This window comes from Lethenteron reissneri, chromosome 16 (assembly GCF_015708825.2).
Source record: "Lethenteron reissneri isolate LAM-NWPU_2019-01 chromosome 16, ASM1570882v1, whole genome shotgun sequence".
NCBI classification, from domain to species: domain Eukaryota; kingdom Metazoa; phylum Chordata; class Hyperoartia; order Petromyzontiformes; family Petromyzontidae; genus Lethenteron; species Lethenteron reissneri.
In genome coordinates this window covers 13,431,420-13,719,777 of record NC_083794.1, presented here as the reverse complement: position 1 = coordinate 13,719,777, position 288,358 = coordinate 13,431,420, and the positions used below count along the sequence as shown (strand labels likewise).

The 288,358-nt window shown below is 47.8% G+C and overlaps 8 protein-coding genes across 11 annotated transcripts in view; 2 read left to right on the top strand and 6 right to left on the bottom strand.

Moving 5' to 3' along the window:
- Window positions 1-5,666, bottom strand: part of LOC133343024 (RNA-binding protein 47-like) — a 50,702-nt gene extending 45,036 nt beyond the window's left edge. The window contains exons 1-2 of the mRNA XM_061552457.1: window positions 5,557-5,666; window positions 5,303-5,375 (exon numbers count right to left, since the gene is read on the bottom strand). The gene's annotated coding sequence lies outside the window, so the exon portion shown is untranslated. The remainder of the gene's footprint in view (window positions 1-5,302; window positions 5,376-5,556) is intronic.
- Window positions 5,667-16,609: 10,943 nt separating this feature from the next.
- Window positions 16,610-34,139, top strand: LOC133343023 (putative methyltransferase NSUN7). Of its 2 annotated transcripts, XM_061552454.1 has the most exons (11): window positions 16,615-17,323; window positions 22,356-22,414; window positions 22,903-23,111; window positions 23,668-23,820; window positions 24,299-24,482; window positions 24,601-24,907; window positions 25,486-25,629; window positions 26,135-26,236; window positions 30,355-30,484; window positions 30,999-31,122; window positions 31,888-34,139. In XM_061552454.1, the coding sequence occupies exons 1-11, from the start codon at window positions 17,035-17,037 to the stop codon at window positions 32,590-32,592; spliced, it is 2,406 nt and encodes an 801-aa protein (XP_061408438.1). In that variant the 5' UTR covers window positions 16,615-17,034; the 3' UTR covers window positions 32,593-34,139. The 2 variants fall into 2 exon arrangements, with proteins under 2 accessions (XP_061408437.1, XP_061408438.1); XM_061552453.1 differs by having other exon boundaries at window positions 16,610-17,323; window positions 24,299-24,907.
- A 140-nt stretch (window positions 34,140-34,279) lies between these two features.
- LOC133343022 (amyloid beta precursor protein binding family B member 2-like) lies at window positions 34,280-92,307 on the bottom strand. Its single transcript, XM_061552452.1, is given in 16 exon segments — window positions 34,280-38,869; window positions 39,126-39,305; window positions 39,809-39,924; window positions 41,201-41,281; window positions 43,314-43,407; window positions 45,389-45,503; window positions 50,532-50,659; window positions 53,317-53,463; window positions 54,060-54,123; window positions 55,744-55,829; window positions 56,235-56,294; window positions 58,129-58,385; window positions 64,587-65,448; window positions 65,450-65,667; window positions 67,104-67,243; window positions 92,249-92,307. Coding segments are annotated over 15 exon segments (2,637 nt in total). The 5' UTR covers window positions 67,153-67,243; window positions 92,249-92,307; the 3' UTR covers window positions 34,280-38,689.
- A 2,684-nt stretch (window positions 92,308-94,991) lies between these two features.
- Window positions 94,992-107,777, bottom strand: GATB (glutamyl-tRNA amidotransferase subunit B). Its single transcript, XM_061552451.1, has 13 exons — window positions 107,586-107,777; window positions 106,546-106,693; window positions 104,499-104,612; window positions 103,567-103,765; window positions 103,172-103,294; window positions 101,640-101,753; window positions 101,246-101,330; window positions 101,109-101,153; window positions 100,365-100,566; window positions 98,051-98,181; window positions 97,671-97,749; window positions 95,761-95,895; window positions 94,992-95,293 (listed from the first exon to the last, which is right to left on the bottom strand). Exons 1-13 carry the CDS (start codon window positions 107,759-107,761, stop codon window positions 95,168-95,170), a joined length of 1,677 nt encoding a protein of 558 aa, XP_061408435.1. The 5' UTR covers window positions 107,762-107,777; the 3' UTR covers window positions 94,992-95,167.
- Window positions 107,778-113,055: 5,278 nt separating this feature from the next.
- On the top strand, window positions 113,056-155,891 carry LOC133342820 (major facilitator superfamily domain-containing protein 1-like). The gene is made up of 13 exons (XM_061552120.1): window positions 113,056-113,202; window positions 116,276-116,376; window positions 117,877-118,010; window positions 119,545-119,600; window positions 120,362-120,508; window positions 127,557-127,715; window positions 129,834-129,949; window positions 130,992-131,092; window positions 141,085-141,196; window positions 142,580-142,717; window positions 144,364-144,503; window positions 151,370-151,475; window positions 153,886-155,891. Exons 1-13 carry the CDS (start codon window positions 113,178-113,180, stop codon window positions 153,964-153,966), a joined length of 1,416 nt encoding a protein of 471 aa, XP_061408104.1. The 5' UTR covers window positions 113,056-113,177; the 3' UTR covers window positions 153,967-155,891.
- Window positions 155,892-155,927: 36 nt separating this feature from the next.
- On the bottom strand, window positions 155,928-240,761 carry FBXW7 (F-box and WD repeat domain containing 7). Its single transcript, XM_061552448.1, is given in 13 exon segments — window positions 155,928-159,944; window positions 160,904-161,114; window positions 162,942-163,167; window positions 165,355-165,536; window positions 167,067-167,180; window positions 167,813-167,949; window positions 170,544-170,667; window positions 178,092-178,226; window positions 181,025-181,178; window positions 184,076-184,158; window positions 230,281-230,673; window positions 230,675-231,106; window positions 240,401-240,761. Coding segments are annotated over 13 exon segments (2,598 nt in total). The 5' UTR covers window positions 240,539-240,761; the 3' UTR covers window positions 155,928-159,675.
- Window positions 240,762-254,068: 13,307 nt separating this feature from the next.
- OGT (O-linked N-acetylglucosamine (GlcNAc) transferase) lies at window positions 254,069-271,079 on the bottom strand. Of its 3 annotated transcripts, none has more exons than XM_061552444.1 (22): window positions 270,857-271,079; window positions 268,463-268,643; window positions 266,761-267,004; window positions 266,454-266,522; window positions 263,549-263,665; window positions 263,261-263,340; window positions 262,824-263,019; window positions 262,322-262,462; window positions 261,976-262,076; window positions 261,711-261,864; window positions 261,310-261,411; window positions 261,013-261,192; window positions 260,527-260,685; window positions 259,699-259,788; window positions 259,462-259,587; window positions 258,865-259,035; window positions 258,521-258,640; window positions 257,675-257,839; window positions 256,883-257,035; window positions 256,342-256,594; window positions 255,584-255,707; window positions 254,069-255,444 (listed from the first exon to the last, which is right to left on the bottom strand). In XM_061552444.1, exons 1-22 carry the CDS (start codon window positions 270,900-270,902, stop codon window positions 255,285-255,287), a joined length of 3,132 nt encoding a protein of 1,043 aa, XP_061408428.1. In that variant the 5' UTR covers window positions 270,903-271,079; the 3' UTR covers window positions 254,069-255,284. The 3 variants fall into 3 exon arrangements, with proteins under 3 accessions (XP_061408428.1, XP_061408429.1, XP_061408430.1); XM_061552445.1 differs by having other exon boundaries at window positions 268,463-268,613; XM_061552446.1 differs by lacking the exons at window positions 266,454-266,522; window positions 266,761-267,004; window positions 268,463-268,643; window positions 270,857-271,079 and adding an exon at window positions 264,854-266,350.
- A 6,429-nt stretch (window positions 271,080-277,508) lies between these two features.
- On the bottom strand, window positions 277,509-287,594 carry LOC133342819 (uncharacterized). Its single transcript, XM_061552119.1, has 7 exons — window positions 287,486-287,594; window positions 286,214-286,594; window positions 285,132-285,178; window positions 283,561-283,720; window positions 281,110-281,202; window positions 280,822-280,880; window positions 277,509-277,629 (listed from the first exon to the last, which is right to left on the bottom strand). The coding sequence occupies exons 1-7, from the start codon at window positions 287,550-287,552 to the stop codon at window positions 277,567-277,569; spliced, it is 870 nt and encodes a 289-aa protein (XP_061408103.1). The 5' UTR covers window positions 287,553-287,594; the 3' UTR covers window positions 277,509-277,566.
- Between the last annotated feature and the right edge of the window lie 764 nt (window positions 287,595-288,358).

Sequence of the window (288,358 nt, the reverse complement as noted above, 5' to 3'; positions counted from 1 at the left end):
GCCCTGAGAGAGGGCCACTACTTGGAGAGGCCTACGTCCAGCAGTGGACCGATCATGGTTGATGATGATTGCGACGATCTAGTCAGGAAGTGATACCAAAATGCAATCACCTGCTCGAAAGTTAAAGACCGCAATGCACGACTTCGCTTACAGACGAGGAAATAGGTCCTGTTGGCATCACAGCCTGCATGCCAGGCTTATACAGTACATGTGTTGAACGCTAAACTGTGCCTGCTCAACTGTAAACAAAAGAGTAAAGCTATTTTTTCGCGTGTTTGCATCCTCTCTCTCTCGTTCGTATTGCATCTGCCCTGCCTGCATCGTCACAACATGGAGACATTTCCATTCCGCAGGCCTGGCAGGACACGTGCAGACTTCGGTGAGATGACTTTACAGAAATACTCCTCGAGATGTCTTCAATTGCCTCTTAGCCACACTGTGGTTGTACAACCCCTCGCATCGCCTGCTAGGAGCAATCAACCTTTTTATTTATAATTATTATAATCTCCCCCCCCCCCCCCCTCAGAGATGGAGTTTGCAGTGATTGGTGATTGTGCTGAAACAGTGAACTTGTTACGGGTTTTGACTTAAAGCTTTCGTGACTGCAGGAATTCATATTCTTTAGGGTATAATTATGTTTGAACCTATCTACGTCACTTTACCGAAAGACCCAAATAAAATTGTTACGGGTTGGATACCCGGTTGGACCACGGGCTGACCACGGGTGGATGGAACCTAGGTTCGACTCTAGGATCTCCGCGGTGCCTGCTCAGCACTCGACGCAGAACCTGTATTACTGCTTGAGACAGCTGACCAGCTGAATTCAGAGACCAATCTTTTTGTATTGCCCCATATTCATGAACCAGTAACGACAGATCATGTCGCCAGCACACATTACATTAATAGTCCATGACCGTTCATTGGTCAATCCGCGGTTTAATGAAGATCTCCCATCACCTTCCCTTATGATCCCACGATGCAACAATTCGATTTAGAGGCTGTCCATAAATGACGTCACGCGATTTTGGACGATTTTTTACCCCCCCCCCCCCTTCGTCACACGGCATCACAAAAAGTCAGACCCCCCCTCAAATATGACGTCACAAAGCTCGCCCCCCCCCAAAAAATATAAAACATGCTTCAAATCGCTTTAAACTATTGTCATTGTAGTGCGTATTTAATGTGGCGCTGCACTCTGATGTTGTAGGGGAAAACGTTTCTCAAAAAGTCTATTTAATTAAGTAGAACGTGTTGTCTATTTTTATTTAAAGTTGCGCATTTTTATGTGATGTCACATTTCTCACCCCCCCCCCCCTCGTCACACATCGTCACAAATGTTTGACCCCCCCCCCCCCAGGTGCGTGGCGTCATTTATGGACGGCCTCTTGCTATTTAACTATTTTTATTCTACCAGGTAAGGCTCACTGAGCTACATCGCTCTTTTTTAGAAGCGACTTGACCACAATGAAGTGAGCTTATTATCGTGTGGAAATGTTTCGCAGCCAAATATTCTAAAAGTGTGTTTCTCAATGTGCGAGGGACCAACTGGAGGACCCGGAGGAAATTCCTTGCGACCACGGGGAGAACACGCAAACTCCAAATATACAGCGGCCAGAGTCGGGATCTAAATCACGACCTCCTGTATGCCAGGCCAGGTAGTTAACATCTCTACACCGTGGCGTCGATTTGTTTGTTGAATTCCCTCCACGTTCCCTCCTCGTTACAAGTACTCAAAGAAGCCAAAGGAGCATCGGGCAGCTCCCATCGCTGCTTGCAGACCGCAACCAATGAAGGAAAATATAAATTCCTATCGGTGATGACGTGTGGGTAAGGATGTGGGTAGGGGTGTTTGTGTGTATATAGTACAGCCAGATATGGATGTCCCGTAAAGTGAAACTCCCATTGATCGGGGAGGGATATGGGGCTGAGTCAATTATGAAGCACGTTTGCTAACCACCGTGCCAGCCGGCTGACTTGGGTATGAAAGGTCAGGGGTTGCCACCGCTGAGGCTGCAACATCCAGGACGTCGCGCGGAAAGACGAATATCTCACCGATGCTCACAGAGGGGTGAGGCAAATAATAATGCGTTGTCTTGAGTGATGTGTGTATGATTCAAGGCCGTAGCCATGCAGTCAACATTGGGGGGGACAAAATCTTCCAGGGGGTCTGGGGGTCCCCCCCCCCAGAAAAAAAAAATCTACATTTGAAAACGAATTTACTGTCGATTCCTGCCTAAAAGATTTAAAAAATTCACGAACATATAGGATGGACTTTTTTTTTTTACAATAATGTCTAATAGTGTATTGTATTCCATTGCTCTGTTTTTTCTTTTTTACCTTTTCTTATTTCATTGTATGTAATGGCAGAGATTAGGGATTAATACAGTACAACCATAACCACAATCATATAAACAGAAATCTATTTTATAGCAATATATTGGGGGGGACATTTTGAGCATATTTGAATATTGGGGGGGATGTGTTTCCCCCAATATATATTATAATTACGGCCTTGGTGTGATTACTCTGTAATATTCCAGGAAGACTTAAATGTTTTCTCGGACAGCGACCTCAAGAAGAGGACCATCCTGGGGAGAAATAAAAAAAAAAGTCTCAGACCAGGTGGCGACTCGGGTGACGGTCCGTGCCATATCTCGATGGCCCTGTGACTGTCCCATTGTAGTAACAACAACAACAAAAAGCTGCCATCGGCTACAGACACAGCCACCGATGGGGGCCCCAGGACAAACGCCCCGGACAACGACAGCGGTGACGGCGGCGGCGTTTCCGTTGCCAGGCCGTACCCGCGCCACTCTCCCATTGAGGGCATCTCCACGGCGGGGCGAGCACACGAACACAAGCGGAGGATCACCTTCCAAAGACGCCCCCCCCCCGCGCTCTAACGCCCCACCCAACGTCCCCTCCCCTCTAGCGCCCCCCCCCCCTCCTCTAACGCCCCACCTCGCAACCCCCCCCCCCTCTACCCCCCTAATGCCCCCCCCCCTCTAACGCCCTTCCTCTAACGCCCAACTCCCGTCTACTGTCCCCCCTCGCAATCCCCCCCCTCTAGCCCCCCCCTCTAACGCCCCCCCTCTAACGCCCCCCCCCAATGCCCCCCCCCTCTAACGCCCCCCTCCTAACGACCCCCCCTCTAACGCACCCCCCCCCCTCTAACCCCCCCCAATCACCACCGTGTGTACATACAACCCACCCCCCCGTCAACACGAGCGCCACCACCCTCACCACCACCACCACCAACCACCACCACCACCAACCACCACCAACCACCAGTAGCTGGGCAATCTCTTCAGTTCACGCGCACGTCTGAAAGGGAATGCAAATCGGGAGCACTCCGCAAGCAATCCCGTTTGGTTGGTTTAACTTATCGCTTTGTACTTTATTGTTAATATACATATAACAAACACGCGGCCTTTGGCTCCCGCACTGTGGCAGGGACAGGTTCTGCCGGATTGTGCAAGGAAAAGTCGCCGTGCGTGCGGCAGTTTTGTCGTCTCGTGCGTGGCTCAATAAGTGGTCTCACTCGGTGGCCCGCGTACGGTAGGTAGCGCGCTCTATAGAATAGCGACCCCAAACAACCAGGAATAAAAACACAAGGACAATTCGTATTTACATTAATAACCGATTCATGCTTTTTAAAAATGCGTAGATTTTTCGGCCAATTGTATTGTACTATCGATGTGACGTTACGATACAAAGTATCCATTCGGATCTCTGACAGAGCAGTGGAACAACCTTTGTACTACAGTATTAGAAAATGGTCCACGGAAATGTGTACCACAGAGCTACCTTTGAGATCCCTGCACGTGGCCTCTTGCTAAATCAACGTAGGGGGTGGGTGGAGGAGTGATTGCCCACCCGCCCTTCGCTAGAGAGTGATGATTGCTGCCAGGAGAGTCAAATTTATATTTTGAAGTCTCAGAGCTGGGAAATTAGCTCTAGTTGGTGCAGTACCACGTTTATGTGAATGGCCTGTTTTCTGAGCACCCTTTGGTGACCAGGCCGAGACCGCCAACTCGCGAGACGAGATAACCAGGCTCTGGATTCAAACCCAGGCTCTCAGCCGTATCGGCTCAGCGCTCTGACCTATGAGCTCGCCGGCCATATAAAAAATACACATTTAACACCGACCGCTGCTGATGGCGAGTTTAAACCGAGTGCATTGTTCGGATATTTGTACCCAACCATTTTAATGTGTTCAATAAAATACCGCAAAAAAAAGCCAAGTCCAACACATTCCATAACGCGTCTGACGATCTGGCCTTGGACGGCACGGGGAGGGTTGGGAGGAGGGCCCAGCCACACGGCCAAAATCCACTCCCCCCAGCAGCCCACGCTCCTGGCTGCACCCATGCACCACAAGCCGCCCTCCCCCCTCCCCCCTCCTCTGCAGAGGTCACCTGCCGCCCCCTAGTGTCATCGCGGAGCTCACATGACTCCCGTCAGCACAGGCGGCCCATTGGCTCGCCTGGACGAGAGGGGCCTTGTGACTTCGCCTGACCAAAACAAATTGAATAATCGGCGTGTGACGAAATACTACAAACGACAAAACCCACGCAGGACCGTCTGACTACACGTTCTTCATTTCGGTATATTTTTTCCCCCAAGCGGTTACTCGTTACTTAAACTGCATTCGCTGTCTAATTAGGACGCAGATTAAGTAAAAGGTGATAATTTAAAAAGTAATGTTTGCTATAAAAGAAACCAAGACCTACGTAAATCATGTGCGCACTCTCAAGCTTAAGTAAGCCGTACAAAAGGTTGAACTCTAAAAAGATTTGCTTTCAGTGGGGTTTAAGCTTCCACGCCGAGCCCCATAATACGTTAATCACTTTGCATTAAAAATGCCGGGACTGCGTTCCCAACCCGAACTTCGACGCACGATGCACACAGCCTGTTTCGCAAACACCACGGCACTCAGAGACAGACCTACGCCAAGCTAATGACACGCTAACTCGCCTTGCAACCCGCAAACACCATCAACCCCGAAGGGCCCTTCTGCGGAAATGTCAAATCATTCTGGTTCAATCAGCGAAGATTATATGAGTAATAGTTTCATTATTATCCATACCCACTGTATAATCCCCTCCGAACAAAAAAACAACAGCGCATTATTACACACTGTGTTTGCACACATATGGTGAGGGCACGAATAGATTTAGAATATCATCGCGTCATCCAATATGCATGCGCGGCTGGCAGAATTTTGGAATAATTCGGGATACTAATGATTTTAAATGATGCAGACTCACGCCCGCGGGAGACGCAAGCCTCCGTGTCTCACCTGCACTCGAGTTTGATGCCACTTGGGTCTGCCTCCGAGCCAACTTCGATCTGCTTTCCGTCGGCCACACCACCTGAATCAAAATCACAACATATGCAAATCAAGCAGGCTTCTCTCCCTTACAACTCAGCCCGACGATGTTCGATTGATTTTGCATTCCTGCGCCGTTAAATTTTTCTGCGTCGCTTCTCCCGTGATCCGCGCGCGATCAAATGCTCGGATTCTCTGGACGGGAGGGGGGGCTGCTCTCACACCTGGGCTGTGGGTACAACCGTGGGCGCTCGCGAGCCAGACGACGCGGCGAGCCGAGGGAACTTGTGCCGACGACGATGGCCGGAGTCCCCAGCTACTGGCGCTGTCGGAGTTGCGAAAAATCCTCCCCGCCCTTCCCCTCCCCTCCGCGCCCTCCATCCTGCCCACCACCACCGCTACCACCTCCTCCTTCCTCCTCCTCCTCCCCTCTCTCTCTCTCTCGCTCCCAAGCCCCAACGCCAAATCGCACCCCAGCAGAAATCACACCAATGGCAAGTCAAGAGTAAGGATTCGACCCCACGGTGACCTCCGGGACTTAATTAAAAAGCAAACAAAAGCACTACAAAAACCGTAAAGATCAGCAGGCTGGGACCAGCCCACAACGAAACGTAGAGGCGGTGGCGGCAATGGCACGAGCGGACCCCCCCCCCTCCACCGCCCCCCAGTCTCCGCCCCCCCCCACACACCACCACCGCCCAACAAAGCCGCTCTCCATCATCCCTCTTTCCCTGGCACAACTCGGCTCCTAAAAAAATGCCCCCCCCCCACCACCACCTATGCCCCCCCTAAATAAAGGCTATCACGCACATCACGCGCGGTCTGGAGGAACACATTCCTTAGCCGACGACAGACAGATGCTGAGCCAGGGACTTGATGGGGTCCTGTAAAAAATAAACGCACGAGAGATGCAATTAATGTGTGCGGTGAGGACAGGGTCACAGCGCAAATGGTTCTGCTTTATTAAAACATGTTCCAGTGATATTATATTTTTCTTCGTCTTAAACTCGTGGATTTTGTTTAGTTTTTTTGACATTTTATATATATAAAAAAAGATTTGATGAAAAAAATCGGGACGCTTTAAACAATGAATGTTTTGTAATCATTGGAACGCTGCTGCGCGCTACTTTTGTCCAAGAGTTATCGTGAAACAGAACGTATTGCACAATTACTCTGGCACTGTTGTGGCGAGATAGACTTTGCATTCCAGATTATTGCTATTCCAGCGATTCGTTCATTCTTTCTGCGTATAATGTTATCTCGTGTTTTTTACGTCTTTGTGTATGTTGTACCCACGAGCCAACCAAGCAAGGGAGGAAGCCTAAGAGGGCATTCGTGGAGATTGAAACTGATTATAAACTTGATTCACCTAAAGGCGCCTACAATGAGTAAATACGTTTTTTTTCTCGTGATACTAATGAACGCCGACGATGATGATGATTGCAACTGTGACGTCGACAACGTATGAACTCAGCAAGTAAAGAGGAAACTCACGCGGGAGCGGAGCCTGTGAATTCTATCGCCTAATGGCAATCACATCCCCGCAACTCGGCATCTGTCAACGCGCACAGCAACTTCACTGACCGAACCATTATTTTGTATCCATCTCGAGAACATTGCTTCCTGGTTCCTGTCTGTTTCATGTCACCCCCGCAGCTCTGCATTGTTCCCCCCAATCAGCTCCCTGATGTCTATCGCCCCCCACCATCCCCTTCCAGGCCCCCCACCCCCTTCCACTCCTCGTCTCTCCTGCCTCTCCATCAACAAAAAAAAATCCTGCTGAATGTGACATGGGGACAATGGTGTTTGTGAGAAAGAAAAAAAAATCTAGCCTCACGCGCTCAGCTTTGTGCGAGTTTGTCCAGCGTTTGTTTTTTTGCCCTCTTGGCAGAGGCGAGATAAGGAGCTTGTAAACATGGAAACCAGCAGCGCCTTCTCACAACGCCAGCTCTCATTTGGTGGTCAGGGCGGGAGGGGAGTGCTCACGCTGTGTCCTCGGGTCTTATCATCTCAGGTGACACCGCGTGCAAGGTGGCTGCAGCCGAGTGCTTTGTGTGACAAGTCAGGGGTGCAGCTGATGCGTCAGTCAGTCGACCAAGGCCGTAGCCATGGAGTCAACATTGAGGAGGACCAAATTTTCTAGGGGGTCTAGCCCCCCCATCCCCCCCATAAAAAAATCTAAATTTTAAAACAAATTTCCTGCCATTTCCTGCCTAAAATATTTTTAAAAATTCACTAACACATGGGATGGAATTGTTATTAATTTTTACAATAATGTCAAATAGTGTATTGTATTACATTGCTCAGTTTTTTCTTTTTTTAATTTTCTTGCTTCATTGTATGTAATGACAGAGATTAGGGATTTATAAAGTACAACCATAACCACAATCATATGAACAGAAATCTATGCATTGTTATATGAAGACCAGTCCAGATATTGTGGCCAAGGTTTATAAAAAAAAAATACATAACATAGAAATTAGTTTTATATTGTTTACAGCAATATATTGGGGGGGACATTTTTAACATATTTGAATATTGGGGGGGATGTGCCCCCCCCAATATATATTATAATTACGGCCTTGCAGTCAACCCATGCCACCTGCTGAGGTCACGGTCTGTCCCGTGACCTCCTGCCGGCGGGAGTTCGACACTTCACGTCGCCTTGACGTGCACCTTGCCTGGCGCAAGCGCCGTGGTGACGTCAACGCCACTTCCTGGCAAATGACGGCTGCTGTATGACGTGATGACATCACATCATTATCATCACTTAATACGTTTCCCATGCAGTGATGACAATGACGTCAGTATGTGATGAGCGCAGTGTTTTCCTCGCTCTCGAAGAGAGAGAACAACTCAGAGGCACGATGGACCAGCCAAGCGACACGGCAGCTACGCGATGAGCCCGTGCCAACAATTTCCCGAGCTCTGCGGTCCCCTGCATATGAAGGTTCTGTCGACCATTTGACGAGGGGTTTACGTGTGTGGAGGAAACCTGGAGCACCAGGAGCAAATCCTACTCGTGCGAGGGGTGAACGCTCGATCCCGTACAGACGGAGCGGGTGGAATCCACATGTTGGCTGCACTGCATGGTCCTGGTAAGCCAGGGCACGGTTCCTCGCCCTCGCCCACGGGAAGGGAGTTTTAAAAAGAAATGTGTGAGCGTTCAACCAACCCCGCTGTACCGACAGTGCTGCACTAGAGTGCCGGGTGGCACCTGTCCCTGTGCCACGGGAGGCAGTGCACCACAATGTGGTGCCGGGCTGCGCAGGGAGATAAGTGGGTCTCCTTATCCGCCTCCCCCCCCCCCCCCTCTTTTACATCCCAGCGCCTAAGCCACTCAGGCCCCGTGGGCCTCGGTGTAGTCGCACCACCCGCACGCTCGATCCACTGCTGGGCTGGCATCACCACTGTTGCTTTGGTGGCGGAAGCTCCAATTAACCCAATTATCCCGGACGCTATGAGACGCTGCGGCGGTGTATGGCGCTCACATAAAAAAAAATTCAATCATCATCAGAATCCTTATTTGCCTGCACGTCACGAGAAAGTGTAGAACCCGAGGCGGAGTTTTTCACAGCCCCCTCTTTCTCCTTCTCTGCCCTCACTGGACCCGAACCGCGAGCCACCGCTACTTAGCCAGGAGCCGCACGGACGAGCCGAGCCGGTCTCCACACTCACTCACTCTCTCACCCGCGCGCTGGAATCGCAGCTTCAGACTCTTTCGCGAGATGCTTAAACACTGTCCCGCCGCGAGTTGCCGCTTTTTGTTTTCTCGGAAAACGTGAATCTTCCCGGGAGCCTGCCTGTGACATCGCGCTGCTGGTCAGCGTCCTCCCGACATCTCTCACTCCCGCCGTGCGCCATCCGTACCCACCAACACCTCTCCGGGGCTTCGTCAGCCCTGGTAAATACATTGCCAGATGATCTGTGGGCGCGAGGCTCTTCGCGTTGTGTTTCTCGTAAAAGAAAAAAAGTTTTCGTTAGCGGACCGCAGGGGCCCTCCTGGGACAAACTTTGGCCCCGAAAACGCACACAAAGCCTCTGTGTGCCGCTATTGACACATCTGGGGCAGGCGATGGACACCACAGCGCAGGCAAACACAATATTATGGCAGAGAGAAGACAAAAATGCGTTGTAGTTGAATGCACGTCGACCCATGTATATATATTTTTTGTAATCGCACAAGGCTGATTTTTTTGTTATGGTATTAAAAACACGCCATTATGAAACGCTTGTTACGGAAAAACATCGGCCAAAAAAAAGGTACGTCGCCAATTTTGCAAATAGACATTCGCTCGGTGCGAGAGGCTGTACCCCTACCCCTCTCGAGGTGCCCTCTTCTTCACCATGACTGAGACGTCCAGGCGATGCGACGTGGTCGGGCCCGGCTTTGACAAATCGCTACCTGCAGCCAAAGGGGCCCGCTCTGCCCCCCCCCCCGCCGGCTCGCGCTCACTGGCGCACAAAGCTTTTAAAAGGTGCCAGATTTGTTTTAGCAAAAACAATCAAAACAGTCGGGACAACTGGCAGCGGCATCAGCAGCGGCAGCAGCGGCGGCGGCGAAGGCAAGGAGAGAAAAAAACCGATCAGCTTTTTCAAAAACACATTATCCCTGAGAGGTTCCGACGCTCCAGAAGAAACAACAAAACGTCTGAGAGCGGTGAGGTCAGCAGAAACAGGGGCGCGTGGTGGTCACGGCGCGCGCGGAGGAGTGCAGCCTCCTCGCGCAGGGCACGAGGACCCCCACCCTGCTCCCCTTCCACGACCCCCCCCCCCTTCCAACCCCCCCCCCCCTTCCACGACCCCCTTCCACGACCCCCCCCCGCTCCCCTTCCACGAACCCCCCCCTTCCAACCCCCCCCTTCCCATCCACGACCCCCCCCCCCCGCTCCCCTTCCACGACCCCCCCTCCCCTTCCACGACCCCCCCCCCCTTCCAGGACCCCCCCCCCTTCCACGACCCCCCCCCCCCTTCCAACCCCCCCCCCGCTCCCCTTCCACGACCCCCCTCCCCTTCCACGAACCCCCCTCTCCTTCCACGACCCCCCCTCCTCTTCCACGACCCCTTCCACGACCCCCCCCCCCCTTCCACGACCCCCCCCTCCCCTTCCACCGTCTTTGCGGCCCAACATTGCGGGGGCAGACAGTCAGGACTAACTGGCAGAACACCATATCACCATAACACCATAACGCCATAACACCATACCCTCTCGTGCCAGCCACCGCCGCGGATGTATTGCCCAGCGCAGGCTGACACGCGAGGAGGTGTGTTTCTTGTTGCTGCAGCCAGCGAAGGGCAACAAGGCGGATCTGGGCCGCCTGGCGCTGTGTTTAGAGCACACTGGGCGGGAGAGGGGGGTCCACTCGGCTCATCATCGTCATCATCATCCGTCGGGGGATGACAGATTGTGCACTGCTTTGTAGGAAGTCCGACGTTTCGCCAGTAGTTACAATGGGCAACCCGATGAAGCTAATTGTAATTACTGGCGAAACGTCGTACTCACATTGTAAATGTTGTGGCTTGACTCTCCAACACACTGGTGTGCTGAACTAGTAACGAATGGGCACGTCCTGGTCACGTGACAAACCTCACTAATTGGCTGTGTCGGGTGGTGGTGGGTTTAACGACACATTCTATATATTAACGCGATCTAACCCCCCCCCCCCCCCCACCTATATTATGGATGCTATTGGTCACTAAAGTCTTGTACGTGTCAGAGGTTGCGCTGTGGATGCACGTGCCCTGCCCGCAGGACAGAGGGACCTCCGAAACGTCGGACTTGTGGGTGCCAGCAGAGTGGAGCGCCGTGCTGCGCCTCGTCTGTGACCTCTGATGAGGGTGCTGATGACAAAATTTCCTGCAAATGCAACGTGTTGCAAATATTCCTTGAGGTTTAGCAATGTCGCCGAGGTGTTTCTGCTTTTGGGCCAAAGAGCCCCCTCGCTTGTTGTGCTTCACGAAACACATCGCGGCGAAGGTGGAGTCGGGCATTCACAGCCTGGGTCGCACTGGGTTAGGGCTGATTTGATGCACAGGGCTGAAGAAAATCATCCTCACTGTGTCATCACATTGGTTTTTATTTTGGGCTGAAAAATAGAATTTAAACACGGGGTTCATTCGCTTTATGCGGCAGTAGATGCGTGCCAAAACGGCGCACAAAGCGAGTCTGAACGTGGAGACAGCTGTCTGTCATGTAGCGCGCACAGTACACACAGAACACACACACAGTACACACAGTACACACACAGTACACACACAGAGTACACACACAGTACACACACAGAGTGCACACACACAGTACACAGTACACACAGTGCACACACAGTACACACACACAGTACAACACAGTACACACATGGTACACACACAGTACACACACAGAGTACACACAGTACACACACAGTACACACACAGTACACACAGTATACACACAGTACACACACTACACACACCCACAGTACACACACGGTATACACACAGTACACACACGGTATACACACTACACAGAGTACACAAAGTACACACAGACAATGTTGTCCCACGTCTGACCGCATATCCGCATCTGAGTGAAATCAAACCGCATAGTCTAATGAATTGTGGACAGAACTATAGGTTAGCCGCATATACGCAAAATCGCACAAACCAACCCCGTATAAAGCGAGGGCAACCTGTTATGATGTATCGTTTGCATGCCTATTGTACAGAATCACAGCGAATGTGCATATGCCCGTCTCCTAACCCGTATCCTCACAATGCATATGCGCAAACGATATACATGGGTAACAATTAGGACTTGTTTCGTTTTACATGCAATTGGTCCACAGTGCGTTCAAGAGTTTTCGTTTGAAAAGATATCCACTCCTTTTCAGTTCTTTTCATTTATTTGGTATATCCCTGCGAGCCATTCGGCTCTTGAATCGGGTGCAACCGCAAAAAAACTAAAAAACAAGAACAAGAAAACATCTTAAAGTGACTATGCGCAAACAGAAAACGCCAAATGGAACGGCTTGTGTGCGTGAGACTGCCAATTCTCGATGTCGTCGCTCCCCGCGGACCCACAGCAGCTTGGACCACAGTGCCACCTGGCGTCGCGGGGAGTCGCGGAGCCCTCCAGCATCTTGAGACACTCACAGAATAGCTCAGCTCCCTCGGCCCACCGAGGCTGCTGTTAGCTGGAGGCTCCACTGGTGTTAGTTGAACGTTCCTGTAACGTTCGATAAGGCAACGGAGACAAAGCAACATCTAACATTGAGCGTTAACGCAGACTCAAGAGTGCAATAATAATAATACAGAAATCGTATGTTTATTTTATTGAACTTTGTTCATCATTTGAAGAGAGAGAGAGTGATGGTCCTGCTACAGAGCTACACCTGGCCAATTCCAGCATGGGAGACTGTTTGTGGCATGTGGGAAGATAAACGGAGTACCCGAGAGAGGTAATGATCAAAGTTCTGCTCTGGTAGATTGAAGAATAGAGTTCCCTCGGTGTATGCGGTGGTAGTAGTCGTAGTAGTAGATGCGTTCCACAAAAATAGCGCACAAAGCGAAACTGCACGAGGGGACAGCTGCCTGCCGAGCCGTGCACACAGAACATGCAACGCTGTCCTACCGTGTAGCCGCATATGATTGAATCCAAACCGCACATTGCGAATTTTGTGTAGTAATAGTTGAGCCGCATATATACAGCGCGACATTGCACAAACCGAACCCGCGCAAAGCGAGGGAAACCTGCACTGCACTGCCATTACTTGGCTACTTGCTAAATAAAGAGCGTTGTTAAAAAAAGGTGTCAGTTTTGTTACCAGATTAAAGGGTAAAAAATCAATTATCATATTTTGCTACTTCCTGCAAAGGAGGTTCCAATGGTGAAAGAGCGTAGTTATTATCGCCAAGCAGCACGCTGTGTTAAAACGCGGACATATCAAGCCCTAGCCTCTCATCGCACGGCCCGTGTTTCACACACACACACGTCATTCTTTATACATGGAAATCCCGACTCACCGTTGCACATGCAAATACATTTCACGCAAATCGCCGCTGGAAACGTCAGGATACCAATGAGCATTTTATCTCGCGCTCGCTTCAATGACTCGGCGTCTCAGGGCCGCCCCTCGTGCCCTGCGGTCGTTCAGCCGAGGCGACCCCGATCGGAAATGTGTTCCTCGGCCGCCCAAGTCATGACGCAGCACCGGCTTGTGAATGCCTTTGTAGGTGATCGTGGTGTGGACCGTTCCATTTTGACCTGACCACCCTCCCCCCACCTAATCCTGAATTGAGCGTCCCAACTACCCAGCAGAGTTGTGACAACAGCGAAACTGGTTTTATTAACTTGCCTTAATTTTCACATTTTCTGTACATACACGCACAGCGGTGTCAGGTTAACATCGAGCTTGCTTCCTTATGATCCCGTGACAATGCGTGGCACAATCCGTGAACACGAACGCGCGCGTTTATATTGAGAGGCATTAATCGGCGAGTGTGAATCAGCAGTACACACCCTGGGGGGTTCGCTCTGTGGGTGAAACGACGACATCCTGAATTTTCCTGTGGACTGCGAAGATTACGAAAACCAGCATATCATTGCATAATTCAAACTTGTGGAGAAAAGCCAGTCGGCTGCTCGGGCCCTACGCGTCACGGCGTCTATTCGGGACGACGGCCAATGGTCAAGAATCAATTGCGGAGTGGCAGCCCAGGAGTGGAAGGCGTCTCATAGGGCCGCGCGCCGAGGAGACGGCGCGATGGGATGCTCTCTCGTGTGCAGCAGATGCCTCGGTTCATCACTCCATGGCGGGGTCGCGAGAGACGAGGAAGGCCTTTCATCTAGCAGTGGATCGACCACGGCTGATGGAAATTCCACGTTGACCTCCGGCTATCGAGGCCGGCTCTCGTGACAATAGGCGCCAACAAGTCGACCCCCTTGATGCCCCCCCCATTTGAGCCACAAGCGGCGTGGCGGGGCCACGCTGTGCGTAAAATGCGCATTAAAGATTCGCAATCACCCGCCAAGAGCTCACAAGAGGAATTCGCGGGGCTGAGTTGGGGGAAGATGCCACCCATGGGGCTTGGGAGCGACTTATTTGCCGATGCAGCCCCTGTGACCAACCCTCCTGACAGTTCCCGAGACGTCATCGCTCGCGCGTGGGAAGAGGAGGCCGGAGGTTGGGCAGAGGGTACCGGGGGGCGCACACAACCGGGGGCCACGTCGCTATGGTGGATCACGCAAGCGCCGTGAGACCTCTTGTTCCGTGGGTGTCGGTGAGGCGCCATACCCCGAGTCGCCAGGAGAAGGCGGTACAGCAAGTGGGATCGTCTTGCTCGTTCGCGCGGTGTGTTTTCTTCTAGTGCACTACTCTCACCTCCCGCATCTAAAATGCTCAGAAATTGACTGAACACATCTGAATATTTCTAGATTTGAAGCTTTCGTGACTGCAAGGATTCATACTCTTGGGTTTTTTCGGTAAAGGCACGTAGGTAAAAAATAAATAATAAATAATAAAAAGAATCGATAAAATAATATTAATAAAATAATAAATCACGACGTTTCGGAGGCAACACAAGTCTCCGTCATCAGGTGGGACCGTCACAGCTGAATTTACTGTATTTAAGTGAAGCTGAATTTACTGTATTAAGTGAAACAGTAAATTCAGCTGTGACGGTCCCACCTGATGACGGAGACTTGTGTTGCCTCCGAAACGTCGTGATTTATTATATTATTTTTCTATTATTTTTATTATTTATTTTTACCTACGTGACTTTACCGAGGAGCGCAGAACGGGGGAAATTGATGTGGCGCCGGCTCGCCGCGTGGCTGCTGCTTGCTGCTGCCGCTTCCTTCCCGGTCGTCTGCGGTGGTTCCTCCTCGCGCCTCCGAATCGTTCTCGTCCTCTCTCTCCACAAGTTACTCCTTGTGACGATATCACTCGGAGTGCGCCCGATCTCGTCAGATCTCCGAAGCTAAGCCGGCTCGAGCCTGGATAACCCTTGGATGAGCCCCCGCTTACACAGACCGCGGTGATAAGCAACAGAGCTCGGTGCAGTACAACCCAATTGTTGTACTGTTCCTCCATGCCCCCCCCCCCCCCGTGTCTTTACTGCCCGCATTCACCCTCCCGCATCGACCAGGGTGGCGAAGTATGGTGAAATATCCCCCACGACCCGCAACTGCGTGGGGAAGCACTCATCCAGCAGTGGATTGACAAGGGATTATGCGTGTACGGTACACATACTAAATCAGAATATGTATTTATACTGGAGGAATCCGATAAGCTAGAAAGCTCTTTTGCACACATGGCTAGTAGGGCCACGGGATCAGAAGGTGTCGTGTGCTGTGATTTACACCTCGGTGTTTAAAGCAGCAGCAGCACGGAGCACGGTGATTGTAACTGATTTGGAATCCGTCAGGTGTAGCCTCGTCTCACAAAACGCATCCGCTGCGTTCTAAAGGGACTTATTAAAAGCGTATCAACGGCAGCTACGAGGTTATCCTGTTCGCTTTTTTTTGTATCCGTCATTGATTTTCCAAGTAGCTTTTATTGGAATAAACGGCGCTTATTCGGATAGATACAAACACACGAATTGGGAGCCTGGTAAGTGGAGATAAGACGAACTCATGCCAGGGAATATTTGGCTGAAGCGATGTAAGAATAAGCTCTGAAACATCTTTATTAAAGTGAACAGCAAGCGCGCGCACACACTCACAGTGAACAGGTAGGAATTACAACTACGGTAGTTATGAACTTGCCACCAGCACTTACTGAACTAAACCTAGTCAGCACACGCATATTATATATAGTACATCTTTATATCATTATAGATATCTACCTGGCTTTACCGAAAGACCCAAATAATATAAATTCCTGCAGTCGCGAAAGCTTGAAGTCAAGATTTGGTACATCTTTATTCAATAATGTCTTTTCAGAAAACAAATATTAAATATTGTTTGCAATGCATCTGCTGGATGGTCTCCCCAAGGGATGTTGGTTCGGGTTGTTCGGCCACATTTCACCGTGCTGGTCAGCGCGGGTTGACGAAAGTAATCACTCGCCAAGCTCTCTCCACTGCTAACGTTGCTCCACGGTGCGCTCGAAACACGTGGGCACGTTGGCTGCTGCTCTGACTACCACGGCTCTCTCCCCGGCTCCCTCCCCCCACACCTCTTCTCGCGCGCCACTCACAATGAAGCAATAAGAGGCGGTGGGTCGATGTCTTTCGTTGTTGTTGGAGGAGGTTCGCGGAGGGCTACGATTGGGTCTCCAGGCGCGGTTACGCAAGCGGCGGCAGCCGCAAGAGGCGAGCCTTCTGAAGACACAGAGAGCCACCCACCCCACCACGCTCACTCAGCACCCACCATCCACCCAGCCACCGACCCATCAGGAAGCCCCTCTCGAGTACACGGCGCACTCTTTTGCGCACGCACGCAAAGATCACCTCCCCAACCGCTAGCAACCACCACATAGCGTAGCCTAACACAAGGCTGTGGGGTAAAGTACCGCGAGCGAGCTCTTATTGTTAAGGAGGGCACGAGAGCACGAGGGGGGTGGGGGCTGCGTGGCCGGGACGCACGCGCACCCACGCCGCGGTTTCTAACCTCCCTGCGTCTCCTCCACGGGGAGAGGAGTAAGAAGCAGAGGCCACCACCACCACCTAAGGGCACCGTCCCTTAATTACGCCTGGAGCCAGCAGCCCCCCCCCCCCGCCACATGGCGATGGCACGGCCAGGTAGAGCAGTAGCGACGTGCGAAGCTTCGGGGCAGAAGAAGGAGGAGGAGGCAACGACGGAGGCGCTGGGACATCGCGCGGGAGGGCCGGAGCGCGAATTCGCGGCCGCCGCTGCGCTGTTTGGCCACCTGAGAGCGGACAGCCCCGCGGACCGGGCCGTGCTGCGGTACGGCGAGAGGCGGCGACTCGGGGAGCCGGGGCTGGCTCTGCTCCACGGGGATTCGGGAGCGCGGCGCCGGAGCTACGCGCTCGCCTTCTCGGCCCTCAAATGTGAGTGGAGCGCCGCGGCGAACAGCGAGCGGTGGGCGGCATCGGGAGAAAGCGATCATTCGGTGCCCGCGCGTGTGCTGGCAGCAGCGATGCGTTCAGGAGGTGAGCGCCAATGCGAAGGTCTGCTGGTCACGAGAGGGCTTCGGCCGATGGAGAGTTCGTGTCGTTTTGCGATTCATCCTCCTCCGTTGAAGGAGCGTGGGCTACAGTGGCTTTACGCATCGGGCAGGTGACCTCATGACGATGATTATTGTGGCGATGGGGACGGTCGGCACAGGAAGGAGCGCAGGTGATGCATCTGTCATTTTGGTCAGTCAACCTATGACACCTGGGTCTGTCCCGTGACCCTCCGGTCAGCGAGCCTTCGACACTTCAACGTGGCCTCGCGTGAAGTGTCGAACGTATTTGGTGTGGTGTCAAACCACGTGTTATCGGTGGTTGCAGTCGGGAGATAACGAATCTCGTGCTCTGCACGAGACTGATGTGTGTATGCGTATCTTGGGAGCGGTGGCATAGTGGCTAGCGCACTGCACCGCGAACTTAGCCAGCCTGAGTTCGGGCGCGAGTGGTATCTTGACAAATCTCTCCAGCGCCTCCCCTACGTCGACTGCGCCTTAAACAAGCAGCGGGTTTGCGGCGTGTAAAACATCGGCGTCGGGGAGACCGTGGCTGCGTGGCGCGTTGTTTACTACGCAGCTCCACGGGGCTTCGTTCCGGTATTAATAGGAGCTCGCCAGCAGCATGTGAACCCCCCCCCCACGTGGATGGGGACTCGATCTCGCCCCCTTCTCCCGGCCACTTCCTCATCTCATCACGAGTCCCCCCGGGACGCCCAAGCAGCTGATCGTTTCTCGGGGAACCTGCTCCTGCTCCCACTCACCTGCTCCCACTCACCCGCTCCCACTCACCCGCTCCCACTCACCCGCTCCCACTCACCCGCTCCCACTCACCCGCTCCCACTCAGCCGCTCCCACCCACCCGCTCCCACCCACCCGCTCCCACTCACCCGCTCCCACCCACCTACTCCCACACACCTGCTCCCACCCACCTGCTCCCACTCACCTGCTCCCACACACCTGCTCCAACCTACCTGCTCCCACTCACCTGCTCCCACTCACCTGCTCCCACCCACCTGCTCCCACTCACCTGCTCCCACTCACCTGCTCCCACCCACCTGCTCCCACCCACCTGCTCCCACTCACCTGCTCCCACTCACCTGCTCCTACCCACCTACTCCCACCCACCTGCTCCCACTCACCTGCTCCCACCCACCTGCTCCCACTCACCTGCTCCCACACACCTACTCCCACACACCTGCTCCCACTCCCCCTGCTCCCACTCGCCTACTTAGCTTCCACAACTCGAACGAGGATCGGGCGCTTTCCCGACGGACGTTTCGCCTGACTGTGGACATTAGCACATTTCACGGCGGCGTCTGTTGAACAAACGGAAAAGAGCCCACGGAACTGGCAGGGACGAGGAAAAAGCTAAAAAAAGCCCCCCACCCAATCCCCCCACCCCCTCTCCCACCCCTTCCCCGTAAATTCAACGGCGAAATAAAAGCGGAGCGGCGGCGCGAGTGAGAGGCGAGTCGGCAATAAAAAGTGTGCAGGTCTCTAAGGGAACGCGCGGCCTCGCACGCCGACGAGACGGGGGGGCCACAATGACCGGGGCTGTTTGTCCACCTCGCCGAGCAAACAGGCGAGTAAAGACGACTCACCCCGGGGGCGTCAAGTCACGATAAAGAGCACCACCCCACACCACCCCACTCCCCCACACACCCCCACACCTCCACCCAACACCTCCACCCCACCACCTACATCACCCCACACCACCACCCCCCACACCCCACACCCCCACACCCCACACCCCTCACACCACCCCATTCCACCACCCTCCACACCCACCCATACCCCCACTCCCCCACACCTACACCACCCCCACACCACCCCACACCCCCGACACAACCCCACCCCCCCCCCACACCCCCACCGCCTTTGTCGGCTGTTGTATTCGCACGCTCCCTCTCTGTATAGCGGACATGGGTTCACTCCTTCACCCCAGGACACCACTGGCAATGTGAGTCCGGCCTCTCCTCCCTCCCCGTGCCCTCCCACGCCAACGGCTGCAGCAGGATTTAGTGATTCCAACAACAACAACGAAGACCACAAGAACCGCTCCCTCCGCCGCCCTCACCACGAAGAGGCATTCCCATCGAGGCGCTGCGCGCGTTGCTAGGGACGAGGTCTCCCAAAGCTTCGGCTGAGATCTCCTGGGACAGGCCAATAACTGGCAGTCCTCGTCTCCATTGGGGCCGTCCATAAATGACGTCACGCACCTAGGAGGGGGGGGGGGGTCAGATATTTGTGACGGTGTGTGACGAGGGGGGGGCGGTTTGAGAAATGTCACATCAATATGCGCAACTTTAAATAAATATAGACAAATCGTTCAACTTAATTAAATATACGTTTTAATGAATGTTTTCTCCTACAACATCAGAGTGCAGCGCCACATTAAACACGCACTACAATGACAATAGTTAAAGCGATTTGAAGCATGTTTTATTTTGGGGGGGGGAAGGGCAGAGCTTTGTGACGTCATATTTGAGGGGGGGGGTCTGACTTTTTGTGACACCGTGTGACGATGGGGGGGGGGGGGTTCAAAATCGTCCAAAATCGCGTGACGTCATTTATGGACGGCCCCAGCTGGTCAGAGCGGGCTGTGGAAGAAGGCGCCTGGCTTATTATATCAGTCGCTGCTGCTGTTGAAGCCTTCGCTGGGAATCAAACTCAAGCTGCTGTGCCCTGAGCGCAGTGAGTCACGGCTAACCCCAGTAACAACGCAGTACTATAATGTTAATACTGAACGTCTTTGTTTATCCGGCCTCGCTCGGGAGGGCCCCGCATTGGGATGTTTGGCCACTTCCATTCATGAGCGTTTAGCTTCACGTGGGAAGGAAACCCACGCGTGTGTAACGCTCAAAACTCCGCACAGATGGATTTACAAAAACATCTAAGCACGTCCTGCCATGTCCTGGCCACGCCACGGTCTGTCCCGTCTCCACGTTTCCATGACGCGACCGAGTGTTTACGTTCGACAACAAAGCACCGCTGACCGCGCCAATAACAGTCAGCGAATGGGGGCGGTCTCGCAATGCAGGTGACCAACTTTACCACTCACGGAGTCTGTTGAACTTCTTTGGCGCCGTACACTAGCCAACCGTGCTAACGGAGGGGCGGGCGAAGGACAAACAAACCAAACACGAGATTCAGTTCTAAAGCAAATGAGTTTTCACTCGAGGTTTAAAAGTGCCGAGCTCCAGTGGCGTCCTCACATCGGAAGGAAGAGCGTTCCAGACGGCCGCAGAAGCGCGCCTGAAAGCGATGCGGTGGCCGCCGTCTTTGGCAGCGGTGATCACACGCAGATTTTAAACTCGGAACGTTGTTACCCCACGGAAACTCTCAAGGGTGTGCTCGGTCAGGAGACCCTCGTGCGTTTTGCGTTTCGTCATCCAACGGCGGATCAATGAGCAGGGCCTCTTGTGGACTGCGGCGTGGTGTCGGGATGAGTCACGTGCTCCACACACGGGGGGGGGGGGGGTGGTGACTCTTCGCGTGTTTCCAAGTAAACGGACTGTGGCCTTCGCGTGTGTGGATCGACTGTGCAAAGCTGCAAGCTGGACAATGGAAAGAGGGCAGCTGCACAGACATCGTCATCGTCGTCAGATGTAGCTTCCCATCGCTTGAAAGGCGCGAGTTAATCGTTCGCGAAATCGCGACTTGGCTTGCGTCTTTTTAAAACTTTGGCAGAGTGTGTGCACTCTCAAGGGCTGTCACTGGGACGTGCTCCTTTTTTTTTAGAAGCGACCTAGCCATCACAAAGGATAGCTCAACGAAGTAGCGTATCATCATCACTTGGAAATGTGTTAGTCAAATGCTCTAAACGCGTGATGTTGATTCTAAATGTGGAGGGGAAAACCAGAGGACCCGGAGAAAAATTCACGCAACCACGGGGAGAGAGACACGCAAACTCCAAATATACAGCAGGCGTCAGGGTCGCGATTGAACCCACGACCTCCTTGTATACCAGGCGAGGTAGTTAACATCTCGCCACTCTATCTTTGTTTAAATTCTTTCGCACCGTACATAGCCAACCCCACTAATCGGAGGCGCGGGAAAGGACAACAAACTAAGACACAAAAAGTTGTTCTCAAAGAATTGAGTTTAAATCTCTCGGGCTGGGATGATGATGGCCGCTGCGTTCGTGTTCATCGTGTTTGTCTCAAACCACTGACGTAGCCATGAATTCATTCATTAGGTACAGTACAGCGCATTGATTTGGAATATTTTCTTAAGATTTAGATAATTACCGTTAAAAATAGCATCCCCACGAGTATGTATCTGTGAACTTTGAGACATTTTTGCTACTGTGAGGTTGTCCAGTTTGTGAATCTGCCCACTAATAATACAAATGTAACTTTCCGTTTATTTCACGAGTGCTCTACAGCTGAGCTGACACTTGGTTAGGGGATGGCGTGCATTGGGTTGTTTGTAAAATTCCTCTTTTAACGAAAAGTTGTGTTGCATGTGGCAGGATATTGTAAATATCTAGAGAAATGTCAAGCATAGGAAGGCATAACACTCAAAGGTCCGCACGGCTGAGTTGGGAATCAACTTGCTGTGCTGCCATCCGTTAACCCACATCGCTGCAGCCCAAGGGCGTTTGGGAGTTTTGCGAATCCGTGCGAGTTTTATACTTTATAGTGACCAACCCTAACCCGCCTAAGCGTCGGGTCAAGAGGCGCAGTGTGGTCGGAACGCGACTTAAATTTGGGGGGGGGGGGAGCCCCCTGTCCAAATCCTCCCACCCCCTTCTTCGTCATCTGACGCCTTGGGGCTCCCCGGCCCGTGGGCCCCCGCGGCAGTTGCACCGCCTGCACACTCGCCAGGCGATGCGGCCACCGCGACCCGACTCTGGCCGCCGCCTCCTGCCCGCGACGTTCAGAGTCGCGCGCGTTGTGTCTCTTTTGCAGATCAGACGCTCATCGAAGGCGTCCTGGTGGAGAGCGGCTTCTACTCGGCGCAGCTCATCGTGAGTAGAGCCCCCGAGCGCCGCACCCAGCGCACGTAACAGCTGCCAGAGCTCCTGGTCTTTCGCCGGCACAGTCGGGGTTTTCGGGCATATGGCCGCTCCCAGCATCCCGAGGCATTTTCGAACGTCGAGATTTCGTCCCGCTTCGATATTTGCATGGCCTCGCTATATGCGGGAGAAGGAGGTTGCTACTCGAGCGGGAGGGCAGGCAGGGGAGTGGACGGTGAGCAGCAGGCGAGGCCATAGTCAGAACGAGCGAGTGTGCCAGTCTCGCGCGGGGTGGGCACGGTTATTGAGCGGAGGGCGCCGAGTGATGCCGAGAGAGAGAGAGACGCCAGCTCACCCACGGTCAGAGCCTCGCAGGAGCGCCACGGCTGTAACGTGGCGCGCGGCGCGACGGATCTCACCGGGCCCGGCGGCCGGGCAGATCGGGCCGGCGCAGTGACCGAGGGCCGCCTCTGGAACGTGTTCGTGTGTCGCCTCGCCAGCCGGACGATCTGCTTCCCCTCGCCGTGGTCCTATTCTGGGACCTGCAGCGGCGCGGGTTCGAGCCCCGGGACAAGGAGGAGGGACGCGAAGCGACGAGTGGAGGGGGCCGCGGGGCGAGCGGGGAGGCCCGGAGTCGCCAAGAAGGCGACGGCTGCGGTGGCGACGGAGTTCACGATGATGTGCGCGAAGTTGATGGCGCGCTCTTCTCGTGAGTAAACTGCAAACCGACAACGCCTTGAACGCGAATAAAATGTATGGACTGCATTGGCAACAGTGCACAAAGGCAAATTCAAATAACTCTCAGAATCGGAATCCTTGTTTTATTTTTCCTGGAGAAATCCGATCAGCCGTGAAGCTCTTTCTCACAAATGTCCAGCAGGGGCTTGTTCACTAACATAGGCTCGTAACAGGAAAGTATTTATTGGAGTCAAACCTTGAACGGCCATGCAATACCAGCCGTTGTCCAACACATTAGCCGATTGTGAGTGTTTATGTTTTGTGCAGACGTAGAGCCCTTTGTCAGTCCACCGTCGACGAACTGGCACGTTCCTGTGTAGGCTACTTTAAGGCGTACTTCGCCACGCGCTTCAGTTCAGGTGGGTGAAGGCGGAGAGCAAAGTAGTCGCACCACCGCAGGAGGGCACAACAACGGATGTTGTTGGCCTGCCCTCTGCTGACAACGCAGCAGCAGCAGCAGCCTATAGCACCCGTTGCACATGCACGGCGGTCGCCCTGTCCCACGGTCGCCCTGTCACTCGCCGCAGGTTCAGGACGCGGCTGCGTGCGTCGCTGGCCCGGGGCCGCATCCGCCGTGGAGCCCTCTCGCTCGACTCGGTGCTGCCGGAGCCGCTGCTGCGCCGGGAGAGGCGCGCCGGCGCCGCTCCCCTCTACGCCTGGGTCGACGGCACGCGCTCGAGGTGAGGCTCCCGCCGCGCTGGCTCGGTCGTCACCTCCTGAGGCAGGGCTTGTCGCGGGGAAGAGAATATCCTCGCGACGCGGGGAGAGTTGAGAATTGCTCGTAAAAATTGATCGACGTTGCTTGTGATGCCGCTACGCACTTCGCACGGACACGTCGCTCTAACATTCGGTCAGGGGATGTGTCAGGCCTGGGGTTTGGTGTGCCAAGGCCGTGACGTTCGAGTGGACGTTGAGGTTAGGACTTTACATTCGGGTTATCGCGACAATTCAGAGGAGTTGCCCGCGACACTCAGCCACAGCCGTGATGACTGGCGCGATTCCTTCCTTGATCGAGGCTCGTTGCGCATCCAAATATCGTGCGTCGCCTCCTGCGGCACGGCTGCATTCAGACGCTCCGTGCATTCAGCCCGAGAGAGAACGCTCTGGGACCGGTGCTCCCGTGTCCCAACCGTGCACCTGCGCCACCGTGCCGTGCAGTGAAGAGGAAGTGCAGAGGGCCCTGTGCGACCTGGGCTTCTCCCAAGTGGAGAGCCTCGGGGATCGGCAGGACCGAGTGTTCTCTCGGGACCGGCAGCTCGCCGACCTCCTCGTCTTCCCGGGCCAGCGGCGGAGCGAGCTGCTCGACTCCGACATCGCAGAGCGATCCGCGCTCGTGTTCCAGGTGGGTGTGCGCGACGTCACCCTTCGGGGAATAATCACCCAGTGGTGGAGTCCGCATTTAGCGCGGAAGAAGCGACCGCGCCCACCGCTTTTAAAAACGTCTCCATCTCGCGCCGCAGGACAAGTCGCGCTGCGTGGGGCCTCACGCCGCCGTGCGGCTTCTCGGGGAGGAGGGCGACGTCGCGGTCGTGGGGGTCGGGTCAGGGGTCGCGGGCCTGCACGTCGCCTCGCTCCTCGCCGCGCGGCGTCAGTCTCCGGGCGACGGCGGTGGCACCGTCCCCACCACGATCACCACCGCCAACGCCAACGCCACCAACAGCGTCAGCGGCGGTGGGGCCGCCGCCGGCTGCCGCGTGCTGGTGTGCGCGGCTCTGGGAGGGGGCGCCGGTCGGCAGCCGCCACCGCCGCGGGGAACGACGGCCGACAGTGAGTCCTCGCCACACTTCCAATTGGCACGGTCGGCTACGTTCGGTTCAACGTGCGTGTGTGCATGCGTGCGTGTAGGCGGATGGCTGTTGCCATAGCGTTCAGAGTAAATGCGAACGATTGTGGTGTGTGTGTGTGTGTGTTATTGGGGGGGGAGGGTGGGGGGGGGGGGGAAATGTGCATCGAAATTACGATCAGTAGAAATTCTTAAGCTCCCCAATAGGTCCTTCGACCGTCGCACGTGGGGGACTTGGTGCGTCTGGCACCGCGTCAGGGGCACGAGTCGACCCCTCCGGCCACGAGAGGCCACTACGTTAACTGCGATGTAAAACAAAAAATTATCTTAAAACGCGACATTGAATCGTGGCATTTCACCGAATCACAAGCGATGGTTGCCAACCGCCACACCTCGGGTGCATTTACCCCACTCGTGTATGTACGGACACTCGTTGAACTTCTTCAGCACCGTACTTAGAACGACCGTCCTACGTGCGGTGCGTCGTCACCACTGCGCGCGACCTTAAAGCCCCACACTGACGCCGCTGTCACGCGTGCCCACGCTCACGATGCTGCGGCAGACATCAAGTTTCTACCGGAGGCCTTCCTGGACCTGCAGCCCGGCGACTCCCGGCTTCAGAGGGTGCGGGTCATCCTGCTGACCGCTCCGTGCTCCGCCTCGGGGTTCAACGACCCCGTGGAACTGGTCCTCGGCGAGGGAGCGGGTGAGTGAGCGTCGCTCGCCTCCCCGCGTGCGTGCGCGGAACCCCTTGCGGACCAACTCCAAGACTGCTGCCATGAGTAAAACAATGGACGCCGTCACGTTAACGTCATGTTAACGTGACGTTAACGTCATGTTAACGTGACGTTAACGTGACGTTAACGTCAGGCTATCAGGTGCGCTTCTAGGGCCGTCTGGAACGCTCTTCCTTCCGATATTAGGAAGCCACCGGGAGTTATGCACTTTTAAATCATCTCAATTGAAAACTATTTTTTTTGCGTTTAGTTTGTTGTCCTTCCCTGGCACCTCCGATTAGCACGGTTGGCTACGTACGGTGCGAAGAACAAAAACATTATTATGGAATGCAAATGTGACCTGGAATTGTGAAAATTGATCTAATCGATGGCGCGGGGGGCGTTGGAGAGTTGGGGGTGAAATGTTACAAGTTTCCCTGCCCTTGCCTCTGAACTTTGCTGCTGACCCCTGCCTGTGACCTGTTGCGTCGCCAGACCTGAGCCTCCTGCGCGACGCCGCGAGCGCGGAGGAAGAGGAGGAGCAGCTCGCGGAGCTGTCGGCGCGGCAGACGGAGCTTCTGTCTCATGCGATGCGATGTGCGTAGCCCGGCCACACGGCCACGGGCGGTGGGGGGTGGGGGCACGGCGCACATCTCGTGAAGACCGGCTCCGCTTGCGCTGTTAAGTCGCGGATGACTGGGGTGCGGACGCTCCAGTGAGCGTGCAACGTTGGGTCAGTGTTGTCACATTGTTGGAACCGGTGGCTCACCGGTGGCCCAGCGTTGCATGTTTACTGGACACTGCCAAACGACCAAGTCACCCTGAAAGCAATTACAGTAGAACTGCTTTTTGTGTTTGATTTGTTGTCCTTCCCCCGCACCTCCGATAAGCACGGTTGGCTACGTACGGTGCGAAAGAATTTCAACATACATACAAACATACAGTACATACATCTCGGAAGCTAAGCAGGCGTGAGCTTGGTTAGTACCCAGGATGGGTGACCGCCCAGGGCTTGCCAGGCGTTGTGTTGGGGCCGCGAGGTGCGGCCAGGAGCTGGCAGCGTGGAGCATCACCCCCCCCCCCCCTCCTACGAGTGTCTCAGAGCACTCCGGCTTCCTCCCACGTGAAACCAATTCATTCGGTCGTGGAATTTTCAAATTGTCAAATGGCAGCAGGGGCCCTCGTGAGAACACGTCTTGGGTCAATATTGAGAACGGCGGACTGGGCATCAGTCCACGGTCTGGTGCTCTGTAAAGTCTGGAGGTGGCTGCGACAGAACGGAGCCCCCCCCCCTCCCCCCCCAATGTCTAAGAAGGAATGCCACGCAGAGAATGAGCTCGAGGCTCCGTGAATTCTCAAGGCACTTTCGCCTTCGTGTCTGCGCCGACGTGCCCACGAAGAGGCGACCGCGGAGGGGAAAAACAAACAACGGCATTTGCGCGCTTTCATACTTCTCCCCGTAAACGTTTAACCTTCTCCGAACGGTCATGTGCAAAAAAAGCAATATAAAGTCGAGGGGGGGGGGGGGGAGAGAGACCATCGGAGCCACGGCACAGTTTGCCCAGGCCGCCTGACTCAACACTCGCTTCAAAGGGACGTGCGATAAAGGGCGGCCGTGGAGGGCGCTCCAGCGTGCTGTTCGTGTCGAGACTTCCTTGCCCAGTGAACAGCGGCGCGGGGGCCCGGCGTGGGTGGGGGTGCAGCCGCCTCGGGGGGGGGGGGGAGAGAGGTTAAAGGGTTCGTGCCAAAAAATTATAATTGTACATTTGAAATCTATGCCATTCTTACACTGGTGCAATGCTATCCCGGATATAAACGTAAAACGAAGCCAGTAACTACGGTGCAATGTTGCAGTGTGGTTTTACCCAAGCAGGTGATTTGCGTGACAAATCACCTCCAGTCTCGACGCACGAATCCACGTCCCATCTGCAAAGGCGCAGGGTTTCTCATTTGGAGCGTAACGCTCCATTGGTTAATATCGATTAAGCTCACGATAAGCGGATCGAATTGGGTGTTTTCGTAACTGACGATTTGCGACCTGTGCGATCGTACACGGGGTGGAGCGATTGATGGTGCAGTGGTTGAGTGCGCTGCGCCTCGACCCGGCGACCCGAGTTTGATTCCTGGCCACGGCTAACAACGGTGACGAACCGGATTTGGTCGGCCCCCTCCCTCCACCAACCCGCACTGACCGACGAGAAAGTCAAACAACCGGCACGGCGCTGGGGAAACCTTCATCCAGCAGTGGGCCACACATCAATCGAAACCATAAATCGTGACAACTCATCGTTGGGGCTGAATCGTCACACGTCGTTGTTAGCAAGGTGCTCGCGCGTCGTCTTTGGCATTGGGCAAATGAGCGGCTGTCCTCTTGCGCACAAACGGTGCCCGATGTCGCGCTGCTCTTTCTCGAAGCCAGGTCCACCCCCCGCACAAGAAGAGCCGAGCAACTATTATTATTGTTTAACAACCAGGTAAGGCCCACTGAGAAACGACCTGGCCATAAATGATAACTCGGCGAAGTGGCTTAGCATTTGGAAGTGTACAGCGGCCAACTACTCTAGACGCGTGACCACGGGGAGAACGTGCAAACTCCAAACACACAGCAGGCGTCGTCAGGGTCGGGATCGAAGCCACGACCTCAAGCAGAGGTAGTTAACAGCTCCCCAACGGGGCGCCCCATCACAGCTACCCTGGCAGGGCTTCCTCCTGCCACCGTGCTCAGGAATTGCTTTGCTTGTGAACAAACGCACGCCCCTGAACCGATGCGGGAGGGATGGGGGGGAGGTGACACGCTTTATTTTTTTAGGGCTGAATATTTTTGTTTCCGCGGTCCACTCTAAAGCGAGTGAGCTGCTCTCATCAGAGAGGTCCGCGTGAGAGCAGCAGCAGCAGCAGGAAGGAGAGCAGGTTTGTCTTTTAGTTGGCCTCGTACTCTTTGGTTTTTTCGGTAAAGTCACGTAGGTATAAAATAAATCACGACGTTTCGGGCGCAACACAAGCGTACTCCGGTGGGAAAGCGTGGCCTGCCTCAGCAGCAGACTGTTTTAAAAGGTTTGAAATGGGTGTAGCTCAAGGGTCATAAAGAAGTGGCCGGGGCTAGTGATGTTAATGTGAGAAATTAGCATGTAGCTGTAAGATAGGAGAGCGACCTCCTCGACGAGGGCACGGGAGTGGCTATGTTAATGTGAGAGATTAGCATGTTAATGTGTTAACATCATGCTAATCCCTAATCACTAGCCCCGGACACTTTTTTTATGACCCTTGAGCTACACCCATTTCAAACCTATTAAAAGTCTGCCTCAGCAGCAGACCACGCTTTCCCACCTGAGGATGCTTGTGTTGCGCCCGAAACGTCGTGATTTATTTTATTTTATTTCTACCTACGTGACTTTACCGAAAGAACCAAAGAGTATGGATTTCTGCAGTCACGACAGCTTCAAATCAAGTTGGCCTCGTGTTTTCGGAACAGGACTGAGGGCACTGGAATGAGTTCGCGTCGAGTCCCCGGTGATGAGCACACGGATGGACTGCCTGCGTGATAAAAACAAGAAGAGGTTTTACTCCTTTCTGGCAATAAAGCAGGTGTTAAGATGTTTAAACACCAAATAGAAACATCTTGCAAAGAACCATGTCTGCATTCACGACGTGTACTTGTGGTGAGCATTCAAACAAAAAACATGCTCTGATAATGACCATGGTTTTTTTTATCTGAGAAAAATCTATTTGCATTGTATATGCATATATTATCTACAAAGCATATATTATCCGAGCATGTTCTTTGTTTGCATGTTCACCACAAGCACGTGTGGTTAATGCAGACTTGATTCCTTGCAAAAATGTTTCTGTTTGGTGCTTGAACGTCCTAACACCTCCTGTTTTATTGCCAGAAAGGTTAAAACCTATTCCTATTTTTCATAATTTGATACTTGCAAAAAAGGTACAAAATTGATTGCCTGTGTTCCACAACAGTTGTATCACTAATAACCGTGGCAGGGAAATTGTATTTTTTAATAAATTCTTATTTTTTCTTTGAGCACCCCAAACCACAATTCAACTATTTAAACTTTAGTTTTTATATACACCGAGATTCATTGTTGGCATCATCCACGATTACTCCACTGCTGTATTACGGGCTCCATAGTTACAGACGTTTTTGTTAGTAATCATCGAAGTCAAACCCATGTTTCTCCACTCCAACGATCACAGCATCTTCATTTATGACTGTTGCACAGCAGTAAACATTTTTCTATATTAGAATGACGGGGGCTAGTCCCTCCAGAGAACCAAAATAAATTTCCTTCAAGGTGGTACCTGTTTTACCGCCCCAGCGGGGATGATGGGTCAAATCAACCACCCAGTTCGGATTTCAGCTCACAGCCCTCCGATGGCAGGCCGAGTACTCTGCCCATAATCGATGTAAAAAAAAATGTGGATTCGATCGCATTTAAAAAACCCCATCACGTGTTAAACGCTTCCGCTCGCCACCGCGCCACAATGGCCCGTCGCCGTCAGCATCAACAGCAGCCGTGATCGATCCACTGCTGGACGAAGGGCATCGCCCCCACGGACAATTCCCGTTCTCCCAGCGGCGCGTGCGGCAGTTGCTCGGTCGTTTGCCGCGACCGTTCGCTCGGGCGGCTCGTCCGTCGTCTTGGCGCGGGCGCTCAAGGCGCGTGCGTGCTCGTGTGTGCGCGTGCTCCCGGTGCGCGCAGTCCCCCGAGTGCAGGCCGTGGTGTACAGCACGTGCTCGCTGCACGCACGCGAGAACGAGGCCGTCGTGAGCGCCGCGCTGTCGCGACAGCACAACGGTGGCGTCGCCGTCGCCAAAGTCGCTCCGTTCAGGTGCAGCGCGTTTTCTGCACGATCGCTCGTGCCACCCCGCCACTCTCTAATCGTTGCCACCACCAACACCACTACCAGCACCACCAGCACTACCAGCACCAGCACCACCACCAGCACCAGCACCACCACCAGCACTACCACCACCAACACCACCAGCAGCACCACCAGCAGCACCACCACCACCAGCACCACCAGCACCACCAGCACCACCAGCACCACCAGCACCACCATCTCCATTACCGTCTCAGCACCGCCATCACCAGCCACGTTACCACCACCACCAATGCCCTCACTGCCACCGCCACCAGCACCAACCATGACCAGGCGTGTGTGTGTTACGTTGAACTTCTTTGACGCCGCATGTCGCCAACCGCGCTAATCGCAGGTGCGGAGGGAGGACAACAAACTAAACACACAAAGCCGTTTTAGCGTCGTCGTAAAAGTCCCGTACGCGGTCACGCAGTCGCACGACCGCTCACGGCCTCCGCGCGTGACCCCCTCGCCCACCACGCAGGGTCGCGCCCTCGCCCGTGCGGCTCCCGGAGGAGCGGGAGGGTCCTGCGGGAGACGCCGCGTTCCTGAGCTTCGCGCCGTCCGACTCGCTCAGCGGTGGCTTCTTGGCCGTGCTGAGGAGAGAGGTGAGGCGGTCACTCGGCTCAAAAGCAACAGTGGCCCCTATGCCATCCCTAACGGGGGCTAGGAGATGTTAACTACCTCGCCTGGTACGCAGGAGGGCTTGAGTTCGATCCCGACCCTGACGCCTGCTGCTGTATATGTGGAGTTTGCGTGTTTTCCCCCGTGGTCACGTGTATTTTTCGAATCGACATCACGCGTTTAGAGTATTTGGCTGCTGAGAGATTTCCAAATGTTAAGCGACTTCGTTGAGCTGTCATTTGTGGCCAGATCGTTTCTGAAAGAGCTTTATAGCTCAGAGGGCCTTACCTGGTAAAATAAAGAGTTTAGTTTCGTAAGTCCTGCTCCCATTTGGAACTAATCATGGGCTGGTACTCATATCCATTGGGAGTCCAAATTGTGGTTTTGAACCATATCTTACCGTTATCATTATCAGTCGGCAATGAAATAAACCCATATTCGACGAATGTCTGCCCAAGCCGTCGCCGTCTCTGATGTTTCATCAGAGACGCAACGACCCACATCGAGCTTCTGCACACGAGCCGATGTCATTGATCCTAGCACCGGGGAGGATGAGCCGTACATCGTACCGCTTGTAAAATGTACCTCGTTGAATTTTAATTCCATTTCAAACCTCGTAAAATGTGCGTTGGCCGTGCAGCCCCCTCGTCAACTGTCAACCTTAACAGGTGCTCGTTAACAGCACCAGCCTCAACACTAAATAAGTCCATGAGGAGGATCTTTATGTGTGTGTGTGTGTGTCTATACAGGATCCCTCGGAATCTCTCACTGCAAAGGAGATCCTCGCTCGGGCATCCAGCAAAGGCTTACTGGGGGAACGGATCAAAAAGACCAAGACCAGACGACCCAGGGGACCGAAAACTCCCACCAAGCGCAGCGACACGGTGGCGAAGAGAGCCGCCAAGGTTTCCAACGGCGCCGCCAAAGCCAGAAGTTTCGGCAGCTCGCTGCTGACCACGAGCCGCGGGGTCCTCACCGCGCAAGCGGCCAATGGGGTGACAGCCAACGGGACTGCGGGCCAGAGTTCGGCTCAATATCCGGCAGCGGCAACGGTGGCGGCCAAGCCACCGACGAGGCCGCCCGTGCGGACGGGTCCCCTGCCAGGGATGCTGAGGGCAATGTGGCCCAGGCGAGAGAGAGGAGGGGCGCAAGATGCAGAGGAGGAGGCGGCGGGGAGAAACAGAGGGGAGTTGGCGAGGGAGGCCGTGAGGCCCAAGCAGCTGCTGCTGCCCAGCGTATGCATCTCTTTCCCCGGAACCGGGGGATTCCCTGCCCAGTCTGGGCGCGGCCTCCCACCCATCGCCACCAACAGCAACACCGCCGCCGCCAGTTTCGCCCTTGGATTCTCTCCGGCGTTTGAACCTTCGCGAACCCCAGTTTTCGCCACTCGGTTCGCTCGTGGGAAAACTGCCCAAGGCAGAGGAACAAGCCAGCAGAATTGGCCCCAGCTCTGAAATGCTTGTGGTGGTTGGTGGGGTGGGGGGGACATTGGTGGTCACAGACAGTTTGGTGGCAGAGAGGTTTGACCGACTGACAGACGATTGCCACCTCGGACGAGAAGATGAAATTTGGATGAGGGAATCATAGGTGGCACGGTGGGATCCTGTCTCTCACGTGTAGAGCTATTCTCCCAACTATCCATGCATCGGCGTTCAAGAGTAACCAACTTGAGTGATGACACCGAGGATGGAGCCGATGGAGCCGACGGTCAATAGAGCAGAAGCTGGCACCAAGGGGCAGGTTTGAGGCAAGGGGCATGGACGGTTGCGAGCTGCGCCTGGGTGGGAATGGTGACACATGAATGGTGACACAGGAGTCAAATCCAGGGCGAATGCTCTTAAAGTAGTGGTTCTTAACCTTTACTGCACTCGTATTTTTTCATGTTGATACATAGGTTTGATGAACCAGAGTAGTTGTACTTGCGTGCACGTGTTTAATTTGTTTCGTTTATTTACCTTCTAATAAAACCTGGCCATGTCTCGTACCCCCTGGGGGTGGGTGCGTGCACCCCAGGTTAAGAAGAACCACTGCTCGTAATGTTTAACATCTCACATTTCTACGACGAGCAAGACGGTAACGCTCACGTCTACGTGCGTAACGTCAAAATCCCAAAAGTCTGTGACAATACACAATGGGGTTTAACATTAAAATCGCTATCCGAGAGGTTTGTTAACTTGAAGCAGTTATAATAATGCACGCTTAATGCTTTGCAGTGCACATCTACGTACGAGGGCTGACTGAATTGCACTTGCCGATTATTTCAAAATGAAATGGGAACAATCTTTCAACCAGTGGCTATTATTGACACGTTCTTCGGCGGCATAAGGCAATATTAAAAAAGAACGTGTATTGTGTAATGCCACCAATTCTGAAACGATCGTATTTTAATTACTGGGGCCATTGTTTGATTCTCATGGCGCCACCACCTCGGGTGATGATCGCCAACTCGGTTACAAAATTGTAATTCAGACGCAGCGCGCGGTCCTGTTGGTTTCTGTCTACTTTTAGAGCGTGCACGAGACCGCACACTGTTGAAGCACCATGAGGAATCCTCCATTCGCTTCGCTAATAACGTCCTGTCACGCATGCGGAGTCTGCAGGGGGGGGGGGGGGGGGGCTGTCACGCATGCGACGACGGGGCGGGGATGGGTGGAGGATGGGACCAAAAAAAGTGGCGACATCTCAAAAGTTGTGGCCCAGGTTGTGCGAGACGAACCTTTTCCCGTCTCTAAAAAGAAGAGGGCGCAGTTTGGCGTGCACCAAGTAGGGCACCCCGACACACACAAAAAGCGTGCCCGAATAGGACACGCGGCTAGCACGCAAGGACGCTATCGCGCTGGGATGTGGCGGTTCACCAAGGCACCTGGGGGACAGCTTAATCAACGCCGCTTGGCAGTTCGTCGTGGTGGACACGTGTTTCTCATCAGCCGGCCGCCACGCCCGTTAAGTTGAGCCGGCTTTCTTTATAATTCATGCGCTGCCCTACAGAAAGCAGGACATGGCCCATCGATTAATAAAAAAAAACAAAGATCGGCAGCAAATACATCAATGCTGATACGCACACCCGACCCGTTGCGCGGTAAACGATGAAAAGCAATGGTGGGGTGGGGGGGGGGGGGGGGGGGCGAAACCTCAGCCGTGTTGATTAAAAGTATTTTATTTCATGTATACGATAGATTACACGTACATCTTTAACACTGTCACGTACAGATAACGAGGCGTGTGCACACAGAGGCCATGCCCAGCCTGAGCAGGAAGGGGAAGCTAAACGCGGCAACGCTTCTCTCTCTCGCTCTCGGTCGCAGTCCCATTCTCCGTCGCTCTCTTTAAATATGCATCGGCTCCGATGACTACACAAAGAGGGCCCCCCCCCCCCCCCGCTCGTGACAGAAAGCAACACGCACGTCGCGACCGTGAGATTGACCACGCTCGAACGTGCATTGTTTTTCCACGGGGCCCCGCGTCTCCAATTCAAAAATAAACACTTTCACAGAACACCCGCGCACGGCTGTCGATCCTCAAAGATGTCGTTTTCAAAGTCCTCTCCACACACAGAAAAGCCATTCCCATGGCAAGATCTGAACAGAGGGCAAGGTTGGGGGGGGGGGGGGGAAGTGTCCCGGAATAATAGGAGCACAGCAAGCAAATGGCCACAACTCTGCAAGCAGCGGCAGAAGCGTTCTGGAGCGAGGCTGCTGGGGAGGTCAACAGAGCCCCGACCCCCTCGTCGACGGACACTGCTGGGTCACAGGTGGCACCGGCCATGCTGATGGCATCGCGTGGCCAGCGTCCTCATGCCACGAGCCGTGGCTTTAAAACTCTCCTCCGTGTGACACGAGCCTTGCCCGTTGGGATGACGAAGGCTAAAGAACAGGTGATCAGATGCAATGTCCGGTTCACCTGCCTTGCCCCCCAAGGACCCCCCCCCCCCCCACTCATGTGTTGGAAATCAGCACTGGAGCAAATTTAATGACCGCTCTTGCATGGCACTCGCCGGCCAAAGGACACATCTCCACAAACAGCCTTTCCCTCTGCCCCAGGGGAATGCCTCGCGATGCATGCGGGCTATTTATACCTGTGAACTGTAATATGTTTACATATATATTTATCTTTATATATTCGGAATTACAGCGGCTTTCAAACTATACGGCACAGCGAGCTGTTGATTTATCACACGCAAAGCGCTAAATGCATAGGAAGCTTACACAAGCAAGTCCTACCACGTGGTTTATAATTCAACATAAGCTTTTCTAAATTGAACATTTTTTTGGCTCTTTTTCCAGAGTTTCAATATAAAATATAGTAAAATAATAAATAATTATGTAAAAAATAAAATATCACATTCATAATGAACAAGCGGATTCACCTTTCCACAACCAACCAGTTTGAATGAACTGCCGAGCTCAGCAGTGCGACAACCCCAAGATCTTTCACGACGGCAGAACGGCAAATCAACAAATAAATAACGAAAAGTTCCTCAAGTGAAAAACACAAACAGGAGCTCATAAAGCGCAGCGTTCTGACGAGAAATCCGCACATTAAGGAACTCCCATTCGTCCTTTCCAATCCTTCAAAGTTTGGCACGACACATGAATCAAATCACAAATAAAAACGCATTTACACAGTTGCCCTGCCCAGGGATTGGCAATGCACATGCAGCATGCTGGCCCCGTGCCACGGCTTTCCAGGCCTCGTTGCAGAGAGGCCACGTTCATAGATCCTGGCTGGTCATGGGAACGGGAGTCTAAACGGTTCTAAACCCGCACGGTAATCCTACACTGTGGAACTCGACAGCGTGCGACCGACGACAGACCGGAATGATTGTACTTGTAGCGAATGTGAGCATCTCATTACGTAGGGGTCTCGACTGCCGTAACCGTGCGATGTGTCGAAAGCACATTAACACCACTCACGTAATTAACGTCAGGCTTTTACACAGATGGCTGCTTTGCTGATGCGTGTGTGCGCGTGCTCGCATTTGTGTACACCTGCGCGCGTATGAATGAATCGCTAAGTATTCACAAACTCACCGACTAAATATTAAGCCTGTCGCTTTGACAATATATTAACTACAGATTTATTTTTTAATGTCATGTGAGCATTCTGAGTAATCTTTACAATTAGTATAACGGCAAGAGCCCACTATCATATGGACCAAGACAATGTAACAGCACCAAACTGGTCTACTTTTTTACGTACACATTATTTACAGGGGGGGAAACACAACAAAAAAATCATCCATTCGTGTTCAGCTCAAGAAAAACTAACCGCAGTCAAATGGCAAATGGGACAACAGCAACAAGATGAGTGAATTGAACAACCACCTTTTTCCCTTCTAACCGCCACAAATACTGCCGCATTTCGGCAGGCGCCACAGTACTTCGCGGTTTTGAGCAAGCAGCAACAAAAAAAACATTTTCTTTGCGACTTCCCTCCGCCTGACAAACACTAACTTCTAACCGCAGTAAAAATTGCTTCATCCTTGAGGTTTAGGCCAATTGGGACGAGCTGTGAAGCTGCAAGTCCCCACTTGCTTTGCACAAACAGCGGTTGTTTGCGGGAAGTAGATAATGCGCTAGCGACCCACGCACACACACACACAGTCACCAGAAGCCACCGCCAACTCACAAAGGCATGGATATGAGCAGCCATGCGTGTGCTCAACACACTTGCCTAAAACAAAGGCGGCTATACCATGCAGCACATTAGCACTGTCAACGCACCCAACGAGGCCGCCTACGAGTGCGCATGCGGCGTGTGGTGTCGTCGCGCCCGAGATATAGTGTGCTTCGACAAATCAAATACTGCAGGAAAATCGTGACAAAACGGAATTGTCCTAAGTTTGATATAACAGGCTTCAAATAATATAATTCGGCATCAATATACTGCTGGGTAAAACGAGACAAGAAAAATAAAAGTGGTTACTAATTGTAATTAAAGTAAATTATTTAACTGTATACCAGTGGTCCTTTGATCCGCACGATAACCTCTCGCTGCGAGCGAGGTTACCGAGCGCACGACGCACGAACCAGCCGTTGTTATTCTGCGGTAAAAGCACCGGGGGGGGGAAGGGGGGGTTACTGCAGAGGCCAGCGGGCCCACCCTCCGAACATTACTGCAGCAGCCCGAGGTACACGTCCGAGTGAACAAAGACAGCGAGGTTGTGATGCAACCCAACTGCAACTACACGTTCTGTCAACGGAATGACGTCCTGACAGGGCACCGGCATCAACTGTAAAATTTTAAACACTGAAAAATTACTTAAAATGTTAATCCGAGTCGAAGAAAATGGTCACATGTTTGTGCTGGTCAGCCTTCATCCAGACAGTTGTTTTTTTTCTGACCAGTTTGTTGGAAGATGTACAAATGTCTGATCTCCACATACTCAGAGACCCCTTGCATTTTTGTTTTACTTGCGCGTCAGTTTTACCAACGTAAAAGTACAGAACCAGACAACCTCTCCCAGCCCTCGCTAAAATCCTTTCACTTTTTCATATAAAAGCATAATTGAAATGATACTCATTAAACGTTAACAAAACCCACGAGCGACTGTGCAGAGCATTGGAGTCAAGTGCTCTGCAGTGTCCTACATCCTAACATCACACACACTGTGCATTACTCGACACACAGAAAAGTGCAGTTGCGACACGTAGTGTTGACGACGTTACAAATGCGACGCGATTCGACGTGCGGGACGGCCCCTCCTCTCGTACGTACGTTCAACTTCTTTCGCACCGTACGTAGACAACCGTGCTAAATGGGAGGTACGGGGGGGGGGAGGACAACGAACTAAACACAAAAAGCGGTTCCACGCTGCCCCGGCACGGGCTGCGCGCGCCGAAGCTCGCCCCGCTCTCGCACGCCGCTCAACGGCACGCCAACCCCCTCTCGGCACTGGCGCACGGGCAACCCACAGCATCTGCACAAACCGTCGACGCATTACGGCGCTTCCGTGGAGAGAACTTTACAGTCATATCAGCAGCAAATTCTGAATAAAATTAGGCAGCAAGATGAGCTTTGTGTAGGAAATTGAAGGACAAAAAAAAAAACGGCAAACGTTAACAGCCATTCTGCCAGAATGTAGTGTTTTTAGTTTGTTTGTTTTGTGAAAAGTGATTGAAACTTCCTCTGAACCAACCTGTGCAGTCAAGGCTCCATCGCAGTGTGGCTACGATTCAAAACCAGTTTGTACCGTCCATGAGGTCAGTGTTTGTTCGTCAGGGCTGTGCCATCTGTGATCCACCTTCTTTGAACAGAAAATCCAGCCCAGCAGCAGTCTCGTGGAAATGACATCGCGCAGTCCGCAAAAGTGGCATCTTGCCGGGGACACAACTTGGATGGGGAGTACACGTCACTCACCGACACGGGGTGCCGTCACGACGTCACGCCGTGCCCGACAGCCCAAACTTTTTAGGGTGCATGGGATAGGACTGGAAGCGGCAGGAAAGGGCAGGGATCGGGAGAACGGGCCATCAAGGAAAGGGAGCGAACGACGCGGGTGGCGGTTGTTGGGGCGGAACGAGCACGGCAGGGCAGGGGGCGGCAGGAGAGTCAGGGTGTCTGGGCCGCGTGTGGCGGCGCTCGCTTGTATTTGAAGCTGCCCAGGATCGACTGCACCCCCCTCTTGACACTGCAGCCGACACGCCGGGCCACCGACTCCGACGGAGGAGGGGGTGGAATGCGGGCCTTGGCCCCCGTGGGCCGAGCGTCCAGACACTTCTGGTAACGCAGCTGCACGGGCAGGGAAACGGGAAAAAGGGAAGATCGAATTAATGTACGTCGCAGCGAGTGTTTAAATTAAAACACACGCAAGAATACAACTCGAGCAAAGCGAGCTCTAGTTGCCGAGAGACAGCCGCTGCCTGAAAAACGCGTGCAGAGACACACACACCACGCACGGGGGGACGCACAGACGCCACACTCTGTAAAATACGGCATGAGCAAAAGTGTAAGTGTTACCGGGCCCTGGTTGGGCGGCGGCGCTCACCATGCACGCGGCCTGCACGGCCTCGGAGAAGGTGGCGGCGTTGGCCTCACACCAGAACACGTGGCACTCGAAGCGCTGCGGCCCGGCCGCCATGATGAAGGCGAAGGTGTGCACGTTGCTGCCCACGCCCATGAAGGACAGGTAGCGAATCCTGCACTCGATCACCACGTCCTCTTCCGCCTGCGCCGCACACGCACACACGGACGGACGGACGTGCGAGCTTAAAACGGCGATCAACCCCTGCTTGGCCGATGACCTCTTGACGAGATCAGCCACATTTAAGGGCGGAAGGGTCACAGACACATTTTAAATAAATACCCAAATATATATATGTCTCGAAGTGCAATAGCCTTTCCCAAAGACGCCGTCAATCATGGCTATCTTCTACGTCACTGTCCACAAAAATACTGCAGAACTTTGCATGAGATACTCCCAGATGCATCCAATTGTTAAAATTGCTTATGTACTTCATTCGCTGAATCACCCATATACTACACGACTCTTTAAAATTTGGCATTTCTTCTCCATGCTCAAACGATGGCCAACCAAGCGCCTTTGAGTGGAATATTTGTACCTCAAAGGCGCCACACACGTGTGTAAGCAAAAGTAAAATTGCCTCGACTAATGCACAAGATCCGAGTATAAACATCGCGGCTGTGACCAACCGGTCTCTCGGTCCTCACCGTCTCCCGGCACACAGTGAGCGTGGCTGACGTGACGTTCACCACGGCGGGCGTCCAGTCCTCCTTGTTAGTGGTGGACATGAGGCTCTCGATGGCACCCTGCAGGATATCTATGCCTGCTTGGAACCAAGGACATAGCGTGCGCCAATTAACTGCACCCGTTAACTTTAAGTGTACGTACATTTACCGCCCTTCCGCCAAACCGCTGCTGGATGAAGGCCTCTTTCCACGCTGTGCGGGTCGAGCCGGCCGTTTGATAACATTTCATCACTTTGGCCATTGTGGGTTGGTGAAGATGATGGGAAGTAAAGAATTACAGTACAACGGATTATGCTGTACTGCCTTCTGATGTGCATTTTGTAATCCCTGCGGGCAATAAAACCTGTAATGCATTGGGGTTGCTTGTTCAAGAGGACTAACCACAGGCTCAACTTTGCTTAGCTTCTGAGATCTGATATGATTGGGTGCATTACAGATAATTACAAATAAAAATGTCGTTATTTATAATAAATAACGACATTATTAAATAGGCAACCAGCCTCAAAAGTGTGGCTTCAAAGACACGATCATTAATATTATCTGAGTGTTCTTGAACCCGAAATGTTGGCCTCCCATGGTGCTTGGAACAATAACGGTTGCGTGTACACATGTAATGGTGGGTGTAGCTGGAAACAGAGTAAACGTTTAACCATCTTAATGGCTGCACTGGCGCAGGTGACTTAGCGTTTAATGCCACCGCTGCCAGCCTAGAGGTTGTCTCGACGCCTCTCTGAATTAAATGGGTTCAAAAACCCCTAACTTATTTAAGCAGAAGCACTTCTAAATCACTGCGACCCAGCCCTGAAACTAAACACACTGATGGCTGAGGGGCGATGTGGTATGAGGAGGGGGGCTTCTCCCCCCCCCCCCCCCCCACGCCGGCGACCGCCGTGTGACGAGAGTAATGACTGCGGATACATCTAGCGGCGGGGTCGAGCTGCGGCTCGGTGATTTGTGCATTCTACCGAGAATCCGGCAAACCCAAGTTTAAATTCCCAGGCACGGCTAACAGCAGTGGCGAGTGACATTTGCATATGTCCAGGAGCCTCAACCCCCCTCACCAATCCACACTGGCTAGCGAGGTGAAGTTTGGTCCAACGCAGCAATGTTTTACACTGCATAGGGGGACCCTCATCCAGACGTGGACTGACCAAGGGCTGTAAATTATTCTCATGCTTTTATATTTAATAACACAATTATTTATTTAAATTTCAGATGGTTGCTAACTATAATCATCCGGATACTATACACATGAGAAACGGGACACTGGTGTTCTGTACATAAATACATGGTGGCTCACAACGAGCGCTTTTTTGTTCAACAATAACTTGATATTGTCAAGTGACAACGTACCATTCGGTCTTGCCACGGGCAGGCTGCCCACGTATTGCACTTGGAACTTCTGCACCAGGTCAGTCTTTGGGGTTGGGAAATCTAATGAGCAGAAACGACGCATACAGGGAAAACATAGAGGCAGTCAGCTTCACCCTCTCAAGAGTGGACCAATCCAAATACTGGCCTGCGGACACACCTCATTGATGATGCTTTTGCAAACCCAATCAATTATGCTCATGACCATTGCTTCCGGAGCAGAAGACTGGGGATTTAAAATGGAATACGCAATCCAAAAACCGTTAGCATTTCATAGATAATTCACAAGGGGGATACAATTGGGGGAAATGTTTTTTTTTAAATCCTTTATATTAAGTTCGTTTGCTTGCTTGCTTGCGTGCTTGCTTGCTTGCTCATGACCGTGCAAATCTTTCGGTCGTTTTTTAACCCACTTCCCGTGATCCAATCGAGCTGACATTTTGCACACAGACTCGTTGTGCGAGACAATTAATGTTCGTGAAATTTTTTTTCCAAAATTTTACACTGTTTAGGGAAAACAGATTAAATATTTAATTACCAATTGCTTAATACTGGCAGACAATCATCTGACCCATAGGTGGCAACCATCTCAAGCCAGAGGGCGGAGAAGACTCTAGCCGCCAAGCATATAAAGGATTTAGAGTGAAAAACTTTGTTTTTACGGGTTATACTTATTTAAATGCCCAAACCAAACAGGCCCCTGCAGGGGTCCACCGATCACCTGTGGACAGTGGCTGCAGCACAAACATTGAGGAAGGTCCGCCCGAGGTGAAGGCTGCCCTGCTGAGATGTCTCCACCTGCCTTCAGCAGCATTCCCCCATATCGTTGGCAATATTGAATGCTCAGCTGCCCGCGTTGTGCTGAACAAATGCAATGCCAGGATAATTCCACAGCTCGGGTGGCTGTGGTGGACGCACACTACTGTGGCACTGAAAGTAACAATCCATTATAGAGGGTTGTTTGGGTTAGATCGCGTAAATATAAATGTGTCATTAGACCCGCCACCACCCGACATAGACAATTAGTAAGGTTTGTCACATAAACAGAACATGCCAATTCGTCACTAGTACAGCACACCGGTGTGTTGGAGAGCCAAGCCACAACATTTACAATCTGAGTACGACGTTTTGTCAGTAATTACAACTAGCTTCATCAGGCGACAGCCAGATTTGACACATTTATATATTTACGCGAGCTAACCAAAAAAATTCTCTTATGGATAATATTGATCGCGAAAGCCTATGTGTTAAACTGAAAATAATGATTTATTTAATCTCTTTTCAGGCAATTGGGGATATTTTTGGAAGGGTTCATCTGAAGTGAGGCGCGAGTGTACACACGCATGCGTGTGCTTAAGCGCTAAACACAGGAAATGAATGTGCTTTGAATGCAGTTGAACGACGGTAACACAAGGGAGGGCTTGTCCTCGTTCCGAACATTATTTTATTATAACTATAAATAGTGGGCAAGTAATGGATCATTGATTAATTATAATTGAATTAACTCGGCATACATGCGATGAATTGTGCACGTCACAGTCAAACATTTTCAACTTATGCAAATTATATGACAATGTTTCCCCGAGGGGTATTTGAACAAACCAAAGGCGTGGGCCATAATTAGCACACTCAATAAGTGGCTTTCCTACTTGGGTGTAGTATGTCAACCAATTAGGACTGTAAATGATCCACCTTGCTTGTAATAAAGGCAAATAAAACACCTGTGTCGAACTTCATATTTTATCTAAGCTGAGATGGCGATGAGGCACTCGGAATAAGTAATTGGTTTCACGCGTCCACGAAACTATAAATATTCCACGCACAGCATAGGGCAGGAAATATGCATGTTTTATAAGCACAGCTCTGAAATTTCCAACAAATGCTGACATGAAGACTCGTGGGGGTGGCGGCTAAGAGTAAGTTCTGATAAAAGCACACTACTTCGTATAAAAGCACAGCAGGCCTACTCTAAAGGGCTGTTTATATCCAATTTACACTGTATTTCAATCACCTTCAACTTGACTCCGCGTATTTATTCTACGGATTCTCTGCGAGGTTGCCTAATTTGCGGAGCTGCCCAGCGACGGAGTCTCACCTTGAAGCGGCACATCGGGCGTGCTGTCGTGTTTCTCCAGGGAGGAAGTGGACACGCTGCCCAGAGCCTTGGAGTTCTTCCTCTCGGCCATGATCTGTAGGACAAGCGCAGTACACGAGGGGTCCGTCAGTGGTGGTGGAGACAAAAAGAAAAACGCCTTCCCCCAACCACGGGCGCGCAATTATCTCCAAGGCTGACGGCGCTTAGATGAGATGCCCCCAATTAACACGGAATCCGCGCCGAGCCAAAGAAGGAAGGGCGATGGAGGCTCAACTGTCGAGCAGCAGCTATTAAGATGGCGAGGGTCAACAAAAGGGGAGGTTGTCGACTGTTGCTAAAATAGAGAACCCTTCAGTCAGTTACATTGATTTATTATTAGTCGATTAGAAGAGCATGATTTAAGGCTCAAGGCTACGTATCTGGGCAAAAAGGTCATCTCCCAGGGAACGGGGTCGCAGGACGAGCAAGGGGTGGGGGGGGGGAATTCATCTGTCTAGCAAGGCCAATCCAATTCTGCTGCTGCCTCCACTAGCGCAGTGAAACTGACGACCTAAGAGCCGTAGAAGTGAGCATTCCCCCCCCTTTCAGTTACCCAGGAGGGGAAGGGACAGTGACGGTTAAAAGTAGACCGACGTGCTGTCTGAGCCCTTTGTGTGTAAGGGACAATCTCGGCCGTTCAGGGTCACCTTCCTGTTGACCGTGGCACAGTGGCTCAGAGAGAGTGCGTAATTAAACCATCCGAGAGCAACCTCGCACTGAATATAAATAATGACTAAATAAATATTTAAGTGCAGCAATGCTTCGCAAGATAGAGGTCTTTCAACATTTCAGTAATTGTACAAGTTTCATTCTTCTTTACCGTGAGAGGTATATTGTGCCAAGTGAATTGGTATTATCATATTTTACTCCAATTAAAGGAAAGTGGAATATGTTAAAGTGAGAAAAACGAGGTATTTTTGGTTCTTCGTGAATGCCGTTGACACACAGTATGTATGTTAAACTTCTTTCGCACCGTATGAAGCAAACCGTGCTAATTGGAGGTGCGGGAAATAATATCCTGTGTGTTGCACATGCCACGAGTACAACGCCAACTACCCGTAAGGTCACATAACCAAAAATGTGCCAAATCTCGCGCGACCTCGGAAGGACTGACCGACACGTGCGAGTGTATGGACGAGTGAGAACCAAGGCTTGCTGCTGATAGGTGGATTTTTTTTCTTTCTACGAGTAATCCAGTTTCGTCTCGTATGCCAATTTCTCATAAATTTAATTGGCCAAATATCGCAATGCAGGAACCTCCTGGACAGCGAGTTTGAGATAGTGAGGCTTTGTTGGGTACATAAACAGCATTATTATTACTGGGGGTGGAGCGGTGGGAGGAGGGCGCACTGGTTCAGCACAGTGCTGTGAATTCGAGGACATGAGTTTGATTGCCGACCACGGCTAACACCAGCGGTCAGTATCTGAACAGGCACTGGGCCCTCCCGTCACCAACTTGCACATACCATTGTGGCAAATCGTGGCCATACAACCCTCATGTAGTTATGGAATGACAAGACTTTAAGTTATTCGTATTTATAATTAGGCTTTACAATGCACTGCTCTTTCTTGCTAGTCAATGCATGAGCTGCCGAGTATGTTTTTTTGTATGCGCCTTTATGATCGGAATATAATGAGCGGCAGCTGGGAACACAATTAATTCATCGAGGGGCAACATTAAGCGTGCATATGCATCCATCCACTATATTGCCTCACATTATTTTATACATGGCAATGTCTCTCCTATAACAGCAACAATTCAACACAGCCCCTTAAAAAGCACAGCCTCTGTGTGTGCATTCATGCTTTTAATGCTGCTAATGTCAAAGCAAAACAATTACCACAAATTTTTACATTCGGGTTGAGCCCAAGCAATTAAAGTTTGTTGTTTCACGAATTTATTCATTCCCAAAAGCATTGATCGCGCTATTGCAAAGGCGAGGGGAGAGGCGCAATCGTTGTGAGAAGGAGAGGGAGAGAGAGGGCGGTGTGCGATTTGGGAGTGAGGCGACACTCGAGTGTCTGGGCTCGCTCACCTTGGAGCAAATCTCGTGCAGGCTGGTGGCGATAGCCTTGGCGGGAGTGTCGCAGCGGAACACGTGACACTTGAGCACCCTCGTGAGCTTGTCTCGGGCCACATATGCAAAGTCCCTTTGGGGAAAAATACGCACGGCGTCCATGCTTTATGCGTCGCGTGTACACGCACGCACACACACACACGAAGGCTCATGCGTACCACCTTGCGTCAATTTATGAAGAAACTTCCGATGTAAATAAGGGAGCGACTGAATGAGATGATGAATTTGTACGGCAACTTACCAAGCATCACGTGCACGTTGCCACAAACACTGGCTTTACTGAATGACTGTGATCGCTTACAAAATGTTTTTTTCTTTTTTACAAAACTAAAATCAAACAAAAAATATAATACAGATAGAAGTAATAAAAACAAAGCATTTTTAGACCAGGCCAACTTTCGCAGAGTTCTCTGGCCAACTTCATCCTTGGCACAAAGTCGTGAAGGTGAAATCACGGGTTTGGCAGTTGGCATAAAATGGGTCTGAAAATGCAGCGCACGTGCAGCGCACATGGAGGAGGGATGAGGAACGGCGACGGTAAATGGCGCGTGTGATGGTGGCAGAGAGCCGAGCGCTGGCTCGCCGTGAGTTCGGAAGACAGCAAGCGATGTGACAGCATGGCATGGGCCATGGCAATGGACTTGGATGGGGTTTTGCCTTGTGTTGCAACGCAGCTGTGTTAGAACCATTCCATGTGGTGTAAACATTCTTTTCGTACACCACTTTAACTTCACGGTCCTCTTTTATTTTATAGATATTTTGTTACCTCTCACTGCATCCACAAGGGTCACGGCATGAGGAATTTTATGAGAAGAGAGTAATGAAATACACAAAAAGATTCACAAGGTCAGCTTCTACTCTAGTTTTTGTTATAGTTTTTAAGTCAGCTTGACTGTAACATCACCACTTTGCAAGTGTGTTTTACACAATGTTCTTTATCCATTAATGCCACACGAGGTATATTCGTAATACGCCAAGGAAGGCATACATCACATTCAAACCCATATCTGATATTTTACATGCTAAGTGTGCAGTGCATAGACGTGATCACGAGCAGTGAAACTTTTTTCCTGCTCACAATTGAATGACATGCCACGGATTCAGCATCGCAATCACTCAAGGATTAATTTTGTTAAATACATATAGCATGGGTGGTGTGTAGCAGCCTCTAGTGGCTACAGAGGTTACAAAGCAATTACATACAATGTTTGTGAATAAAAAAAATAATACATTCTTACACGAACAATTAAGAATTGATTGATAGAATCATCATTACGTTCCACATCACGCTCACACAAAATGTTAAACTTGCACATCATTACATTAAAGAAGAGAGAACACAACCCTTCACCCTAACTGCAACAATTAAAACGGTGTTCCACGAACAGCAGGGCAATTAGGCATCGCCGAAGAAGTACGACAAGCTGCAAGGACTCAATGTGCCGTAAACAATCTAAACAAATGTCCCCGACACGGCTGCTCGGTGTACAGGGTGGGGGTGGGAAGCCTTGGCCACGACGATTTTCTCAGGGGCTGCGCAGCCTCTAATTCATCACTCCATCTGACAGGAGGGAGCCACCAAACTCATAACTGGGCCAAGTGCCTCATTCACATGCAACGAGACGATCCGCCCAGCCATCGAGCGTCAACAGAAGCATCCGGGCGGGATTCACGCGAAGCGACCGAGGCGCTTGTCACCGACGTGGAGAAGGTGGACCCTAGTCCCTTTTGGAATATTTTAATGGCAGGCAAGCTGCACGGCCGCGATAACGACGTACACAGGGTGGGTGACAGTTGTCTTCAAAGGGAGGCGGAAAAAAATATATCAAATCGCACAACCAGATTCAACAAGCTGCCATCGCCCCCACACGGTAAACCAAAAACAACCCTCTACATATAACCATTACTTTAGCGCAATCAAATTTGTTTGTACAATGGAAAGTGCTTACCAACATAGTGTGGAAAATTACAGCCTGGCGTGTGGCAGCCTGCAGGTTCCAACAGAGGGTGGTGTGATAAAGACGGCGTGCAGCGGAAAATTGCCATGCGGCGTGGGCGGCATCACCTCGTGGGCGTGTACACCACCGGGTTGTCCGTGCCGTGCTCGGCACCCTCCGCTGCCTCCCCGCACCCCTGCCAATGTTTCCTTTGCTGCCGAAATTATTTTTTTAGCCTTTAGCCAATAACAAGTGCACACCCACAAACGGGCTGGGCACGGTACTCGTGGTCGAGTGCGGAGGTCTGAATACTCACAAATGCGAGAGAATGATCCAGGCGTAGTAGAAGGCAGCGTGTGCACGCGCCACCCCCACCCCGTCTCTCTCTCTCTCTCTACACCCCCCTGCCCCCCATCGTGCCTTCCTCCTCCCACTGAAATTTCAAGGGAGCAGCAGCCGTCCGCATGTGTGCACGCAGAGGGCACGGAACGCACTACGCTAGAGATGCGCTGCTCGCTGGCTGGAACACGGAGGGTGTACGGGAATGCCCGAAGGTTTTCTATCTGATCAGGGAGGGGGGGGGCTTGCTGCTGCTGGTGGTCGGCAAGATTGTAAATCCAAAATGCTGATATAGGCATGTTTTGAGGCGGGCGTGATTAAATGATGAAAAAAAACCCGCTGCGCTACAGATCTCTGAAAACCACAAGACCTTGGTCTGAAGAGAGATTCATGAGTCAGTCAAACGCTCTTAAAAATAATGTAACCCTTCAGACAGTTGGTGACAAATGTAATCTGTATAAATAAATGTTAAGTGCAGACTCTTTGCTTTGTCCAGTTGGGTAAATTGTGGTGCAATCCATGCAAAACGACAACAGTGCACGTAGTGATGTTTTTGTGTTTAGTTCAGGTGCCCTTCTCCCGCACCTCCGATAAGCACAGTTGGCGACGTACGGTGCGAAAGAAGTTCAACATACATAAGTAGATACGTACGCCCCTCGCAGGGACCTAAATCATGATTGGCCACTGAGCAGCATCAGGGCTCTCTCTCACGACCACTATAAATCACACGGAGGAATTAGACGAAATAAATTGGGCTCATCCACAGACATGTCGCGGTGACCTTGGCAAATTACATCGTGCAAGGGTACGGTGACGGAAATAGAGGCCACGACATTTCCACTTCTCCAGACAGAGATGGGGGGGGGGGGGTAGAAAGAGTTAGTGGAGAGGGTGGGGGAGAGGGTGAGTGAGATGTTACATGGAATTTAATGTACAAACCCTGCAGCTTTCACTTGAGGTGCATGCATGGGTCTGGTCTCTTTCAGACGTGATCTCACATTTGTTTTGTGTCTCATTCACGTGTTTTACTACGTTCTTTTGGAGGAAATAAATATTATCCGTAACACAAAAAAAATGTTGACAATAATAGTAAGAAAAACTATTGAAAATAGCGGTAAAGAGCAACCAACGGTGCATTTAAATGATATGCATCCAGTCTTATCTGAATCAACCATGCGTGATTCACTCGGCCTCTGCAACAGTCTGAGCTGCCATGTTCATGAGCCATGCCCCACTCAAGCAAGAGACATCAGCACAGGCCTCGTAATTAATTTAAAACTGCGAACAAAATGTGGGCGTTCAGGACAGTACAGTCACACCGAGGGATTTTAGCAAAAAAAGAAAAAAAACTCTTTGGTTGAAATGAACAACGATATATATTAAGGACCTGAGGGGGGTAATAAAAAAAAATCAAGGAAAAAAAATATTTCAGCCGGATAATTAAACAGCACATCAACATGTTCCCGTCTTACCCGCATCAGTGCACAATACCTGCGGTCAACGGGAAACCAACGTACCCACTAAACGTCACGGCAATAACTGTCAGTGTGTCGCTGAAGGTTAAAGAATGAGGAATTTATTACACCGCAAGAGCGTGGCTGCCTTCACAAAAATTAATTAGTCGACTGAAAAAAAGGAGAGACAGTTTCCCTCAATAACCTGCGAGCTTCGCTCAACTCTACCAGAAGGTCTCAGCCGGAGGTGAACATTTTGCATTCCTGCAGCAGTGCCGCACGTCCACCAGGAACACCACAGCGGTGACTACCCAAACAGCTCCTCTCACCAGGGGGAGCTCACTTCACCGAGCCCAAAGGGATGCGCCGAGCTACAGGGCGCAAACGTTGATGAAGGAGTGAATGTAGAGAATTCATACCCACAGCAACCCAAAGGCTCAAAAGCCAAACAGTGTTCGTCATGCTTTCCGAAATCAATTTGTGCCAGGTAAATTAATGTTTTGACATGTTTCTATCTCGGCTACTCAACTTGTATTCTTCTCTTCTTGTTTCTTTCGGTAAAGTCACGTAGAAGGGAAGTAATAAAATAATAAAAATAAAACATAATAAAACAATTCTCACGACGTTTCGGCTACAACGCAAGCAGCCGTCTTCAGGTGAAGAATGAGACACTACCAAACTAGGAGCTTATATATAAGCTGCATTGGGGGTTTAGTTAATCCCTGCACCCCCCTTGGTTGCTGCTGATCCTGCATAATGCATGGGCATAATATGACTTTGACACCCCCCCGCCCAACGCCTACGCATTTTCCATGAATATGCTAAATCCCTCTTCACATGCACATTCTTTTTGGTTAAGGCGCTCTTCAACCCCCAATGCAGCTTATATATAAGCTCCTAGTTTGGTAGTGTCTCATTCTTCACCTGAAGACGGCTGCTTGCGTTGTAGCCGAAACGTCGTGAGAATTGTTTTATTATGTTTTATTTTTATTATTTTATTACTTCCCTTCTACGTGACTTTACCGAAAGAAACAAGAAGATGAATCCCTGCAGTCACGAAAGCTTTAAATCGAAATTGTATTCTTTTCATCGCTGAAAATATCCGTTTTAGATAATAAACGATACTTTTAATAAAGTAGTAAATTACACACATTAACTCGTGTTATCCGCAGCTCTGTTTTTCAAAACACACACTTGACAAATACATCAACCGTCACGAAGAAGATCCCATCAACACTCACACATTCAAAATATAGTAGTAAACTGTATATACTCGCACGCATAACAAAAATTTACCGGACTTACGAGTTGTCTGCGTGTAGGGGGGGGTGATGAAAGGGGGGGGAATGAGAGGGGGGGGGGGGGGCTCACCGGCCATTGTCGCGCCCGACGCCCCATACACGGATGCTGACGATGGGCTGAGAGTGCAGCACCGAGCGGTCCATGGGATCCACTAGGTCGAGCATGTCGTTCTCCAGCACTAAGAACATGTCCTTGCCCTGTTGGTGGGGTAAATATCGCAATCGGGGGGGAGGGGGGGTCAGGGAAAGAGAGGCAATGTGAGGAAGTCCTGGATACAAGGCTGCATGTGGAAGTGGTCAGGATGACATTTCTGAGACGGAGGTGAATAATTATTCTTCCTGACATTATTGCCACTAGCGTCGAGTCCTGCCTCTCCATTCATTCCTGTCCTGGGTTATTTTCACGTCCACTCCACAGTCATTCACATGCTGCTGATTCACTGCTTGGGATTAACTCTTTCTTGGGCTTGCTTCTCGGTATCCGCCCTGGTGCTTTTCATTTGTTCACCACCTCCATTGCTCTCTCCTCACGACACGTCCTAGCCTTGTGATTCTACATTCCTTCAGCTTGTCCGAGCTCACCACCACTCTTGCTTTCTTTCTCGTTTGTGACCCAATCCAGTCTCGTGATCCCTGAGATCCATTTCATCATTCCTCCTCTGGTGAACAACATCTGCTCCTCCCTCGTCCAACAATCACACTCGTATGTCTTAACACTGTTTCTGCAACTCCCCCTTTCAACCATGTTAGAATGATTAAAGTAGGCAAAATAATGATATATTTATGTACAGAAGCTCCCAAGCGAGGAATGCACCCTGCCGCCTGCCAGTGCGCATTCCTCTTGCTTCGCTGCACTTTTTATGGGGGGGGGAAGAACTTTAGGAATGTCTTATCTATAGTTTGACCAAAAAACTTCACGATGCTTCTCGTTTGCCTGGTTGAACGTAGGGGAGGGCATAGATATGGGAGCGTAAAAGAAAAGCAACAAACAACGACCTTTGCTGCACTGCCCACGGTGTAAATGCAGGCCATGCATTTTGTGTTTTGTTTGTGTTCAGGTGCATTAGTCTGGCTCCTCCAATGCATCGTGAGATATTAGGTCAAACCAAGGATAGGTCCTGAAATTCTGTTCACATAGAAGACACACTTTTGCATGGAAAGGAGAGCTATTTTGAGCCCACGTTTAATAATGGAGTGTACCATTTGTAAAATATTGAAAGATTTTTTGTTGTTGTATTCGGTCGAGAAAATACAGATTGATAAAATACGTTCCTTCGGAGTGGGCAGGTAGGAACTTGGTTGGACAGCGCATTCGTGCACGACAGACAAATATGCACGACAAACAGACAAATAATCCCTGGTGGGCAGTGTGGAACCTGTTGTTCCTACCTGTATAACTCGTCGCTTCCCACAAACAATTTGCAGTATTTGAAAAAGCTAAACAAGTAGTCTGGCGTACAGTCGTCTGTTACATTGACATCAGGTGTTGCTGCAGCGGTAAGGGGGTTCATCATCAAATAGGCTATGCTTCACATGGCACCAATTTGAAGTGGAGCCTCAAATTCTCAAGAAAAAATATTTTGCAAACAACATCATGCAAACACAAATTCTCACCGGAAACGACAATGATGATGTTAATGTACTACTGCTTCCCACATTGCAACCCCATATTTGTAAACACGAAGCAAGTACATTTTATACCATCAGTACGACGTGAACCGTTTTGCAGCCCATTTATAATCAGCCTAATGAGCATTATTATTTTCTGCAACCTAGTAAACACATTGATGACCGGATACAAACTTAAAATTCTAATGGGTTAAGAACACATTTTTTATTGCCAAAGTAGTGTCTTGTCCATGCCCATTCCCTGCAGTGTGTTAATTAAGTGTAAATTTGGCCAGCTGGCATCTAATTTTCACACTTGCCCAACACCAATGGCACCCATCTCTTTAGTAGCCTCTCCTTCCTCTGCAATCGTCAGAATGTCAATCGTTAATGACTCGCAGGCAGAACGCAGTCCCGAAAGGCTAGGCAAGGCTGCTCACCACACAAATCCTTTTCAACAGCACACTTGAGTTACGTGAAAATCCTTATACACACTTAAAATTTATACTTCCAGATTGCAAAATTGTGCAGGCATTCGGCATCAAGAGACAGACTAATGGCTGCAGTGGATTACACCACAAAACTGGAATTGCTTAATTCAGTCAATAGGCAAGGAGTTTAATGCATCCCTTGGCTCCTAGAAAGGAATGCCAACCCCTTGGCCCAGATGCCCCGAGTGAGGCACAGTTGGTCAAGGCGGAGTGCGACGACGTCACGTTCGCCGCACAACGTTGTGCCGAGTGGCTTGCGCGTGCATTGCACGGACATCCATTCGTTACATTTACGATCATCATATGCCCATTTATTTTTTACGAGACCTAAAGATTTCTTTCCTCTGCAAATGTGCGAAATTTTGTCGTGCAATAAATCAACGCGTACCCCCGGTTGCTTTAGTGCATTTTTAAATAGCGCATGCTGCAGGTGAAATGGAGGTCTGTCACATGCATGTGTATATATTTTATCGGCTATTTCGTGTGGTTATTTCAATTTAAATTCGAGCTATTCCACTGTGGCTGCCATTGTGTGCACCAGAATCAGAATGCATTTTTTTTTCTACAAATGAAATCGAACACGAGTACCGCACACAAACATAAACGTGTCAACAAAATAACGCATCGCTCAGCCATGCAATTACAAGCACAAACACTGCACATTTATTTAACCGCAACAACGACTCCACTATTACATGAACAAGAAGCATGGCTTAATTATCAACGGGCGCGCACACAAGGTACGCCAGTGCTGACCTCGCCCCAGATGCCAGCCGTGTCGCGGATGTCATTCTTGCGATACGAGAGCTGGCGGATGCAGTTGTTGACAGCCACGCTGCTCTTGCCTGGCACCAGGTCCTCCTCGGACATCTCCACCCAGCCCAGCGAGCGGACCGCGAAGCACTGCGCCAGCATCACCGGGGGAACACGCTTCAAGTCAGCAGCAGCAGCACCGGCACAACACGAAGTCCAAAAATCGCGGGCAGGCGACAACCATGGCAAGTGCGTGCAGAGAGGAGGGGGGGGGGGGGTGTTCTACGTTTGTTCTATTATTAATTCAATGCTAGGTGGGTCAAGAAGTCAGCGCTTTCAAGTACAGAAGCTTTTGTTCCCAGGCAGCAAGGTGGAACAACTGACATCACGAGCAAAAAGAGACACAGCACTGCCCTCCTGTGGTCACGGTGCATGACGTACTCCCAAAAGCGCAACCATGCGAATGAACACTATCGATCGGTCCGTCTGCTTAGCACCCGGGTCCATCAGTGCAGACGGCTGGCAGCAGTAGAAACGGCACATTTGCTCAAAGTATTTTAGCACAAATGTAGATTCACATATAAAAAAATCGAGAGTGAGCATGCCAACGTAACCTTATTCCACTCAAGATTTTGAAAAATGTGTTCATTTGTTTACATATTTATTTTAACCAATGCACGGTCAAATCGTAACATTTGACATACGTATCACAAAAGGTCAACTTAATTAACGTGAGAGGTAAGCACCTTCGATTCTGGATCACTAACGATGTTCTCCTTTCCATCCTCAAGCTCCTGCTGCTTCGCGTGTCTGCAAGTAAAACAGAGCCACTCATGTGAACACCCACGCCCTTTAGGATGATGGCATGAGCACCGAGATATTCAGCTCCGCAGGGCATGCCCACGCAACCTCTGCATTCAAGTTTTCTCCTTCACAACCACGATCTTCTCTTGGATACATCAATCGTTTAGTTTCCTGTGGAGGGTTAGAAGATAACCAGGGACAGCAACAACGTAAAGTACATCTATCGCTAAGCTCATCTGTCCACACAACCAGATAACCGTTGGATAGGCCAAAGATAGCTTTGCATGCGAATGCATAGCACAAAGTCCACCACGCTGCTCGTGTACATCAGTAGTATAAGTCAGCTGTATTTGCATTGAGGATTCCCAGGAATAAAGCTCCTGGAACCCTGCGCCACTCCTCGAGTGTCAGTGCAACTCAGTTCCAGGACAAAATAACAAAAATAATTATAATAAAAACAATAACATTTATTTGTCCAGCCCCATAGTTTAAGAGACAACGTCACGAGGCTTAGGCCAGTGGCGATGCTTGAGTGTAGAGGAGCCGGTGACTTTTGGTCCGAGTCCCCAAGGCTACGCGAAACAATTATATATTTTTTTTATGTTTTTGGAACATTTTGTGAGATGGGACACAGCAAAGGTCATCTAGCAGAGCATTCCAGACCGATGGAGAGGCTACTCGAGTTGGTCTGGAAGCCGTTATGGTTCTGGTTGGCGGAAACACAAGCAAGGATTTGCTGGCCGATTGCAGACGTCCCATCGGCTCGTAACAGACGAATGGTCGACCATTCTGTCAAGAGCCATATTGCAGGTTACCCTTGCAGATCTAAATTAACGTGTTTTTTTTTCCTTCGCCATTACTTATGTATGTAGAACTTCTTTCGCACCATACGTAGCAAACTACGCTAATCGGAGGTGCGGGGAAGGAAGAGACGTAGATATTTTTTTGTTCAACTAATGGTGTTAAATTATTTCATTGGTTGTCTATGGCTGTGATGGCTGGTGGTAAAAATAATTCCATCTGCAACCCAATGTGCACATCGCAATACTGCAGTGTTTCACAAGTGTCACGACAGATTTAAACAGCTTGCCTTGGTAAACAACGCAAGCACACAGTATTGTGATTCAGCATGAAGCCTCCGCAATCTATTTTTGAAGGAAATTATTTGGTGACGCTGCGTTGGTGTACGAGCACAAATAGAAAACAAAATGTAAATATTTGTCAATAACAGTGGTTTAAAAGTTTAAAAAAATATATAATAGGTGACGTTTCAGACAATGGACCTTCTTCATGTTCTATAAAAATGGGTCATTACTCAAAACGTTGCTTGTTATATATTCCCTTTTTAAGGCAGCATTATTAACTCATGTGTTCGGTGTTTTGTTATTTTTTGAGGAGCACTACAAACACTGCAAGCTGTCACTGCACTCCACTGTCAGAGACTCGAGGGAGCGTGAATGCACGGAATGGCTCATTTCTAATTGGATGGCACTTGGCCAAATGCCTCCTTTCCCCCATGTGCTCATTGCACCAACTCAAACAGAGTCCCCTGGAACTGATGTCTAAGGCACAAAGTGGCTCCGGAGCTCAGCAGTGTCCCAGCTAGTGTGAGCGAGCGATACCCACCCAAGCTTGAGGGAAGCGTAGCGCAGAGTGGCTCCTTCAAACTCTTTGAGGCTTGGGTCAGGGGTCACAGTAGCAGCCTGGATCTCCTAAAGAAATGCGGGGATGAGCGAGAAAGTCAATTGACAGAGTTTCCGGCTCAAATACACCCACAGCTAATCCCCTCTCTTTTTGTCTTTTTACAGAGTGTAACGGCATTTCAAATGCAATGAATTTATGTCACATCAAATGTACCGACGCCAATCAATTATTGGTACAAATATCGTGCTTATGAAGGTTACTTTGGTTAATGGTTGTTACTTTAAAACAAAATTCGGTACACTGATAAAAAAGCATGCTTTTAACAAACACAAACAATGCGAAACATCAATGAGAAAACCATTCTCTCTCGCACACACACACACGACACGCACAGCACAAAGTCCGATTGAAAATGTGACATTTGTGGAAGAGCCAGGGCTCGATTTGGTTGTGGGTACAGGGAGAACACTTGCCTTCCATTCATTAAAGTCTATTTTTCTACAAAGGCCAGAGACAGAGATGGCAGACACAGGCTGCAAAGGACAAGGAGGGGAGACACAAAAGTAAGACGCAGGGAAAGCACACGGTTATGGTTGCACGCCACACCGCACCGCACCAAACAATTGCCCGTTCTTTTATGAATAACGTTTATGACTTTAAGACTGACGCACTAAACCCTTCGGAATTAGTTGTGGGGATTCTAGTACAGCTATGGCTCTTTTTTTAATGAGGCTTCTATATGCAAATCGATTAGCACAATACCGCCCTGGCACATCGCTCCCACATGGAAAAGCGGCACAAACAATATTTCCATCCAAGCGCACTTTTGACTAAAGAATGGGCACTCAATCCAGAGGCAGGGAATTCCACCGCTGCAGAGCTGTCAAGGTATTTCGCATCGAGTTTATTAACCTCAAAAGATTTACCACTTATGCTGGAAAAGGAGCAGTTCTTCAGGTATTTGTGGGAGGAACTATTCAGCGGCCGCACTGGGTCATGCAGTGCCAAATAGTCGTAAACTCCGTTAAAACCTGTCCAAACACCTCCAGGCTTTGTTATTTGTGTTGTGGTTTTTAATTGTGAGCATTTAATCTCATGTCATATTTGTGGTGCAATTCTAAATCAAGGCCGTTATTTACTTGGTGTAATGAAACATTACACACACACGGGCACACGGCTTACAAATTATGTGACCATAACAGCTGAGGTGCTGCATCTACTGAACCAACTGTATTTTTTTAATACGCACTGTAAATTATACTTGTATGTTCACCACCATCATCATCATCATCTATCCACTGCTGGATGAAGGCCTTTACCAGGGCGTCTCCATCTTTAACAGTTTCAGGATGTAACAATCCAGTTTACTCCTCCACACGAGCCGATTTAATCGTTCCATTGCTTCAGGTGGGCCTCCTTTGGCTGCCATCCCATCATCAGCCTCGACCACTGGCCATCATCCCTTCGAGTGATGCATCCTGTCGGAACCCACTTGTTTTTTTCTACAGTCAAAATTACGTCTTTAAACCTGCACATGCAGACAATGGTTAAGGCCGCGGGATGAACAACACCTACAAACGATCCGAGATAGACGTACGTAGAAAGGGGATAACATGAATCGGAGGGAATATATGCAGGTTAGGGACGTAATTTTGTCTATTAATAAAACCAAGTGGGTTTAGGCAGGACATGTCACCGTGAGAAGGGATGATGGCCGGTGGGTGAGAGTAACAACAGTGGCAGCCCAAGGAAAAAAAGAGTCTGCCGATGGAAGTCCACTGGAGAGATGGAGCAATGAAACCAACTCATATGCAGGTGCCGGATGGATCGCTACATCGCAGAGCCGTGAGGGACGATGGCAGCCTTCAACCAATATTGGACTAAACATGGCTGATGATGGTGATGACTGTACCCTACGAGTGCACAGACACTGATGGAGAACAGCTAATCTCTGCACGCGGTGATATTTTGCTCGAATGAAGGATTAAACAAAATTATTTATTTTACCAGGTAAGGCCCACTGAGCACCACAGCTATTTTTCAGAAGCGAGTTGGCCACAAACGAAAGCTCAACGATGTGGCTTATCCCATCGAAATTTATAGCAGTGATGTTGATTCTACATGTGGAGGGAAAAAACCAGAGGACCCAGAGGAAAATCCACGCGACCATGGGGAGAGAAAGAGACGCAAACTCCAAATATACAGGTTTCAGTGTCGGGATCAAAACCCACGACCTCCTATATACCAGGCGAGGTAAATAATATTTTTCCACCATGGCACCCATTACATGGACGTCGACAATAAAGGGGGAAAAAAATTCCGTCGTGCCTCTGCTGATGTCCATCCATCCCCGTGGCGGGCCCTCACCTCCTTCTCCTGAGCCGGCGAGTCGGCCGGAGTGCTGACGGCGGACGACTCCACGGAGCAGATGTCCTTCTCGGTGCAAGTGCCCGGCGAGGCGATCTCGCCGTCGCCCTCGGAGCGAGCCGTGCCCCCCGGCGCCTCCCACTGCGTGGTGCCCGTCGGGATGTGCCAGTAGTAGGTCCCCGACGAGTCGCAAACCTTCTTCCAGCCCGGAGGGAGGTCCGGGTCCGAGCCGAATGACGGATCCGTCCACAGCCCATCTGCTTTCAAACCACGCGGAGCAAAGCGGCGCGGTTACGACTCCACTTTGATCTCTATCGCAAGGTGAAGAAGGGTAAAAGGTTGCAGGCCTGCAATTGCTCGCAGAAGGACCTCCGCCAGACGGACGGAGCTCTAGAGACCCGCTCCAGAAGGCATTTTGTTGCCTCCTGTTCCATGCCGGCCAGACAACTTGGAATAGGTGGGGGTACCCACATTTCACCCCGCCGATTGACTGTGGTGTACTCGTACTGCCAAAAGGATCTGTTCGCCACGTGCAACAAGATCGAACTGGCGACCTCTGGACTGCCAGAGCACAACCCCCCATGATACCAGATGAACACAAATAATAACTTGTGTAGTTGCACCAAAGCAACTAGTGTGCACACATGCAGCCCTTCAGCCCAACCATCGCTGGATAAACTTGTGTAAACAGACATTGAATATCAATACCAACTCCTCGACAAGTGTGGCGGAGGTCCGAGCTACATTTTTGATGGCCAGTGTACATGTATCCTCGACTGCCATCCTCTTCAATGCAATGTTGCTGCTGCTACGTATACCCACTGTGTGCGCACAGTCAGAAATAAACATTCGTGCTGTGGGGGGGGGGGGGGGGGGTTGTATTCAGGTATCATGGGGGTGTTGAAGGAGAAAAGGCGCAGAGGAACAACAAAAAAGGCAATCACGGCAGCGGCACTCGTAAATTAACCCCACACACTGGCGGGCACACTGGTCGAACGCCAAAACAGTGAGAGAGAATCTGTTCACCGCGTGATAACGAACTCATTACAGCACTTAGGCCATAAATATGTGCTTGGCCCATAAATATGTAATGGCACATGTCCTTTCCCGGGGAACAACACACGGGCAGGGCCATTTCAAGAGCAGGCAGGTCCCCGCGCAGATGAATTCCTCCCTGTAGGAGGGGACTTAACGACCGCCCGTCATTGAGGAGCTCTGCACCAGCGCCTTGCTCGGCTGCTTTCCTAGGGGGCACTCTTTAACCAATCCACAATCCAGCGTTTCCGCCTGTTTGCGATGAATTTTGGTTCACTGTACATTTAATCAACATCGTTGAATTACAGCACAGATTTTAACATTTAATTTCTTCCGATGTTATCGTCAAACCACTGGTATTGACTTTCCCCTGTTATACGCCGATTTTTATTGTTAATTAAATCAGTTAACAATGTGGAATGACTGATTAATCTGTACACTAAAGGAGACAAAATTATTACATCCATGATGCTTACTATCAAGTCTTTGTGGCTGATGGGACTGGATAGGGGAGTAGCGGCAGAATGCGTCGATACGATCCAGTAGCCGGAAAGAAAGACAGATTTGCAAAAAGACTCCCAGATTACGCCGCATCAAAGTTACATCGTTGCTATGCAGGATGCCTCCACATCGTTATCCCGAATGCCATCACAGCCACCATTTCCGCACAACCCACACTAGTATCAATCCGACTCGTATCTGTCTTCGGTTGTTTACAGCCCTTTGTGGGGGATGTTTGACCATAGTTCGCCACGCTGGCGAGTGCGGGTTGGTGAAGGGGAGCGAGACCCGGACTGGTTCAGCTCTCACTCGCCACTGCTATTAGCTGTGGCCTGAAATCAAACTCAAGTCGACGAGATTCAATGCACAATTCGTTTGGACAAAACAAATTCGCTTGTTCCTGCTGGATTGCTGGAATTCCCCTAGAATTAGACTGTGGTTTTGAGTCTGGGTGGAATGGCGAGCATGCGAAACGTGTTAATTCCCCGCGAGTTGGCGTCTGTCCTGGGGGGTAAGGCTTATTGGCCAAAACGTTGACTCGAGAGGAGGAGGTTTGCATCCACGGCTGTGCAAAAAAAATGAACAAGCCGGCACTCCCACGCCAGCACCTTTATTTAGTCACGTCCCAGCAGGCGGGCATGACAGGAAGGAAATGCCGCCAACTCCCCATCTATTTTTACAGCGCTGGTCTCCGCATCAGTGGGGTGCATTATAAATACTGTAGTGCATTCTCTACAGACGGAAAAAATGCCACACAAACACGCTTGAGTCATCATTTCTGTCATGACTACGAACCAATCAATTTATTTATATTGAAGATTAACCCATAACTCTACAAGGTATTAAATAAATGGATAAATCAATGTCCTTTATTTAACTAGCCCAGAACCTTCAGATGTATTATCAACGTTCGAAGGAAGACAGCGTGCAACCGTAATTACGCAGGGCCAAAATTTAATTATTAAAATGTAGCCGGGTTGAATTTATATTTAAATGTAGGATTTGAGATACGTCGGCGGGAAAAAGAGGCACACTTCCGCGATTGATGACGCAAGATCGTTAAATGTCCACGTTACAACTGATGGTGTAATTGCCTGTAGTGATTGCCTGTTGTGATTAGAGAACAGTTGGAGGACCCAAACTTGCTCAATGGCAAGTACACTCGCCACAAATCGAAACAGCACCCATATACTTTCATTTTGTGAATGTAAATTACATACGTAAATATATATTTTAACAAAAAACACAAAATTACATGCAATATTAGTGTAAAATAAAAGGTCACTTCAGAGTGAGTAATCTCAGTTTCATAAGTTTTTTACATTTATTTCCCACAAACATACCTACTGGACACATCACTGCAGCTCTATGAAGATATGCTCAGTAAGTTTTAAAGATAAATCTATCAGATTTGCAATAAGAAAAAAAACCTGCATTACATGTTTTTTTCATCCCTGGGTGCAAATGCCCACTTGCCATGTACTGGATTACTCACTTCATAACACATTTCATTGCCAAATCTTATTTAAAAAACTATGAAATGCCAGACAGTTGTTTCTATGGAAACGTAAAAGAAAAAAATCCGAGAGCAAATGTAAAGAAACATGAAGGGTGAAACAAGGCACCGAATTCTATGGCAACGACACTCGTACCTTCTTTGTCTAAAATGATGACGGCCAGGATGAAGTCCTTGCCGTACATGATTGCCAGCGCAAGATGCTGCCACGCACCAGGCCACGATCCGATGCCACACAGACTCGCCCCCCAAGAGCTCGCCCGCTCTCCGCAGCAGTTTGCCTTTACAGCTGGGTGGTGGTGGCGGTGGCGGCGACGGGCGGCGCCATTTTACCTTCCCGCTGGAGATTCACGGCTCCCACCCGGACACCGTGAGGGCGGGGAGGAGGCTGCGCACGAGCATCAGGCACTGCCAGGTCGATGCGTCGTGCTGCGTGTCTGACGGCCGTGACTGCGGCACACTACGGCATTTAGCTCATCGAATAACCCCGCACCCCCGATTAAGCCAATTCCACCTGACAGCGAAGGCTGTTCATCAAACTGTGCGGCAAAAGCGCTAATCGCAGTGCCTTCCCACCGCTGCGGCTCGCCAAAACAAAATTGCATCCCTCGGCCGTTAAAAAGGGTGACGCAGAGATATTTTTCGTAGGAACGGTGACTCGCTTGGTTATTGGACGGAATATTAAACGTTAACATCTGCGGAAACACTGCTCTTCGACCGTCCCATATCCCACTGGCTTTGACGCTAGGGCAATCTTTACGCGAGTGATTTGCAGTTTTGTACTTTGGGACACCGTTCAAGAGCTGCGGCCTGCTGCAAATGTAATGTAAAGCTGTCGGGAGCCCGTGCATTTCCATCACAGATGAAAATCTCTCAGGTATGACGCTGCGTCCCTAAGTTCAGATGTAAACCACCACGAGCCATTTGAGCTCTGCTTAATATCCATTAGGCACGCTACCACCACCACTCAGCTTGATGCGCTCGTTAGTGAGGCACTGCTGGCGCGTGCAACATAGATCCACACGTGTCGCGCATCCCCCATTGTGTCAACGAAATCCAGTGGCTCCAACCCACTTTGATAAATTAGGTCCTATTCCGACGTGAATGCCAATAATCTAGGCTCAATTTAACCAAACAAAAATTCTGGCCACACTTGAGAGCACTGGCTAAAGGCAAAGAGTAGCGCACTGCTTCGCAGTTGAAAAATGCTCCGATGATGCATTTCTCCAGTGTGAAAATTGACAGCTTTAATGGGGCGTGAATGCAGGACAGTGCGGCACGCGTGGCATTTGTCCGTTACCCTCCAGGTCAGGAATAACAACCTCCCCCCTAATTCTGCGCCAAGCTTTTGTCGTCTAAGCGTGGCATCTCTCCTGCAGGTATAGTCACCCGCTTGCACGGGGCGAACGGATGCCACTTTCAGCGGTTTCTGCTGAAAGGGCCTAAAACAGGTACGTGTGGGAAATTACTCGGCAGCAATGTCTTTGAGCAAAAGCGCGCGGGGAATTTACTGTGACCGCTTCGTTGATTCAATCCGAAAGCTAAACCTTCCACCCCCGACCCGTCGTTACGATCGCCAAAAAACATTTCAGTTCACTCTATCTGTCTTACCCACAATCACGGAATATGACATTCGATGACAGCTGGTATTAACACAGGAGAGTGTGCTGCAAAGCCCCACAAACCACGCCGTGAGTATGGTCGAAGGGAAACAAGACTGCACAGGCAGCGCACCGGGTGGGGAATGTAAAAATCACCCAGTACAAAACGGTCCTACTCTCCGGCAAATAAACACACCGATGAGCAATTAATTATTACACGAGCAAAATGTCAAGATTCTTAACTTGGGATTACTGATTTTTTTCCTAAATTCGTTTTTTAACGCAGGTGGATCCACAGACAGGCCCACCCACGACAGTTCATGGCTCTCTATGTGCATGTGTGTGTGTGCGTAGTGTAGCGGTTAGCGCACTGCGCTACGAACCTGACGACCCGAGTTCAATTTCAGTTCACGGCCATGTGACAATTATCTGAACCGGTCCTGGACCTGCCCTAGGTCGACTCAGCCTCAAATGAGTACCTGGTACAGGGCGTAAAAACATCGCCACTAGGGAGACAAAGGCGGCTGGGCGTAGGTGCTGGTCACCCACCCCCTCGTGTGCCATTCTGGCCTTCATAGGTGCTTTCTAACAGCAATTGCCCCACCAGTCTGTTAAGGCTATACAGGGCATCTTTGTCTTTGTGCGTGCACGTAATTGTGTGGGTGGAGTGGTGGGGTGGTGGTTAGCGCACTGTGCTAAGAATCCAACAACATAAGAATGATACTTGGCTGTGGCCAACATCAGTGGCGCCTGATCTTAACCTGTCAACTCAGCCCTAATTTATCAGGTAGGTTTGGTGTGTAAAGATGGGAAGACAAAGGTGGCCAGGCGTGGTGCTAGACACGCCACCGCATCGTGTCACGCCACCCATTCGTGCGCCATGGTGCTCGCTAACAGCACTTGCCCAAAAAGCCTGTATAGACAACACGGGGGATCTTTATCTTTGTATCTGTGTGCGCACATACATGTGTTTGTATGCCCATACCGCCTGCTCCCTGAAAAGTCGGTCTACCAATCAGGTCATTGCAAATCTGCAGCGGCAATCTGCACGGCGCCACGTGCTTCCAAACAACCCCGGTGATAGCATCTCATCGTACAGGTGGGCCGTGCGGTGGGAGGCGGCAGGCCCGGCATTACATGTCGGTCACAAATGCCCGACTACAATCATGCTCCTGGAGAAAGTTAAAAGCCGAAGATAAAAGGAGTGGGTAAGTCAAACAAACAAAAAAGACAACTTTATAGCTGTAGCCATCAAAGGTGAAATTTTAAGTAAAAAAGCAAATAAAATGACACCGGTATGTTAGAGTCACCACCATAAAAGTAAACATGTTGTAAAAAATCATATGAATTCTCAGAGCCACCTGCTTTACTTTGAATTCTATATGCTTTTAGAATGTATTTCACCAACCATCAATGTGCAATGGGGGGAAGGGGGTGGCCCAGGTAAAACAAATAGAAGGATAATATAAATCTACTTGTTTTGTATGAGGGCAATAACATAGAATATGGCTTTTATCTTAAAGGAATCAGTTTACTTGCTAACATGTTTATGTTCCCACAGACACCGCGTTTGTGATCACCGACTAGTGAGGGGCAGCTCAACATAGAACCAGCGCGACTGTTAAAATATTTAATCAACATGCTCGCAAGCTCTAATAATTCCCACCGTGGCTAATTGAGAGTTAACTTCGTGTCTATTTCATGTGCGAGGGTAACTTCATTTGGCTCTCTAAACCTCGTCTATTGCCACTGAATGAATCCCGAGAACCCTGCGACGCCCACCGCCCCCCCCCCCACACACTGACCGGAGTCCTCGGGCGAGGTGTACGAGGCGCTCTCCTGCGACAGCGTGGTCCAGCTCGAGTCCTCGTCGCTCATCGCCGTGTTCCTCATCCCAAAGAACATGCGCCCGCGCAATGCCCTGCCCCCGTCCTCGTCCCCCTGCTCCGCCTCGTCCGCCGGCGCCTGCAGCTCCGACAGCGCGTCCGCCGCTGCCTTGGGCCGCTCCGTCGCGGAGCTCGGCGACTCGGACGCCGAGGGGGAAGGGTCCGCGCGGGCCGTGGTGCCGTCGCGCGGGCCTTCGGTCTTGCCGCTCAAGTCTCCGTTTAGCAGCAGGGTTCCCTTGCCGGTGAAGGCCGACTCGAGGTCTGCGTAGTAGCCGAGGAAGCTTTTATTCTTTTTCATCTGCGATGCGGAGACAGTGGCGGGCGCCTCGTCCTCCTGTCCGTCGCTGGTCTCCTTGCCCTCCGCTTTCTCCAGCCCGACGTTACCGTTGTTGTTGCCCGGACAGTTGTCGTTGCGGTTGGGGTCTCGTGTGGCGGGAGCCTGGCCGCCAAGCTGCTCGTAGCCGCGGTTAAGTTCGGCATTCGCGTCGGCGTTGCGGGGTGGGCCGTCGCGGCCCGCGTCGTGAGCCGGCGGCTGCGTGCCCTGGCCCAGCTCGGCCGCCTTGCGCAGTCGGTTCTCTCCGTTCTTCAGCAGTTTCGCGTTGGCGTTGTGCACGTCCGCGCCGCTGGCTCCGAGGGCGGCGCTCTCGCTGTGCCGGCGCGCGAGCCCGCCGCCAACCGGCACGGCGAGCACGGAGCCCCGGCCCTCGGCGTCGTCGCCCTCCGCCCCGCCCCCGAGGCCCGTGGCGGACTGCAGGCCCATGGCGGACTGCAGGCCCATGGCAGGACTGCAGGCTGGTGGCGGCGTACGCCTTGCGGCTCTTGGGTGGGGTGGTGCCGCTGCCGTCGGAGCGCCGCATGTCGGCGTTGAGTAGCTCGTTGTGCGACGTGCGCAGCCGCAGGGAGGACGGCGGCTGGGCTGGGCCGGCCTGGCCGCTCGCCGCTTCCAGTGGCCCAATGGCCTGCCCGACCGTGGCCGGCATCGCTCCGAATGTGGAATCGACTGCAATTGAAACACAAGCAGCGATGGGATCGTTCTCCCTGCAGTGTCATGTATATTCCAGGCACATTCTGCATGTGTGCGCACATATATATGAATGAATGAGTCAGGTAAAGGGCTGTGAAAGGGCTACAATATTGCACCACACATGGATGAATTTATCTGAACAGTCATCTTTGTGTTGTGTCCTAAATTTATAAAGGTCATTATTTAATTACAGCCAGGTAGGCGAGCCGGCACCATCAATTGCCCAAGCTCTGTGGTCCTCCGTATACTAAGATGTTTTCAGTCAATTAATGGGTGTTTCTACACGTGGGAGGAAACCGGAGCAACCATAAAAGCCCACGTGTGCGAGGGAGCAACACTACATCCCATACAGAAGGGACAGATGGAGACTTGTCCGCACTTCACTGTACTGCCTTCTCCTGGCAAATCAGGGTATGACACCTTCATGCCCATGGGATGGAAGTTTCACAGAATGTGTGTGATGGTGCTGGATTGATTACAGGCACGCACAAGGTGGTGGTGGTATATGGTACTTCAAAACAAGCATGTACTCATCTGTTGAACGGACGTAATGATTCACGTTGTTTTTAATGAAAATAAAATCTCATTAAGAACAATATACTCATTACTTCAACATGCGATTGACAATGGGATCTCAAATGTTAGAGAAAACCACTAAATCTTCATGCGTACTTCGCATTAGCCATGGGCGAACTCAAAAAGTTAAACAGAAATACGAAAACAAATTGTAAAAATCGTTAAAAACATGAACATAAATGGCTTACATGCAAACCTGAGGTAGGGGGGATGGGGAAGCTGTGAGGAGCTGTGCAGATAATCTCTGGGTAAGGCTTAGGGACAATCTGTAAGAAGACGAAATCAACCCAAAGGATGAAACCACAAATTAAAACTCAACAAAAAATACGGACCACGGGCACAGCACGGAAATGGATGGGGGGGGGGGGGGGCAGGCCATTAAAGATAGCAAAAACAAAATGTGGCAAGCAATTGAAATGGAAGCATGCAAGTTAATGCCCTGCGGTAAAAACACTCGCCCAAAAACAACGGGAAAATATATGTAAACATAATAAATGTATGAAAACAGCTAATATTCACATACCATTTGCTTCCCAGAGAAGCGATATAAATTCAAGTAAGGGAATGGATTGATAATAAATGTAGTCGAACAATGCATTTAAAATTATTACTATACCTAACGTACAGCTGTTTACTAGAACACAGCTGGCTCCATATTTTTATATATTCATAATGAAGCAATTTTGTTCATGCCGAGGTGGCGCTAAACAAGACAGATGTGCCAAACATGGCCCTCGCCCGAGACAAGTCATCCCCGCGTTCACTCACTCGTCCGTTTAATGCACGTTACGCCCGACCCGTCGAGGTGTGTGTGCTTGGCGATGCGTTTTGCTTACGGGAAGCACCGGGCTGTGCAACTGCGTTTGCGGGATATCGCCTGCCCATCCCTGGCCAGTTTAATTCATTCCCCCGTATGGACGCGCTGTGTGGCTGGCGGCAGGTACAGGATCAGCCCGACCTCTCAGGAGTTGCTTCCCTGTGGAGACAAAGCACATGCACGCACACGCACGCATATCACATCACATACCTGTCCCGCTTTGTGAAAGCATTTTGTCTCCATGCGCTCTCGCCTGGTAATAAATAAAATGTTGCGTTCGTAGGCTGCCATGATAGTACCATTCGCTGTTATGGCGGGTATACACAGCCTGTTTGGTACAAAAACAATTATACATGAGAGGACACTGATGGGTTTAAATAGGACATGTCAGTTGACAAGCAGGATAGCCTTGTAAACGAGATGCTCCATATTGAGGGGTATTACAAGTTCAACATTTTAAAGAATAAACATTTTAAAAAGTAAGGGGTTACTACGGTCAATGGTATTGCCACACATTTTCAATGCTTTTACTACATTATGCTCTGCAAAAGTTATACAATTGATATTCGTATAGGGTCAGTCCATGTCAATTCAATCACTGCAGGAAAATGTTTTGATCTGACCTCTTCCACGTTTTATGACGGATTTTAGTGCTAGATATGTAAATGTTTTACTAAGTATCACGTCTCTAGGTCAAACGGCTTTAATGTAAGAGGTCACCAAGCATTTGTCCAGAAAAGGCTATCAGGTAGGACCAATGACTAAAGTGTGAAATACTTTTTTTCATTTTAATGCTACAGTAAAAAGTAAACTATTGCTGACAGCTATCATCGTGCTCAAATATCCTATCTCCCCCACCCCCCAACATTTAATATCAAACCATTTTGAGCTTTGACTTTGAAATGTTCACCTTAGACCTCACACCGACTGCCAGTCCCAACATAGATGACCAATATCAAGGTTGTATACTGAAGTTCAAACGGCCTCTAAGTGTGCACGGAAAATCATCCTGCAATCCTGATGACATTAACTCAATACATTGTCTCTAGAAGGTTTCATGGGTAATAAATACATTATTCATTTCATTTGAGTAGGCAGGCAGCGGCATTGGGACAAATATGGAATTTGGAGGTGAGGGATTTCAAGAAGCCAAAGAATTGAGAATCATGGTAGTCTAAATGGGATATGAATTAATGAATGGATGAGCATCTCAGCAGCAGCTGGAGTGAGGAAGTGGTGGATGTGGGATTTGTTGCACAGATGGAGGTACGAGGCCCTGCGGAGTTGACATATAGCAGAGGATATTATGTTTCATGATCTAAATGCATCCACATTTTAGGTGCGCGTTTCGGTGACAATGGAAATTACAAAAATATAATTATTACATAGTTGCTCCCAAGCTCACCCTCATCGTAAGTCCCACCCATTAGCTCCTTTGACACAAATTGTCACACTGGCCCCTCTGTGGCTCATAGTCAGCTCCCAGACAATCTGCCTATCTGGTGAGTGCTACCGTATTGGATTCACTCCACTTACAATTCCTGTACCATAATACATAGGACACAAACAGATGCTGTACAATGTGTACAGCTGTTTCGTTGCAACTAACTGATGGCCAATATAAGGCTGTCAGAATAAGGTCGTATTTGCATGTGCACATTTAGAGAGCACAGTCAGAATTTAAACAGAGTTCACAAGATTAAAATAAATGCTTAAAAATGTTCAACACGGGTTTCTCTGTGGATAACAACACTGCCACACTAACAGTGTGCACAAAAGACCCATAACATTACACTCCTGACATTTGCAAGGGAACAAAAATCGTGGAACAGAAAGCCTGGAGTACAATGAAATTACAGAAGAAGGAAAAAAAACCCGTGACAAAAATGGAATGCGTCTCCTATAACAGGCCGACAGATCAAACATTTACTCAGCCCGGCGCTTGGGTAACTGCACAAGGCATGCTAGACGATCTGTTCGGGGGCTTTTAAAACGTCACATCAGTGAGCTGAACGAACCATTCAAGCACACAATACGAGCAAAGTCACGGCACCAGACCTCAAGAGCAGATCCGAGAAGCGGCCCGTGACGACTCGTTAACCGGCACCGCGAAGGCAGTCGGTGAGATATTCAGTGATGCTGTTTAAGGGCAGCGCGGCGCGAGAGGGTTAACGGTTTACGGTTTAGCCCAAAGCCGTGGGGCACAACACATTCCTAACATGTTTCCCAAAACCATGGTGCCGTGCAAATGGCAGGGCAGTGCACGTCACTTGACAGAGATGCCTTTTTTTGTTTATATTGTATGACGCTCTCTAGGCTGTGTCTCCCCACCCACAACTCACGACCCCCACTGGCAACGCAACTTTGCCTTGTTGACGTCCCTTTCTTGCTTCTCATTCTTCCACACAAAAGCGATGACGACGTCAGGCCGAGAGTTTGCCCTTCTACTCACGTCATGCATGCGCACGCAGCGCTAATGGCGCGGCACGGTTCGAGCGAGCTGTCCTGGACCTCGGTTCTTCTGGTGGGGGCCACTGGACGAGGCGGGCTGGCGCAATCCCAACGCTTCTCCGTGCGGCAAGAAAACCGGAGTGAGATGGCAAGGAGGTCTCACATCTCCCTGCCGTCGGCCAGCGGTGTCGCGCAATCAATCGCTATTCCGGGGTTTGTGAGATGCCCATTGTCCACCTCCTCCGCTTCTAACTTCCACCCCCCACCCTCTTCAATGTCCATCTGTCCTCCCATCTGCTGTCTATTACCATGGACAGGAAGAAACTCTCACACCCTGCCGGCACCCCCCACTGGCCAGCAGCATTATGCCGCGCCGCGACAGGTCAGACAAATCCATCGCAATGCAACTCCCTCCCCCGCCCCACTGCCTCAGCCAGATTTCTAGACATGAAAGTCACTTTCATTTCCAGTGCAGGAATCTAAGCTCTCACTGAAGCTGGTGTGAACGTCAGCCTGCATTTTATAATTAGGGTGCGCTGTTCTCACAGGATCAATTTAATTTAGAAATCTTGCACAGTTTAACAATTTTTCTCTTTTCTGCATCTAACCCGAAATGGTGAAAGTTATTTAATCCGTTCCCCTGAGCCTCTATTCTGCAGCTGCCATGCACGCACCCCGGTGAGAGGTGGGCGCCAGGCTCCCTCATCTCCCCGCTTCGTTAATCCTCACCACCACCACCGTTTTTGTGTGCTTCGGTCAGTTATCATGTTCGCAGGATGCCACCACCTTCGACAGTGAGAAATTAAGGAGCGTGCAACAACACTGAGTCAGGCATAGACGTGCATTCCATCGGACGCATGCGTCATGGTCCCCGAGCTGCACATAAGCATGCCAAGGCTGTCTGAAAGATAAGGTTTCTTCCCTTTGGAAGAAGTCAAAAGATTACGTGAAATTTAAAAAAAAACGCTCATTTGAAAGGAAGGTGCGCGCAAAAAAAACAAGTCACTATGACTCACAAAGGAGGCAGAGCAATTTTCTCATGCAACATTAAACACCGACCACACTATATCGTGCAGAAGACTTTTCTACGAGCCTCTTATTTCATTATTTGTGCTATTAAGATTTTTTTTTGCCCCCCTCCCCGCCAGCCTCCCCAAGCGCACGTACCAGTTTTATACCCGACAAAACGTGGTGTTGAAAAGGCCGCTCGAAAAATCGTACGACGCCGCACGGACCGGGGGCTCGCGCAACCCCGGCTAAACGAGCGGCGACATTTTAACGCAATGCGAGACCTCCAACCACTGCTGCGCCACGCGGACGAGCACACACAGCGGACCAAGAGACGCCTCCGGACGCGAGACGAAGGCGCAGGCGATGGCGTGGCGCTATGCGCGCCGTCTCCTCGGGATGTTTCTCCCCGCAACGATATCGAGTCAATCATTATCCTGCAGTAGGCCAACGGCTCCTGCGAGGTGGGAATTGGGAGGCAGCGGCAGGCTCGTTTTGTCGGGAGCTTGTAGTTGCCGGGCTCTTTCTCCGCAGGGATATTTTACGACACGGCCCGCCTCGCACGATTTCGCGTCCGAAGCAACGATATAACGTTGGCGACCAGGGAAACGACTCGCTGTGAGCGAGTACCATTATAGGGTGGGTGTAGGTACGCTTAAAACGTCCGTTCCAACGGACTGCCAGGAAATATTATTCTATGCTGGAGACTTCTCGGGCAAACCAATGCTCGCTCCCAAATTACAATATCAACATGATGCTCCAGCGAGTCTCTCAAACACTCTCTCGCTGATCAAGACAAATGTTCAAAGTGGCCGTTAACACCTTCAACCAAAAACGTGTAAGCATTGAGCAACACCTGCCGCCTCCCACCCCAAATAAAGGCAGTAAAATAAATTCCCTCCTCTACCCTTTACAATTTCTCTTCAACGCCAAAGATATGATTCTGTAACGGCAGGTTAAATGTCCAGCTGAATAAGGTGGTTTTGCTGAAAACCAGCTTAACCCTTTGGAATGGTCTCATGTCAGAAACCATGCAGACTGCCCCATTAAGCTGCTGTGCAAACACTCACTGGAGGAGGACGATTGAATCTGTACAAAAATGCAGCACTCCTGTTAATATTCTCTTAAAGTCACCCATACAGAAACCACGATGGCAACAACTGACCCGTGTCCCCAGGATTCTGTGCAAAACTGAAATAATTTTATTTTCCTTACACATGATCTCCATAACGGGAACCCAAATGGAGATCTGGGTAACCTTAATTAATTTTATAGTAATCTATGCAGTGTAATTCTCAGCATCTATCATGGAGTACCTTTCAACTGCTCACATTGTCTCACCAAATGATCAATTTTCTTCCTCTTCCCTTTTTCCCCTTTTTAATTACGAATGCGGCAATTGACGCACAAGAAATGCCACTTGTTAGCAAACGCGCATTTCCCGAGCCGCACCCATAACTCCGTGTATCCTGTGCAGTGGGGACTATGGTCAAGTTCTAACGGAACAGCCTCAATAATATTAATAACAGCAAGGATATATTTTTTTTTATTACAATATGGAACGCCTTTAACCGAATGAGAGGTGTTTACGTGAAAGCGCTCGGCATCGCGGCGCTCAGGAAGCGCAGCTGCCGCGCACTGTACCTGCATGCCCACTCGTGCTCTAGGGGGGTGAAAGGTTATGGCAACATCGCCCGGAGCCAAAGCATGCTAGCAGCGCTGCACGCAAGCATTCCTCTCTCGTGGGAGACGTGCCTTCCTGCGCGTGCGCCTGCCCGTCCGCCGTCTGCTCGCCCGCCCGCCCCTTGCCGCGCATACGGTATCCATGGAGAGGACCTGGCCCTCCCGGGGGGCGCGACGGGTGAACGGGCGACACAACTGCGCCACTGCCACCACGATCCCCCCAACCCCCTCGGGCGCTCGAGACCCTGGGGCTCGAGTGTGAAGTACATGGGGGCTAGGACGACACCGGCTGCACGATTCTTAAACTGTCGTTCCGTGTGACAGGTTTCGTGGCATGTACAGCCAAACAAGTGAAAGGGATGTTCCACAGACCGTCGGAGCAGCAGAGGAGAAAGTGTGATCTCCGTGAATATGGGAGTCAGGAGGTGGTTGACAGCAATGGTGGGATATTTTCAGAGTAAAGAAATTAATTGGGAAGGTTATCAATTTTTTTTACAATATTTACAAAGACGATGAAATGCCAACATTTTTGCATATGACGTTCAATGTTATTGCAATGTAAAATGCACATTTACATAATAATTTGTAGTACCTACGTAGAACTTGAAGCAATTTTTTTTAAGCCATCCAGAAATAAAACTAACAACAAAAAAATCTATACATGTTTTGAAAGCAACATTTTACCAAAGGTATTCATATCGTCAGACGTGCCAAAAATGAGACACTTCATCAAAGTAATATGACAGGCTGTCAGCCAACGGGCGATGTGCCGGTAGAGACTAAGACCGTGTGTGCGCTACACTTGGAAGTCCATTGCTATTATGGCAGAAAACCCTCATTACCATCCCCCCTTGCTGGTGCAAAAAAACAACCATCCAAATCTTCTCTCGATAAACCCCATTGGCTTCTGACCTGCCCTTCTTGCCGCTATCTACGCTACCCGACCAACGCAATTATTTCAACCTTCACACCCTTATACATGTATTTTTTTTTTTTACCCGGCTATCTTTGTGACCACAATAAGCACCCCAAGTCAAATGCTCTATCTGGTGAGAAAGAAAGCCTGTCTGCACATGCACGGTTGCCAAACGGATAGTCGATGCTGCATAAACTCCCCACGCGTTCAGACAATTAGGTTGCTGCAAGTCTTATGAAATAGGGCTTTTACAGCATTATTTTTGCTGTCATTTTCAGCACCGTGTATATTTTTAGTTCCACTACCTTCGCAAGTCAAAGATCATTTTTCAAATGTAGCAATAGAGAGCCTCGAAATGTAAAAATATGAAAAGAACATTATTTTTGGGTACGAGTTCAGATTTTTTAAAAGATATTTCAATAGGAAAACAACATTTCTTTTCCCACCAGAGCTTTGGTTGAAAAGATCCTTTCAGCAACACGGGAATTCGACCCCGGTTCTCATTAGGAGCCAGGCAATATTGCGCTGGATGGGCAAGGCAGACCTTTGACCCCCAAATTCTGCGCTGCGTCGAGTAAACGAAGCGCTCTGTGCAACAGCCAGCAGAGGCTCGTTTACAGATTTATAACCAAACAAATGTGAGCCTATCCCTGCGGCCTCGCCCAGGAAACCGACTGGTGCACGGTCACGCGGGAGGGGAGGGGGAAAAAAAGGCCAATCTGCTTGCATCAAACGGCCGGCTCGAAAAATAAATGGACACTGCGAGCATTCACTGGGCGCCACACAAACATGCGCGCGCACGCCCACAGGCAGGGCGGCAATGCCGCTCGCTTAATTCAATATTCGATTTCAAGTCGACTGGAGGGGGCCTATTAGTTATTAAAGGTTACCACACGGTAACGAAAGTCACGGCTGCGCGCAAGCAGATCCGTGCGCCACTGTGTAGCGAGCGTGAGAGAAGCAAATGGATTTCTAAAAGTTGTACATTTTCAAAACAATGTAAATAGTTTTTCCTACTTTGCTGGCTATGTGGTATTCATCACTAAAACATAACTTCCAGCCCATTGGACAAAGGCCTCCCCACGCCATGTTTGTGTGACCATACTTCACCACGCTGGTCAGTGCGGATAAGTGAAGGTAAACGTTCAGCATGTACAAAAATCTAATTCCACTCAACTTAATCAGTGCATCGAAATGTTTCCCCCACACCACTAAACCAGACCTGCCCAGCCAAGACGAGCTCGCGCCCCGCGTTACTCAACCTGTGGTTTAGGAAATGTTTGCTTGTCCAGAGGAGTTCTGCAGCCCATCTGCCAACAGCTGTTTGCCGCCAGCACATATGCGAGAACATCCTGTCAGAGCAGTGCGCTCCCCAACTACTGCATAATCCTTTCATAGACTTGGATCCGTTTGTCCAGAAAGACGCATTCAGCCCTTATTTTGTCAATCCAATCCTGGATGATGCCCTCCCTATGTCGTGCAAGTCGTGGGGCTTATTTGACCATACTTCCACACACTGGTCAGTGCAGGTTAGTGAATGTGACGAACATGGATACATTTGCATAGAAGTACAGTAAAATCATGTATTTATTGCACTGCCCTCTGCTGCCAACCATGTAGCCAAGCAGCAGTCTATAACAACTCGTTTTTGCATGGTGGTTACCCTTCCTAGCACTATCCAGTCTCAACCTACCTTAGCATCTGGAGTTCGATGAGATCGGGCGCATTCCTTGAGGCCAGTGCTAACGGGGTCCCCACAGTGTCAATGTCAGTTATCTCCATATACGGAGCTCCCAGAGAGAGCGAAGACTGACGATTTTACAATACTGCACTGATGAATCCTAATGAGGACAAAACTTATCGTGTATTTTTCTCACAGCTGCCTGATGGGATGGCCATAATTTCTCAAATCTTTGAGTCGATGGTCTAATCGACATGTCCACACATTCAGATATTCAGAGATGGTGGTCTGGATAAGACTGATGGCTGTCCATGCAACGCACAACATTGCATCTGTTGTTAAATATCTCTATACTACAGGAGGCACAACCACCGTGAGGTCAGCAAATGATAGACCTGCAATGATTCACCACACCCATGACTATTCCATGGATTGTCGTGATTTAGGGTTGCGACTGAAATCAAGAACAGATTTATTTTTTACATTGAGGTGAGTGTAGCAGCCTCTAGTGTGGTTGCAGGAGTCATGTCAACCCATTGCATATCGCGTATACGAAACAAAACACATTGATTTTTTACACGTACCATTTGATGCACGTATCATGAATCGATGCTCCGTTGCACCCACCCTGGATAGGATATCTCATACAGGTACAACCAAAGTGCCTCCATAAATACTCAATCACTGTCAACTTATCATCGAATGCGTGCCACTGGTGGGACGATGCAAGCCCTGCTTAATGCCTGTCTGTTGTTTTTAATTGGGGATTTTCTCAAGGTCAGCCTAAGCCTGCCTTGTTTTCTCAAATTATACGCAAGTAAGCGCTTTCCATCTGCCCTGCTCGGGGTCTCGTTCCGACCGGACCCTCGGGACGCTAGCGGTGTTAACATCGCTCCAACATTGAACTTGTGAATTGCGTTTCTGCCACTTTAAAGAAGAACAAAGCCAAAAACACAAAAAGCTGTTATATCAACGATACCTGCATGGGCTGCGTGTCACGAGCTGTCCGTCACATATCTGAAGTCTCATTAAGTGAGAAAAACAAGGAATTCAAATTACAGTCGAGCACATCATTGTAGCACTTGAGTAACGTCACAGTGGTGCAGCAGTAACGTGACTTAGATCATACTGGTACGTAATTTAATTTTTTTTACATGAACAAAGATTTGAATTCATGTCGGATAGCCTGGGACACAGCCTAGGTTGTGGGTCTACAAGAGCCGTTTCATTTTTGGGTTGCGTGCTCTGTGAACACTACAGGACCCAGTCACATGAAGCCACATGCATGCACAGTTGTTTTCATCACCGAGGTTGTGAATGCCCAGTGTGTACAGCTTCACGTGGTGCTTCCCATCGCACGCTTGATTCACTATGCATTTCTTGGTCTAATTTATCCATGGTTTTTTACTAGAAAAAAACAAATTTACTTCAATATTTTGGCTATTGTTGGCGCCAGTGGATTTCACAAGAGCAGCTTGCAAGCGGCCTTGTGGGGGTGACTGAGTGAGACACAAGATTTGCACAGCAAAACCACACGGCTGAGAGAGATTGCAAGGCTGTCGATTGGCTGGTGTGCTGCCTGGCATTACATGGCCTTAGGAGCACAATGATTATACTTGTCAAAGAACAAAATTAAAACCTTTCATTTTCTATCCCTTGCCTCGACTATTTCACAGGAAGGGTAATTTGTATGTCTGTCAGCTGCACAGATCTTTGGTCAGTGTCAGACACTAATAAAGTGTGAGTGATTAAAGCCCATACATTAAACATCAAGCCACTCTGAGCGCATCTTTGGCGGTATCAGCATTCCAGGCCGACCGATATTACATTTCACCTGCAACCATCGCCCATAATCAATAGGGCCTCCTGTCGGGCGGCAGAGTTGAATGTGACCAGGCACATTTGCATTGATTGCAATGTTATACAATCCTAAGCCAGCCAGGATAAATTGCGCATGCATTTATTGCGGACACAGAATCCTCACGGAGGGGTCATTTCAGGAGCTCTATTTCGTGAACGTAACCGCAAATGATCATGCAAATTTTTCCCCATCTCTGTTTAATGTCGTGTCGAGAACGTATTACTTTAAGTAACAAGTCATATCGTTCGTAGGATCTGTTTGACGACGGTACTTATCATTCGCAAGGTTAAAATAATCTAAAACCCTTCAAAGGCTTATATTAGGCGCTCAAGGAGCCCACCTTTTACTACTGCAAGTGCTATTAAAAGCTACCATAGCAGACAGGAAGGCCAGCAGAATACCAATTGAAGCACATTATGCACAGAACACAGACAACAAGCCCAATTAGCGATGGCAATAAAAACCCAGGCTGGAGCGGCTGCCAGGAAATGCTGCGGCTGATCACGATGCAAAAACACGAGCAGACAAGCTGCCATATAAACCGATATTCCACAGCTGCAAAATGGGACAATGCAGCACAGCAACCTTATAGAATACCGTTGTTATGAATGCTGCAAGTGAGACAGCGTTTAACTGTTGTATAGCGCACATCTGCTAAATCACTATAATCCGACTACATTGTTGCATCTGTGCCAACATGCTCGCTACGAAGGGACAGGATTAGGCATCGCCATTCACAAACATTCACCCGCAAAACTGTCCGAGGATTCCCAGCGAGCATGCGTGCATCTGGGAGGTGGGTGAAGGTGGGGGGTGGCCTGCGGTTTGTACGTGTACAAGCACAAACATTTGTCAATCCACTGCTGGATAACGGCCTTGCCATATTGTGCCGGTCATGGGAGTCATTTGACCAAACTCTATCACAAGGCTAGTCAGTGCGGGTTGGTGAAGGTTGGGAGCATAGACACTGAATCATGGTCCCATACAACAATGAATTTTGCTGCACTGTTCTTTGCTGACAACAAAGCACCACAGCAGCCTATAACACCTGTTTTTTTAGATGGTGGTTGCCCATCCAAGCACTATCCAGTATCAACACTGCTTATCTTTCGAGATTTTTATGAGATCGGGTGCGTCCCGTCCGGTTTGATCAGATGCCGTGCGGATCGTACTCCATAAAACCAATGTACCCACAACAAAAAACAAATCTATTTTAATGGCAGTTCATTCCAGCAATGCTTGCATTATAAATAATATCTAAGTGAAAAAAAATCGATAAAAGCTCACAAGGTGAAAAAAACCTCATCACAAATCTCCAAATATAAAACGGTATTTGCTAAATTACATTATCGCACTACAGACTTCTCAGCATGCAGATGTCTTTTTGGCATCCGTCTTTTCCAGCAACTGCGGCAATTCGGCAATCAATTCTGCGAGCAGCCACACAGGGATACAAGTAAAGGCGTTGTGCTTTTGTATGCCAGAAACAGCAGCAAACGGGTGACCTAGACCTGAGCGGATCACTCATTAAGCACGCCACGCAGTGAGTTATATAGTCATCATCAACCACCAGGATAAATCCACTGCGAGAGCTTGGATGGCTGCACCAAATTCCACCGAGTTGAATGCCTTTTCATCGTCTACAAAGTCTAGGCATAGTAGTAATTGATATTCGTTAGTCTTTCCCAGAATCTGACCGAGAGTATTATGTGGTCAATGGTAGAAAGAAACTTTTCCAAAAGCCATCCTTGTTTTCGTGGACGTTTGGTTGGCCTTAAACATTTCCATTATTCTGTTTCACATAACCTGCATGAACCATGAATACAATTGTGATTAGGATGTTTAATGTAAGTGCATAACATACAGTTGAAGTTGGCAGGAAGCGAGGAGAAGGACCGATTTTCACCGGGCAGACGAACAGACAAACTCGGTCTAATCCCCCCCCCCCCCCGCATCTCTCTTCACCTGCAGGACCCAAAAAATACCACAGCCCAGCTCGGGAATGTGAGCAAGGTGAAGGAATGGGGGGTTGTGGGTAACAGGCTGGTGGTGGGGGGGGCTTCCATGTGCACCATAAACAGGCACATGGGTGCCACACTGTGTCCCTGCCTGGGTCAATAGCAAGCATGCACTCAAACCCAACGTGAGAAGGTCTTGGACGCATCTGGGCCCGGCATTTGCTGCATTCCAATCTATCTCGCTGGTTCCATCATCATTCATTAACTGTGCGTCGGCGATTTTTTTTTACTTTCATGCAATACCCCGCTGTTTGTTAGCATTGCCCTAGATTATTAAGATTAATGCTAAGTGGACACTTTTTGAGTAACATTGCCACAACCCAGATGAGGAGTTTTCCCCGCTTTCAATCAGCGATGCAGTCCCCCTGCTTGAGTGAATTGACAGAGTTGACACTGCGTGAATTGTAATCCGCTGTGGCTGTGTCCATTCTGCATTAATGCCGATGGGCCGTAATCAGGGCATACCGTGAACTGGGATTGTGCCAAAAGAAATGGGCTTAAACCAACCCAAATTTAATTATTCCACTATGATACAATGGTAATTTGGTCAATTTAGACCTTAACTTGAAAGAAAATTAACAAATGTTAAGTCTTGCGTGTGTATTTTTTCTTGTCGAAATGTTACAGATCACCACATGTAGCTCAAAAACCTTTGAGCCGACTGCGAATCACTATTGCTGTGCACGGGCACGCATTCACGACGCACCCCCCGACACACAACACACCAACGCTACCCCTTATTTCTAGGCGCAATAATCGCTCCTTCTAAACACAATGCAGCAAGTCCTCTCAAAGTAAGTGCTGCTACTGCATCACCACTTGCTTATCCTCATCTCAAACCCGTGATTCCTCAGTGTGCGTTTCCAGATCTCCACGATTCAGCCGAGCGGGGCAACACACAGACATCTCTTCTCGCTGTGACCCATGTGTCAGATAAACAGCGGTAAGCCTCTGTGAAATACCCTCGAAAGTGGGTTTTCTGCATGCCATCTACATACCTATTGGTGCTGTCAAAGCCTCCCATTCACTGCCCATGCAAACACGTGTCCCATACAACTCAGTGGGGCTCGGCTCACAACAAATCAGCTCCCCAACTTGCCGTTACGCAAAGCACCTCGGGACACTCGTCGGGGAAAAAAATAAGTGTGGAAAAATTGGCAGAAAAAAATACGTTTGCTTATAACTGGAATGGGAGCTGAGATCCTTCAGTTCTGCACAATGGTTCGCCTAAAAATGTAAATAAAGAAATGTTTTTCAGCCGTGTTTATGCATACTTGGCACTGCTGGGAAAACAGTCCCCATGAGGTGCTAAGTGCTCTCAGACTGCTTACTTTAAAGTGCACCATCACCCGACTCACACAGGCGAATCAAGGCGTATAACACGGGTGGCTAATCTGCAAGCAAATTTCCTGGAGATATGTTTACATTCATTCAACATTTCTTAAAGTGAAAAACTCCTTAACACCATTTTATTTATTCATTCCAAACTTATTAAAGTGAAAAACTTTTTAACACCATCTTCTAACATTCCATGTGGACAAACCCATTTGAGGTCACATCCAACTTGCTTGCGATGTGGTTTTTTTTCGGTGTGCAATTACTGCAGGAATCCAGGGGAGGAAACACTGCGATATCAATTGCATTCCCTGGATGCTTTTACAAAGATTGCATTTTTTTTACCAAAAATGTATTATCATGAGAGTGAAACTGCTCTATCCAATGCTCCTATTATTCACATTCTCAACAACTCTACAGAATTCTCTATTATCTGTAGATTAATTCTTCCCATCGTCGGCATTTTTTCACGGTTTAGTCGCTCAGAAGTTGTCTCGCAGAAGGGTGAAATTCATCCTCATACCTACATCTTCTTGCAGATAAGGGAGCTATCAGAAAGTGGTGGAAAATCCATCCAATTAGCGGTGTTCATCTGCCTGGACATCAAGAGTAATTCCCATGGACAAACACGGATGATAATAAAATACAATTCTGTACAAGCTATTTGTCAATCCACTGCAAAATGAAGGCTTCCCCATGCCGTGAGGCCTGTGGGGGGTTGTCTGACCACACAAGACCATACGATCTGTTAATAGCACCACCCATCCCCACCACACAGTAAGCAAGGAGTGGTTTCACTGTAATCAAGGAAAACATGAAATTGTCTCTCCATGCGCCACTTATCATTGGTGGCCCTAAGCCACGAGTGAAATTTTCACATTTTTAAAACAGGGGTCAAGACAGCCTTCCTAGGAAGCAGCACTTGTAATGATCGCAGGAGGAATGATATACCGAGTCTACTCCCGACCTCTATGTGAACTCAGAACCTCCCAACTGTGAGTTAAGCCAGTATCCCACAGTGGCACCTGGCTGATTGTAGATGTACACACACACACAATCACTCCACATAAATAACTTCCACAGAGCTAACTGTGCACCCATTATTTTCAAAGGCACGGTGATGCCTTCTGACGGGCACTGCCACATCCTACGAGCGGCTGTCAGGGGCCAGTGTTCTGTGGGAAGTCTCACCCGTGAAAAGGGCAAGTGAGTTGAGATGGCCGGGTAAAAGGCCCGAGTCCCTGTTTGACTTTTAAGAGATCCAGACAGGCACAGACAGGAACGCAGACGCACACAATCGGACGGTATAGCGGTGCTTGTTATTGCTACCACGACCGCAATTGTTGCTCAAAAAATGTATATAAATAAGTGGAATAAAAGCGGCATTTTTATCCAATTGAGTGGCAGGCGCACTCCCTGCTGCAAGCTCACGGGGAGCACTAATGAGATTCTTCATAGTCTGTTCTACATGAAAGTGCAGCTTTAGCCTGGGACCATGGCCCACACAATATCGCACTTTTAAGAGCGCATTTGAACATCAGCATAAGATGCTTTTGCGAAAGCAATTCAGATTGATTTCTTTATGGCTTAACCACAAAAAAAATTACAAGAAAACGTAAAATAATTAAATAACCCTAAAGCAACCTGCCCCATTTTAGTCAGCAATTAGCAGCAACGCTAGGACACAGCATTGAAAATATTTTGTAATGCCAAGTCCACTCTGCTATTGCGCACACACGCGTAAATGTGTCTCAACAAAACGGGAAAGGGGACAAGCGAGGTAGGCAGTGGAAGGGGCATTTGAGGCTGTGCTTGCCTTCCAGTGCTCCAATTGGCAGTGTTCAAAATTTGCTGCAGTGGAAATAAATACCACATGATGCATCAAGTACACACACGCTGTAAAAATATATCGATTGATGGTCATCAATCATCCAAGAAGACCGAATGCTATCGCATTGGGCGGAGCTGTGGTGGAGCGGTTCATGCAATGAACTACGAACCCGGTGACCCAAGTTCGATACCAAGCCACGGCTGACTTCAGTGGCAATTGAACCAGGTTACGCTCCCCCCCTCTCCAACGCACACGGACCAGCACGGTAGTTTAACAACCTCCATGACTGAGACGGTGTGAGGTCTTCATCCAGCAATGGATTGACAGCAGCTGTATACATATACACATGTGTGAATATATCATATTGATCCCCATTCATACAATAACGCAATGCAATCAAATGCCTCTCAAGATCACAAAGCGGTAGACTTCATGTTACACTTGTTTTGCTATGCGAGTGGATTTTTTTGTTCAAGGGCAGAGTGTAAACAAGGTGCATAAGCAACATAGCCATTGCAGCGGCCTTTCCAGGGTGGCTTCGATACCACTTCAACAGCGATCGGACATCTGAATCGTGACATCCTCTCGACATTACAGGCTGAAGAGCACGGTTCAATTCGGGGCTGGCAAGTCAAGTGTCGCGCCAGTGGCCATTCGACATTTAAAAGAATTTCAACTATTCTGCAACTCAGACTCAGGGTTACGGGAGACATTGACAGACACAAGCGCTACGCCCTAACCTTTGTAATTATTAGTAAACAGCACGTTCTGAAAACGTAACAAACACAAATATCCTATTTAGAAACGCAGCAACTGCACTGTTGAAAAGCACAGCTGGAACACTGACGCGCACTTGACGCATCAGGCACTGACCTGATTCACTGCTACGACATTGGGAGTTAGACATTTGACAAATATCATTGTGTCTGACCACCGCACCGCACAGCTACCCATCAGCGGCACAAACACACACCCACCCCCACACTCCAGCCAAATGGCCTTGCCGGCCAAAACATACTTTGTGCCTAATCTCTAACTCAACTATTGGCAGTGTCAGCCACCGTGTATTGGGTCAAGTTAATATAATAAATAATAATGCCTGTGCAGCCTCTTTGTGAATCCACTGCTGGATGAAGGCCTCTCCACGCCGTGTCGGTCACAGGGGTTTGTTTGTTGTTTGGCCAAACCGATACCCACCAAGCTTCTGTTCCAGAAATTTCGTCAATGCGCTTGGGAGCGTTTGTGAAATTTCCGCAGGCTTGTTGTTATTGCCGCATGAAACACGCAACTCCTGTCCCCAGAGCTTGCACTCTCCACCTACGGGCTCCTTACCTCGGTGAAATACGGATGCTGCAGGCCACCCTGGTACATGTGGTTAGTGAATCTGTAGAGCAAGGGTACCATGGTTTGGCTCTAGTTTAAGGCATTTCCCCCAGAACAATGCGTGCCTTTATGTATTCACGCACATGTAAATTGTGGCCCTCACTGGTGTCCCAGACATACATTTTTTAGTGATACCAAAGGCCAGGTTTAATATAAAGGAGACAATAAAGAAATGAGTCAAACTGAAACTCAAAATAGCAATGTAGCAACGGAGGCCACAAAAGCACTAACAACGTGGCACAAACAGAACCATTTCTCGTAAACTATAAATATCTACCGTCTAAATAAGAAGCAGTCTGATTTTCGCCATCAAAACAAAAAATCTCTACCCTTATTGTGCCAAATTCTGCTTCCTCTAGTGTTTTCAGAACTCCTCATATCGTCACAAATACCACAGTGCTAAAAAAAAGAAACCGGTCAATTTGGCTCCTGTGTTCAAAGTAAATTTTGTATGGCATATGTTCTCACAGCTCGGCTAGAAATTATCCTGAAAGCAATTATGTCTACATTAAACAGCAAGAAAAGGCAAACAGTAAATCGTCTGTTTGGCCAGTCCCGCAAACCTTGCCATAGCTTGGCTCTGTCGTCGTCATGGATTCTGGGAGATTGAAAACAGTGCTTCCAATATCCACATGGCAAATTACATTTCCACCCTAACCCTGACCCCTGCCAACTATAACAATTGTTTTGCAGGAAATAAGAACATTCCAACCCGTGTTGCAATCAAAGTATAGTATGCCATAAACTGCAGGAAACAAAGACTCCTACATATATGATATTTTAAAATAAGTAGCAATTTACACGATCACCCACAATCAATGAGAAAAGTCTTGAAGACTCTGTGAAGAATTCCTGGATAAAGATTTTAAAGAACATCACTGTCATTATATTTAATGATTGTGCCTTATTGACAAACGCAGACTCATCTTTATTGTAGCAGGTCTCAATTCTGCCAAAGCTAACTTGAGCAATACCCAACAAGACCACTGTGACTGGTCGGGAGGTCGTAAAACGCCTCGGAAGACCGCTCTTTGCCCCAAAGCTCTCTTAAAAAGAGGGGACACATCGTGGTTGACCTGTGACCGGCAATATACTCACTCACTCACCGGCAGTTCAATTTACAGTAGGCAAAAACGAGACGCCACTACAGCGGCTTTACTACAGAGTTTGCGTACTAAAGTAGTCCACATAAACTATGAATGAGCACAAGAAAAATAAGTCTTTCCATGTCACACGCATTATTTCAACAGCCTACAGTAATGTGCGTTCAGTCGTTGTAGCTCTGCAGATGAGTTGATAACAAATTAATGGCAGGTTTGGCACCAGTACTTTTCCATCAAAACACAACAATGGCTTTTTACATGCATATTTTTGTGTAAATAATTGCAGAAATTACCCTGGAACATCTTTGCAAACAAATGTCAGACACCTACGCACAAGGCTTAAAGACTGAAACCCTTTCACAGACAAACCCAGGCGACGTGACCTTCAAGCTTGGTAAACATGCCAAACCCAGTGGAACTCCCCAAATATTATAACCATTTTCACAGCGATAAAAAACGAAACTTGATCTCACACTGCAGTGCATTGGGACACTAATGGACGTCTGGGTTTGGGTTTTTTTCTGCATCAGCTGTGGCTGCGAGAACCCAAACAGACGAAACTCCCTGCCACCTACCCCCACAACCCCCATCCACCCGCTTCTCCAAATCCAAATCAGCTGTCATCAGGCCGCTTGGGTACGAGGCAGACAGATTCCAGGCCTGACATTACCACCTGTCCACTCTGTCCTGCAGCGTTCCAGTAGACTAAGGTCACGCAAGCACACGGGAAACCAACGCACACTGGGGCAGCGGGGAGACATTCCGAAGCCAATCCTAGCACCTTTGCGAGCGGCTGTTCGGTAAAAGGTGATTTGCGAGGATATTGCCAAAGCTAAAAATCCATGCGTAGCATCCGAGACTCTGCATACGCCATTTCAACACACGCTAAATGATATAACTGTTCTGTATTGATAGCGGTGCAGTTCAATTCGATGTCAGTGTCAATTCCATTATTAATGACGTATTTTCAGCACATTCTTAAAACCCCTTAATTACAAACTGCAAAATCTGTAAACATTGCTACCAGAGCTGACGATTTATCATTCACAGCTGGAGAGGTGCTGTTAAAACGAGATAATATATGACTTCTTCCCTCTGCACTGAAGTGCTGCCCTCATTTGAAAATCCGAGTGCAAGCGCGTTCCATTTATAATGCGAGCTGAAGGCCCGCTGACGCTGCCCGTGAATCAGTCAGAATTAAAAGGCATCATTAGCCTTGAATCATTGGCTGGGACATGCGTGATGTGCACACGGTTTGACAGCTATAGCTGTGACTGATTACCAAAACTGTCACTCTCCCTTAGCTAACAATTAGGCGGTATCTGCAGCTGGCGCATTCAAGTTGCAAACACAATTTCCCACCTACGCTGCAATAAAAATTCAAATTGCTGGCAGACAACTGTGCATGGGATTGAAAACTGCTCGACAGTCAGGTAAAGATAACATTCTACTTTACATTTGTACACTCGCATTCTCAAATAACAGTATTCTTGCTCACTGCACTTGCCCAAGCTAAAAGGGAGTCCAATACGAACATCTGGCAAGCACTTATATTCACCAAAGTATACTCTACTTTTGTGCTGAATTTAATGGCACATTGAAAGAACATCTTGGCTGCAATTTCGTTAAAAAAACTTCCAGTATACAACTGCAATACACATAATAGGAATGTGGTTTAAGATTTAGGGCTCCTCGTGTTAACCACAAAGCTGCAGGAAAACCAAAAGGAAAAATGTTAAAATCCCAAGGCATGTGGTCTCCGGAGGACGTAAGCTTTCCGTTCAGAGATTTCAGACCCACATGTAAGGCCGAACCATCTGGTACGTATGAAAAAGGCGGTCTATTCCCCTGCTGCTTCCTCGTGGAAAGAGGGCAAATCTGGCTAATGAGCTTGCACACGCATCAGAGGGATATTCTTGTTTGTAACGAGTATTTGACTTTGTCCAATTCCTTACACAGTATTTTCATCATTGCTGACAAAGAAAACTAATGGAAATTAAATGCATATTGTCGAAAATAAATGTGGATTGTTCCATAAAAGTCACTCTGCCATCTACTCCACACTCGAAAAATATGTCATTGATGATGGTCACCCTCAAGGAAATACTTGTACGGCATATGTAGGCCACACTGCAATTCATTCAGCTGTATTTTATTTTACCGTCTTACTTCACACTGATATTCAAAGTCGGTATCACAGCTGCTTGAATTAATAAAGTCAATATTTTTCTTTAATGCCACTTGAAGCCTTGACATTTCAAATGACAGCGATTACTTCATATGCCAGTCACGTTAATAAGAGGCACTCAGAGGAACTCCAGTCTACATCAGTGAAGCTTATAACTTAAGCTGGGCCTGTGGAATCAGTCTGCGGATACAAAAAAATGGCATTGAGCTCACTGGAAAATTACACACCAAACTAACGCTTTATTGCGCAAGCGACGCTTTAAGTAAATATCAATACGATCTCATTCACTGTGAAGACAAAACGAATATGAACCACAACGGAGACATAAATAACAATAATAACAGTAATGAGGGTGATAACATCAGAGCGAATAGAGCAATCCGTAATGGAGGCCTGTAGTCACATGGTTTTCACTGTATGCTTTAACAAACAGGACATGAAAAAAAATCAATAAGCTATGTGATGGCCAAGTGAAGCTACATAGTGCTGCAATGTATTTCTGTTAGTAATATTTGTACAATTGAAATTCAGTATATTCATGTCTTGCTTAAAAGAACCCCTCCAAACAAATCACCGTGTGGAGGCCCTCATCACTGCTGGATGAGTCAAAAGACCACTCACGATGGCTGACTCAAAATTTCGATTTAAAGCTTTCGTGACTGCAGGGATTCATATTCTTGGTTCTTTCTACGTGACTTTACCGAACAAACCAAGAATATGATTGCCGACTCATTTTCTTGAACCCCCCTTCTCAATCCTGCGGGATCGTCATCATTCCACACCTATCGGTGTGGAATATTCCAATACTAACAAGCCAAAGCAGGCCACCATGTAACTATGTCAGAGGCAGATTGGCATGATATTAGTGCAATTAGCTACATAACCAGGGTAAGTCAATCTCCATGTATCAAAGGGTGATGATATAATTACTTATGATATTCCTGGCAGTGGCAAATGACAATGTTTGGAATTAATACGTGGATTATATTTCAGTAAACCCTGTAAATATCCCTGATCAGATTGACATTTCTACAAGCTTGATTTTTTACATAATCTCGAGGGGGATAATGTGTGCTTTTGTCATTTAAGGTTATGCAAAAGTAGAATTGTACGATGACAACGCATCTAACTCAGCACACCTGCTCAGATGCAACGTTTAAAACTGTTGTAATCAGACACACAAGCTGATTGATAGACAGCACAAGGTGCTATTGCGACCATAAGATTGGTTCTCCCAGCATCCCTTGAGCGTCACATGACAGCACCATTCCACGTGCATACGCACACAGCCTTGTTTTCGACCACCAAGATTCGTATTACAGCAGACGTGTTACATACTGTACTGTATATATTTTTTACGATGGATACAATCCATTGCTACGTTTCAATGCGAGCGCCATGGCGTGAGCTCTTTTTAAAAGGATAGAGAGACAATGAAAACATTCTGCTCCCGCAGAATTGAGCGGATGTTCATTGTGACATCGACTTCCCCCCCTTGTGGGTTACAGCTCTCCGCGAGCTGACCCAGCGGCCACCTTGACCTGCATTAAGCGGCCGCTTCGAAAAATTGCGTCGAGCAAATGGAAGGGGGGGGGGTGTGCATTAAATTGCGCAATCTGAGAGCGCGTTTTTGGTTGTGAGCACACACTTAACGACACCGGGGGCATAGTCCACTGCTAGCTCATCCGATTCTCACTGCCACGAACACGTGATTAAAATGAGGCTAACGCAATATCGCTACGAACTGGAAACCACGACTAACAAGGCCATTGGGTTGCCGAGATAAGTACCCGTGGACGTGTCGGTGAAAACAACAAAAAGCCCCGTAGCAATCGAAGTAATTTCCGTGCGACAATCTAGTCCAACACAGGTTGACAACTGTGCATAAATTGTGAATTTTTCCTCCCTCATTGCCAAACGTTTCACTGATAAACGACCTATCTCACTTATAACATGATATGCAAGTGCAGCACACACTGCACGTAATGCCCTGGTTCATGAGTGTCCCTTGAAAAATGATACAGGTCTGGAATGAGTTTGAATCTGGATATAAAGTAATTGCTTGAGTTACCGAATACTGACTGAGTGTACTGCATAGGGGTGGAGTGATGGCACAGTGGTTAGCGCATTGCGGTGTGAACCCGGCGACCTGTGTTTGATTTATGGGCATTGTTAACATCAGTGGCGAGTGATATCTGAACCGGTCCACTTCCATCAACCGGCACTTACCAACGTGTAGGTCAAATATTCCCCATGACCGATAAGGCATGGGGAAGCCTTAATTCGGCAGTGTACATTATTGACAAAAGGCTGGACATTATTATTTATCTACAAGTGTACTGTATGGATTGTATCCGATAGTGTGAATACGACATACACGGCACTGTACACATTTAACCCAAAAACATTTATGAATATCGGTGGCGAAAGCCTACGTCTTAAACTGTACACATAAAATAGCTGTAATACCATTTCACGTGGTCCTTACATGGGGTCCAAAACACAAAGGCACCTGTAGACACGGTTTTCTGGCATTGACATTAAGTGACAGAAGGAAGTGAGAAACGGATATCAACATTCAGGGCACAAATATAAGAATTCAGCGAGAGGTTTCAAATCGTGTGTTTAATGTCGTGACTGTGTGTGTGTACACATACCGTGCACGTTATACCTATAACATTTGCAGTTTGAGTACCGTGTCATGTGCTGTAATATGTACACTGTGAATTGTCGTTTGTGTTGCACATATTAATCGTGATACAATGTGCGTGTGTCATACGTAATACGTGCCATTTGTCAGATTGCTTACGAGTCGTACATTATTACGATTCGCATGTTACAGCCCTTTTTGTCATTGGGTTTAATCTGACTCTACCTCACCACGCGGGTCAGCGTGCAGCAGGGGGTTGGGTCAGGACTGGCTCATCTCACTCGCCACTGACGTTAGCCGTGCATTTTAATCAATTCGCCGTGGTTTTACATAGCAGTGCGATAACCAGTGCCACTGCTCTCACATTGCTCAACATGGGCATATGATGAACCTTAAGGCGGGACCCCGGGGTCCCATAAGCCCCCGGCTCTCGCATAAACATTATATTATAATGTAAACATTATATTAGAATGTCAAAATAAACTTTGCTCGTTTTCACCAATGGGTTTGAAGGATGGTGGCAAGTGTTGTCTTGTTAAACTTTGCCTTTAAAACTGAAAACTACTTACCTGCAGTACATCTATTTTAATACACTACCGAAATAATTACACCCCTCTGTCAATCATCGTGTTTCTCAGTGTGGATTTGTGAACACACTTTGTAAACAGTACATAAAATAGTACGCGTTTTCAATGCGCTGTTCATATCGTAACAAGCGTTTATACCAATGTTACTCTACAGAGTAGTGGGTCGCCGCTCCTCTTATCCACATTGATACGAGCGGTATGTGGGGACTATGGCTTAACCACAAAAAAAACCTATCTGCACAGATGTATACGGACAAGAGAATTATTATCAAACAGGAGGAAATAACGGTGCAACGCTTCTCATCTGCAGGTAATAGGATTGTCATCGATTGATCCTGGCTGCAGACATTGATAGGTCACAAATAATAATGACGATAAGAGAGCATACTCTTTGGTTCTTTCCACAGCAAGAAAAAAACATGTTGCTGTGGTTTTCCCACCTGATGACGATTGCTTGTGTTGCAATCGAAACGTATTGATTTATTTTATTTTCTACCTACGTGACTTTACCGAAAGAACCAAAGAGTACGGATCCCTGCAGTCACGAAAGCTTCACATCTGGATTGATAAGAGAGCAGTTTCACTGTATTATGCTTACCGTGATGACAAAAAATAAATGACTTAAGAGTCGTGTAGGCAGTTTGAGCAGCTTTGTTTTAGACATGTGATCCTGCCCATACCAGAGCATGGAGAGCATTCACTTGTTCAGCTCTTGTGCCTATTGCTGCTGCACTTGGACACGACATGACAACAGAATGATCCCTGCCGGGTGGGACGAAGTCGCCCAAAATAAATTCATTAATTGCGATTTTGACTTCCGTTTATTCGTGACCCCGGGGTCTCGCCTTCAGGTTCATCAACGGAGGTTCAAATGTAATATACCACTAGGAACTGCGTGTGTCAAGGTTGTCATTCATATCTAATGACACAACTATTCAATGTGGTATGCATGTAATAAGTGGTCAGGTGTGTGACGTGTAAGCATGATGACATATCGTGTGTATCTTGTATGATACATGTAACAAGCACATGTACAGTATTGTACAGTATATAATTGACAGCCCACGTTGAAAATGTCGTGTACAGTATAGCGCGTATGTATCTTGCATGTCATGCGATAATAATTAGTAATATCTAACGCGGTGTTTGTATTATATGTCATATGCTGCGATCAGTACGCCGTCCATAAGGCCCCTCTCGCAGTCTCTTTAAAGGTGTCAAAACATAACGCACTTGTTCTAGAATCATCTTTAAAAAATCAGCATCACCAAAACGATAAGAAGAATAAGATTCCCACGGCCCCACCACACACACACGCGAGTTGACAATGAACGTGAACAAACAAAATCAACAACACGCCGTCAATTCGCTGCGTTCTCATCCGGCTACTTAAGAGGCCAGGGGTTGACGGACCACGCGCTGACTTGGTCTCCGCGGTGACCAGGCGGTGTTGCAAGTGGAGCCAAGCGGGTTCGTGAACCCGTCTGTGCAGACCGATTGGTATGGGAGGTTATAGGTTTCTCCAACCGCACACGGGTATCAACATGTCAATTAAACGGGCGGTCAAATACCTCCAATGTCGGACGTTGATACGTAAACTCATATCCCTCAGAATGCCTCGCAGATTCGGGGCAAGTGTTTGTTCGTGAGCACCTATTTAGGTCGGCATGGGACGTAACAGAGGGGGGTGTAACTAATACCACGCCCGGCCGCCTTTGTCTCCCCGGTGTTTATGCTTAAGGCGGAGTCGATGTAGGGGAGGGCCTCGGGCAGATTCACACTGCGTTCCGTGACGCACACAGAGTACGGGATTACACACGTACACGTGTACAGACACATGCTGTGTGTGTGGTGGACAGGCACAGCATGTACACACACACATACAACACGCAGACACTTCACCATCACCACCGTCAACCATCATCGATCCACTGCTGGACTAAGGCCTCCCCCAAGCCGCCACGATGTAACAATCCAGCCAGCACTTACACACACAGCTCTCATTTAGTCGCTCCGTCTCCTCGTGTGGACGGGCACCACGTGCACACAAATGTAGGCACACGTGCACGGCGGACACGCGTACACAGCGATACACAAATGCACACAAATAACCACAAGTACACCGACAACGACCCCACCTGTTAGGGGCAAGTGCTGTTAGCGAGCACCTATTAAGGCCGGCCACGGCACACACAGACAAATACCCACACACACAACACAACACGCGCGTGTGTTATGTGCACACCCCAACACACAACACTCCCCCCTTCACGCAGCCAACCACCACCATTAACGCAGAGAGACACGGACGCGTACCGGAGCGACCTTGCGCTCCTCGCTGCACTGCCCACCGCTGTCGCAGCGACGCCTGACTACGCGAGAACAACGCGAACAATAATAACGAAGACGAAGATAATTTAAGGATAAAAAAAAACACAAATCTGAGGGGAGTAGCGGCAGCGGCCTCACCGTGGTCGGCTCGACACGGGTCTTCTCTCCACTGCCTTCGGCAGGGCGCAGGGGGCGGGGCGTATGCGTGACGTCACGACGAAGGGGCGGGGCCAGCCGCCTATTTCTTTGCACACGCTGTCAGCCAGGGGGGTGGGGCCTAGGCGGGAATAGCTGTTATGGACGTGGCTTAGTTGTTATGGGCGTGGCTTGTGCAGTGTGTGGGCGTGGCTTAGTTGTTATGGGCGTGGCTAAGTGTTTGAGGGCGTGGTCTGGCCAGCTGTGGGCGGAGTCTGGATTACGAGGGCGTTGATCCGCTGTTTTTATTTAGGGCCAAGCAGTGATAACGGGCTCCCTGGTTCGCGCTGGCACGTGCACACGCACGAATTATTACAAACAAAAAAACTCTACACGTTATTCGATAGCGATGCCCCTCAAAAGGAAACACGTCGAATGTTTGTGCCGAGAGAAAAAAAAAAACATTGCCCGAAACGCAGCCCAGTTTTGTGCTGTGAATAAGGGTCATTGCCCGAAACGTTGCCCGATTATATATCTTCGCGTGTGGTCTGATTAATTATTGTTAGGCGTGGCTTGGTATGAGTATGCGCGTGGTGCCGAGGAATCGGATAACGATTCACGCCACGCGATTCTGTACGGACGATCCGATTCTGTGTTGATCCCAATGTTGGTTGCGTGCAGCTTGTGAGCAAAACACGACCGCTGATGAGACACGGGATGTCAAAACCGTGGCAGTGTGCTTGTGTTGAATAAACGCTGATGAAATTATGCACTCCCATAGGGCCATGAGGCCGATGCGTTGTGTAAAAAATACTTAGATTTTTTAAAATATATATTGAGACATACAATACTATATTTGACGGGAAATGCATTTTCATTTTGTGGTTGCAAGATTCTTTTAAATCTGCAAGGGTGTCTCGCGTACTCGTCCGTGTTCAAGATATGTTGTACACAATTACAGCAAACATTTGACAAACGCCCAAAGCGTCAAACGGCGAGGAACAAACAGCACCATCAAAGCCGTGACCGCTGGAAGAGTCAATAAACACGTCCCTTGAACTGGACAAGTTTGTGGGACCGAATTCCACGTGCCACGCAGCGCCAGGGAACAAGCATAAGGGACCGTCCATAGATGACGTCACGCGATTTGGGACGATTTTTGACCCCCCCCCCCCTCCTCGTCACACGGCGTCACAAAGTCAGACCCCCCCTCAAACATGACGTCACAAAACTCTGCCCCCCCCCCTCCCCAATTTTTTTTTTCATTTTGAAAATAAAACCGCACATAAATAGAAACGCGATATTCTACAACACAAGATTTGGTGCATTGAGTGGTGAATTCCAAGCCGTGCCCACCACATGGGCACACAGCGCACGTGTTGCGTGTCATAAGATGCCCCCTGGTGATTCATTAGCTTCCGCGTGCACCTTCACCAATTAAAGGCTTACCATAACGATTGGCATTTTGACACGTTGATCTGGCAGACAGCGGACACATTGCTCTGTCCTTCCCCATCAACACCACACTGTCTGGCTGAATGGTAACTTTTCTCAGTAGCACCCAACATCGGCTGAGACCACTGTCCATGCAACTATGGGGTAAGTAGTGGTCCGAGGCAATGCTACATGTCCTGAACCCCAACACCTAAACCCTAAACCAAGGCTTGATTTATCACGAAATGTTTTCCAGGTGCCTGGTAGGCGGTAGTTGGTATGCATCGAATAGGCACATCCATTAGTAAGACGTTTCCGAGATGTGTTGTGCCGGGTGCATATTTTGTGGGTCATCGACCTGTAGGGAACCGGCTCAAATGAATCTCTGCTCTCCCTAAACTGAATCATGAATCGCCAATCCTTAACTCGTAAATCATAACCCTTCGCAAAAAAAACAATGAAAGCATTGTCCCAATCACATTTAATAAATTGAAAGCAAAAACAATGGAATTTGAAAGGCCCACTTATGAGTCGGCACAACCAAAGGAAGGTTTGTGGATGAAAATTTGGTCTCTTATTGGATTTTTTTTAATCTGCAGGGAAAGCATTGCTTTATTTCCTCACATGTGCAGTGGACAGTCGTCTCTACCCTCATCACCCTCAGCAATATCGTAAAACACGATTCCATCTCCACAGCTGAAGAAAGTGTTAAAGACCTCACCGATTTCACACGATTGCTTCTAAACCAGTGCAACCAACCAATTTACATCTCAACATCGAGCGTTGTCCTAACATTGTCACTCATCCTCACCCTGTCGTCACCCATGGGTGCCATTTCCATGACTGGTCACGACCATCAATGCCAGCCAATCCTTTAAATTAGTCTAATTTTCTTGCCAGAATCACTTTTCGTTTCTTAATCGTGAAACTGCTGCCGTGTGTTACGTCTCTACTGGTTTGATAATTCTTCACGGAGGGCTGGGTGATTTGGCTAATACCAGCATACTGTTGCAAACAGCCCCTGTAGGACCCTTAATGTTTATGGGCAGATGGACTAGCAGGCCCTAATGTCCTCACTTAAGAACAGTGTCTTCTGTTGAGCTCTTTCATTCAAACAACACAGAAGGAGGAAATTGGTTCTGAGCCAAATAACCCATGGACTCTTGACAAGGCATATCAACGGTGAATCACAGTCGACAACACACTGCCAAAACAACTGCAAAAAAATTATAAGCGCACGTAGGTCAATCTAAACATGTACCCGGACATACTTTCGTGAAAACATAAGGCAACTAGTACAGCAACAAAAAAATACATTGACATTTTTATTGGTATTACTTTGAAAATTGTGACTATTTACAACAAATACAACCTCTATTATGGAAAATACATTACTGTGAAAAGATAAAGTAAGATAAGATACATCCCTTCCATTTTTTACACTCGGGTGTCTTATGGATGCTATTGACGCGATGAATTATCACATCCTCAGCGCAGAATCTTCTCCAGGATCTGCCTGATCACCTTCGGGTCACCTTGACCCTTCAGCTCTCTCTGCACGAGTCCGATCAGCCTGTTCAGAACCTTCACGTTGCCATCTTTCACCAGCCCCACCTGCACGGAGATGGGAGCACCGGTTAAGATTGCTGCTGTCCTCCTGCCACTGCATGTTGCATCACATGGCAATTGGTGACTGTGCAGGGGGGGTGGGGGGGTGGGCAAGGTGGCAGGGATACCGAAAACATTTCCGGAGGCCTGGGACAAAATGCCAGTTAAGAACTCCTTGGCTCTCTCTAAACCGCCCCCCCCCCCAAAGATCTGAGGCATGGGCAAAACATGGCCAAACTGTCAGCCCCCCCCCACCCACACTTTTAGTCACACTGCATGGAAGTCACAAGCAGGATTCTCATACAAATTACTGTTAAGGCTCAGTGAGGCTTTGTTCTGTAAAGGACATTGGTAATTGTGCTGCTCTAATTCTAGATAAATAAAATACCCCACAACAGAAAAATACCCTGCATCTCAGCTCGGCTCCAAATGAACAGAGCCAATGAGCAGCTGAGAACTCTGCCCATTGTCACCTCTTTGGGGTGCGCGTCCATGACGGCCTGGCAGCAGGCCTCCAGCGGGGCTTGCTCCGACAACTGCCACAGGCCCCGCGTCTGTACCACCTCCGTGGGACTCTGGCCACGTGTGGTGCAGAGGTCGGCCAAGACCTTTGGGGGACACCAGGGAGGAAATGAAGGTCAGAGGAGAGGTATGGAGGGGAGTAGGGTTGGAAGTGGGTGCCAGAAAGTGGAAGACAGAGGCACTTTGTGTGTTTAGAGCTGCAAACAGCAAATACCAAAGCACCTGGAATGGGTCGTCAAATATCAGAAGCTAAGCGGGGATGACCATGGATAGTGCTTGTATAGATGATCACCCTTCACAGATTGTGCCTATGGCTGCATGGCTACGTGGTGGGCGTCAGAGAGCAGTGCAGGAAAATTCATAGCGGTAGTCTACTTCTATGATCCCCACTTACATGCTCCTGGTCTTCAGCAACCCGCACTGATCAGCGTGAGCTTCGGTCGAATAACCCCTATGACCCACATGGCATGAGGAGGCACCTCATCGAGCGGCGGATTGGCAAAAGGGCTTATCGTGCATGATCCAGGATCAACCCTGCTAAGCTTCCAATCGGTGACGAGATCGGGCAGACGCCGTGTGATGTGGTCATTGGCTCTTTGATTACACTGCATTTTGATCACGCCAATGCCTCTCGATATTGGCCCCATCATAGTCAGTTTTGTGAATATAAACAAACACGTATTCTAACAATAAACAGACAAGCATCTGTTTCACCACATAAACGTAATAACTTCTTCTATCTGCCGATTAGTCTCTGTTTAAACTAATACTGCTGGAAGACATTGGTCCAACGAGGCCCATAGGTTTAACACTCTCAATGTTATTTTATTTCACGTGTTTAAACAGAACCTTGACCGTTTATTTTGTATTCTATTACCCACAATCTGGAGCGGGGCAGTGATGCACTGTGTTTTGAACCTAGCGACCCAAGTTCAGTTCCCGGTCAAGGCGAACATCAGTGACGGGCGATGTCTGAATGGATCCCGGGGGGCTCCCCCCACCACCCCTTTACCAACCCGCACGAACAAGCATGGTGAAGTACGGTCATGAAGGACATGGCATGGAGGGGGGGGGGCCTTGGTCCGCCATCGTATGACGAGAAAATGTACTCAAAATCCACCACAACGGCATCTAAGAAACTTGTGTACATGTTTCAACAGGCAGCCGCAAAGTGTCAAATTACGTGGAAACATCGCAACAACCAAAGCAGGAACGTCCCAGCTCTGCATCTGCAAATGCTCACGCTGTGTACGGATCATAAGTGCACGACACGGCTAGCCCGACACACGAGCGCAGTGTACACAAGCACAGCCCTTTAGTCAATCCACTGCTGGATGAAGGCCTCCCCATGCCGTGTGGGTCTCGGGGATAATTTGACCATACTTCACCATGTTGGTCAGCGTGGGTTCAGTGAAGGGCGTATAATAGCTGGGTCATAGAAGTACAGTACAACAATGGACTTCGCTGCACTGCCCTCTGCTGCCAATGACGTAGGACAGCCCCACGGCCGCCTATGAAAACCTGGTGCATGTAGTAATCAATTACTCAAGGATTGTCCAGGCTCAAACCCGCTAAGCTTCTGAGATGTAAAAAGAATGGGCGCATTCCGGGTGACTGGTCGCAGTCGCGCACGATACACCGTATTGAATGCATCGTCAGTCTAAAAACATTCAACAGATTCCTATTTCGGCTTCCCGTTAAGGGGTTTTTTTGGCAGGTAATCTCTACGGAGCAAGAACATAGCCAAATCGAGCCGTTACTTGGCCTCTGTCCAATGTGACCATCTTTCTATTTAAAGGCAACGAACGATTCCACAGCAGCTGCCGCCCCGCTGAGAGCAAAGAACCGGGCTAGAACTCACCAGCTTGCCTGTAGCCGGCGAAACGGACCCCTTCTCCACGAGGTCAAACAGTTCCCCCAAGGCCGCTGGCTCGACAGGGCTGTCACACAGAACGCACCACATAGGGGGACATTAACCACACGCCGGTAGCCCAAGCGAGCTGTGTGGACAATCAGCTGTGTGGACAAGTGAGCTGTGTGGACGAGCAGCTGTGTGGACAAGGGAGTTGTGGACAAGCGAGCCCAAGAGGAGTTGGGTTTTAACTTTTCTTCCGTGTTTGATCCACAACTCGCCCCCCCCCCCCCCCCCCAAGACGCCCCGGCGCTAAAATGTTCTTCGACTGTAAAAATGAGTTAGCTTAGAAATGAAAACGGCACAATAAACCGGCCTCCAGCACGCACCTCTGGCCCACGGAGATGCCTCTCTCATTAAGGTTGCCGAGGAGCTCGTTAATCACCCAGCCTATAACCTTCTTGGGCTTGCGGCGGTTCCCATCCACCACGGCCTCGAAGTACTCCACCAGCCCATCGTTCTGCGTACGCGACACAAAATACAACCCTCACCAAAATGAGAATCCAGCCACGCTGTAACTCAACCGCGCAGATGGTTTTCTAGCCACAGCGTAAAGACATGAAACACGAGTCCTTTCAACAAACTATAACACGCTTGAACACGATACGGCCGGCCGTACCGAGGTAGAACCTAACTCCAGATAAATTCTCTGACTCTCTCTGCCCTCCAGCAACTGAAGATAAATGATTTACCAATGGCCCAGGTAGCACAATGCAACGTGGGACCGTGTGACTGAACTACTCTTTGGTTCTTTCGGTAAAGTCACGTAGAAAGATAAAATAATAAATTAAGTAATAGCATACGACGTTTCGATTGCAACACAAGCAATCATCATCAGGTACAAATGAAAGATAAAACAAAACCTAGTAAACTTAGAAATATAATGTAATACAACACAGATAGTCGGCTAACATAACAGTCAACACCCGACCTGCTTGATTAGTTCTTCCAAAGATTGCTAAATTTAAGAGAGAGATTAAACACAGAACAGGAGACACATAGACAGACACGTAAGCAGAGAGAGATAACACAGACACACAGAAAGAGACAAACACATAGGCACACAGACTGAAATCGACGCGATTGGTTCCTGCAGTGACTAGAGAGTACAATTGAAGATTTTCCTTGGGCTGAACTGAACCACACCTCGTGAAGGTGGGTAAAAAACATAAATCGGACCTTACAAATTGGATTTCTATGAAGGCCGAATACGATCCCGTCTCAAGATGCCGTAAAGGAACCGTGAGCATATTACATTTCGCGAGGGGGGTGGTCCGTTACAGGCAGAGGGAAAAAAAGGTCATGCGCGGTGAGCCTGGAAGTGGGGGGGGGAGTCAACAGTGCAGTTGACGGGGGAAGGGAAATGTAAACCAAGTGAGACCCGAGGCGACTCAAGGACTCAGCAGGTGATGCGTTTGTCGGGGCCCGAGTTTGTCGACACGCTGCACGTGCTGCTTCCGTAGAAAAACGGAAGTCAACTCCGTCAACTCCGGATACAACAGTCGCCACTGGACTAGTTTGCAAATGGCCACTGTATAAAGCATTGGTATTTAGCAAATGAGCACTGAGACACGTGTGATTTTATTATCAAGAGCAGTCAAATGTGCGCCCCAATACCATATTTTAAATTTACCTGCAGCAAAATTAATGCAAATACTTACAAACAGCGGTTGTGCCGGAGCCTCGGGTCAACTTCACTGTCTAAGCCAGGGGTCGGCAACCAAAACAACAAGAGATATTCTTCTCGAATTCGATCAAATCAAATTCTACATTTCAAGAGCCGCAATGCACGTGGTAAATACGAGACGGCGGCCCTTGCCAAGTGACGTCGCGAAGCAGCGGCCCTTGAAGAGCCACCGCCGACCCACTGGTCTAAGCAGTCGCGTACTCAGAGGTAGCCGGGTGGCTCAGCGGTCACAGCACTGCGCTGCCACCACTGACATCCTGGGGTTCAAATCCAGGTCGCCACCTGTGATTCAACGGGCTACTCAAGTGTAGCGACGTGATGGTCTCAGCCCGGCCGATGACTGTACACAACGAGATCGTAGCGTTCAATTTGGTTCTCCACTTCATTTGGCAAACTTATAGCTCTGACTTAAAAAAAAAAACTGTTTGATTAACATTTATTCTCAGTGGCCAGAGCAGGTGGGCAAGTGTTGCCTCATATTGCCTCCTAATACCTTAGTGGGCTCTGCCTGGTAGGATGGGGATGGTTTAGTTTTATTTGTATATTTTTTGGGTGATTTGTTTACCTTTCCTGTACTGTGGACTCCTATCGTGTTTTAAAATGTGTTTGTTGTTGTAACGTTCTTACCCACCGCTCACTGACATAGCTCATCGGATTTCTCCAGTATAAATAAATGTTCCGATTCTGATTCTGGATGGACCAAAGGTCACTTGAAGGTATCTCAGAGGTAGATCTGAATGAATTCCCCATCGCACGATGACACCCATAACACAACCGGGATGAACACTGGCAACAAAGATTGTCTTTCAATAATAAAACAAAGTTGTCATCATCCAGGGTTCTCACATGGCCTTGCAGGCAACCAAAACCGAATTGAGGAGCATGGGGGGCGAGAGGGGGGGTGGCAAAATCCATGAAGCTGCCCGGGCGGACGTGGGGTGACTACCGCGACGCACCACGAGCGTCGCGGCGTGCTCCGCCAGGATCCCGTAGCGCCGCACGAGGCGCTGGCGCCGGGCAGCCGGAAGCTCCGGGAGGGCCCTGCGCACGGCGTCCACATTCACCGAGTGACCGTGGACCGAGTGATCGCCGGGCGCCCCCGCCATGGACGCGTCGTCCAGCAGGACGAGGGGCGGCAGGTTCGGCTCCGGCATGAAGCTGGGAAGGTGAAGAAAAGTTCGAGGGAACTGCGGTGACGCGACGACGACCCATTCGGCTGGAAAGATTCAACAGTTTGGATATGCAGTGGTCATCTGACAAAAGGCGGTTTATTCGACACGCGCACTCAGATTAGCAGGGTTGGTTACGTACGGTGCAAAATAAGTCCAACGTGCATACACGCACATGCATACTCCCTGCACAATGTGGGTCGTGCGGGCTGATTGGACATACTTTACCACGCTGGTTAGTGCGGGATGGTCAAGGTGGAGAGAATGATGTTGGAGCACATAGTACAATGCAATTTATTCTGCTGCACTGCCTTCTGCTGGCTACAACGTAGAGGCCAACAGCAGCCTACAACACCTGTCTCTGGCCCTGTGGTCGCCCATCTATGTACTTACCAAGGTCAACCCTACTTCGCTTCTAAGATGCGATGACCAGTGAGATATGAATGAGGTTCATGATTAATTGAAAAAAATGCAAGTATGTTACAGGTCCACAGTTGAGTGTTTAAGTTTGCCGATTTGTGAAATTCTTACCGATAGTCTTGCTTGGCTTCCTTGTCCCTCATTTGAACAGTTTTTCTAAAACAAATACAAAGAGTACTTAGTATTTACACTGCATACCAAGTTACACTGTGAATTTGACACTGATAACTGGGTACTCCTCACCTTACCCTGTTCTGCTGTCAAATGATCTCGTTTCGTTAAAAATTTCACCACCGTCATCCAACATTTGGATCTGTCTCTCAATTTCGTAATCTGTGGAAAAAAATGAAAACAGGATTGATTTTTAACAACAACCACTTATGTGAGTACACAGGGCTTAATCTCTCACCGAATATTTTCCGAATCGCTGGTAGGTTGCAGTAGCTGAGGTGCCATGTGACTAACAGTCACAGCCATTGCGAGAGGCGTAAGTGGATGTCGTGTGTGCCAGGTGCAGAAACGTGTTGCGGGCAACTGACCCAGACAGACCTGGCTGAAACGAATCCCCAATTCTACGTGAACGACGGTGCACAATCAAGCGGCTCAATTTAAATAGCGAGGAGGTGCGAGTGGAGACCACACCTATGGCTCTGGCAAGGAACTTGAGGCTGTTGATGTTCTTCACTTCTGTCCGGACACCGAGAGGGTCCCCGGGGAGGTGAACGGACACGTTGGCATCCACGCGCAGCTGTCCCTCTGCAAGGTGACCGCAGCGCGAGTTGAATGGCGCCGCGCCTTAGACATCACGCTTCACAGACACCGCGCGCCGCACAGGTACTGCGTGCTCGCCATCACCCAATGCGCATTTGGTGTTTTGCCACCAAATTTGTGGAACAGCTTACCTAGAAATGTGAGTGATGATGCACCCAGAAATCATCAAATTAAGATGAAATTAAAGACATTTTCAGAGTGTGTAAATGTCAAGTTTAGGTGGACACGGATGCAAATTTTAGCATTTCAAAATGTACATTTTGTGTATATTTGCCATATTGTATTCCTTCTGAATTTTGTCTACAATCACTTCCTCACCGAGCCATTACCTGAAAGCCCCTTTGCTCTGGCTCTTAAAGATGCACTGCACGTACGGAGCAGTGTAAATAGTAAATGATGACGATAACAATGATTAAACACACGGGAGCATGGGGTCAAGAGGTCAGTCATCTGCATTATGCACTCAACGCAGCATGGTTACAAATTTCAGCCAGTATCGCCGTCCATTCTTTTAGTTAATAAATAGGAACGGTTTATCAACAGCCATATACGTAATTAGAGGTGTGATCATTCACCCTCTTTCCCTACCAAGTGAATGAGGAATGGTTATATCAAGATTCATATTATTTATGCGGTTATAAAATGTATTTCTCTTCAGGCTAAATCACAATAGGGGTAGTCATCAAGGTAGTTTGTCTCACCCTACATCAGTCCATACCTTAAACCGAGTTCAGCTACTTAATAGATAAAAAATGTATGGAACAAAAGACCTCTTCCACTGAACAAAATGCATTTCATAGGATAAAGAGGGCAGGCATAGTAGTATTTGAAAGTGTTTAGTCTTTTCCAGAATTTCATTGATATCATGTTTGCTTGTAACGGAAGGGAAACCTTTCCTAAACCGAGCCTGTTCATTCGCTTAGGTGTTCTCAAAAGTTTCCATCATCCTATTTGCATTTATTTTTTATTCTTGAGTACGGACATCGGTTCAGGAGCTAATAGGCAATGTTGAGGTCTGCCAATGTTGAGGTTTATAGTTTGGGTTGCATGGCCACAATCACACTACTGTGGCTTGTCTTCAAAATGCCATTCATGAGGGTGATGTGCACATCAGGCTGTTGATGTTTAGATGGCAAAGTGTTATGTTTCCATGTTTCCTTCAACACAACTCATACCGTCATCTAGGCGAAATGGACATCATTAAATTAAATCTATTTCTCATCATTTTCGTAAACAATTGACGTACATCCGGCAGAAGGCTAACGAGTCTGCCAGCACCATGATGATGATAATCATTTCATTTATTCGTGAACTTTACTTCTAACCACATTAGTACCCACTGCGACAAGTCTCTATTGCAAAGAGGAAACTCCTGTCTAGATCTCGCTGTCTGTCCCACGCACCGGCCATGATGGCCTGGCAGGTGCCCAGTGCCTGCAGGATGAGCTGAAGCTCGCGGACGGCGGTAGCCGCCTCCAGGCCACAGCTCATGTCGGGCTCCATCACGATCTCCATGAGGCCCACCCCTGTCGCAACGCCACAAAGACAATGAAGGTCACTTAAGGCATTTTATCCGCACTTCCGATTACTAACAGTTGGCTGCGTACGGTGATAAAGAAGTTCAACATACACAGATACAACAGCCACATTGTGAGAGTGCAATATACAAAATATAAACTCCTACATTTTCACACATTGTCGAGAGGACTTTAGAGCGCTGCTTTCAAGCGAACAACCGAAACCGCCGCCTCGAGTGGAGGCCCGCAGTAGTGACGGCAAGCGAGGGGCCCCTTGTTACCGGCACGGTTGAGGTCTATGAGCGAGCGGTGCCTGGCATCGTCGTGCAGCGACTTCCCGCTGTCCTGCTCCAGCTGAATCTGCTTGATGCGCACCTCACGCTCCTCTGCCTCGCTCCGCCGGTTACCGTGGAACAGCTGGTAGCGCAGCGCCCCTCCCTCGGCTATCGGCAGCCGCTGCTGCGTGATCTGATAGCCGGCCTGTCGGTCAGAGACACCCGTGCGTTGAGGTTTGGCGCGGGGGTTTTTGCAGCCGCCTCGTAATCCACGTTCGGTCCTCTGGATTAGGCCCCGTGTCGGGCGTTTCCTCTCGCAAGCTTTCGCGACGGACAACTGCGGGCATCTTTGGAAGGCGAGGTGAGGAATTTCACCTGCTCTCCAATGAGAGACAACAGAAAAGGGTGCGAAACTCGGCGAGATTCCTCCATTTAACTCCTGAGGATGCCCCGCAGTGTAGCGCGTGGCGAAAGCCTGAGAAGAAACGCTCAACTCGTGGCCAAACTCAGAAGAACATGCTTGGATCGTGCTATCTGTTCGGACCCCGTTAGAGAGATGCATCTCTCTCTCCAGGGAGAACCGGGATTAGATAAAATATTAAATAAAATGAGTTAATTTACAAATCTTCGTCAATCCACCGCTGGATCAGGGCCATATCAGGCCGTTAATAGGCAGCTACAGCAGCTCACAGCACCTGCTTTATACACCAGTCTCACCCGTGACCCGATTGTGCACATTCGGGGTGATTTGGTCACAAACATAAAAACCGACTGCGACCCCGCAGAGCAGACGCACAGCAAAACTGCCCATCGCCATGCGAACGTGTGACGTACTATGTGTCGATGCTGTAACGGCAGACAATAAAGAGACATGTAGCTTTAAAAAATATATTGAAGTTTTATTGCGGAAGGGGCCAGCAAGGCCAAGCCTTACGTACTGGGAGGTCAGAGTAGAAGTAATGCTTTCTGTCAAACTCCGAGTGCATGTTGATGCGGCAGCCAAGCGCGAGCGCGGTGAGGACTGCAGCCTCCACGCAGCGCTTGTTCAGGACCTTGTGAAAGGGGGTGCACACACGCAGACACCAAAATGCACAAAATGCTCATAAATAGGACACCCCAGTGCATAAACAGAGGCGCGCAACAAATTGTTGGACCTATAACAACTTTAACACCTTTTTTTACAAAGGTTATTTCACGAGATAGCCTATGTAACTTACAAGCTTTTTTATGAGGTAAAAGCCCGATATAACGTGGGCGTCAGGGAACATGAATAACACTCTTTGTATCTCCGTATCTACGTGTGCGTCTGTGACCTGCGTTATATCCAAATACGTGGTGTAATGAGCTGTGTTATTTTTCGATTTAAAGCTTTCGTGACTGCAGGGATTCATCTTCTTGGTTCTTTTGGTAAGGTCACGTAGAAGGGAAATAATAAAATAATAAAAATTAACATAATAAAATACAATTCTCTAAACACTAAACTGTTCTTTCATTCAGACGCTGTCTTTCCGGCAGCCCTGTTCTTCACCTGAGGACGGCTGCTTGCGTTGTGGCCGAAACAGTCGTGAGAATTGTATTTTATTATTTTTTACTTTTATTATTTTATTATTTCCCTTCTACGTGACTTTACCGAAAGAACCAAGAAGAGCTGTGTTATATTGAGCTTTTACTGTAATACTGGAAATCAATTGTATCCCTGTGACCATGATCTCATCTGAAGGAAGCTAAGTAGGGCTGAGCCAGACAAGCACTTGCAAAACAACTGGTTATTAGAGGCTGTGTGGAAAATTAACTTGGACTAGGTTTTAAACTATAATTTTAAATGTAAACCTCATTTAGTTGACTTAATAACAGTATAAATTAAACACTAAACTGTTCTTTCAGCCTATCTTTCCCTTGGTCTTCTCTAAGGAATTGCTTCACAAGACATCTCATTTGCATTTAGTTACAGAGATTTGAATGACCTAAAGGCCAGGTACTGTAATTTTCGAGGAACATTCTAATACTAGTGACATTTATTTATCCAGGAAAATCTCATGGTCAATTACATTGTTTGGCATTTGGTAGGAAACCACAGTAAGGTACCTTGAAAATGTCCTCACAAATTAAGAGAAATACTCAATACTGCCATCTTCTGACAAACCAACAACATTGACAAACGCTGCTGTGTGACCCATCCAGGTACTGACCAGGCTAAACACTGCTTAGCGTCCAACATCTGATAAGATTGTGTGCATACCAACCATGGCTATAAATGGCTACAATTCATGCCTGCTGCTTGTGTTTCTTGTGAAAAGCAATATTTTAAAAAATAGCATTTCCCTCCTAATTTTACTCTGAACGTGATTGGTGTCACATCCTGAGGCAAAGCAACCACTCGGAACGCTCGCAGAGCAGTGCAACCCTTTCATGTTAGAGAACAATCAATGGAAGCGGACATCACAAAACTTCATCCGAGATCCCTTCAAGTGAACTGTCTGGTGCACACAGCAGGAAGCAGGACTGTCCCCCCTTGCCCTCTCGCTAAAGTGAGCAACATTCGTCCCATGACAGTCAAAACTATATATTTTTTTAATTCCTAGCTTCAGTAATCCGTGGGGTTTATGCACATTGACAAATTTTGACAAATTAAGCACAGTCCCAAATTGAGTGTTACGGCAGTTCTTTGCAATCACTGATGACCAGGCTGAGATCAGTCCCACCTGAAGACGGAGATCGGTCCCACCTGAAGATGGAGACGTGTGTTGCCTCCGAAACATCGTGATTTTTTTACTTACGTGACTTTACCGAAAAAACCTAAGAGTATGAATCCTTGCAGTCACGAAAGCTTCAAATCTAGAACCATAAACCTTCTCTACTCGAGACCCACAGAAGGTTGCCCAGATCCAAACACGGCATTTCAACGATGCCAGCTCAGGCCAGCCTCTTGACCCTTGCGCTGCCCAGCCCACCTCGGCGACGCGCAGTATTTAACGCAAGACTCACAGGCAAGGTGCCAGGCAAGCTGGCATCAAAGTGCGAGACGAGAGAGTTGGGCGCGGCGTGGAACTTGACGCCGGCACCTGAGAAGAGCTTGGAGTGCGAGTGAATTTGAGCGTGCACCTCCAGTCCCACCACGCTGCGCCATTCCGCCCTGCAACACCAACAAGATGCGATCAGTTCAACCCCCGAATGAAGCTTGGAAAGCTGATGGGAGTTCAAGAGAACTCACAAACACCTTGTGAAAGACCCAACGCGGAAGATCGCTGGTTTTGACCTTCCACGCAGCTCGTGGTCCACGCTAAACCGCATCCGAACAAACCATAGCAGCAGATACGGACACAAGCGAGTGTCTGTATTGTTGAACTTCTTTAGCACCGTACGTAGGCCATCACCGCATTGTCAAGGCTTAAAACGTATCTGTTTATATGCACAGGCATGTGAACGGAATAAAAAAAAAATCACACTTCTGTGAACGGGAAAGGTCGCGTAACAACGGCAGCATGTAAACCAACGAACACTTTCCGTAAATGCCCATACACGGAGGCGATGAATGAGGCTCTCGTTGCCGGCTCGGCGAACTCCGTTTGAGGTGCAGTCGAAGTGCAGACGACCCAAACAAATTACCGAGCAGACTAAAGCGTCGCCCTGCTCAATCACCGTGGTGTGGGTGCTCCTTTCACAACCGCGATACCAGTGATGCAAACGCCCCGTTCCGATGGCAGGAACCAACCGGCGTGGCTACAGTCCCTGCAATCGCGATTTGGGTTTAGGGTGCTGGGTTGAGGCTTCGGATTCATGGGTTGTGGATCAGGGTTACGGGCGAAGGTCCGGGGGGTGAGGGTTTAAGGGTTAGGAGGGATTTGGACAGTCGTGCTTAAGAACAACATCCCTGCCCGCGTGCATGCAGTCTCGGCCTCTAACAGGCACCGCGTGCTTTGAATGCGAAGCGATGCCAAGGGGCAGGGGACGGTGAGGCAATGTCGGGGGGAGGAGGGGGTCATGGTAAATCTCACGGCAATTATAAGCGCCGGACATCCCGCTACCTTCCAGTCTGGGCGACGGCAGGCTGCCGTTTCGCAACAGCGGGGTCGTGTTTGCGCCGGGCATTCGCGACAGCCGAGGGGGAGGCAGCGCCGCGTCCCAGCGAGCGGAGCGGCCGCAGAGACCCCGCGGCGAACCCCGAGGCGAGCCCGAAGCGTGCGGCGATGGGCGCAGCCATGTTGGCACGGCGCGCACCACGTGACCGCGCTTGGTCCCACGCGGCTTCCGTATGACCATACATAGGCGCAAGGGATATGTTCATTCCGCGCTTTGTATTTATTGAGGATTACTTTTTTTTATTTAGCTGTAGAGTACTTTATTTCCTAATTGTTATTTATTTTATTATTTTATTATGCTATTTGATTAATCTAGAACAGAACGGGTGTGTCTGTTAATCAGTGGCTACGAATAGGTAAACGATTTTTTCTAATATGGCTATTTAAAATCGATTCGTAAGACAAACATTTAACACGTAGGAGGCTTTCGCGACCAATATCATCCATAATAGAGGTTTTTTTTAGGTTAGATCGCGTAAATATATAAATGTGCCGTTAAACCCTCCACCACCCGACACAGCCAATTAGTAAGGTTTCTCACGTAAACAGAACGTGCCCATTCGCTCCTAGTGTCGTGACGTGTATGAGGTGCCAGGGGTAGGGGGCAAAAGGGGTGAGAGGGACACGTGGTGTTGGCGCCAGAGTCTTCTGGAAGGATCTGGAAGGGGGTGTGGCCAAGGGCAGAGCCGAGCCCATAAAGGACGAGTCCCGAGCCCCAATCGGGGCTGTCCCTAGGGAATGAAATTCGATCTTCGGGCTTCGCGCAAGACATCAGGGGCCAGGCAGTGTGTGAGCTGAACTAGCTGGCTATATAGTATTCCGTGGGAGGTAGTTACCACATTGGGTCTGGAATAAACGTGTTGCCTCCAAGTTCAAGTGTGCCCATCAGTGGAACCCACTACACTAGTACAGCACTAACCGGTGTGTTGGAGAGCCAAGCCACAACATTTACAATCTGAGTACGACGTTTCGCCAGTAATTGCAACTAGCTTAGTCAGGCGACAGCCAAACTTGGCTGTTTCCTCGTGGAAGACAACCATTGTTAATAATTCTAATTTCCATCGGGCCCCATGGTGTCAAAGTGCAGTGTCCTGGCTGCTATATAAGTGCTATGAAGAAGGGTCATTGGCCGAAAGATCGGCCCGGTGATGGTTTTGTTTATGTTTTGTTGAGGCTGGGCGCATGCAGCAAGGATATCCCTTCTGATACGGCATAGCCGGGTAACTGGCTAAACGGGATGATCCGTGTGACAACGAAAATACACTTATAGAATGTTTTCCTCTGTTTCTACTCAATGTTGGCGTTTCGCAAATATATTCACGAGCTAATGTATATCTGTGTCTGCTATGCACGAGAAAACTTAACGAGATACACAGTTTCGATTTAAAGCTTTCGTGACTGCAGGGATTCATCTTCTTGGTTCTTTCGGTAAAGTCACGTAGAAGGGAAGTAATACAATTATAAAAATAAAACATAATAAAACAATTCTCACGACGTTTCGGCCACAACGCAAGCAGCCGTCCTCAGGCGAAGAATGAAACACCACCAAGCTTGGAGCGTATATTTAAGCTGGGTTAGAGGGGGGGGAGGTGGGAAGAAGAGTGCCTAAACAAAATAATTTGCATATCCAGAGGAATTCAGCATATGGAAAATGCGTAGGAGGTGGGCGGGGGGGGGTTCCAAATCAATACTATGCCCGTGCATTATGCAGGATTAGCAGCATCAAAGGGGGGGGGGGGGAGGGGGTAGCATTAACAAAGGAAAGGAATGTTAATAGTATGTAGCTGCAGTTACTAAACAACCACGTAAAAAAAAAAAACTAAAGTATAAACTGCATAACAAACTAAAGTATAAACTACATAGCATCATCAGTATACTTACTATACTCTACAATAAGCTGAGTTACTAACAGTAAGTAATACATAAAAAATTCTACGTTGTAAAAAATTATATAATATGCTTCCATCTAAACTTTATTCTCTTACATCACACGCGTCTATACCGTACTATATACTGCCATAGGCAAACCCAACATTAAATTACATACTGTATTGCTATAAACCACCCTATACCTTATACATTTTAATATAACACTATGTATTATTCTACCCACCCTAATGTGTATCAAAATGGTTTATTACGTCCTTCCAGTGATTGCTAAGCCAGAATCCATCTTCTCGGTTAAAATTGTCTCTGTGTTTGTATATGTGGATCGCCTCATGAACGAATCTCTCATGATAGCCAGATGGCTTGCAGAGAACCTCTGTCTTGGAGAAGTCAATGTCATGTGTAATTTAATGTTGGGTTTGCCTATGGCAGTATATAGTACGGTATAGACGCGTGTGATGTAAGAGAATAAAGTTTAGATGGAAGCATATTATATAATTTTTACAACGTAGAATTTTTTTATGTATTACTTACTGTTAGTAACTCAGCTTATTGTAGAGTATAGTAAGTATACTGATGATGCTATGTAGTTTATACTTTAGTTTGTTATGCAGTTTATACTTTAGTTTTTTTTTTACGTGGTTGTTTAGTAACTGCAGCTACATACTATTAACATTCCTTTCCTTTGTTAATGCTACCCCCCCCCCCCCTTTGATGCTGCTAATCCTGCATAATGCACGGGCATAGTATTGATTTGGAACCCCCCCCCCGCCCACCTCCTACGCATTTTCCATATGCTGAATTCCTCTTGATATGCAAATTATTTTGTTTAGGCACTCTTCTTCCCACCTCCCCCACCCTCTAACCCAGCTTAAATATACGCTCCAAGCTTGGTGGTGTTTCATTCTTCGCCTGAGGACGGCTGCTTGCGTTGTGGCCGAAACGTCGTGAGAATTGTTTTATTATGTTTTATTTTTATTATTTTATTACTTCCCTTCTACGTGACTTTACCGAAAGAACCAAGAAGATGAGATACACAGTGCTGTGAATATTCATCTCTGTTTTAAATAAACCATAATAAATATAGTTTTATTCCATTAAATTGAGTTCATGAGACATCTACCACCCTGTGCTTGTTTTTTGGTGAAAGGGTGAATCTGGGAGTTTTTTGCCGGTATCAAAGTATGAAAAAATTGGGTTTACCCTTTCTGGCAATCGAACAGATGTTAAGATGTTCAAACAACAAATATATATATATATTTAAGTAATCACGTGAATTACGTGCATGTACGTGTGGTTAATGCTGACTCGATTCCTAGAAAAAAGTATTTATTTGGTCTCCTTGGTTCTTTCGGTAAAGTCACGTAGAATAGAAATAAAAAAAGAATAAAAATAAAACATAATAAAATAATTTATTATTCTTATTTTATTATTTCCATTCTACGTGACTTTACCGAAAGAACCAAGAAGATGAATCCCTGCAGTCACGAAAGCTTTAAATCGAAATTTATATATTTGGTGTTTGAACATCTTAACACCTGTTTCATTGCCAGAAAGGGTAAAACCTATTTTACATAGGGTGAACCTGTTTTCAAGTGAATAGATATTGAGAAAATCACAGTCCATTAATTCAAATGCGCCCCCTACTGATCACACGCGAAGGAAAGACTGTTTTTAGAGCTGCTGTCGTGGGTAAAATCAGTCGGACCTCTCCGGGGTCTGAGCTCCGGAAAATATATCCAACCGATTTGTGATGAGATTAGTTTTAATACTGGTTTCATGATTCGTCATCTCCTGTTGTGCTGTGAATGTCTATTGTATGTTCATGGTCTCCACGGCTTTGTGTTGAGATGAGTTGTAATACTGGTTTCATGATTCCACTCCTGTTGTGCTGTGAATGTCTATTGTATGTTCATGGTCTCCACGGCTGTGTGTTGAGATTAGTTGTAATACTGGTTTCATGATTCGTAATCTCCTGTTGTGTTGTGAATGTCTATTGTATGTTCATGGTCTCCACGGCTTTGTGTTGAGATGAGTTGTAATACTGGTTTCATGATCCGTAATCGCCTGTTGTGCTGTGAATGTCTATTGTATGTTCATGGTCTCCACGGCTGTGGTTCGAGATTAGTTGTAATACTGGTTTGTGAGACGGATCAATAAAATAATTTTGTGATATGGCGGTTGTTTTACGTATAGACTGGTCCCCATCAAAGGAATGTGGAATTTACACCACCACATCGCTCGTTTTAACAGAGAAACCCACTGTATCTCACACGTATATTGACTGGATCCCTAACTAAGTGTGTAGGCTCTGGCACAAAGAAACTACGAAACAGACGCTACCCAAGACTCAAGAGGGTTACTAATGTCCAACTGCCTCCTGAAAGGTCTCACCAGACGTCTGCCCAACAGCCCAAACGCGTATGAAAAATAAGAATAGGTTTTACCCTTTCTGGCAATAAAACAGGCGTTAAGATGTTTAAACGCCAAACATAAAACCTTCTGCAAGGGATCGTGTCTGCAGTAATCACAGGTACTTGTGGTGAACATGCAAACAAAATCATGCTCTCATAATATATGATGATTGGCCTCGTTTCATCAGTGTCAGACCAGAGTACGCCCAAAGGCGAACAGTTTTGTTTTCATGTTTACCACAAGTACGTGCGGTTAATGCAGATTTGATTCATTGCAACAGGAATCTATTTGGTGTTTGAACATCTTAACATCTTACTCTTTGTTTTTTTCAGTAAAGTCAACGTAGTTAAAAAATAAAATTGAAATAAATTAAAAAAACAACTGAATTAAATCACGACGTTTCGGAGGCTGTGACGGTTCCACCTGAAGAGTGATACAGTAATTTTCCACCTGAAGACGGAAGCTTGTGTTGCCTCCGAAACGTCGTAATTTAATTCAGTTGTTTTTTCATTTATTTTTATTACAAATTTTAACTACGTGACTTTACCGAAAAAACCAAAAGAGTATGAATCCTTGCAGTCACGAAAACTTCTAATCTAGCTTAACATCTGTTTTATTGCCAGAAAGGGCAAACCCTATTTTTATATTTCATACTTTGATAATGGCAAAAAGGTCCCAACCGCCTATGCGACTCATGAGAGAAGAGGCAAAAATCCGTCCCAATTTCCAGGAAATGGTGAAGACAACAGCACGACCCATAATGGACCGGCTCATGAGCCAGCACTTAATGACCCTGCAAACCCGATGGCATTCAACTTTTAAAAAACGCAAACGATATACACATTTCAGAAGAAGGGGAGAAGGGGAGACGGGGGCAGTGATACAACTGTGGGAGTTGGTGGGTGAGCTGCTGGCTGCTTAGTGAGGCATTCAGACGGGGGAGGTTGGCTGCGTTTTTTGGGCGGGGGAGATGGAGGGGGGGGGACAGTAAATAAGCAACAAACAAGGAGACGAGATTTACGGGATCCCGCAAACACGCAGAAAGGTCACCGAGTTTGTATACGCGTGGCACGCACGACTGGAGGGGCAGCGACCACCCTCCAAGGCTCACTCGGCCGTGCATTGGGCGGTGTGCGGAGAACACGTGGAGAACAAACGATTGCGGGTGCCGTCGTGGGAGTCAGTATCGGCCAACGGAGGGGGCTTTCTCGGAGTTTGCTCGCTGGAAGAAGACGTATGATGTGCATCGACGCCCGAGATGGTAAGTGGACCGCCGCTGTCTCCCATTGTTAATGTAAGACGCTAACGATGGCAGTAAAGGCCCTGTCGCTGATCCTAAGACCCTCCGGCTGATGCCCGGTATATTGCAGAAGGTGAGCCTTTTATTATTGCCAGGATAGAAGCAATAATGTAAGCAATGTTTTAAGCAGCAAGGGATTTATTTAAATTTTGACTTAACTTTCGTGACTGCATATATTCATATTCTATGGTTCTTTCGCTAAAGAACCATCGAATATGGATTTATTTAAGTCAAGCTGCTCGTTCCCTCGTCATCATTATCTTCATCAGCCATGATCTACTCACGGCTGGATGCAGTCTTCCCCACGAAGTTGCCTTCCATCACGATCTCACGAAGCAACCATCCACGTCGCTCTTGCCGGCGGGGTGTGCTCGCCACTCCATCTCCCCACTGCTCGGTCTCTTGGGCGTTGTCCCCTCCGTTTGGCTGCTGTTCGGTCATCGGTCTCGACCAAGGCCGTAGCCATGGAGTCAACATTGGGGGGGACCAAATCTTCCAGGGTGTCTGGGGGTCCCAACCCAGAAACATATCTAAATTTGAAAACGAATTTCCTGCCTAAATATTTTTTTTAAATCACTAACAATGTCTAATAGTGTATTGTATTACATTGCTCTGTTTTTACTTATTTTACCATTTCTTGTTTCATTGTATGTAATGGCAGAGATTATGGATTAATAAAGTACAACCATAGCCACAATCATATAACCAGAAATCTATCTATTTATTTCTATGAAGACAAGTCCAGATATTGTGGCCAAGGATTAGCAAATTGTTATTTTTATTTACATAGCATAGCAATCATTGTCAACGCGTGCCTGGAATCTTCTCCAGGTGGTCTCCAGAGCCCGGAGGAGGCTAATTTCTTATGGTATCGTTGCAAATTCTCAGAAGTGTAAAAAAAAAACATTTTTGAAGCACCCTGCATTTTACTGATTTTCTCCGGTTTGAACCGCAGTACGGCTAATTATCAAGCCCACGGCAACATGAGTGTAAACAGCCCACATCGGGTGCACATATATTAGACCGCGAGTCAGGCAAGATGACAACGCTGTCGCCAAAGTATCCCCCCCCCCCCTCCCAGCGACACCGGGAGTTGTTTTCCAAACGTTATTTGGTGGTTGCTGCTTCTGCTGCATTGGCAGTGGTGCACACGCCGATTATATATTTGTTTTATTTTACACGCGGTGTTGTTGACGAGTGTGAGTTACTTATTTTCGAAACCTTGGACTGGAGAAACAAAGGCCATGGAATGTAAACGGAGAGAAGATTATACGAACAATCCCGGATTTGCTGAACACATAATCGTTATCTGCCCAATGGGAACTAACTGCAGGATATGTAAAATAACTCGCTAAAGAAGGCTGAATAGTAGTTGGGCTGCAGATGAATATAAGCAAAAGAAAAACAAACATGGATCAAGTTATTTGTTTCAATTTGTAATTGTGAAATGCTTTGATGTTGTCTGCCGGCCCAGTCGCCGTTGGGAAAAAAGCTTCTCAGGTCTATGGGCTTCATTCAGTGGGAAAAGCAATTCTGATTCTTTAAACGATTGCAGGTATATATGTGAGGGACACCGCTGGACGATCCAGCAGAATATACATGTAGAGGGTGCTTCAAATAAATGTGAACACTTCGGAGAATTTGCAACAATACTACGAGAAATGTGCCTCTGGGCTCTGGAGACCACCTGGAGAAGATTCCAGGCACGCGTTAATAATGATGACGATCAAGTGGAGACTCATACTCTTTCGTTTTTTCGGTAAAGTCACGTAGGTGAAAATTGAATAATATAAAATGAAAACAACTAAATTAAATCACTAGGTGAAAATAAGATTATATAAAATGAAAACAACTAAATTAGTGATTTTATTTAGTTGTTTTCATTTTATATTATTGTATTTTCATCTACGTGACTTTACAAAAAAAAAACAAAGAGTATGGATCCTTGCAGTCACTTCAAATCTAGAAGTGGAGACTCTTTGACTTTTTGAAGCTATGTATTATCCGTTCTTTTCTCCCATTAAAAACGATAGTCTCATATAAGTGTTAAAGAAAATTTGAAGCGCCCTGTATATGCCTGGGGTAGCCTGAGATCAAAACGACGAAATGAAAAGGTGGGTGACGGGCGCTTGGAGTGTGTTTTAAAAAGTGAAACTTGATCATGAAAAGCAACTCGCCGAGGTGCCTCGGGGTGGGCCGTGTATCATCAGTGTGCACCGCAGCTTGCTGTGACGCATGAATCAAAAATATCGGAGGGCGACAAGGCAAATGGAACAAACGCCCAACGGTGCGTGAAGAAATGTAGTTGAGAGACGGAGGGAGGAAATCGTGCACGAGAGAACACATACTGGGGGGCAACACGAGGGTTTCGTGGTTCAGGAAGAGCGAGCGATCTTGAGCAGTCCATACGTTACTCGGGGAGGAGATGGCCAATGAGTGAGTGCATCCGAGAGGATGACTACCGTGGAGATGGAGCGGTGAGATTGGCTCGTGTGCAACTGTTTGATGGATAGTTGAATAGCTGGCCCTGTTGGGGGTGGGGGGAGACCGCTTGGGGATTCCTTATTCCAGAAGTGGATTCATCATGAACGATAATGATACAAATCAGTTTAACACGTAGGCTTTCGCGACCAATATCACCCTCTATCATGAATGATACAAATCGTACTAACTAATAATGCACACACATTACTCCCAGTGTGGGAGCAGATGCACGGGGAGTTCTGCCTCCTGTGTGGAATTGATTTCAATTGAAGGGATCTCAAAGCTAGTTCTGTGATGTCTGCTTCTGCGGGCCAGCCTTTCACACAAAGGGATGAGAGATTTTTTTTTATTGGCTGCTTCTTCTCCATGACGTGCCACTGATAGCACAAACGGGTTAACATTAGAGATAGACTTATTCTATGACTAAACAAAAACACATACTTGGTGCTGATTGATTGTGAAGATGCTGCCTCGGCCTGGAATGGTGTTGGTGGTGGCATTTGTTGTTGATGTGTTCTACCCTGGGTGCTGCCCTGCGTGCTGCTTGCAGGACGGTACCGCTTCCTGGTGCTGCTCTGTAACTGCCTCGTCACCTTTGGCTCGTACTACTGCTTCGACATGCCGGGGGTGCTGCAGGCTCAGTTCCAGGGGGTGAGTGGCCCCTCCGCCCCGAGAAAAGCGAGCTAATTAAAACAACAACATGTGCACCTATTGTTCTCTCTTAGCCCCGCCCACCCCCCCCCACAACACGTTCCATTCATTGGCTGCCACATTCAGATAACCCCCTCCTCCCCCTTAACTTGTATTAAAGGGCTTGTCTCTTGGAATTTTGCCTCACTTGATACAGTAAATCTAGCTGTGACGCTCCCACCTGGTGACGGAGACTTGTGTTGCCTCCGAAACGTCGTGATTTATAATTTTGTTTCTATTATTATTTCTATTATTTTATTTGTATTATTTATTTTTCCCTACGTGACTTTACCGAAAAAAACTAAGAGTATGAATCCTTGCAGTCACGAAAGCTTCAAATCTAGAATTAATTACCCTCCATCCACTTGGTCTGGTTTGATCTCCTGAAGCTAAGCAGGGTTTTAAGGGTGTTTGACACTTGGATGAGCAAACTGTCTGGGAATACGAGGTCCCATTATCTCCATGACAAGATAGCCTATGGAGTGTCACCCTCGTCGAGTGGTGCTGCAGTTTCACTGGGTTCTCCAACTGGCTCCCACGTGGCCAAACACGCATTAATTTAAACTGGCGAAAATCATTCCCGTGCGGTAACCTGCTAAAAACGAACATATCGTTGAGACGTAGCGAGGCTTTCCTGGGTAAAAGGGCATTTATGATTATTATTCATTATAAAACTGGGTCATCCGAAGGCTGCCGCTGGGTGGAATGCGAACGTTATTTGGGAGGCAATGGCAACGTGAATCTGGGGATGCCTGGCTCTGTGCCCGAACATGCTCATGGATGGCGCTCCAGGGCAGCGTGGAGAATGTGCGGAGGGAGGGGCAGGGGGGAGCATAAAGTGGCAGGTGGACTCACAAGGCTCGCCATGAATGCATAACCAACGCCACCGAACAAACGGCATAACCAGGAGATGGACACTACCCTGATTATTTCATGGCCTCGTGCCAAGCGGTATACATTCACTGTGCACTTCATGGCGGTGGGTTGCGATGAGCACCTGGCCCCGCAGTGGCTTTTGAAGCAACGTTTTTGTACTGCAAGGCAGAACTGCAAAGTGAAAAAAATGGTAAAATTATTATTGATTAAACGAACGATTCGTTAATTCCAATTAATTCTTAATTTTCACAGTACATTAATTGAAACATATGGTGTAATAATGGATTATTTACAATTTATACAAATTATATGTAAATTAAATGGTAAATTACATTTAGGCTAATGGGGATAACAAACCCGTGCAACCGAGACAGTAAAAACACGACAATGAAGAAACAATTCTGGATTGATTCATTACTCCAAACTATAATCATTCATTGGAGCCGTTAAGGGGGGCGAATTGATATGTGGGCGCTCATTAAACACTAATGCTCACATTGCGTTTGCGCCGCATGGCAAAAGGCAACCAAATTCATACGCGGCGCTCGACTGGAAATTTAATTTGCTCTCTGACCGTGTTGCCAGAATTTGAACTGCTCCGACGAGCAGAATGCGAAGAACGCGTCTGTCCTGGATGGTGGTGGAGGCTGCGAGACCCCGTCGGGATTGGGACTCACACCGAGCAAGTACAACTTGCTGTACGCTGTCTACGCGTGGGGGTGCGTCTCTTTCTCTCGCGTCTATTGCAGGACAACACTTTTGTTAATAGAATAATGTCCACGTCGATGGGAGACTTGAGCAGGCACCAACAGCCGTGGCGAGAGGCACACTGGACATGGTGTGCGTCAACGAGCTGGACAGACCCTCCACTGAAATTAAGTCGATGTCCAGATTAATTAGCTGGGAAATTGGTTCAATCGACATGCGGTGGGGTGAGTCAATGGCTCCATTGAATATTTGGGAGTTCACATCGGTTCACTGCTGCTGTGTGGTCGATGTTCTGGTCCGCGTTTCTGCAATCGCACGCCGGGCTTTCTTTGAAATTACTGCTCGTGAAGGTCGTGGTGGGCAGATCTGCCGTGAGACGTGCCGATTTGATTTTCACGTGGACGAACATTGTTCAAATCATGGAGGTTCTGTCATTCAATTGGCGATCGGGTGCCTGTTGGGGATATTATTGATCATCCATTTCTCAGGGCCATTAAGGTCTGCATCTACAACGGTTCTGGTTGTGATTTTTCATGATTTCGAAAGGGGTCTGGTAGTTGTCGTAGATCTCCAACGAATGGCAGATGCGGATTGCCTTGGATGCGGCTCTGTTCGTGAAAAGCGTCGTGACTGTCTGCGGATCTCAGGAGGAAGGATGTTTGACAGCAGTGAGCAGGAGTGGAACCTGCGACAGAGGCAGTGGCGACGTGTGGCTTTGATTTAAGCAGGGGACAAACTCTGCCTTGGGTTTCGCACTCGGCTGGCATGCGACAGCGGTTTGATTGATTTTTGGGTGTAAGGTGACGGCAGTGCCATCACCACCACATCCTCCTCCAGACAGACAGAGCTTGAATTTAAATCCACGCGGTTTCCTCGGGAGACTCGTTCCAGCGAGTGCTCGGCACCGGTCGTTATCCTCGTACAACGTGCGCACATTTAAATTCTCCGTCAGCCACCTGCGTGTGTTTTAATGAGGCTGGGAAAGCTGGCCACGGAGTTTGCAGTCTTCTCAAGCCAGAGGCACAAGTCACGGTGGCGAGATGTCAACTACCTCGCCTATAATACAGGAGGTCGTGGGTTTGACCCTGACGCCTGCTGTATATTTGGAGTTGACGTCTTCTCCACTTGGTTGCATAGATTTTTCTCCGGGTCCTCCGGTTTTTCCCTCCTCATATAGAAACGTTAGTTTAGAGTATTTGGTTTCTGTACATTTCCACGTGATAAGTCGCATCATTGGGCTATTATTTGTGGCCAGGTCGCTTCTGAAAGAGAGCTACATAACTCAGTGGGGCCTTACCTGGTAAAATAAAAATCACGAAACGTCGTGATTTGTTTTATTTTATTTTATCTCAAACTACGTGACTTTACCGAAAGAACCAAAGAGTAGAATAAAAAATAGTTTAGTACATAAATAAAAATAACCGATCGATCACAGAGTTACAAGTGTTTACGTTCCACACTTTGGCGTACGCGAATGACGAACATCGGTAAAACGTCATCCCTCATTAAATTCAAGACAAACCATTTCTCTGCTTGTGCCCTCAGAAATGTCGTTCTCGTGATCCCCTTTGGGTACTTGATGGACAAGATCGGAAACCGAGGTAAGCACTGCGCAGCGGTAGCCGTCGAGCGTGCAGATGCTGCCACTGCACCGGGGCCGGAGGGCCGGAGGGACCTAAACGCACTGGGGATACGAAGTGAGGGGGGGTGGGGGCAAATTTGATCGGTGGGGGGAATTCATTTAATTACACAACTTGCACCGGTGGCCTATGCCAACCATGCTCCACGCCACTGTGGCGGTGTTAAAAAAGTGTTTTAGTTCTTGTTATATTCCCCTCCCCTCCACCCAAAAATGAAACACGACCACAACCTTGCACGTGAAGGATTCCATTGCGAAAGCAAGGTCACACAGCCGGCAGAGCGGAGTGCGGTGGCTGACGGTGGCTGACGGTGGCACGTTTCCTTGGCGACAGCCCGGCTGGAGGCAAACGGTGCTGAGGCAACCTGCGACCCCATGCCTGCATTGCGCTCCGCGGGGCACCCTCTCGGCTCCACAGGGAGGCCACTGGGGCGGGCGAACACGTGGGCCAACGTGCCCAAGTCGCACGCAATGCACGCGCCCCAATTTGTCGGAACACAGAAGCTAAGCCACCTTGAGCCTGGATAGTGCTGGGACGGGCGACCGCCATGCACAGAAGAGGTGTCACGGTGCGCCATGCGGGTGACCACTTCTTTTTCATGCATCCAGAGCCCCTTGAGCCTCTTAGGGTACTTGGCATTGGCTTTGTTTTCCTTCTGACCCCGCTGACCCCGCTGACCCCGCTGACCCCTGTGCGCTGTGCCCCCCGCCCCCGCCCCGTAGTCTCCGTGATGCTCTTCTCGTCGTTCTGCGTGCTCGGCTCGCTGCTCTTCGCGCTCTCCGTCCGACTCCGCGACTCCACACACTCCATGCTCGCCCTCATGCTCGCCGGGCGGGTGCTCTTCGGCTGCGGGAACGTCTCGCTCATCAGTAAGAGGCGCGGGGGGGGGGGGGGGGGCATGGTGCGAGGCGGGGGGGGCACGGTGCAAGGCGGGGGGGCCCCGGTGAGACGCGGGGGGGGGGGTGGTAGCCGCGGAAAGGGGGGCACCAACGGCTGACGCTGTTACAACGTCGATCGCCAGCCGGACACAATGCTGACGCCCAGATCCATCCGGAGTGTTGGAGCTTAGCTCTGTCCATAAGGGGCAGTGGCGACACGAAATTTAATCCTCGTATTCAACACATGTAGGGCACCTTCGCCGTACCGGCGATGGTGCACGCAAACTCTGCTGCGTCGCCTGCTCCCTGCTGCTCTCCAGCGTAGGCCACCAGTAGACGTCAAGGGGACGACGGGCTACGTGACGGCCATCGTGGAGATGGAGCAATGAATTCGGCTCGTGCGCAGGTGCTATGTTTATCGTCACGTCGCAGGGTCGTGAAAAATGGCGACGGGGTGGCGACACCTTCAGCCAGCAGCGGATTGATCATGGCTGATGATGCAGGTTCTATAGATACTCCCCCAACACCGTGCTACAGAGACTTCGTATCGTCATCATCGGCTGTAATCAATCCACTGCTGGATGAAGGCCTCCCCATGCCATCGCCATCCGTCATGGCCCTGCGATGCCACAATCCATCCGGCTCCAGTGCGTGAACCGATCTTATCGCTCCATGAATGAGATCTATGGCAGCGAAATAAGAAATAACTCTTGTGTTGTTGACTTTCACAGGGCTGTTATTAATTATCAAAAAGACTGAACAGGGGATAAGAATCGTGAATCAGAGAAAAGGATGAATTATTGTGCGTAGTTTTTCGGGGTTATTTTGGCATCATCAATTCTTGGCATATTTATTATATCAGAGAAGAGGTGAGTAAGCAGAGAAGTGAATTATTACCTCCGTCGTGAGCCTCCCCAGAGATAATCGTCTCCGTGTGGACCCTGGCAACAGAGAACGCGCAGACCACGGCACCCGACCAATGGCAAAAATGTTGCGCCATCCAAATTCATCCCCACGATACATTTAACCGCTTTAAGTCGAGCTATGAATGCGTTGGTATTGGCAACGTCCTTGTACTATTTGCCTTTTTGGCAGCCTTTCTCTCGATAGCATTTGGTACCACAAAGCCATGAAAGAATATGTCTCTGGTGTAGGCCAATCAGTTTCAAGGACAGTGCATAAATTATCAAAAGTTTTTTCCCCACCACAATTATGTGTGGTTAATGCCTTGATGACAGGTTCCTGTGTGGTGTTTGAACATGTTAACACTTCCTGTATTTATGCCATCATGGGAAAAGCCTTTTTTTGAGTTTTCAACATCGCGATACTGGCAAAAGGGGTCCCATTACAGGTACCCACGAAGGGTGTTCGCATTCTGACAGCAACACGACGTGAATGTGAAGCGTTCGTGACTCGCCGGGGATTCATTCCAGTGGGGTCCGTCTGGGTTCGAGACCGGGAAATTATTTCCGCTCCCGGCACGCCACATCGTGTACACCTCTGGCTTTGGCTGCGGGTACCGGTCACGTGTGCCAACCCCGCTCCACCGGCAACGCGGAACATTTTTGGTGGAACATATTCAGTGGAACATATTCAGTGGAACATTTTTAGTGGAACATATTCAGTGGAACATTTTTAGTGGAACATATTCAGTGGAACATATTCAGTGGAACATTTTCAGTGAAACATATTCAGTGGAACATATTCAGTGGAACATTTTTGGTGGAACATTTTTGGTGGAACATAATCAGTGGAACATAATCAGTGGAACATAATCAGTGGAACATATTTAGGTGATTATAATCAGTGGAACATATTCAGTGGAACATATTCAGCGCATATTCTTGGGTCTTTCGGTAAAGTCACGTAGATAGGTTCAAAGAAAATAACAAAAAATTGCATATTTCCTTTGAATCTATCTACGTGACTTTACCGAAAGACCAAGAATATGAATTCCTGATGAAGACCGCTTGTGTTGCGATCGAAACGTCATGGTTTTTTGCTTTTATTTTTCATTTTAATTTATTTATCATTAATATTACATTTTCTATCTACGTGACTTTACCGAAAGAACCAAGCATATATATTCAGTGAGGAAATAAATGACTGCAATTTACATGAAAAAAAATATTTAAAAGCAGTTTTCAATTTATCATATTGCTAAGCCGGGAAACGGAACGAAAGCATAATGCGCATCTCGGCGGGCTTTCTCTTGGCGGTATTAGGTCACGTGTCATTAGGGATGTGTATTTTAAGAGGATGCATTTTATAATCAAAAGAACACGGTAACATATGCCGGGGCTAATAGTGCATTACAGAGAGAGAGGTGAAAGTCATTTGGGCATTGTCTTCACGCGCTACTGGTTTATTTGCTTGGCCTCAATGCATGCAAATCCTTGAAACCGTAAGTGGCGGCAACGCAACGTGCATCCCATCGCATGGGCAGCGGGATGCCTTTTTCGGGCGACGCTCCGTCGGGCACAAAGCGCTCACACGGTGCCTTGGGGATGGGTGGCTGAACACGCGGTGCAGAGTGTGAGCCAATGCCAAGCCACGGCGTTTGCCGGTCAAAGCCCCTCGTCTTGGCCCTCGTGCCCGAGTGGTGACGGATGTGTCAGTCCGATGCGTCGACAGTGTGGCAGGCCTCCTCCCTCCGCCTGTGCTGGGCACTCACGCCCGTGGCCGGCCCTTGACCGCTTTCAAACCTGAGCCGGCCCGGCTTCGCGAAACCCGGCAGCGTGGGTGATGGGCCCTCGGCTGGGATTCCCATGTGAGCCAGATTTACGTTGAGACAAATGTCGAATGAAATCACGTAAAAGTAATATGTTTTGGTTTGGGTAGTGTAAGCTAATCCAAGCATACAATAACATGATATAAATATATTACATTCCCCCGCGCTGCAGAGATGAGGGATGGGGAGCGAGCGAGCGGGGTGGAGCGTTGGCAGAATAAACGAGCCTAGCAGGGCCATGTTGGCACGGCTTGGGTCTGGTTCCTAATGTCTATGGAAATGCAATACGGTGCAAGGCCTTTTAGAAAGCACGAGTGTAGCAAAAGAGACATTCCCTGATGCGAACCGTGGCTCTGTAGTGTTTGAAGAGCGATGGTAATGCTGTTTACAGTATACGGGGGTTTCTCTGTGCACTTGTCAGATTTTTGTTCAAATTACTTTCCATATTCTTTGGGTCTTTTGGTAAAGTCACATAGGTTCAAAGAACTTAACAAAATAACGAAAAAATACAACGTTTCGATCGCAACATAAGCGATCGTCATCATTCCTAATGTTCTTTGAACCTATCTCCGTGACTTTACCGAAAGACCCAAAGAATATGATTTCTTGCAGTCACGAAAGCTTTAAGTCAAGATTTACTATCTCCATCTCGATGTTTTTGAGCAAGGAAGAGTAACCACGTGGATTAGGGAACGGACGCAAGTGAGAGACACCGACATTATTGACCGTTACGGAAAGTAAATGGACATGGTCAGAACACTTCCCTAGAGGGGACGATGCCCAACGATCCGGGATAACGTGAAGGAGTTGCAGCCCAACGGGAGGGGGAACACCTCCAACACGACGGCCCCCGCTGAGATCGAGCAACGGATCGGGCTTGCGTGCAAGTGCTGCCGGACAGCCGGCTTACATCCCGGGACTGCGCGAGAGATGGACGAACTATCTGGGGAGATATTCATATTATTAGGTTTTTCGGTAAAGTCACGTAGGTAAAAAATTTAAATTAATAAAAGTAAAATAAAAATAAAATAAAAATCACGACGTTTCGGAGGCAACACAAGCTTCCGTCTTCAGGTGGAACCGTCACAGCACGATAGCTTGTATCAAGCTTGTGTTGCCTCCGAAACATCGTGATTTTTATTTAATTTTTTATTTAACTTTTATTAATTATTTTTTTTTACCTACGTGACTTTACCGAAAAACCTAAGAATATGAATCCTGCAGTCACGAAAGCTTCAAATCTAGAATTAATACCTGGGGAGAGTCATCATCCAGCAGCGAAACAGACCCGCGTGCTAATGACGACGATGCCGTTGCAACTTGCTGTTGCCGATGAGCAGACTTTTTGGCGGCGGCTGAGTGTGAAATGTATCTGTTGGTTGGCGGCACGAGAGGGACGGGGGGGGGTAGGAGGAGGCCGATGGCTCTCTCCAGCGACCCCGAGTCCCTCCTCGCTTGCTCGCCACTCGCCAGCACGGCGGCATGCTGTGGGGATTCTTTGGCTGCCCCCACCACCCCACCCCGGGGGAGGTCACCGGCCTCGCAACGTCTCCGCTTGCGTGCGTGGGATCCTCTAGCACGCGTAACGGTTGGGGGTTGCCTTTTATTCCCCTTTTAAACATTTTGGCGACTCTTCTGGTGCACGGCGAGAAACGCAGGTTTGGGAGGAAATGAAAAAAATCGAGGATATTTCCTTTCACTTTTGCGCCGCACGGCGAAGTTTGAACCGCGTGCGTATGTGGGGTGTGTGGGTGTGTGTGTGGGTGTGAGGGGGTGTGTGTGGGTGTGTGTGGATGTGTGTGTGAGTGTGTATGGATGTGTGTGGGTGTGTGTGTGAGTGGGTGTGTGTGGGTGTGTGTGGGTGTGTGTGTGTGTGGGGTGTGTGTGGGTGTAGGTGTGTGGATGTGTGTGGGTTTGTGTGGGGTGTGTGTGGGTGTGTGTGGGTGTGTTTCAACTGTGGAGAGCGGTGGTGTAGCGGTTAGCGCTACGCTGCGCTATGAACCCGGCGACCCGGGTTCGATTCACGCTCACGGCCAACACCAGTGGCGATTATCTGAACAGGTCGTGAGCCTCCCCTAGGTCGACTCAGCCTCAAATGTGAACCTGGTACGGTGTGTAAACATCGCCGCTGCGGAGACAAAGGCGGCCGGGCGTGGTGCTGGCCACCCACCCCATTCGTGTGCCGTGCCGGCCTTCATCGGTGCTCGCTAACAGCACTTGCCCCTACAGTCTGTCAAGGCTACACGGGGGATCTTTGTCTTTGTTTCAATTGCTCCGCAATGACAATTCAATGCGTTCAAGCAAAAACATGTTTCCATCTCTACATGTCGTGTGTTCCACGCAGCATCCTCCTGAGGGCACTGCCACTGCCTCTCGCTCGCTCGCTCGCCGTGCGAATGTCGCGGAAGTGACGTTCCGAGCACAGATCCTGCACGGGAGGCAGCAGGAGGCAGCCAGGCAGCCAGGCAGGAGGCAGCAGGCAGGAGACGTGTTGGTGGGGGGGGGGAGGAGGCGGGCGGGATTCATTAGAAAAGCTGAGAGAGGGAGGCGGAAAGTCGAACCACCAGCTTCCACCCCGCGATGATGGTTCAAAGTGGGGAATTAGTTATTATTTGTTGCATGTTGTTGAAACGTCGCTAAGAGGGAGCTTGTCCACCCCTCCCCCCCGGGGAATGTAACTTTTTGTTCTTTTATATGAACGTTGTTTTTATAAAGTGTTTTCTCTTTTACTGTATCGGCAGACCATTAATCGTAATTACCTCATTCAATTCTGGTTAGGTGACTCGTTAATGTTTCATCACACACTAAAACTTCTCTTTATAAATGTAATAATCAGGTAATTACCAAGTTCATCAGGGCCGTATAACCAATTTTCATTTTTGGCACTCTCACTTCAAGCATCGTCACCCCCCGTATTGAATTCACAGCAGATTAATGGTGCACAGAGTTGTGCGTGTGTGCGTGTGTGTGTGCGCGTGTACGTGCGTGTGTGTGCGCGTGTGCGTGCGTGTGTGTGCACGTGCGCGTGTGCGTGTGTGTGCGCGCGTGTGCGTGCGCGTGTGCGCACGTGTGTGTGTGCGCGCGTGTGTGTGTGTGCGTGCGCCTGTGTGCGCGTGTCCGTGTGTGTGTGTGCGTGCGTGTGTGCGTGTGCGTGGTGGGGAGCGGTAGTGTAGCGGTGAGCGCGCACCGCGCTACGAACCCGGGTCACCCGAGTTCGATTGCCGCCCACGGCCAACGCCAGCGATTATTATTTGAATCGGTCCTGTGCCTCCTCGCCTAGGTTGTAGTAGTAAACATCGCTAGCACTGGGGAGATGAAGGGTCACGGGCGTGGTGCCGGCCTTGATAGGTGCTCGCTAACAGCACTTGCCCCAACAGTCTGCTGAAGGCTACACGGGGGATCTTCGTCTTTGTGCGTGCCATCACACTAGGCGCACGCGTGGCGATCTGATGACCGATTTACTTTGAAGCATTTCCTAATTCGTTCGTCTTGCCTGCTGTGACTTCACGACATCCCTTCAGCATTCTAAACTAAAACAATTTTTATTTTACTAGGTAAGCCCCCACTGAACTATGTCGCTTTTCTTTTCAGAAGCGACCTGGCCACAAATGATAACTTAACGAAGTGGCTTATCACGTGGAAATGTACAGCGGCCAAATACTGTGAACGCGTGTGATGTTGATTCTGAACGTGGAGGGGGGAATCCGGAGGACCCATTCTTAGCCCGCACCAGCCGCGCGCTGTGGACAGAGCCTGTGGATAACGTTGAATTCCGTGAGCTGCTGCTGCTATCATCATTATTATTCTTGTCACTTGTCTCCCCGTTTCCTCACCAGGGCCACCGTCGATGCATTGCTGTTACGATCTGCGCTAAAATGCCCTCATTCCGAATTCTAAATTAGCATGCCGGTTAATAATGAGAACAAATAAAAAAAATAGTTGGCGATGCTGCGGTGGCAGTGGTCGCAAACGCTCATAATAAAGCTTCGTGCTGTGAAGAAGGGCCATTAGCTGAAACGTCCCGCATTACATGTATATATTTTTCTTTTTTTAAGGCCACAACCGTGTTATTGACGAGTCTGTCGATCCCAGATTGGCCTCGTCAGCAATCTTCGGACCCACAGATGAGGCAGTGATGGGAGGACATCCTCCTCGACTGTGAGGGATTGCCAAAGAAGCACGATATGTTATTGACGAATGTTGACTTTGTGGACAATTTTTTTTTTTACAATGAGGTGCTCGATGGCCAGACCTCCCTTCCAGAAGTGATCAACCACCTGGGATGTCCCCCTCCCTCCCTCTCTCAAGTCGTGCAGTTCCGCATCGTGGCCTTCTGGTTCCGTGAGAAAGAGCTGGCCATGGCGTTCGGGGTGACCATCGCCTTCTCGAGACTCGGCAGCGTTCTCAACTTCCTCTGCACCGAGAGCTTCGAGCACCGCTTCGGCCTGGAGGCGACGCTGTGGGCCGGTGTTTGTTTAAACGCACACGCACGCACGCACACGCACGGGCACACACGCACACCCACGCACGGGTACACACGCACGGGCACACACGCACACACACACACGCACGGCCACACACGCACACACGCACGGGCACACACGGGCACACACACACGCACGGGCACGCACGCACACGCACGCACGGGCACACACGCACACGCACGCACGGCACACACGCACGCACGGCACACACGCACACGCACGCACGGGCACACACGCACACGCACGCACGGGCACACACGCACACACACGCACGGGCACACATGCACACGCACGGGCACAGACGCACACACACGGGCGCACACGCACACGCATGCACGGGCACACGCATGCACGGGCACACACGCACACACACGCACGGGCACACATGCACAATAAACACAAAGACAAAGATCCCTCCCCATGTAACCTATAATAGACTGTTGGGGCAAGTGCTGTTAACGAACACCTATGAAGGCCTGCAGGGCACAGTAATGGGTGGGGTGGTCAACACCACGTCCAGTGCTGATCTTTATACACCGCGCCAGGTACTCATTTGAGGTTGAATCAACCTAGGAGAGGCTAGGTACCGGTTCGGATAATCTTCACCGGTGTTGGCCGTGAGCGGGAATCGAACTTGGGTGTCCGGGTTCGTAGCCACTGTACTACGGCTCCCCACATAAACAAACACTCAAACACACAAACAAACGCGCACACACTCAAACACACAGACACACACACTCAAACACACAGACAAACACACAGACAAACACGCACACACTCAAACACACAGAGAAACACGCACACACTCAAACACACAGACAAACACAGACAAACACACAGACAAACACACAGACAAACACGCACACACTCAAACACACAGACACACACTCAAACACACAGACACACACTCAAACACACAGACAAACACGCACACACTCAAACACACAGAGAAACACGCACACACTCAAACACACAGACAAACACAGACAAACACACAGACAAACACACAGACAAACACGCACACACTCAAACACACAGACACACACTCAAACACACAGACACACACTCAAACACACAGACAAACACACAGACAAACACGCACACACTTAAACACACAGAGAAACACGCACACACTCAAACACACAGACAAACACACTCAAACACACAGACAAACACACTCAAACACACAGACACACACTCAAACACACAGACAAACACACAGACAAACACGCACACACTCAAACACATAGACAAACACACAGACAAACACTCACACACTCAAACACACAGAGAAACACGCACACACTCAAACACACAGACAAACACACAGACAAACACGCACACACTCAAACACACAGACACACACACTCAACCACACAGACAAACACACAGACAAACACACAGACAAACACGCTCACGCAGTCACTCGGAGCTGAGCGCAAACTGATAAACGATCATAAATCCCATTTGATTTTGTCACCGATATATCTCGCCGTGCCCTTTTCGGAGCAACCCATATTTTTTCCAGTTGCATGCATTTCATATCAAGTGGAGAATTATCAGTGGCAGGTGCAGAGAATGGGACGGAAAAAAAAAACCCCCATAAATGTATTCTGGCTTGGGAAGCCTGGCAGGGAAGTGGGCGGTGGCGGGCAGGGCACGGGATGCGAGACCTTGCCGGATCCGCATGGCGGAACGCGCCGCTCGCTGCCGAGGGGGAATCGGTTTTTGCTCCTCCGGTACGGAGATGCGCCGAGCGACAGTGAGACGATCGGAGCCCCCCCCCCCCACCCGGACGCGGCGGCCCCCCATGCGCCGGCTGCTTTGTGAAGTGAGAAAAACCGCACCTGTGAGAGCCGTGCATTTATTCGACGGTAATTTGCATTGTGCCAGGTTTCTCCAACCCCCCCACCACTCACCCCAACGCCCCCCCCCCCCCTCCCCAGGGGAACCAGATGGAGCGATCGCTCATTCCGCAGTCCCCACGCCTAAATCTGCCACCGGACTTTCGAGCGTGGGCTTTCTGTGGCTGTCCACCTCCCGTCAGGATGTTATTAACCCCCTTATCCCGGTGGCGGCGGCGGCGGTGGCGGCGGCGCAGGGGCAGTGCTGTGCGCCGTGAGCCTCGTAGCTGCCTGCACGGTGGGCTACCTGGACCAGAGGGGCCTGCAGCAGCTTGGCCTCTACGCCGGACTGCGTCGCGAAGCCAAGAGCGTGGTAACCCCCCCGCCCACCTAAACCCCCCCGCCCCCCCCCCCCCCCCCCCAGATCACGTGCCCGGTGCACGAGTATGGCCCCACCGCCTGGAAGTTTCGCATCATCGATCCATTGATCGATTGTTGTTGTCAGCCTGTATTTTCACCCCAGTTGCTCCTCTTCAGTAGAGCCGTTACCAATCGATGATCTGCAAAACTGCGGCCATCGGTCACCTGACGGTCTGCGGACCACGGACGCAATCGGTGCTGCCCTACCGAGTTCCTCTTTGTTTCTTGAGCGGGACATTTTTGAAACGAGGTCTACGGCGCGCAGCTGAAACATTTGGGCGATATTTCCCAAAACGGTCAGCAGCAGATGGTATGAAAATTTTTTTGCATATTGTCCTTTAGCCTTGGACCAAACGGTGAGGCTGGGCAGTCAGAAAGATGGATGAGCGGTGAGGGCGGGAGGATAAATGAACGGCCGATTAAAATTATTCCACAGCTGGCGCTGACGTGAACCAAGTGAACTGTAACCGGATGGGCCCTCGTGCCCAAAGCCGATTTCTCCTCGTGGATCCGTCCGTTCATCTCCCATTGTCCCCGCGAGGATTAACCCTTCGCCCCCTTCCGAGACGTCTGCAAGTTGCAATGTGGGTGTCCCCCTTTACTGCCGGATCTCAGAACTCGCGAGCGGTTGCCGTTAATTTTATTTGGAGAGGCGCAGCGCCGTTGTTGTTTTTTTTTAAAGACGTCGTAATCGCCGCAGAGAACCGCGGCGACACGACCGCACTGTACGATGGCTGGCACCAAACTGTGCCACCCGCCCTGCCGCATGGCATTGTGGGAGCCCTCGGTAAGTCTTCCGATCTGAAGACGCACCGATTAAGTTAGTTGAGTTTTTGTGTTCCGACTACGTACACGTACGTCGTACGCCACCGGAGCGGAATCGGAAGACAGATATGGTGACGTACTCGTACGTTGATCGGAATGAGAAAGAGGCCAATAATCCTGGGGCAATCGGTGAGGTGCGTGGGGGTGGCACTCTCTTTTTTTCGGTGCAGAACATCACGGACGTTCGCCGCTTCAAGCGCACCTACTGGATGCTCGTCCTCACCACCGTCTGCTTCTACAGCACCATCTTCCCGTTCATCGCCAACGGCAGGTCCGTGCCTCTCGGCGATCGCACGGCAGCGCAAAGTACTGGGTCAGAAAATTAGACGCGTCGTGTCATATATAAATAAGTTCCCACAGCCGATGCAGTGGGGAAACTAAAGAATTGATCAAACGAACCTTTGGTGTGCTTGCCAGCCACATCAACAAACTCGCCGTCAAAAGCAGCCACAGTCTGGCGTGCTATCCCTACGGCCTTCCTCTCTTACGACCAACTCGCGCCGAATGTGCCGCCCAACCTCGTCAAGCTGCTGGAAGTGAAGCGCCCAGTGAGCCTCGTGAGTTCGCCCTCGCTGCGCGGAGACCGCCTGGCGAAGATCAAATCTTGCCGGCTTCATCCGCGAGGTGGCCAGGAGACGGCAGGACATCAATGCCTTCACGAATCGACCCCTCGTGCGCTCGCGCGAGATAATCGCACAACGCAATCGCGGCCGTTTGCATCGTGCATTGATCACCGCATATTTACTGACGCGGGGCGGAGAGGCGGCGGCGACAGTGGTGAGTGCAGTGCGCCATGGGCACGGCGAAAGCCGAGTTCGATTCCCAGCTACGGCTAACATCAGGTGGCGGAGTGATCCCTCAACCGGCTCTGGACCCTTACCAGCCCCCCGCCCCCCCCCCGACCGCTCCCCAACTTCACCAGCAAACACTGACCAGCGTGGTGAAGTATGGTTAAATAACGCCCGTGACGGACACGTGTCTAGTGTATAGACCGAGGCTATACATTAGAATTATTATCATTGCAAGTATTTTACTTGTATTCTTGCACAGGGAAATTCAGTTTTCAGGTCCATACGGCGCTGAGCCGTTTCAATGCGGGGAAACAAAATTTGTATCCTATTTGTGTTTCTCCCTGTGATGGGACTTTGTAGGATGATATTTATAAGGGGCACGGGGGTGACCAATAAGCTCTGAATTGGTCTGTGATAGTGTGAGCACTGATGAGGGGTTGACAGGTATGAGCTCCTTGTACGCACAACACGTCGCTCACGACCGCCGCTCACGACCGCCGCTCGCCTCGAGCGAGCACGGGGGGAGGAGGTGGAGGCGGTGGAGGCGGTGCTGCAGCAGCAGCAGCGCCACCACCCCCCAGCAGGTGGAAGCATCGAGCCTGCAGCGAGCGGGCAGGGACACATTCGGCACCTGGCTCAGACCACCCACCAGCACCACCATAGCAGCAGCAGCAAGCGTATTTCTATATTTGGCAAAACGTTTAAAGTGCTACGTGCAGCGGCAAGGCGCACGAAACAAAAGTCCAAAATCGAATCTAACAACTTCTCGTCTCGGGCTCCCGCGGTGTGGGTCTGCGGGGCTGCGTGGGGTTAGAACGACTTCTATCGGGGAAAGAATTGAAATGGATGGAGGCTGCTGGGTCATGGGCACGTTAGGAGAGCGTCATCTGACGGCGATTGATGATTGACAACAGCGACGGCGGCTGGAGGCAACGGAGGCTGGAGGTCACCCCCACGGCGCGAGAGGCTGGAGCCGAGGCGTCATTCCGAAGGCGCTGGACAAGAAAACGCAGCGCAGTGGATCTCAATAGCTAAATTGGAAGGAGAAAAAGAGGCCACGAAGCCGCACCTTGCGTTTTATTCGAATGGTACGAATGTCAAACGTACGACGATCATGATTAAGAGGGCTGGATATGGATGCAATACCAACGGCTCATCTATGATAATAAAAATAATAATATATACGGAGGATGGCTGTTTGTGGCCCCAGCTGTCCTCCGTAAAGAATGGAAGGGGCCGTGGGAGATGGGCTGGGTCAGGATGGTGCCAACGTCCGTCGTTGGAACGGCGTCTCATCTCGGCAAACGTCTCCCTCGAGGGGCCGAGAGAGACAAAAAAAATCACATTTTCTGAGGATGATTTCTGAGTGTGGTGGATCACACTGTGTAACAAAAACATTGTTTTGTCCCTGGGTAGTAAAAGTGTTATTTCCTAATTGCTTATCCTCAAAAGTGCAGAAAATGGCTATTGTTCCCCACAAACTTTGCTTTTGTGACCAGGAGAGTGATATTTAGAAATGTACCTATTTTCAATGAGAAAACGTGGTGTGCGTTTGTGTAATTTCTTCACATAAAGTCCTGGTCACAAAAGCAAAGTTTGTGAGAATAGCCATTTTCTATACTTTGTAGACATAAGCAATTAAAAAAATAACACCACCCAGGGACAAAACTCGTGTTACATCGTGTTATCAATCAATCCCCTCCGGAGCGATAGGGCCCCACGTTGATGGCCGTGGCGCTCGTTGATGGACCTGGGTCGAATTGGTTCCCCAACCCCCCCCACTTCCACCCACCCCCGGCCTAAACACGCTCGCCGCTCACCCGCTCGACGGCGAGCGCTGGGGGAGCCGTCAAATCGGGACGAGGAGAGCGGCAGGGGCAGAGAGGGCGGGCGGGCGGGAGGTGGAGAGAGAGAGAGGCAGCGGCGCTCGCAAAACTAAAAAAAATCGGGGATACAAATGTGGCCGGGGCACTCGACATCGCAAGGGTGCGGTCATTTCTATTGCCGGCTTTGCCAGGGAGGGCCGTCGCCATCCCGTGCCGCGTTTCTCAACCCCGTTGCTCGCAATCAGCCCCACGTTCCGGCTTTGTGTGGTTGCCAACCATGGGGGGGCTGGATTGATCCGCGTGTGGATCGAAGAGAGATTGGGCGATCACGAAGTTGGCGGGGATGGCAGGGAAACATGCGCTTGAGCGGGCAGCTGAGAGCCCGGTGAGACGGTAGGAGTTTGGTTTTATAGCTCCAGCGTTAGATTGTGGTCTGGGCATAATGCGTCTCTTTACTCATTCGAGCAGGGCACAGAACGGGGAGCGATTTATCAGAGAGGAAACCTTTACCAATGATATAGAGTAATGTGCAGCATTGCGGTCGGTATTAATGGTTTTGTCGGGGCAAATGTGACACCGGGTAGCGTGCTGCACCATTAAAATCCCACCACCTGGGTTCGACTTCCAGTCACGGCTAACATCAGTGTTGAGTGATATCATCTTGTCCCATCCCGTCCCCCCTTTAGCAATCAGCAATGACAGACGCAGTGCAATGTGGTCAAACGACCCCCAGGGAGTGGGGGAGGGAGGAGGTTTTCTTCCAGGAGTGGCTTGACAAAGGGATGTGAACGATGCCTGCGTATAAATGAATCGTCAATAATTGTAGAGGCGTTGAACGTAACAACTCTGGATTCCGTTGCCACCACTCGCGGACGTGCGACGATCCGTCTCGCGCCTCCGCGTGCGCCGGCCTCGTCTCTCGAGTGGTCCGGCGCTCGCCGCTTTGGGTGCTTTCTCACCTTGGGCTGCCAGGGTGCCCGCTGTGGGGAGGTGTTAACTACCTCGCCTGGTATACAGGAGGTCGTGGATTCAATGCTGACCCTAACACCTGTATATATGGAGTTTGCATGCTTCTCTTTCTCTCTCTCCCCGTGGTCGTGTAGATTTTTCTTCGGGTCCTCCGGTTTTCCTCTCCACATTGAGAATCAAACTGACGCGTTTAGAGTATTGTGGCTGCTAGACATTTACGCACAACAAGCCACTTTCGTTGAGCTTCGATTTGTGGCCTGGTCGCTCCTGAAAAAGAGCTACGTAGCTCAGTGGGCCTTACCTGGTAAAAAAAATTTTTATTTTAGTTTTATAAAAATTATATATAGTTTTATAAAAATAAAAATAGTTTTCAGTCTCATACATTGGCTGTTGTCCCTTCCAGCCATAATGGGTTCTGTCCCGAGCCACTCGCCTCCCTCTGCAATCGATTCGATGTCTCTGACTTTGCATTGCGTTCCCTGATCCACGCTGTCCTCTTTCTATCTCTCGCTATGATGCCCCACGCAAGGTTCCTCCGCGCGTGTCATCACTTGTTCCGTGTTTCTGATCATTAACACACGCAGAGATCCCAAATACGCGCCGATCGGAGTTATTGATGAATGTGTTGGGTATCCAGGAAACGTCGTGAAAATATTTCGGCAGGCGGGCCAGGGGGGTGGGGAAAGCGTTGACAAACGCGCGTGCAGACTGCGAGCCGAATGAAATGTAGACGCAAAAATAAAACATTGCCTTCGTGCGTGAAGATTACCAAATGTAATGCCGTCCCCTGGTATGCCCGACGCATTTCTTCTGGGGCAATAACATGTTTATAATGTGAAGTATGCTCAGGCACCCAACGGACACGAACATCTGCTCGCATCCTCGTCGGCGTTTAGCGCTCGTTGCTTACACTTTGCGATGGGTTTCGTACCGCCACTGGCCCGGAATCGCGGAACTTTCTCCTCCACTGTTATTCGTCGTTTTCGTCTCCGACCAAGTTAAGAATAACGTTTCCTCCGACGCGAGCACTTCGAATTGGTGGCGAAAAACCGCAAGCCACTCCAGCCTGTACCCTTGTAATTGACCGGTAACCAGACTATTTAAATGAGGCTTAAATTAATGCCGCATTAATATTTTAACTGCTTCCATGGCCAGGAGTACTGTAGAATAAGTAAATAGCAACCGCGCACGAATAATAATAATGTTATTGGAGTATTCAATAATGACTTAGCTGTAATGGGTGCCTTGGGTAAGTTGTGGCACGAAGCGAAAGCAGAAAACGACATGAGGTTGTACATGTGACCACGTATGGAGGGGGGGGGGGCCTTTTGGATGAGAGCCTCTCCACGCCGTGCAGATAGTGGGGGGCTCTTTGACTATGCTTCACCACGCGGGTCACTGCGGGATGAAGGCAGAAAGCACGGGCGTGGGATCGTAGAAGTACTGTACAGCATTGGAATTGGCTGCAACTGCCCTCTGCTGCTCAGCGCGTAGCCCAGCAGTACCCTAAAAGCAATCTCCTGTGCATTGTGGTCACCTCCTATCCCAGCTTTATCCAGGCTCAAATCCAGCTTGGCTGCTGACATCTGATAAGGTTGGGTGCATTCTTGGACTCGTCGCATGTCTTTGCGAGCGTCTCAAAAATAATAAAACCCAATCCTACGACTCGTATATTAGAGGCGCTTACTCAGACTGAAACCTAGAGAATACCTTGGTTTGTCCTGTGGTTAATCCATCGGTGCAAAATGATTGCAATGATGGAGGGGATATTGCCAGGTCAGACGTATTAGCTTTAGCTGATAGCGGATTAAGTCAAATATTTGGAGATCCCCCCCCCCCCCTTGCTGAGACAGAAGGTGGACCTCGCGTGAAGCCAGAGCCTGCGTGGGCTCACGCTGGCTCGCTGGCTCGCTGGCTCGCTTCGCAACATCTCCAGCGCCGGAGGGCTACAGCTCGGCAGCGAGTCTCATTTCTTCCCGCGCGAGTCCCCGCCGAGCCGATATTCCCCGCGCGCGGTAAACGCCACGAGCAAGCCGATGAGCGTCGTCGCGGACCCGCGCCGGCGACGACACGTCGCGTCGCCTCTGATGCACGGCCAACCCCCCGGGGGCTATTGAAACGGTGCGGTAACAGCGACGGTGCAGGCCGAATGCACCGTCGTCACGACGCAGATGGCACGGCGAAACGGGCACTCTCCTCTCTCGCGAGAGAAAGTTGGCAAACCCTCCCCCCCCCCCCCCCCCTAGTCTGGACACAGATGTTGCGTGATTATTATTGCTCGGGCGTTTGTTGGTCGTGTATCTATTCTGCAGCAAGGGCTGTGCGCACGGTGGTGGTTATTAGCTTTGGTTTTCAATTCGTACACGAAAAATTACAAAGATCCTCCATAGAGGCTTGCAGACTATTGGGGTGAGTGCCGTTAGCCAGGACCTTTCTGAAGGGACGGCACCACACCCCGTCCACCCGTGTCTCTCCCATTGCAGATGTTTACACACGGCGCTAGGTACCAATTTAAGGCCGTGTCAAGGATGCCCAGGGCAAGTTCAGATATTCGTCACTGACGTTGACTGATCAGGAATCTAACTCTGTTTGTCGCCCGGTTCGTAGCTGCAGCGGTCTATCCGAATCACAATATTTATTTAGACTGGAGGAATCCGATGAGCCATGAAGCTCTTTTTCACCGATGCTCGAACCTCTACACTGCCACTCTCCAGTTGGCTCGTACACACGAGAGTACGGACTTCGTTTCAGCTGGAACCGTCCAGGAATTCGTTATTAGGCAATCTAACATTCATCTCACTCTATTTTGTCCTAAACCTGTTCATAGGTTGATCGGGATACAGCGTACAATAATATGCGATTATTAAAGATATACATACTGTGTACTCTAGTGGTAGTGCCTTATGCCGATGATCCCTACTCTGAGACAGCCGAGCCAGTCGCGCTCCGGAAAATATCGAGGTGATAAATTAAGCCCCGCACTTGCATACACACACGCACGTACGTATGCACGCACGCACGCACGTACGCACGTACGTATGCGCACACACACAAAGATCCCCCGTATAGCCTTAACAGACTGTAGGGTCAAGTGCTGTTAGTGAGCACATGTGCACACACACATTGCACATTCACAAAGACGTTCGTTCCCGGGCCCACGGTGAGGGGCGGCGTTCCTCGTTATGGAAATAATTCGTGGAAAGCGCAGCATCGGTCGACGTGACACGCAACGGCTGCTGTGCATCGTGCGGCACTGCACGCCGTCCAAACGCGGCCACAAAATAACCTTGGGCTCGATGCTAACAATGGCAGGGGAGCAGGGGATGGTATTGATATGGAAAAACTGGATGATTCAGTGATGTTGGGGGGGCAAAAAATATATAATAATAAAACATTTTTTTATAAATATATAATAATGAAAACATTTAAACGGGCAAGGGTGCGGGAATATTAAATCACGTGGTCAAAACGTGCGGTCGAGATGACGAGCCGAGAGGCCCCCAGTTAAGTGTTTAAATCATGAAAGTATTCCGAGGAAATCCGTAGGGTTACGACGGGCGTAAATGGGCCACCGTGAGAGAGCGCCAACTCACTCGAATCCCCAGTGCTTACACACCCTAAGCAGGCGAGAGCCCTTTTGGAATAAAATTCACCTTTTCGCAAAGGGACCTAATTTACAAGAGCAGTAAAATGTAACGGTCCGGTTAATCCCCTCCAAAGGGCAACGGATCACCCACGGCGTGGGCAGCCCGAGCGTGTGGAGCCATCGTATTCCGAAGGGACGGACGTTTTTTTGTTCTTCTTAGGAAATATAGGAGCTGCTGTAAAAGCAAAAAGCCCCCAAAAAAAATCAAGAGAGGGTTCTGACATTTTAAAATCCCCTCCATAAAAGCGGGGCCAGTCAGTTACGCCGTTTAGGGCTAGGGCGAGGTAGGTCCAAATCTGTGGCTTAAATATAAGAGCGGTGCTCCCTGCGTGTTACTAAAGCGACCGTGGTTAAAGTTTAATAGGAATAGTCTTCGCGCTTGCACGGCATCGCTGCCTCAACCAAAAAAAATAATTAACGCGCTCGTGTGCCTCCTCGTAATCTCTCGCAGACACGTGAGATGTCAATGAAACAAAAAAAAAACGTAAGGAATGTAAATCATCTCTGGCGAGCACACGCTGCTGCTGCTGCTGCAATTTTTAAACAAACAGATGTGTGTGTTCTGTTGCAGCACAGTCTGCCTTTCTCTCTCTCTCTCTCTGACCATGGAGCATGACAAGAGAATAAGTTGTTTCAGCGAGGCTATCAAATCTAAAGACGGGCTGTAAGCCCCATGGTCGGTGTAAGAATAACAAATGGAATGGCCTTCATTTCGGGTCCAAGAAAGGGGAGCTGAGCGCCGTAATGGAAGGTTGATTGAAATATTGGGACTCGTAAAGTGGCCACAATTGGGAATCGGGGGGGGGGGGGGGGGGGGAATGATTTCCAGCGGCAGGGATTGTAGACGCCAAAAACATGCCGAGGTTTTCCCCTCCCAGCGAAACAAAAAAATGAACTTTACGAGAAAAGAAAATTGCGTTAAATTCCAGAAACTGGTATTGACATGGGGATCGATTCTGAGAAATATATTTGATTTTTAGACTCGGATGTCAAAGTATCAAAGGCAATCCGTTGTAGATGGAAGAACAGATGCGTCCGAACAGATCCAAACTTAAAAAAAAATCTTCAACGAATCTTCCCGAGCAATGTTTTATCCGTCTGATATTTCCACCTTCGAAAAATTACTTCTTAAACCAAAACACATGCGGTGGCACAGGTGTGTCGGCGCTGGAGTGGAATGGCCAGTGATGCGGGCTTCGCAAACACGTGGCGTGATGTGCATTCTGGATTGCAGCGCTCTTCATATCTGAGCACGCCGAGCAACGGGTTCTGTCAACATCATTTATAAAACCACGGCTGCTGATATTCATGAGCATGGCGCGAGGGATACGATGCTGCGGCGTGCCTCCGTTGGACAAGCGTTGAAGATAAAAAATTACTCGCCACGGGAGACCGTGAGCAGCTCCAGCAGCAGCAGAAGCCACGGCCAAATCAGACGGACAGGTCCTGCATTTAATGAGGATGTAATCGGGACTTAATTTTAGCTGGAATTGTCCTGGGCTGAGCTCCAGAAAATATATTCTCCGCTCTCTGTCGGGAGCAGGGTGAAAGAAGGGCGGGGTCTGGGGAGTTGGAGATTGTTGAGGTTGGCGAGGGGGGGGGAGTGACTTTTTTCCGTGAGAGATTCAGCCCTGGGTACAACGAGGCACGGTTCAATGGAACTTTGCTTCATCCTGAGCAAGCGAAGAGCCCGGCTGTGCGCTTTAAACCCGACTGGCTGGACCGTAAACAGAGGCGCATCGTAGTTCCATTGTGCCAAGGGGCAGGGGCCTCGCGGTCGAAATAACAATTTCCGAAATTTAGTGCCGACTCTGTGGACGTAAATAACAAGACCCGCGGAAACACCGATTTCCACGCTCGCCGTGCTCGCCTAAGGTCCAGCGGAACGGCCGAGGTGAAACGCGCACGGGTCATTATTAATTAAAACATTAGCATAGGTACGGCAAGGTATTTAGACGGGGGGGCTGAACAAAAGTTGGACGATTTTTCTTACGGGAGATGCGTAAATTTGAATGCCAGGGCCATGCATCAAACGAAGAGGTCAATAAACGCATCTCCGCGGACACCGCCGTGCGCAATAACTCGGGAAGCGAGACCCGTCTGGGTCCGTCCATGACACCATGCTTCAGGAGAAGGAGGCTCCCGGAGGCCACGTTATTAGACGAGGCGAAAGTGCACCGGAGGGTGAAACCATCTTTTGACGCCCGGCGCTCGTTAGGATGGATCGGAAAATCGGCTTCGTCTCGGGGGTGACCTTGATGAATGACCTTTTGTCAAGAACCCGCGGCATCGCCTCCGACAGCCGGGCCGCTGTGCGTGCCGCCGTAATAAGCCGAATCCTACATTGGAAAGATTTGCGAATGAAATCTGAAAACTGTACGAATACCCATTCTTTTTATTCTTCTTATTTTTTTCCTTTTTTTCATCAAGCGGCCGCCGAGTTTTTCCGCATAACGATCGGCTGCCGTTGGCTTTTCGTGTTGCGGGCGACAATCGAGATGATCAAGCGATCGAGAGATCCTGAAGATGCCATCGTCGCCAAGGCTGTCGACGCCTCCCCGCGCCACCGCTACCTGATCCCGCTAAAGCTGCTGCAGCTGCTACAGCCGCTACTGCTGCACAGGAGACACTCGACCTCAAAGCCCAGCAGTGACACTACCCCGCAATCATCTGGCCTTTGATTCGCAAGCAAAAAAACGCTACATTGCCACTTATACTACTCAGACTTTCGCTTCTAGTGGATGAACCAACGCGGTTACAGTCCTCCGCGGCAGCGTGCTCGCTTTGCATGATATTCGCTGCGTAATAATCCCATACATTTTAAACGGGTGACAACGGTGGCAGTTCCGCACGAACGGCTCGAAATTGCAAAAACCTTCCCCACGCCTCCTTCCAATTCCGCCAAAAGACTCGCGCGCTGCCGCAAGCCCAGCGGAGACTCCCCCCGAGTTGGATTGCCCGTTGATCGCCCCGCTAATGGCTCGGATTCTGTTTTATTCCGCCCCCCCCCCCAACCCACCCACTCCCGCAGCAAGTTCATCCAGGACATGTACGAGGGCTTCTCCCAGGAGCAGGCGTCCCTGGTGGTCGGCGCGACGTACATGGTCTCGATGGTGCTGTGCGCCGCGTCTGGCGTGCTCGTGGTACGGTTGGTGCTGCCGACGCTCCCACACGCACGTACACAAACAAAGACAAAGATCCCCCGTGTAGCCTTAACAGACTGCTGGGGCAAGTGCTGTGAGCGAGCACCTAATGAAGGCTGGAACTGCACTCGAGGGGATGGGCGGCCAACGCCACGCCCGTGTTTCGAAGGAGACGTGAAATTAAAAAAAATCACGGAATAATTTGTCTGTTCTGCGAAAAAAAAATCCATCAGCATTTACTGGCAAGAGGAGCACAGTGCACTTGTTCAGGAACAGCTGACGGTGTTCGCATAATGAACAGATTACTCGGCGCTTTTGACTCTTGTATCTTGTTTGCAACCGAATGACTGCACGAATTGTCTGGAACCTTCGAAGCTGGAGCAGGCATTTTAGCCTGGTTACCGTGCACAGTACTTGCACGAGAGAGAGAGAGAGAGAGCCTGGATGAACGTCCCGAGGTGCTGTGTAGCCCCGGGGCTCAAAGTGGCCCAGAAGATGGCATCTGTGTGGCGCTCTGAGCGTGATCTCCACGCGCGCCTCGTGTGCTTGCTCAAAGTTCTCCGGTTTCCTGCCGCACGCCAAACACTCAACGATGGAGTTGGCCAAACATTGCTCATCCAGCAGGGCCCGCCTGACAAAGGAGTACGGGGACTCGGTGAGGGCTTCCTGGGTAAAATAAATGGCATTATTATTCAATGTTATCACTGTAATCGGTCGTCACGTTTTTCTGCAAGAAAAAAACCCCCCAGTTTCTTCGTACGCAGGCTGACGCACTGGCACGGCTTGACTTTAAAAGTAAAAAACAAGTTTAACAAAAAAAAATCTATGTTGTGATGCAGTTCATGAACCTGAGGAATGTACCAACTGTTACGTTCAAAGCGCTGCACTGCGGTGGCAGACGGGGGCACTAAAACCTGGGTCAGTCGCCACAAGGGACGGCGCAACACAAAAAAAACCACAGCGATCCATTGGTAAATCGATGTTTGCCATAAACATATCTCGGGTGTTCTAAAAATCGATAATTTTTATTTCAAGGTCCCATCCTCCCTAATCGCCACCAACCCACGCGTCAGCCCACGAACTCGACCGAGGCCGCGGGGCCGCGGGGTCGTGGATTTTTTTGTTTAATCAGCGGACGATGAAAAACGCCAGATTAAATAAGTTCCACGCATTTACGGGAATACTTTTGAGAGTTTTTCTTTATTTGTTTTACTTAAGCGGGTAATGACCCGTTCAGTCCGGACGGAACCCAAAGGGGTTGTTGGGGCCTGCAATTATTTAACGTTCCTGTACTTTAGCGTTTACGTAGAGAGTGAGCAATTTGGCCGTCCTAAATGCCTGTTCTCGCCCACCCACCCACGCGTGCGTCTCTGCCCACTGGAGGACCGCGTGGGACAGCGTGGGTTCATGATCAGCGCGGCAGCGGCCTCCACGCTTCCCGTGTTCCCCGTGTTGGCGTATGGCGGCCTGCCCCCGCTCGCCTCCACGCTCTGGCTCGGAGTGGCCTACTCCGTGAGCACGGTGAGTGACCAGGCAGCTCTCGGAGGGGGGCAGCGCTCCGAGCAGAGGTCACCGCGGGTCACAGTAGGAGTCGCCACCTCGTCCTGGTTTTCCCAGGATTCCCGTACCCTTGTTGTTGAGGCAGCTGTTCTGGGGGAATCTGTGAGTCTTCCCGGCACGTTCATAAATGTCGCGGTGTTTTTTTTTTTTGTCGGTTGCGTCATTATGCGTTTACGTTAGCCGCGTTCTCGGGGTCGTAAGACGCCATGGAGGGAACGACGAACCCCAAACACGTGCCTGGTGTCGAAGTCCTACAAATCCGGTCACAAAGACACGTGGTGCACCTCCCGGATTATGGGGCGACGGTAATCTCAATCGTTTGCTTTTAAATACTGTTGAGGGATAGAAGCGCCTCTTTTGTAATGCGGAGAATACGGAAGTTCTGACCTCTCCCTCCAAGGCGGGATGATAACGATAGGTCATGGTGAAATGTGAGTGGGGAGCGGGGGGGGGTCAAAGGTTAGGGTTAGGAGGTTAGAGCTGTGGAAGTCTCTCTCCTGTAGGGACGTTAAAAAAGAAAGGGCGGTGGGTCAGCGGTCGATGTTTACGGCTCGGGGCAGTTTAAACGTGTCAGCTGGGGGCCGTGCATAAATCCCGGCACTGAAGTTTATTCGTGTCGCATGACTGAAGCGCTTGGGCACCGTTCAGAAAAAAACACAAAGACACAACACGCCCATCCCAGAGAACCGAGGCAATGGTTAAACAGAAGATATGCAATTACGTAATGCGCTTCGCAGTTAACCAAAGTGAAGGTAAACATCAATCAGCTGCCGCTGCGGCGGCGGAGGCGTTGCAGGAAAGGTAATCTCCAGTTGGAGTTTAGCGAGATTACAGCCGCACAAGTAGAAAGCTTGAACAGCACATAACAAAAATTAATCGCCTACAATAATGCGACACGTGTTCTTACCCAAACCGCCTCCTCGCCCGCCTCGCCAACCCCCCCCCCCGTGTGTCCCGATCATGCTGTGGGCGTCACTTCACGCGGTTAAGGACCCATCTGGATCTCTCGCACAGCGGTGCTAATTTGGAATGTTAGAGGACGGCCCACAGAACCGGATATCGCTGAGCTTCCGCTGAGATCTCTCCACAGTGACCTCCGCTCCGAACGGGAGCAGGCAGGACTCTCCCGCGCATGCTGCGTGCGGCGTGCGAGAGTCAAATTCGTCGCGGAACTGTCGTTCTCATATTTTAACCCTCCGAGCTGGGATTTGGCCAAATTAAGCACAAGAACCAAATTTGCCGCGATGGATTGTTGTTTTTATTTTTTATCGCTTTGCTGTCAGCGGTGACCGAGCTGAGACCATCGGCTCGCAGGACTCGAGGGAACCGCGTCGTAATCGGAGGGCGGCCGCCTGCCTCTGATCGCACGATCTCAGCGCTGCCCGCTCGGAGCTTTGCCCTCCGAGGCAACCGGCCCACCTCACCTATCGAATGTCCTTAGCAGTGTAAAAACAAAAAATCTACACGAGGCACTCCTCAACAAATGTATTTTTAGTTTTTTGTTAAAGCAAAGCGAAGTCTCCGTGCGGCGCGTGATGCTCTAACCTCTCATCCGCCCGCCCGTCCCTTCGGCTGCTGTGGCGTGGGCCCGCGGGGACGCCCGGCAGGCCTGCATGTGGCCGGCCATATCCATGGTGGTGCCGTACTCCACCCTCGGCACGGCCAACGGAGTCGCCACATCGCTGCAGATGCTCGGGGTCGGGGTCTCCAACCTCGCGGTCGGGGTGCTGCTCGGCGAGGAGACCGGGTACGGCGGCGTAACGATCGAGTGCGCAGGCGGTGCAACTGCGCCGCAAATCGTGGGTGGGATTGCTGTGGGCGGCTCCGCGCTCGCCTGCGAAGGATTCCGCGTGCCTGCGGGTGATCGCTTCCCAATCGATGCGCATTGACCCTCCTTACAGCGGCTCTGTAAAGAGGATGCATGGCTCGGGATGGGGGGGGGTCTCCAGAGACGTGCGATTTCAAGATGGACGAACAAACGTGACCCCCCCTCCCCCACCCCCCACGTCCCGCGCTCAATGCACATTTTCCCTCTATCGGAGTTATTTTTGGAGGCTCCACCCCCCCCCCCATCAGAAAACCAAACATCTGGTTGGCCTTGCCTGCCTCTGTCCTTGAGGGCCGGAGGGGTGGGGAGGGCAATCTCGCCGTGGGACCCCGGGAGAAACGCTCGATGGGAGAGAAATGGGACGAGGGAGACGTGGCCGACTGAGCGCCCTGGTCTCGCTGAGCCGGGTCTCGTGCCCGGATCACGCCTCCTCGCACGAGTGACGCGCGCGACGCAGGACGCGCGCCCTTGCGGTAGACGGAGGGCGTTTGTCTATTTGGCCACGCGGCGAGGTGGGCAAGGCAGCGGAGTCTGCGCCCAAAGCCTTCTCCGCACACGGTCGTGGGCCGTGAGAAAATCGCCAAAACGTCGGGGTGTTAAGGAGGGTCCTGTGGATGGATGTACGTACGTTGAACTTCTTTCGCACCGTACGTAGCCAACCGTGCTAATCGGAGGCGCGGGAGAAGGATAACAAACAAAACACAAAAAGCAGTTCTAAAGAAATGAGGGTTCAATCGAGATTTGAAAGTGCATGGCTCCGGTGTCTCTAATATTGGACGGCAGAGCGTTCCAGACGGCCGCAGAAGCGCACCTGGCGGCATGGACTAAGAAGAAACGACCATTGTTGTGCAGTAGCACCCAGATTGATGAAGTATGGTGAGGTATGGTCAAGTACGTGGGATATCGTGCCGAACGACACTCGCTACATCCCGGAAACCGCGCCGCAGAGGGGCGGAATCCGCTTTGTTAGTATGCGAGTGGTAGCCAGACCGCGGGGGGGGGGGGGGGGGGGGCACATGCCCGTGAAACTCGCAGCACGGTGTATAATTCAGCACGTGTGTGTGGATAATTTACTGTGTGCGGGATAATTTTCTCTTCATGTTTAATTTACTGGCTGCGAGGCAGTTTTTTTTTACTTCTTCTTAAATGTTTGCTATCATTAAACACAACTCCTCTTGCTCGGGCGAGAGGTTTGTTTATTTATTGACAAGTCCACACGCGTTTACTTATTTAAGTGTTTATTTCAGCCGCGGGGGAGGGTGGGTGCCAATTCGTGCGCAGCCCTGGCCACGATCGCCGACGAGGCTTGGCCCGGGGTTAGAGGGCACTCGAGGCTCAACGGCACCTGACATTGCCTTCTCGTGTCTAAAAAAAACCATTTTATTTTTTTATTTTTCTACGTAGGTCCATCATAATCATCATCTACCATGATCTATCCACGACCGGATGAAGGCCCCCCCCCCACCCCCTCCCCCCCCGAAACCGTCGCTATCGCTCAGGGTCTCGCGATGCACAATTCCATCTCGCTCCCGCAGAGCTGATTCTCATCCGCTCCATCGCAGCAGCGGACGTGGTGGTTCTGCGGCGCCGGAAAACGAGTTGGGAGAAAGATCGCAGTGGATGCGTGCGCTCTCTCGCGCTCGCCAGCATGCGGGTTTGGCCTCGAAAATATTTCATGGGGCAACAACAACAACGACGACGACGGCGACGAGGAGGAGGAGGATAATAACAATGATAATGTTACAGTGTCAAGCTGCACAATGAGAGGGGGACGCGTTGGTGTCGTGAGATGACTTCGCTCGTGATGACCGCATCGGGAGGAGGCAGAGAGATGGTGTGCGCTTCTTTTTGCCTCTGGTTTTGTGATTTATTCATTAGCACACGTTGTGGGGGTTTGTTTTTTTGTCTCCCGAGTTTCAGGCAACCCGACATCTATTTGGCCGATTCTCCAAAACGTTGTACTGCAGCGTCGTTCATATTGAGTCATCGTTACAAGAGTTAGTGGGGGGGCTGTTACGGACAGACAGATGGATCGCAGAGCGAATGCATTCATGCTTTCAGCCTCGATTTTGTTGTGTTTAGGCTATCAGCCTATTGGCCTTCCAGACTTATGCGTTATCTGCTATCTATCCAGCATGCTTTCTATCCTGTTCTCTCCTAGGCCAAGTTTCAAATGAATTTTGTTTAACAACGTGAGAATTCTAGGGGCCAAAGAAGAGTCTCATTTGCAAGAGTGATCCGGGGCAGTAGTCTGCTGGCAGCAGGGTCACTTTGTATAATACAAATAGAGTCACTTGCGGGTACTTTTTCGAAATTGGCAATTACGGACCCTCATGCCACCACATCAATGGTCTACTCTTGCGAATTACGCCCTGGGGTCTTTAACGTCCACTGTTAAGCAGGCGGTGCGTGTTGTTATCACGGTTATTATACACGACGCAGTATTGATCGGGGCGGCCGCTGGATTCGAACCGCGAATCTCTGCAACAAGCGGCGAACGCGCTGCCGGAACTGATTCCACGACCAAGAGCAGAAAGCGAAATCGTGTGCGGTGTTGCCTCAACAATCGCTCTTCTTCAAAGGCTGAGACACAGCACTGTATTGAATGACGCTGCAGTAAATCATTGATAAGCTATTGTGCTATTAGTGGACTGAAAATGTGTTGGGAGGGGGGGAAATGTGGCGTAAGGCTATGGCGATATGCTGTTGGTCTGTCAACATGGAAGCATCAGCTAATGCGCTTTTAGTGCATACTTCGATTTTAAGGTTTAACGTAAAAGATATTTACGGCCGCAAAATATTTAATCGGCGGTATTTCATGTGAGAGGTGTCGCGTGAGTCTCGAGGAACATCTCATTAAAACATTAATAAGGCAACACACACATTAATCTGTTAATCCGCGCGCATAAACGGTGGCTTATTTTCAAGTAAAAATGTATTGTGTCCTCAGTCATCCATAGCGCCCTAATATTTTCAAACGGCAAACGGAATCTGGCATGACAAAAAAAAACCGAGAGGCTTTCAGTTCTTAACGCCTGGAGCTGCTGCATTTTGATGTAACTCATTGAAGCCCATGCATTTTTAATGACCAGCGATCATTGTGATACTTTTGCAGAGCCGGCACAATTCACACTCAACCACGGCGAAGTGGATCACTTGCGGATTCTGGAGGAAAAAACATTGTCATTCACAAAACATAATTCACAGTTTTTTTTATCTTTCGCAAACCAAATAACAAAAAATACAATATGGATTTACGCATGCTAATGTCCCAATCGCATCGTGCGCTGCGGTTTCCACCAACAAGTACAAACAAACCATGAATATTTAGCGAGGCTTGCTCGCAGATTCAAATGTTCGCGAAAATCATTTCCCCTTTCGCCCTTCATTGCTATTTGGTTTTCGTAAAAACCTTTGAGCTTGTTGGCGTTTCTCCACAGCGCTCTCGAGTGCCTTGAACACACCCCCGGACATCAGGATACCAGGCATTTTAATTAAGCAATGTCAGCTTTTAAATGCTTTTTTTAATTACTACTTTTACAACCAATATTTTTTTCGCATATCTCACTCGGTATGCGAGCACACAACAGACGAACGGGACGCGGCACGTGACCCAATGGCGTAGCCAGGATTTTCAGGGAGAGGGGGGGCAACCCCTCTAGCAATGAAAAATTATAGGAGTTGTTAGTAATTAAGGAGTTGTTAGTAAGTAAGGACTTGTCCCTTGGTTTTTATTCGACGCGTGTGCGGCGATGGCGCAGCCATTGATCGAAGGTCGAATTCGAACCGCGTTGTGTGATCGGCATCGCGCTCGCTGAAGGTGCTAATGCCTTCAGGGAAGTCGTGTACTGTGTACGCAACTGAGCACAATTCTGAGTCGCTTATAACCGCTTTGCCGTTACTTATTGACAATTACACTGGTCAAAAAAAAAAATTCTGGCCTGGACTTTTGCAGCTGTTTTAGACTAATTTCAGGGTGCTGATTCCAAATATGATCTCAGATTTGCTCTATAATATCTCATTTTTAAATCCTTATATTAAGTTCACTTGCTTGCTTGCGTGCTTGCTTGCTTATGACCGTGCAAACCTTTCGGTCGTTTTTTAACCCACTTCCCGTGATCCAATCGAGCTGACATTTTGCACACAGACTCGTTGTGCGAGACAATTAATGTTCGTGAAAATTTTTTTCCAAAATTTTACACTGTTTAGGGAAAACAAATTAAATATTTAATTACCATTTGTTTAATACTGCAGACAATCATCTGACCCATAGGTGGCAGCCATCTCAAGCCAGAGGACGAGAGGACTCTAGCCGCCACGCATATAAAGGATTTAGAGTGAAAAACTTTGTTTTTACGGGTTATACTTATTATGCTATCAGCATACCCCATTTTCATTGATTTTATCCGAAATTAACTCTGTCACTTATGATTGCAAGTTGTTGCGAGTCAGTAACTGCTTGAGTGTTAAAATATGGTGCTGTATTTTTAAGAGAGTGTGTTTATAATATAATTTTACGTAGATATCCACCATTCATTTCATATTTTTATTCTGCAGTTTTTTATTGAAAATGCAATATTTGATATCTCAAAAACCTGATGTGATAGACAAAAACTGATGCCAGATTTGGAATCAGCACCGCAAAATTGCCTTAAAACCGTTGGAATACCTTATGGCAGAAAAAGTGTGTTGACCAGTGTTATGGACTCAGACTATTGTCCTATCATCTCATAGAGTCCCTGGCACGTAATAATATGCTACAAAGTGGCAATGGGGGTCGCAAAATGCCGATTTATTACCAATAAACCCCAATGATCCGATCGAAATTAGGGATTTTGATCGGATCATTGGTGGGCCACGTGCCACCCCCCCCCCCCAACTGGCTCTGCCAGTGCAGCACGGCACTCTCCCGATTCTTATTCTGCGCGTGCAGAGGCCCCGCTGCTGCAGCTGCTGCCGCAGTCGCGGCCCCGCGCTCAACCCGCGCTCAACCCGCGCGGCGCCAACGTTGCCGCCACTTTCATATCCAGGGATGACCCAAATGTTGGCGACGTTGAGAACAATTGGGAGGTGGAGGTCCCCCCCCACCACCACCACCACCGGTTGTGAAATGTCATTGAGCACACTCGTTTGTTTGTTCATTTATTTTGTGTGTCGGCTCCACTAAAATAATGAGGTTTTTGGTGGTGGGGAGGGGTGGGGCTGGTTTTGTGCGGAGAAAGTTTGGGCCCCCGACCGTTTAGCCAACGCAATTCTGGCAGCCTCCCCCCCCCCCCGATTCGTTTTCGCGTCACAGAATGGAACTGGGTTTGCGCTCAGGTTAGGGGTTAGGCGTCGGAACAGGGGACTCCGCAGCGTGGCTGAACCTGAATTAGTGAGGGTTGGGACAGATTTAACCCAGGAAGCCTCACCGAGCCTCATCGCTCTTTGTCAAGAGGGTTTTCCAAGTTTTCTCATCAGCGGGTAACGATTGCCGTGCGTATTCCAATTCGGTGTTTTGCAGGTTATATTTCAAATTCGTCCACATTGAACCATGACGGAGGCACACGGTTGGCCTACTCTTGCGAACGATGCCACGGGATCTGTAACGTCCACTGTGAAGCAGACTGACTGGGTGCAACGTCACCGTTAACACCTCCCGCAGTATTAATCAGGGCGGCCTCTGGACTCGAACCATGCAGCTCTGCAGCAAGCGACGAACGCGCATCTGCCTGGCCACGTCACCGTCCACGCTCGATTTTGCAAAATAATCATCTACAGACTTCGTAAATCCACTGTGGGGATTGTTTGACCATACTTCACCACGAGGGTCGGTGTGATGAAGGGAGGGCGACCGGTACCGCTATTGATGCTGGCCATGATCGGGACTCGAATCCTGGCTGGGAGGTTTTGTCGCGTGGCACGCAAGCACTGCACCGCCACTCCCCCGAACTCGGGTGACGACGCAAATCCGATAGCGCATTTGCATAACGATACACTCGGCGGCGTTGTAATCAATAGATTGCCTCTTAGTAATTAATCTCCCGAGAATCTCCTTAAGCCGCAGGACCTTGTGGAGCCGCATGTTTTGCTGATGAGGGGAAATGCTCCATCGGCCATTCGGTCGGCATCCCTTCACCAGATGAGGCCTCTTGGGCCACTGCGCCGTGCGTGGTGGTGATCGTGGTTGGGGTGGATTTACGCGACGTGCCAGAGGATTTTGGAGGTGGCGTTTGTGAAAGCGGAGGTGGATGTGTGGCGGTGTTCATGGTAGTTGTGGTGGTTGTTGGACGTAGTGGTGGGGTTTTGTGTGTGTTGGTTGTGGTGGTTGGATGCGGTGGTAGTTGTGGTGGTTGTTGGATGTTGTGGTGGTATGTGTGTTAGTTGTGGTGGTATTAATGACAGTAAGAGTGGTGGTGATGGCAGTGGTGATGGTGGTGATTTGTGGGGGATCCAGGGAATGGCGATCGCCTATCCCACCCACCCCACCCCAAAATCACAAAAAAAAGGTGTGCACTATTGTATTAATATTCACCAAGATACTTTGCAAATTATTTTCAAAATAACTAATGTAAGGCTGTATTTAAAAAGCTTGGTAAATCTGTGACCGCCCCCTCACTTTAGAAAGTTTCTAGATCCCGCCTCCGACGTTCCGATGCCCGACGCGACGGGCGGTGTGCGCGGTTCGCTGGTGCCGAACGCCATGGCGTTCATGTGGTCGTAACGGTGAGATCGCGATGTGCCGGTGGTTTAATGTCGCGTCTCGCCCTCCTCCTCCTCCTGCTGCTGCTGCTGCCCCCACGCAGGGAGATCGCTCCGTGGCGGTGGCAGAACGTGATGTTCTACTTCCTCGCGCTCACTCTCGGCTGCCTCGCCTCCTCCCTGGTGCTCAACGTCGTGGACCAGGACGCGGTACGACCCCGGCACGACCCCGGCACGACCTCACGGGGAAACCTCACGGGGAACCGCCGTGGAGATGGGAGCGCTGAGGGTCGGCTCGGGAGATGTCAGATGGCACGCCCCGGCGTTGGGCGGTGTTCAAGCGCGTGGGGGGCATTGCCGCCTGCCGCTGACCGCCGTGTGAGAACCGGCTTGTCAAACTCCGCACTGCTGCTGCGGAGTTTGACAACCTGAAGAGCTGCACAAACTGCACATCGTCGTTGGCACTTGCGTGCCGGGGACTGCTCAGACACGGTTTAATGATCGGCGATGAAGCGTGCGATGAGACGTGAACGGCGGTTTGGTGCCGTCAAAGTTTCCCCCCCGAGCGCGACGATAACGCAACGAATAATCTGCAGAGGGACACGGCCAACGAGGGTGATGAGAGAGATCCGTTGAGCCGATAGCTCGCGAGGCTGCTGTGCAACGGCGTCGTGCCGCGTAATGCGGGCCCCTATCACCGCTGTCGCGCCGTAATGAACACGCGATTCGTACCGATAGAGGGGCGCGTGCACACACGCGGGGCAGTCGAACTCAAGTGATGCGAGGTGGTGTGCGTGTGCTGGTGCCACTGTGGACTCACGCGGGGAGCGGTGGCGCAGCGGTTAGCGCGCTGCGCTACAAACCCGGCGATCCGGGTTCAATTTCCGCTCGCCGCCAATAGCGGTGACGATTATTTGAACTGGTCCCGGGTTTCCCTGTGGTCGTCTCGGCGTTAAACGAGTGCCTGGAGTTGTGTGTAAACATCGCCACTGTGGAGACAAAGGCGGCCAGGCGTGGTGTTGGCCACAAACCCCGTGCCGGCCTTCATAGGTGCTCCTCGCTTACTGCACTTGCCCCGGCAGTCTGTGAAGGCTACACGGGGAATCTTTATGGTTTCACAGGGTCGGTGCCGGATTATCCGAGTGGCATATGCTACGGGCCCCGCACTTTCAAGGGCCCCACACTAAATGCTTTCAAGCTATCAATTCCGGTTCAGTGATTACTGCACTTGCTCTATTACTATAGTACTATACTGCCTTCAACTTTTATGAACGACTGGGTGTTTAAGGTTAGCGATTTGTCGTATTATCTGGCTGTTTAATATTTACGTGTTTTTTTATTTTACTAAGGGCCCCGTTATAACATCATACGCTACAGGCCCCGCAATAGCTTAATCCGGCACTGCACAGTGCACAGGGAGCATGCAGGTGTGCGTGCGTGTGCGCGACCTGTACGTGCACGGGATATGTATCAACATTCACTCATTAGTTGGGGGCGGTCCACGGTTCAATCCTGGAAAAAAACGCTCATGAATGGAACCAAATTTGGGTGACCTCCTGATGAAACCTCGAGACTCATTAAGGCTTTGCTGACTACAAGGGCGAAGGGAATAATTCGGTACCCCACGGGCTCCATAAATGAGAGCCACCTGGCGTCCCTGTAATGTGACCTTGTTTAAATGGGTGGGGGGCGGCTCATTACAACTACTGAGGGGGCACACAGCACAGTCTAAACAAACTTTACACCTAATGTTTAAACACGGTGCAGAATGAGTGACGCTACAATCTGCTTTTGTGCGTCACACTCTATCCTCAAGCTCTCGCTCACCGCGATGTATAAACGGCTTCAGTGGTGGTTCCTTCACCTGGGGTGCATCTCGCATTCCCTGGGAGACACGGCCAGATTTTATTTTGTAGAAGGTAAATCATCGAAAACACATTAAGCACGGGCACATAGGTACAACTTGCTTTGTTTCATCAAACGCTATGTATTAATTAACATTATAAAACAAGGCTGGAGTGGAGGTTAAGGACCCCAGCCGCTTAAATTTAATTTGCGCTCCCAATGGCTAACGCCTTTTTTGACTGCACTCTTAAGAAGGTCGAGGGAAGGCCGAACGAAATCGTTGTGAGAAGGTCGCCCCCCCCCCCTCGTTACACGCAAAGCGCTTGCCACAAGTGAACTGCACAATACCGTGATGATCTCAAGGAGCAGGAACCCCGAATGGCTCGCAGCAGCAGCAGCAGCAGCGACTTTTGACTCACCGTCGGACAAAGACGGCCACGGCGTGGCGCGCTTCTGTGGCCGTCTGGAACGCTCTTCTGATATTCGGAAGCCACTGGAGCTACGCACTTTTAAATTGAAAACTATTTTTTTTGTTTAACTACTTTTTGTGTTGAGTTTGTTGTCCCTCCCCCGCACCTCCGATGAGCACGGGTTGGCTACGTCGGGTGCGAAACGACATCAACACGCGTACATTTTGACGAAAATGCAGTCAACCGCTGCAGCAACGTTGAATTTCCTTAACCGTCTCCGAGCCGAGCACCGCCTCCTTGCTCGAAAGCACAGACTCGCCCACGACGAGTTCCTGACGCCCGCATCGCCGTGCCTCCTCTCGCAGGGCCAGATCATCAACAGATCACGCGTGCGCCAAGCGGCGGACAGAGTCTCGGAGGAAGCCCCTTTGCTGACGGACGGATGAGAAGACGAGCGGGGTGGACATGCGTGCGGGAAGCATCATTCTATCCACACACACAAAGCACCCCTCCACCCACCTCTAGAAAATGTAGATAGAGAAACCCCTGCCCCTCGTGAATTAGAGATGCACGAGATGATCGTATAAATCAAACTCGCTGCATGGCGTGATGCAATATCGCTCTCGCAGATAGATATATCCGGACGTTGGGGAAATCACGTCTCGGGTTGACGGGCGGGGGGAGGAGGATTGCTTCTGCCTGCAAGCGTGGTAGCGCAGCAGCTCCGTCATATAAAATAAAATAAAAAAACCCGCTCAGTTGTATCCGCGTGCCTCCCCGGGCCAACAAACGAGTACTGATGGGACTTGACTTGCATTTTCTCAACTCCATTTTTTATCATTAACAAACTGCCACGGCTTGTAGATACTAACGAGACTGAAAAGCTTGACTGTTGGTACAATACGCACGAGGCAATGCGCAAGGACGTGGAGACAATCCTTTAACTTGGGAGTGGGACGCGGAGCAGGGGAAGGGATGTGTTCACGCTGTAACTGGCAGAGGTGTGGACTCGAGTCATGTGACTTGGACTCGAGTCAGACTCGAGTCATGAATTTGATGACTTCAGACTCGACTTGGACTTGCATCACAATGACTTTGTCCCACCTCTGAGGTGTGGACTCGAGTCATGTGACTTGGACTCGAGTCAGACTCGAGTCATGAATTTGATGACTTCAGACTCGACTTGGACTTGCATCACAATGACTTTGTCCCACCTCTGAGGTGTGGACTCGAGTCATGTGACTTGGACTCGAGTCAGACTCGAGTCATGAATTTGATGACTTCAGACTCGACTTGGACTTGCATAACAATGACTTTGTCCCACCTCTGAGGTGTGGACTCGAGTCATGTGACTTGGACTCGAGTCAGACTCGAGTCATGAATTTGATGACTTCAGACTCGACTTGGACTTGCATAACAATGACTTTGTCCCACCTCTGAGGTGCGGACTCGAGTCATGTGACTTGGACTCGAGTCAGACTCGAGTCATGAATTTGATGACTTCAGACTCGACTTGGACTTGCATAACAATGACTTTGTCCCACCTCTGGTAACTGGGGCCATGCTCTGTCCCCCCACAGTAGCAGATGACGTGGAATGCAGCCGATGTGGAGACCGTTCTATACCTATTTCACGGATGTCTGAATTTGTGCATTCCTCGCGGGCATTTTACTACGCCACGCAATGGATTGCAGGATTCTTTTTTTTGCTCCCTTCCATTTTACGTTCTATGTGAAAGCTTAAGACCGGCCTGTTAAGTCCTTGAGAAACCGTTTTTTTCCCTCTCGATACATCTACATTATTACAATCGTAAATGTGCCTGATGCACCGTACACAAAATGTAAACGTTTCTTTAAGTGGCAATTGAAATTAAATGTAACCTCATTGCTACTCAAGCCAAAGTAACACGGTCAGTGGTTTTCTCATGTAACAATTCAGTGACATTAATAGGCGTATACCTGGGTTGTATTAAAGCTTCTTTCCTTTAAAAAATCTGTCCGCAAAGTTTACATTTTCTAAATGTGTAACATAGGCGCTAACATAGAGGTGCTTAACATTGATCAGTCTCATGGGGCACCTTTATCAAGGGAGCCGCAAGATCCCATTTGCCTTGGATGTGTGGGCGCAATTTGGGAAAAACTTGAGGCTCTTTGGAGAACAGCTACGATTGCTACGGATGTGTAGCTTTGACAATTGCACAAACGCCGGATAGTGCGATGTGATAATGAACGCTGTTTAGGTTAAATGCGCGCTGCAGGAGGTGGCATTCAAACATCAGCCGACGTCGTCGTCTCCGTGTTCACCGAATGGGAATGCTGTCGACAGCGACACAAACGACGAGAATCAGGCGCGCGCGTGTAAACACGCACACACACGCGTGTAAATACACACACACACACGCAGGGAAGTCCTTCCATTGAGGTACACTTTATTGCACTTTCATATGAAAATAAAAATTTCTAAGTAAAACAAACCAGTAACTCAATCCCTTTTTCATATGTTACATATTTGTAATTAATTTTTATTTGTTTTTCCTTTTTTGTGTTTTTTTATACTTTTTTTTCTGCTTCCACTTAATGTGATCCGTCTTGCCTACGTCACACATTTTGTTCAGATGGCACATACCCAGCGAAGTGACGGCAAACGCCTCCTGACCCCACCCCGACCTCGCGTGCACACTGCCCTGGCTTGGACGAGAGGCCAGCCACCCCTCACACTCTCACGACCCTCGGCAGACACCAGCAAGGGACCAGCGTCTCCGTCTGCTGGCTCAACAAAGACTGCCACCAGGACGGGCGGGTGCACGACAAGCGACGGCTCGTGTCGAGAATAGAGGGGGGGGGGACCCGGTGGAAAATCCTTCCCGACACACAGACTGGTCGTCTCATCTCTGCCGTTCCCTCAAGTCTCATTTAAGATGCACATTGACCAATGAAATTAAGTTTTTTTTCATTTTTCTCTTTCTTTACAACGTGACATTCATAAGCAGCAGCAACAAACACGCACGTGAAGGAACATGGTGATACAAAAAAAAAAGACTGAATTCAATACTGACGGTTAGTGAAAAAAAACACACAAAAAAAAACTCCCTGATCTTTTGAACTACATCATTTTTTTTTTGCCACTAAGTGCGGATCAAAACCGCTCTATGTACATCGCCATGAACAGGCTATACAGAGCAGATGGCATCACTGTACAGCTGCCCCCCCTGCTTAGAGGCCAATTCAAGTTCACAGTTTCTATGTGGAATTATTTACACGCGGACGGGCCACGAATGACAAAAGCCAATCCCCCAAAAACCCTCACAGAATCCCACAATCAAAAATGGAAGGAAAATCCTGCTTCGGCAAAAAACAAAAAACAGTAACCGGACCAACGCACGCACACACAACACTAAACATAGTTTTAAAACAGCACATTCAGAAGGCCTCAGTTCACCTAAAGCTTGTCACGGAGAGCACTTACAGCTGCTCGGTTGAAGCTCTGATCCCGTAATGCGTCTCATCGGAGCTCATTAATCACCAGCGGCAATTAGAGTTCACTCTAAATGCACCCTGGTCCGCCCACTGACCTGCTGGAGAAACGCACAGCCTGCACTCGATTGTGTACAGCGGCCATCGGTTTGGGGGAGTGACCTGACAATTTCACGAAGAACGTGGCGCCCGTTCATATTCAAACATCGATGCATTTTGTCACGTCGCCTTAAAATTGATAATCTTTCAGTTTAAATTGGCTCAATTGCTCTGGCGCTATCAGCCCCGCAGTACACACTTCGGCTTCATTAAAACAATATATCCCGTGCTGTGCCTTTCCTTACAGCATTCCAGTATGTATTTAATTTCAGTGTGTTTGCAGAAAAATAGTTTTTCTACACTAAGGGCTTGGGGTTATGAATGTGTGTGTGTGTTTGTGCAGGAGTGTGTGTGCAACAACAAAAACAAGACAAAGAGCAGAGAGGTGCGGTGCGGTTTTCAGTGCAGCATCTATTTTTACGTCCCAGGGGGGGGCCCCACTTACATGCGTGCGGCCATAAAACGACGAGTCATACGTGTAGGCAGGCTCAGCACGGGTACTGGGGGCCGGGGTGCGTAACGGCCGAGCGGGCCACGCGAGTCTCTTCACCCACAACAGTGACGACGATGGCAGCACGAACGGTGAAGCGAGTGACCAGAGAAGACGGGCCGTTTCTATAAGAGTGCACGAACTGTGTATACGCAACGTGTAGCACGCAAGGCTACTGAACCCTGTACTAACTGCCCATGTACAAACGTGAGACGAACATGAGATCGAAACAGCACCCTTTTAACTGAGAAAACGAAACAACAAAAGCTTTAAAACGCTAACACAGGAAAACAAAAATAATTGAAGTGGTTAGCACAGCTTTCACATTAGTCCCAACGTGGGTTGATGTTACAGTCATAATGACGAGGCGCAGCGTAGGCTGTGTGGAGAGTAAACAGGCTGGGATATCGCATGCCGCATTCACAACGCACCTTCGCTTACAAACCTGGCCTTTTACGACAATTGAAAGTGTATCCCAAACAGAATGGATATGTTCGTAGGGTCATCAGGTTGCAAATATTTTTTTTTAAACCTAACGATGACGGAAAAATGTAAGAGAACGCTTCATTTTTGGCGACACCACAGCAGCGGGTTTGGCGTGCAGAGGCCCCGAGCTCAAGTTTGCAATGTTGGCAAAAGCAAGCTTATTTCCGTAGTTTTTTAGACGATTAATCTGCTGCGTTTCAGCACGGCGTCCGGTAATCATTTTCGCTCGGCGCCTTCTCCCCTGCAAAAGGTGAGCTCTGCGCCTTTCTGTACCCTCTGCAAAAGGGTGTCCCCCCGCCTCGTCGTGCGACATCAGCAGACGGGCCCTTTCGTGGGCACGACTCCCAGAGGCTCTGTGTCACTCTGTGAGCACTGGAAGCTGCCCACCAAGTGATAAGCGCTTTTATTTTCGTTGGTTTCGAGCTGAAATTGTTCAATCGTACTCGATCTCGCCGCCGTGATATGGCAACCGAGGTTTTCTTCTGGAACCCAAGGAACACGGGGGGGGGGGGGGGGGGGGAGCACGCGCACACCTCACGATGTCATCCCACATAGCTGATGGCCAACGCAGAAAACTTTCATCAAAGACTTCACTTTATCCCTTCTATGCATCCCAGCTCGAATGGTTACCAACAGAGCAGTTTTAGTCGTATCACAAAAACAAACGAGTAAATTGATAACGATCAAGAAAAAAAAATACCTTTCACAGGCTGTAGTGTAATCCATTAGAACAAAGTGTTAGGGAGGCTTATTCTGCTGCTTACATTCACATTCCTAATTTTAATGATCCACCACAAAGACTTCTGCCAAAGTGGGTTCCCATGTCCCTCCCTTCGCGCTTCACTGCACCGAGCGAGCGAGGTCCCTGCTCTCATTAGGTTCAGTCGCTTTAAGGCCAGCAAAGAAAAACTATCTTCTTCGGCTACCAAAACTCCCACAACCGCTGCCGCAAAGGAAGGTCCTTGGCTGCTGTTATGGAAGAGTGAACGCCACAGACCACTGCTGTGCCGTCTTCCATTTGGTGTCAACCTTGAGCAGTCCGATGCAAGAAGTGCTTTGGGTCTTACCCCACCTCCAGTCACATGCGCTGGGTAGACAGGGTGGCACGGCAAGGGCCTGACAAAGAGCCTTAAAAAGTGTGAGATTTTAAATCGCTTGAAATTTGTTTAATTTTTTTAAATAGAGTTCTCCAAGTCAGTGTACTTTCAAGTCAGTAATATACCACAGGCAACTTGAGGATGGTTGGTGGGTGGGGTGGAAGGTCAGCTGAAGATTTCAGTCGTCAAATCTTCCTGCTTGTTGTTGGCACTCAGGTGTTCCATTTGTGTCCCGTATTTTATACATTTAGGCTTTTTTTGTGTGTGCGTGATCCCTTCCAAAGTTGGCACGTGAGCAACAAGCCCATTTCAAAGAGACCCACGGGGTCTACTACTTTCGTGCCCTTCAGCCTCACTGCCCATCACCACCACCCCCCCCTCCTCCCAGTGCCACCCACAACCACAGGCGCACAGCGAACGCGCGCCGCCACACCCTCGGCGTGGCCGAGCACTCGTCGCGATCGCCACCGCATATCCGCGGAGCCCACCGGCCGCGGTGGGGAGGGTCATTCACTTGCTGTCCACGTCAAAGTCCAGGACAAGCAGCTTGGTCTCCTCGGTGCCATTGCGGCTGCCCACGGCGCACACCAGCTTGGTGTTGGAGCAGCGCACGCGCCACACCACCCCGCCGCTGCCGCCGCTGTCCAACGAGACGAGGTTGCGAAGGAAGTCGCCCGTGCGCAAGTCCCACAGCTTCACGGTGCCGTCGTCCGAGCTCGTGACCACCAGCTTGCGACTGAACTGAAGGCAGGTCACCGCACTCTGATGCTTGTTCGGCCCTGCGGCAACGCGGCGACGGCGAGTTGAAGACGGAGGAGGTGAAGGGAAGAGAATCCAAACAAAGAAATTGCATTAATAGAGACTCCCATATGGATAAATTAACACTCGACACTGAATGATGCTAAAAAACCATCCCAGAAGAGCACCACGAACATGAATCGAACCGCAACATGATGGGCCAATTGCATTTTTTACAGGTACTGTTTAATGACGACAAGGCACATGTATAGCACTAAGATTGTTTTTTGTTAAAGTGGCTTTACCTGGCTTTTTCTCCGCTCCCCTCGAATATGCTATTATTATTTCGTTCAAACTCATATTGCGTACTACTCGGTAATGTGCATTCTCTCGAAACATATTTGGAATGTAATACTGTTGCAAATGGAATTGCTTAACCCTATGTTTAACCTTAACTCTTCTTTAATCTTTTCCCCCCAAATGTTATATTGATTGTGCTATATGGGGGTCATATCATGAGATAAAGAATCCATCCTGACTTTTCTCAGAGCAGTGCATCACCACCACGCCCTGTGAGCGAACAGTCTGTGTCAGGAGATTTCACAGAACTTCTTCCAACAGATTTCGCTACAGGCAAAAGAACTCTCACCTGGCCTGGTACACAGTAAAAACTATTGCATAACTATCAAACTGATATTTTTAAATTCTCAGAGCTGCAAATTAGCCAAAGGTTCAAAAAACTAAATTTAATGATGGTTTCTTTCATGCAGATAATGGTAATTGGGTTGAGATAATCAACTCACTTGAGAACATAATTTAATCACAGGTGTCTGAAACCCAGATTTGAATTCAGGATCTCAGCAGCGCCAGGCCCGTGTCCTCCAAGCCAGTCGGCTCCACCAGAAACATCCGAGGCATCTTTACCATCTCAAAAATCTACTTAAAATGTAACTTAACGTGACGCAACAAAGAAATCGTAAAATTGTATCCATAATCCCACCTTGCAAAGTCTGTAGGCACTGGCCGGTTTTGATGTCCCAAATCTTGACGGTGGAGTCTGCGTTTCCCGACACGAGGATGTTGTCCCGGAGCTCCATGCCGCTGGTGAGCGACTGGTGGCCCACGAGCGTGTGTAAGCAGGTGCCCGTCTCGGCGTCCCACACGCGTATCGAGGTGTCCAGCGACCCGCTCACGATGTGCACACCGTCAAACTGCGCGTGACGCGGGGACGGGTGGGTGGGTGTCGTGGGGGGGGGGCGGCGACGGAAAACCAAACGGTCATGAATTAAGAATCATCGCAACATATTTATTCAAACAATCACGATTAAAAAAGCGATCTAGTGTTGGGCCACCATTGGACAACGGTCAGGGCATAACTTTGCATCTGTCAAGTATCTCTATTTGCACTCCTCTTGTCTAAAATTACCCACAAGCCGGCCAAGACCCTAGGTGGCCATCCATCTTAATGTTCCGGTTACAGCCCGGCAAATAAGATACTAATGAGCCTGACGCTTCGCAGGCTTGCACACGGAGCTGGAACGTGCTGGGAACGGCTATGGCACAATTCTATCACACCCGTAGCGGTCCTTTATTTATTTTTTGACAAAGACAATAAAAGCTGAAGGGCAAGCACGATGCTTCAATTCCACACGCATATATATAATGTGCAGACGAGAAATCGTTTGCATTACTCGCGATAACACTCGGTGCAAGCCTCTCCTCGAAAGATGTCTCCCATTCCACGGGCTCTCACTCTCAGCTAATAGACGCTCTCTATATTGGAGTCTATATTTGCCAAATCACCCTAAACTGACACTGCCAGGCTGTGCCATTACGCCACTAAGCCAATAAGGGTACAACGGTGTGTAATCGCGCGATTTCGTCACGTTGAATGACCAAGTAATAAAACAGGTGAATATTGAAATAAAGTGGCTTTAATTTAACAAGCAAGGTGGCCCAGGAAAGTCAGGATTGTTGTGAATTCTGCGAAAGCGTGCGAGTCTAAATTAACCAACCTGCGGCGCCGCACTGCAAGAGACAGACCGACGAGACCGCGGCGGACACATCCGTGCCATAGTGGTGCGTACGACCAATCTCTCTCCGGCACGTGTGCAGCAGGAGTGATAGTGGGCCAGCGCTCGTAATTACTAGGTGGCTTGTGTGTTCCCGGGTGATTTGGAGCAATTTTGGGCCGTTGTGCACCAGCTGCACAGTCCAAAAGGTATAGACTTGTCACCGAAACCCCATTAATGTCAAATGGGTTCAGTTCCACCCACTTAGCTAAACAGTTGAGACAATACCGCTGAATCCTAAGTGGTCCACACGTATAAATCAATAGTACGGCGAGAGCACAGCAATGCAATGACTGACACAATGCGGTGATGACACAGCGTTCAATAACTTGCTGTCGTTATGGCAAATCACAAACACTCCAATAGTTACACCCACCTGAATGTAGCCAAATCAGAGACAACTCTGATTGCCATTATTATAGGTCGAAATGATTCATCAATTAGTTGCTTCCATTGAACTAAAACAGTGAGTCAACTTAAATGTTGTGCAGTTAAAAACACGGATGAAAAGAAACCGGTGCACATTCGAAGCACTGATCATCATGACCTAAATGGCAGCTCACATTTGGCTCATTAGGAATATTTATTTGAATCCATGTTGCCAAATTCCAATGACGAACAACAAAACACATCCTTAAAAAGAAAGGTTTAAATTTCACAAAAATAATAGCGCACCTGCCATCTGGAGTGACTAATTGATTTCCCACTCCTCAATTACAACGGAGCTGTAACCTATTACACAATTAGGGTTCAATTCACATGTTAGCAGATAGGTCAATTCCTTTCAGAAAAGAGCTCCATCTTGACAGACCTAATGGGACAGAAATGCACAGCAGTGCTCCGTTCGGTGCAAAAAGGCCCATCTTACAACAACGTGAATCAGCCCCTTAATTACCGGGTTGCCAGCGCACCATTTATCGTAAAAAAAAATCGGTGGGGTAGCGGAAAAATTGAACGCCGGCTCACCTGCAGCGAGTAGACTCTGTTCGTGTGACCCTGCAGCGTGTGCAGGCACGTCTCGCTCTCGGGGTCCCACACCTTCACCGTGTAGTCGTACGCGCCGCTGACGACTCGCCGCCCGTCGTACTGCACACAGCGCACGGCCGCCACGTGGCCCGCGAGCACGTGCAGGCACTGGCCCGTCTCGATGTCCCACACGCGTAGGGTGGCATCGCGGGAGCCGCTCACGACCCTGGCAAAATGGGGCAACGGGGGAAATCCGTCCACTTGTGACCGCGACGTCGTGTTTCGGTGGCGCGGGCGGTGACCGGTCGTGGGCAAGGCCTCAAACCTAACTCCCCGTTTGGTCGATGAACTGCGTGGGTGGCGACGCGTCAAATCGAGAGGTCGTCAGGCCGTTTGATGCGTTCTACAGCTACCAGATGAACGAGATGCCTTGGACGTAGTCCGATAACGGCGTCCAAAGATTGGGAGAGGAAGAGCTATGGTCCAGTGTTCTCTACACCACCCATCAACCACCACAGCATGTAAATATTGTATAAATGTAACAGCTTGAGGAATTGCATTGCAAGTATCGTAGAAGCACACAGACCAAAAAACACATCATCCCCTTTCATCATTAGCAGTGCTTTGCTTGATTCAAAATAACGGTTGGCAAATGCCTCATCCAATGACCCTTCTTGAGAATGTTCGTTGGCATTTTTTGTTTGTTTGTTGCTTTTGTACTCGACCAGGATGAATGACTGGGGCAGTGAGCGAGAGGCCTAGAAATCGACGGTTTACACTGTTCTTTGGATAAATAACATCCTCGATGAATAGGAACAGAAGCGTTGACTCGCGTGGAAAAGCCTCACCCTGTTGTCCAGATTGGAATATTAGGCAGCGCTTTCGTGTTTTGTACAAATGTGTGTAAAAATATATATACACACAACAGGCTAGAAATGAACAAATGTTTTAGATGGCTGCATAGCACAAGGCAGTTTACTTTTGTAAATTACCTTGTAAGGTTGACTTATAGACACACCATGAAGAACACAAATAAATCTGGACACGTTATCATTACTTTCGTGCAAGTTTTGTACGCAAAGCTGAAACATATGAAGCACATTAACATACGAACATTCCCACACTTTACTATGCCCTTGATTTTGTAGTTTGAGATTTAAAAAGATATGAAGGTGATATGAAGCAAGCAGAACAACATCACGCACACATGGAAACAAAAAATATTTCCCCAAGGACTCGTACAGTACACTACTCACACACACATATATATATATATCTCTTGCCATCTTTGCTGTCCAAAACTAAAACTGACTTCTAAAATCAGACGAAGCTACATACCGTAAATTTACATTGTTTTGGCATACAGCACTGCTAACCACATTAATCAATTATCTGCGTTCATGTGAGCCGTATAATATAGAGGTAATTACTGCGGTGGGCAACTGTTTGCATGACATTTTCAATTTCCTATTAAGGAAGCGGTAATCAATTTACGGATGACGAATGTCATGCGAGTGCATCCGCAGCCCGGTAATTTTTTCCTCCTCGTGAAATTCCTCCCACGCCCCCTTCGCCATCAATGCGAGAATGCAGCATCGCATGCATATTAGGAATGCTTACACTACGCCATAAATGTTGAGGAATTGAAAGGTTGCCATGTAAATCAGAGCTCCGAGCGGAGGGCATTTCTGCAATAGTGCTTACGTAAATAACGTTACAAAAATAAACGCTACAATCCGGAACACGACGTCAAATTTTGGCAAGCCACTTTGATTCATGTCGTGACCTTACGCATCACATTAATTATTTTGCCTGGGTAAATGGCTCTATTAAAATGACATTTTCCTTGCACGTGCCTCCTACTTCCTTCCCACGCAAAATTTTGACGAGCTGTAGCCACTGGAATAAGCTCTCCAGTGGCTGCTGATAGGTGTGTGGGTTTTGGTGGGGTTCATTTCACAGTCAGAGATTAAATCAGTGACATGTGACATCTGAACCCTGTGCTAGGCTTCACTTATCCTTAAATGGGTATTTGGTAAGGTGTGGAACCATCAGCATTTCGCTCGAAATATACGCTTACTAATACAGAAGATGAGGGGGGAGCAGAGGCGCAGGAGTCAGCCTACTAACTCTGAACTTGTTGACCTGTATTCATTTCCTCGCCATGGCTAACATCAGTGGTGAACGATATCTGAATCACCCCTACCCTGAACCAACCCGCACTGACCAGAGTGGTGAAGTATGGTCAAACAAACCCCAACGACCGACATGGCGTGGAGAAGGCCCTCGTGCAGAAAAATGGATTGCAAAGTGGCTGCACATCAATGCCGACAAAAGATTGGCCTCGACAGCGTGCAAGGTTACGTGCGGGGATGTGTGCTCGTGTGTCGTGCGCGTGTGTGCGATGACGCACCTGTTTCCATGCAGATGCATGCAGCGCACAGTTGACGTGTGTCCGTACAGCGTGTGCACGCACTGCCCCGTGTCTGCATTCCAGACTTTGAGCGTCCGGTCTGTGGAGCCACTGACGATGATGTTGCCACGCATCTGCGATGACCACACGCCGCCCGTGTGCCCCACCAGCGTTCGCAGGCACTGCCGAGGCACAAGCAAACAAACATCAACAAAGAGGGGAAACAGCAATATCCACGGAGGATCGGCTCTTTTCTTTATCGTTGGCGCTGCGTGGAACAAGACGTGTCTGTTACAGTGTGTGGAGGCATGCGTATTTGTGGCATATGCCAGATAAGAATGAAATCTTTGTTCATCTGATATACTACAAAGGAAGAGACTTGGCTTTAATGATAAAAATGTGCACTCTTGTTTATAAATGCTAGCTTTGTTTTTTCATAAACATTAACGGTTTTTTGTGCCCATGAAAGATAAACAAATCTTAAGGGTGGCCCACGAAGATAATCACAGTATGTGCCAAACCGTAGTATGTTTTAATATTTACCACCATGGAAAAAATCAACGTAGAAAAGGATTCCATGAGTGCCGTTTCTCAAGGGGTTTAACACGATTCTGCGGATGTAATTTTAATTATTCTACCATGCTCCATACTTGCTTTATTATGTCATAAGACCAACTACTTTTCTGGGAACAAGGGACAGATGGCATTTGTACTCGGGGATTAATGGAAATCTCGCAACAGTGGACAATATAAACACAATCTGCAATCTCACGGCACGCTGGAGAACACTGAAAATTATTTTGAAAAACGCACCCATGCAGAATAAATATATAATCAAATGAAACAAATAAGAGAGTGGTGGATGTAATAAAATCAAGCCCTTGATTCTAGAATCCTGATGAGCATCACCATGGCAACAAGGCAAAGTGCAGGGCTGTCTTGAAATAAGAGGCCACTTAATATTGCAGGCGAACCGGATTAACAAAAGGGACAGTAGAGAAAAATAAAATAGCCATTGACAAGCTGCATAACAGACGCGGTATGCTGCACTATCATTACAGCGATGATGCTTCCGTGGTGTGATGGCTAGCGCACTGGACGTGCACAATGCAGAGGTCGTCGCCGCTTCAACCGCACCACCCACCACAGCATTCAAAACAATGGGCACACGTCTTAAAATTCAACCCCCCCCCACTGTCTAGATAGGCACTGGGATAATCAGCAGTACGTACGCCACAGGCGATCGTGGAGGCCGTGTGTGGTGGGGTAAAGTGTGGGCACCCCCCTACCTCTTTCAATATGTCTGACAAGCGTGAGAGAGCATGCCAAATATCCTCTACAGGGGTTCTCCAGAGGTCCCCTCTAGTAGAGGCCCTTCGGCAAGCAGTGGCATGAACAGGCAATTTCAGTCTTGATTTGAAGCTTTCGTGACTGCAGGAATCCATACTCTCTGGTTCTTTCGGTAAAGTCACGTGGGTATAAAAAAAAATCACGACGTTTCGGGCGCAACACAAGCGTCCGTCATCAGGCAATTTCAGGGCTATGCCTTTAACCTTCATTGCAAAACTATGACTACAAAGAGGACGCCCCATGCCGCAGACCTCACATGTGCTGAGGAATATGAATGCGGAGGGCAGGAAGAGCTGCCGCAGCCTCGGGCGGTCGTCCGTGCGAGTGTCTCGCGCCACAGGCAGCTGCCCACGTTCTCTCACCTTGCCCGTGACGGCCGACCACACTTTGAGCGTGTTATCGTCCGACCCGCTGACGATCCGGTTTCCGCAGAACTGCAGGCAGGTAATCACGTGGTCATCGTGCCCCTTCAATACCTGTGACAAGACGGAGGCGCGTGAGCTACCATCGCTCACCACATTTAACCAAGTTAAAGCGAAACATTTCTGGAGATTAATTCTCATCGATGGATTGCGGTTAATCCGTGTCTTTTTCTTTTTACTCTCCAATAAACCAAGAGCTTCAATTACCTGAGTAAACGCAGTGACTGTCTATACAATAGATCGTCTCCAGGAATAAAAGCGATAGATGTGCCACTGGAATAAAGCACATCGAGTTTGCACTTGTGCAGAAACAATAAAAACAATGATCGGCTGTTTAACTCCAGAATTAATGCCACGACTAAATCAGGGAGCATGACAGTACATTTGCAAACATCCAACGCGTTGCATTAGCACATTACAATGCATTTGCAGCTCTGCACTGGGTGCGTGCAGCGTTCATCGTTGTATATTCATGCCAAGCCCCGGTTTGATCAAATGAGCCACAAACACCATAAATCTGGCATCTCCGGTTCGACTCCCCGGTGCAGAAAATAAAATGAAGGAACCAAAAAAACACACACACACGAGGAACAGGCGGACGAGGCCAAGGGCATAAATCTAGCGCTTATCAGGCAAAGCGTGGAGGCCAGAGGAAATCTGCAGCCTTGCCGTGCACTGGGGCTGACCTTGGGAGCTCTGATCTCTCCGCAGCGCCAGTTCATGTCTATCCTGTGCTGCCGCATGTAGGCGCTCTTCCAGGGGCTGTACGTGAAGTTGGGCGTGGCCGATTTCTTGCGCTTCACGTAGAGGGGTTCGTCGAGACCTGGCAAGTCGTTGGGGGGGGGGGGGGGGGGGAGGAAACGCAGCAGGTCAAGCGCCACCCTCGCACTACGAGCCGGTACCTCCAGACACAGAATTAAACCATTTTTTATTTTACCAGGTATGGCCTGTTGAGCTAAATAGCTCTTTTTCAGAAGCAACCCGGCCACAAATGCTAGCTCATCGAAGTGGCTTATCACGTGGAAATGTATGACGGCCAAACATTTTAAATGCATGTTTCTAAATGTGGAAGGAAAAACCGGAGGACCCGAAGAAAAATCCACGCGACCACGGGGAGAGAGACATGTAATCTACAAAAATAGAGGTATCAGGGTCGGGATCGAACCCACGACATCCTGTATACCAGGCGAGGTAGTTAACATCTTGCTACCGAGATGTCACACGCGGTTTACCTGTAGCGTCTTAAGCATCTATTTATATTTAGTGACTTGCTTACCATTTTATCTATTTTGCGCCCAATCGTTTTTTTTGTATTGTTTGCTGTTGTAATTTGCCGACCTTCCACGGCTGGACATCTGTGACCAAAGAGCTTCATAGCCCATCGGATTCATCCAGTCTAAATAAAGATTCTGAGATACATTTACACGTCTGGTCAACGTCGAAAGGGAGACTAAACACCCTCCAGAGGTTCACTCTAACGGAGGCCCTTCTGCCAGCAGTTCCACGTGCAAGAAATTGCACGGCTGCACCTTTAGCTCTGAAACGTTTACGTGCATCTAGATCCACCTTGATTGTGGAGTCCGAGATACAATCTTTAATCCAGTGATAACATTGCTCGAGTATAATATGAACCTTACAATTATTACAGCGCAGGCTCGTTAGAGGTTAACATTTATACAACTCAGGAATAGTACGGCACAAAGATTACTTTGACAATAGAGTTTTCCACTGAAAATAGGGTGTATTTAGGGAGATGAGAATATGGACAGGTAAAAACTATGGGTATAATTTGTGCATTTCTTTGGGTATGGTATTATCAATACAAAGAAAAGGCCACTCCGAAAAGCGGGAACAAATTCAGAAAATAAATACGAATTTTTTTTCCCTCATCTTCTGCAAATGGAAAATTCCTGCGCTTGAACAGCGCTGAATTATTCACAGCCTCAGGGCCATGCAAACCGGTGGCACACTGTCGCAAATATCCCTATTCCCTCTTGCATAGCCTCTCCTCATTCGGATAACTGTTTTCTTTTTGCATTATTACAATGCCGAGTGACAGAAAATAGAAGAGACGGAACACACGGATAAAAGCAAATTGATAAAAGAAGCTATCTCCGACTGCAACATAAAGTTCAGACTGTAACCTTGAAAGAAAGCTGTGCTCAAGACTTGAAACCGAGAGTATTGTTGGTAAATGCCATCAAAATGAAGGTGGCAAATAAAAGTGGATTAAAAATTGCAGCCTTGCCATGATAACAAAGTGTACAAATATTCAAGACCTTTCTTCAACCCAATGAATAAGTTAATTGTATTCCGCTGATACATATTCTATGCAAAAGGAAAGACGGGGCGGGGACCGTCCGTAAAAAAATAATATCATCAAAAGCAAAGATGTCAGTAACAGCTCAGGAAGAGACGTGGCAGCCACGCCAGCGAGGATGATGTCCAATCAGGCTCGCTGACACACACTAAAGTGCTGCTATATTTGCAGCAGTAATTTCCCCCCGCACATTCACGTATACCATTGTTATTTTCCCTTCAAAAATAAATAAATATATTCACATTTTACATAATTCTAAAAAGGAATCCAGATGGCCTTAAACGTTAAAATTAAATTAAAATATTAAATGGTTAATTCGGCTGGGAATCATCTCACCCAAGTGTTGTGCGGTACGAATTGGTGTCTTAAAATTAAATTAACGATGACATTTGGCAAAGTTGTGTGACCTGGGATAATACAGCAGCACCGTTTACTGTCTCGGGTGAAAAAGTTAAACTGCCGCAGCAGCAATGGACCCTGACCTGAACTCTAATGATTGAATTTTTCACGTGAATTTACGAAAGTGGGTAGTGCCATTAAGGGGCAGTTGTCTCCTTACATGTGCGAGTTTTTAAGTTCATACTTATCTCCGTACGAGTGTGTGTTCTTGTGTAGTTGTTTAAACGTGCTTTCGTGTGCATGCATGTGTCGGTGGAATTCCGCAACCGCCTTCCAAGCAAGCCTTAAAACACTTCACATGGCCTCAAGGTGCACCTAGCTTGGCACAAACAGCGTTGTGACTTCACAATCACTTTGTGGCAAAAAGGCGTTGTTATTGACCGCTGTGGTGGTGAACACGCTGTACTTCGAACCCGGGTTCAATACCCGGCCATGGGCATCATCAGTGGCGAGTGATATCAGTCACGCTTCTGGTCCTCCATTTGGTGGACTCAAGCCTGAAATGAGTACCTTGGTACAGTGTGCAAAAACATCAGCACTCGGGAGACAAATGTGGCTGAGAGTGCCAGCTGCCCAAAGTAGTCCCTTCCCCCACGCAGCCGTGCCGTCCGCAACAAAGTGGTGCTCGATGAAAGCCTTTTCCCCTGACAGTCTCCGTAGGCTACACAGGGGATGTTTAGAGTTTTTATCATCCGTACCTTCCTCCCGGCACTTCTCCCGCCACAGCAGGTTGTCCTCGGCCAGGATGCGCCAGTAACGACAGGTCTGTGCCGCTCGAAGAAGATCCCGTGGCTCCAGGAACGACAGCACGTAGAGCGCGAGCTGCCCACAAAGCGGGAACGGGTAACAATGCAGAGACACGGTTAAACAGGAAGAAATTGCCATCCATGGTGGCCACATTAATACGGCGGTCTTCATGAGCAGCTTTCACACACAATCACTTTACTCAATGTTACACCAAAGGTAATCACAAAGGCTAGGTGCTAATACATTTTTTTTCTCAAGTAATTGCCCATTTGTACACACGTGGCCCTTTGTTCGATATGGATGATGGCCTTCCCATGACATGCAGTTCTTGAGAGTTATCTGACTATACTTCACCACATTCGTGTGTGCGAGTTGATGACAGGGGAGCATTGAAGTGGGGGGGGCATACAAGTACAATACAACAACGGATTTTAATGCACTGTCTGCTACTCTCCAGCACCTATCTGTAATTGCAACCTGTTTTGTATCATGCGAACACATCCAAGGGCTATCCAAGCTAAAACCTGCGGAGTTTCCGAGGCTTGATGCCATCTGGGGGGGGATTTGGTCACAGGTACTTTATACGAATAACGGCGAGTGAATTACATGCAAATGTGCGATCGCGCGCAGACCTTTAATATCCCATTTTAAACACCTCTCGACCAACCCTCGTGCGGGAAAAATTCTCACCACGTACGCGCACATTCGACCCGTGGAATCTGAAACGCAGCACGTGGAAGCAGCGTGGCCGATATCTTAGGCAGCGCCCCCATCAGTAATCATTACCCCGTGCCATTGTCAGAAACGATAATGGGAGAAAAGTGTCACCTTTCACGAGAATTGTAAAGTACCGGAGAATTTATCGTATTGCAAATGAACTGACGGCAGGTGGTGGGCGGGGGGGGGGGGGGGAAACATACGGCTCTTTAAGTTGCTTGACATACAGCAAATGTGTTCACATTAGTTGTGACAGAAAATTATTACAGTGCGGTTTAGGTCACGTAGACAATGACTCTCTTTAAAACGTGTGAACCTCATTGATTAGATGTAAAATGAGTTGCCCTCCGTGTTGGATTCGCACATCTTATGGGAGCCTTGCAGTGCTGCAAAACTGCAGCTAAAATGACTGGCCCCAGAATAAAAAAGCGAAGTGGCAAGCGACCCCTTTACACAAATCAAACACGCGGTCTCATCATTTGGACATGTCACTTCAGGTACCGTAAAACTGCCGTATACCTTCTGAAATGCAAGCAAAGCAAGCAGGGGCAAGCAGCGGAAGCAATTGCCCACGCCTTGTGAAAGCAGCGCAGTGTCATATCGTGTTAGGCTGGGACAGCGTAGAAACACCGTGAAACGTTGGACGTGGACAAAATGTGTATTACGACCTGTGCTCGCGATGCCTTCGTCGTCAACGTTTGTAGGAGGAAGACGTGAGGATTTCGTTTTGATTTTAAAAACAAAATGCCAACGTTTGTCGTAAAATTTGTCGGCATTGAAAGAGTACGTGGAGTTAAAGCTCGATTCAAGACTAATTCATTCTGCTCGCTTTGCATGTGTGGCACACGCGCCCCTTCCCATGGGTCAGCTGTTTACACAAATCCAGTAACTCTCCATCTCATTACGCATCCATGCAGCGGGCATGGTCTCACACAGGGTTCACACCTTCAAAGGCTCGCAGTGATGAACTGCAAATAGGAAAGAATAGCAATGAGATGCAAACAGAAAAAATAATATTGTAAACTGGGACTGAAAAGACTGCCTTGATACCGTTTCATCTGTGAAAAGAAAAACAATGTCTTGTTTCACAGCACGGTGGCCAAAGGTGAATTTGGCTTTGCGCCGATTGCGAAAAATGCTTCGTCCACCCGTGTGCCAATGTGGATTCTACGCGACCCCCATCGCAACCCGTCGCAACCCTGGCAGTGGGATGGGGGTCACAAGTAACCAAGCAGCGGCGGCGGCCATTCACACGGCTGACGAGTTCCCTAAACTAACAGCCAGCACTTCTAATTCCGTCGCACAATTTGCGGGTCGCGGTGCTTGTCACGATATTCCACCTTTGGTGAAATTGTTCCCCTTCATCTGGGCAGCCTCACTCGACACGCTGCCACCGTGAGCTAATGGATTACCATTTGCGCAACACACACCGACCCCCCTCACTACCCATACCGCCCCATCCGCAGCATGAGATTCAAATTTGCTCGACGCCCTGAATAATGCGCAGCAGAGCCCCGCGCGCGCCCGCCTCTTGGCACCGGAGGACCAGGATGGGCTAGGGCGGCTTCTCGACCTTGCTCGGCTTAGTTCGTCGTCGGCAAGGTGACAATCTGCGTAATTGACGACGGTACACACTTCTGAAGGTGTAGTGAGCTCTCTTGCATCGACCTTGCTTAGACTGCATGGGGGACAATCACCTGCATTGGCTTGAACTGATTGTAGGGTGTAACTGTCCGAGAAAAATGAGACCTTCCTATTCACCCTGCGTATGCTAAACTCATATCATCACGTCTATGGAAATAATAATACTTTTACCATAAAAATACATTTACGTTTGAATAAACTATTTCTAGCCCATTCTCAAAACACTGCTAAGTGAAGCCTAACCCACACCCTTTCGGTCATGGAGGCCGCTTGACCATACTTCACCCATGCTGGCAAGCGTCACGGATGTTAGCGGCGGCCAGGAGTCGAACTCGGCTCGCCAGATTGACAGTCACTGCGTTCTTCTCGATTAAATTAACACGAGAAATATGAATTGATGAGACCTTCTCGCCAGTATAAAAAATTATGAAAAATAATAAGACGCTTTACCCTTTCTGGCAATAAAACAGGCGTTAATATACTTTGTGGTTCTATGGTTAAAGTCACGTAGGTATAAAATAAAATATACCTTCAGTAACGAAAGCTTCAAATCAAGATTAGGCTTTGATATGTTCAAACGCCAAATATATACTTATTACAAGGCATCAAGTCTGCATTAACCACACATACTTGTGGGAAAACATGCATACAAACATGCTCCGGTAATATATGCACCGTCTTTTGAAATGGATTGGCCTACACCAGAGACAGCCTTCTTTATGGACTTGTCTCACTGCCCGTGTTAGACCAGAAAACACCAAACGGCGAACAGTACAAAGGCAATGCAAATATCAACGTATTAATATCTCGGGATGAGCAGTAATATCTATGGGACCTTATTGCCAATATGAAAAATTATGAAAAAATAAGAATATGCTTAACCTTTCTGGCAATAAATCAGATGTTAAAATCGGATATGTGATCTTATTCTCCTTGTTACATCTACATCCAGGGTAACTGGAGCTCCTTTAATAAAAGTTTAATGAACACTAATTTTGGAAAGGTTTCTTCGCAAAAAACCACAGTAACCCCTTACAAGTGATTTCAGAAACCCTTGTTCCATTTATTTTGGACCCCCCGCCCGTCATCAGATTGACCCCGAGTACAGAGCCACCAGCAAATAACAGTGGTGAAGCGATGAGGCCGACAAATTAATTTTCGACACCGGTTGCAACAACACGTGTGACCTCCAGCACTGCGCAGATCCAGAAGGGAGCTCACGATTAAGTGAGCGGGGGGTGGAAAGACTGTGAGGGGGGCAGTGGCTGCCCCCCCATGCTCCCCTGTGTGGTCACAGTTGGGAGGGGAGGGGGAAGTGATTTCTGGTCTCACAGATGGGACCAAAGAGGCCATCAAGAGGCCACTGGGGTCAAACGGTAGCTGGTCCCCAATGAGCCCTCATGGCTTGTGGGGGCCGCTTACACCCTGGCCGCAAGTCCAATTAAGCAACTGTTGACACAGATGGCGTGACTTTTACAGGGGGTTACGCAAAAAAAAACAGTCCCACCCCCACCAAGAAACAGCTACAAGACACAGAGCAGCATGACGTAAGCTTGAACTGAAGGCGTAAATATAACAGTGTTTTGGAGATTACAAATGCTCTAAGTTTGAATGCTGATGTGTATTTCTGAGTATATACTTTTTGTACATATCAGCAATTCATTAGTATGAAACCACTACGCCTTTGGGACCTTAGCTAACCTACATTTCATTTTTTTTATAATAACAATTATAAGGGCGCTTCAATGTTGCTGGCAAAAAATGTGCGAGAGCACAAAAATTATGACACGTCACAAACTGATGTACAATCTGCATGCCTTATTACCGTGTTTATAACCAATACCTTTCTTTGATCGTTCCCAAGGGCCAAGCGATTTATCACTGGAGCTTTTTTCAGCTGCACACCTAGAAAATATCACACCTACTTCGAATCGCAAGGCGAGCGTGGCGACTGTGATCCAAACAAACGCGCTACCGAACGCAGAGCTTTAAGGAATGTGGGAGAAATGTTGTTGGATCTCATTATAAATGCTCATGTTTATAATCACGCATTGTGCGCGTCGCCCTTTTTCACTTGCTCACCTTAATCTGCCGCGTGGAAAATATAAAAGTTACCCACGTAGAATACAGAGCTTAGTGAGGATTGATTCTTTTTTTGGTACCATTTTTCATTTGTAGTACAAAACATTTTGCATCGTGGTAAAAAAAAAAATCACAACAACAATAATATCTACGAATGCAATTTCCTCCATTGCCTTTAAGCTCACACTTGGCAATAACGTTTAGAGATTACGAAATGTAAATGGCTCTCTGTGAAGCGGCTAAATTCCATTAGAGCTCACTCCTTAAGCCAACAGCGGAGCACAGATGCGACGTGCGCATCCGGGGGGCGCATCGGGTGCGTCACGCACAAGAGGCAGGGAATTTAAGTTAATTGCAGCCTACAATCTGCCAGGGTGGCACACAGACCCCCATCTGGCAGTTAAATGCCCTCAAGCAGCAACCCGGATTTGTCAGGTGAGGACGGCCCCATCGCGATTTCACGCACCAAGCAGAACGGCGCGGTGGCGGCTTACACACGTGACTTGTCTCGATCAAAATGACAATTAAACACGTGATAAAAATGTTACAATTAACGGTTCAATTGAACGAATTTTGCTTTCCTGCTCCATCAAGACATTGCTGTTCTCCTATAAATACAAAGCAGTGGAGAGCGTACAATATGTAGCTCGTCTCAAATGTATGGCACGTTGTGTGTGTATATGGTGCTCTCTCATGCAATGCACCTTCACTATGAAGCCCATTACACCAATATCAACATGTCAACGACAACATCTGCGATAATGAGAGGCAGCAAACCAATCTGTGCGCGCTTTTGCAAAACACGAACACATGGAGGAAAAAAATTACGGACAATTCAAACGGATGCATAAATGGGAATTCACACAAAGCAAAATTCTGCAACCCCTTGATAACCCAAGCGTGTCCGTATCCAAGAAACACCTGCCAATGACTGAGGGCTGCAAGTAAAAATAGCTTGGATTAGAACGGCACCTGTGAAATAAGGAATGTTACAGTGCAGCCACATGCACAGATGCATCTGGCTAATAATCGGTGTCAGTAAAATGCATCCTTCAGTGTGCTCCGCATCCCACAATTACACGTGGAATGCATTGCGGGGAAAAATAAAATGCATTTCCAGCCCTGAATTGTTTGGCGGCACCGAATTTCCGTCGGCAAATGGAGAGCGTCCAGTCCGAAGGCAGAGAGATTATCCGTCATATTTATACAATGTATGTTAATTTTTAAACAAATAATAAATGAACGCGCTAACAGAGCATTGAATTAATGAGTGAATTTCCAGAGTGATGTCGTGACGAGTGACAGCGCTGCCTCGCGAGGGCTAGCCTTCGCTCCCGGCCACTCAATTCATGACGGAGCGCTGCCCCTACACGGCGCACTACAGCCAATCAGTTTGAGTTGCCATAGCTGCCGGCCATCATCACCATAGCGACTTTACCCTAATGAATTATTCCCACCGCTGAAAAACAGTGGGCCAAAGCATCCTGCCCCTTTGTTTCAGTGCCCAGTTCTTCTGATTAGCTTTCGCTTAGTTTACAACTCCGCAACGGGAAGCTATCCTGGAACCCTCAGCACGCCAGCCCTCGGCAGTGTTCGCGCGATCCAGGCGCCTTTATTTATTTGTTTCTCAAACCCCCGTCCACTCTCATTTTTGCCGAGTGCAACCTCCTGGCCGTGTCGACTTGTGGTGGAGGGACCCTCTTAACGTTACATGGCATTAGAGAGATGGAAAGAACGGACTCCAAGATTGGCAAGTCAGATGTCAGAGGTCATGCTGTAAGCCGGCACAATAAATTACAGCAACAGAACGCAGGAATAAGAGGGGGGTGGGGGAATAAAAAAAATCGTGGAAAAATTGCAAACGCAATGCAAAATAGCAACAGAGGAAAGAAAAACCTAAAGTGGATATTTTAGATGAAATCTCAACTGTAGTGGTTATTGAGTCAGATCGGCAAGTATAATACGTTACATGCAGTTCATGGGTAGAACACTCTCTCTGTGTGAGTGTGAAAATGTATTGAGGAGATGCTGGGACTGGACAAGTGCTTCAACATTAGAGCCATCGGCAAACACTGCTGGGACCACAGGTTATTAAAGGTGTTGCTTTCTTACAAGCTCAGTACATTACGTCGCCGTCATCGTCGGAGGGACTTGCAGGCAAATAAAACGAACATTAGCAATCACACGGGTTTTCCGAACAAATAAAGAGGGCTATAATGTTCATCAAATAAACAACTCGTGCGAAAAGTTTTAGATTACAGCGAATGGATTAATTTATGAAGGACGCATCGTCAACACACGCACAAACACACAGGGGTAATTTGTTAATATTCTTCCACTTTGTCTCGTGTTCCTGAGCAATCCTGTCTCTGTTTAACGGTTTCTGATTTGTTCTCATCTCTCTCGATACCATAACAATCACGAGAAGGTCACAGTCACTGGCCTAACATAACGCGACCGTGCCAAGGCTCGGCAAAGATTTAAATTACAACTACGGAATGAATACATAATGGCAGCAGTGACATGTGACATGTGCACGTCGATCCACTGCTCTCGGAGGGCCTCGCCATGCCTGCGCAGGTGCAGTCATGGGGGTTATTGGACCATATTTCACCACGCTGGTCAATGCGGCTGTGCGCAGCGCAGACACGGAAGCTGAGAAGGACGAAATAACAAAATAATTTTTCTGCACTGCGTCCTACTGCTCACAATGCAGCTCTGTAGCCATTTAACAGGGGTTAGCAACAAAAATATCAAAAGGCATTTTTTTCGAATTCGATAAAAAAAGACCCCTCAATTCATCAAAGAGCCGCAATGCACTGTGTGGTGAAGAACGTCACGGAGTGGGCCTTGGAGAGCCGCACGCGGCTCCGGAGCTGCAGATGCAAACCCCCTGCTCGATGACAACCTGTTTAGTGCGTGGTGGTCACACATCTAAGCACCATCCAGAGTCAACCCTGCTTAGCTTTAAAGTGACAACAAGAGCAGGCCACATTCTGGGCGACGTAGTCGCACAGGCAAACAAGGTAGCACACGCCATTACAAGGGGGACGTACCTCCTTGGGCAGGAGGGAGATGAAGTCTCTCTGGAATTGTGGCTCGATGACTTGCATGACGTGCTTGATCTGCGGCGGCTCACATCGATCTATGAGCTCATCCAGCGCCAGCAGCCGCTCTGGACCACTCCAGCTCTAGAATACAAACAACAGGCAGAGTGCGGGGGGTTGCAAACATCATCGTTATGATTGGCAACGCCCGCTTGCGAGTGTCACAGACGGAATGGGTCCACGCAGCCATGGTCAATGAACGTCTTTTAACAGAGGCAAATTCCAAACACCCTGAAGATCCATTTCTCAGCAAATGTTGAGAAAGCCTCCACACTTCTCGAACAAAGAACCCACCTTCTGCGCTCAAACCAGCCCGTTTTGTTTGTACATGCGAGTGTGTCATCATCATCATCCACGATCTATCCACACTGTCGCCAATCCTCACGGTCGTGCGATGGCACAATCGTTAATTCAGTAAAAAAAAACTAGAGGAAGTAGGGTCACGTTTTAAGTTGATTTCATTTGGCTAAGGTAAGCAATCAAGAGACCGGGATGAAGTCTCATTTGCAAGATAGACCTGGGGCTTTATTCTGTCAACTGGGCCAACACTGGCGCACACTGGCCCTACTCTTGAGAATGATGTCAGGGGATCTTGAGCGTCCGCCGTGAAGCAGATGGCGTGTAGAGTTACGAGATTCATCATAATTTATAGCCGCAGTATTAATTGGAGTGGCCGCTGGGTTGGAACCGCGAACCTCTGCAACAAGCGGCGAACGTGCTACCGCTACGCCATGTCACGTCACGGCCAGGACCGACGGTCAGAGGTATTCGTTTTTTTTTTACACAAAAAAACACCTTCTGCCTTTACTTTTATGCTCAAGTCATCGTGGCAATAGGTTGAGCTATAGACCCAAATATCTACTTTTGAGAACTCCATGAAAATGTATAATTGTGGGGCAAGGGCCCAATTCCATGATAAATGAGTTTCCTTAGCAAGTGAATAATTTAACATTTTTTGTTAAATCCGATCACAACTGAACTGAGCTTTTGAGAACAATAGTTTAATTCTTGCTTATAAAAGTGCAGCTTAGTCTCAAGGTAAATCCCTTTGGATGTATAATTAATTATTATAATGGTTAAGAGGAGTCAAATGGCAGACAACCCCAGCGGATAATAGGTTTCGCGACAGCAGATAAGAATATTTCTCCTGTATACATTACATACATTATTCTACAATGTTTGTTGTGTGCCAATTATTTGATTACATTTAGATTTCTTCCATTTAATCCACAAGACACATTTTATTATCAGCCAACCTGGTCTGGCTTACCATGGCTTCCCTGTAGTTAATACACTAATACAATTCTCTGTACGAAGCAGCACTCATGTAGGCGGCATAATATTCATTCTGACTGCACTGCGATTGCATTAAAACAAAACAAATACATCCCCAGTGTGGTTTGTGCCTGCACTTCTCTACGTGGACAATGAATCACTACAATGAACTGCTGACCAAAGCGGCACTGTATAAATAAGACACTGCACTCCATTTCGAGTACAGATGAGCGCGCGCACACACACACAGGCTGACAAACACGCACACAAATCAATCAAACAAGACGAACAGAAAGACAAACGAAAGCAGGCGTAGGTTTGTTGTGAAAAATAATCTGGGAATACAGGAGATAAATTGTCGCATCCAAGCCAAGGCCTGGGCTGGTAATGCAATGGGTAGTACGCAACTCGGGAATGGAAAAGGCAAGCGCACCGCATTGATCGATGTAGCTTCGATAAAAAAAAAATTAGATGAGATGGCCGGGTCTGTTTTAGCTCCATGACGGACAGTGATGCAGAGAGAGTGGAGAGAGAGAGGAGAGAGAGAGAGAGCGAACAGAGAGGTAGGATGATGGAGACGATTACACCAATCGATTGAACAGTGGAGGCCATCTCTTCTGGCTGGCTCAGTAACAGGCAAGGGGAGTCGAGTGTCAGTCTGACAGACTCTGGACCGCGCAAACACGGAGACGCAATCACATCCGCGAGGGCTCCCGGCTCTTGCTTGTCCAAACCCCAGACAGGCCATCAAGCCACCCAACAAGCGGCATCATACTATGCATCTGCCTGAGAAGCACAGCGAAAATGGGAAATGCTTGCCGAGTGGCAACATATAATAAATAAATCTCACACATCGAAGTTAAAGCACTTGTGCATTTTGCATGTCAAACACGAGTATTGCACTAGCGTTTAGCAGGGAACAGGACAAGGTGGCTGTGTGCTCTTCTCTATTGAATTGTATTTGATTAAATTCTATACTTCAGTAGTTTGTAGCTGCTGCTCTAGATTTTTCACCTTGGAAGATTGACAGTGCAGGAGGAAAAAAAACCCACAGAAGGAATCATGTGGACTACATTATCTAATTATTTTTTTTAATAACTCCTTTAATTCCATTTGGTTTGACCCACACCAGTGTGCTAAGGTTCACAAGGCCCTGTTTACTAATAACCTAGCAAAGGGATTATGCGCTGATATTTCCCACTGTGCCTCACTGTGTTTTTATGCAGAGGCGTTTTTTTTCTCTCCGCAAATTATCCCCACAAAGTTTCATCGCGGTGGATATTGGCATTGTTTAAAGGGAAGCTGTGGCGTTTAACATCGATATGCAACACAGCCATAGCAGTGCGGGCCTTTTAGTTAATTGTTCAGCTTTTAATTTTTCATAAATGAAATCCTTTTCATTAAAAAAGGCCGCAAGGAGTTTAATTAAAGCGATGACTCTGACGGTAGATGCACGTCTCCCCGAGAGCCAAATCATGTTTTAAAATAAAAAATAAACGTACTGACGTTGCCGTAATTTCATTTTAAATCGTTTAGGAAAAACGAGACGACGAACGAGCGAGAGAGGACGTCGAGATTTCGCGCGGCCGGGGTTCGCGGCCTCTTACCTGGAAGGTCCTGAGCCAGTCCTGCAGCTCCGCGGGAGGAGTGACGCCCGCGAGACGACGACGGGAGGAGCCCTGGCCCTGTCCGCTCGCCGCACGCAGCTCCCCGAACGTCGTCGGCACGCTCGTGCACGGCAGCAGCGAGCCCAGCGCGTGACTTGAGGCAGCAACGGTAAAATAGCGGACGCGTTAAAAGCTAGCAAATACGCACACGGTCATCGCCATCGTCTGCCGAAGGGTATGGCTAGGGCACTACACGAGCACCAGACATGTTTTAAAAGCCAGCGACTGTGCATCGTCACCATAAAAATATCATCATCATTGCCTCCGGTGCACCCCAACGTGAGAATGGAATGCGCCAACTGTCACTGGCAAACCTAACACTGTCACCCGTACACTTAATGTGCCGTGGAATTATGCAGTACACGTTAATGTGTTTACACTTATGCTGCGAGCAATGAAAATAAACAATTCAATAACGTGTACCAATAAAAAAGGAATAAAATGATGAATATTTCATTACAGTTGCCGTGCAATATTGTGTGCTTTGGAATCCTCGGGACAGACGCTGGTCTAAAGCTCATTTTAATGAACAGGAAGAAGCTCGTTCCTCTTTCATGCACAAAAACACAAAATCCAAAAAACGGGAAAGGATGCAGTGCCGTCTACCAACGTGGCCTGCAAGGGCAATGGGAGGAAATGATGTTTGACTATCGGAATAAAACAGGTTCACCGAGCAAAAAATGCTCAATAATTTTACCCCTGTTTCTTCACTTCAGTTGCTGTCTCTCTCTCGACTTTACAGGTACTGTCGGTTAAGCGACATCAGCAAAGCAATACTGCAATTGCCTAAAACCACTCGTGTTACATTTACGAGTACAATGTTATGATGACAATACACCAAATGCTAGCCAGGTTGTACGAGATATTGTTAGCACAAAAATGGGATGCTGTAAGTACATTACGCTTAAAAAAAATAGGAATTCTCGTATTTTTAAAAATGTTTTTTGCATTTGATCCTTTTCAGACTACAAAAATGCACAGAAATTATCGATGTACTTTGATGTGCAGTGTGTTTATGGTTCTCATTCCTTCCCGCTGATGATTATCAGGTTGTAATCATTACCGTGGACCCAGAGGCCAAAGCAGAGATATCGCCAGCCTTCAAAGAGAGGACCTAAAAATTAAATAGTAATAAAAAAAAGTCCAGTGTACGAATCTGGCAAGATTATCTCACACGACTGCCATCTGATGAGGCCACTGCCGAAAGAACTGACAGCTATTCCAGGCACACGGTTCCAGAAGGAGAGATCTGCACGGCCCGGAGCCGCACGCTACCCACACACACCGCTGCCCCCCCCTCTCCCCACAGTTCCAGGGGAGGCCAGGATGCCCTTTGACCTGCACGATTCTCACAAGAGTTACGCCGCTGCAGGAATGCAAGAGTGCATTTACAAGACGACGGGGAGGGGGGGCAGGACCCCGCGGCTCGCGTACAAACCCGAGAGCGGTGTGGTCTTGTGAAAAAATTAGCGGAGACACGCGAGAAGCCGAAGGGGGTACAAGGAAGGCTCCACTTTGCAGTCACACCAGAATTACCCCCCTTACGCATCCCCGGCCATAAAGAGATCAACTCCGTCAGGCAGCTTTGCTGCGATGGCCACGCTTTTCTTTCGAACCTTCACGTCATTTGAGCCGAGACAACCGACTTAAGTTTCTTTTTCCACTGTGAGCTCGGACCCTTCAAAACTAAGAATTTCAAATTCTTTTCTTGACCCTTCTGACATTTTTAAAGCATTTAAGCTCATGTCCCCTTCAGCGATCCTGATACTAAGGTTGCTTTGTTTGTGTTTGAGTGTGTTGATATTACATATTTTCTGGTTGCTAAGTTATTTATCTTTTCAACAAATCGCATTATATTTGATTGATCATGCATGATGTTTAATATATAACGACTTTAAACAAGTCTTAAAATGTCACCATGAAGTCCCCCAAGCAGATCTTGCACTAATTAGATTTTCTGGCTAAAAATATTAAGCACTTTAATTGAAAGATTACCCGTATTCTTTCTCTTCGTAGCTCTCCTATTCTAATCCAAGGTCAGGTAATTATAATTTAGCACTCACTTCAGAATAACTAACGACCCGTCTGTCGGTCAGACAAGAAATATGCAAAGTCAGGCTACACGGTCATGGAAAGATAGCCATGGATATCTGGACAATTAAAGACAAAACGCAATTATGTCGTTGCAGACATCAGTAGCATTGTCCTCTGCTGCCTGGCATCCAGCCATTTACACGATTCTTTCCCGAGCCTCGGAAAGAAACAGCGCACGAATGTTTGAAATTCCAAAAATGGAAAGAGCACGAAAGAAAAGCTCTGTGGGGAATGCATAATTTTTGTTCTTGTTAATTAAATTACACAGAAGAAGTATGGGCATTTATATTAGGCAACCTGCTGGTTGCGTGCTGGGGAGAGACTTGAGAGTGCGCTTAAATTCACAGCCGCGCAAACTAGCACGAGGTGACAGCATCGCGCACGGCTTTGCGCCCCATATAACATTTTCACGAAGGGATTTTCAGCCCCCCAAAACGGCAGCGCAGAATTGTGGCAGCAGCAGGAAAAGGGCTTTAGAGGCTGGGCGCATGGGAGGATGGGGCTGTGCGGCGCCGTCTCAGGCAAAATAACCACCAGCAAATGCGCCGGGATTTCCTTCACTCTTTATAGCCACAGTGTTGAAAGGCACGGACAATAATGTGTTTTTTTGTTTAATCCTAAAACCATCTTGGATGTGGTATAACAAAAAAACAAAACAAAATCCATGCGGCAGCCGTGCACCCGATTCACCATCTTGAATAATATGTTGGCTTAGGGAGGCAAACAAATATAAAGGTACGTGAAAAACTGATCAAGATTCCTTGCATGGGCCACTGAAAGTTGATGTTTAAAGTAAACCGGATCTGACCTGGGCCCACACACAACCCAGAGCCAATGGTCCTCCCCCACCCACACAGCAGTTATCTGCCTCTCGCATTCTTCCGTGTGGGAACATACCTGGGATGTTCCGACCCTTTGCAGGGCTTCTTGCCTGGGGAGAGGGCTCGCATGTCAGGGCCGTGCTCTGACTTGCGCTTCATCTGTGTGGGAAAGGGTCAGGGGTTCACGGGTTGTAGGGAGGGGGGGTGGTGGCGTGGTTCATTGAGAGCAGGATAGACACAAGGAGGTAGAATGGAGAGGAAGCGGGTTATGAGTGCACGAGGGTTCATAGATGTCAGAAGTCAATGAAAAATGAAGTCGGAAAGCGGAGAAGAGATGCATGTGAAAGTCAAATGTGGTTTTATTGTATTGATGTGTTGAAAAGAATAGGTTAGGGTACAAACATTTTTAAATATGAAGGGCAAGGAATGGCAAGGACAAAACAATGATGCCATATTTGTGAAGGAGCAAGAAAATGTTATGGGTGATGGGGGGTGAGGGGGGGGCATGGGGGAAATAAGAGAGAAACCAAAACATAATTTATTATATTTACAGCTGAGCACAAAGCCAAAAAAACTAGAAGGGCAACTGCCCAGACAGTCGTGATGGCGGGCAGAACCAAAAACAGGAAAATGTCACACAATGAGCAACGGCGACAGCCTGTGGGGTCGGGGAGGGGAGGGGAGGGGCGAGCGTCGGGGAACTGAGAAGAGGGGGGGGGGGCGCGAGCAGGCCGCGGGCCACGGCGTGGTCTGGCACGGGGAAGAGGAGAGAAAAAAACCAACAAAAAAACAGAAGCGGTGGGGCGGTCTGGCGGCGGCGGTCGCGGGCAAGCAAATATCACGCAGCAGCACTGTACGCACAGACCTCCCAGATGTCTCATTAACACGGGACGTTCGTGTGCCAGCCGAACCTTCTTGACCGCGGGACGTTGTTTGAAATTTACGGAGAGGTTTCTTTTTCAACCAAGCATTACCCGCCTCTGTGCTGCCACGGGTCTTCCGAGCCCACCGAAGCTATTCCCCCTTTCGAGTCGACTTAATATTTTCTGCAATTGTTTCGCTTGATTCTATCAAACAATCCCAGCTTACGAATCAAGCCGTCTTGGCTCCATGCGTTCGTGGATACGATGCACCTGTGGCAGCGCCGATCCCTCCTCCTACTCCTTTCCATCTGGCCCTTGAATATACAGTCCCGACGGGTGTTCCCAAAGATAGCAAGCATGCTAATTTAGATAGCGAGGATTCCCACTCAGAAAACCCAAGGCTCAAGCCCTCCTTGACGTGCGGTGGGCACAAGATGGCGAAACGCTCCGTGCCTCAGTGTGAACTTGACAACTGCCACGTCTTTTGATGCAACAGCCTTCACAAAAAGTAGGTCACTGGGTGTTAGAAGCGCTTCTAAATGAGATGTCGGCTGCAAGTAATGTCAAAACATTTGTATTCTGCGGCGAAAACGAGACGCATCGCAGCCTTCTACAGCCGGAGAGAGTGCAAAGGAGGTTCCGACGGCAACCAAACGCGACGATGACAATATCCACGGTAATCATTTCCAAGATAATCGTGGTATTTCTGGTTAATAACAGCAGTAGAAGCAGCACTCCAGAGTCTTTGGGGTGATTCTCTGAACCCCCGGGGCCAGTTGGTGACGGATGACAGGCGCACATGCAGGAGAAGCCCTCGAGTTTTTGCACTTCATTAAGCTTGCAATGCGGCTGGCTCCCTCTAGCCTTAAAGCATCGAGAGTCGGAGTCGTGCACTGGATATGCTAAATAATACAACATACAGTTGCATGGAAATCGAAACACACACTTTATGAATGTGTAAGTAATAACAACAATGTAAGGTCGCTCATTATTTTTTATGAGGTCTTATTTTATATGAGCTCACGACTAATTTGTTACCATGCTAGAAGATGCAGTACTGTGAAATTGCGGCGTGAAATGCGGCAATGCAATTACACGCAATTAAACAAATGATTTTGGTGGAAACGTTTTCTCAATTGCAATATTTTATGACGGCACGGGGAGAGGATACATAGCGGCGTTGAATTATTCACGTTTCAAATCACTGCAAAATTCCGTGCGGCTCGTTCATATGATGAGCATGTGATCGCAAATACCCAGCAATTGCACGCGAAAGCCCTAAAAGACAAGCCCCCCCCCCCCCCCCCAGCAGTTATGAAAACGGCGTTATCAGGCACAACTTGACATTTATCCGAGTTATCGCTACTCTACCGGAGACCGAATATTTACGAGCTACGGAATAAACCCCAAAAAGCACGCGCTGCAGGAAATTGAGGCGACGTGCAGTAACACGGTTGGGCTTTTGTGCCAGCTTTCAGACAAACTGCCCCCCCCCCCCCCCACACACAGCCCCCTGCCCCAGCCCTGGCTGAGATCCGGGGACCCATACGGAGCGATGATTAGCCCGGACCCTCCAGCCGCTTGAGGACACGCTGGCTGGCGCGTGCTCGCGGCCGGAGCGCACGCGCAATCTGTACTCCACGCAATTAAGCAAAAGGAGTGCGTGGTGCTCAAGTGCTGGCGGCGGCTTAGCAGAGGACACGGGAGAGCACCCCCCCCCCCCCCATCTGCCAAGGCGGACGTACATCACTGCCGTTGCAGCAACGAAAGAAGATTGCATTCTTTTTTTTGGAGGGGGGGGGGGGGATAACCCACCCTAGGCTTGATTCGCTATGACTCCAATAGATTTTGGTGGGCAGTGCTGTCCCTCCCAATGCGCGCGTCCGCATTGGGAGGGACACAGCACTGCGCACGGGCCGTGAGTGAGACCCGGCGAGTTTGCGCGCGCGAGCGTGGGCGAGTGGTCCTGCTCGATGCGGTGTGTGCGCAATTTGCCCAGAGTGTGCGCGCATCACCATGTGTATTCATGAGCGGGGTGGGGTGGGAGGGTAGATGTGATGGATCCCGAGCGACAGCTCGTGATGTTACAGGCAGAAAGGCTGCAGACTCATTGTCTGGCCATGGACAGGATTGCTGGGTCTTTTGAACACTTGAAAATGTTCCAGAGTGCTATAAACAGTGGCCCCTCATTAATAGCTTGGCCTATACCCCCCACAGCGCCCCCCCCCCCCCCCCCGTTAAAAAGTTACGGCAAACGCGTGATCACTCAACAATGCATTGGCGTAATTATTTACATTGCATCGAATGGTTAAATATTAAGTCGTACAGTACTGTATAGTCTGCGCCATCATAGTGCCATTAGATATCATTAACATTTATCAAACAACTTCAGCAATATCCCCACACTCGCATCAGTCATGCATTGATTTTCATTAAATTCTAAAAAGCATACACCTTCTAAATAAGATACGTGGTCGCAGGTGAATCTTGTATAAAAAAGCAAGCACATCTATCTGGCACTAAGAGCTCTGCAATTTGTATTCTCTGTGCAAGAGGCGTGAAGAATAAAGTGTTTTCATAGCAAAGCAAATGTACGCCAGTATCATCACTCATTCCACAATGAAAGTAATGCATGTTTACAAACACGGATGAGAAATAAATCACGGCTTACAAAACGCTGCCAGGTCGAACACAAACACCGGAATGTTTTCCCTAATGCGACATGCTGGGCTTGGCATCTGACTGCTGCTCAACTGAAACAAGGGGGATGATGACATTAAGCAAATCTTTTTTTAGTAAACTTACTTTATGAAAGATCATCTTGAGTGTGCCGTAGAAGCCCATCTTGGCGGTCGGTGGCATGTGGAGCACGCCACGAGTTGAGGCGCAGAGTGCCGAACGCGGAGCATGCACACACAGCCCCGCCTGACTCCCCTCTCTCTCTCTCGCCTGCACTACGCGTGCGCGTGGATGTGCCTCTCTCTCTCTCTCTCCCCCCTAGCTCTCAGCAAGTGGGGCTCTCGCAAGTTCGGGCATGCCAGGACCGAGACCTCGCAGACGCATTGTTTGGACAGAGCAAATTCCAGCCCCGTCTCGCCCAATTTTAACTCCCCGCCCGTCCACCGCCCGGCAAAATCCGAACCCCGTTGCTGGTCCCACCACCCCCCACCAACACCACCACCACCCCACCCACCCCACTCCCTGCCTGCCGCGGGCGACTGCGCGTAATTGTGGAAGACACCCACCACCGACCGTGTCCTCTCGTTGCGGCGCCCGCGCGCAAGCAAAACGTCTACGCGGAGATTCCGCGCGTTGTGTGTGCGCGCGTTTGACGAAGGCACGCACGTCGGGGGTTAAATGAGCGCGGCGGCGGCGAGAGAGAGGGGGGTGAGTGGGTGGCTACGGCAAACGCGCGCACCTCCCTGACACTGCCGCCCAAAACCCCCAGGGTCGCTCTCCATCCGCCGCCGGCACCCCCACGGTAGCGGCAGAGGTTGGTACGGCCCGCCGTCCAGAAGCCATTTCCCCACCCTTCTGGCAGCAGCAGCAACATTAATTACGGCCGCGTGTGTGTGTGTGGCAACAGGCGGAGAGAAGAGTCGGAAGCGAGGAATTTGCCTAATCCTCTGCACGGTCGGCAATGTCAACTTAATTGCCAGATCGTAAACTGTTTAAAAAGCATTGGTGTGATAGAGGGAGGGGGGGGGGAAGTCGCTAAGTAGGGACAATATGACAGGTCTTTGGATGTTCATAGACTATCAAGAGTGTTAATTTACATCAAAGCATTCTTGAAAATGTACGGGGATTAAAATCTATAATGATGTTCTCATAATTTACCAATGATAATGGTCTCAACGGATGTAATGGCTGTTATTGCAAGTAACTGTGACCATACCTTTACCATGTCCCCCTAAAGGGGAATGAACAATGCCGACATTCAGTGCATGTCACTGTATCTGTGTGAAAATAATGTACACGTACACCTAAGGTGCATACACGGCACACATTCCAATGGCTCAAATGAAGCAACTGGATACCTTTAAAGCTAAACCACCCTGACTCCTTACAACACAAACGTCCTTGTTAGTGGAAGTTACATTGTACTCCGTGATGTCTGCACATACATTTGGCAAGAACAAACCCCCCCCCCCACTGCAATTGCCCCACGGGTTGAAATAATACACGACACATTTAATAAGTTAAAGCGCACGTAAGCCACAAAGAATCCGCTCTTTATAAAGCGTAGCAATTTAATCTTCCTTGAAATATGCTAAATATTAGTGAAGGCCAGAGAAGGCAAGCCTCATGAGAACGGTGGTCAAATCCATAAACCACACTCTTGAGATTTGCATGAAAATTAAAAAATGTTGGACGGGGGCTTTGTACCGAGTGCACACAATTAATTAAAATTTTATTCTAATTAGCGCACAATGTTTTTATTGCAAGAAATTCTTTTAAGTGGCGCAACAGCAAAATTTTTTTACCAATCAGCAATGAATAGTGCACTGTAATTCTTCAAATTCCCCCGAGTTCATACTCTACGCATGCAATATTCCTTGCCCTAAAAACACGAGAATATGCAATAACAAGGGTCATTAAGCATGTAGAGTGGGACTTTTTCTCTCCCTTAATAAAGCTAAGCAACTGTGAAACAAAACGTTTTAATGAACTTAGCAGACAGTTTAAGAGTGACGAGCACACTTCAAAGCGCTTTAACACGTGGTCGACAGCTCACGACAGGGGTTCTGTGCAATCATGAGTTGGCATAAGGCCCCCCCCCCCCTTCCACACGCTGTCACGCACGCACGGGAGAAAAAAGAGAGACCCCCTTCCACGTGACCGTATCACGAGCACAAAACCAGAACTAAACAGCCCCTAAAAACCCGTCGAGCCAGCCTTCAGAGGCATTCCAGGGCTCATCAGAGAGCGCGCGATGACGACGTTGAGTATTTGCTTTGCTCAGCCCTGCACGCGATCTTGCAGGATGCAAAATTGAACAGTTGGCAACCGCCCCCCGTGCTGGAAGGGGACAACATTCCATCTCGCGGGGCCCCACCGCGCGCCACGCGGCTGCAGAAATTACATATGAGAGCGAGAGAGAGGGGGGGACAAAAAGGTATTTTAAGTGTGAACATAAAAGGATAAAAAAAAATGGAAAAGGTCAAGCTCCATGTGTGCCTTGGTGGGGCAGTGTCCGTGTGATCTGTACCCCAACTAAAACCCGCTTATGAATTCCTAGGGGTTACAAATTAACTAATTAGACACCGCGCCAAGCTGTGATGGGGGCACTACCACACTCTAGTACAGTGTGCTTAGGGAAACACAGATCAAATATTAACATTACAAGCAATGATATATTGAATACATGCCAAAAAAGTTTGTGAGGATGGTTAGTAAAAAAAAGGTTTTAATCATATGTTGAAGGTGATCCTTACAATTAAAACAGATTTAATGCCACGCACCGTATTTCAAGATGGTATGCTTAAGCACTATCTGATCATACCAATAGTTGTACCGTTCCCGAGGACATTGCACAGCAAACCAAAGAACCACTGAATAATTGAACACTATTTGAAAATCCACTAATACCCCAGAGGGTGCAGAGAACATTTCCTGAAATTTTAACGGTGGGGTATAAAATACAGATTCTTTTTTTAAAGTCCTTTTTCTTAAGGGGACCCTGTGCATTCGTCGTGATATATGTCCACACGGCGGTGCGATCACCGGCTATGAGGTCTACAGGACAAGTCGAAAAGCTTACCCACACCAGCAGCATGCACACAATTTACGTCTCGTGAAAAGCAAATATCGTTTGCACGTTGTTCGTGAAGGGTGTCTCTGCACTGCCTAATGTAAACCGATACACAGACGGGGGGAGGGAGGGAGGGGGAGGCACGGACACACGCACGCACAGGGATCCACATGCCGTGGATAAAGCAATGTAAACATTTCCAGCATAGCTGACGGGCACCATCAAAAAGTTAAGACCAAAAATAAACGGAGCCGCAGTGGCAAGGGCAACACCTGGTCGGTGAAGGTCTTGGCCTCCCTACCCACCTCTAACCTCTTCACCATCCTCACTTGCAAGCTGGCCACTGTCCACGCCGCTATACCGACAACCCACTTGCTTTAGCTTCACCCCCGACTCAAAATATCAGCCGAGGCACGTGAGCAAGTGCCGGTAAATAGCTGGTTGTTTCAGTGTCATTGTTATTTCATTCCTTATGTAATCACATTATGCACCAATGGTAGTAAGCAAGGTCTGGAAGGCACATAAGCGCCACGAAGAGCCCCGGAAGAAATCTATTGCAATGATTAAAATATTGTTTTGCAGACAATGCCAGTTTTTACAATACTGTATAATCTAGTAATAAAAATAAGCGATTAAGCAATATGCACGCTTTAGCTATTTTATATTTTGGCAAAGTCACGTAGGTATAAAATAAATTAATTCACGACGTTTCGGGCACAACACAAGCGTCTGTCATCAGGTTCACGGTGGGAAAGCCAACCTGATGAAGGACGCTTGTGTGTGCGCCTGAAACGTCGTGAATTATTTTATTTTCCTACCTACGTGACTTTACCGAAAGAACCAAAGAGTATGGATTCCTGCAGTCAAGAAAGCTTCAAATCTAGATTATTTATATTTGTATGCATTGAAAAACGTTACACCTGAATCTGTCCGAAGTCAGGTTTAACCAAAAATGAATTATTTGTCATTCCAAAACAATCAATATTAATAATTCACAGGCCTGTAAATCCAATTCTGGACGAAGGCTGCTCCATAGCATGCCCCATTGTCAGTCACTATGATGGTTTGACCATACTTCACCAGTAGTGTGTTGGTAAAGGGGGGGGGGGGGCTAGGGACAGGTCACGGTTCATAGTACAGAACACTTAACTGCTGCTCCTGCCACAACCCATTAACAATAATTCCGCCCAATTTAACATGCAAATCCTTTTAAAAAATGCTGTACCTCTGTGAAACGACATTTTTATAAAATGCTCAAATCGTGGTACAATCGTTATTTGTCCAGGATTAGTATTCTGAACACTGCCAACTTCTCGAGAGAAGGCAATACACGACTTCTCCTGCAGTAATGCGGTGATATTGAAACGAGTTAAAAAATTCTAAATAATGCCTTCTGAAAATATTAAAAATCTCAGCAGCAATGGCATGTTCTGTTTACGTGACAAACCCTACTAATTGGCTGTGTCAAGTGGTGGCAGGTTCAACGACACAATTATATTTACGCGATCTAACCCCCCCCCCAAAAAACCTGTATTATGAAGCAATTAGCATGCAAGGTTTTTTCCCGCCCGCTTTAAAGCTGCGCATATTTGGCATTTTAACTGGAGAATAAGACCCGTTGCGCAACGTTGGAGTTCTGCAGGGCGATGAGAACCGCGCCACTCTTTGCTGGAGATTTGCTTTTCCCTTAACAGTGTGAAGCTTGTCGAGACAGTTTTATGGCCCAAATATGGTTGACTTCACTCCTCACCGCAATCCGATGGAACGTTTTCACGATCGCTCGAATGAAACATTTCACACGACTCTCAAGCCAGCTCACGCCTTACGTGCTCTCTCTAGATTGGTGGGAAAAAAATGTCAAGTGCAGAATTAGTATTTTTTTATACCTGATAATATATGTTGTTGGGAGCATCTCATCATTAAATGTCGAGCCTTTTATCAATCCACTCATGAAGACCTCCCCGAGCCATGGTGGTCACGGTGGTTGTTGAACCATACTTCACCACGCTGGTCAGTGCAGGATGGTGAAGGCGAGAGAGGTTCGTGCCCAGCACTCGCTAGGATATCACCTGAATTGATCTCAGGTCACTGGTTTCTAAAACTAAACAATTTAAACTAAAATATTTTATTATAACCAGGTAAGGCCCACTGAGCGATAGAGCTCTCTTTTCAGAAGCGACCTGGCCACAAATGATAGCTCAGCAAAGTGGCTTATCATGTGGAAATGTATAGCAGCCAAATAGTCTCTAAACACGTCATGTTGATTCTAATTGGAGGGTAAAACCAGAGGACCCGGAGAAAAATCCGCGCGATCACAGGGAGAACATGCAAACTCCAAATATACGGGCGTCAGGGTTGAGATCGAAACCACGACCTCCTGCACTCCAGGCGAGGGAGTTAACGTCATAGCGCACTCACAGTTGCATCACCACAGCAGCATTCTCATCAATCGGAGGTCCGGAATTGCATAAGCTCTAGAACCAGGGCAGCTATAGTTAGACTCATAATGCATGTGGGTGGTTAAGTGCTGTCTGCCAAGTGGTGCCCGCGCACCTATAAGTAATGGCCGTCTTTCACCATCACAATTAAAAATAGAAACTCTCTTTTGTCTCGCTCTCTGTTTTTAAATCACTCGGACGTGTAAAGCAGCGGCAGACAGATGCTTCCTTTACATTTCAATTCCTGCCCCCGGGCACGTACAGCTGGCAGATATGACGGCGGTTTTTGCCTCGATACAATCTTCTGCCGCTATTAAGGACGCGACGCACTCGTCGAGAGAAAAACAACTCAGGGGGGGGGGGGGCAGCAGGAAGTTAGTGGTGGTGGGGTGGGGGGAAATCAATTCTACGGCTCCATTTATTTTCTCTTTCCTGTGATTTGTTTAACGAGTTCTCCTTTCTTAAACTGAGACGACACGCGCGTTTTGTTTTTTCCGCGCGCGATGTGGTGGCACGCGCGCACGGCGCGCTCGCAGACAACGACCTCTCGTTGCGCACGAGACCCGTTCTGCCACAGACGCTCCCCGACAAAATTACATTGGCACCACCGATTGCTAAATCCTCAACGGCTGACTGCGGCCACTCTATCTCTTCCAACAGCCTTCAACCCTTCCAGGTCCGGTAAGCGAGGTCGTGAACCCTTCCACCCAACACAACCCTCGCACGCGCAAAAAAAACCAAGATCATAACAGTCGTGCTGCTGTATGTGTGTGTTTGTAAGAGGGACTCCGATTTCAGCTCTTCTGTTGCATTACACCCTGCGCTTTTGTTCAAATTTAAACCGATGATATAGGTTATAGTGGAAAAGTAAAAAAATTGTGCATTGATTAACACGGCTGTGTGTACTAGGCATTAAGAGACTGAGTCAGTGCACAGTGGTGAAACGGAATTTTGAACAGTTATAGTCACAAGGGGTGAAGGGATGCAGTAGTTTTGTATGCAAATGTAACGTCTTTAATTAACCCATTAACACTGACAACACTGAACCGTTTGTCCCATCAGGTGGCCAAACAAATCCGATGAATGCAAAACACCATGGACATCTGCACCGTGCAAAATAATTAACGGACGATATATTGTTTTTGTTTTTAATTACCTATTAAAGATCCTCACTCGTTTAAAATTAAACACTGCTTTGTAAAACACGAGGGGGGGATAGCGGGTACAGTGGATAGTCATGGCTAAACACCAGTGAGCAGCACGTGATATCTAAAAACGACTTTAAGGCTCCTCTCTTCACCAACCTCCTTTGACCAGTGTGGTGAAGAATGGTAACAAAAACCTACAACACAAAAAAGGCACGGGTAGGCCTTCATCCAGAAGTGGACCGCATTTTAAATGATGCCGAGATGACATTCAGCAATTACGTAATAGCACCAACTGACAGCAAATTAAAGAAAATCATGAAATAAAGACTCCAATGCGATTACAGGTAGTCCCCGAGTTACCATTATCCGACTTACGATATTACGATATTTCAATCTTACGATGGCGATAGCGATTCGACAAAATTGCCATCAGCAACCTAACATTGTTCAAGTGTGCAGACGATGGACAGAATCTTGGTGAGTACAGTACAATATGATACGTTACGATACGTTCAATGCATGTATGATACGTAGCTTTAGCGATTTCATTTCAAGGTTACCACGATAAATTGCTCTGTTTTGCTAAATTATCACCATTCTTTAAGACTCCTAGGTAGGCTAGGCCGTCATATTTTCGACTTACGATGGGGTCGTCGTAACGCATCTCCATCGTAAGTAGACGACTACCTGTACTGGTTAAAATAACGACTACTCAAATGTCGATTTAAAGCTTTCGTGACTGCAGGGATTCATATTCTTGGTTCTTTCGGTTTTTGTTTTTAATTACCTATTGCTTGTGTTGCAGTCGAAACGGCGTGAGAATTGTATTGTTTTATATTTTTATTATTTTATTGTTTCCCTTCTACGTGACTTTACCGAAAGAACCAAGATTATTGAAAATGTAGTTTTTCTCACATGACTCACCACACCAATTATTTTGATTTCAATATTCCTCCCTGCACAGCTGCTTAGGGTGTAACACCATGAAAAAAAACACGTGAGTCATACGTAGAGAGCTGCATTTATATCTATTTTAGCAACATATTATTTGAGAACATTAATTTAAAAGTGCAGCACAATAATCCAAAGGAAAATTGCACAGCAAAAGAACATGCCAATGGAATTAATTATGATGAACACTTGTTGACCGACTACACACACCAAAGCCACGTTTACTTTGCAAACAACCATAACACTACTTAACACGATTTTTGTTCCTGGGTACTAAGTGTTATTTTCAAATTAATTATGCCTCAAAAGTATAGAAAATGGCTATTATTCCTCACACACTTTGCATTTGTGACCAGGACTTTACGTGAAGGAATGACACAAATGCGCACGTTTTCTCATTGAAAATAGGTAAATTTCAAAATATCACTGTCCTGGTCACAAAAGCAACGTTAGTGGGGAATAATAGCCATTTTCCGTACTTTTGAGGCATAAGCAGAGAAAGTAACACTTACTACCCAGGAACAAAAAATATATTTTTTAAAATGTTGTTACGCAGTAATCATTCACAACCCTTTTGTCAATTCACTGCTGAAGGAAGGTCTCCCCACGCCGCCGTGTTGGTCATGGCACTTGGTTCTTATCATACTTCACCACGCTGATCGGTGGCAAGTCGGTAAAGGAAGGGGAATCCCAGGACCTATTCAAGAATTACTCGCCACTGGTGGTAGCCGTGACGGGAGGAACTCAACTCAGGTCACCGGGTTTGGAGTGCAGTGTGTGAAATAGTCCACCACTTGATTTGGCGCTTTGACTGTTGTGTTAGCCGACTATCTGTGTTGTATTGCATTATACTTCTAAGTTTACCAGGTTTTGTTTTCTCTTTCATTTGTACCTGATGATGATTGCTTGTGTTGCAATAGAAACGTCGTATGCTATTATGTAATTTATTATTTTCTCTTTCTACGTGACTTTACCGAAAGAACCAAAGAGTAAGTCCACCACTACCGCTATACCTCCTGAAATGTCACGCTGACCTAATTATCAAGCTTATGACATTAGTCATTAGAGCACATAATGACTCATTATAGTGATGGGCTAAGTCACTGCTGGATATGTCCACGTTAGCTTTGCCGGCTTCATAGCCCGACACGTCTCAATTCCCATGCCACTCTTGTAGCCAATCCACCAAGACAAAAAATTGGCAGACGAATTACAAATCAAGGACGGGAGTAAGACATCGTCCGTAGCAGACGAGAGACGAGGTTCTCATTACGTGCCCTTGAACTGCCTTGGGCAAGACATCTGTTCTCTGCCGTTATCATCGCACAGTCAGATCTCCTCCATTTTGTCCGGCATAAGTGCAGCATGATTTTGACGCCGCAGCTCCCAGTTAGAATTCACGCTCAACAATTGTACACGAGACTTTAAATGTTATAAACGGAAGAAAAAACACCCCCTTACATATCTGTTCAGCTAATGGACTTGCGTAAAAATTCGCAAACAGACAGATACAAGATTCGATAAGTACATAAACGAGCTAAAAATACCTTCATTAATTAGATATTAATGTTTTATTTCTTCCATTTACATTGACCCACCAGGTAAAAAGCAATGTCATTAATGCTTTAATAAATAAACCCACCAAACAAATAGGCTTAGGACTGTATAATAATCAACTCGCACACCAAGTGTAAATCTTGAGATTACCGGCATAATACAAACCCCTCAAAGAGTTCGTTGTTCAAAGCTGCAAACTAAGCGCACATGTGACTGTGCACCATTTTGAATACAGGATATTTAATGTTGATAATACAGTATATTCAGCTCTGACTGATGTTGTTCAGAGGGGGTTGCTGGCACAGTGGTTTGCGTCCTGTGAATTCAGCCACTTGAGTTCGATTCCTGGCCACGGCAAACATCAGCGGCGAGTGATATCTGAACCGGCGCCGTGCTGCACGCCCCTTCACCATCCTGTACTGACCAGTGTGGTGAAGTATGCTCAAACAACCCCAATGATCGACACCGTCTGGGGGGACCTCCATCTAGCAGTGGATTGACAAAGGGCTGTAAATGATGATCTTAATTATAAATGGGGAGGAGGGAGTCGGCCCTGTGCTGTGTCAGTCATGGAAGCTGTTTGACCATAGATCACAATGGTCAAGGCAAGTGAAAGAGGGGGCCCCGAGACCCGGTTCAGATCACTCGCCACTGATGTTAGCCGTGGCAGGCAATCGAACTCGAGTGGCTGAATTCATAGCATAATGCGCGATCTAGCGACTGCGTCACCGCTGCCCCCGGATGGTGTGAGATGTTATCCGTTCTAAAAGCCTTCAAGTAAAATGTGTAAAAAGTCAAAACTCATCCTCGCAGTGACACGAAGAAAATCTAATCTTTCAGGCCTGCATATCTACCGTGGAAAGTCAGTCCTGTCTGCGCTCTACGTACACAAACGCACAATCGTTAAGGATCAGAATCATGCGCGATGCAAATACGATCGCACACACGTGATATCAAACTCTTGCCTGCAATGGCAAAAGAAGTGTCTCAATATGATGGCCCCAGAGGGAGTGTAATTCGTTTACCCCAAGGCAAACGACTCGTGGGGTAAAATCTGTCACTTTACATTCACTGCCTCTGCGAGAGAGTGGCCACAGCTGTTGTACAATTACTTCGATAAATTCAAACTAAAAATCCCTGGGATGCAAAACTTTGGAAGCAAAATGAAAATAAGTGAAGTCACGATGTATTTGAGTATAATGCAGTGTATACATTTATTAACATGACTGGAATAAAATAATAGCATTTGGCTATTTGGCAACAAAGGCCTGCGATTAGGTAACAAAAACAGGAGCTACTGTACCAGGCATAATCACTAATTCAATTCCTAGATACTGTAGCTTGCATATAGATGGCATATGCATGCATTGAAACCGTGCGAAGTAAAACATTTCAGAGCTTATGCAAAACTGGTGATAACTTGTGAGATCTCCATCTGAAGCTGGCTGGAAGGACAAAAAAATAAATATCGAAATATAAAAATGTGATGTTTCATGTCTATGACATTTCCAAAACTTTCTGTCCGTGCCTACGATTGCACGTGTCCCCGTGTGTGCTGCACGCGCGAATTATACCTTATCAAGAAATCTTTTGGTTTCTCATTAAATCGCAAACTTTTTTTGTGCAACTTGGGCATTCGATGACGAAGAATCACTTGTCGATGGCTCTACTTAATTAACAGAAATAGGTGGTGTGGGAATTTGCCGTGTGGGAGTGAGGGAATGACGGAGGGAAGGGGGAGCGCGGATGAGTGAGTCGAGGCGCAAGCTTGTTTGGGGGGGGCAGGGTGGGAATTTTGAGATGCAAACTCACTGTGGCCTGTATATTAATCACGTGGCTGATGGGGAATGACAACGCCCCCATTAGTTATCCCTTCCCAGGCTGGACAGACTCACCAGCGCGCGACAGACGCTTGGATGCACCTTCATGTCATGGGCAAATTAAGCTGCCGCGTGGGGAGGGGGCTACACTGGCATGATGCCTACCGACTCCCTCTATTGTTGCTGCACGTTTTATTTTTATTACATTTTTTCTTCCCAACATTACTTCTTTTGTTTCGTGTTTTTTTTGCGTGCCAATTTAGTGTGTATTAATGTGGCTGGTAATTACACAGCTTACACAAGACATTACAGGCTAGCGCAGTCTGCTAGAATGCCAAAAAAAGGGCTTTGTATTCACGGCCCTGTGGAAACCTCCCTCGTCACGTGCTACAATACCTCACAAAGCTCACCACGCGAATGAGTGTTCAAGCCCTTGAACGTTTAGCTCCCCCCCCCCATGCCTCCCCGTGAGCCGGATTCTCAGTCAACAAGATAAAGTGAACGCACCGCTTCATCGACCTGCCACTAATTGGGATTCGAAGCGTCCTAACGACTTAAACTAAACCACCGAGTGATGTCCCCTTGCTGGACATTTAGAGCAAGGACCCATTATTGGCACGGAGGGACAGGTGTGAGACGTATGGATGGAAGGCCTTGTTATTTTATCACCTTGGGACAGAATAGTGGCCATTGTTTGCATTTCTCAATTGAGTTACACGTCCCTCTGCAAGTGCAAGCCAAGCAACTGTGACTTCTGACAATGCCACTAAACTGTGGAAAGAACTTACAAGCCAACTAATGCTACGCTCAATGAAAGATCATGTCGATTTTGTTTTAATGTAATTTTTTTTACTGCACTGGCAAAAATTCCAGTCTCAGCAAAGCCGCCGGTTTGAGCGTGCAATCCCTAAACTCTGGCATTATACTGATGGAGAGTATGCAAAACCTTGGAGCTGTCATTGCTTCTGAGCTCGCCCTCTTCCCGCATACAGCATCTCGACTCTGCAGGGCCTCACACCTCCACCTGCGTAACACTGCCACACCTGCCCTTTCTTTACCGAGACCTTGACCTGAGCCAACATCCCACCCCAGATGCAACCATCGCGACTCTCTCCTCCACGGCCTCCCCGAATCCCTCATTTCCAAACTCCAGATAATCCACAATTCCGCTGCCCGACTCCTCATCCAAATCCACCGTCTGGAACTCTGTATCACCGGCCATCCATACCACTTTGCCACCAGAGGGCAGTGCAATAATCAATGTTTCTACTGCACTACGCTCCTACATCTATGCTACCACACCCATTAACTTGCACTCTACCAGCGTGGGGACATACGATCAAAATTATGCCAAGCCACTCGCAAGGCGCGAGATGGTCCTCACCTCGCAGTGCACTGGCGAAAGGGACGTTATGTACACTTATTGCATCTGCAGCGCCCAGAACGGTTACTTCTAAAGCCCACACTCCAGTGTCATGGGTTTAGGTTACGTGGGGGTCGTGCAACTTAATGTTGGCTTAATTGGCTTAAGATTCCAGAGCACAGCCAGTGAACCCATTATGGCATTCCCAATTTGTGAGGATAGATGCCCTGTGCCGACACACCCTTGTTACCGTAACCTCGGGGGATAAAACAGTTTTTTTTACAATTTAGCTTAATACATGATGCCCTAATAATTGCCTACATACGCTCAAAAATGTAGACAGCCAACATCTTTGAAGTGATGGAAATTATGTACGGTTATGATGAACATATTAGGCAAATTAATCACGATCATCTTTTTATGATGGATATGTAATAATTAGATACAATAAAAACACAACAAATACATTTCAAATGTAATTTCTGAGTGAAAACACACTGATAAACTGCCAGCGTGTATCCAATCAACTCCTGAGCTGGGCTGCAAAATCCATTTGCAAACACAAAACTATATATAGACATCTCATTAATGATTCATAGATTAATGTTTTGGTATTTAAACTGCAGGCTACGCGGCTGATACGCAACCCACAAAGACTACGAGGAGCCATCGTTGGCCGACCGCATTCATCAGCGAACGTGGCCGAAAGGCAGGTTCTTGCGCAGCCGCAGATTTTACCAAAGGCACACGCGTGCCATCGAGGCGTGGAACGACTGCGGTAGTAAGAAAAACGTGGATGGAAATAAAATCCGCGTAGTAGTGCGGTTTATGGGCTGGGGGGGGGCAGGAAGGAAGGAAATGATGAAGACGTCGATGAGCCGACAGATTATCCTGATGGGCGCCGATGGTGCGGTGACATTATGAGGGCGGACCTCATGCCGTGAACTCGCCAACAACGCGTGCCACATCACAGTGGGACCTCTCCCCCATCATCGCTGCCGCACGCGGCGACGACTGCGCCGCGGCAGGACTGGAATGTTAAACTCGATTTGCATAGAACCTCATCTTCTCCCAGACAAGTGACAAAGATGATGGCGGCAGCAGGGTAGGGTGGGGGGGTTTGTACGAGTAAATTTATTTATTTATGTTTACTCCTACAAGTTGCAGGCAGTCACCAGAAGCTCCTGCGACTCCCCTCCCCACCCCAACCGGCATATCCATCAGAGCTGGACAGTCATCAATTCATAATTCACAGACGAATTAAGACGTAAAAATGCAACGTCATTCCAACAAAGAATGCAACGCAGGCAAGTTGGGGCAGGAAACACGCACTCACCGGGCCATTCCTCCTCAGTCCCCAGGGGGGCTCACTGTTATAACATGCATTCCCTGCTGTAGGAGAGTATTTTATTGCAAGCCTTGCGCTCTACTGCTATTACCTTAACAGCCAAGATCAATGCAGGCCACTGAAGCCACGGGGCCGGTCAAGACGCTTACGGGGCCTGGAAAAAAGTTTATTACATCCCATAAACCAAGCGGAATTCTGCTGCTCCATCCCTCTTAAATCTCTCTGCTCAAGATCAAACCCCAGAAGTGCTCCCGTAGCTCGGGCACGATGCGCGTGCATTGTGGACTTGGGAGTTCACAACACGCTGGCGACGTAGCCTCGAAGATGAAGGCTGCATTTGGCCCGCCAACAGCGGGAGACACAAACAAGCGGAATTAACATTCGGTACAGGTCACTTCACCTCTGACCTCTATTTTCCTTGTAATACGCTCGGCAGCCGAGCGCTACGCTGACCGTCAATATGCAATCGATGCCACTGAAATATGGCCCCGGCTAGACAAACAAAAGAAATAGAATCTCTGCAGACGACGTGGCGCATTGCTATTTCAAATTTCACTGGGTTCAACCTTTAGGACAAAAAAATATATTTACCAAAAAACACAACACAACACACCTTCCCCCATCCTACAAGGGCAATTACTTACTGAAAAACAAACCGCCAACAGTCAATACCAGTGTTCCCGTTGAACAAACACCATTGATTTAGTATCAGACCGGTAGTTAATGCCACAACTTTATAACCAACTATAGCATACTCACCACGATACGGGGGCAGACATCAGTGGCACGCACAGAAAAATCAGCAAAACGGAGCGGCTCGATTTTTACACAGCACAACAAATAGATCCCAAAAGCGACCTCACCACAGGCACAAGCTAGACCAATCCAAAGCGACAACAACAACGAAGCCCAGGGCTCCCCTTCAATATCTTCAGCATAAACCACCAAACGCAGGTGGGTCTGGGAACTATTAAAAACACATGGACACATACTGCCGATGTAATCTCGCATATCCGGGAAAATGTATTACAAAGTGTACAAATACGCCTTTCTCTTCTCAGCGATGCTGCAATTCTAACTTAGTCATGAAGTACGCGTATGTAAGGACAGTACTGCATGTATGGAAATAAGTAAATGAAATGCTAATAGAGCAGTATCCCCCGCTATTTCTACCTGTAGGCCCGCGGCGTTTCCAGCCAACTCCGCCTACAAAAGCTGTCTGGCCTGAGCTGCAAATCTCGGCCGTGAGATTTATTCATCCCCGTCATCAATTATTCTCTTTGTCGACAGAGCCCGGTCCTTTGCGTGACAAGAGAATGTCACCGGCGTGGAGGCGGGCCACATGACCCACGAGCGTGCATCACGTGCGGGCGGAGCAAAAGCAAGGGAGGAAGTGTTGACAGAGGAGGATAAAGAGGACGAGACGGCGGCAGCGGGCGTCGTCGGTAGGTGTGCGTTGCAGAGAAGGGTCGGAACTATGGCAGGTGTGCGAGGGAAAGGAGAAATGGATTGGGAGAGTTGAAGTGCTGAGTTGAAATTCATGATATAAAGTGCGAGGGGGGGGGGTGCAGGGGGGAGCAGGTGGGGATGGCTTTGTCGTGGAGAATCAAACAAGTTCCAAGGCATGAACGCTCGTGTCTTGGAGCTGTGTGCCTGCCTCCCCTGGTATTACCTTCAAGCGGTCAGCCACGCCAGCACATCCCATGACACCTATATTGGCAAAGCTAGCTCGCTGTTTTCTACCTTTTAAAAATAAAGACTTTGTTCTAAAGGTTCAACCGACAATAGAAAATACAACAAATCTCTAATTTAGTTGTAAGCATGCTTAGGCCTCTGGAGTGAGTCTTGTGAAGGAGCTCATGTCTCGTTGGAATGAATGGCTAAAGTAAATAAGGACACTTTAATATTTAAGCAAAACCCTAATTCAATTGCATAAATCACTCCAGGTCAATATTAAGGTCAACATGCAACGTTTCGTATAATTACATACAAGTCAAGTGTCTTTGTTCCCTCTAAAAATGATGCAGCCAAAGTCTCTAAATAAAAAATTAGATGTGTTAAAATTAATTAAGATCTTTAGAAAAAAATACAATCAGTTTATGTTTCATTAACCACACAGCTTTTCCAAGTACAGCAATACCCACAAAAGGGATACACGGGGCAGGTGACATAAGCAGGTTGGAGTGGCTTTCAGGATGTCAATACTTCTCACTCGATCGACGCCGAAGAGATCCTGTGTGATATTCCTGGCATACTTAGGTCACTGCTTGAAGGGTTATGACGACATGTAAAATTCACAGACCATGATGCAAACTTTCCATCGGGTCTGTTTTTGTTGTTGTCATTTTTAAACTTTGTAGAGCTTCCAAAACAAAACGGACGCATTGACATGGACAACAAGCAGCTCGGCGGACAGAATGCATCGCTGCGCGACAAAGACGCTCCGTGCCCAATTAAAGTCAGCCACCCTTATCAGTCCTGCCCAACACGCAGGCGGCAAATGTGGGACTCCACGTTCGTAAATGTTCAAGAAAGGACACCCTCACGCATCGCACAAAGAATATTTGTAACATTTGGAAAATAAGCGAAAAATGTATGAAAGATAATGATTACGCAACACTTCAAGAATTCTGAAGGAGCCGATGCATTTAGGGTAGCGAAGGTTTTACACACCATCCTCGATTTACATTCAATGGACTCGAAAAGCTTTAATGCCCTGCTGTGTTCTCCCCAAATATTAACTTGAGGATGAAGCAAGCCAGATCATTGCATTATGCATGTAAAATAGACACTTTATGGTATAAGAGTGTGTGAGTTTGCCGAGCACACAGAGAGATGGCCGCACACTGCCAACTGTACGTGGTGGAGAGGGGAAGGGGGCTCGGGTTTGGAGGACGGTGATCATCAACAGCTGGGGCTTGGCCCCGCGGGCAAGCACGTACTGCCCCCAAGGCGTTGCGCGATTTAAATAAAAGCAAAAAAAAATACAAAACAAATATTTCCCCGTATAGCCTTAACAGACTGTTGGGGAAGGTGCTGTTAGCGAGCACCTATGAAGGCCGGAACGGTACATGACGGGGTTGGTGGCCAGGACCACGCCCGGCCGCCTTTGTCTCCCTAGTGGTGATGTTTACACACCACACAAGATACTCATTTGAAGCCGAGTTGAGCTAGGGGAGGCCTCGCGCCCCTTCAAATAATCATCAGTGGTGTTGGCTGAGAGCGGGAATCGAACTCAACAACAACCGCTCCCCACCAAAAATAGCAGAGTCCACGGACTCTTAAGTTAGCAGTCTACTCGAAAATCCAACTGCAGCTTTCCACCAAAACAAAAAGGCTGAGAATGCAATTACAATGTGCATATTCTTAATGGCGCAAAACAAATACGCGAGCAGCGAATGTTTTGACCCGTGTTCGCGAGCGTCCACACGTTCCCAGTTCAAATTAAGGGTGGACAGGGATTGATTAGGAGAAGCAGCACCACCTATTGTCACAGCACGCCGAGTTCATGTGCAGGCGGTGTGGTGGGAGGGAGAGCATGGCGGCAGTGAAACTTGCAAGGCTGATAAATAATCGCTTAATTTAAGAGTACAAGATAAAATATTCTCAAATGGAATGCCCGAACAGAGCAGCTTTCCAATTGCAGCAAGCATCCCCCAGCGCCCCCCATGCAGTACATACGTGCAAGGCACGCGGGCACATTACAGACGGGATCATTGTGATAGCAACACTTACAATTTAAAGCTGCTCACCTCCACGAGCTGTTGTCAGTGTTTAATCCCTCTTTGTAATTTTCGTCCAAGAAATCAACATCATGCAGTGTTATGAGCAATGCACTCACGCTATGCAGTGGTCTCCCCCTGCCAATTTGTACCTCGATACAATCTGTCCCTTCATTTAATATCTATTCCACTGATTACATTGTTAATTTGATCACGAGTTGTACATAGCTAACCCTGAAGGGGCTCATGAACGCATCAACATTCAAACAGAGCCATGCACAACACATTACTCAATGTGTATTTAAGAGGTAGACATTCAATGGAAATTTACATTATTCATTTAACTTATTTGTATTGAATGCACTGATGAAATACCCTTTGAGTAAAAGGGAGACTTTCTGATGATAATTGGGTAATTTTTTTTCTAAAGCCATTATGCAGCCTTCTACCGGACATGGGTTGCATGCCTAGTACCTTTGAGAAAGTAATTACATGAGTAATATATATTTGGATTATTCTGCGAAGAACGGTAAAACTGCATTTTCATTCGGGTGGATGAAATGTATAAAATACTCCAGCAGACCGAGCTTAAATACCCTTGACAATAAAACAAGCTGATGTGACGCAGATGTAAATTCAATATTATTTCATCACCAGACTCACTGCTCAAAAGGCACAATGCTGTATATATATGTGTTACTCACCCAGTGGGGCATGTAGTTTTAAAACTGACATGCCAAAACGTACAAATCGGTTGCCCCAGACTACTGGTAATGTAAACACGAGGCTAAATGTGTCACATGCCAATCTGTGGCATGAAATGTGTTGCCAAGTTTAATTCGTATACATATGTTTGATTTGCGGAAATATATTTAACTTAGTTAACGTGTCCTCAATTACCGACAACGTATGAAACAAGACATTTTATGTTGTCGATAATAATTGACGGTATATTGAATATACGTTTGCGAAATATATAACAAAATTAAAATGTAAATATCTAAACTAACACGGCCACAAACAGAACGGGATAGTTAGCTGCAAGTGGTCTGTGCCTGCCAAACCACTATCCAACCAGAATTGAATGAATATATAATAGTGGTCAAAAAAAGTCGATTCAGGAGGCTCAACCAGTTGAAAATTGACAACAGTGAAATGCAGCATATTCATGTTTGATTATTGAACATGTTTAATACCTGCAGAGACTTGATGACTTAATATGTTGCCAATAATTGAGGATAAACTCAATAAGGTTATAATATATTGCAGGAAGTCAAATATCTGTACACACATCAAAAAGAGCAACACATATCATGCCATAGCAAACAGCAATGATGTTATTCATAATAAACAACAATGATTTTGCTTGATAAAATAATTAAAAGGAACATATTACCTACGAGAAGCAGTGAAAGTTGAAAAGAATAACCATACCTTATCTTATCATTGTTTTATTAGCTTTACAACCATGACGAACAGGCAGGTAAGTGAGAGATTTGCATGGCCCAGGCTGATGAGACTTGTGATTTTTTCTCTCTACCAAATGAGAAGTCATGCACCGAGGGCAGAAAGACTTAAGCTGGGATAATATTGGGCCCAAGTGAATCCCATGCAACCTATTCATGCAGGATGCAATGGAGTGTGAACGAATGGTGAGCCGACGACCTGGCTATGCCTCGCAGCGGCTCAGGAAAGAGACTGCACATGCCGTTTGCTGAAATCCCCTCCCGCCACACAATATTTTGACTGCATGAATCAATGCATTTTGTCAGCTTTTAGTGTGGGGGAATTACCTATGCCGACATATTCGCCATAAAAAGTAATTGCGGCATTACAAAATATATTGCCTACAAAAGTGTTGGAGCCCTACATCGCATAACAAACAATCAACCACTCAGTATTATCCATGCAATAACGTTTTAATGAACACTAGTTCACAACGGTTCTACTTAAACAATGTCCAGATTAGACAGCTAATTACCACTACCAAGAGCGTGGTGACGCTTCCCAACTGAGACGGTGGCTGCCGACCGCCCACTGGTCACGCTGCCCTGCACCTGACCCCTGTAAGCCTCCCCTGCAAGCCAAGCACGGAATGCGTTACTACAAAATCATCAATCAGCGCGTGATCTCCCTGGGAGCCACGCGAAGCTGGGCGGAGTGCAGCAGTCGCAGGCTTTACGCTCGGCAGGAAAGGGGACACACCTCCTTTCTCCGGAATCGGTTTTTATTTGCTCAACCGGTGTTTAGTGCAGTCCTCCTAATGAGCCTGGAAATTCGAGTTTGACTCCTGACCACAGGTAACATCAGTGGTGGGAAATATGTGAACTGGATTCTGGGTCCCCCTTTAACAAACCCGGTGGATGACAGCAGTTGGGAGGTCTTTATCCAGCAGTGGATTGGCAAAGGACAGCATAAATAAACTGGCCGAGTGGCGTTGTTGGCAATGCTCGAGTTTCTGTTGCAAGGTTGGGAGTTCAATCCTGGTCAGGGGGTTCACTTAGGCCCTTATTCCGAACTGATCAATAAAAATGATTATCACTTTGTGGGAAACAAAGAGTGACCACGTGATGGACAAGACCGGTGCCCACCGTGGTCACGTGACATTTCCACCACTGTCTCAGGAGCGAACAAAAAAAATGGGTGCTGCCCCAATGGTTGTTGGAGCATAACGAGACTTTGTTGAACAAATGACTATCACCTGTTGAGACGAATAAATATATAAGTTCCATACCTTTACAAATAGAGTAACAAAATACAATGGAATTCACATTTAATTTAGAGACAATTCAGAGGCAACGGTGCTATTCTACGAAAAGACCTTGGCTTCTGTGTGTTGTGTGTTTCTTTATCTTGTCAATGTCACGTATAAAAAAGGCATATACTTTTTTTTACCCACTTTATCAAATGCTATCATTCCAGAATCCGAACCAAAACTACAAAAGAAAGACGTCAGAGCCTCAAGGCCATTTAGACAGCCAATTTCAACAGTTGCTAGCACTCAACAGGTCCATTCAGAATTCCATACAAGTGCCGCTATCTTTTCCAAGACAACGTCGTGCCTTTTCTAAAGCGTGCAGATTTTTTAAAAATAAAATACGCAATTTTTTTTCTTGAGAGGCAAAACTGTGAAATAAAATATAACGGATTCTGACGTAATTAATATGTTTCCAATCTCAAATTATGATTTCTCATGCTCATATACATACGGCTAATTGACAATAACTTTGCATTTATTTAAATTAAACAAAAATTGACGCATATCAGTTACATGTTACATGTTGACAAATATAAAGCAAGCTTTATTGAAAAATCTTACTGAATAATGCTGCAGGGCAAAAATGTAAAAGACATTTCTGGGGATCAATCTTACAAATCCTCAATGGCAATTACGCCGAGCGAATGAACCATGAACGAAATGCCACGCCAGACGAGGGGACCGGCGCCACAAATAATAAGACTGCAACGCCGTAGAAACTCTACTGGCTGAAACACAGCCAAGCTCTCATTTTTCTCCAAAAGGAACCCATTAGAATTCAACTTCTTTTCTTTTGATAAATATGGCAAAACGCCACTGGGTAAGAGGACTGATATAACGCTGAAGTAGGAAAAATTTAGGAACAATTGGTTTGGGCTATAGACTTCATCAGGACTAATAATATGACAGAATAAAGACAATTTAGTTTTATTCTGAGATAGATATATATATAAAAAAACAAATCACGTGGCTACATTCCCTGCATGCCAATGTGTAATGGAAATGGATTTTGCCAAGGTCTAAACGCAATTTGTCAGACACCGACGAAGCAAGCGCAGGCAATCACACGCAGCGACTCAAAGAGTCCGTCTCTCGCGACACGGCAGGAGGCCGTAACGACGAGCCATGCATTTCCCACTTGTTTTCGTCTCGTGCCTTTACATCCCTTTATTGCGGTACCACCGGGCCTCTGCCTAATCAGTGCAGCACTCCCAGCTCACGCCCCGTGTGTCTCAAGCCCAGAGCAGACTTGAGAAAGAATCGAGCACAGCGAGCCGACGTCGTCCCCCACAACTTAGTTTGAATCAACGCACATGAAGGTGAAATCAATAGAGTGCCTTAAATGTCAACAATTGCAGTAAGACAATCGTTGTAAAATGTTAGCTTTCAAAAAAAGATAAAAATACGTATAGGACGTACACGCAGGGGTGGCTTAATAAAGCTTTACAATCTACCTATTTATTTGATCAAAACGGAAACAAAGTCGGTGGGCATTTTAAATTTGTCTCTTGAGGGCGTGTCTCTGATTGAATTTGGCCAATGCAAAAGCCTGCTACAGCCGGTGACTAATGGTGCCGTGAGAATCCGCACCATATATTTTACTGAACTAAATATCTGGCGACTCAACTCTATGGAGAGAATATGGAAACAAATATCCTGGAGAATGACCTTTCATTTTTCTCTATTGGAAACTGCAGTGGCGTTATAAAAAGGTGCTGATGGCTTTAACCAAATGTGGATCAATAACAGGAAGGTGTGATATCTGTCCATCACCTGGCTTCGGGTGAATAACAATGCATAGCACCCACACTTACATTACTGCGTGCATGTATACAGTAGAAACACAAATATCGTAAATCCAGTCGCAGCCACAGTTACGGTTGAAAATAAACCCTGTTCTAGCACTACGTGCAGTACATCGACATGCCCCAAATCATTGCAACTGGCCAGGTTTTATTAAGACCCCTGGTTAAAAAGGCCCATACTGCAGCTGCTAACTGCAATGTTACACACATGAAAACGAGCGCAAATACCACAATAACAATGAGACACGGCCAATTCCATGCTCTCGTGGGGGTTATGGATAAACACGTATAGGACGTGATAGCTATCAAAGTTAAGTTGAATTTCAATGCCATTACCTGGTAGGCCACACATGGCCAATCTCCCAAGACATTGACATAAAAATCGCACGAGTCTGAGGCCAATCAGCGAGCACACACGCCGAGCAGATCAATGCTAAGCGCACACTCGGAAATTCGAGCGGCCGTTCGTCTGCCTCTATGCAGACAAACACACACAGACCACATTGGACGTGCCGCGCACAAGTGAAAAAACACAGGGAGCTGTCTCATCATTGTCCAAGATTCGGCAGTGGTGAGAAATATCCAACGATGGAACGGCAGTAGCAAAGTGGCTAAGAGCAACTCTATTCCATTCCATTGCAGCTCAAACTCGCCTCCCGATAAACATCAACACTCAACTGCCGCCGCCGCCGCCACCACTTTTAATGCACGGGACCCATAGACTCCAAATCACTAACAGCACGCCATGCTTTACAAATCAACTCCCTCCGAGTTAAGGATGAAGGCATTAGGCATACAGTCGGGTACAAAGCACAATTCCGGACACGAAAACGCATGCTCAAAGAATTGATGCAAACGCATGCAGTTAAAATGGCAACAATGAGGGCTGAAGCAACAGTGAGCAAAATACAAGCCCGAGGGTACCTTACCAAAGGTCTGATTCTTAAAATCGCCATCAGTAACTCCATGGTTCAGGCTGTTTGAAGGGCACCACTTGAACCAGTCGCCATTATTTCATTGCGGACGCTGCCCTGCCTGTCCGTGGCAGCTCAGATGCTGGGTTCATTTCGTCAACCTGTGCCGACCGTACGTCAGAGCCCATCACAAACAGCCGAGTCGTAGCGTGCGTGCGATCCCTCCCATCCGTCTCGCTGGATGTGCGGGCACGCGTGCGCACACGCGCGCGCACAAACACATGGGCGCGAACGCCGCGGTCCGAGCGTACGGCGAGAGTGGAGAGCGGAGCGTCGCGCTCTCGCATGAAATCCTGGCCTCTTACGCCTAATTGTTCATCTGGAGCAGCTCATCCGACCCCTCCCTCTCAAAGCCTCTCAGCCTCTCAGCCTCCAGTCTCTTACGCACACAGACACGCACGCCTACACGCGTGCATGAGCTCAGTCGGCCCACAACAGCCCGCACAGATCGCCTTCCGCTCACAAACAGAAACGATCACCCTGCCTTGTTGCCATGGTGCCCTCAATTTGTGCCCAACTTTTTTTTTTGCCTCTTTTTCTACGCCGCATGAGTTAACGACTGATGGAGCTCAGTATGCTTCCTGAATTTAGCGTGCCAATCACAGGCATATAATCAAATAAACAATGGGAAGGAAGGGATGTGAGCAATGTGGGGGTAGACAGATTGAGAAGGTGCCATGTCTCATGCTGGGATGTTCATCTGAAATGGCATGCAGTATTCGTAATTCCACAAATATATTTTTATATACAAATACGTGTGAACAAAAACAAAGATGGGTAACAAAACCCAAAATTTATGTTTTAAACATTGCATTAATGAGTTTATGGATGACAAAACAGACCCTAAACAGCCATTTGTTTGTAAAACTTCCATTATCATCCATAAAATTACAGCAAAAAAATATATTTGCCTGCAACATCTGTTCATCTTATTCCACGTGGGAAGATGATATATGAAGTAAAATAATAATTTCAATGCCGTTTGCTGCTTGGCATGCAGGCATCCAAGTCACATAAGTGGTTAACAGTTTTCATACTTGTGAAAGCTATTTAAGATGATGCACAACCTTGGTCATGCAAACTTTAGCAACATGCATAACAGGGTACTGCACAAAAGCCATTATAACCTGCTGCTAAAGTTTAATTAGACTACAGCCTTTACATTACGAGATCAGGATCCTTCAAATTGTGCTCTATTTCATTTCTAATCTACAGTTGCCGAAGCTGTTTAGTAATCATTGGTAGTTCTAAAAGATAGGCAGTCCGAATGTGTTGTTAAGATCGTGAAATATGTATTTCTTAGAGCTCTTTGTCGATTCACTGGTCTGGATAAAAGCCTCTCCAATGCCATGTTTGTCACTGGGGTTTTTCAATAATACTTCATCATGCTGGTCACTGTGGGTTGGTGAAAGGTGGTTCCAGGAATGGTTCAGCTGTGGACTTGCCACTGATGTTAGCTGAGGTCAGGAACCAAACCCAGGCGGCCAGCTTTTGAGCGCAGTGCCCAAAGCAGCCCAACACCGTTTTACTCCTATGGAATTATACGCTCTCCTAATTATCAGGCTTATGACACAAGTTGTTGCTGCCCATAAACTACTCATCACAATCATGGGCTAAGTCACTATAGCAGAGGTCCAAACTGGCTTCAGACACCAATTACACCCGTGACAGTGAGGAATATAACCCAAGTCACTCGAACTTTATCAGTAAGCCAACACTAAATCACCACTGCCCTTTACCTCACATGAAGACACTCGTGAGCACAGACACACCCACCAACACCAAACCGTTCAGCACCATTGAGACATAAGACACATTCATTTTTTATTCTACTAAATGTAGTTATCTACAACACAAAAACAGCCAAAAAATACAAGACAACGCAGATCAGACTGCACGGGCGCACAGAAATTGGAATCACTTGTGGGTTTTCAAGGACACAGGCGCTGCCGCCGATTGTGCATCTGTGGCAGCGTGATAAACGTGGGGGCCGCGGCCACCCACAGCGCGGGGCCACCAGGGCACTTGGCCCACCGCCACCACCACCACCACCACTGCTGCTGCCACCGGCGTTTGGACAATCAACCTCCAGCAGCAGCAGCAACAGGCCCGCGAGTGGAGACCCTGAAGCCCAGTCTCACAGGAGGCTTTGCCCACTTAACGGCCGTCGTCCTTTAAGCCCTCAAGGAACGGCGTAACCATTAAACGTCTCATTTGCATTTTACAATGGCACAGGAGAATAGCTGACATCGAGTAACAACCTCCATTTATGCCGTTTATGGGAAGACGCATGACTTTTGTCGTGGGACTGAAGTTGCATTTACATGTTTCGTGGAAAGCACCCGCAGCCCAAAGCACGGATTCAGCGGCAACAATATTCACGGTTGTGGAAAATAAAAGATCAGCGAAGCTTTAGCAAACCCTACGGTTTTTAGGAATGGCGCAGTCAACCAAATAAATGAAAAACCAAAGTGAGCTGCATTCATTGGGCTTAAGTCAGTGTCCAGTGACTTTAGCTCAGAGATATGAATATGGCAACAGGGCGTTTGATTGATGCACTTGCATGGTCTGGCAGCCCCAACAATTGAAATTTTACTTCAGACTTTCTGGCCCAAGAGAAAGGAAGCCATTGGGCTGCTGTGCATTATATTCAAATTCATTACATCTCACCGTAACGTAACATTTCAATGTGAGAGCATGAAAGAAGAGTGCACTATGCCACCTACCAAATTACGTTTGAATATGTCAAACTTTGCCAAATGACATCCAGTGGAGTAATAATTTTATCAATGCTCTCGATAACTTTTTAGAAAGAAAATTATGGATGGAAATAATACCCAAAAGTGCAAGTATATCTACACCAATGAAAGCTGTATTATCTTTATGAAACACTTAAGCGATAAGCATATGGCCCAGACTGCACTGCCCTTTCTCAGCAAAGAGCCCCACCCACCAGGAAAGGTAACCTCCTTCACCTGCGCTATATGAAAAAACATCAACAGTGACACACTGAAGCGCCTCATGTGTCAAGCTATGTGCAGAGTAGCAATCTTTGCTGCGAAGGTAATTCATGACTTTTTAGGGTTCTGTCACCTGTGGACCCTGTTTCATGCTTCAAAAACAAATCGGTGAAAAAATAAGTGCTTTTTCAGTCGCGTTGGCCCAACACGTTCACCACATGTGTTACGGCACAGGCAATAAAATCCCTAATCTTGCACCCTGCTGTCTCCGCCTGGCAAAATATTACAGACCGTATCGGTCTGGATTCAAACCATCTTAAGGCCATCATCCCAAGCACAAAGCAGCCCCAATCTGTCTACACAGCAGCCATTATGGCAGATGCGTGGCCTTCACTTCCCATTAATCCTGCTGTTGAAAAAGTAAAGCTCTACGTACTATGCAACGTTCATATGAAAAGTGACACTGCATCCTCACAGCTACAACAAAGCATGATGGAAAAACGATCGCAGTGTCGTAATGCGTACGCGACGTCATCATTAAAATCCTTTTTGGTTTATTGAACACAAATGTACTTGCACTTGCAATACAATTGTGTACCGAGACAACGGGTTGAAATATTAAATTGTGTTGTAACAGCTGTCTTCAACTATTCTTCTGCTTTGCCTGCAGTGTTTGAGATAGTGGGAATTTCTTTCAAAACGAGCATTGGCAGGAGACACAAAATGTTATTTCAATTTCAATTTGAAAAATGTCACTCGTTGCGGAAAGGACTCGCCTTTTAGTAAAGCTCGTGGTATTTATAATATCCGATTTTAAATGTAAGCAACGGAACAACTACAACACCACAACATCCAATACACAAGCGACAGGGAATAAATTGCCGTCACGACAACCGTGTTTGGACACTGAATAAACACCACAAAGTCTTGGTTAACCAGATTTCACGAGTCAAGACATTTTGGAAATGTTCTGGCTCACACGGCGGGTAATAATGACGACTCCCGACCTGCAATCGCAATGTGGCAATATATTTCTTTTGAGCAGACAGGTATGTTTGTTGGGGGCAAAACATTACTGCACAATCAGATATCTGTGCCACGTCAGCACACTGCAAAGGGGGGGGGGGGGGGGCCCCATTAATATATTATTCAGCACCTGATATGCATGAGCTTTCATAGTTGATTTACCTATTTATTTAAGCACTTTAGCGATGGTGCCAAGCTTAGATGCAACATACTATTTACAATGTGGTCTTGCCGTTGGGCTGACATGTCATTGCAAATGTGGTTTATGGCTGTTACACGCAATTACACAGCTCGGTGAACAATATTCAATGAGCAAAATAATTTTGTCCATTCAATATATTTCCAAATAGTATTTTAGAACTGTGTAAGTTAGTTCAGGAACATAACAGTATATGTAGGGACCAGGAAATGTTATGAATTGAGAGACTATGGAAACATGCTTCAGAAGTATAAATGGTAATTAAGTAGAATATAATCTTAGAAGCAATTTGTTACATGCAAATGCTTTGAAAGCTTTGAAAATGCCATCACTGCCACTCAATATTCAGTGCATATTCTCCAGCCTAAAAACATGCGCTTCCAGCAAAGCAACAACTGTGCAATAAGTCATTAACCATCATCCAAATTGCATTTCAATCTGCAACCGTAAAAATCAATCATGTGCTAAAACACATTATGGAGGTACATTTATTTTCCGCCGTGCTTAATGCAAACAACTATCTAATTCTTCCTAATGGCTGTTTTTGTTTGCGATATTGACCAAGAACTGTGTCTTTATAAACAGAGAGAGAGAGAGAGCACTGCTTGGGAGTACCTATTTGAGCGCGATGCTTTCAATCAATATTCCAAACGTGCATCGATTCCCAAAGGACCATTCACCTTCTTGTAGAACACTCAAAACTCAAAGAAATATTATCATGATCGATATCACTAGCCATTCTCATTCTACTGCTGAATGAAGGCTTCTCCATCGTTAAACAGATATCCAATCCAAGCATGAAGTGGAAGGGCACTGTTTGCACATTGCAGATTACGGAGAAAACTTAAAACATTGAAGAAAAAAACGTTCACACAGCACATTGCTAAATGACCTGTTTTTAGTTGCTATGTCAGCACACGCTTTGAGAAAACAAAACCGGCATGGAAATTAAACACTTAAAGAGTTACAAAGCATCTAAAAGAGGGCATTATACTTTTTCAGCAGACCGAACTCTGGACATAAAGTCAATACCCTATAGTACGTAAGAAGGATTATTGAGTGGCCTCTGCAGTTGATTCACAAGCAGCACGTCTGCAAAGCAAAATGGAATCGGATTGGTCATAAAACACATTGTGATTATATGCACGCTGCAAAATCACAGCTACTGCTAAACCATTACAAGATATGTCAAGACGGATACATGACAACACTCCCGGCAACAATAAAAGAACATAACTTTTAATAGGACTGTATATATATATATTTTTTTTACTTTCCAACAAAAAACTAATTTCCAAACCCCCTCCCCAAGCCATACACAAAACGGGGCCTTGCTGTCAAGTTGCACCAAGCCTGAACACAAGCCACTGCTTTCAGGCAACCATGTTGGGGAACACGTGGAGGACAACATAATAATACTGGTAGGAACCTCCTGGTTACACCAGCCCACAGGGGATTATTGTGTCTGTCCATCCTGCATCCAAAAATGGGAGGGGTGGGGCTGGGTGGAGAGGGGAGGGTGGGGAGGGGCTGGGTGGGGGGTGGGAGGGGTGGAGCTGGGTGGGGAGGAGCTGGTCACCCCGTGGTGCCCTTATAAAACTCAACGTTTAACCTACTCACGCCGGCTTGTGCCCACCCTCACAGTCGGCCATATTTGCGGAATACACCACGCCGCCGTTGACCCTGGCCATTGACCGAGCAACCCAACGTTCCTACCAGCTCCCTCCGCAGGAATGTGTTCATGGCCAATTACACTCATTGAATTGATGCGCAGCTCTATGTACAAGCCCCACATTGGATGATTCATGTTGTAAGAGTATTATCAACAATAATGATAACAGTCATATTTATTTATCCAGAAAAGGTTTTCCACGAGTCTGCTGACTCTTGGAATGCTTGGTCAAATATTTCATGAGTGCACACAGAGAGAAAAAATGCATATTCTTTGGTTTTATTCGGTAAAGTCACGTAGGTAAAAAAATAACATAAAATAAAATAAACAACTAAATTAAATCAAAACGTTTCGGGTGCAACACAAGCGTCCGTCATCAGTTGGGGACAAAAACAGCGAAGATAGTTGCTGAAATATGTCATACTAAAGAAAATTTGGATAGCAGGCATGTATCAACGCATCAAGTCAAATTACAACTTAGTCTAGCCATAACACATGCAATTCATAATTTGTGTAAGAGTCGATTATTTTACATCCATGTGTAAAAGTCACCAAAAAAAGCGAATCATTTCATGAAATCTTGAAGCCAAGTTGAAACAATTAATAAGAATCTGTATTTTTCCTGGAGAAATCAGACGAGCTACAAAGCTGTCATCAAACAGCAAGGCGGGGGGAGGAGGGAAATTATCACTTCGCCAAACAGATCGGCCCGCAATCCACCTGATGCAAAGCCGCCTACTGGCCACCCGATCTCTCCTGGCCCCCCGATCTCTCCTGGCCCATCTCGTAGCAGCTACATGTAGGAGGTCGCAGTGTGTGGTATAAACAAGGGCTGGTTTAAAAAGGGACAGGAGGGGGGATCCCTTGTTTTACAGGCACCACTTAAGCCAGAGCGTGGCACAAAGCCACGGCTAGGCAGGGCGTGAATATACAAACGTATGCTGCACAGGTCCAAGGCCACAACAACAACATAGATTCTGTTGATTGGATGTGACAAAACGAGCACCGCATTTAAAAGAAAGTTATCTGAACATTTATTACGCCATTGTGGCACGTTTACTGCGCATTATACAACACACGTTTTAAGCCTATGACTAAATCATCTGGAATGCATGAGACCTTGTCAGATCTCGAAATATACTTAGGGCTGTGCCTGGGATAGTGCTTGGTTGGGCGATTACAATGCATAAAACGGGCGTTATAAGCTGCTGCCGGGCTCCGTGGCAGCGTAGCAAAATCAATTGTTGTACTGTACGTCTATGTTCCAGCATCAGTGGCGAGCGATATATGGAACCGGTCCTGCCGCCCGGCCCGCCCACCTTCACCAGCCCGCACTGCCTAGCGCGGTGAAGTATGGTCAAACGTTCCCCTAATTGGGGAGGCCCTCATCCAGGAGTAGACGGACAGAAGAGATGCATGTGTGCACATACAGTGAGTGCATGCAGAATGATTGCCCGTGTCAACACCGCTCGACTCAGCCCCCGTAGCAGCCAGCCGCGGAAGCGATGCACGATAAGCGTTAATGACACGTTCAGCGACCGATGGCCACGATTTTAACGTACGCATGAATATTGCAGTAAAGAACCACCCACAGCTGAGCGAATATTGGGAAAGGTGATTGACATTGCTGGCAATGTGCCACAAAGACTCATGTCAACAGCACGGACCCGCACGTCGTGATGACACTGCGCCTGGAAAACGTAGCGGTCAGCGTTCTCGCCGGCGAGAAGTTATGCATGGGATTGACGGGTTTGAATTTTTGCAGCCGCTCCAGTCATGCTGCAAGGCATCGCCCAGAGCCTGCTGTGCGATAAAGTGGATGTTAAAAACTCCAGGGCCAACATTCGCAATCAAAAGGCCGTTGCGTTTTGCCAGTCACGGATATAATTTGCCGTATTTCAACGTACCCTACGAATGCTAATTCTGTAATTAAAACACTTACCCCGAGGGGCCTGGCCATCCCTGCAAAGAGCACAGCATTTCTCATCTCTGCGCAGAAAAACACCGCATCAACAAATCTTAGGTTAAAATGATAAACCGTTATTAAATGTACTTACTGTACATAAATTATTACGCGTGTTAATGTTAAGTATTCAGTTTGTGTATTTTTTAATGTTTTTGCAGGCCATCTGTTGTACGCATGCATGCATGCTGAACTTCCTTGGCACCGTACGTAGCCAACCATGCTCGTGGGTTGTGTCATTCCACAGCTGGGAGATGGCCTCCCCCATACCTCGAGGTGGATGTGGAGGTTATCTGTCCATACGTCACAAAAGTGCGGGTTTGTGCACGCAGTGAGCTTAGATGTAGAAGCTAATAAGTGCTGTACAACAATGGCTTTCGCTACACTGCCCTCTACTGTCCACCATGCAACCCTGCAGCCTCTGGCCTACACAGTGTGCCATGTATGCATGCGGTCACCTACCCCAACATTATCCTGGATAAAGCTTCTCAACTTCCGAGAACTGATGACATCAAGTACCATTCCGAGCGTTTTGGTCATAGACACCATCAATGTAATTGGACAGAAACTACTGGATACTGCAACCAAATATATCGAGGAACAGCTGAACAAACCTCCACATGTGCATTGAGCAATCTCCGGGCCAAGCTATATGAGTGCGCTCTGCAATGATGCACGAGGAACGCAAACGATGTCTGTTCGCACTAATGGGAAAGGCTTTCTACCCTGTGCCTGCAACGGCAGCACCGCGGTTCTTAAACCACGGCACTCGACAACAGCTTTTTGCTGCACCACTGCCCACTTCCGTCTCTGAAGGCCTAAAAACAACAATATCAGACTGCTGCTGCTCTCTTATTTAACGTCACAAGAGTATGCAAGGCATCCTGCTTTCACGGGATCACGGCACGTGATTCCCTTGGAGGGGGGTGGGCGGGCGTTGCTCTTTGGGGTGAGCGAGTTCGGAATCCCGGCAAGTGCCGCCATCTGGTGGAGGATTATGTTGACGTGCTCCTGGAATGCATTTTTCTTCCTACAAAATAACAAAAAAATAACCAGCCAAATTTTTTTAAAGTGGGATTTGGAGGGCAATAGGAATATCTCGTGGGGATGATGCAGTCACCTTCTGGACACCCAAGTAGAATTCGTAAAAAATATAAAAGGAAAAAGAGAGCTGAAAAAATAAAGCACCACAGTGGGGTTAAAAGGAAGACAGCTGGCGGACATTTGACTTATTACATTTGGCCACTTCAAAATGTGCCAGTGTCCAAGCCAGACTAGCCAGGCGTATCTGCATATTGAATAGGCGAGGCAATATACTGCCACAGCTTCACCACTTATGTTTTATTTTTAAAAGTTAGAATCTACTGGAGGGAAAAAAATCAAAACGAAAATGGTTAAGTGTGAGATTCAGACTCGCGTGTTTGCATTACATTGCAATGGTTTCTAGGCACACAAACGATTAAAGCACTTTCAATTGGGGATACTGCAGCAATGAAACTGATTGTGTTAATTACAGGACACGGGATAATTAAAAACAAACTATAAAGCCCCGGGTGTCCTAGCCAATGTGATGGTGCCACATTGATCACGCGATCACAGTGAAGTTACACACGGTAGGATTGGCTGGGAAGACACGGAGGGGTTTGTCATTTCATTTCCCAGACGCCCTCGCTTAATTACCACATTCACGACTCGCGGCTTGGTGTTTCTTAAGTGAATAAGCGTAATTATGTCACAATGGCTAAAGCAGGAAAAAAATGAGGTCTGCAAAGCCGGAGGCATTCGTTAGCTGTAAAATTCATCACACAACAAAACCCCGCTTTGCTTCATATAGCATTTAATAAAGTATTTATCAATAAATTAGCACCCATTTCCTGCTGGGTGGATTGTATGGAATGACGCTAATACAATTTGGTGCTGCTTTTATTGCACATCTTACGCAAGCCCCAAAATTAAATCAGTCAATTATTTATAATTGTTACTTCAGCGGTAAGAAATTTTTGAATTGATGTGCCTGGCAGAAAAATGCAAATACAGGCTTCCTAAAAGTGCCTTTAAATGTTCTCTATAATTCAAAAATGTTCTCTATAATTCAAAAATGTTAAGCCCCTTCGTCAATCGACTGTTGGATGAAGGCCACTTCTTCCACCGTTTCAGTCATTGGGGTTGTTTTACCATACTTCACCATCAGTGTGGGCTGCTGAAGGAGGAAGGACCGTCTAGGATCAATTCAGAAATCACTCGCCAGGGATGTTGGGCCTGGCCAAAAATCTAACTTGGTTCACTGGATTCATAGTGCGGTGCACGCGAACCATTGCACCGCCACCACGGTCCTTGCAATCCACGATTCTACAAAGTTCCGCTCTGCCGCATTCCCGTCTCAAGGAATGAGGCCCAACAAGGCTAACCCTGTGGGTTACTCCGCGGGCCAGACACTCCCACTTCCAATGGGGGAGCATACGAAAGCTAAGACTTAGCTGCCCAACAATGTTGGCGAAACATAAAGCAGGGGCCGTGAAAAGCGCACGCACACTCGTGACTGGCTCTCTGGAGGGACAGCCCACACCCATGCGTGCCTCCGTGCTGCGTGGACTTGCAGTCCATACCACAGGCGAGCTCAAAATATAATTTCATGAAAAAAAATATATAATAAATATGCTATGAAGAAAGGAGAATTGTCCTGAAACGTCACCTACTTTACACGTTTCCTTTTAAGGCATGTCGAACATTTTTGTAATTTGTGCTTTGTACACCAATGCCGACGCAGTATCACCAAATAATTTGTCATGCAGGCACTCTCAAATGTTCAGGTTGCGGAGTGACGGTGCTCACCCACACATTTTCGAAGGGCATGTGCTGGTTTAATAATCAGCTGCTCCTCACTTGTCGATGGTAAATGACTCAGTGCAAAGGTGACTGAAAATGGGTTTCTTGGCGAGCAAACTGATTTTATTTTCATGCTTGTTTCGCCAGAAAAGCCTCACAATCTCAACTCTTTTTCAGGAGGGTCCTGCCAAGTTTACACAGTAGAGGGCGATGATGCGGTGTGCAACTTAAAAATTAGTACATTTGTAATGATTTTTTTTTAGCATTGGGATGATTGGCCAATATCAATAACATGAAGTTTCTTATAGCTACAAGAGAAAACCTGAGGACCCGAAAAACTCCATGCAGAACAGCGGGAGAGCATACAAACACCACACAATGGCACCCGAGTCAGGAATCGAACCTAGGATTTGCTGCAGGGAAAAAGTGTCACCTCTGTGCCCTGCTGCCCAATTTCTATAAGAAGCAACAGATGAACTACACATTACATATCTGAATCATGTTCGGTCTAGGTTAACAATAAATGGTATCGCCTAATTTTCATACATTTGCATTACCCGTAAATAATAAATGAGCGTTAATTGTAATTGAAATGCGTACATACACTTATAAACACATTAAAATGTATATTTTACATGCCCAAACCCAGCAACGAATGCTAAAATTGTACACACACGGATAGACTTTCATGTGCCCCAAGCAAGAACGGCAGATGATTACTCCACAACTGGCTAAAACCTAACAACTCAATTAAGCTGTCCAATCACAGTGCCTCTGCCGTGGAGCATATTCACCCTGCTCCCGTGATCTTCAAACTTGTCCCTGGAACAGATTTTTATTTCAAGAGCGTACATGGTGATCCCAGAGAATTGTCACAATTTTTTTCAACGATTCCATTTCTTAAAAAGGAACTAAATGCATTTCCATGTTAAATGATGCACCAGGAGATCTGAGTTTGATTCCCAACAATGGTTTATCATCAGTGGTGAGTGATGTGGACCGGTCCTGGCACAACCCACCCCAACCCCTTTTTCACCAACCTGCACTCAACAGCATGGTGAAGCGTGATAAAAACAACCCCCATAACCGACCCAGCATGAGAAGGCTTTCATCCAGCAGTGGATTGACAAAAGATACGTACAATATTGTTATTGTTGACCGCAAAATAAGTTATATTTCTCAACGTGTATTTGTCATGTATTTGTTTCAAAATACAAATAAAAAATACCGAAAATTATCTGCCAGATTGTATTAGTAATGTGGGCTACTTAAATTCTCTGAACTAAAATAATAAATAAACATGCATTTGTTTACACAGACTTTGCTCATTAAAACAATTGTGCATCATTTCCACCGGTGAGAAATGATTGCATTTTCAAAAGTCGAATTACTATAATGACAATAAGTAACAACAGCTGGCGCTTACAAGTGTGCATTTGGCAAAAAGATATAATTTCAAAAGTTATACAAAATTTTGGTAGTTTGACAATGTGAATGGTAAACAAATGAGCACGCAATGGCCCATGGGTCATCCTTCATAATTCCACCCAAAGGAATGGGCCAGGGAGGCCACTGCGCGAAAGCCACACGCGCACATCACGTCCGTAAGCACCACATGCACTCTGCGTAAAAATGGAAATGTCTGTAGTTGCAGATTAAGTGTATTCGAGAGTCCATGGCATTAGCTTTGACATTTTAAAATGACAATGCATGAAGCGAATACATGTGACTCTTTAGATATGAACACGAAGCACTTTGCGCTAATTTGCTGTTAATATCCGAATTTGAATTGTGGCGTAACGCATTCTGCACACGTACATCTCCACGTGAAATGTTTACCTCAGTTAAGTGAAAAACTTTGAAGCAAACCACATTTTGGAAGGGTCATCGGGAAATCCCTTCACGTTTTGTTCTTGGCATTGCGCTCACAAACGGCTGCGACACGGGTAAAGGGTATGGGGGGGGGACTGCTGTGCAAACTTATCCACTAAACCTTGGGACCTGGTGATGAACACAACGCTCAAAATAGAAGCCCTCACGTCCATCTGACTAAATCAGGATTTGTCTATGCACCACATGCGCGCACTGTAATGAGCACGGTGTGCGAGCGTTTGAGGTTTCATTGTGTAAAAAAAAAATCAAGTGCACGGGTGAAGTTTTTTTGTTGCTGCGCTACTATGAAATCAGTTCAGAACAACAACCTAAAATATATATGTGCGAACCATCGGCCATAAGAAAGTGGATTGTAAATGGGTCGCGGAAACATATTAAAAAAATGGCTTTTGTCAGGTTTCAAAGAGCCGGCCTAGTGACGACTCAACATGATTTTAATCTACACTGTTCCGCACAAATGATCCACACACATACACGTAAGAACAGATAAATGGGCGAATATTGCAAAGGCGCGCACACCGAAAGCTGTCCTTCTCAAAGCTCAGCCGCCAATGGCTCGAAAAGGCAACACCGCGGGAATAAATTCCTCGTGCGTTTAGAATCAAACGATCCCAAAGATGGTCACTGATCTGAATGCCATTAAGCACTGGGGGGGCCACAGTCTGGAAATTAGATTGCGGTTCATCGAACAAAAACAGATGCTGTTACTAATATAAGCTTGGCGGAGGGGGGGGGAAATGCCATGGCGGCTCTGTCCACTCATGCTCCAGTGCTCACGACACAACCAAATGTTGCTGGGCAAACAGTCCCTGAAGATCTCACAAAAAAAACAACCCCGGGGCAAGATGAAAAGCGGGGGGTACGAATTATTTGTTTAGTTGTCCCTTCCATGCTTTGACATTGGTCCACATTCGACGTAAATGAAAATAATCACAATCTTACAAATCTAAATTAAAATATTTGTAGATACATTCTTTACAGTTTATCCCCCACACAAACATCAAAGGCAAGGCAACATAAAGAGACATTAAATAAGACCGTGCTGAATATTTTCACCAAAGTGGAAACATGACATCTGCAGTTCGTTTGATTGTAGTGCATGCTACAGCAATATTTTCTACCAATTCAGACAATATTTTGGAGCGGGGGGGAGGGAAACACACAGTTTCAACCAAGTGAAATAACAAATCACACCAAGGTAATAACTTAACAACACCGCGCTGTTTTGTTCATTCGAAAATGTCAATACACAGCAGGGGCTTACCTTTTTGAAACAAAACGGAAGGACGTGCACAAAGATGTCGATGGCGATGCTCATCTTGTAAAGTGGTGTCAGCCTCTGACTAGAGAGAACAACTTGACCCCGTCCTCAATTTACACAAACTTCAGCGCCTGATAAAATACGTTGTTTAACCCACTGGGGGTTTTGTTTTTCTCTTCTGCCGTTTTGCCAGAGGTCTTTGACGTCAGGAAAACCAGTTAGCTGTGGCGGACAGACTCACAATTGAGCACAGTTTATTCCCCGCTTGCCCGCCTGGCTGCCGATGCGCCCGTCCCACCACTAGGCTGCGACGCATACGCTTTTATCCAATGCCTGCACCTATGTCACGCCCCCCTTGGCAACGAAGGCGAAACACGAGCACCCGGTCAAATTAAATATAGCAACCACACTCTCAAACACAATCCCCATATCGCTACCTTTCATACGGCCCACTCAGCCGATGGTCGACCGATACATTTCCTTCCCCTTCCCGAATCTCTGTTGTAGCGTAAAACATACGCCAAACTGGGGCTCGGATGCCCTGGCAGCTGCCTCAGCCTTACTGGGTTATACCCGTAATCCCAGGGGAGGTCGGGGCAACCGGGCCAAGCCCCAGCTATTCTGCCCGTCTCTGGAATTTGTGTCTGCCGTGATCCCCATGCGCTGCTCGAACTGCGGGAGACCTGCAGTGGCCCAGGCGGGGAGCCACGTCACCTCGGACTCTGTTGGCCCACCGTAGCTGGCGGTAATTGAGAGAGGCACGGGATCGGATTTTACGCGATATCTCACACCGGGCCTCACACCTCGCAAGCCTCATGTGAAATGACATAGCGCAAAGTGGATATACTTACTGATGGCTAAATTAAATTGAGAAGTTACCCGGCCGATACGAAAAACTTAGTTTAAATAAAAAAAAAAACTACAAATAAAATAATAAGTGCTATATGATTTTTTTTATTATGTACGCCTTGTCCAAATGTAAATCAACATATGTTGTAGATTCTGGGATTATCACCATTAAAAATGCCAAGATTTATCATGCCTTTAAAAATTCTGTAGCTCTGCTAATAAAACGATCCATATCACAATCATGATCAGTCACGATAAACTCACTGCCAGATGAAGGGCTCCCCAAGCCACCACTATCTCTCATGGCCTTGCGATGGAAACGAATCCATCTAGCACCTGCACACGAGCCGATTTAATAGCTCCATCTCCACAGCGAACGTATTCTCAGACATGTTCCCTCGTTTGAATGCCATTCCATTTTTAGGCTCGCCCACCGGTCATCATCTATTCTTGCGATGTGTACTGTCCAACCCCACCTTGTAGTCAAGATGATATCTTAAAGTTGCACGTGCTGTCTAATCCCAACATTTTTTGTTGTTTCTCTCAGTGGGATTTACAAGCATGCACCTCTCCAAGCTCTGTTGTATGCTTTTCAACATTTTCTTTGTCAATGTCCATATTGCTGACCCATGGCATATTGACAACCCGTCCCTACTGGACATCTGTAAACAGAGAGCTCCATAGCTCATTGCATTCCTCCAACACAAATAAAGATTCTGATTTAGACCGATTAAAAAAAATTTGCTTTCTCAATCATGTATCCTTTCTACAGTCCATTTTAAGGGAAGGTGGGGAAACTGATCTCCCTAAGATCCAGCAATCTACTCCTTACTTGATCACCACATGTGCAAACACAAGACAGGAGGCGAACCACCTGTAATGCGGACGCTCCGATGCACTCTAACGAGGTGACGAGCACGGTGGTGACTCAGAGCTCGGTTGCTCACCTGAATGCTGATGTCGGTATCGGAGGCCCTGCATGAGATTTAGTACACCTTCACAATCCTTTCATGCCAATTATGTGCCATCACCGCAAATACTAAAAAAATAAGCACATTTTAAAACCTGTCAAAGTGGCAATTATATTGGCTTGTGAAAAATGTCTCTTGCGATAAACGGAGAGATTGAGAATGCTGTATGTGGATCACGTACCACATGCACAGCAGCAGGTTTTCAGTGCTTCACTGCACAAACAAGATCCTGCATTACGGCACTGCAGTAATGTGGAGTTAGCATTTACATCAGGAAGACGCCCATCATAACCTCCCTCATAGAATGTGCCTATGTTGTCTGTTGGCCCGGGGGGCACAAGAAAAACGTAGCAAACCCAAGTCTCTCCCTGATGTTGAGATTTATGTATTTGAGCTAATCGTGAAAAAAGATGAAAGAGATGAGATTTCTGCCAGAGAGACGTGCATGATCCACCTACAGTGGAACGATCATCCGGTGGTCTGATTACAGTAAGTGCTCCCTACATCAGCAAAATTGGCTCGGCTCCCAATGTATTTATTACACGCAAGGTGAGCCAGACGTTGAATTACGCAAAAGAAAAAAATATTTTAGGAGGCATTTATTTACAAAAACCACCTTGGAAACTGTGCAGCGCTCCTCGACTTTGTGGGCTTAAGAATTCAGAACAAAATGTGTATTATTTTACGCATATAATCTCTGCATTTATGTGTGCATCAGCAATGTGTTTGTTTGCACAGCAGTCCATTTGCTGGACATACCTCGTTGCTGTAAGAGAAGCTGCTTTGACTTGTTTTGTTTTGAGTGTAGTTCGGTCAAGATGGATTTCACTGCTTTGCCAAAACAGGCAGTCGCGTGAATTAAATATTTGTGCAACGAGACTCCATTAAAGCCCATGCAAGGCATCTGGAAGAATGACATTATTTTTGGTAAAAAAAAAAAGGATATGACTTCATTTAGTATGCAGGGCTCATGACCATGACAACACGCCCCGAGTGAAGTAAATATAACCCTGTACAGTGTTGTCACAGCCACCCTACCCCGTGACCCCTCTTGTCTGAATGACATGCCCTCCTCCTCTCAAACAAAATAATTGGGCGAGCCCACATTTATTGTCCCGATATAAGTCACCGAATCATTTACTGCGCGGTTTTCCATAAAACTGTGTTCCTGTGGTGTATAATTTTTGTTTAGAGGAGGTCAAAAACTGTCTGCTTTTGTGAGAATAATTTCTCACATCAACTCCCGTTGCCATTACTACGTGAGCAAATTATAAGCAATGCTGCATACGACAGCCACTCATTTTCTAGTTTTGCCCAATTTTAATCATGGCAGTATATTTTTAGCCTTCCTTTTTTTTTGTTAAAAAAAAAACCCTGAAGGCTGCAGATTTGCAGGCAACAGGCAATTACTCACGCTACACTCTCCGCCCGGGGAGGGGGCGACGGTCAGAGCCAACGCCTTTCTCAAAGGCTCCCCCCTCCACGGGGTCCAGCAGCCCCACCAGGAGCAGCGCCGGGCACGACGTGGCTTCTCCCGGGGGGCCCCCACAATTCCACTTTTAGACATGCGCCGAGAAACGCCACCCGGGGCCCAAAGCGAGGGGTGGACGGGCGAGCTGGGGAGGAAGGCAGCTTTTGTGTTCATCCCACTCTTGTGGGCTGGCGGCGGGGGTTGCAGTGAAAGAGTATCCACGAAATATTTACGGTGCCGATAAAAACGCACAAACCGTGAAGTGGGGAACGCGACGTAGGCCATTCTATTAAGCGCTGGCCATTTTCCCCTCGCCGTCCTAATATGCGTAAAACATAAGCTAATACCCCGCGTGTCGGTGCGCCGCGAGATTAAGCCTCGCTTACGTAATTAACAAAATGGCCGGGGCAATAAAACGTGGTGGTGGCCACCGAACAGAGCGGCGGTCCAATTACGGGGAGTTGTGGGCCGGAGGCAATGGGCCCACGGGCAGGGCCGAGAGCGCACGGGCCGCCCGCTGCTCAACGTGCACTTCAGAGCTCCTCCTCGTCGGCTGGCGGGGGAACAATTAGTCTGTGGCTGGCATGCAGAGCGGCGGTGCACGAGCCACACGTAATGAGCCGGCTCAACAAAAGGTCAGCTCCGAGGCTGTAATTAAAAAGCATCAATATGCGTGGGCAGCTTTATAGATTTCCTAAGAGCTGCTAAACACACTTATAACATTCGATTTTGGTGGCGTCCTTTTTTAAGCAAAGCCTTTGAGACGGCCTTTATGCTGCCCGAATGCTTGATTTAAAGAGAACTACGCTTTTGTGACTGGGAAGGGGAGGTTAAGTAATAAGTCGTGCAGCTGGCACACTCCGCAACCTAGTGGGCAGTTTGGTCCTGTCCCAATGAACCGGGAAGCCAAACAAGCTGTAATTCTACACTCGATGGAGCCCTACCGCCTTTTCCCACCGCTCCTTCACACCCTCCCATGGTCCCCCGTCTGCCCCTTCATTATGCTAAAAATACGGGTTTCCTCCACAACAGCAGATGGTGTGGAGTTTAAAATGCGTACAATAAAACCACAATGCCGGTGGCTGTATGTGGCAGGATGTGGTGGTTCCGCATCAAGTATGGAAAAAAGATTTTCGGTCTTTTAACTGAACACAATAACAAACACTGTGGGCACGCAGCTCAGGCACGGTTCGCATATAACATTGTCTAGGAATATAGAATAATGGGCGTGGTGATTTTTTTCTAAATTCTTTCATGTTTGGGCCAAAATTCTCACACTGGCAGGCACCGTTGATCAGCCCCTTATGTCTGCTCCACCCATAACCAGAGTGCAGTGTTTATCACGTTTATCACAGCGCTCAGTGAAATGCGCAGCGGATGCGCCCATTATCCATAAAACACCCAACTCGATAAAAGGCAGCATCGCGGTCGATGCTGCCCACGGGCAAGCTCTATGCCTATCAAAAATTACGTCCAGCATAGGGGCGATTGAAACCAAACACAAATCGATCAAACGCTATTAATTATTGCCAGCGCCTCTCCTCCACCATTTTAGTGTCCCTCCTAAATCTTCTGTACAACACTCTCCATTTCACGTACTTAATGTGAAGTGCACTAGCCGCGATTAAAACCACCACCAACCACCACCACCACCACTTGGGCTTGCAAAAAATTCAGCTGAAGTTGCAGGTTGTCTCTTGTCGCTTCTGTGAGCAGCAAAACTGCTTATCTCAATATATAAATTAGCTTAGTGTGTGTGTGTGTGCTTACCTTCCCAGACCTATCCTGTGACCAATAACAACCGGATTTTTACTTCGCCTTTCTTACATTTCTTTTTTGCAATCGTTCCATCATGTAATATTCCAATAAAAGAGGACAAACAGCAGACATGGGTGTAAAATGACAATAACGTTTAGCGTTACAGGCAATAAAACCACAGCTCAAGATTAGCATTTTGATTGTTTTGATCAAGGACTCGGCACTGCCACACACGCAGCAGCCACCAGGGACACAGCCATTCAACGGGCAGAGCGGCTGCACTCACCTTTAGCCGCTCACTTCATAGCTCGTTAACCCATTGGCGATACCGACAGCCAAGTGTTGCGTAACGAAGAAAATCCCGGAGCACGACATTCAGGTGTGGGTGCGTGTGGCCCACGGCAGTCACCACCACCACCACCAGTTGACCGCGACTTCTCCGATGGTTGCCCCATGCTGCTGCCGCTGCAGAGGCGTAAACAACCTACCTTGCCGTCGCCGTCTTCATTTTCGCCACAACCCTCCGGGTGGGGCGTGGGCAGACGATACCACACGCCGCACGGCCGCTGACAACAACAAGGGCACTGAAAATCCCCTGGCGCGGGGCTACCACGCGGCACACGGCTTCCGTCGAGCACTAAAGTACTTGGGACATCTATTTTAGACGGGGGGGGGGGGGGGGGGGGGGAGGCTTTCAGCAGTGCTATAGTAACTGCAAAACGCACGTTTGATGCACCCCCCTTTTGGTCACAGAACGCCTCGGTGTCTTCCGAGAATTTGCTTCGCCACCGACAAGACAACACAAGAACGAATTTCCTCCCATTTCTAACAATCGGCCCCTGTTTTGCTTTTTGCCCATGCCACATGTTGAACAAGGCGGCACTGGCGTGCGGCGAGATAAGGCAAGAGCGGCAGTGACTGCGGTGGTCTCACCTGGCGGAGGCGGGCGTTGGCGAGCGCCTGCTGCAAGGTCTCGTTCCGGCCCGCGCCACCACCGACGCCACCCACACCGGCGCCGCGCTCGCCCTGCGGCGCATTGCCGTTGGCCCCATCGTCCATGCTCTCCTCGGCGCCCTCCTCCTCCTCGTCCTCCTGCATCTCTTCGTCGCTGTCCTCCTCGTCCTCGTCGTCGTCCATACCCCTGCGGTCCCCCCGGTCGTCGTCGTCGTCCTCGTTGACGTCCAGGCTGCCGTCCTCGTCGTCAATGCTCACGATGCCCTCCTCCCTCTCGTTGACCCCTCTGATGCCGTGCCCGTTGTGAATTCCCCTGTAGTTGTTGTTGTTGTTTCTTCAGCTGCGCCCAGCGTTGTTCCTACTGCTACCAGGGCTGCTGCAATTCCTCCTCCTCCTCCTCTTCTTCCTCCTCCTCCTCCTCCCTGCCCTGTAGTACCACCGCTTCTTGCTCATCGTCGTTGTCTTCCTCGTCGTCGTCGCCATCCTCGTCTTCGTCATCATCTTCATCCTCGTCATCTTCCTCCTCCACCGCGAGGTGGTTGTCGGCGTTTTCTCTCCTCCGCCTGCCGATGCATCGGCGTCCCCGGCCGTTGAAGCTGGCGCCGCCACCGACAACGCCGCCCCCGCCACTCCCTCCGGCGCCGGCTGCCCCGCCGCTGCCCGCGCTCCCGCTAGTGCCGCTGGAGCCGCTGCTGCTGCCGCCGCCGCCACCGCAGGTGAGCAGCTCGCGGTTCATGTCGAGCACCCAGCCCGCGATGCCCCGCACGCGAGTCAGCTCTTCTACGGACTCGAAGCCACCCAGCTCCTGCACGCACGCACACAGACGACGCGCAACGCGCAAGCGTTACCCGCAAGCTCTGGAGAAGACCGTTGTTGTGGGGGGCGAATCATTTTATCGAGCACCCCGTAATGTTTATCAACATTCTCTGCCTGCTGCTGCTGACACGTGACACGCTTTGATGCTCTTTTAGAATGAGTCAAAGTTATGGATAGTGTGTTAGGAAGACGTAAATGATACATGTGTGTTGCTAAGAATGGAGCCAGCGTTTTGAGGAATCTAGTACGCTCACCGCTGCTCGCTCCACACAGATCCTCTGTGTGACTGTTGGCTGTTGGCGCAAGTGCTGTTTGCGAGCACCTGTTAAGGCTGACAATGCACTTAAAGGTGTGGCGAGGTCAGCACCATGTATCCCCAGTACACTAGGTGTGTCATGACGCATGGATTCATATTAAAATGGATTCTTACGCTCACAATACATGCATCAAATTATGCATGCGAGAATCAATTAGTTCAAATTCGTACACGTCGTATGTAATGGGGTCACGTGACCCCTCCAGCCATTAGAGGCGCAACAATCCCCATAATGTAAAAAAAGTATCGATTCTTGAATCAAGTCACAACCCTAAATCATTACCATTAATTGAAGAGTGGGGGGGGGGGTGGATCATTGCACGCATAACCTACACGCTTGCACCAGGTACTGTTTTAAGACCGAGTTTACCTAGGAGTGGACCAGAACAGGCTGGGATACCACTTGCCATCGGTGTTATCCAAGCCTAACCCACCGCGCCACTCTTCCCCATGACACACATAGATGCGCAGGCAAGGAGCGCAACATGTGCACGGTCAACAGGCAGGCAGACCAGTTCCAATACAAACTGTCGTGGCTTTAGATTATTCACCGTTAGTCGACATGGGGGCCAATCGGATGAAAATAATATGTTTACCGGCTCATTAAAATTTGAACGTACAGCAGATCATAGCAAAGTTTAACTCAATTTCATTCAAAAACCGTACGGCATGATACATGCATGTTATTCACGTGTGCAGTGACAGACTGAAATGTCCAACAGTGAAAGATGTGTTATAGCTAGAGATTACGAAACAGGCAATGCTCATATTAACTCATTGCTGTGTGGTTAATCAAAGCCAGTGCTCTCGATTAATAATGTTTTTAATTAAATGTATGCAGTATATAAAATAATTTTGCTTCCCATTTCAAAAGGTAATGAACAGTCTGACGGCAAGTCATAAGGTAAGAAACCACAAACAAATCCAATTTTAATCATTTAAAGCCAGAATCAAGTAGTTTTCAGAACACGCGTTTGCAGACAAAATTTGAGCCAAAGCGGAAAGCAATAACCTTCAAAGACTGCTGGATAAAATGTTCATTTTTTCATTTTACAGCATGTTCTACATCTGTAAGTGGAGAATTATTTCTCTGGTGTATTGAGTGCAAACTACTACATTACAAACATACAACACTCATCTTAAAATGTGGGTCGGATGTCAGAACAGGAACAAAAGAATAGGTTTCAACTCACCTAATTTAAAAGCATGGTTCACCTGTCATCCTGCTCTTAAAAATATTCCACATTATTGCTACAAAGAAGGTTGAGGAACAAAGCCATAGCATTGCCAGTTACTCCCCTAAAGACACAAACTCAGGAGTGAACCGACCGTTTCATACTGGAACCTTTGACAACCCACTCTCATCTCCGGCCACTGCTCTCAGTCCAGCCTTGAGATGTGGGGGCAGTCTTTTATGATTCAGACAGTCAATGGATCTCAACTGCCATTGTAGAAAAAGAGTGCTCCACTTTACCAAAAAATACATGCTTTTATTCCACACATCCGTCGCTCATTTGCACCGGTCGGCATAATCAATGACCAAAGATTCCCTAACAAAGACAAGAAGTTTCCAGACATGCTGCACAGACAATTCTGTACTTAACAGTGAAGCGGGAGAACTCAAATCCTCTGCATATGAGAACTGCTCCCAGGGGGACAAAAAAAAACTTTTCCTCAACTTCTACTGGGAAATCTACGTGAAGAGGAGTTCAGCAGTGATGCATTCACTTCAGTTTCCTGCTAAGGCACAAAGCCACACGTGTGACCCAAGCAACCAGGACACTCTGCCATGTGTGCCGCATAAAAAGCAGCCCAAAGCAGTGCATGATAAATCCATGGGGCTCACACTTTCGAAAAAGGCTGTCTATTCATGAACTATTAGAAGAACTCTGCCCTTCTTATAAAAATGCACTGGCTCCTCATCTCCTACGGTGTCTGTTCAAGCTCCTTACGCTAAGTATATAAACCTCTTCATGGCCTTGCCCAACCGTACCTCGCTTCCCTCAATCTCTCCCACTACAGGTAATCCCAGACTTACGATGGAGATGCGTTACAACGACCCCATCGTAAGTCGAAAATATTACAAGTCGAAAATGGCCTAGCCTACCCAGGAGTCTTAAAGAATGGTGATAATTTAGCAAAACAGAGCAACTTACAGTACCGTACTGTATAAACTATATGCATACAGTACATCCCAGCAGCGTCCCAACGTACAGTATCGTACCTCGTACGCTGCTGCATTTGCTTGCCGCGCGAAATGTGAAATATTTTACAATTTTGTCGTATCGCTATCGCCATCGTAAGATCGAAATATCGTAAGTCGGACCATCGTAAGTCGGGGACTACCTGTACTCCGAACCGTTCCCACCTCTCCTTGTGCACAATCCCATTTCTGCTCCTTTTCCCTACTTGCCCCCTTGCACTAGAACAAACTTCCCCTCCACATTAAGCAGCGAGAAGCACCCTCCCTCCCCGTGTCGAGTTTCCGCTCCTTCCTCAAGACCCACCTCTTCTGCCTGGCCCATCCTTCCCTCCATCCCTAGGTACCCCCGTAATTCCCGAACCCAATAACCTCGCCTCCCCATACCCCATCCCTATTCACCATATAACTTTTACCTAACCCTCGCTGAACCACTCGTAACCCTTGTAAAGCGTCTTGGATCAAGGCGCTATATAGAAATATGATAAGAATGTTCTTCGCGCACTTGGCCCTTTTACTCTCTCCACCTGGGTTCTTTGGCGGTACGGTGGCAACGTTGCCGACAACAGCCATCTCCGGTCCGGGGCAGAGCACACGCAGCCCCTGCGGCTGCCTGCAAACGGCCCCTACAGTGTAACTTCACAGCCATGGCCAGCTGCAAACGAACAGCCCCCGGAGCCTTCCTGGTACCATTGCTGTTTTAAGTTAATGTGTACAAACAACACGAGGGGGGGGGATGCTTTGCCTTGATGGAAAAATGCCTTGCCAGTTTAATTTCCTCCACACATTTCAGAAGAAATTGTCGCTCGTTACAAATTCTGGGTCGCGGTTTAACCAATTATATGCCATAATTGATTGTCATGGCCGACAGGCAGACAGATACAACCATTACGAATAACAAGTGAATAATCTCAATAATGACGCAGTGGTTAGAGCACTGTGTTATATGAATGGATACAGCAAACATCAGTGGCGAGTGATATTTGAAACCGGCCTGCCCCTACCAACCTGACATGGGCAGTAGTGACAAAAGGCTATAAATTGTAATCTTAGATGGCTAACAGCAGTAGACAAGTAGGTAAATCTTCTCCGTAATAAATGAATGAGGAAATAACCGACTGCTCTCCGATTGTTGTCAAAGGGTAACCAAACTTTAAAAGATGTATCACTCCCCACACAATGTTCGATTGCCTTGTGACTGCATTCAGAACGTGTGACCTTAGTGCCCCAGAGGGTTAAAATCACTCTGCAGAGGAGCACTCCATAACTCAGGAGACGCATTCCCAGGCCGTCCGTGATGTTGGAGGCAAAAGTCAGAACATTTCACTTATTCATTTCCTGTATATCTTTTTTTTATACAAAAGTGATACGATCACTTGAGTGCCCATATAGTTTTGTTGGACAGATTCTGTGGAGATTGTTTTTACTTAATGTTGTATCTATCTTTAATTTCAAATAAAAGGCTCCGTTTCTTTTCCTGTCCAGAGGAAAGGAAAGCAATACAGTTCGAGACGCTTCTAATGTGATTAAGGCAAAGCTCGCATCTCATTGCGCACTCACAGCAGCTCAAGATTTACTTATATTAACAGCCATTAGCTGAGAGCAGTTAAAAGGCCTTACCCATAAACAGCGCCAGTGTAGCTGTTTTCCAGCCAAGACCGTAACCCGTATACCCGCAGCCCATCAACAGCCTGTGGAAGCACGGTTTTGGGTGACTGAAATAGGAAGGGCAAGGCAAAGGCCAGTGTTTGGAAGGGACTCAACTAAAAAAAAAATTAACACCTGCCCCCTTTCGCAGTCAGTAAATCACACAGCCCAATTTATTATCAGATCTTCTGCAAGGGATCCCCTGGCCATATCGATGCGACATGAGCCGGTCGAGCAAGCAGGCGGGTAGCTGCCCGCCCTGACTGACTGTGAAAGGGCTTGAGAAGGAAGAGTAAAGATATTCTAAAAAAACACATTACAATAGAGATGAAGGAAAAAAAAACACCGTCTTGGATGCGTCAGGACATCCGCTGAATTTTAACCACGCGGCCACTGTAAACACGTACAGGACAATGGGCTGTGGTGGTAAAAAACAAATTATGAGTGGGATATGAGCAGGGAAAGGGGGGGGGGTGCTTTTCTTATTTCCAGGAAACAAATCACAAAGGCATGCATCACAAGTGTCAGTTTTGTAGCCCCCAGGGCCTCACTTAATTCAGAGGCATCAAAATAAACATTAAACCCAAACACTGCTCCACAACCTTGAACATTTCAACTCAAGGTGGCAGCCACAGTGACATCAATTATTACAGACAAGTGAAATGGCAACTGTAGGCTATACACATGTTCTTCCCCCCCACACGACAAGGTCTTGCTAAAGATGCATTATTGATAGACCAAAAGCAAAGCGGCGACAGCGCAGAAATTCTCAGTAACACTTCCGTGTGCCTAATTAAAGACCGGGCACCACATTCAAATTGAACACACGGTGCATTATCACTTTCAAACAAACACAAAATAAATATCCAATCTAGTGCACTAAAACACCAGCAAGTTATGCTGATCAAAAACAGCAAAATTATGTGCATACAAGGACAAAGTAAATCGCTGAAAGAAGTTTTCACCCCTTCGCGAGACCGTGAGAGATGTTGGTAGCTTGGGAAGGCCTTCATCCAGCAGTTGATAGATCATGGCTGATAATGACAAAGGAATAAATGAAATCACTGAACGAAGACCATCACCCCAATTTTCAATTACCTTGACGCCACTTATACTGTAAACCTTGCCCATGGTTCCAAGCTGCCTCCTCTTCAACCGAGACAATATGTTCAAAAGAGTTACGAAAGAAAACGTCAGCCACGTGGAGTGGGACCGAGAGGCACGGCAAGGCCACGTCTGCAACGGCAGCGATGACGTGCCGCAGCCTGTGAGTCGTGCCGGCCCAAGACCAACAGAGAGCAAACGCTGGTGGTGAACACAGCCGCACACGCCCTCTGTCCCACCCATCAAGTGCCCGGTACGTCCCCCTCTGCAGTGCGTGTGTTTTTTAAGGGCCCTTTTTTTTGTCAAAGTGTGAGCGCAAGTCTTATGCTTGAGCTGCCAGTGAACTCCCTTTCCCTCACCCCTGCCTGTCCAGTTCACCACCCCCGCTGTCCCCGCGGCATTCACCATCTCCCTTGCCGGACCGAAGCCCCTGGCGGCTTTGCTCCTGGCGCCGAGACCTCTTGTGTGATTGTGTACACAGTGGGTGTGCACCAGCTTTCTGGGGGTTTCAGCAGAGTTGGGGACTGCGAGCCGTTTAAAATGAGATTGTGGTGTTTCTGAAACCATTAAATATTCAATGATGGGTGTGGGTTAGGTAGACAGTGGTGCTGCCTCTCTTTCCCTCCTCACTGCTGCTGCCATTATTATTCTGCCAAGCAGCGACAAATGAAGGCCCCGTATACATCCTCTTTGCATTTCAATTGCCAACTCTAAACGCACTGGCGTTGAGAGTGAAAGAAAAATGTATCAATGCGGCAACATAAAAAAAATGAACCCATAAGTATTTTTTAAAGGTCAGATGTGGCCATGACCATATGCCAATATTTGCAGTTTGCTTAAAATTTTAACAAAATGGAGAAAGAGACTGGAGATGGTGTCAACTCACAGTAAACGGTGCCCAATCCCTACACGTCTTTTGGTTTGAACGAGATGAACCCAAGGAGCACATGCCACACGAGTAAATATTGTTGTGCCTGTTGTGCACAAGCCAGCGGCTTCACAGCAACCTTCAGTTACAGCAAACACATTAAGCGGAACAAACCCGACGGCCAGACAGAAAATACAATCAGTGGTTTCCCTTCGATGGTTAATTTAACCAACCCTCTGAATCCAGCCACCTCAATCCAATCTCACACCCTCTTGACACTACCCAGCCACCCTCTCCACACCCACACGACCACTCCACAATACATTACGACCTCCCATGGGGGTTCTCATAGCACATACGTACACTGTACACTGCATAAATAGCAGCGCAGACCGAGACGTGAATATCAATAATGGAAGATACTCAAACATTGACAAAGAACCCCGTATAGCCTTAATAGAGTGTTAGGGCAAGTGCTGTTAGCCAGCACCCATGAAGGCCTGTGTGGTATATGAAGGGCTGGGTGAGCAGCACCACACCTAACCACATTTTTCTCCCTAGTGGCGATGTTTATGCACCGGACCAGGTGGTCATTTGAGGCTGAGTCAACCTAGGGGAGGCCCAGGACCAGTTCAGATGTTCGTCATCGGTGTTGCCCTGTGAGCGGGAATCGAACTCTGCTTGCCAGGGTTCGTAGCGCAACGTGCTAATCACTACACTGCCGCTCCCCACAAATGCTCAGACAAGACACACATGATTGAATTCATGCTGTTGATAGTGAGTGGCAGTCTAAAGGGATGAATTGACACACAGATTAGGTCACAAATTATCATAATAACGATACTTACCCACGACCAAAAAACTACGAATACACCGATCTCGTCAAGTCGCAGACGCTTAGCAGACTTGAGCCTGGATAGAATTTACATAGGCGACCACGATGCACAGCAAGTTGCTGCTGTACATTTCTGGAGCTATGCGGTAGGGATCAGAGGGCAGTGCAGAAAAATCCATAATTGCACTGTATCCTATGCTTCCAAGTCTCTTCTACCTGCCTTGACCTTACAGACGAGTTTGGTGAAAGAATGATCAAATAAACTCCACGACCCACATGACATGGGGAGGCCTTCATCCAGCAGTGGATTGAAGTCCTGTACACGTGCAAACGTAACTTTATAACAGTCTGGAGAGCCAAATTATGGGTTCTTAGTGGTTTTGAAAAACACGCCATGTGCAATTTTAATTACACGGAAGGTGAAATCATCTTGCAACTTCTCCTTCACCCAAGCCAGTGAATCCTGCCAGCTGGTAGCTGCATGCACGCACATGAGCACATATGAAGAGCTTATGTTACCTTGGGCATGATCATTATGGCAATGACGTAGCGATACAGTGTGAAGCTCACGCGTCAAGGCTGGCTAACATTTCCTTGCTGTTTTTCATGCCACCTGCCGGTCCTGCCATGGGCTATTTGTAAAGTCTAATTGTTGTTATCATCACCGTATTATAATTATTTGCATTAACTTTATTATTTTCCACCCCCGGAACAATGGCAGTCAGCCTCATTTTTAAATCCTGATAAGAAATAACGTAAAAAAAAAATAACAACATTGTATAATAAATAAATAACCCATAAATCTCATGTGAGGAATTTTAAAAAGGCATGAAATTCCACTGGGTGAGTCCTGTAATGAAATCAGGCACGGTGTCGAGCTTGCCAGTGGCAGCGATTCCCGGAAAAAAAGTATCGCTGCACGTAAATTATAGAAGCGGGGGGAAATTTATAGATAATTTATAAATATTTACAAAATAAATAAATAAGAACAACAACAAACGCGGGGAACCTGCACGCAGCAGGATTCTGAGGGGCACATCAATTATGCAGAATCCTCTTCAAGCATCTCCCACAGATCATTTCCTGGGGGGGGGGGGGAGTTGCTATTGATCAAGGCAGTGGTCACATTAAGGTGACTAAGGAGTCTAAAGGCAGACTTGCAAGGGAGGAGAGATGCTCTCTACATTCTATTATCCCGGCAAGCGGCAATAGTGTTCTAAGATAGCGGTAAGAGCAACCGCGGAAAGGCGGCAGTGGCGCTCACAAAAACCGGGCTTCGGGAAGGCGTGTTTAATTATGCATGCCGGACGTTCGAAACGGGTTTCAATTTTCGGATATTACACACAAAAAAAAAAAGGGAAAATGAGAATGATGAAATTTAAATATTATCTTAATAACCTCTTTCAAAGAGAACTGCTCGGCGAGTTTAAATGCAAGACAAAAACTGTAGGTTACAAAGCCTTGGAGAATCACTGTTTTCAAGTTTATTACTCTTAGAAATTGTGTGTTCTAATGCATTTAATTTAAAAAACCTCAGGTAACTATTTATATGATTTACAAACACAAATAACCTAATTATAAATACGCTTAAAGAAGGTTAATGATTATAGTTCATGATAAAACAGGAGTGTGAGCTCCATTGCATAAGCTGTACCTGACATCATGAGAAGACCATTCATGTAATTAAGAGATGTTAACTTTCAATACATTTTTACACTTAAAACAGTACTTGAAGGGAGGAATACTGCCCGCCTATGAGTTAATCATAAATACACAGGTTACACTAAGACCAGTTACTAATCCAGAAGTTTAGGAAATTGGCACAGCCAATTTTTAGATTTCACATCCTGACTTCTCTTATGACAGATGGGTATCCTCCAAACCCAAACCCAACCCCACAACTCCTATTCCACACAGTTACTTACATGTAATACACTACTGTAGTGCAATCGATTTTTCAGATTATACCCAGAAACTAAAAATAAAACCACAAAGAAAACAACATCAACTTAGGGGACAAAAATATTAAGTTACGCGGCAAAAAAAAAAAAATTCTGGTTAAAAGCCAAACTGGCTCAACACCCAGCTGCTGCAAAGTCTTTGCTCATCAGCTTAACTCGATTTCAATTGTTACCAAACTCAGCCTACAACAAACACAAATGAGCTTAACAAGGAATCAGCGAATAAGGCGCTCGGGGTCCCTGCGCGGCTGGCGGTGGGACCAGGCCGAGCGACAGGACCGCCAGGGAGCACGGGGCACGCCTGCCGGGGCGGACAAGACGAACGTCGCAACAGCAGCAGCGGAGCCATTACCTGCAGGCCACCGCGCTTCCTGGGGGAGTGCTGCCGGGACGAGGAGCTGCCATAGCGGGACAGCAGGTCGGCCAGCCACGGCGTGCGCCTCAGCTTCTCCGCCAGCGCCGAGATCACGCTGCACCGGCACCCGCACATCAGCAGTGCCGGCTAACGCGTCGAGGTGGCTCCGTACCTCCCCGCCGTCTTCAAGCTCCCAACCGTTCCGTAAAGGCACCAACACCTTTATCTTCTGCTCTACCCGACTCTCTTATCTTCAGTAATGTCTTGCTTTGCTTATTTTATGTCTCTCAATGGCTCTTTATTACACTCTTGCTGCCATGCTCAGCCAAGAATGCAGGACGAACCCGTTCCTACCTATGAGCTGAGCTAGCAGCCTCACCAGCACGTCCCTTCCCCAATCAATCCCATCCTCTCCGGTGCTCCCAGATCCCCCATCACTCTTCCCGCGCTCGCGGTGTACACGCGTGCGCCGGCTTGATTTACCCAATCACGCATCCGGCGCCGGCCAATGCGCATCCATCTCGCCGAGGAGCCAGCTGTCCCCCAGGAAATCTGCTGCTGGCAGCGGCGCTCTCCGCATCAGCAACAAGGCCTTTACATTTCATCAGTCAATAAAAAGGCCTCGAGGTAGACTGTCAATGAAAGCGATACGGGGGTGGCTCCGATTTACAATTCAGAGCCCCGCACGAGAGGCAGCACGCAGCGCATCTGTTGTGGCACCGAGGAGCAAACAGTACAATGCCGCTGGAGCCGGTAATCCCTGCGTCCACTTCTTGATTCGTTTTACCTCTTGCAGATGAGAAATCCCCCAAGGATCCTACGATCGATAAATGAAGCGCGGATAAAGCGCCGTGCTTACAGCTGGTCAGCCAGATCGGCTTGTGAAGCCGTTAGCAGTGAGCCTCCGCACAATCCCACGTCATCTCTCCCTGTGCCGCCCATTTTCAGATCAGAGGGCACGGCACTGACCTTTGCATTATTTTTTCTTTCTTTGTACCTTTGCACCCTCTTTGTAGGCAATGCCTCTTTTCAGCAGTCCCACAAGGTGAGGCTAGCATGGCACCGTTGTACACCAAGAGCATTCCGTCATTGCGAGAGGAGAAAAAAAGCGTCGTCACAAATTGATGGATTTGATTTCTGTGCGACCAATCACAATGGAAGGACCTCACTACAGCAGAGCCAACGCTTTCCCTCGCACGTGCATGCAGAAAACCACGACGTAATAATTGCCTCCGAATGCCGAGACACCTTCGCCAGCGGTGCACAATCATCACTGCAGACCATGGAGTGCAAGGACTGCACTATCTGCCGAGTGAACGCGGTATACAAACCCTGTGCAATGCATTTGCCCCGTACCAATAATTGCACGAGCTCATAGAAATCTGCAGTTGGATGCTTTGCGCAGGGTTGATGTCTCCCACAAAGACAACCTCTGCGATGGCACTACCAGTGTTCTGCTATTGGCCAGAAAATAACCACAATCCCAGCACAAATGCGCTGTGATGATTACTTCAGAGATGCAAGTACATTGCATCACTTACTATTGTTGTGGAATGACAATTTTTTATGAGCTGTAAAATATATGCACGCTGTTATACGGTATAATATTACAGCATTGACAGCAAGTGGTCTTTCCCTGCATAATTGCCTGCTCCCTTTAGCAAGCAGATGTTGAATTTTTGCAATAAATTCCTTTCTGTAATCTGAAGTTTGCTTTTCTTGCAGAAATCAGGTTGTAAATCAGCCTATGTGTTCCTGTAAATGGCGAAAAAATAAATTGAGTATTTTCAATGGACAATGCAGGGACTGGAGCATTTAAGTTTCCAGCTAGGCTCTTCAAAACATGGCAAATGGTTTATATAACAGAGGACAATGTTCAATATCACACCATTAAGCACATCGCATGACAGGTGTTTCTTGTGTGAAGCCAAAAAAAAATTGATTACCTCTGCTGACAAAGAGGATCCAGAAGTGCTGTTAGGATAAAGCTAGGTCAATGACTGATGGTAATATCTTGCTGATCAATGTGCTTCTTGTAAGCGGCATACACGTTCTTGTATTTATCCATCCGCTCTTTAACGTGACTATTTGAGATGGCTACAACATTTGCACATCATAACAATTATCGCCTCTCCACATGTCACAAAAATCTATGAAATGATGTTTCAATTTTAAATTTTAATTAGCAAATGATATTTTTATGAGCTTGTTAGGGAAAATACACATCTCACATTTGCATGAAGCTAGCCAATATTTATGGCTCGGAATTATACCACTGCCTCATTCAGAGCCAATGCTAATGTAGCCTCCGGGTAGGGGCATTGCGACTACCACTCATAATCAGGATAGTTTATGGGAAAAGCCCTCCTCATGAATTAGCGATGTTCATTAAAATGTCTCTTTGTCCTTGATATGATCCTGGACTTGACCTTAACGCCGCAAATGCCAAAACAATATGAACAATGATTTTTATATCTATAATTCAGTCGGCCGTTTACAGAAGGGAAACCCAACTCAAAGCCTCTTCACTTTAACCTATCCCAGCGGAGAAATAAACAAAGGACGTACATAATAAGCAAAATAAATGCGTGCGATCTGTGGACACTGTAAGGAAGCCACTTGGACGACCACATTGGTCTTACAACCATCTTAGGAATCCTTGTTCCAACCTCCCTTTGCTTTCCTGGCAATTCAGAGGCTGGGGAGGTGATCCAACAGGAAAAGGTCACTGCTGTTCCATCCCTTCTCCCTCTCCAATTATGGCGCTAACCATACATCAGCTAGACCCAGCGCTATAATGAGCCAGTCATGGAAACGGGAAGAAATACGAACTATCCTACTCTTAAATCACCATATAGCGCGTGCTTGCATGCTGTTCTCTACCTGAACTATTAACTTCCCATACTATAAAGTATTTTTAATGGTACATGCTGTACAGCTGTTTAAATATACAGACTCTGACCTTCACCTTGAGATTAGAGTAAAAAAAATGAATATCAAATAGTCTTTCAACAGAGTGTGGAGCAATTTTGCAATGATTGTTTAATATAATTATCAGTATATTTGAAAACTTTTCACTTTCCCAAACCCACAAGTCCTCTCTAATTCACTTCTTGAATATCATTCAAAAGAGTGTTATAACAAATTTTCGAGCTGTGAAATGCAATCATTATTGGTGCCCGTGGGATTGTGTGCTGCTAAGCAATGCCATGCACCTATGGGTCATTTAACACTACCCTGAAATATTAACGCACAGGAGAAAACACATTTATTACAAAATCCCACTCCCAATGGGGCTTCATATATCATACTAACACTGAAAACTGTTTGAACAAAACAAATTATTTGGTGATCCTGCACTGGCAGTGGTGCACAGGCACAGTTAACAAAAATAAACTTACAATTGTTTGTAAATAACACTGGCTTAAAATATATAATATATGGGCAATGGCGCTTCTTCGGGCAATGGATCATCGCCCGAAACATCACCATTATACACTGTTCCTTTTAAGGCAGTGTTAACAAATTTGTTGAGTTGTCTTTTTACTGAAGATTACAGCAGCCAAGAATACAACGAAAACTTTGACAATCCGATGAGACACTGCCACAGTATACACTACACAACACTAGACGTTTAAGCACAGTGAAATTGACAAGATAGCAATGCACAGTTTTAACGGTTCATTCATCACATCATCTGTACGCATTCCAGCCCTCGCCTACATGACACAATGTCAAAACCCAGCCTCCTCAATCGGGACACGCCTCTCCATCCTCCCACAACCCCCACACCAACTGCATATCGGTGCCCAGCCGAGCTAAGGGGTTAATCCAATTCGGCCTGCAGCAGAAAAGCAATTACGTGATCAGCACAGGATAATGAATCGCCCACGATGCAGAGCATCATGCGCGTCACGTACGAAGGCAGCAGCCCTTGGACTCGACAAGTCCTGCAAAGAGGGACGCTGCTGTGCGTTATTGCACTTGGCGTACGGGCGGCGTTTCATATATGCACGCGCACGCCTGCCACCGCGCACAGGTGCTTGGCGTGAGGGGATGGGACACAGGCCGAGGACTGTAATTGCTCCGGTGAACCCGACGATGCCACAAGGGGACAACCTGAGACAAGTTGGGAAGAAGAGAGAGAAAATAAAACCCCGATGCCATAAACATATTGTGGCGTACGGCTGAATGGGCACGGGTGGGTTTTGCCGAGGAGCACTTCAACTCCTGTCATCCGTCCTGGTAAATGAGGACCTACCCGCTGTATACACTGGCATTAAACAGAGTGGCATAAGGCGTGTTATGTCACACAGCCGTCAGCGAGCTTTAATGCATTCGTGATCTCCCATGCTCGATGTGGCACAATCACTTTTAAAAGTCAGGAACTGCGAAATGCCACCAATGTCTAAAACGAAGTGGAATCTTGATGAAACCGAAGCACTGGTGCACGAATCAGATGGTGAGAACATTTAACATATCATCCTCCGTGATGGGACATTTTGGTGAATGTCCCTGTATAGTTAATCGTGTGATATTGTGCACGTTCAATATCGTTGTAAAAAGTTTTAAGTGCCCCTGGCTTACAAGACCAACTCAGGTAATAATTTATAAACGTTAACAGCATTGAGAGCCACATAAATGATGTCCATCTTCAGCAATGACATATATTCCATGTAAGCACATTATAAATTAACACCACTGTTATAATTTGTATATGCAATATCAAGCATATTATACATTTAATTTGCAGTGCAAAATGTTTCCACGCAAGAAGCTGCTTACAAAGCTTTGAAAAAACACAAAAAACCTCAGCTCATGCAGACCACACTTAGTAATTTAACGCACACTATTAAGTACTGAATCTTTGTGGTGCTCATTTTACGGCTTAATGTAGTCGTAAACTGCTGCATTATTCAACGAAGAATAAATTTCACAACCTAGTTTTTCATTTTATTTACATCTTCCACAGCTCGTTTAGTAAACTGCGTAGCATGTTTTCGAAGGTCACGCCCGGACCAAAAGCGGAATTACACAAATTCGACAAGACAAATTAAATGTAAAAATCAATAGAGCAGGGCAGGATTGTCTGGAATGAGCTAGGAATGGGCAAGAGATGGTGTAGCGGCTAACTTGTGTGGTGTAACTTGTGTGGTGTAACTTGTGTGGTGTAACTTGTGTGGTGTAGCGGCTACCTTGTGTGGTGTAGCGGCTACCTTGTGTGGTGTAGCGGCTACCTTGTGTGGTGTAGCGGCTACCTTGTGTGGTGTAACTTGTGTGGTGTAACTTGTGTGGTGTAGCGGCTACCTTGTGTGGTGTAGCGGCCAACTTGTGTGGTGTAGCGGCTAATTTGTGTGGTGTAGCGGCTACCTTGTGTGGTGTAACTTGTGTGGTGTAGCGGCTACCTTGTGTGGTGTAGCGGCTACCTTGTGTGGTGTAGCGGCCAACTTGTGTGGTGTAGCGGCTACCTTGTGTGGTGTAGCGGCCAACTTGTGTGGTGTAGCGGCCAACTTGTGTGGTGTAGCGGCCAACTTGTGTGGTGTAACTTGTGTGGTGTAGCGGCTACCTTGTGTGGTGTAGCGGCCAACTTGTGTGGTGTAGCGGCTACCTTGTGTGGTGTAGCGGCTAATTTGTGTGTACGATGCAGTGGTCGTCGGGTTTCACTTCCAGTCTCCGCAGCCAAAACTTCCAATAATTTAAATTAGGTATCTACATGGAAGGGCCCACCCCCAAGTCAACACAACCGCTAAAGGGGTAAAAGGCGCAGCAGTATGTGCGTGCGCAAGTGCTGGAAAGGCATCACAGCAGCCCAGCCGAGCACTTTGCTGTCAATACCCTATATGTGTTGGGCAAAGAAACTAGTGTTTGCTAGCGGTACCTGACCAAACTTCTGTATAAGGAGTGCACAAAAGAGCCCCTTTCTTAGTTATCCGTTTGAAAAACTGAAATACTGAGGCTTAATGCTACACTATTAACCACGTGAAAAAAAAAATGTCCTCAATAACCTTTACTTTTCAAAATGTTGTTAAAGCACGTTTGAGCGTCTGCCAGGATCGTGACAAAACATTTCAAACTTATCAAACGCACATTTTACCTCCACACCACAGTACAGTAATTCCAAAAAATAATACACGGATTTGGTTTAACTGTAGAAATTTTGTTTAAACAAATAGAAATCTGTAATTTTCCAGTTATACGCTGTGTTATTTTAAAGTTAACGTAACCGTTCCTTAAGAACGGCTTGCATTGTCTCATTGCCAAATTTTCCCCGGCTGCAGTCCTTCTCATAACAGCCCTGCTCTCCCCTGTGTTTACCGTATTGACAAGACGATGAATGTAACTATAGTCGCAGCAGAAAGTTCCTCTCCACTTCACACATTTCACTTACAACCATCCCATTCAGGCGCCGCACAAACGGCCTTTCACGGTGTGAGCAAAGTTCTTCGGCCAGCCTCATCACGAGAACAGATTAGACTGTCCGCATGGCCCCAGCGCGCAGCCTGCCCAATTCATTCACATCCCCTCCACTGCTTAGCAAATTGCTTGCACGCAGCCCGCCTCAACAAGCGATGCTTCTCAGGGCACACCAGACCAGGGCTCTGTGCAGGCCCCCGTCTACCCCGTGCGCCTAGTGGTGGAAAAGAGTTGTTACTCCTCTGCACGCATGCTGAACTTCTTCCATACCATACGCAGCCAACCGTGTTCATCGGAGGTGCGGGGGAAGGATAACAAACTCAACACACAAAAACAGTTCTGAAGAAGTTCGTATTAAATCTAGATTTAAAAGTGCATAGCTCCAGTGGCTTCATGTCGGAAGAAAGAACGTTCCAGACAGCCTCTGAAACGGTGCGATGCGGTGACCATCTTTGTACAATGGCTAGCCAAAAGCCGCTGCGAGGATGACCGGAGTTCGTGTGATGGTTTATGCTCCTTGCCGATATCAGCGAGGTATCGTGGTTCATTTGTGGCAAGCACTTTTTGTGTAATGAGTGCGAGCTTATATGTCCGGACAAGACAGGGCACATGCCACTCATCTGACATAGTGTGGTGAAAAGAAAACTCGTGTGCCAGCGACATTGGCATTAAGTGGATTTTCACAACAGGAATGGGTTTATTGCCCGAGGCCACAAGGAAATAGCTATAGGTGCATTGCAACCAGTGGATGTACCGTGGCCTTAAAACAGGATTACACCTGCAATCATAGCCTAATCCAGCACAATCCAGAAATCCCACTCATAAACTCTGCTGGCCATATGTTTATACGCATAAATAGATGCTGAACAGGCTTAATATAATATTGTCGGTTTCATATAGGCTGACAGAAATTTTGAAAAGGTATCAAACTAACGTATACGAACACTCCATTATTTTCACGTCAAGAATGCCAATCCACATTGACATTAAGCAATTTTTCCAGAGTGCAAATACATTTATGTTGATGATAAATGTAAATAACCTCAATGCTTAACAATGAAGTGCAAATTATAGGTAAACCTAACATTACAAACCCTTAATAATCTTGTCCACTGATTTAAATTGTCACGCAAGCACAAACGAAAAAACATTGCACGGTGTTCATTTTGCAATAGTGTAATATATTTTAATTTTGCTGAAAGCTGGAATATGACTTTAAGACGATTACAAACCGCTACATACCGTGCAAGATTCCAACAAAACCCTGAGCAAGGCTTTTCCTTGTTCGTCTGTCGCACTGTGCCCACATTCAACTGCACCTCCAACACACAGGGTCGCTGTGTTATAGCCCTCGGCAACAAAGAGTTAATTCTGGGCAGGCAAAACAAAGACCTTTGCTACTCGGGCCACTGTTCACTGCAAAAATCCCTCTTTATAATTCCTAACCCATCTCATAATTCTGTAAGTAAACTGAAACAGCCGCTTTGTTCCCGAGAAAGGGCTCTTCCCCCAGCTCATACTGCATTCAGCCGGGAGGCCACCACGGATCCATCAGCAGAGAGATATACAGTGACAGCAGAGACTTTCTGAAGAAATGTTTGTTTAGAGAGGGGGGGGGAAACATTAAACTCATGCAACATCAACTTAAACTCAAACTCACCATGGAGCATGAATATCCTCCCCCCCCCCCAAAAAAAAAGTCGATGGCTTTCAGGAATGTTTAGATTCCGAATAATCGAATGTTGCAGTACATCACGGCATTCCGTACAGTAGTTGTATTTTACACCGCATACCTTTTCTGTAAACCATTTTCAGAGACTACAGTGAAGTAAGTGCGTTGCATACCAAGAGCATCATTTTGAGAAGGGGGGAAAAAAACATTCCAATTTCACCGAGGGCAAAGGGCCATTCGCAGTACATCATGCGCAACACGAGCAACTTACTCCGCAACCTCACAGCCTTTCGCCGGGACGATGAGAAAACAATGCAGGTCTCACCTATTACAACAACTACAACAATCGAGCCACCGCAACAAACAATAAAAAAAACTTTTCGCTCGCACGACTTACGGAATATAAAAAGGGCTACTTCTTTTTCCTTTTAAAAAAACAACGCAGCGCCTCGTCCAGAATAAAAGGCTACCGTGCCATACACAGTGACAACAGGTGTTCCACACATGTTGTGCACAGGTAACAGTAGGCGCTGTTTAAGTGGGTGGCTCACACGAGGCAGACAGCTTGCCCAGACAGCCCGAGAACCACCCACCCACCCAACACAACCCCCCCATCGTTCCGTTCAGTCGGCGGGGGAATTGACGGGGTGGTTTTCTAGGACCCTCACCACCACCACCCCCCTTTTCAGCCCGTTTCTAAGGGCTCCTTGCCGAGGAATGCGAGCACCCAGGGGCCGAGGGGTTACGCCAGCCAGGAAGCCGGCCCGAGTGGCCCTCTGCAATAATGTTTCTGTACGGAACGACGAGCAGCGCAGGCGAGCGCCTTTGTGGCAGGGCGCAGCACAGTGTTGCCCCCTCTTTTCTGATGCAAATGTCCCCGCTGGGTTTTGTCGCAAGGCCGATAATGTGCTGGGAAAGTGGACACGGAAAAGGAATGCAAACTAAGAGGGGACACGGAGGGGGGTGGGGGTGCCTCCTGTCAGGGTCGCATTATCCAATAGGCACATTCGGCACTGTGCATGGGGCCTGCTAAAACTCAAGGGCCTACAAACAAAAATTGACCGTGTTTTTTGTTGTTGTTGTTGTTTGTACGATCAACAAAAATGTAAACGAGATATCTTCTTGAATAAATATATTCAAAGAGCACAGTGTAGAAACAAAGAGGCAGTCAATGTTAGCCCGTTTTTTCATACGGTGAGAGAAATTAACACCGGAGATGAACTTTTCGAGATTTTTTTTGTTCATAGCAAAATTAGCAAATAGAATCTTCAAATGGTGTTTTTCGCACGAGCAGGCGAGTGAGAGCGGCGGTAGTTAACCATGTGTAGTAGCAGTGTAGCAACTGTAGAAAGTCATCACTTAAGGCCTACGAAACAGAAGTGCCGAAGGCCGAGAAGCAACTTCTTCCAGGCCTGCCTCCTGTCTGTTCCTTGGTTCCCCCTCCCCACATCGAATTCAAATACTTCGTTTTTTTTATTTCGTGCTTAAATAAAAGCAATTTTTGTTCACTCGTTTTTTTGTAACGCACATATGGTTTTATTTTGGTGTGTTTTTCTCTCTCAAGTCCTTCCTATGAACTGAAAAAAGTTGCCTTGAAAAACAAAATCTCATTTTATGGCTGCAATTGGAATTCATAAACTGCTACTTTACACTCAAAGTATCGTATATTAAGGCATTCTAATTATCACTACTTTAAGCAATGTGATAATACGAACCATCGGCACTTAAAAGTTTCCTTTCAGCAAAAATTTTTAAATAAAGGCGATCCAAACATGTTAGCCAAGTACAATATAAAAGGATGCAACTACAATACAGAAAAATGTACTTTTGGGTAAAAAGTATTGTAAAGCAACACATTAATTTAAGCCAGCTAGCTGAAAGGCCACGACATTAATGTGTTTTCCCATTCAAACACTGGGGGACACATGCTCATCTACTTAAATATTATTACATTTGGTACGTTTACCATCTTCATGAGTCCCTGTGGTGTAATGTCGAAGCTAGCTCACAGCACATATCGTCCTGAGGCAGTAAGTTCGATACCCTATCAAAGTTTTTAAAACCTCCAGTCCGTATCTCTAACCCAGCACAGCCTCTGCTGAATTATCGATTACAACGATTATGTTACAGCTCCTTCAGGGCTGATCAGCAGATATTTTGCTGGACAGTAAAGTGCGGATATACCCAGCTGACCAGCTCTTTCAACCCATGTTATTAATGTGACAGAGGTTAAATGCATCTACAAAAGGGAGCAAATCTGCCTCCAGAGGGATTAGCTGTATGTGCAGCGTTCACCTTTACCTACTAACGAGTCTGCACTATGCATAAAGCAGTAATATTTAGGATGGTAAACGTAACGCTTCCTTTCACATCTTTGTGAGGTATGTCACAGTATGGAACGATGGTGCACTGATAAATGCACTTCGCTATAAACTCACCAACCTGAGTTTGATTCTCAACCCACAGCTAATATCAGTCCTGAGTAATATATGAATCTGTCCTGGATCCCTCCATCACCAATCCACACTGAACAACGTTAAGTATGGTCAAACAACCCCCGTGACCAACAAAGCATGGGGAAGACTTCACCCAGCAGTACAAGGGCTTTAAATTATATTCCACAGTGCCAGGTTATGTTACAGGTAAATTAAAATGATTAATATTCTTAAAAACCATGTCAACAAACCGAGTGTACACTAATTTAACAGATTTGTATAATTTAAATGCGCTATGATAGTATTTAAAACATCTATTACTTACCATAAGATCAGGGATATTAACACCACACATTTTTTTTCAGGTCTCACGGTCTATAAAACATCCCATTGTAAAACATGTCAAGTGCAAGTTAAAATCCCAGACTAATTGGCAGCTCTGCAAAGGGTGCATTGGCCAAACAGCTCGCTAAATCTATGTTTCTATGGTTCGGCTTATTTTTGGCACAGATAAAACACACTGGGCAATACATTTTCGATAAGGTAAATTCTTAGATAACATTAAAGATGACGGTGGTTAAGTTATTTCGCCCGAGCAATTAAAACATGTCATAGATTACTAAAACCAAATATGTGCTGAAAATTAAGGACCTAACTGAGAAGACCACACAAAGTCTAATATTCCAGATTGCACAGTTCAAACATGCACAGCCATGGGGCTAATTACGGGCCGCTTATGGCCAACATTGGACCACGTTTCCCAGGAAGTTTTATGTTGTCGTTACCTATTACTTAAAAGCCAAAAGGTTCATGGACACCGAAACGAATCCACGTGTCTTACGGTCCCCAGTATATGCACCGTTTTTCTGAGCACTTTAACCGCAAAAGGTCACATCAGCCAATGGCCTGTTGCATAGAAAAACTTCACAGTGATCTTTACCCGTCTTAATAGATTTGTAAAACGAAGCGTAAATGTAATCTTTAGGTGTTTTATGCAACTGATCCTCTGCCCACTCACCCTCCCAACATACAGCAGCCGGACGCACACGTAACCATGACACAAAGCGGGACACCTTGCCACCAATATCCAAAAGCACTCGAGTATTAAACAAACCAAGCCTTGCGACAACACACGGCTGCAATCATACAACAATAATAATTACGAGCATTGCAACGTTTGCGATTGTGACATTCATAGTGGTTGTGTTAGAAAGAAAAACAAAAATCCCCGCTGGGTGTGCACGGCTGATTAGGATTGAACGCGGGCGCTAACCGCGCTGCCAATCCCGGCCGCGCGTTCAGGCAAACTGCCAGGCTGCGCGAACCCCGTAAAAGCCTCTCGCCTCAGGCCGCACTGCTCGCACGCAACTTCACCTGCTTCTCAATATAGATTGCACACCAAACTAATTAAACGACGCGTCGTACGATCGCCGAGTACGCGGCGCTCACCCCTAAACCTCACAATACAGCGACAAATATTTTTTTTTACGAAACAATAAAACGAGAAAGAAGAGAGAAAAAAAAATCATTACATCGCGGATGGTGGTGTTGTCAACTGCGGCCTGTACCTTGCGCCTGCGGACGATGGCCCTCGCCCGCCTGCGTCCCACTCCGACGAGGACCCGCTCGAAATCATCGACGCTCGCACGGTTTATGTCTATTTGCTCTGCCATGACCCGCGCCGGTCGACGGCCCGTGCCCTCTTCGTCTTTTCCGTCGCTGCCTCGGTGCCGAGTGGTGTTGGTGAAGGGAGGAGGAGGAGGGGGGGGTGTCGATAGCGGTGACGGCGGTGCGAGGCGATGTCGGTGCCCCCTGGCTGGCTGTGACTGGGGGAGGTGGATGGGGTTAGAGAAGTACTTTTGGTGGCTCTATCACGTCGCTTGCTGGCTTCTTGCTGGCTTTACGACCCGACCCACTGGTTACTGGAACGGCGAGCCGTGTCCTTCTGACCGATGACCGTCAGGCTGTCCGATTGGCTGGCTTGCTATGATCAGCCGGCTATCTTGTTCCGCTGGCTTACGGGCTGGACAACTGACCAGCTCTGCGATTATACGACTGAGTAGTTACCTGGCGAGGTATCGATTTGACTAGCCGATTAGATGGCTGTCAAGCTCCTTACCAGCTGGCTCTGTGGCTAAGACCACTGCCTGACTTGAGGTCATCTGCCTCTAACCGACTGGCTGAACGGTTGACCGGCTGAATGTGTGGCCCGTTGTGACCAGGCAAGGTGAGATCGCCGCCGAATCGCTCGAATCCTCGATCGCTGTTGCCGCCGCCACTGCCGCCACAGCCACCGCGTTGAGTGCGGAGAGGCGAGCGAGTGTGGGAGGGCGGACCTGGTGGCGTGTGCGAGCGGGCGGGCGGGTGGGTGGGCGGTGGGGGGGGCGTGGGTGGCAGTGCCGGACGCGGACTTTATGGGTGGGGGGGTTACATTTCATCAGCGGTGACGAGGGGGTCAAGGTGGTGTTCGGGACACGGCTTTTTCTTTGGCCAAGCGTCACCCGTAGCAAGTGTGCCCATTTTACTCTGGAATATATTTCTGTACACAATGGCTCTGACCTGGAATATGCAAGTTTTTTTTTTAATGTGGACTGGTCTGAACTTGTCCCAGCAAGTGAGATGATTGACATTTTGGAGGCATGACTTCCGCCTTGACTGCATCCATATAACGGGAGCATTATTGCAGTGTTTTGGTCAGGCTTAACCAATGGTGCGGTGCTTTCGCAATCACGTTTGTAGCTACATTTTTTCAAAAAGAAAACCAACATACGGACCAATTACGAAACCTATTTTTGGCATTTCCCCCCCTACGAAAATGATCATTGGAAAGGTTTCCAAAGGGTGATCCAAGCTAAGGTATAACCTCCAACTTTAGGCTTTAGACTGAGCAACACTGGAATTTGAGTAGTACTCTTTGGTTCTTTCGGTAAAGTCACGTAGAAATAAATATATCAATTATTTCTACGTAACTTTACCAAAAGCACCAGAGTAATTCCTGCAGTCACGAAAGCTCCAAATCAAGTTTGATTAGAGTATTTAGATAACTAAGCATCCACCCCCAAATACAAAAAAATATCATGGTTCTGGGGGAGAAAACTCCATAACGGTGTCCATACGGTCACAAAATACTCAGTTAACACAATACAGATCATAATGGTTTATTAAGTATGGGTTAATTACAATATAGCATTGTTTCACAAACTGAAGATGAATTCTGCCAAGTACCCAATTGTACAGCAGCACACCGCTACATATTTTGAAAACCAAAAGCTCACATTTTGTAGGCAACATGAGGATGTTGAACACTACAGAAGCCAAAGCCTTAATGAAAAATGTATTTGCATCACAAACCACAAATGCAGATAAATTGCATCACCTGAAGAAACTTAACGTTGCACTTGCCTCCAGTTTAACCGAGAATACAAAATCGAACTACTGTATATGCTTAAAACAAACTCCTTTTACCTTTCATCCAATCACAATATAAACTCCTACAACTTCCAATGGCAGTTAGACACATGACTGCACACTCATGATAGAACCATCTTGAAAAATCCATTCAATGTACACAACTGCAAATAGCCTGTCATTGGGAAACACCACACCAATTTCAGCAGGTCACAGAAAACCAGGCATTCAATAACTGGAAAATTAAACAATCATATGGACATTGGGTCATAGCACAAGAGGCTGACAACTTTGTAATATTGCTGCATTTTGGAGAAACTAAATCACCATATAAAACATGAGGAAATCACAAAGATCCACAACTTTATCAGCTCACGTATAGTAGCAACACTGAGTTTGTTTTAAAATTACTTTGGAAATGGTACAATTAAACAACAGTAAATAACATTGGCTAGTTTCTCTTACCAAAATAATGGAAGCACAGTTCCCTCAATTTAGGCCGATTTTCAAAAGCAATTTTTTTTACACGAGTAATAGGAAATGTACATGTATACAACTTGCATCGCCATTTTTTCAGATAAAAATTGAGAGGGAATCTTCTGGTGTCCACATTTTCCAGAAGCATTTGACTCTTAATAAAAGCCACAAACTTTAATCTTTAATGTTTTACATCAAAGTTTGTGCATTAAATATCAACTTATAAATTAAATGATTATTACATCAATAACCCAATTTAGCCAATTGGAAACTCTTAATCCAAAACAATCTTCGATCATGTACTGGCAGAGGCAGATCAGCAGAGGCGACTGTGCTTCCTAGGTCAAATGCCACATTTTGTGCACGAGCAATGAAACGTAACAAAAACATGAATTTGATCTACAATAACGACCCAAAACAAACTGCAGCTTAATTGAAAATAAGTATTCTGTACACAGCCTTCTGTCTGTCTTCTCTAATCAAAGGGGGCTGTGAGGTGCTCCGGTTTGTTGCCAGCCACGAAGTGCTCCCACATGCGATAGTAGAGACGCTCCAGATCTCCCCCATACAGCTTGTTGTTGAAGAGAGGGCTGCCCAGCCTTTGGCGCCACACCTTGGCGCGGATCTTTTTGAGGCTGAAAAGTAGCGAGGAAACGAAAGGAGATTATTAATTACAGTGTATTTAAAAATCTTACTGTAGAAGAAAAAAATCCGAATAAAAAAATCTATGAAAGTTCCAACTATGAGATATATTTGGGGGATGGTTATACGTACTACTCAGCATCAGTGCCGAGCCTCACGGCAATCTCCTCGTAGTCCTGTCTGTTCTTGGCAACCAGTTCGGGGCAACCCAGGGTGGTCAGCTGTGCAGTCGCCACACGTGACGCAAGTGTCTCAGCTGCCAGGCAACATGAAGCATGCAAAAGTTAGCGTTATTCGCAACACCAAGGAGGCTATGATAGGCAAATGTGTGCAAAAAATAATGAAAAACTGACAAATGTTGAGACTTTACAATTATCAAACATATAATTTGAAAGTATAAACTTTCTTAACATTAACCAAGCTCTTTAGCCTCACGAATTTCAACATTTAGGCTATTACATGTTGGCCTATGACCAAATTACAGGGAACGAACAGCCAATTTAATCGGATTACCAAAGCTCGGTAGGACTGAGCCTGAATAGTGCTTGCATAGGCAACCAGCAAGCACAACAGACTGTGATAGCCTCGAGCTGTGGGTGGGCAGCAGAGGGCACTGCAGCAAAATCAATTATCCTGTGCTAGGTTCCCTGCCTTCAGCATCTGCACTGACCAGCACTGAGAAGTATCGTCAAATATCCTTCACAACCAGCACAGCATGGGGAAGCCCTCATTCAGCAGTGGAATAACAAAACGGCTGTATATGATACATCATATTAATTGGGAGTTCCCGTAACTTGTAAAACAGTTTCGTTTGGGCGAGCTATCGCTAATTATGCAAACACTTAATTTCAACCCGTGTGTTTTTTGTACTTAAAAACAGTGCAACGCACCGGGTAGGGTGACCATGGGCGTGCCAGCCCACAGCACGTCCATGCCGGTGGTGTGACCGTTGCAGAGCGGCGTATCCAAGCACACGTCGGCCAGTTGCCCGCGCCGCACATGCTCCTCCTTGGGTGCAACTGGCGAAAACACAACGCGGTTCGCTGCCAGGCCCAAACTCTGCGCGCACGCCGAGATGTTGGGCTCACCCACTGCCGGAAAGCGCAGCAGCCACAAAATGCTGTTGGGCACGCGCTTCAGGATCTGTAACAGGTACAGGCACGCACACGCACAGATAAGCTTAACTGGAAACCAGACGCGTTGGACACGTTCAGATTTGTAAGGATGTGTAAAGGGCAAATATTTTAAACAAACAGCAAAGCATTCTTCCTGTTTCTAGGAACAATGGTCCTTGTGACTTTCTAGAATGCAAATTGAAAATCTAATTGTGTAAATAACCCCATTTTACAAACACTAATCACTCACAATTTTAGGTATTTAGTAACCGTTTGCAAACAAATGTGAAAATATGTATAAAGTACTACTACTCACATTAACCCACATCTGAAGAGTGGCTGGGTCAATCTTGTACAGCTGGTTAAAGTTGCAGTACACGATAGAGTCCTCCGGAAGTCCATACTGTGATCGCGTGGTCACCAAGATGCTGCGTGGCACCTCCTCACCTGTCGCTGCTTTGTTGTTGATCTAAATAAGACATTGATGTACTTGAACAAACTTGTCTTCTCATTGTAAAGCATGCTTCTTTAAAAACGTGGTTTTAAATCCCATAATTATACAAGATTAACTTTAGTGTAATTCATTAAATGTTTTGAACAGTTTTTAGTGTTGCAGGCTTTAAAAATCACTCTTTTGGCTAAAAAGAAAAACTAATGTAAAAAGCACATGCCATACAAAATAAAGTTTGCAGCAGCATTTAGAGGTCAAAATTCACACGTTTACCCATTGTGAAGCAATTTACCACAATTTAAATTATTAAAGCCTAGTTATCAGCTGTATAATTAACAAGTTGCTTGCAGGTTAACGAATGAGAAACACTTTCAACATTTGTTACCTGACAACTCTGAAAGGAATGCACACAAGCTAACCCACATGCTCATCAACTTCGAGGAATGTGCTAAATTGAGCCACTTCCGTTTCAGCAAATTCCCTTTTGACATCACGAGTTAAGAAACAAATCTCAGCTATCACCAACCAACTTGTGCTTAACAATACAACGGGCTTCACAGTTGCTTTCCGCTGAAGTATACCGTTGAAGAACAGATTTATTTAGCGTCCGTTTACGAGCTTACTTTAAAACGGGACCCCAAACCCACACTCTCTCACCTGTGTTGTCGCCAGCCCATTGGTGACAACGAAGTTGTTGATGCTGACCTGCACCTGCCCTCTATTTATCATGGTAATAATTGCCTCAGCCGCTGTGTTCATGGGAACCACGGGCAGAGCGATGGTATTCTCCTGGTCATCATCGCCACCCTCCTGATATTTAATCTGTAAACACGGACACACATTTTCAGTATCAACTCACCAGGTCTCACGCGGTTATCTACTAATAAAATCTTCACGGTTGAACATGGGCAAATATTACGTTCATTTGCAGCCTATCGTAAGAGCATGAAGTAAACTCAAGTTTAACGAATACAACTTGTGATGCTTAAATCTTAAATGCCCATTCACCCAGCCTGAACTAGATTGAATGGTACTGTTATCGTGTGTGCAGAAAAATAAGAACCCAAGCTACATGCAAATCTATTGTACATTCAATTCTTTGGGGCATTGCCCCAAAGACAATGTTAGCCAGCAAAATCCAGTTTTACCTGTTGAGTATGTCAGTAAGAATTTCATTATTCAAATTGTGGCATGTGCCACGAGGTACCTCAGCTCTTTCAATCTCAAGTGCAACTATCAACAGGGGACCCCCCCCCCCCACCCCCCGAGATGACAAATGGATCGCCCCCCCGCTCCCGGATTGAACATGAGAAAAGTGCACGTTTAAGAAAGATTGCATACATAACCAAACAAGATCACGCTATCAACAAATGTGAAGACGTATTTACAAGCCGTCTCGTTAAATTATTCTCAAATGCGAATCTGTAAACTACTCATGATCTGCATCATTCGTTGTTTCGGGCTTTCAAGTTACAAACAAAACTGGCCAAAACGGTGGCTCACCTTCATGACCTTGACACCATCGCCCAAGGCATCAAGGAAGGCCTGCATGTCAATGCTGTTGAGAACCACACGGTTGTCATAGACGAGGCCATTTGCCTTCAGGTCAATCACTGCCTTCTCCTGTGAAATAAGAACATTTTATCATTGCAAAGCATTCACAAAGTACTTTACGTGATACAAATATGTTTTTAACATACAGAATGCAATATCAGCAGCTTTGAAGTCTTCCAAACTCAGGGTCTCATAAGTGTAGGGCAAAAAGAGTAACACAGAATTATATAAACGAACAGACTGTCAGGTACGCAAAATTTACTGCCACAAGCAGTAAACCGAAGACCCCATACCTTGAGATGTGGGAACATGTTCATGTGGTCGCCAATGAAGAAGGTGTTGGGCATATACGCCAGCTTCTCGGAATACTGCGAGGAGAGCTCTATTGGTGACGTTACTTTGTCCGTCACGATGTAGTCCATGAAGGCAGCGCCACTGGTTCCTGGGTAACCCAGCCACATGCACTACACATGCATGAAGACAATGCCCAGTGCACAAAGAAAAGACAAACACACACGTGTCAATTTAGAGTCCCTAACAAAGCACGGAATGAATGGCAAAGATATGTCTTAAAGGGCGCCACGGTATAAAGATGTTATCTACCGCGACCGGTATACAGGAAGTCGTGGGTTCGATCCTGACCCTGACACCTGTATATTTGGAGTTTGAACATTTACCCCGTGGTTGTAGTTTTTCTCCGGTTCTTCCCTCCACACTTAGAAACATGCGTTTAGAGCATTTGGCTGCTCTAAATTTCCACAGGCCACTTGATTGGGCTATCATTAGTGGCAAGGTCACCTCCGAAAAAGAGCTATATAGCTCAGTGGGCCTTACCTGGTAAAATATATTTTTTTTAAATGGTGTACTGGAAGATCTGACGTGTGACTCACCTGCACAGGTGCAGGGCGCAGAGCAAACAGCTCGTTTCTTGCCCCCTTGGTGTAGCCGTTCATGTTCACCAGGATGTGGATTCCATCCTGGTGGATCCGGTCTGCAGCCTTCCCATTGCAGGGGATCTGTTTTCAAAGAAGAGCAATTGGTGTAAAATGGACAGTATTAAAGTTGAGATGTTAAAAAAATGTATGAAATAGTAACATATTTCAATTGTAAAGCAGTGCCACACACACCTGTGAGAGATCAACAAAGTGTTGAGCCTCAGACACAACTTTGGAGCGGAAGTTTGTTCCATCATCTGGGCTCAATGCATAGCAAAACACCTGTAAAAACACAACACAATCCACACACGATAAAACAATCCACAAATATTTGCACACTACACACTTCGAGGCTTTGCGTTTAGCATCACAGAATAAAATATTGATCAGAATACCCTTCTAGCTATCCCACAAATTGGTGCCAATGGCCTAAAAGTACAAATATTGATTACTATCATCGAACCTCTCCACACAGTTTGACCCTTCCACGCAGGCAATGGTCAACATTCAAACGATTCAGGACCGGGCGTGTGGCCAATGCAGCACACCTGATGCACAAATAATTCTTATGGCGGTACCCCAGGGTACCAAATAATACAAACTGGCCGAGGCAATTCATATTTTATTTCTGGGACACAATTTTTTCCAGGGGTGTACTTAACTCCGCGACTGGGGTACCAATCAATCCGAAATCAGTGCAGTCGAAACCCTGAACGCTCGTATCGCCGGCCATCAACAGAATAAAAATTACTGCATCACAGACATTACGTGAGAGCCGGGGTACCGCCATAAGGTTCAAATGGCGTATAACAGATTCGGCAGCCTGCGAGTGCGGCCACGAATACCAAACCATCCAGCACATTGTAAACCCTGCCGCAGCTGCTGTTTTCACTCCTTTAAAGGAGGAAGGGATGAGATCCACTTTGCTTCTGAACAAACCGAGTGTATAACAAATAAAAAATTAAATCTTTAAATCTGTTATTAATCCATAGGAAAGAAGATTACGCGTCAGCATCTCACCTCAACCTTGTCCTTGTTGTGCATGCCAGGGATGGACTGCATAAGGTGCGAGGTGGGGTGGTTGCCAAAGTCGGAGCTCACGTAGCCGATCCTCAGGCGTCCATTACTTGTCTTCAGATCCTTAATGTGCTCAAAGGGCGGCTTGTGAAGTACATTAATCTGTGAACACAGCTGCAGATCAGTCTACAGCGATCACAAATAGGCAATGCCAACAGAGGCTAGAGAAGTGTACGGGTGAGCCAGCTTTGTCAATAACACGGAAAATAAACCAGACATAAGTCTGTGCATCACAATATAAACAACAAACACCTTGTCAACACACTAAGCCTAGTACCTCCGATTAACACGGTTGACTACGTACGGTGCAAAATAATTTTAACATATAGCACAGCGTTCAATCTGGTCAAGATGCACAGAATAGGTATGCCAGCAAAGCATGGCAGTATGGGTGGCGACCAAAGCCAGGGTCAAAGTCAAGGCACGGACCTTGTCGAGGCAGAGGTTGCCATGTCGCTCAGCGATGGCCCTGCGGAAAGCGTGCGAGAGGGGATACAGCATGCTGTGGTGGGGGTGCACCGACGGGAGGCGGTTCTTCTCCAGCTGCTCTGCCACTATCTGCACGAGCTTCTTCATGCGCTCGTCATAGTCCGTCCAGTCGCAAATAATCTGAGAAAAAAAAATGTACCAGTAATTCTTGGAAGGAATTTCACAACACGAATAAAGTAAAAAAACGGCTAACGTTTTTTAAAACGTGGAAATAGATGGACGAACGCTGGGTCTCACCTGCAGGCAGTGCGCAAGATTGCAATAGGCATCTGGAAAGTCTGGCTTCAACTTCAATGCAGTTCTGTATGATGAGATAGCTTCAGGAATATTTCCAGAATCCTGTCACGAGAGGAATTTAATATTCACCACAATTACACAACAAAATGGGAAACACATTTAATAAAACAGGGGGGTTACGTTTAAAGCAATAATTTATATGCAAGTTTTACTGCGCATAGCATCGTTTTTTAAAGCTTGCAGTGTCCGTATATAATCAAATATATTAAAAGCGCAATGTGAGCAGTGCACCGAAAAGAATAAACACCGAACCAATCAATGTAAACCAATCTACTTGAGATTTGGATGATGTTGTGAAAGCATCCCGTGGGCGTGTACAGCTGTGACCCCACCACACCGACCTTGTGGATGGAGGCGAGGTTGCTGTGTGCATCTGCGAAGGCAGGGTTGATCTGTATGGCGCGCGTGTAGCACTGCAGCGCCCCCTGCACGTCCTGCATCTCCTTCAGGGTGTTGCCCATGTTGGAATAGGCGTCGGCAAAAGTTGGGCTGATCCTAGAAGGTGGAGATTAAAAACGCAAGCGTTAGGTTACTCCCGAGTGCCTCTTCTATTGCATACCGGGCTACCATGTATGGAGGGAGGTGAGAAGTAGTGTGTTGTTGTACCGGATGGCCTCCTTGTAATGGAGGAGTGCATCCTGGAGCTTTCCCTGCTGCTGCAGCACACTTGCCAGGTTCGAATGTGCGGCCGCAAACTCTGGAAACACCTGCAAAGCAAAAACGTTAACACATCCGCCAGTCACATATTACTGCAAATTATGGCACGATTACAATTCTATACATTGCACAAGGGCCAGTACTGTTAAAAAAAGCCCACTGCCGCAGCCAAACCTACTTCCCCTTTCGAGGACGATATCGGTTATGCTTTGGAACTTGTCAAGCCATGTTGAAACCAGTCGGATGAGTAAAACGTGCAGCTCATGCACAAAGCACTGGGCCCAGCAGGTCTCACCTCCAGGGCCTTGCGGTAGAGGCGTACGGCCTCCTCTATGTTGCCTTGCTCTCGCTTTATGTTGGCCAGGTTGTTCAGGGAGTCCGCATGGTTTGGACAAAGGTGCAGCGCTGTGTTGTAGCATTCTTCGGCCTCCGCAATCTGACGAAAGCACATTTTGACACGCACCATTAACCAGTTTTCTTTGTGTGCAATGTAAATTCCCCCATTTGTAATTGCTTCCTGTAGTGGAAAATACTGCAAAACTAAATTAGAAAGTATTAACCAAGCACAAGACATTCCAGTACAATCTAGCCCCAGTTACCCGAGATAGTTTAAACTCTTGGCCACAGCTAACATCAGTTAAGAGTGATATCTGGTCTGGTCCTGTCCTTACCAACCACCCCCCTTCCCCAACCTGCACCCATTAGCATGGTGAAGTGTGGTTTAACCCAGCAGTAAATTGACAAGGGCCGTACGTGTGTTCCGACGCGATATCGACAACCGCGCACACCCAACTCACATTTCCCTTCTCCTTGAGCGCATTGGCCAAGTTGCAGTAGGCGTCGGGGAAGTTCGGCTGCAGTTCAATTGCGCGGCGATAAGTGTCAATGGCCAGATCAATGAGACCCTGCTCATAGTAGACGCATGCCAGGTTGCCATGCACCACCGCGTGGTTGTGGTTCAGGCTGAGTGCGCGCAGGTATGCGGCCACCGCCCTGGGTTGTCACACAAGCAAAAATGTTAGAGCACAAATGATACGCGGACAGGTTTACAGCGATTATACGAGTGGAAAGCTGTTAATGAGTGCAACAACTAATGATTAAGTTTGAATAATGAAACCATCATAACACTGTTTTTGATGTCTCATGTTAAGGCTGTTGTGAGATTTAGCATTTTAGACACTAAAATTGTACGTAAACAGATATACATATTTTGGCAAGTATAAAAATGTATTACCTGTCAAAAATTCTGGCTTCCTTCAAGACATTGCCAAGGTTGATATAGGCATCCAAGAAATTTGGGTCCAAGCTTACAGCCTGTAAATATAAAAAAATAAACATAACATACATTAACAAAAAGAAAAACGTGCCACGAGAAACAGAGCACATATCTCCCAACAGCAGAATATAAAGATAACCAGATGTGCGTGTAGCCACAACTTAACTATGTTTACATCAAGTTATTAACAGGTTTAACTGAACAAAATCTTTATAATAATTCATAATCACAAATAAATTTGTTTACCTTTTCAAAATGATGAATGGCAAGCCATATCTCTCCTTGGCTGTTGAACACACATCCAAGGTTGCTCCAAGCCACGGAGAAGTTTGGCTGCGTTTCTATCGCCTTTAAGTAACAAGCCTTTGGAGTTTGGAGGGTTTCAAAGCATCATTTACACAGCGATAAGCAAAGACGTAACATGATAGGGACAGCAAGTGGAGACGGCTATAGAAAGAAACAGAGGAAAGGATGGAAAGGGGGGTTTGGAAGGCAGCGTGGGGATTGAGTGGATGGGGGGGGGGACGGGGAAAGAAAACAAGTGTTAGTCCAAATAACACTGCCAAGATCAGAGTTTGAGGCAAGCCTGTAGCATGGTTTCAGCGCGCGCGCGTCAGCGCCAGACAAAAGCGCAGGGTGGGGGAAATCGGCCCTGCTGCTGTCGTCGATCAGCCTTCTGCCTCGCTGAAATCGCCACAGAGGCCACGTAGCATGCTCTAGCGCCCATCCAGCATTGTTGAGTTATGGAACATGGGAATTTGGATTTTTAGCAATTTACTTGAAAAAAATCTCATAACTAATTCCCCGTATAAAGTTTTTGTTTTTTTACAACTGAAAGCAAAATAAATCAGGAGAACTTTTAAGAACAAAAAAAAAGTATACATTGTGGTATTCTGGTTTTGTTGAACAGGGAATTAGTTACCTTTCAGGATAATTTCTTTACGTCACTATTCAATGTGGTCTTAAAAAGTGTCACAACCGTCAATGCTGGACAGGCCACTTGTGCTCCATGGCCGCTATGTAGGAGCGCAGGGAGGGGGAGCAGGGGCTGGGGGCAAGGGTGGTGGAGGGGGGCGGGGGGGAGGGTGCAGGGTTGGGGGGCTTGGGGGGGGGGTCGCAAGCGAGCGCTGCGCACGTGCTGCCACGCATATTGGACTCGCTCCACTCCGGCCCTACCGCAAATCGCTCAGCGCTGCTACAGGCCTGCCCCTTCGCTAAGCGCAAGTCGCAGCGCAAAACATGACACAAAACCAGACGAGACGTTGCAGTAAGGACATGGAAAAAAAAAGATACAAAAAAATTAGGTTAGAAGTCTTTGTGTTTCTGTAATGTATTTAACACAAATTATATTCAATTGGTCAGGGTCAACATTAACGTTACTGTTTTGCATCTTGATGAGAGGAATTAAAAGTAAAATCTCGTTCTGAAGTTCCTTTTTGTCACAAAAAGTTAAGAAACAGACAGTCCAAAGTGACGAGGTACAAAGTAAGGAGGGATGATGGAGGCAAATTGCCGATTTGTTTTCTTGCCGATGCTACAAACCCCTTTTACCATCATTCACTTTTTTCACAGGCGATGCTGGCAGACTGAGCCACTACATCCGGCCTCGAGCTCGTTGCTTCGAAGCCAGGCACCTACAGGGCTTTTTCTCACCTTCAGTAACCTTTGTCAACATCATTTCAATAACCAAACGGAGAGAAAGAATAAAAAGACAAAATCGTTAGTATTGGTTCACAACAACAGCAACAACAATGAGAGAACAAAAATCACAATCTCTCTAGTGCCCTAACAGTTTTAGACTTCTCTATTTAATATGTAAGCAATGTTAACATAAGTTGGGGCCCTGAATTGTTTTTAGCACTATTTAAGGTAATTTAAATTTGGAAGGCGGGGTGCTGGTGTGGCTGCTCCACATGCTGGCAATGCGCAATCCACTAAAAAGCCTGATCCTGGTTTTACAAATGGAATACAGTAAAAACAGGTTAACTTCATGTCTGAAAGAAAAGCATCAAATTCCTATAAACAGCCAGCGCAATGTAATCCTATCGCTGTATTTCGCGCAAAGGTGGGGTTGCTGGGGGGGCAGGGAGAGCGCGCTTCGGGACGCGCTGCCGTTAGTGGGTGCCGCTCAGTAAAGGTCGAGCCAAGTACATGGCACTTAACGGATTTACCACGCCAATACCTGAAACCAACTTCCCAAGCAGCACTACTGCCACCGCACGTCCCAGAGATGCCGCACGGCGACAAAACAAGAGTTGCGGGGCTTTGTGATCTGCGGCACCCAGGCCCGACAGTGCGCCCCGTTTTATGGTGAGGGGAGTGCGGGGGGGGGGCGCATTTGTGGCGCGTGCACGTTTAGGATCGGGAAGCAAGGGGCTGGAGGCCGCACCTTTCACACAATCGCAGCGCCAAGATGCATTCGGCCTACCGCCCCACACCATGCTTCCTTCACCCTGTGCGGTTTCGCTTCAGCGCAGCATTAGGTGGCCAGCATCCCAATTATATATTATTCCCATTCACAGTCGATGATGCAATCTTTTTTGCAAGTTGGATGAACGATGAGAAGTCAATATTTATTACTGCATACGGCCACCTTATGCTTTTCCTTATCATACTTTGCCAGCATGTCTGCACAAGCCAAAGGAGCACAAAGTGCCAGATTTCAATGCTGATTAAATTTATAATTAGCTCTTATATGTGAACATAAGGCCTGTAGCCTTCATATGGCCAAGGGTCAATTGCAAACAAATGTATACAATCTATTGCTATATAGCTAAATAATCATATTTCCTAACGTACAGGACTCTCGGGCAAGCCAATTCATTTTAATGTTACATGCGAAAAGGATTCCTTTTTGTGACCATCGAAAGGTTCCCCCCCCCCCCTTCGAAGTGAACATGTATTGTGATACGTGGAATCTTTCCAAATTACAAGCGTCTCCATGAATGAGACGTGTAGAACATATTTGAAAAGTTTTGCTTGACCAAGCAAAAACAAATTACTTTAAGTGAAGAAAACACGACATTCACAAGGGTCCACTTGAGAAGTGGTTTTAGTCGAGCGGCTATTTCGTTGTATTGCATCTCACTGCAATATGCCCAGAGTCCTTTTCCTGCCCCAGACAAACGGCATAGAGGATCAGAAGTCCTACCTTCGCCTCTTCTAACCGACCAAGAGCTTTAAGCAGATTTCCCAAGTCACTGCGCACACAGTACAGGTCCTATGGAACAAAAAAGGGCAGAGATACAAAGTGCAAATTGTTAGTTTTATTCAGACCAACAGGCGTGTGTCTCCTGACACATCAACTGCACAACTACCTTTCATCATTTTTGTACACGTAAATTACTGTCTTTGGAAATGTTCTGCCTAGTATTTCACCACAGGCAATGGGGCAGCCAAATGACATAAGCCGTGCGAGGCAGAGTTAAAGACAGGTGAGAGTAAGGCACTGCACTCACTGGGTTGTACTGCAAGGCAGTCACGTAGGCCTGCACTGCGCCCTCCAGGTCCCCGGCAGCCACCAGCGCCGCCGCCAAGTTAATGTAGCCGTCGATGAAGTCGGGCTTGAGGCGCACGGCATGTCTGTAGTGCTCCAGAGCCTCCGCCAGCTGCCCGCGCTCCTTGAACACGTTACCCAGGTTGGAGTAGGCCTCCGCCAGCATTGGATTCTGCTTAATTGCCAGTGTGCTGAAGTGTGCCGACCTTCACATGAGGACAACCAGCGAGGATTAAAAATAAAATACCGTTAGGCGCTGAGCAGATGGCACTTCACACCCCTATGAAGAGCTCGTGTATTAAGCAGACTTGACAACACCCATGTAAAGTGATGCAACCAGGCAAATTCCGTGGTGCACATTACTTGTAGCGTTGCCAATGGAGGGATACTATCTTCCCTCAGTCAAAGCTACCCATGTTTGCGCAGGTTCTGACTCCATTGGAAGAAATAAAATCAACGGCAATGTGAAAAAGAAAAACTGTTAAATAGCAGTGTAAAATGTTGAGGACTGTACAGCATTTCCATGGAATGCAAAAATTCTTAGTTTCCTGCTATTACGTTTTTTTTCCATTCACATTTCAAACATACCCTGCAGATGACGAAACAAAAAATCCAAAACTGAAGCCAGTTCCTGCACTTGATGGGGGTAAAATGGCAGCTCAATTGTCTCCAGCCAACCACATTTAAATGCCAAATTGTTAGTCTTAAACAGCCCGCAAACACTCCCCACAACTGACTGCATGGCAAACAATACAACTGTGTGTATTGTTATCAGGAGGCAACAGGCTCAAGATAGCTATCCACAATCCATGGCAACAAGAGCCTTAGATTCCTTATCCAACAAGTACTGGTGCAATGGGCTCATTTCAGCAAGTTTCTCAACACTCCCTCGTATTTGCACAAAGATGGTTTACTAACTGGTGAGATATGGTTGTCGTTTCCATGGTCACATCATAACATTGTCAGAAAAAAATGTCAAATTATATATGAAATGCCGAGGGCCAAATTCTTAAGAGGTGCTGCTATAATCGAATACTCCAGGAACTAGGCTGTACGTAAAGCTCTGGAACTGTTCAGAATGTTTTATAGCATATATCTCCAAAGCACAAAAGCTCCTGCCACAAACCCTGCAACTTTGCAAGTGTATATTTATCGACATAGTAACTGGCACAAATTTTATAATCTATTCTGCATACTCACCCATAAGCCACCAGGGCAAGCTCAAAACCCTCACAATTGCAACATTTATTGGGCTGTCCTAAGAATGAGCATGCCTATCCAACCTGGCTGCATCATTTGCATAATCCATGACCAATGATGTTCATTTAATAAGCATGAGAGTCGTGTTTCTTTAATGTTTGTAAAGAAGACTCCAGGCCTCGGAAGTATGATTTGACCTTACTTCACCACACTCGTCGGTACGGATTTGTGAAAGAAGGGGAGCAGACGTGGTGGAACAATTGACTTTGCAGCAATGCCCATCACATAGCCCCGCATGCACTTTGACGGATCTGTTTGTGCACGGTAGTCGGCAATGTATACACAACATCTAGGATCAATGCCGCTCAGCTTCCGAGAGCCGGGGTCATTCCAGGTTAAAGCATTGCATGGTAGAAATTGCTCAGCAGCCGTGGGTTCAAGTGTGAGAAAGAAAAAAAAATCACCTGTCGAGTCGACGGCACTGGAAGTGGATGGAAGAGAGTAGCAAAAGCACTCCCGTGTTGTCCGGCTCCTGCCTCCACAGCTGCATGCAGTGCCTCTCCGCCGCCTCGTAGTCCCCCGCCAGGTACTCACGGTGAGCCAGCTCCGCCAACCCTTGGAATGACAGTACACGTTTCGTTTGGTCTGGGGAGGGACCCCACGCACATCCGAGGGAAAAGGAAAAAAAAACAAAAAAAACATTAGTATGGGTTGATGATGGGAAGGGGAGGAATATAAAATGTAAATGTATATTAATATTTACTAAATACGGTACTCGCAGAATTATTACTTCAAAGTAAATCTAACCAATCGTATTGGAGTTTAACGGATGTGTTTGCAACTGTGGTCTTACCAGACAGGAAGACCTTTTTAAAAACTGAATGGGTATGCATAAGCACAGGCAATTGAATAATCCAATCATCATGCAACTGGATTATTTAATGGAATACACAATGGGAGGAGGGGGTTTATGAGGAAAACGAAAAGCCATGGAGTCGACATCACTGAGAAAACACAGATACAGCGTTCAGCCTGCAACATCAGAGTACAGAAGAATATACTCACCAGGACAGGCATAGAAAAGCTAAACAATGCAGTTGACAGATCAGGAAACACGGACAGTGCAAAATAATAGAAAACACTTCCTTGTGGCTTGTGCATCTATTTTACAACAAAAAATCGATTTAGAACCAAAGCACACGAGACATTTTAATTTTCTCAATGTTCACACCTCCGTGCTACGCTACACGTTATTGTGGCTGCCACCCAACATCAATCCGAAAATCATCTACCTAGACGAGACATCGACTTACAATCTATTACTGTACAGAAGACGTTTGTGGGTGTAAGCGTAAACCAGTTGTCCACTTCTGAAACGTGGTTCACACGGTACAGGCTACGCTCGCGCGCCCCCGAGTGGACTAGAGTTGTAATTTTTTTAAAAACAGCCTCATCATTTCATGAAATGGCGTCTAGTTAAATATAGTGCTGCATTATTTGAGCACACATATGATGGCAGTCTCCTGCCAACACACCCGACGTCAAAACCATCGCTCGCTTCCGTCTTCAGTTATTTTATTACAGATATCGCGTCAATGATGACGGTCAAACATCAATCGTCCCACCCGCTGGACGAAGAGACCTCGACGATGCCGTCGCAACGCCTCGCCTTCCTACAATCTCATTCCTACACCGATATATGGTTTACAAATCCCGATGTGTTCCACCATTATTGTGGAACACGTTCTTCATCAATGTGTTGCCACATCTCCAAATCTAACCGGCGGTCGCAATTCCCGCCATTGATCTGATCTCGACAAACACCACATCTGGTGATATTAACACGTAGAGGCTTTCGCTAAGCAGTGGTGCACAATTATGGGGGGGGGGGATTAACGTGTCAATCCTTTGGCCTAAAACATAAATAAATCGGCGACATTTCACGCGATGACCGTTCTTCATAGCACGTACACCTATATTCATTACAAGTTCCGACTCATTTTTATGGGCACATTTGTTCCCCACGTTCATCCCAAAATCTGCGTCATTAACTGGCCCCGTTCTCTCGCTTTATCCCCCCTCCGCCGCTTCCGAGTTGTTGTGGAGCGCCTCGAGTCGCCATCGTGGTTCAGCCTCTGCCGGTACAATAACACCACCACCATCCATCTTACGTAACGCAGTACAACGCGCTTTGGCCGCCGGTCGTCGTGTGGCGTTGTGTACATGCTTACATTTTTTCGGCACGAAAATACGCGTAAAACACAAGTGTACACGGAACGAATACGAAAGCCCACTATGCGCAGCAGAGGTCGGTAGTATTGTCGTTAACAATACCATTCACTGCGCCTTCAGCCTCATTTTTTTTACGCGTTCGCCATTTCCAACAGCAACTGTTGAAATCACATTCTAATGACGAATACATTAAACGGCGTGGCATGCTACGGCTGGCTACTATTTTACCGTGCGAGACACCCACCGACGCATATATATTTCTCCGCCAATTCAAACCAAAGCCTCAATTAACCAGGGTAATAATAATACAAAAGCGGATTTCGGACCGCTGGAAAAGAAAAAAAAACTCGTGTCTAGTTTCCACGCACCGCCATTTACATCAAACAGACGAGCCGCTTGCGACAGCCGTCTAGACCCAGGCGAGCTTGGCAAAGGCCCCCACAGAAGGAAGAGGAACGTGCCTCGCTCAACCCGCTCGATTCTCATCGTCGATGTAATGTTCGCGCCGCGAGGCCATCGCGGCCCCGCCGAGGCCTGGTGGGAGAGGCCCTCAAAAACGAAGCCTGCCACTCGCCTTAGGGCGCGAGTCGCTGACCACCACTACGACCACCACTACCAAGCCTCACCTGTCGTGTCCGTGACGCTCGCCACTCCTCCCACGGCGTTCGCCATGTCGGCCGGCACTTCAGCGAGAAGACGGTGGCTTCGAACAAAATGATTGCGTCTTGGCGCAAAGGACGAACTTAAAACGTTGAGAAGAAGCGAAGTGGAGAGGATGGCGGGGGGGGAAGATGGACGCGAAGACGAGCAGCGTCGCGCTGCCCGCACAACGACCGGTACTACTTTCCGCCGACTCACCGCGCTTTAATGAAATAACTCCGCCCCCCTTAGAAAATAACACCCGTACTTAACACAACACACGCGGCGAACGGTTCAATCGACAGCATCGCGCGTGCGTTAACTCCAACACCATGTACACAACCGTCGGCGAGTTTAATTAAATAAAATTGTGTTCAACGATATTCAAATAGGGTGGTCGGGGTGGGGTTACACGGGGTGGGGAGCACGGGGTGGGGGGCACGGGGTGGGGGGCACGGGGTGGGGAGCGTGGGGTGGGTGGGGGTGCGTGGAGTGGGGTTACACGTGGTGGGGGTGCACGGGGTGGGGGTGGAGTGGGCATGGGGTGGGGCGCACGGGGTGGGGGTGGCCACTGCGGCACGCGGAGGGATCTGGGCGCGTGGCTCGACCCCCACGTGCGGCCGCGTGGGGCGCGCCACTCACAAAAGGGCGGCTGCGGCTGATTGCGCCGTGTAAATACATCGTTTTTGTTCCTGGGTAATAAGTGTTATTTCTTAATTGCTTACGCCTCAAAAGTAAAAAAAATGGTTATTATTCCCCACAAACTTTGCCTTTGTGACCAGGACATTCCAGATATATTGAGTGCTGAGTAAACTTGGAGTAGCTTCTAGAACTTTACAGTAATATAAATAGTTCAGTTTAGTTCCAACTGCCTAAGTGGATACATGTCTGCATTTTTCTGAGATGGCATTAAGAGGCTGCAAGCATACGGCAGACGCATTCTGCTATGTCTGCGGCCAATTTATCAAGACTAGCAAAAAAGTACTCTGTGGAAGCATCTGCTAAGATGTGTGAGGCCTCCAAGGCATATTTCGGCATGCCTGTCATGGATCAAGACAAACCCAGGGCACCTCATTTCACCTGCGAGCAATGCAACAAAAAAATGTAGAAGTTTTTCATTTTAAAATGTTTTACAATTTTCAATGTTATTGAAAAAATGTATCATATATGAAAATGTTGCGAGAATCTCTTACACATTAGTCATGGGTGAAATAAAATTATGTTTGTAGGATGGTACAGAAGGGAAAATAGAGCCATGAAGTTCGCTATCCCAATAATTTGACGGGAACCCACTGACCACTCAAGCAACTGCTACTTCTGCATGGTTGGACCCTTCCAAACGTCGGACTGGCAGGAATGCACCTGCTATCACGTATCCGGACCTTCCTTCATCCATCGCCCCGGTGCCACACTGCCATGAGCTCCCCGTACCCACTCCTCCGGAGAAAGAGAGTAAGCATGCAAACGTTGGGCCAACGTTGATGTTGGTGAGTTACTTCCCGGTAAACATGCGAATGTTGGTTGGACGTTGGTTCAATGTTAGCCCAACGTCAGCAAACGTTCCCCCAACGTTCGCATGGTTACTGGGATGAAGTACTGTCATTCGCCTGCGTTGTACGACGATAAAGGTGTGAGTGAGAGAAGCCCGCATCCCAGTTACAAAAAGTGATGTAACAGTCGAACAACAAGCCAATGAAAAAGTGCTGACAGTGGTTTTTGACTGTCACAGTGGAACCTCCCAGAAAGCAAGTCGGTGGACACCCAGCAGACACGGCACGTTGGGACCCCTTCTGGTCCAAAGGTTTCCACACTCACGTCGCCCCAACGTTCACTGGGCACGTTGGAGCCAAAGTTTTATCTCGGCGACAGTAACGCAAAGCTGTTTTCTTTAATTAACCTGTTTTACCTACATGTTTACTCGAGAGCAGTTGGACCACACGAGGCAACCCACAGTCGATTTAGCGTTTGATACAATATTCTGAATTGTGCATACGTGCCATTTCGAAAGCATGGCTTCCTGGACGAAGCCAATGGTTCCACGCGTGCACGTAACTTGGCACCATCCCCACCATAACGTGGATGACAAGGTCGATTTTTTTTTGGTATGTGACTTCAGTCCCTGTTTGTGAGCCACCGTCTCTTAATTAATCATAGCCCAGTGCACTTCATTGCAAGGCCCGCGGGCCAATACACAAAAACACTCATTGCAGGTGGTGTGGCGGCCCTCACACTGATGTCTTGTGGGTGAAAGTGGCCCACTCCCTCTGAAAATGAGTGAAGAACACTCTCATAGTCCATCGTCACTGCCATTGTCCAACATTCTCCCGCAGACGCTCATTCACTCGTCCGTGCATTGCCGATGTCAGCCCCAGCAGGAGGCGCGGTTTTGAGTGGCTGCTGCTGCTGGTGGTGATGATGGAAAATTACAGCTTCATATTTTGGGATTCTTGGGATTCAGTTCCAGTGAAGTCGTTCGTGGGTAGGCGAAATGTTTTTTGCTTGCACGCTCTGACGACCAGGCTGGAAATCCAGCTCATGTCGTTTTAAACCAGGTTATCTCTTTCAAAATAGAAGTCTGGTCTGAACGGGCTCCCACCTGGTTACACAAATAGCTGGATTTCTGTATCACAGCTCCATGGTCTACAGTTTTGTGTTAAGTCACCAGTGGTTCGCCCTATACGTTCGTTTATGACCGCGTCATAGGAAGGTGGAATTTCCACAAATGTCGAGCAACTCTCCCACACTGGTTTGAGATGGAAGCGATGTTGTTTTTGTGTCTTATTGCTTTGAGTTTACAAGACTTTAATGTCTGGGTGACTTCGACTGGAAAGCACGTGCTGGAAAACGGTCACGTGGCGTGGTTGACACGGGGCCCCAGTGCGAGGAATGAAATGGAGACGCTTCCCTGTCCAATTTCCTCCCCCCAACCCTCCCTTCTTCATAGCCTGGCTCCTGAGTTCGTGCCGGCCTGTGGACCCCGATGTTTAGTTAGTTTGTCCTTCCCCTGCACCTCTGATGAGCACGGTTGGCTAAGTACGGTGCGAAAGAAGCCCAACATACTTGAACTCGCCGGCACATTGTATAGGGACGCCACCGCTTCCTCCCGTCTGGATGATCTTTAAAAAAAGAAAGAGTTTTCATAGCTCATCGGATTTCTCCAGTCTAGATAAAGATGATGTCTCCACTTTAATTTGTTCAACGCCATGACCATGGCGTTGAACAGACAATTTGCGATTGCACGGTCAAAGAGTGTGATGAGATGAGTTGATGAGGATGATGACGATGATGCGTGTAATAAACGACAATGAGAGTGGCAATGAGTGTTGAATGATGAGCGAGTGCGATGGATGGGTTGGGGAAGTTGGAAATGGGCATGACGGTGCTCGTGATGGGGAATGGAGGGGACAGGGGAGTAGGGGGGCGGCTAAACAAGGGATGCGAAGTGAGTTTTAAGGGAAGAACGAAAACGATTTCAGTGCCGCTCGTTGTTTGACATCTGTGTCTGGTAGAGTCGTCCTCAGGTACAGACAATCATCTTTCATGTTGGTAGGTGCTCGAGAACGGAACGTGTCCCAACAGTCGGAAGGGCCGTCCATAAATGATGTCACGTGATTTTGGACGATTTTTGACCCCCCCCCCCCTCGTCACACGGCGTCACAAAAAGTCAGACCCCCCCTCAAATGTGACGTCACAAAGCTCTGCCCCCCCCCCCAAAAGTAAACATGCTTTAAATCGCTTTAAACTATTGTCATTGTAGTGCGTATTTAATGTGGCGATGCACTCTGATGTTATAAGAGAAAACATTTATTAAAAAGTATATTTCATTAAGTAGAACGTCTCTATTTATTTAAAGTTGCGCATTTTGATGTGACGTCACATTTCTCAAACCCCCCCCCCCCCCCATCACAAATGTCTGACCCCCCGTAGGTGCGTGACGTCATTTATGGACGGCCCCTCAATGAGACTAAATCGTGGGATCTTTGTGAATAGCGCTGCGGTACTGCCGAAATAATGACGCAATGTTTTGTTGATAACAAATTATATTTAATTCTTCTTTGTTGAAATCGCACCGCAATATGTTTTCTGCTTCACCAATGTAGGTTTTTTAATGTATTCACTGAATAGCAAAGTTAAGGCTGTAGTGGAGAATGATCAATTCATAGACGCCTCATTAAGTTAAAAAAAACTACGGAGACATTCCAATATAAAGAAAAAATTGTATTCAAAGCCTCTACATATCTCCCACCTATCTCAGTGCACATGTTACATAGTTTCACACTTTCCCGACAATGTGTCCAACAACACCGATCTGATTTACTCACTCGACATTCCATGATGCGTAGGCGTCGGTCATTAATATCTCACGTTTTTTTCACGTCCACACACACATGAGCCTTTGATGTAACCACACAAGACAAAGCCCAAGGGGTCGTCTAACGCGAACAAAGGGCCCGTGCAATTGTTGCGCCCCAGCCAATCCAACATGAGACCAGGGTAATTAGCGACATTCGACTAAATCACCAAGAATGGGCCCGATCTCGTCAGATATTGGCAGCTAAACGGGGTTGAGAAATTGGTTCGTGCGTGGGCAGGGGCGATCAACATGCACACGTTTGTTGCATCGGGCTACGGTGCCGCATGGTGGGTGTTCAGAGGGTAGTGCAGTCAACGTTGTCGCACGACAGTGAAATGCTTCGGTGTCTGTACTTCTCGCATTCGCCAAACCGTACTGACCAGTGTGGTGAAGTGTGATCGAATAACACCCAACGACGCACACGGGAAGGTCCTCGTTTGGCAGTGGATTGGCACATGTACGCTGTACGTGTATATATACATGGTTCTCCGTTACGTAATTATGTATGGTCACACGCCACCCGCTTGTCGTTTTTGTTCTAATAAAACCCATCTTCCCTTCTTTAACCAGCACTGTTTCATAGGCCATGTTCCCACTTTCGCGAAATTGCAAGTGTTGAGTGTGGTAATAGCCACGGTTACCAATACCGTGTTACGTCGCTGTAGTCTCGTGGCATTAAGCAATACACTTCCCGTGCCAACCGCAAGGACCCCTCCGTGTAGCCCGCAAGGACTGCTTGAGAAAGTTGGTGTTGGAGAGAAATCCAACAATGAGCCCGGAACGACACTTGAGCCGAAAAGGTGGCCAGCCCCACGCTTGGCCACCATGCTTAACAACTACCCCGACGCTCCTTGAGGCTGAGTCGATCTAGGGGAGGCTCGGCACCAGTCCACGTGTCACTCGACATTCACGTCAGCAGTAACCTGGGAATCGAAAGTTGCTGGGTTTGCAGCGCGGTGCGCGAACCACTGCGCCACCACTCCCCATTAGTTGGCCAAGCGCACACAGACACCCGCAGTGTTCACACGTTCAGAGGCAGACGAAGCAACATACGTAATTCCCTATTTACTCTGGGGTTAAGTCTCACTTAATTGGCGAAGTTTTGAAAAAACGTCGTTCTAATCGAGTGCGTCAATAGAACCAAACATGCTCCGGGTGGGCGTGACACAGAGAGCACAGTTTTGAACGTGCAATCTTGCCACGATTTCAAGTATAAATGTTGATGACACGTATCACGTGAGCCTGCACGCCACACGCACAAACACGCGGTGCCGCGGCTGGGATGAGACGAACAACACAGCTCGTTGTTTGCCAGTGATTAGATGTGGAGTTTTGACAGTGAGCCGTACACAACGCGGTTTTTTTTAAATTTCAGGGCGCACGTTAGTAGCTCTAGATTGTTTTTATCTCGGCTTAAAACAAAACAACACAACATCCACAGTAATGCCTCTCATGCAGAAGTCCACAGAACACATAAAAAAAGTATGAGTCGATTCGATATCTAAAATACTGAAATGTGTCCATAATAAAGGCTTTTTTGGGGTTAGTTCGCGTTATTTATAAATGTGTCGTAACCCTCCACCACCCGACAAGGTTAATCAGTAAAAAACGTGACACATTTTAACTGATTAGCCGTGTCGGGTGGTGGAGGGTTGCGACACATTTATAAATAACGCGATCTAACACAAAACAACCTTTATTATGAATAATATTGGTCGCGAAAGCCTATCGTGTTAAACTGAAATGTGTAATGACCGAAAAATGACCCCAAGCCACATGCAGCCTAACGGCTATTTCAACATAAACAACAGTCTCTGATTGGAGGAAACAGCCCTCCACGGTGATTGGTCGGGAGGCAGACTTTAAAGGGATTGGAGACTAAGGGGGTTGAACGGGAAAACAAAAAGGATCCGTTCAAGGGAAAGGACGGGGATTGGCTAGAGGTAAAAACAAGGACGAGAAGGTTCGAGAAAGGGGGGCAGCGGGAGATATAAGGGGGGAGAGCACGATGAGTGGGATACAAGCTGGAAGACGAGCACCAAGCCTCGGGTCCCTTAATGTAGAAGTCTTCAAATGAAAGTGGCTCTTCATCTAACTTGTCGTTGAGTCGTTACAAATGTTTACAATTACACCCAGGGCAGTCCATGGTGGGGGGGGGGGGCAAACTCCACCGTGTGGGCCCCCCGCTGCCTTCAAACTAAACCTGAAGTATTACATTTGTTATTGTGACATCGAAGCGCGCCGCCCCCCCCCCCCCCCAGCCAAAACACGCGGGGCCCAGGGCGGTCACCCCGATCCGCCGCACCCTCGGGGCCGGCTCTGATCACATTACATGCACGCGAGTCACGCCAGGTTGGCCATGTCTTCATATATGCACTGGTCCGCGGTGTTCTCAACAGCAGGGGTCTGTGAACAACAAGGTAGCTGTCGTTTAACGTAGGAATATATATAGCGTGTACTAGCTTTACTACCCAGCTTCGCCCGGAACTTGGATTCTTGTCTTGGATTAATACACGGCCTAGGCCAGGGGTCGGCAACCTACGGCTCCGGAGCCGCATGCGGCTCTTTACGGGCTGCTTCTTGACGATATGTACGTATGTACAGTATGTACTCAGATGCATTGCGGCTCTTGAAATACTGAATTTTGTACCGAATTGGAAAGAAATGGCTCTTCTTGTTATTTTGGTTGCCGACCCCTGGCCTAGGCGGAGGGTTGGGGGGGGGGGTGCGTGACGTCAGCAGGCACACTGCGTGACGCTGCCGCATGCGGGTGACATCACAGATGTGACGTCACCGCTCACTTGCTGTGCAAAATATATCCATTATTGCCCCCCCCCTCCCAAAAAATACAAAAGTCTATTCTTAGACTTTTGGCATTGTGTACAGTCTGGAAGCTACCCACATGCCAAATTTCAAGTTTGTTGCATGTCGGGAAGTATGCTAAACATTTCGAACAGACACACATATTCACAAATTTCCCTTTTATATATATAGATATCTCTGCACGCATGCTATGCAACGGTGTGTACCTGTGGGCTAACCAAACATAGGTGGCCCTGTTACATCGTCATGGCATTAGTTGTCATTGGAGGTCAACCGCCAACCAAAAAAATGCGTAGTTCTGAGCAGCCTTTGGTGAAGTATGGTCAAAACCAACCCCCGTGACTGACACAGTATGGGCTGGCATTCAACTCGCAGTGTATTCGACAAAGAGGCTGCAAATAATGATTTATTAGTACATACTGCTATCAACATTTATAAGTAACACGGGTGTTGTACGAGGGGCGTGTTTTTTAAATAAATTTTTTAAATTTCTTTACACGCTTTTACTGAACTTTGTCTGTTGTTGTTGTCGTATCCTCAAATCTTGTAACTCAATTTTAACCCACTTCCCATTGTGGTATCGACTGCAAACTTGGTATACTTATGTCATACTGATGACAATACTATATTATATCATAAAAATGCAAAAATATATTTTTAAACATTATTTTTGATATGTTATGTTTCGCCTTGGGTCTAATTGTCCACGCTCAACTGACGTTGGCTGTAATTGGCCACGGCCCCTTACGTTATGGCAAGCCTCGGGGCCACTTCCTGGAGTCGTGGAGTTCTGCCATTACTAGTAGGGTACATTTCATTAAAGCATGTGTTTTAAAAAGTTTTTATTTATATTACTTATTCCATAGAGTTCACTTATCCGTGGTCTGGTACATGGGGTAGTAAATATTGGGTGCGAGTCCAATTGCCTGTCTGTGGGATGAGACTTGCGACGATTGTAAAGGTATCTTAGACCCTGACAGCGAACGTAAGAATCAAGAAAATTTAATACGTAACTGCCGTTGAACCATTTGTTGAAATACATCAATCGGTGTTCAGGGAGTAAACAAATGATGAAGAGTGATCACAGAAGGAAGGGTATGTTATGTTTTGCACGTTAGCCAGACGTTGTCGTGATGCTAATTGTGACAATTGCACTGCCGTGTAATAAATAAGTGTGACGCATTGTCCATAATTCACCTGGAGCTCGCCACATGTTGCACGTTACACAACTATACAAAGGGATTCCCCTGGGGGGTAAAGCAATTATTGCCAGCGCAGCACTTTGTGCCACAGCCAGTGTGTCATTACATATTTACCGTAACGGCGATGACGGGACTTCTAATAAGTCACAGGACTGTAGGAGAATATTTATGGTATTTATTTCATTTTTGTGTGTGTGTGTGCATATACGTATAATGCACTGCCCTCTACGCAGAATACCATTACATACACGAGCACGTGAAGTTACAATTGCGTTTTCATTTTGGCCATGAAATTCAAAGTCGCGATGTGTAATGAATGGAGAGTTAATTTAAATTGTTACACACGGGCGATCGCGTGCAGCCGGTCGCCCGGCTTATTTACCAAAGGGAGATCCGTTGCCTGAGCACAGCAGCAACAACAAAAAACAAAGACGCGAGACATCAATGTTTCAGAGAACGAGCGCAGCAGGGCGCTTCAGGAATATTGCACAGCTAACGAAAGAAGTATTTAACGGTCTCAAACGAGACTGAATCAAATGCACCGCAGATTTGTGCTTTGAAATTTTGGCAGGTGGCCAGAATGGGGCGGAGTGATTTTAAACGATGATTCTCGGGAGATTATGAAACAGATGCTCACTCGGGCATCAGCCACGTATGTTGAACTTTTTTCGCACCGTACGTAGCCAACCGTGCTGATCGGGGGGTGCGGGGTAAGGACAACAAACCTAAACACACCTAAAAGCAGTTCTAAATAAAGGAGTTTTCAATCTATATATAAAAGTGAGTGGCTCCTAATTGCTTCCTAATATCGGAAGGAAGAGCGTTCCAGACGGCCGCAGAAGCGCATCTGAACGCGCACGATGCGGTAACCACCGTCTTTGTCCGATGGCTCAGCCATAAGCCGCTGGGAGGATGAACAGAGTTCGCAAGCAATAGTTAAACTCCATCTCTCTGGAGCAATATATTGTGGTCGTATCTTCCAGCCGGCCTTGTAAAATCCGATTCCTAGTGGTTCCAGTGCCCAGTCAATTTCCAAACATTTACCAATCTTCTGCATCAGTGTCTTGCAATGTAGCAGCAGTTAGAGGCCATATAAATTCAAATTGTATTGTCTTGTTAAATAAATACTCAAACTTGGGCGCCAAGTCAATATCATGGGACTTTTAAATTGCTCCTTAAGTAAGTTCGCAATGACCAGTTTGGTGAAGTATGGTCAATAACCCCTATGCCCCAGAAAGTGAGGAGAAGACCTCATCCAGCAGTGGATTGTATTGTAAATGTAACTAAACTGTAAATCGGGTGATGGTACACAGCTCACATCTGTCGATTTATAAATCCGGAAGCCTGGACTATAAGGAGGAATGGAATGAGCAACGTTTTGCCGTCAAGCTAATTTGTAATTTAAATCCACAGTTAGTTCGTGCAATTGTGACAAGGAGCCCTCTAACACGCAACATCTTTGAAAGCGTGGCAGGGGTCGAAGAGGAGATGGCCGTATCCATGAAGGCCCTTACGCCTTTAAATTGTCGATTTTTTTTTAGAAAAGCCCGTGATATAAAAGGGATGTACTCACGTGTGTTGGTATGATCTTCCGCATGCTCTCGTAATGCTTCACGGTGTGGTCGACCGGAGCTGAAACGTGCAACACAATCGACGGATAACGACGACGCTCCCGCTAATAATGATGATGATGCTGCTGCTTAGTTCGCAAATTTATAAATGTGCACAGTGCAACAAGGCAGCAAAACGACTGGTCGGTTTAAAGCCTCGCATTAAGCGCCGTTTTAACGCTTTTTGAACAACAAACCCCCCCCCCCATTTTAGTTCGAGGTGTTTGGTGCAGAATAAACGTCGTGAACACCTGCGCAGGTGACGCGAGCGTTGTACACACAGGAGTGGTCCTCAGGCAGGCGGGGAGGAGCCGTCTCGATGTTTTCCACGCTCTTCGCGAAATCTGGCAAGAGACACAGAAGAAGAGTTCTGAATGAACACACCACTGATGCGAGGGAGCGTTTAGGGTGTTCCACATATGTACGAATCAGGTAAGAAGACTAAACAGTAGTTGGGTGACTATGGGACCCTTTTACCGCAAGCATGTGCGGTTAATTCAGACTTTATTCCTTGGTGTCCATTTGGTGTTTAAACATCTTAACGTCTCCTTTATTATTGCCAGAAAGGATAAAGCCTTTTCTGTTTCCGTCAGTAACGGAGTGATGGTTGGGATATTGTAAATGAAAGGCTGCTGTGGTGTAAATGGTTATGACTCAGGGTGTAGCGATGTGTGAGTTCATTGATTGATGAATTATTGATTGACACGATACTTATATTGAAGTCAACGTGCAAGGATCTCTACTATTTTTAATTTGTTATGAGTTCACGTGCCACATCCATGCAACTAAACAATCTTCAATACCTACTCTTGACTCGAATCGCAGACAGTATGAGAATCACAGTTACGACTTTAAGTTAACATTTTTGAAAGATTAAAATTCTACATCTTAAATGGGTATTTTTTTATATATTAAAAAAAATTGTTATGCATTCTGAAATATATTTAAGTGTTTATTATGATAGCGCTAAGTTAATACATATCTCGTGTGTGCTATCTGGTTCGTCTGGGTGAGCTATGTCCTTTGCCCCATGAGATATATTTAAGTGACCTCTTTGTTTCACACTGGAGGGAGCACGAACTTGCCACACCACTCATCCACTTCGCCACTGCAATGTCACAAGACAAAACTGGCATCTACCCAAACATCACGTGATGCAGTGTGTGCAGTCAGTGGTGACCAAGCTGAGACCAGTAAATCACAAAACCTGTGAGCCCCGTTTAATCAAAAGGTAGCGTCCTTGATTTCAACCCAGGATGTCAAGTTCAAGTTCATTTATTTGGTAAAGCCCTGTGAGCCATTCGGCTCTTGAATCGGGTGCAACCGCAACAAACAAAAAACTAAAACATGAACAAGAAAACATCTTAAAATTACTATGTGACTATGTGCAAACAGAAAATCCAAGAAAAGACAGCAAAATATTGCAGAAAAAGCACCGCACACCAACACTGTGTGCAAAAATCCCAGTGGGATGCAAGTCAAACAACAACAACAACCACAAGACAACTTAGATTAAGGCCATCAGTCTAACTCCATACTACAACAAACAAACATGTCAATGGTGTCAGCTGAGCACTTTGACCCTCTGACCTCTTCGCCACCTGGACACTTCATCTCTACTTTGAGCTTGGTGCCCATGCTCGCTGGACTGTCAATTAGGCACGCATCAACAACAAGTGGTTAATTCCAGGCAATAACATTTCGCTGCTAAATTGGCAAGTGTAAGGACAGGATCACACTGGATTTTTTTGTTCGACTTGAGTTCAATGACTACTTACATTACATGAAACGTATCCGTACCTCCGCCGTGGAACTGAACTTACAGGTAGGGGCTCATTGGTGGGTGACGATTGCTTCAGAGCACTTTACTCCGCCCGAATCACGGTTGGCTGCCGAATTCTGCTAAAGTTTACTTAGATTTCAACCGAGCAATTGCTGTGGCGGCGTTCACTTCACACGCCCCCGGCATCACTGAAGTGAGGCTTAAGTGGCCATTAGGTTAAAGTGATCCATTGTGATCCCTCCTTTAGGCTATTGGACTTTTCCGTTAAGTTGGGTTTGGTACGGCAAGAATTTGACAAAATGGAAGCCACTACCCCCTGGATATGGTAACGCTCACATGAATCTCATGGCGCAGTAATTTTTAGTTTGTTGTTGGTCGGCGATGCGGCAATGGACTCATCTCGACGAGCTGTACACGATGCACCACTACGGTGCGTACGAGCGTTCAGGGTTTCACACAATCGTCCTCGCTGCGTTTCGACATCGTGGAGTAGCACCGATTTCGGATTGATTGGTACCCCAGTCGCAGAGTTAAATACACCCCTGGAAAAAATAGTGTCCCAGAAATAAAATATTTATTTGCCTCGGCCAGTTTGTATTATTTGGTACCCCGGGGTACCGCCATAAGGATCACATGCATGCGTGCCTTAGTTTCTCACAGAATATTTTCTTTGGGGCAAACCCAACCCCTATAATTGTATTTGTCCAGAGCACAGCCCCGGACAGCTCCAGCGGGCGATATGAATGCGCCACCAGGCACCGGCGACGAAGTGAGGTCCCCAATCCAGCCGCGCAATTCGCGGCTCATCCCACTGGGCTCGTCGGCTTTGTTGTGTTGGCTCATCGCACTGGGCTCGTCGATTTTTTTGTGTTGGCTCATGCGCGGGGCCGCCGTCACTGCGCCCACACGCCACACAAACCTGGGTCCAGCAGCGCGGCCCCATTCGCAAGAAGACGTCTTCGCAGGGCGCGTGTGGCTGCCACCAGCAGCACGGTCAGGGAGGCCAGCAGCAAGCCAGTCGGCACGACAACCCATCTCAAGGAGCCGCCTGAATTTGGGCCCGTGGACGGGGTTACGACCTGCGGTGGGTGATGCAGGGACAGGTAGGACAGGAGAAAACCCTGCGTTCAAGGGATGTGGCCATCGTTGCAAGCAAGAGGATAAAAGAGGGCCTAATGCCAAAAGCGTCGTGTTATTGTTTTTATTAAGGTTAGCTGTTGCTTCACTCGTGGGTGGTTTATCCGGATTGCACATTGACCATGCATACAAGTTTATATCCTGCATTGGATCATCCCACCCTCAACCAGTATATATCAAGGACTGTTTTCTTAGAATTTCTCTCACTTGAAACATCAATCGTGCTGTGACGGTTCCCCCTTAAGACGGAAGCTTGTGTTGCCTCCGAAACGTCGTGATTTTTATTTTATTTTTATTTTACTTTTTTTACTTTAAATTTTTTACCTACGTGACTTTACCAAAAAAAACCTAAGAATATGAATCCTTGCAATCACGAAAGCTTCAAATCTAGAATGTACTTAGGGGCTTCATTTCTGATGTACTATTTTCCAGGGTACTCAAGCACCATCCCCCCCTCCCCCGGATCCCGTTCTCTCGCCACGACAGCCAAGCACTGGACAGCTCAGGTTGAACTTGAACCGGTCACGTTGTTTTTACGAGTTGCTCCTCACTCGTCGAGGGTCAGTGACTCAGGGCCCAAAGGCACCGCGATGAAAAAAACATTGTCGGCAAGAAAAGCGATCGCTTCAAGAAGCGATAAAAGCAGACGGCGCATCCAATTGTCTTCAGCCCACACTCCGCGCAGGGAAACAATGCAGTACAGATATCAGAATGAGACTCTTTATTGAGACTGCAGGAGGAATCTGTTGAGCTATGATGCTTTTTTTACAGGTGTCCAGTATGGGCGGGTCATATGTCATATTTTTTTTCTCAGCCTAACGGAGGCACATGTAGCAGCATTATCCGCGTTTTGGTTCCATTCAGATCACCCTCCCCTCCCATGACCCTGGATAAGTGAGTCGACTCGATGATTAGCATCATCATTCTCTTAGGTTTTTTCGGTAAAGTCACGTAGGTAAAACTAAATAATAAAATAATAGAAATAATATTAAAATTAAAATAATAGAAATAATATTATTACTATTATATTTATTATTTCTTTTTACCTACGTGACTTTACCGAAAAAACCTAAAAGTCGGAATCCTTACAGTCACGAAAGCTTCAAATCTAGCATCATCATTATTTACATTCGATCTTTTTCGTTGTAAAGCTGTGCTGATGATGAAGAGGGAAAGCTATTTTTTAAGAATTGTTTTGGACAATTATTTTTATTGAGAAAATGTGTAGAATTCTCACGAGATAATCCATATTCATCCTGGAGAAATCCGATGAGCTATAAAGATTTTTTTTCACAGATGTCCGGTAGGGGCGGCTCAGAAAGTTACAACAACAAACAGTACAAAAACAAATACCTTTACAGTGGACGTTACAGCTGCACTTGTTACGAGTAATGGGAAACCTGTTCAGTGGAAAAATAACAACACAAAATCAGCTCTTGGTGCAATGCAAAGGGGTGGATAAGTGTCGCAGTGGATAGCTTCCTGCACTATGAACCCGAATAAGGCTTGAGCTTGCTTGAATCCCAGCCACGGCTAACATCAGTGGCAAGTGATATCTGAAGTAGTCCTGGGCCCTTCCCCATTCACCAACCCACATTGTCGAGTGTGGTGAGGGTCTGATGAACCAAATCAATGAGCGACACGGTGTGGAGAGGATTTCACCCAGCACTGGGCTGACAAAATAGCTACGCACGACGCATGATGCCAATGCGGCGCCGTAAAACACAATCTGAATGTATGCAGTTCTCTTTAGAATGGCACTGCATCTCTAAAGGTCATGGCGTGAGCAGGTTTAAACAACTGTAGAAGCGAAAGCTTTCAGTCTGCGTGTTCACATCGTCCGCACCTGAGTCGGGAAAAACACATACATGAGGCCACACTGTCTCGTACGTGTGTGTGTGTGTTGAACATCTTTTGCTCCATACGGAGCCACCCGTGGCAATCTGCTGCTTTGCCACTGAACTCTCACAATAAACAATAGGACTGAAGACATTTCATTTCGTGCTCGAGCTTTTCAAGCAAATCCATTGTTATGCAAAAAGCGGATTTATGTTTGTAAAAGGATGAGTTTCATATTTATATATTTTTTTAAACATATATTTTGTGATTTTTAGATTATCAAGGACAAATTCAGATTATTATTTTTTTACGATGATCAGATCATTTACATCATATAATAATGTAACGGTATCTTTGTGCGCACAAAGGCGACGTCACTGATGCCACGTTACCCCACTTCTGTCGGTAAAAGCGTGAAAGATTCGTAACATTCGGAATTGCTTCACGTAAACCTCATACTTTTGGATAAATCCGAAACAACAACAAAAATATCAATCCGGATAAAATTTTTTGCGAAATTCCATATCTAGTAGGACGCCCGATTTTCAGATGAAACCAAAACTGGGCACCGCGTCCGCGAAGTTGCTACCACCCACCTTGCCATATAACCTCCAGCAGCACGCTGCTCACGCTCCTCGAGCCGTTCTCCCACGTCAGGCTGCACGTGAACACGCCCTGGTCAGAAGGGCACACCTGGACGATCCCCAGAGTGAACTCGTCGTCCTGACGCCCATAGGGAGAACCACGCTGTCGCCTTAAAGCGAGGCGCCGCTGGAACATGCGCAGGGCGTCGATGTTGTATCTCGCGTTGAAAGTGCCGTGCGAGAAACTGCCCTCCGCCAGCTGCAGCGGTGCCCGGTGGTTGTTTCCCGTCCACTCCCAGTGGACCGTCGGCTGTTTGGGGCTGACGTGTGAGACAGTGGGGCATTGCAGGGACACGTTCTGGCCCACGGGCACGGTCATGTTGTTGTGGGCGTCTGTGTGTGCGGAGCGCGGGGGCACAGCGAGCATGAGGATGTAACGTTGAATTAAAATAAACGACAGACTAAAACTATATTTTTTTTATTTTAGCAGGTATGGCCCACTCATCAATGTAGCTCTTTGTGCAAAAGCGACCTGTCCGTCGCAAATGATAGTTCAACGAAGTGGCTTATCAAACGTGGAAATATAAAGCAGTTAAACACTCTCAACGCATGATGTTTATTATAAATGCGGAGGGGAAAACCAGGGGAACCCGGAGAAAAATCCAAGCGACCACGGGGGGAGAGAGAGGGAGAGACACGCAAACTCCAAATATACAGCAGCAGGCGTCACGGTGGGGAACGAGGCCCTCCTGGGGTGAACGTCGCACCACCGTACGGAGATGTTAACTGAACTGAACAGCGAAATAAAAACGTGTTGACGAGCTTTCCTGAATGCACTCGTTTGGCAGCACGATGTGTGTACAAAATCGGCCAAGGATTATTTTAGTTGCCGAGCAATGAGGTGACAGCCTCGTTCGATGGGATGTCTCCTCACTCTCAATCTCGATTTACATACTCTACACATCTCGTGTGCACTTAGCATAGAACGCAGCTAAAGTGCCGTAAATGTCAGCACGATTGGCATCTTCTCTTACAGATGACAATGCAGTCCACACACACATAGACATATCCATTATCTCGTAATTACAAACAGGCCATGTCACCATCGCATTCACTGACGCGCATTATTATGTACGTATAATGAACTTATTTCGCACCGTATGTAGCCGTGATAATCGGAGGTGCGGGGGAAGGACAACAAACTAAACAGCGGATTTCCTTTCCAAGACAGAACATCTGGGTCGTCTTTTTTCTGCCTCCCCCTCCCGATCCATCACAACTCACCCAATGCTGACAGGACGATGAGCTGGGCCCAAAGCGGCACCACGACGCACTTACAAAATCCGTGCATGGTTCCTCTTCGGGGCAGGAGGGCGCAGTAGCGACCCTCTTGTTCTCTTCTCTCTCTCTCTCTCTGCTGCGCCTTGTGGCTGACGTTGATTAACCCCCCCGCCCCCCGTGCGCCGTGAGTCGTTTTCGACTTCCCGGTCACGGTGAGTCTGAAGTTGCGGTACAGCGGCAGAAGTTGCGATCTTATCCCGGCCTTGTGGGAATTTGCGAGGAGGATGTCCTTCTTCGCTTCTTCGCTTCTTTTCTCTCTCTCTCTCTCTCTCGTCTTAATTGTGACCGCGCCACGTGAATTGTGCACGAGTGGCACTCGACCACCTGCATTGGCACTTTTGAAAGGTTTTGTTCCGGTGAATGAACCACTTGACAGCCGAGGTGCTGCAGTGTGGCTCGCTCCTGCACGTGGGCAGATCTCGTTGTTTCATCTCAGTGCTGGGTAACCCCCCCCCCTTGCTCAACGGACGCCGTGTCAACTGTACCTCCGATTCGCACGGTCGGCTACGTACGGTGCGAAAGAAGTTCAACACACTGTGCTGTGCGTACGAATCCTGTTGCGTTTCGCAATTGTGTCCGACTCACAATTCGTTTTTTTTGTTGTCCAGCGGTTTATTGCACTGGCCAATTGATTATTTCCACGTTTATCGTGATCCAACCTTTGGAGCCTCCTTTATGAAATTAATTCTACCGCTGCAAATTTCCCACGTTTCACTCCCGTGGCTTGCTTTCATCAGTCGGTACCCACACGGCGACTTGCATGGTTCTGCTGCACTGCCGTGAGTGGCGCGCACAGCGATGTCTTACAAGTGCGTA

What these genes read in the sequence shown, in the direction of transcription:
- LOC133342819 (XM_061552119.1), bottom strand. Translation starts at nt 287,552, where the DNA reads ATGCACGGATTTTGTAAGTGCGTCGTGGTGCCGCTTTGGGCCCAGCTC. An exon ending in CATCGTCCTGTCAGCATTGG is followed by an intron (nt 286,595 to 287,485) that starts GTGAGTTGTGAT and finishes CCGCACACACAG; the next exon opens with ACGCCCACAACAACATGACC. An exon ending in GGAAGATCATACCAACACAC is followed by an intron (nt 277,630 to 280,821) that starts GTGAGTACATCC and finishes TGTTGTTCACAG; the next exon opens with ACCCCTGCTGTTGAGAACAC.
- OGT (XM_061552444.1), bottom strand. Translation starts at nt 270,902, where the DNA reads ATGGCGAACGCCGTGGGAGGAGTGGCGAGCGTCACGGACACGACAG. An exon ending in TCTACCGCAAGGCCCTGGAG is followed by an intron (nt 262,077 to 262,321) that starts GTGAGACCTGCT and finishes TTTGCTTTGCAG; the next exon opens with GTGTTTCCAGAGTTTGCGGC. An exon ending in ACATGTTCCCACATCTCAAG is followed by an intron (nt 258,641 to 258,864) that starts GTATGGGGTCTT and finishes CTTATTTCACAG; the next exon opens with GAGAAGGCAGTGATTGACCT.
- GATB (XM_061552451.1), bottom strand. Translation starts at nt 107,761, where the DNA reads ATGGCTGCGCCCATCGCCGCACGCTTCGGGCTCGCCTCGGGGTTCGCC. An exon ending in GAAGCCAAGCAAGACTATCG is followed by an intron (nt 100,567 to 101,108) that starts GTAAGAATTTCA and finishes TCACCTTCCCAG; the next exon opens with CTTCATGCCGGAGCCGAACC. An exon ending in TGGACGCGCACCCCAAAGAG is followed by an intron (nt 95,294 to 95,760) that starts GTGACAATGGGC and finishes ATCTCCGTGCAG; the next exon opens with GTGGGGCTGGTGAAAGATGG.
- LOC133342820 (XM_061552120.1), top strand. Translation starts at nt 113,178, where the DNA reads ATGATGTGCATCGACGCCCGAGATG. An exon ending in TACGCTGTCTACGCGTGGGG is followed by an intron (nt 118,011 to 119,544) that starts GTGCGTCTCTTT and finishes TTGTGCCCTCAG; the next exon opens with AAATGTCGTTCTCGTGATCC. An exon ending in CCGCGTCTGGCGTGCTCGTG is followed by an intron (nt 141,197 to 142,579) that starts GTACGGTTGGTG and finishes TGCCCACTGGAG; the next exon opens with GACCGCGTGGGACAGCGTGG.
- LOC133343023 (XM_061552453.1), top strand. Translation starts at nt 17,035, where the DNA reads ATGGCGATGGCACGGCCAGGTAGAGCAGTAGCGACGTGCGAAGCTTCG. An exon ending in GTTGATGGCGCGCTCTTCTC is followed by an intron (nt 23,112 to 23,667) that starts GTGAGTAAACTG and finishes CACTCGCCGCAG; the next exon opens with GTTCAGGACGCGGCTGCGTG. An exon ending in TCTGTCTCATGCGATGCGAT is followed by an intron (nt 26,237 to 30,354) that starts GTGCGTAGCCCG and finishes CGGTGCGCGCAG; the next exon opens with TCCCCCGAGTGCAGGCCGTG.